This window comes from Carcharhinus amblyrhynchos, chromosome 1 (genome assembly GCF_965287045.1).
Source record: "Carcharhinus amblyrhynchos chromosome 1, sCarAmb.v2.hapA, whole genome shotgun sequence".
NCBI lineage: Eukaryota > Metazoa > Chordata > Chondrichthyes > Carcharhiniformes > Carcharhinidae > Carcharhinus > Carcharhinus amblyrhynchos.
In genome coordinates this window covers 80,434,746-80,673,047 of record NC_137324.1, presented here as the reverse complement: position 1 = coordinate 80,673,047, position 238,302 = coordinate 80,434,746, and the positions used below count along the sequence as shown (strand labels likewise).

At 41.8% G+C, this 238,302-nt stretch overlaps 3 protein-coding genes across 7 annotated transcripts; 2 read left to right on the top strand and 1 right to left on the bottom strand.

Moving 5' to 3' along the window:
- Positions 1-3,226: 3,226 nt before the first annotated feature.
- LOC145342290 (PGAP2-interacting protein-like) lies at positions 3,227-102,886 on the top strand. Of its 2 annotated transcripts, none has more exons than XM_080187733.1 (16): positions 3,227-3,338; positions 29,017-29,208; positions 43,970-44,090; positions 45,562-45,716; positions 48,923-49,130; positions 54,881-54,966; positions 62,003-62,257; positions 68,529-68,645; positions 73,800-73,879; positions 77,906-78,011; positions 84,081-84,216; positions 86,726-86,875; positions 90,486-90,630; positions 91,021-91,082; positions 96,277-96,432; positions 100,653-102,886. In XM_080187733.1, exons 1-16 carry the CDS (start codon positions 3,296-3,298, stop codon positions 100,759-100,761), a joined length of 2,121 nt encoding a protein of 706 aa, XP_080043859.1. In that variant the 5' UTR covers positions 3,227-3,295; the 3' UTR covers positions 100,762-102,886. The 2 variants fall into 2 exon arrangements, with proteins under 2 accessions (XP_080043859.1, XP_080043869.1); XM_080187743.1 differs by lacking the exon at positions 3,227-3,338 and adding an exon at positions 8,071-8,166.
- Positions 102,887-106,994: 4,108 nt separating this feature from the next.
- dcun1d4 (DCN1, defective in cullin neddylation 1, domain containing 4 (S. cerevisiae)) lies at positions 106,995-187,611 on the top strand. 4 transcript variants are annotated; one of them, XM_080187711.1, is made up of 11 exons: positions 106,995-107,084; positions 127,935-128,005; positions 139,885-139,924; positions 154,309-154,426; positions 158,045-158,139; positions 160,366-160,436; positions 164,895-164,986; positions 166,115-166,223; positions 166,727-166,831; positions 176,009-176,111; positions 186,579-187,611. In XM_080187711.1, exons 1-11 carry the CDS (start codon positions 107,066-107,068, stop codon positions 186,632-186,634), a joined length of 879 nt encoding a protein of 292 aa, XP_080043837.1. In that variant the 5' UTR covers positions 106,995-107,065; the 3' UTR covers positions 186,635-187,611. The 4 variants fall into 4 exon arrangements, with proteins under 4 accessions (XP_080043837.1, XP_080043821.1, XP_080043830.1 ...); XM_080187695.1 differs by lacking the exon at positions 106,995-107,084 and adding an exon at positions 107,111-107,190; XM_080187704.1 differs by lacking the exon at positions 106,995-107,084 and adding an exon at positions 107,739-107,957.
- An 8,641-nt stretch (positions 187,612-196,252) lies between these two features.
- On the bottom strand, positions 196,253-230,006 carry sgcb (sarcoglycan, beta (dystrophin-associated glycoprotein)). The gene is made up of 6 exons (XM_080187681.1): positions 229,934-230,006; positions 224,163-224,369; positions 214,115-214,300; positions 208,409-208,600; positions 206,195-206,326; positions 196,253-199,727 (listed from the first exon to the last, which is right to left on the bottom strand). Exons 1-6 carry the CDS (start codon positions 229,946-229,948, stop codon positions 199,524-199,526), a joined length of 936 nt encoding a protein of 311 aa, XP_080043807.1. The 5' UTR covers positions 229,949-230,006; the 3' UTR covers positions 196,253-199,523.
- Positions 230,007-238,302: the final 8,296 nt, after the last annotated feature.

Sequence of the window (238,302 nt, the reverse complement as noted above, 5' to 3'; positions counted from 1 at the left end):
CCCCCCACAACCAGAGAATGATCAGACCCCCCGCCCCCACCCCATCACTGATCTGAGTCAGAGAGCATTTGGAAGCTCTGAACTTGTTCCTCAGCAACTGGAGCGCCCGATTCAGACTTTTAGCAGGTCCATTCTGGCGCGATTCCAGATCGGCGGATGCGACGGTAAATGGGGAGAGGCAGTTAAAGTTGGGCAGGCAGGTCATTAGTTCAATTGAAATACATGCAAAAGCATTTAAATCGCTGTTGAGCCCGTTTCGGGTGTGAAGCGAATCGCAGCCATTCCCGGGTTTCAGTAAAGTGGCAATCTGTGCAGACGCGGGTGTGGATCACATTAATGGCCTCACACCTGACTTTACCACATTTTTGCGCCCGAAAATGGGCACAACGCAATAGTAAAACAGGGCTCCAAGTATTAAATATTCCCATCTCGTTGCATTTAGTTTCAACTTTATCTAGAAATTTAACTTTTTCTAGACTTGTTGAAAAAGGGTGAACTTCTGTGATAGATAAGTATTTCCACTGCAACTCCTGCCACTGCTAAACAGGGAAAGGAAATCAGCTCCCACTCCACCTGTGGTCCACGCACAGTTTCTGAAGTCACTATGGCAGTAGTGAGCATCTGCCACACACCACCCAGTCCCTCCCCTTTCCATTCCCTCCTATTCCCTGCTTCCCCTTTCTCACTTCAGAAGGAGGGAGTAGCAAAGAGAGGCAGACAGTCCAGGATGGGAGGGTGGTAAGGGGAGAGGGGGAAAATGGGACGGTGCAGGAAAAGGAGCAAGGGAGCAGAGGAAGCAGCAAAGAGAGCAGGGGAGCCAGGAGGGAGCAGAGGAAGCAGTGAATAGAACAAGAGTTGCGATGAAGGAAGTGGGGGAAGTAGCAAAGGGAATGGGGGATGTGATGAAGGGAGCAGGATAGAAGGAGCAGAGGAATTGCGATTAAGGGAGTGGGGAAATGACAAAATGAGTGGGGGGAGTAGAAGGAAAAAGGTAGAGTGGGAGAAACTGCAAAAGGTGTAGGGGGAAACGGTGAAGAGAACAGAGGAGTGAGTGGAAGTGGGAAGGTGCAGGTGGAGTAGGGTGGAACCATGAAATGAGCTGGGGAAATAGTCAAGGAAGTGGAGGAATTGGAGGGAGGGAGTGGTGAAAATGAGCAGGGAGGAAGGAGCGGCTTAACAATAAAGGGGAGTGGAGGAAAGCAATGAAGATAGCGGTGGACTGGAAAGGAGCCAAGGCAGTATAGCATGTTCTTTTGATTGACCTGCATCTTTTTAAATAGGCAGCTTCCTGGTATGTTGTTGTCAGAAGGCAGCATGGTGGCACAATGGTTAGCACTTCTGCCTCACAGCAGGGACCCGGGTTCAATTCCCGGTTTTAGATGACTGTGTGGAATTTGCATGTTGTCCCTGCGTTTGTGTGGGTTTCCTCCGGGTGCTCTGGTTCCTCCAACAGTCTGAAGATGTGCAGGTTCGTTGGATTGGCCATACGAAATTGCTCCTTTGTGTCTCAAAATATGTAGGTTAGGGGATTAACCATAGTAAGTGTGTGAGGTATGGGGCTCGGGCGAGGATACTCTGTCAAAGAATTGATGCAGACTCAATGGGTTGAATCTTCTGCAATATAGGGATTCTATGATTAACATTGACTGTGTGGGAGCATGCCCTCTGCAGTTGGGCATCAGCAAATGCAGCCAGTTAGTGTCAAAGACAATAGTCCCTCCATATGGTGCACCTGTATGTTGACACAACAAAATGGCTTAAACATGCAGAAGATCATACAAATCTTAGCTGCAGTGTGGTTTTAGCAGTGATATGAAAGCCGAATAGGAGTTATTAGGCTGAGCGAGCAGGAAAGCCCAAGGGCTAAAAAAATTAAATGCTGAAACATCTATGGTAATATATAAATTTTAAATAGAAAGTATAACGCATGGGGAGCAGGACACTTATACCAGATGAACTAAAGCTATTTAAAATCATCATGGAATCTATTGTAGTAGTAGATATGTGGGTCAGGGCACATATTTATTGATACACATGACTGAAGACATGAAAACATTCTTTAAAAAATCTGAAGCCACACAACTAAGGAGAAAGGGGCATGTCTATATACACACATCAATGCATATGGATGCAGATGTACACACATGGTTGTAATATATCCCAAATGAAAAGTAAAAATGCTATGGAACATTAGTTGCCGTGATTTCATGACAGGCAAGATGTGATACTGCCCTCCCAACTTTCCTTTGCCTAAGGCATTAACTAATGCTACAGTACAATAATGGAGAATACAGTACAATACATAGGAGAAAACTTCCAATGCACATGTTCGATGAAAACTGCTCCCCATGTAATGGATGACATATCTAATAGACAAGGTAACCTAAATCTGGCTTAGTTAATTGTTCGGAGACAGCAGCCTAGAAACACAATGTTCAGTTCAATTTTTAGCCGCTTTCTACTTTAAACAAAGTGTGGCTCAAGATTTTCGCTGTTCAGAATTGTATCAAATTTGTAAAGCTCAGTTTAAATTTAACAAATTTGTCCCCAGAACAGAACTTTCTGTACCTGAGGCACATCAGCAACTTTGGGCTTTGCGTTCAGTGATCCAGCACCGTTCATTAAAATATATTTTCTGCAATTAAAATTTTAGCTCACAAGGTTAAATAAAGAATTAAGTATGTATGGTGCTTCTATTGAATTCTGCCCACAATTTTAGGCTTCTGAAAAAAACAAGGCGATAGAAACAACTGAATGACACCTGGAATATGAGAAGAAACTTGGGCTGTTGGAATGAACATGTAAATAAAGTGGTTCGTGTCAAAGTAAACATAAACTGGGCTCCATGGAGTTGAAGGAGAGTTTTGCCTCTTGCTTTGCATCAGACGCCAGCACCAGGCACCAGCAGACAGCAACACCAGACACCAGCAGCATCAACACCAGGCATTGGTAACAGCACCAAGCACAAGTTCAATCGTTAGGTTATTAAAACGATTAAAACAATCGTTAGGTTATTACCAACAGCTCAAGCAGCAGACAGCACCAACACCATGCACCAGCAGACAACACCAACAGCAGCGCCAGCAGCAGCAACACTGCTCCTCTCCCCGGCAGGTGGAGGTCTTCTCGCCTGGCCCCGCCCCCCCGGGAGAGCATCCCGACAGGTGTGTCCCCGCCCCCTGTGCTCAGGTGGCTCAGTGATCAGCAGCAGCAGCAGCAGCGCCGTCCTCCAGCATCTAGCTCAGCTCACTGAACACTCTCGCACTCCCCTCTCTACCTGCTGCCGTCTGGCAAGATGCCTGCTTTACACAGGGACCTACTGATGGAAGTTTTCTTGGGTAAGTTCATTGCCCTTTTTTAAAAAGCTTTATTTCTTAGGGAATCACACGTAATTCGATGAAGATCAGTCAGCTCTCCGAGAAAACAATTCGATCTTATATATTTACAATAGGTTATTAAAACGATCATTTGAAAATAAGACAATTCTGCTGCATTTAATACTTTACGAAAACATTATCTGGGACTGTTTAAACAGAATTGGAGACCATATGCATTATTAATTTATGATTGGTTTGGAGTACTGAAGACGAAACGATTTAAAACATTTCCTTTTGCAGTTATTATTACGGCCTTTATTTATCACAACTGATGCCAAAGCACCTGGTTCAAATTAATAAAAGCCGCACGTTTTATAATTTGATTGTACTTAAGAAGTCAATAGTTATTGGCGATGGTTGTGATAGCAGCGATTTTTTTTCTGAATTATATATGATTGAACAACCATGTTTGCAAAGAATATGTTTATTTTTGATCATATTCAAAACTAAATGTATCTTATGGTGCTTGTTAGGTATTTGATAAAGTTGAGCTTGCATAAGTTGTACGTAAGTTATGTATATGTATATGTAATGTTGGGAGACTGGTTAGCTCAGTTGGCTAGATGACTAGTGTGTAGATCAGATTAACAGCAACCACATAGGGTTTGATCTCCGTTCTGACTGAGGAAGGCCCAGGACCTGCCTCCTCTCCCCATCCATCGTAAAAAACATTCATGATGCTGAGCTGTGGTGGGGTGAATATTCACCAAGGACCTCCCTTCAGGCAAATAACTCAAGAAGAATGATTTATGTTACTAGACAAGTATTAGACAGATACCTCGATTAATAATCCAGGCTATAGCAGTTTGAGAATTTGAAGTCAGTTTTCAAAATCAGTAAGGAATTTGAAGGCAGTTTTAAAAATCAGGAAGTATCAGTTAATATAGCCAGATAGCAGTTGGATTGTTGTGAAAACTTTTGGAGAGGAAATCTGTGAACCTCACCTTATCTGATGTAAAAGTGACTGCAATCCTACATCAGTTACCCTCTGAATAGAACATTGCTGAAGTCAAACCAAATGTGGAATGGGTCCGGATAGACCAACCACTATGGTCTTCACATCACAACTAGCTTCCTGAAAATTAACTAATAACTAATTTTAAAAAAATCATTTTAATCAACAATATTAAGTCTATTTATCGGACTATTATTTAAATGGTAAAAAATTGCAATATGCTGCTTTGCAGAATGACCTGCGTGTCCTTGTGCACAAAAGTTGGTTTGTAGGTGCAACAGATAATTAAGAAAGCAAATGGAATTTTGTCCTTTATTCTAGAGGGATGGAATTTAAAAACAGGGAGGATATGTTGCAGCAGTACAAGGTGTTGATGAGGCCACACCTAGAGTCCTGTTTTCAATCTTGGTCTCCTTGCTTGAGAAAGGATATACTGGCACTGGAGAGGGTACAGAGGCGATTCATTGTCTGATTCCGGAGTTGAGAGGGTTGGCTTATGAGGAGAGACTGAGTAGACTGGGACGACGCTCATTGGAATTCAGAAGAATGAAGGGAGATCTTATAGAAACATATAAGATTATGAAGGGAACAGATAAGATAGAAGCAGGGATGTTGTTTCCACTGGCAGGTGAAACTAGAACTAGGGGGCATGGCCTTGAAATAAGGAGGAGCAGATTTAGGACTGAATTGAAGAAGACTTCTTCACCCAAAGGATTGTGAATCTGTGGAATTCCCTGCCCAGCGAAACAGCTGAGATTGCGTCATTGAATGTTTTTAAGACAAGAATAGATACATTTTTGAACAGTAAAATAATTAAGGGTTATGGTGAGCAGGCGGGTAAGTGGAGCTGAATCCATGAAAAGATCAGCCATGATCTTATTGAATGGTAGGGCAGTTTGAGGGGCCAGATGGCCTCTTCTGCTCTTAGTTCTTATGTTTTTAAGAGTATTGCATTATTTAAAAAAACTTATAGCTAAGAATAATTTCAATATTTCAATAATTTTGGGAATTTTTATTATCATTGAAATCGCTGCTGCCCTCCACCTTATTCAAGACCTCCCCACTCTGATCTTTTCTGCCTCAGTGCTTGCTGTTCCATCTGTAACATTTTTCATTTCTAATGAAAAGCTCACAGATTTGAAACATTAATTGCTTCTTTCTCCACAGATGCTGCCTGCTGAATATTTCCAGAACTTTCTGTTTCAATTTTAGATTTTCAGTATTTATAGTATTTTGCCTTTTATCCTTTTTTTAATTTGTCTAAAACGTTTTAGTGCCTGAGGGATGCACTATAATAATAGGAATGTTTAGCATAAAGAAAAGCATCGCCTCTGTCTCTCTCTCTCTATTTCTCTCATGTCCTGTTCTTTGAACTCATTTGCTTACTCCATTTGCTCCATTACTCATTTACTTATTCCAGTTACTGATATTGGTGACAAAATAGGGCAGTATAGTGCCACTAGTTCTGGTCTTGTGGGGAGGGGAGGGGGTGGGGGGTTGGGAGGGGGGGACAAGTCTTTGGCATTGATTTGGTGTAAGATCTGCCTGCCTCTTTGCACCACCCAGGGCCAGATGTGATCTCACTGAAATATTAAAATTCTCAAAATGCATGTTCTCCTTTAAAAGGGGGCAGGCTGCCTTTAAGACTTGCAGGTCAGTTGACATCCCTTTCAATGTGCAGCCAGTCAGCAGTGTGGGTCGTGTTCAACTGCAACCTGAAATCTTTTAGACAAGGACTCAGCACTTTGTGATCACCCTGAATGTGAAAAGATTCTCAACAACTTTTTCCCACATTGCCTTTGATATTTAAGTTCTCTCATCTGTCCTATGTAAAATTTAGGATATAAACAAAAATGTAAATATGTTGGGTTGCAAGACATAATGATATATTTATAAAATTCGAATATATTTACAGTAAATATAATGCAACACAATTCTCATTAATTAGCCACTTTGTTAATACATTATTTCCATCATCTTTATCACATTTTATTAAGTTTACGGCTTGTTAGCTCCGGAAGACCAATTTAGCTAGTTCCACTTTCCTGCCCTTCCTCCGGGTAACCCTGCAGATTTCTTATCTTCAAGTGCTTATCCAGTTCTCTTTTGAAAGCCACAATTGAATCTGCCTCCATTATTCATTCAGGCAGTGCATTCCAGATCCTAACCACTTGCTACGTAAAAACAAATCCTCATGTCGCCCATGGTTCTTTTGCCAATCACTTTAAACCTCTATCCCTTGGTTCTTGGTCCATCTGCTGAAAGGAATCTCTCGCTACCCTGTCCAGATTCTTCATGATTTTGAAGACCTTTGTCAAGTCACTCTCAACCTTCTCAAATAAGAATAACACAAACTTTTCTAATCTACCCATGTAACTAAAGTCCCTCGTTCCTAAACCATTCTTACAAATGTTTTCTATACCTACTCTAAAGCCTTTACATTAATATTTCTACACTTGTCCAACCCTTTCCTCTCCTGTACCTCATTTTCTTTGCTGCATTATTAGCATCCAGGTCTTCAATTGAGCCCTTCCCTCTACCTTGATCTTCCTTTTAAGATACACCTCAAAACCTACCTTTGGTCAAGCTTATGGTCACATATCCGTATGGGGCTCAGTGTCAAATGTGTTTGATAAAGCCCCTGTGAGGGGGCAATAGAAATGCAAATTGTTAGAGTTGTTCAGAGATTTCACAGAATTATAGAATTCCTACAGGGCAGAAGGAGGCCATTTGACCTATCAAGCCTGTGCTGACAACAATCCCATTCAGGCCCTATTTCCATAACCTACTTATTTACCCCACAAATCACACTGACACTAAGGAACAATTTAGCATGGCCAATCCACCTATTGACTTGCCTGGGCTTGCAAAATCTCACCAACTGTCCTGGCTGGAGACAATGCACATCTCTTTAACCTGTACTTAACCCTCTCTCCACTCGCGTTGTCTGTACCTTTAAACTTAATTACCTGTAAAGACTTGCATTCCAACCATTATTTTGTAAGTTGTGTTATTATCTGCCCTGTTTGTGAACAGAACTCCCACTCACCTGATAAAGGGGCAACACTCCGAAAGCTAGTGGCTTGTGCAACCAAATAAACCTATTGGACTTTAACCTGGTGTTGTGAGACTTCTCATTGTGGGTAACTTATTAAACAGGTATTAATTCTGTCAGGTGGCAAGACATCCAAGTTTTGTTTTGCAGCCAACTAGCCAACAACATTAACGTAAGGTTCAGAGAGCGATATAGCTGTTCAATGTTGAGACTGGCAGTTCTGGGGGGACTGAGATTACACAAGGGGGCTCTTTTGAAGCCCTTTAATTTTCTATTGGAATTCAGTCTGCTGGCAGCATCACTAGCCTCCCCTAGACTACGTGGGTATTGATAGAGGATACGACATGAACACTGATCCTTTGTCCCTCTTTCCTTGGGAGATACACAAACAATGCTGCACATTACCGAGCAGTGTCCCCACCAGAGACTAATATTCCTAAACTCAGGAAATGTAAAGGCTGCTGCTTGGCTTCAGGGATTTGCAATCACCTAAATAAATAATTGATGCTGTCTTTTATACCATTGTTCGTGGAGCGAGCGGAGAGAAGGATCAAGAGAGTGAAGGTGAACAACTGACTTTAAAGTTTTTTGCGGGCTTTTTAACGGTTAAATCTAGCTTTAAAACTTTAACAGGAAGTGGGCCACAGGGTCTTCTGGGATGGGTTTTTTATCACGCAAAGTATAAAAGGAGGGCTACAGTAGACAGTGGGCAGTGGAGTGAGCAGGGAGCAGAGTGTGAGCTGTAAGGGCTTTGGCTCACAGGGCTTAGGCGAGGCAAGGTAAGTTTAAAAGTTTAATTACTTTTTTTTCTCCTGTAATTCTTAAAAGGGCAGTTATGAGTGTGAGGCCAGTATGTTGTTCCCAATGTAAGATGTGGGAGGTCCTGGAGGCTCCTGGCCTCCCAAACGTCTGTATCTGTGCTGGGTGTGTGGAGCTGTGGTTCCTAAGGGACCGTGTTAGGGAACTGGAACTGCAGGTCGAGGACCTTCGTCTCATTACAGAAAATGAGGAGGTGATTGACAGGAGCTACCGGCAAGTGGTCACACCAGGGCCATGGGAGGAGGGCAAGTGGGTAACTGTTAGGAAGGGGAAAGCTCAGGTGATGGAGAGCACCCTGGTGGATGTCCCCCTTCATAATAAGTACTCCTGTCTGAGTACTGCTGGTGGGGGGCAGCTCATCTGGGGGAGGCAGCGGTGGCTGGGTCTCTGGAGCTGAGCCTGACCCAGTAGTTCAAAAAAGTAAGGAAAAGGGGAGGAAGGCAGTGTTAATAGGGGACTCCATAGTGAGGGGGTCAGACAGGCGTTTTTGCGAACGCAGACGGGTGTCGTGGATGGTGGTTTGCCTCCCTGGTGCCGGGATCCAGGATGTCTCTGGATGCGTCCCAGACATCCTGAAAGGGGAGGGTGAGGAGCCGGAGGTCATGGTACATATAGGTACCGCTGACATAGGCAGGAAGAGGGAAGGGGTCATGAAAAGAGATTATAGGGAATTAGGTAGACAGCTGAGAAAGAGGAACGCAAAGGTAGTAATCTTGGGATTGCTGCCTGCACTGCGGGAGAGTGAGAGCAGGAATGGAATTAGGTGGAGAGTGAACGCGTGGCTGAGGGATTGGAGCAGGGGACAGGGATTCAGGTTCCTGGATCATTGGGACCTCTTTTGGGGCAGGTGTGACCTGTACAATAAAGATGGGTGGCACTTGAATCCCAGGGGGACCAATATCTTGGTGGGAAGGTTGGCTAAGGCTACTGGGGTGACTTTAAACTAGAAAGGTTGGGGGGAGGGAATCAAGGTGAGGTGACTGAGAGTGAGGAGGTTAGCTCGCAAATAGAGAAGGACTGTAGACAGTATGAGAGGGAGGTTAGATGGGTGATGGAGAAGGGGAGCGCTCAGTCCGAAGGTCTGAGGTGTGTCTATTTTAATGCCAGGAGTGTAGTGAATAAAGCGGATGAGCTTAGGGCGTGGATTGCTGTTTGGGACTGTGATGTGGTGGCCATTACGGAGACTTGGATATCTCAGGGACAGGACTAGGTACTTCAGGTGCCGGGATTCAGATGTTTCAGGGAGGACAGGGAGGGAGGCAAAAGAGGGGGCAGAGTGGCACTGTTGATCAGGGATAGCGTCACGGATGTAGAGAAGGTGGACGCCGTGGAGGGACTGTCTACGGAGTCTCTGTGGGTGGAAGTTAGGAACAGCAAGGGGTCGATAACTTTGCTGGGTGTTTTCTATAGGCCGCCCAATAGTGATAGAGAGGTTGAGGTACTGATAAGGAAACAGATCTTGGAGAGGTGTAGTAATAACAGAGTTGTCGTGATGGGAGGCTTTAATTTCCCAGACATCAACTGGAATATCCCTAGGGTAAGGGGTTTGGATGGGGAGGAGTTTGTTAGGTGTGTTCAGGAGGGTTTCCTGACACGGTACGTGGATAAGCCTATGAGAGAAGAGGCTGCACTTGACCTGGTGCTGGCTAATGAACCTGGACAGGTGTCGAATCTCTTGGTGGGAGAGCATCTTGGGGTGATCATAATACTTTTTCCTTCACGATAGCATTGGAAAGAGATAGGATCAGGCAGGCTAGGAAGGTGTTTATCTGGAGTAAGGGGAAATATGAAGACATCAGGCAGAAAATTGGACGAGTAAACTGGAAAGAGGTGTTCTTGGGGGAAAAGTACTGAAGGAAGGTGGCAGATTTTCAAGGAATGTTTGTCTGGAGCTCTGCACGACAATGTTCCGATGAGACTGGGAGGTTTTGGTAGGTCGCGGGAACAGTGGTGCACACAGGTTGCGATGAACCTAGTCAGGAAGAAAAGAAAGGCATGCAGAAGGTTCAGAGAGCTAGGAGATGTTAAGGATCTAGAGGAGTATACGGGTTGTAGGAAGGAGCTTAAAAAGGAAATTAGGAGAGCCAGAAGGGGTCATGAGAAGGCCTTGGCGGATAAGATTAAGGAGAACCCCAAGGCGTTCTACAAATATGCGAAGAGTAAAAGGATGAGATGTGAAGGGATAGGACCTATAAAAGGTGAAGGGGGAAAAGTCTGTGTGGAACCAGAAGAAATGGCAGAGGTGCTTAATGAGTACTTTGCCTCGGTATTCACGGTGGAAAGTGGTCTGGGAGGTTGTACTGCAGGTTTGCGGCCGACTGAAAAGATTGAGTATGTGGACGTTAAGAAAGGGGATGTGTTGGAACTTTTAAATTCTATCAAGATAGATAAGTCGCCGGGACCGGATGGGATATACCCCAGGTTACTGTGGGAGGTGAGGGAAGAGATTGCTGAGCCCCTGGCGATGATCCTTGCGTCATTGATGGAGATGGGGGAGGTTCCAGAGGATTGGAGGATTGCAGATGTGGTTCCTATTTTCAAGAAAGGGAACAGGGATAGCCTAGGAAATTACTGACTGATGAGTTTGACCTCAGTGGTTGGTAAGTTGATGGAGAGGATACTGAGGGACAGGATTTATGAACATTTAAGGAAGTTTAGTATGCTCAAAAGTAGTCAGCACGGCTTTGTCAAGGGTGGGTCATGCCTTACGAGCCTAGTTGAGTTCTTTGAAAATATGACTGAACACATTGACGAAGGAGGAGTGGTGGATGTGGTTTACATGGACTTCAGCAAGGCATTTGATAAGGTCCCCATGCAAGACTTCTTGAAAAAGTGAGAGGGCATGGGATCCAAGGGGCTCTTGCCTTGTGGATCCAGGACTGGCTTACCTGTAGAAGGCAGAGAGTGGTTGTGGATGGGTCTTTGGAGGTCAATCACCAGTGGAGTGCCCCAGGGATCTGTTCTAGGACCCTTGCTGTTTGTCATTTTCATAAATGACCTGGATGAGGAAGTGGAGGGATGGGTTAGTAAGTTTGCCAATGACACCAAGGTTGGTGGTGTTGTGGATAGTCTGGAGGGATGTCAGAAGTTGCAGCGAGACATAGAGAGGATGCAAGACTGGGCGGAGAAGTGGCAGATGGACTTCAACGCGGACAAATGTGTTGTGGTCCATTTTGGCACATCCATTGGGATGAAGGAGTACAATATCAAGGGTAGGACTCTTAGCAGTGTAGAGGAGCAGAAGGACCTTGGGGTCCGGGTCCATAGGACTCTTAAATCGGCCTCGCAGGTGAAGGATGTGGTCATGAAGGCGTATGGTGTACTAGCCTTCATTAATCGAGGGATTGAGTTCAGGAGTTGGGAGGTAATGCTGCAACTTTATAAGACCCTTGTCAGACCTCACTTGGAGTACTGTGTGCAGTTCTGGTTGCCTCACTACAAGAAGGATGTGGAAGCTATTGAGAGGGTGCAGAGGTGATTTACAAGGGTGTTGCCTGGAATGGGTGGCATGCCTTATGAGGATAGGTTGAAGGAGCTAGGTCTTTTCTCCCTGGAGAGACAAAGACAAAGAACAACACAGCACGGGAAACAGGCCCTTCGGCCCAACGAGCCCGCGCCGCCGTCCTACTATCTCAGTGACCTATTCATGATTTTAGTCTACGCCTAACGTGCGAGGATCAGGGAGGTCCAATTTAGGGACAATTTTAGTACCCAATCAGCCTAAAAGCACATCTTTGGGGGATGTGGGAGGAAACCGGAGCACCCGGAGGAAACCCACGCAACCACGGGGAGAACGTGCAAACTCCCACAGACACAGGCCCAAATCCATGTGTCCGCACAGCAACAGAGATAGTCTCTGAGCTGTCATGTTGCCCTCGAGATGGTCCAGTTGAAGCACACTAACGACATGAAGCAATAGGCAACTCCCGAAGCAACATCCAAGAGCAGCCCACCACAACCTGCCGCCTGCATGCCCCTTGCTGGACTTAAATGCCTGTGGAGACAAAAAAATTCATTATTAAACAGGCAAAGACTAACATTCCTGAGGCAAAACGTATTCCCAAGCCTACAATGTTCAGTAAGGCCTACTATATCCCCCTATATGTAGCCCGCTCATATGGCTGTCTAAGTGACTCTTAAACAACCCTAGCGTGCCTGCTTCCACCACCTTACTCGGCAGTGCATTCCACACCCCCACTACCCTTTGCGTGAAAAACTGCCCTCTAATATTTGTCTTATACCTAGCCCCCCTCACCCTAAGCCCGTGACCCCTCGTTCTATCCATTTCTTGTAGCGGAAAGAGCTTACCACCATTTACTCTATCTATCCCCTTCATAATCTTATAAACCTCTATTAGATCCCCCCTCAGCCGACGTCTCTCAAGGGAAAACAGCCCAAGATGAACGTTGAGGGGCGACCTGATAGAGGTTAAAAGTTGTTGAGAAGTACAGATAGGGTGGATTCTCGGAAGCCATTTCCCAGGGCTGAAACGGTCGCTATGAGAGGACACAGGTTTAAGGTGCTGGGGAGCAGGTACAGAGGAACTGTCGGGGTAAGTTTTTCACTCAGAGGGTGGTGAGTGAGTGGAATCGGCTGCCATCGGTGGTGGTAGAGGCGAACTCGTTGGGGTCTTTTAAGAGACTTCTGGATGAGTACATGGGATTTAATGGGATTGAGAGTTATAGATAGGCCTGGTAGGTATGGATATGATCGGCGCAACTTGTGGGCCAAAGGGCCTGTTTGTGCTGTAGTGTTCTATGTTCTATACCATATTATTGATGCTGTTGGATTTTGTGTTTCTGCTGAACTGTCTGGTCAAGAGGCTAAGTTAAGTTGAATGATTATTTATTAGTGTTATGAGTAGGCTTACATTAACACTGCAATGAAGTTACTGTGGAAATCCTCTTGTCGCCACTCTTTAGCATCTTGTTCAGGTACATTGAAGGAGAACTTAGCATGACCAGTGCACCTAACCAACATGTCTTTCGGACTGTGGGGAAAAAACTGGATCACCCAGAGGAAACCCACACAGACACATGGAGAATGTGCAGATTCTGCAGACAGTGACCTGAGCCAGGAATGGATCCCAGGTCCCTGGTCCCTGCTAACCACTGTGCTTGGCTTGGATGGCCGCCAAGACTATTCATTAAAGTACTTGGTGCTCTACACTGTGATATATGAGAAAGAGAAAAGCTGAGATAAATATCATTGGGAGACTGACTGTCATGGGCTGTGAGTAGGATGACTGCAGACTCATTGTTGACAGTCACAGTCCTTTGCAACCAAGCAGTATTGACTATGTTTAAATCAAAGAGTGATTTTATTTATGGAAACATGTTTTGAAAATTTGTTTACAATTTCCCTGAGAGAAACAATACATTTTTATAGCCACTGATAGTCTCAAGGAGTATTGCAACCAATGATGTACTCATTCTATAGTGTAGTCACTATTGTAATGAAGGGAATGTGAGAAAACACAGTGGAAACTTCCACAATAAGTAATGTGCTAATGATCAGATCAGCTACTTTTGTGTATTGATTGATGGATAAGTATTGGCCAGGACACTGGGTATTATTCCCTTCCTCTTCTTCAGTTAGCATTATGGGATCTTTTGCATCCATTCAAGCAGGCAGATGGGATCTAGATTTAACATCTCATTAATGTTAAGTGTGTCACACTGTATCACACAAAAACTGCAGTTATGAGTTCAATATGGTGAGATTGCCCAAAATGCTATCTGACATACCTTTTCATCCACTGTTTACATGCAGTAACTGAGATTTCTAATATCCAGGATTGGCCCCGGGGCAAAATAAGTGTTTAACCATATTCACAAAATGAGTATGAAGTCCAAATAGCAGCCGTGATACCCACCTAAAATCAGCTCTGAGAAGCCTGAATAATTTTCAGGTTCAGTCCTTATTTGAAGACAGCCAGTGAACTGAGACCATTATATCTGCACTCCATTTGTTGGGGAAAACAGCCAACTAGTTGGGCCAAGAGTGGAGGCAGGTGGTTAGGAGAAGAAGAGGTGATCATATTGAAGCATGTAAGATTCTGAGGGGGCTTGATAGGGTAAATGCTGAGAGGATGCCAAGAAAGTTTCAGTCTCTTGCTGTAGTAGTTCTGAGTGCTCCAGGTAGCTCCGACTTTGGCAGCATGAATTGTGCTGAGCTGATGGCTTCTGTTGCCTTTCTGATTAATCTTCTCTGAAGAACACTTGACTGTGAAAAAGAAGAAGTAATGATTAACGAACTTCAGGTTTAACCAAATGTACAGGTTTGTCTGGAGTTATAAAAGTTAACAATGTCTTTTCCTGTGGTGTGCAGCTGATTAAAAATGAAAGTATTTTACAATTAGCAATAAAGCTAGACTAACAAATATTAATTCTCTGGGCTGGATTTTCAGGCGGGAATGGAAGGGGCTGGTTGGGGGGGGGCAGATGATGACAAAGCAGTGCCAACTAGCTTGCTGGTTTCTTGTCTGCGTTCCCCTTAGTGAATATAATCAGGATGGGGAAGGCCGCTTCCTAGAACCATCTGATCTGCAAATGAATCCAATTAAAAAGTTAAAGAGCTCTTAGAAGGACATGTTGAGATTTTGGCGGCGTATAAGGGCTGCACACTGGGTTAGGGGCAGATCAGGTGCATGAGGAAGGCAATACAACACAAGGCCACCCATGAAATCTCTGCGCCCACGGAGATCCCTCTCCTCTGCCCTCCTGATGCCCAGGACGCTGCCTCTCCTGCTGAGGATGTTGCCTTTCATCACCACTGGATCTGAAATAACAAAGAACAAAGAAAAGTACACCAGAGGAACAGGCCTTTTGGATCTCCAAGCTGTGCTGATCATGATGCCCTAACTAAACTAAAAACAAAACTTTCTGCCCTTACTCGGTCCGTATCCCACTATTCCCTCCCCATTCATCTACTCACCCAAATAACTTTTAAATGTTGCTAAGGTGCCTGCTTCCACCAAATCTTGAGAGCCGTGCTGTCACTGCAAGATGCTGCTGTCCTAGTGGTCAGGTGGCCTGTCAACTGAGTCTAGAAACCTGACACCCTCTTCTTATGCCCCTGTAATGGCAGGAGGATAAGGACCCCCTCCCTCCCCGAATGTGGACCTCCCACTCTTATGCACACCCAATGGCACCTGTATTCCAATGACTGAACGTTACTCAGATCCGTGCTTCCTTCCGTGCGCCCAGAGATTTCATGGATGGCCTTCACTGGCTGTGCGTTGTATTGCCTCTCTCATGCACCTGATCTGCCCCTAACCCAGTGTGGAGCCCTTGTATGCTATTAAAATCTCAACATGTCCTTCTATGAGCTCTCAGTGAGCTCTTTAACTATTTTAATTGGATTCATTTGCAGATCAGATGGTTCTCGGATGCAGCCTTCCCCATCCTGATTAAATTCACTAATGGCGGGAACGCGAATTAGAAACCAGCAAGCCAGTTGGCACTGCTTTGTCATCATCTGCCCCCCAACCAGCCCCTTCCATTCCCGCCTGAAAATCCAGCCCAGAGAATTAATAATGTTTATTTGTCTAGCTTTGTCACACGGTGAAGCCTTCCATTGTTTGCTGGAGCAGAGAGAAAGATAAGAATTTACCTGTTAAAAACCTGTTTAAATAAGTTTAAAGCACTTTGTTCCTTGTAGAACTGTTTAAATCATTTAAAAGCATTTTTGCGGGCTTTTTGTATTTACCGCTTTAAGAATTCTGAGGGAGTGGTTAGAAGGGAGTTGTGGGCCAGCAAGCTTTAAATCAGTGCCAGGTTTAAAAGGAGGCCTGGTATAGACAGCGGGCAGCGGAGTGAGGGGGAGCAGAGTGAGCTATTAGGGCTTAATATCAAAAGGGCTTGAGGGAAAGAGGGCCAGGTAAGTTCATGTGGAAATTTTCAATACTACTACAGTGAATAATGGAGGGGCATGTGATGTGTTGTTTCTGTACGATGTGGGAACTGGTGGACCCCAGGGTCCTTCCCAGTGACCACGTCTGCAGTAAGTGCAGGTTGCTGGAGGAGCTCCAGCTCAAGGTAGATGAGCTGGCCTCTGAGCTACAGACACTGAGGCTCATCAGGGGGAGAGAGGGTGCCATTGTCAATGGGGTGCAAGTGACATCCACCCCCCCTAGACTGGCTAACTCTAAGGGTCAGGAACAAGTGGGGGCTGCTGAGAGGAGGAAGGGGGGTGAGGAGAGGAGGAAGGGGGATGGGGAGCGGAGGCCTAGCCTCTCAATCTGCATAACAAATTTGAGGTTCTTGCTTCCAGTCTGGATGAGGACGAGGGAGGTGAGGTCGGTGAGCAAACTGCACATGGTACAGTGATGCAGCAGGGCATAGGCAAAGAGAAGGTGAAAAGGAACGTAGTAGTAATTGGGGATAGTGGGATGAAGGGTATTGACACTGTCCTTTGTCACAGTGACAAAGTGCACAGAAGGGTGTGTTGTCTGCCTGGTGCTCGGGTCCGGGATGTCGCAGCTGGGCTGCGGAGGAACCTAGAGTGGGAGGGTGAGGGGGTTGAGCTATGAGGAGAGGCTGAATAAATTAGGCTTGTACTCGTTAGAATTTAGAAGAATGAGGGGAGATCTCATTGAGACGTATAAGATGATGAATGGGATGGATAGGATAGAGGTGGAGAGGCTCTTCCCGCTCAGAAAGGATAGTAGGACTAGGGGGCACAGCCTCAAGATAAAGGGGGTGCGGTTTAGAACGGAGTTGAGGAGGAACTTCTTCACTCAAAGGGTGGTGAATCTCTGGAATTCTCTGCCCGTTGAAGTGGTGGAGGCTACCTCGCTAAATATTTTTACGATGCGGGTTGATGGGTTTTTGATAAGCGAGGGGATTAAGGGTTATGGGGAGAGGGCGGGAATGTGGAACTGAGCCAGAACAGATCAGCCATGATCTTATTGAATGGTGGGGCAGGCTCGAAGGGCTAGATGGCCTACTCCTGCTCCTATTTCTTATGTTCTTATGTTTATTGCTAATTATAAAATACTTTCATTTTTAATCAACTGCACGCCACAGGAAAAGACATTGTTAACTTTCATAACTCCAGACAAACCTGTACTTTTGATTCAACCTGAAGTTCGTTAATCATTACTTCTTTTCCAGTCAAGTGTTCTTCAGAGAAGATTAAACAGTAACTCAGTTTGCAGTTACATTTACATTAAACAGTTGGAGATAAGTCCTTGCGGCAGAGAGAATATTTGATATAGTATAAAACATAGCAACTAACATGACTGTGTCTAATTGAATATCCTCTAGGAAGGGATATTGAACAAAAAAATCATGAGGAATATTTTGTAGATGTATACTTGTTTTCCTTAGAAACAGGTTAGGAGAGGATTTTAGGAAATCACATCCTAGTGCGCCATTCCAATGGGGAAATACATCCTCTGAAGTGTAAGCAAATTTTAAACATTTGGGCTGCATGGTGGCAGTGTGATTAGCATTGCTGCCTCACAGCAGCAAGGACCTGGGTTCAATTTTGGCCTTGGGTAACTGTTGGAGTTTGCATGTTCTCCCCATGCCTGTGTGGGCTTCCTCGGGTATTCCGATTTCCTCCCACTGTCCAAAACTCAATTGCCTCTTAGTGTCAGGGAGATTAGCCAGGTAAATAAATGGGGTTATGGGGATAGGGCCTGTGGGGGATTGTTGTTGGTGCAGGCTTGATGGACTGAATGGCCTCTTTCTGAACTGTAAGGATTCTATGAGTTACCCCAGCAGATGATGCTCCAGGCCAATACCTGACAGCATAACAATGATCCTTCCAGGTGAATATGGATTAATATTAATGTGTGAGTTTTCCCTTTGTCAGTAGGCAGTGGACTCAACCACCAGACAAGAGGCTTGCTTGGTATTTTAATGCCATGTGGAGAATGTTCTACATTAAAGGATGTGCTGTCTTACAGATGGATTGTTAGGCCAAAATCATTTCTATCTACACCAGAATTTCAGATGGATATTGAAGATTTCATATTACTGTTTGACAAAGAGCAGTAAATTCTGTTATTGTCTTGGCCAGTGTTCCTCCTTGAACCATTACCTACTTATTCATCTCATTGCTGTATAAAAAAAAAGTCTGCCATGTTTATCCACATGTAACTTATTATTCTTAAGGTGTTTTGGGATATTTCTGAGAGAGGTGATAAATCAAACCTTCATGTAAATTTAAGGAAGTTACTTAAATGAAATAATGACCATGGTTCTAAAGGGAAGCAAAGAAGACAAAAAAATCGGCATTCTAACTAGGATTAAAATCTATTGAACTTCTTTTATTACTACACCAATGGAGAAGACACACCTATCAAGAGCAGTTAATGATTTGTGGAAATAAAGTTTATCAAAGGATGACAGTAATTTTGTGACTTTCAGTGTCAATGTACTACAGAGAATCATTAGAAAATGTAAAAAGTTAATGTTGGCACACATAAAACAGGAGAGTACAAATGTACCAAAGTAATGCAGAGACATTGGGTGGAATTATCAGCCGAGGTGATGTACAGTGGCGAGTCACTCTGGTGACACCTTTCCCATAGGCTGGAATGGTAGTATTCTGCACCAGATTCCGTACTTCAGACCTCATTAATTATGCACAGGTGAGTTCCTCTCTGACTCTCTTGGTGGGTCACCAGCTGATTTGTCTTCCTGCCATCAGCTACCAGGTTTGAAAGTCCCAGCACCATATTTAAACACCATTCCAGCAGACTCATATCGCTCTCTCCAGCCTACTTGCCTTCACCAGATCATGCAGGATTCCAGCAACTCTGAGGAAAAAGGCTAGAAGCCTCAGAAAAAGCATGTTTCTCAAAACAACCAACTTCCCCCTAAACCCACAGCTTGTGAGGCACCCATGTCCCACTTGGACTTCTACCCATTGCATATGGAGTCTTTGTGTGCATTCACTTCCAGTAAACAACATGATATCCCTTTGAGGCTCTTGTTTGAGTGCTTTTCATGCAGCTTTGTTGGAGTCCAGATTACGTCCCCTTGGTCTTCCATTGTTTGTTTTCTTTATCCACCCCCTTGCCTCTCTGGCTGTCATCATGAGCCCCACCCTTCCCTTGCCTCCTCTTTGCACAGCCGGCCTTCCACATTGGTCCCTTTGCTGACATCAGGCCACCCCAATTGACCCTAGTTTGTACTTCATTTAACTGTTGTTGCAGTGGCTTTATGATTTCACAGCACACTGTCCAGATAGAATGCTGTGTGGCACCAGGGGGAAGGAGACCCCTTCACTCTCCAACCCAGGTGCAGTATAATCTGTCTCAGTGATACAGGAGGGTCCATGGGTCCAACAGCAGTTGCTGTTCATGAAGACCAGCCAGTCTTCCCCAGCAGAGTGGTGGGCAATGCATCAGGAGCAGTGCAGCTAAATAATAGAGGTTTTGTTGCACTCAAAGTTTTTGAACTGAGGACTGCCTGTTTTATGCCACTCTTTAGCAATCAGGTTTCAGACCAATGTCTGACACATAATTGAAAGGCTTGATGGGACACTGGTGGGCACCTGTTTTAATGAGCATTCATGAGATGCAAATGGCATTCATACCATTAGGCAGTGGACCAACAACTCGCCATTGGGAAAATTGCAACGTGATTTTATGCCATTAGATTTCTAAGTTTTTGGCTCCTGCTAGATTCTCCACTCCTGCCCTAAATTGAACTCCAGGATTCTACTCAACACATTTCAAAAGGGACAATCGGGCAGTGCAGGAAATTGCAGGAAGACTAACTTTGCATACATAAGGAATAGGGATAAAGAAAGCTTAGAGAAGGAATCTATGGGACTGTATTGTGAGCATATATATAGTGCTGATATAAAATATTGATAGCTTCATGATGAGACAGACTCCTCAACAAGAGAAAATCCATAGACTGTATGCTTGGACTGCAGTGGAATTAGGTTTACAGTCAGACATGCTGGTAGTATTTGAGCAGCTGGGTGAGGGCCTGTTTATAACAGAACTTCTTCCCACACCAAACCTCAATACCCCTGACATTTCATGGGAGGAAATTCCCAAATCAGATACTTCCTCATTTCTAGCATGGTCTACATTGAGCAGCTGATGTTCTGGGCAAAACCCAGAGGGACTTGCCTGAGGGTTCAGACAAGGGATTCAACCTGTACTCCACCAATAAATTATTGCCACCTTCTGTCTTTTTGAAATCAACCCTTTTTGGTTCTGGTGCCAGCAGCACTTTGAGCAGCTGCCATTTGCTACACCATTCCAGGCACTCACTAGACCCCAAATATGAATTAACAGGTGCACAAGATGTGTTCATAGTAACGAGAGTGCCCAGTGGCCATCTGTTAATGAGAGAACCTACCTATGACTTTGGATAGTCTTCCTGGGTCAGGTGTGGGATTCCTAGCAAATGCTTACCAGTACTTACTATGTGGAATAGTTCCCAAATGCCTGAATGTTAGAGTATAATAAATGTTTAGGATAAAGTAACAGACAGATGACGGAATTGAAAATGTTAATCACAATGCAGTTGTTTATTACGTTAGGGGAATTAAAGAGCTGTGCTGATGTGTTTAGATGGACTGAAAGGTCACCTCTGTTGGCAAGATTGAATCTTATAATAAAGAATTGTGTGGGTAACTCTTTCAATATAGGATTAAAGGTACAGAGACTTGAGTAATCCAGTAACTATGATTGCACATCTTTTAGGATCCATGAAAATCTACAGTCTCTCAGGTTTGAATAGTTTAGGATAAGATGTTATAGAATATATATACTGAATTTTTTTATATATGGAAAGATATTGCCATTATCTGGATACTTAGATAGATGCTGACATGGAGTTATTTAAAAGAAAGTCATGAGTTCATCTTGGACTGTCAATAAGTGTGCTTTTTCTAAAGAAATCACCTGACCAGCATAGTACTTGAGGAGAAGGGTAGCTTGTTTGTCTTCAAGTAAGAACAAAAGAACATAAGAAATAGTAGCAGGAGTAGGCCATCCAGCCCTTCGAGCCTGCCCCACCATTCAATAAGATCATGGCTGATCTGTCATGTCTCAGTTCCACATTCCCGCCCTCTCCCCATAACCCTTAATCCCCTCGCTTATCAAAAACCCATCAACCCGCATCTTAAAAATATTAAGCGAGGCAGCCTCCACCACTTCAACGGGCAGAGAGTTCCAGAGATTCACCACCCTTTGAGTGAAGAAGTTCCTCCTCAACTCCGTTCTAAACCGCACCCCCTTTATCTTGAGGCTGTGCCCCCTAGTCCTACTGTCCTTTCTGAGCAGGAAGAGCCTCTCCACCTCTATCCTATCCATCCCATTCATCATCTTATACATCTCAATGAGATCTCCCCTCATTCTTCTAAACTCTAACGAGTACAAGCCCAGTTTATTCAGCCTCTCCTCATAGCTCAACCCCCTCAACTCTGGTATCAGCCTAGTAAACCTCCTCTGCACTCCCTCCAAGGCCAAAATATCCTTGCGTAAGTACGGCGACCAAAACTGCACACAGTACTCCAGCTGCGGCCTCACCAATGCCCTATACAGCCGCACCAAGACCTCCCTACATTTACATTCAATCCCCCTCGCTATGAAGGCCAGCATCCCATTCGCCTTCCTGACCACCTGCTGCACCTGCAAGCTGGGTTTTTGCAACTCATGCACAAGGACCCCGAGGTCCCTCTGCACCGTCGCCTGCTGCAGTTTTTCGCTCCGTAAGTAATAGTCCTTCCTACCATTATTCCTACCAAAGTGGACCACCTCGCACTTGCCAACATTAAATTCCATTTGCCATTTCCTGGCCCATTCGCCCAGCCTGTCTAGATCCTTCTACAGACTCTCCACACCCTCTGCGCAATTTGCCGTTCCACCAATCTTGGTGTCATCAGCAAATTTCGACACCATACACTCGGTTCCCTCCTCCAGATCATCTATATAAATGGTAAATAGCTGAGGCCCCAGCACTGACCCCTGGGGCACTCCACTAGTAACCAACCGCCAATGCGAATAGCACCCATTGACCCCCACTCTCTGCCTCCTATTTGACAACCAATCCTCTATCCATGCTAACACCCTACCCCCAACTCCATGCCCCCTTACCTTCTGCAATAACCTCTTGTGAGGTACCTTGTCAAACGCCTTCTGAAAATCAAGAAAGACCACATCCACCGGCTCTCCTCTATCCACCGCCCTAGACACATCCTCATAGAACTCCAATAAATTTGTCAGACACGACTTCCCCTTAACAAAACCGTGCTGCGTCTGCTCTATCAAGCAATTCCCCTCAAGATGCCTCGCTATTTCCTCCTTGATGACGGATTCTAACATTTTACTTACAACAGACGTTAAACTAACCGGCCTATAATTCCCTGCCTTTTGCCTGCCACCCTTCTTAAACAACGGCGTAACATTAGCCGTTTTCCAATCTTCCGGCACTTCCCCGGAATCCAGCGACGTTTGGAAAATAACCACCAAGGCATCCACTATCACCTCCGCCATTTCTTTCAGAACCCTCGGTTCATTCTATCCGGTCCTGGTGACTTGTCCACAATCAGTCCCTCCAGCCTGTTGAGCACCGCCTCTCTAGTAACAATAATGTCATTGAGACCCTCCAGTCCTACCACCTTTCCATCGCTAACACCTGGCAAATTATTCACGTCTTCCTCCGTGAAGACCGAAACAAAAAAGTTATTCAACACCTCAGCCATTTCCCCATCCCCTACCACTAAGTCCCCCCTCTCATCCTCTAAGGGTCCAATGTTCACCCTAGCCAGCCTCTTCCTTTTTATATATTTATAAAAACTCTTGCTATCCTTTTTTATATTAAGCGCTAGCCCAGCTTCATAGTTTATCCTACCCTTCTTTATCAACTTCTTTGTTGACATTTAAACCTCTCCCAATCCTCTTCTCGCCCACTACTCTTAGCTACTCTAAACGCCTCTGCTTTTAACTTAACACATTCCTTCACCTCCTTCGTTATCCACGGCTTATTACCTCTCCTCCTACGGTCCTTTTTAACCATCGGAATAAATTTCTGCTGAGCACCAAGAAAGATCTCCTTAAAGATCCTCCACTGCCCCTCAGCAGACCTACCTTCCAACACGCTCCCCCAGTCAACATTTGCCAATTCTTCTCTCATCCTACCGTACTCCCCTCTGTTCAAACAAAGGACGCGTGTCCGGGAACCCACTTTCTCCTCCTCCATCTGCACCAGAAACTCCACCATACAATGATCACTCTCCCCAAGAGGATCCTTCACCGCAAGGTCCCTAATTCTACCCGCCTCATTACATAGCACCAGATCCAAGATAGCTCGCTCCCTCATTGGCTCCAACACACACTGTTCAAGGAAACAATCCCGGCAGCATTCCAAGAACTCCTCCTCGAGCCCACCGCGTCCTACATGGGTCGACCAATCAATATGCATATTGAAATCTCCCATAATTACGGCCGTTCCATTCCTGCACGCCGCACTTATTTGCGCGTTAACAGCCCGCCCCACCTCCAGATCATTATTCGGGGGCCTATAGACGACACCCACCAGCGTCTTCCTCCCTTTGCTGTTCCTAATCTCCACCCACAACGATTCCATGTTCTGCTCTTTGGTTCCTATATCATCCCTTGCTACCACCTTGATGCTATCCTTAATCAGCAGAGCTACACCCCCCCACTTTTTCCTCCCACCTATCCTTCCTAAACACTTGATACCCCTGGACATTCAGCTCCCAGTCCCTGTCACCTTGCAGCCACGTCTCTGTAATGGCCACCAGATCATATCCATTTGTGCTGATCTGCGCCACCAACGCATCCACTTTATTCCGAATGCTTCATGCATTCAGATAAAGTGCCTTCAACCCAGCTTTCACCTGGACCCTATTTGCCAGAACGCCACCAACCATACTCACGCCCCCTACTCCCTTTATTATTGGGACATCCTCGGCCTCTTCCCTTACCTGTACCCTCTCCTTAACTTTATACCCTGTAATGTCACCTACCCTCGCACCCTCTTTTCCCACCCACCCCCCAATTAGTTTAAAGCCCTGTCTACAGTCCTCTTTACTCTATTCGCCAACACTCTGGTCCCAGCACAGTTCAGACCAACCCCATCCCGCCCGAACAGGTCCCACCTACCCCAATACTGATGCCAATGCCCCATAAATTTAAACCCATTCCTTCCACACCAATCCCTGAGCCACCCATTCACTTCTTTAATCTTTTCAACCTTACGCCCGTCTGCACTCGGTTCAGGAAGTAGCCCAGAGATAACCACCTTGTCGGTTCTACTTTTTAATTCCGTTCCCAGCTTTTCATACTCCCTCCCCAGATCCTCAGTCCGCATTTTGCCTACGTCGTCGGCACCCACATGTACCACAACGACCGGATTCTCACCCTCCCACTCCAGGTTCCTCCGCAGCCCAGATGTGACATCCCGGACCAGAGCACCAGGCAGACAACACACCCTTCTGTGCACTTTGTCATTGTGACAAAGGACAGTGTCAATACCCTTAACCCCACTATCCCCAATTACTACTACGTTCCTTTTCCCCTTCTCTTTGCCTATGTCCTGCTGCATCACTGTACCGTGTGCAGTTTGCTCACCAACCTCACCTCCCTCGTCCTCGTCCAGACTGGAAGCAAGAACCTCAAACCTGTTATGCAGATTGAGGCTGAGGCATCCGCTCCCCACCCCCCTTCCTCCGCTCCCCACCCCCCCTTCCTCCGCTCCCCACCCCCCTTCCTCCGCTCCCCACCCCCCCTTCCTCCGCTCCCCACCCCCCCTTCCTCCGCTCCCCACCCCCCCTTCCTCCGCTCCCCACCCCCCCTTCCTCCGCTCCCCACCCCCCCTTCCTCCGCTCCCCACCCCCCCTTCCTCCGCTCCCCACCCCCCCTTCCTCCGCTCCCCACCCCCCCTTCCTCCTCTCAGCAGCCCCCTCTTGTTCCTGACCCTTAGAGTTAGCCAGGCTAGAGGGGGGTGGATGTCACTTGCACCCCATTGACAATGGCACCCTCTCTCCCCCTGATGAGCCTCAGTGTCTGTAGCTCAGAGGCCAGCTCATCGACCTTGAGCTGGAGCTCCTCCAGCAACCTGCACTTACTGCAGACGTGGTCACTGGGAAGGACCCTGGGGTCCACCAGTTCCCACATCATACAGAAACAACACATCACATGCCCCTCCATTATTCACTGTAGTAATATTGAAAATTTCCACACGAACTTACCTGGCCCTCTTTCCCCCCAGCCCTTTTGATCTTAAGTCCTAATAGCTCACTCTGCTTCCCACTCACTCCGCTGCCCGCTCCGACGCTGCCCGCTGTCTACACCAGGCCTCCTTTTAAACCTGGCGCTGTTTTAAAGCCTGCTCCCCCACAACTCCCTGCAATCCACTCCCTTAGAATTCTTAAAGCGGTAAATACAAAAAGCCTGCAAAAATGCTTTTAAATGATCTAAACAGTTCTGCAAGGTAAGTTCTTAATACAAAAGTGCTTTAAACTTATTTAAACAGGTTTTTAACAGGTAATTTCTTATCTGTCTCTCTGTACAATCACTTTAATTGATGGGGCTGGTTTAAAAGCAAGGATTAGTGATTTACTGGAAGTCACATGACAGAGACACAATATACATTTTAGACCTGTAGTTTTTGAACTTTTTCTTGGTGAATAAGCTGAGAAGGAAGGCAAGCCTAACCCCTCTCTCCCCGCCTTGCCTGAAATTCCATGCGTGGTTATCAACATGCAGCCATTGAATCTGCACCTGAGTATCTGTGTCTAAATACAGAAACCTACAAAGCTGAAACCAGAAGAACTAACCCAGCTCTATATTTTCCTCCATATTGAATCTCCATTGGTGAGAACTCCAGTCATATACTTGGATTGTTTTCACATGAGGGAACTCTAGATCAACAGCGTTGAAACACTGCGAACTTTGTCCTGTAAAGCCTATTCTCCAAAGCCCCTCTCTGCAGAGACCACTATCTGTTTGTCCTTTGTATGTCAATGTGTGTGCCAGGGTATTTTGAAAAAGGGATATATAGTTATACTTCCAGATTACAATGATGTGTTAACCAGTTCTTTCAGCCTGTTTTCATAGGAATCATAGGGTCCCTACAGTGCAGAAGGTGACCATTTGGCTTAGCAGGTCTACACCAACAACAATCCCATCCGACCAACTACCGACTCCATGAGGTCCCCAATTGACGCCCCCCCATCATTCCAGCAGGGTCTCCCGCTAGTTCCCCAGAGTGGGGAGCTATTCTAAAATCTGCCAGAGTGAAATACTCCTGGTGGGGTGGGAGATGCTATCAGACTTGGAGAATTCAATCCGGCCCTGATAATCTCATTTAAATAGCATTACAAATAGACTAAAATCAGTTACCTAGTCTTTCTGCCAGTTTCCAGTGTGATCTCAACTGCGCCTGCTTTTTGGCGGTGGGAGACATGCATGCTTTGGGAATGCATGCGCAAATCCTGCACAATGGCCAACACATACATCTCCCAACCCAATGCACCAAAGAATTAGCGCATTGCGACGGGAGAACCGGGCCCAAAGATTCTTCTTCCACAACCTTTTTGGGAAGAGAGTTCCACAGACTCATGACCCTTTGACTGAAAACATTTAGCCTCATCAATGTTTTCAATGGTAACCCCTTATCTTTAAACAGCGATTCCTAATTCTAGATTCTACATCCTCTCCACATCCATCCTGTTAAGACCCCTCAGGATCTTGTATGTCTCAATCAAGTCATCTATTAGTCTTCTAAGCCCCAGCACATATATAAGTCCAACCTTTCTTCATAAGATAGCCCACCCATTCTAGATATTACTCTGATAAACCTCTGAACTGCTCCCAATTATTTTCATCTTTCCTTAAATAAAGGGACCAATATTGCGTTTTGTACAAGCCAATAAAGGGGTTTGGACAAAATCTAACTGGAACATTTCAAGTCACGAACATAACACAGTAACTTATATATCTATAAAACCTAAAATAGTATAATGCCCTAAAACATTTCTCGGAAGTGTTGTAAATTATAATTTGAGATTGAGCTGCATTAGAAGATATTAGCACGGATAACTAGAAGATTGGTCAGTGAGCTAGGTATTAAAGAGTGTCTTAAAGAAGGAAAAAGAGGTAGCAGAATTTCCAGAGCTCAAAGCCCAGGCAGTTAAAAGCATGGCCATGAGTTATGGAGCAACCAAAAAGCGTGGATGTGAAGTGATCTCAATTCAATGAATGCAGGATATTGTGGGGCTGGAGAAGATTGCATAGATGGGGAGTGGTGAGACCATGGAGGAAACTGAAAACAAGGATGAGAATTTTAAAAACAAAGCCTTGGTTAACTAGGAGTCAGAGTAGGCCAGTAAGCACAGAAATGAACTTCCTGCAAGTAAGGACATAATGTGGAGATGCCGGTGTTGGACTGGGATAAACACAGTAAGAAGTCTGACAACACCAGGTTTAAGTCCAACCAACTTATTTGATAGTAAACTCACAAGCTTTCGGGGTTTGCCCTTCGTCAGGTGAATGGAGAGTTCTGGCCTCAGACAGAGCAAATAACAACACAGACAGTTTACAGATTACTGATTAGAATGCGAGTCTTTACAACTAACCAGCTATTCAATTCTTAAAGATGCTGACAGTGTGAGTGGAAAGGGCATTATGCATAGGTTAAAGAGATGTGTATTGTCTCCAGACAGTACAGAAAGTGAGGTTTTGCAAACTCAGGCAAGTCGTGGGGGTTACAGATATGTATTCTAATCAGTAATCTATAAACTGTCTGTGTTGTTATATGCTCTGTCTGAGGCCAGAACTCTCCATTCACCTGACGAAGGGCAAACCCGAAAGCTTGTGAGTTTACTATCAAATAAATTAGTTGGACTTAAACCTGGTGTTGTCAGACTTCTTACAGTAAGGACACAGGCAGCAGAGTTTTGAGTGACCTTTGGGTGAATTTTAGGGGGAGGCATATTGCTTGTTCTCCCTCTCTCTTCCCTCACCCTGCCCCCACCTCACCACCATTAGAAAGTTGGTGGCCTTAGCAAGCTAAGAATGGTACTTCTACCCATCGGTGAAAGAAAGTTCTGCCCTTGTGAGCTGCTGGCCAATCTTGTAGTCCTAGCTGCATGCTATAACTCAGAAGTACACACTCCTGGGACTGCAAGGAGGCCCTGGGAGGAAGACTGAATGGATCAAAGTGAGTCCAAGGTCTTTTAGGCAGAGCAGGTTGTGCACCTTAAGGAAGGGGGTAGGGTGAGGGGTTTTGGATGCCAGGCAGGGAGGCACCAAAAGATGAGTATGATTTTTGTGGGTGGTGATATTAAACTTAAGAGGATACATTCCCTTCCTTCTCAGCTTTTTACCAACACTCATTCTTGCCAACTTTCCAATGCAGTTCAGATGGATTGAGGCTGTTAAGTATCTGTGAATGAGGATTTGCCGTGCAGCCTTCCCAGGTGGTGTGTCTTCCATTCCCTGTCTGCCATCGTTTGAATAAAGGCCTGAATTGGCCTCCGGGTGGAAAGGCCACCCTCTACCCTTCCTACCTGGAGCTTGATTGATGTGAGCGGGGGTAACCACCCTTCACCCTCTAATTCAATTATCCAAACCTGCTTTGAATGTATGTGTGTGGGTGGGGTGGGGGGAGGGGGGTAATGTTTGATTGGGAGACATTAAATTCCACTTATTGTGAAGTAAATAAACATTAAACCACATCAAATGTATTTTACAATCTTGAAGTTTCCCAGCAAATGGTAAGCTTTAGTTGAAGAGACGTATGAATTAACTTTTTCCTTTAACTTTTCCAATTTTAATGTTTCTCATTTTTTTTTGTTAATTTCAGGTTTCATCTCCTGCTCTCTTTACCATAGCTTGGCACCAATGCTTTGGTACTTCCCACTTCAGATTTTGGGACTCACTGGCTATGAAATCTTTGCTGCTGCCTATATCTCTCCTTTAATATTGAACATCACCCTAGTCTGGAATTTTGTTAACAATGAATACGTCCTGGCTCTTCTCAGGCTAATTAGTCTAGGTAAGTGAGTTCTTTGTTTTTCGATAACTGGTAAACATGTGATTTATACCTGCACCTGCTCAATTCTAAACTACTGTGGGTTACACCTGAGGCAGACGTGAATCAACCCATGTAGATTTCATTGCAGAGCAGGATGGTGAGGTAAATAAATCCCAGTTGTACTGTATGTGCACAAACACAAAAACATCAAAGTCATGACACATTGTCTGATGGTCGATGTACTCACTAATCCAACACAGTAATCTATGTCTTCCGTAGATTGTATGAAGGATATCATGAGGTACAAAATCAGTACCTGGTTATCCCCTAGTTCTTTCAACACTCCTCAAGCCTTCTGACACCTCACTTCAATATCCATTCTTCATGTGTGAGCCGAGGCTGCAAGCATTGGCAGGTTATTTGATCTTGGGTGTATTGGGGTATTAAAGCTGAGCCCAATATTTTCTAGCTTGATAGCTGTGTGCATAATGCATGCAATGAAGTAACTTGAATATTTCAAAAGTAATTGGTTAAAAGTTAGTTTATTTATTAGTATCGCAAATAGGCTTACATTAACACTGCAATGAAGTCACTATGAAAATCCCCTGGTTGCCACACTCTGGCACCTGTTCAGGTACACTTAGGGAGAATTTTGCATGGCCAATGCACTTAACCAGCACATCTTTTGGACTGTGGGAGGAAACCAGAGAAAACCCATGCAGACACAGGGAGAACATGCAGACTCCCCACAGATCCAAGCTGGGAATCAAACTCAGGTCCCTGGCCTTGTGAGGCAGCAGTACTAACCACTGTGCCACTATGCTATCTGAATTGGACAAGGGTGTGAATATTTTCTCTATTGGTTAATAAAAAAATTTGCATAAAACTAGTTAACTTTAAAAGTAGTGGATTAGGCCAAGTGGTTGCAATAATGTCATGCTTTAGACAATGTCATGCTTTAGACTTTCATTAAGAAAACTAAATTTGATGCTTCTTTCTATACTGTACCCTCAGTCAAGACAAACCATAGTATTTGTAGATGCTCAGTACATTCAAGGCTAAGACTGATACACTTCTGGGCATTAAGGAAATTAAGGGACATGGAAAGCAGGTGGTAAAGTGTGGTGGAGTTTTAATATTTAGCATGATCCTATAGAATGATGGAGCAGGCTGGAGAGGCCAAATGGCCCACTCCTGCTCCTATTTCTTATGTTCTTGTTAGATAAATGATCTGAAAATATTCAGCAGGGCATACACAGCATCTGCAAAAAGAGAACCAGAGGTAATATTTCAGATCCATGATTGCACTTTCATGAACTGGCAGACAAGCTAGTCTTTCTCCCTGGTCTGATTACACCCCACTTGTAGTCGATGACTTACCATATATTGACCCCAGCTCTACACTGCCCTCATAAATTAACACAGTGCGCTCTATTTTACAATTTTGATTCTAAGTGCTGGGCAGACTTGAAACTGGGAATGTTTCAGAACTGACTTTTAAACCCGCTCTCAGGTGCCCCAAATGCACTCTGCCTGAAAAAAAATTACTGATTCCGAATCGTGCTGCAGAAGCCTGCGGGCGGGGCTAAACGCGCCTGAAATCCTTTAACTCTGATCGGTGCCTCCAACTGCGCATGTGCAGAAACAAAATGATAGAATGCTGCTCCCCTGCCACTTTGCTCCTAGGCCAGATAATGCCTCCTTCTATTCCCCAGAGACATTGCCCCTCTGCCACCATTACTGACACCCTTATCCCCCCAACGTCTGCCATCCTGAGCGAATACAGGCCTTCCCTTCTCCCCCAACGATCTCAGACAGAGTGGCAGCAGCCCCCCTCTCTCCCCAATCTCAAGCAGAGAGCAGTCGGACAGTTGGCACTTACCTCCTCATTAACTGGAACGCCTGAATTAGACTTTTATGGAGCACGCCGATTCTGGATGGGCGAACACAATGGTAAAGGGGGAAGTGCCAGTAAAGTTGGGTGTGCAGACCATTAAGTCAGTTTAAATGCATGCAAATAGTCCCAGTCGTGACCATTTTTGGGCCTTGGTAAAGGGGGAATTGGCATGGCAGTGGGTGTGAATTGTGTTACTTGCCTCATACCCAACTTTACCAAGTTTTCGCAATGGGTACGATGCAATGGAAAAATTGGGCCTAATGTCTGTATCTGAGCTGGTGGTTGGGAGTGTCAGTTCAAATGGTGCTGCGTTTTCTCAGAACAATACAGTTCTTGCCCTTCCTGCTGGGGCTGTTGTCCAGGGGGCAATGCAGACTATTAAAAGTATAGAATTAGAAGAGAAGGATTGGAGTTAGGGACAGGAGTGAGGTGTAAAACTATTGTTCCATGGACACTAATATGCAGCTTAGACTTTAAAGCTCCAAAGAAAGATGAAGGTGAGAAGGGGAACAAGGCATTAATGTGCAATCACTCTGAATCCTCTCTGACACTAGACAGGTTTTGTTGCAGCTGGTCCCGTGAGGTGGAATACCATCTCTGACAGACTTGTGTTGAAGGCATGCCGGACTCTGCCAATTCTTTATTGCTCCCTTGTATTTTGTATTACCTTGTCCTACAAAAGAGGGAGCAGAATGTTGGTGATTGTATTGTAGTGTGTTTGGATGATATGTCTCATACCTCCAGCTATTCAGCCATGTGGAGGCAAGAAGTGGGTGTGGAATGCATGATGCATTGAGCCGTGTCAGAGGCTGGTGATGTGGAAATGTCCTGTGAAGATGCATTTGTTGACTTTGACCATTTGTGTAACATTATTAAACCTCTTCTGGCATTATTGCCATGTCCTTGGGGCCAGATTCTGCACTTCGATCTCTCTGGCCATCTATTCCCGTTCCCTTCAGGAAGTGGTCCTGGAGGGCTTCTTCACCCCTGTGAAATCTTGGAACCTTCCTGTAGATTTTCATGACTATGGCCTCTAGCTTTGCATTCTTGGAACTACATTGCCCTCTTTCTGCCCTGGATTTCAGCTTTCATTCTCTTCATTTGCAGCACTTACTGCCAGCAACAAGTGAACTAGACTGTCTAAGGGTTGAAACATGTACCAGCTTCATACACTGCTAGGCCTTTGTTGACCATGCAACCAGCCAGTAGGGGAGGTTACAATTGGATGCCTGCAGAAATCATGCAATGGGGAAGCTGCATTACATTGCGTGCTGCTGACTCCAGAGGGAATGGGTACTGGGAGTCGCAGATCTCCCACTCCCTTAACAAGCTTTAAGTCCAGGTATTAAAAAATACTTGAGCAACTTTCAGCTTTAATAACTTTGAATGTATGCATGATAAAACAATGTGTGAAAGCATTATTTATATGTTTGAACAGAATGTGGTTCAAATTTCTAGGCTTAAACATAACTGTCAGCTTCCGTGATACACAGTTCAATCTGATTTTCTGACTTTGTGAAAACGTTATCCACTCGCAGCAGTGTGATTTCAAAAATTTAATTAGTGATCCAACTTCATCTAGATAAAGAATGTGACTTTGATGAATATGTGAAGTTCAGGCGGAACAATTTTATAAACATCCTGTATACTTGTATCCTGTTTATAATAAACTAAGCAGCAATAGTGAAACAAAAAATAGTTGAACTGACTGCATACAATTGTGACCCCTGATATCCCCAAACCATATACATGCAGACAATATGTCATTAGCTGTTGCAGTGTTTGAGTAGTATCACTTGACTCTATGCACACTAGTGAATAAATGTTCCTCTTTTGTGGCCCAGACACAAAGCTTGATGTCCTGGGGGTACATATTGGGAAGTTGGGTCTGTGCATTTAATACACAGAAAATAGTGAAAGTCACAAATCTGAATTTGTAGAATGTGTTTTTGCAAATCTCAGTGCCAGAAATGCTAATATTTACCTTAATGTTGATCTCTTACAGTTTGAAAGTCAGATTTACATTGCATTAAGCACAGGATAGTTCAAAAGTTGCTACGTAACCGAGCATTGCATTTTGGGTAGATTTGTCAGTTTAACCATAAAAATCACTGTAAATGTGATTAAAATGTTTTGGCCTAGGACTTGATTGCACTGTAAGACAGATGGTTCTGTTTTGGTTCAATATTGGTTAGGTCTCCCAAGTTGGTGTGCAGCACTTGTATATTGGAGGAATAACTTTTCTTTCAGAGCTCTTTGCAAAATTGGATTGGAATGACTGGTCTCACACAGCAATAACTGCCAGGTCGGCTGTCCCTAAAGGGAACATTAGTGGCTGTCAGCCAACAGATCAGTTAAACTTTTTTTAATAAACCAATTGTGGAACCATGATGAGTAGGAGTTTATTTAGTTTTTGTTCATTCATGAGACGTGCCCATCTCTTGATTAGCATTTATTGCCCATTCCTAATTTTCCTTGAGAAGGTGGTGGGGAGCTCTGCCTTGAATTGCTGCAGTCTACGTTGTGTTAGTACACTCAGTGTTGCTAGGGAAGTTCCAGAATTTTGACCCAGCAACATTGAAGGAATAGGGATATATTTCTAAGTCAGAATGGTGAGTGGCTTGGAGGGGAACTTGCAGGTGGTGGTGTTCCCTTGTACCTGCTGCTCTGGTCCCTCTAGATGGTAAAGGTTATAGGTTTGGAAGGTGCTGTCTAAGGTGCCTTGGTGAGATCCTGCAATGCCTCTTGCAGATGGTACACACTGCTGCCTCTGTTCGTTGGTGTTGGAGTATTTGTAGATGGGGTGCCAGTCAAACTGGCTGCTTTGCTCTGGATGATGTCAGGTTTCTTGAATATTGTTGAAGCTGCATTCACCTAGGTAAATAAAGAATATTCCATCAAACTCCTCACATTTGCCTTGTATATGGGACATCAGGGTTTGGGAAGTTAGGTGAGTTACTTGCTACAGGATTCCAAGCTTCTGATCTGCTCTTGTAGACATTATTTATATGGCTGGTCGACCTCAATTCCTGATCAATGGTAACCCTAAAGGTATACATAGTGACGGATTCAGTGATTATAATGCCATTGAATATTAAGGGATGATGGTTAGTTTCTGTCTTGTTGGAGGTGATCATTGCCTGGCACTTCTGTGGCACAGGTATTTCTTGCTGCTTGTCAGCCCAAGTCTGGATATTGTCGGGGTCTTGTTGCATTTGGACATGTATTCCTTCAGTATCTGAAGAGTTGTGGATGGTACTGAACTTTGTGCAATCATCAGTGAATATCTGCACTTAAAACCTTACTATGGAAGGAAATGTTCCACCTGGCTCTAAAGTAAACCTGCTAGCTGCTTCAAGCCACCACTTGTTCTCTGAGCTAATTGTTTCCCTCTTGGATTCTCCTACTTTTCCTTGAGAACAAATAGTTTAAAATGTCACAAGGCAATTTGTGTACCATATTAACATTCCAACTCATTACATCATATTGTAATAGAATGTGTCCTTGTGGCTGCAAATTCCTTCCTTTACCCTGTAAATGAACTTAATTGTTTTGCGTGCTTATCTCAGAATAAAGAAGATTAAAAACTAGGCGTTGGTCAACTTTGTTCTTTTCATTAAGAAGTGATGCAAGTAGATCTTAGGAGCAGAGGAATAAAAGATTGTGATGATAATTAAGTACATTGACACAATTTTGTGTATAGATACAAATGATTAGGCTATAGAACTTGCTGTTGTACCATATTATCCAGTGCTGGCTAATTTAACAAGGCTCTAATTAACCATCAATTCATTTTACTTAGGGAGTTCCTCACTCATTATGTTTCATCATCAACGTTCCATTTTAAGTTTTGTTTTGGCACCACCCCGGACCTGACCTCCCCCAGTAGACGGAGGTGGGGGAGGAGCAGCTCCGCGGGGAGGAAGGGCGGGACGTTAGAAATTACTAAGCGGTGGGCGGTGGCCTCAAGGGGGTCCACCGCCAAGAACGTCCCGCCCACCGTGAGCCCTTTTTCCAGGGCGAGGTGGACCGCCCGCTCGGCCTTCAGGAAGAACACGGCTTTGCCGTACATGTTCGAGGCCGCTACAATGGCTGAGGGGCCGACAACCCCAGCCATTGCGCGAACACACGTCTCGATTGTCATGTCGCCATTTTAAGTTTGACTGAAGGACTCAAACCTACAGAACACGTTGTATAATTTTCTACTGGAATGCAGGATCTGAGTGTTTCACAATATTGGATCCAGAGGAATGAGCCATTTAGCCCTTCGAGCCTGATCCACATTCAGTTAGATAATGACTGATTTAGTTGTGGTCTCAGCTCCATGTTCCTGTCTGTCTCCCATAACCCTTCTCAATCAAAAATATATCTTTATTCTGCTTTGAGTGAATTCAGGCCCCCAGCTTCCTTTGCTTTCTGGGGTATAATGGACATAGAGTACCTGCCTCTGCCCATTTGGTTAAACCAGTCCATGCTGATGTTATGCTTCACTTGAGCCTCCTCCAATCTTTCCTCATCTAGAACTATTATCATAACTCTCTATCTCCTTTACCCCCATGTACTTGTCTAGAATTGCCTTACATGCATCCATGCTATTTACCAACTACTCCCTGCCTGTGGTAGCAAGTTCCACATTCTCACTACTATTTTTAAGTATGTTTCTTCTGAATTCTGGATTGCCTGATCACTATTTTATATTGTCATTGTCTATTTATGCTGCTTCCCAAAAGATGAAACATTTTTCTGGCTTCCATTTTATCACATTCTCTCATCACTTTAAAAGTCCTCTAGTTAGATCATATCTTAGCCGTTTTTTTAAAGACAAAAATGAGACCCAGCCAGTTTTTCTTTAAAAAAAAGTCCTTTATTCATAAAAATTATAGAAGGGAAACAAGGTCTGCACAGAATAGATAAGATAAGTGCTTCCCCTTGTGAAAGGATCAGGTATGAGAGGGCATTGATTTAAAGTAATTGATAAAAGAAGCAAAAGTACCACGAGGAGAAACTTCTTCAGGTCTGGAATGCACTGCATCAGAGTGGGTTGGAGGTAAGTTCAATTGAGACATTCAAAAGGGAATTAATTAGACATTTATCAACAAAGGAACAATGTGCAAGGTTATGAGAATAGGTGGGAGAATGACACTAAATAAATTGTTAATTTGGAGAGCCAGTACAAGCATGGGCCACATGGCATCCTTCTGCCCTGTAACTATTCTCTGAAGTACAATACATAACAGTTGAAAACTTGACATTACAATTTATGTACAGTTCAATTTCTTTCAATACAGTATGTCACATTCTGAAGTGGTTCAACACTTACAAGTTATATTTACAACATATATTTCCAGTCAAACATTCTCTGGTGTACACACCTGAGTTCTCCTGTTTCCTCCTTGAGTCTAAAGATGTGCAGGTTAGGTAGATTAGCCATGCTAAATTTAAATTGTCCCTTAGTGTTGGGGTATTAGCGGGGTAAATATGTGGGGTAACGGGGAAAGGGCCTCGGTGGGATTGTTGTTGGTGCAGGCTCGATGGGCTGATTGGCCTCCTTTTGCACTGTAGGCATTCTATGATTCTCTTCAATCTATCCTTGTATCTGAAGTCTCATTCCTGAGGCCATTTTTGTAAACATCTTCTGCAATCTTGTTTTCACATCCTTCCTTAAGAATAGCACCTAGAACTGTACACTGTACACCAGCTGAGGTCTAACGAGTGTCCTACACAAGTTCAGCATAACCTCCTTGCTCTTGTACTCAATGCTGCTACATGTCCTTCCACCTTCAATGACTTATGCATAAGGACATTTAGATCCCTCTGTTCCTGCAACCCTTCAGAGTTGTACCCTTGATTTTATACTGATTCTCCATCTTCTACCAAAATGAATCAGCTCATGTCTCTGCATTGAACTTCACTTTATCTGTAACATATCTGCCTGCTCCACCAACTTGTCTATCCCTTTAAATTTTTACACTGTCCATCTCAAGTTTACAATGCTTCCAAGTTCTGTATCATTCATAAATTTTGAAATTGTTCCCTGCACTCCAAGTTTAAATCATAATATATAATCAGGAAAAGAAAAGGTCCCAATACAGACCCCTGGGGAACTCCACTTCATACCTTCCTCCAACCTGAGGAACTATTACTGTTCCTTTCACTCAGTCAATTTCTTAACCAAGCACCTACTTCCTATTTTATTCCCTGTGCTAGAATTTTGGTCACAGGTCTGTCTGACACTGTATTTGGAAGCCCATGTACTCCACATAAACAGCATTACTTTCAACCCCCTGTTATCATTCAAAAACTCCAAATTAGTTAAAACACCATTTTCTCTTGAGAAATTAATGTAATCTCTTCCTAATCAAGCCATATTTTTCCATGTGACTGTTAATTGTTTCACAGGAATCAGTTGTCAACATGGCACTATGGTAGACTTTTCTCACCTTGCCCTTTATCTAATATACTGACAAATAAACCACAATATATTTGGCTTCAACCAACTAGAGAATTTCTGCAGCTAAACGTGCTTCTCACTCCCCTGTTAATTTTCTCGGTTTCCTGAGCCAAATTACAACATTTATCACTCTTTCCTACCCAAAATATGAACCCTATGATTGGCATGTGAAGCATTGCTAAAGGTAACCAAGCACATCATCTGGTTCACCCAGGGTTGGAACTTGATTTCTCCAAGTCCAATTTCTTTAATATTTTGCTTGTTCTTAGAACTTCTTCTACTGTGGCATGCTTCATCATAGTATTCAGTTCCAACATGTCATTGTTAGAATCAGATCTAGTCTGAGTGTATAACCAGTTCAACTGTCCAATTAAACTCCTCAATTGATTGGTTTCTTCCTTGGGCACTAGCTCTACTTTGTGAAGATCTGACCTGATTTATTGGGATATGATTAACATTTTCTGTATAGATTGACAATGAACAAACAATCCTAACTGGTTTTGCTCAATGTTTAAACCTATATATTTAAAGGTCCCTAAAACTTCACTTCCAATCTTGAATTCCTTCATCACCTATTATTCAAATTCTATCGAATCACCCCAGAGAAAATCATTAATGCTCACAATAAAGATTGTACTGGGCTCTTCTTATGATACCAATAGAACATCGTAGAGTCTGCTTTTACCTGAAAGCAATCCATTTTCAACAAGACTGACTCACAAAAATACCATACTGTTGATGCCTTGTTCAATCAATAAACATTTTTTTAATTTCTACGATTTTCCTTCTATAATCATATGCTTTAGGTGGTTTGAAAAATACATTGAAATTGTGCACCCTGTAAAAATGCTGCCTTTATATTCATCGATCTGCACTCCGAGGAGTATGTTGCCAAAATAGCCTTTTCCTGCAGTAGGGGAGTCCACGCTGATATCTTGATCCCTAAATTTTTTCTCAAAATCCCAAGTTACTAGTCTAGCTTTAGCCTTGTATATGTGCCTTCAGGGAGCACCTTTTCAAAACATAGTGACAACTATGTGACAAGGCCGGCAATCCCCTATCTGGGATTTCAGTACACATCCCAAATTCCTTCCAACTTTCTAGCTCTTTGTTTGACTTCTTTTATCACCTTGTTGAAAGCTTCTAAAATTTCTATCATGCGTGGCTTCTACTGTTCTGCAATTCATTCTGGTGGAGCTGTGACCTCTACCTTCTCTTCCTTGGCTGATGCTGTTTGGTCTTTTCACATGTGACCAGAGTCCTGTCTGCAAGTCGTAGATCTTTTCCTGATTTTACAATCCCTTTCTGGTTCACCATTGTGACAATACTGTGCTTTTAAGGAATATACTTGTGTTATGTTGCTTGTGTGGGTTTTTTTTAAGGAGTCAGTCCAATTTACCTGGTGCTGCTTTTCTATTACTGGCAGCCCATTTGTTCATACTGCAGAAGCATAATTGATCCTAATTGCTGGACTATGTCTGCTTTATTCTGGGTTTGGTTATTTTAAAGTTTTCCCCTGGGGTTTGATTAGGCTGATTGACAGAAAAAAAATCATGTGACTGGACAGGGCGAGGTTCAGAGAGAGAAACGAGTACTCTAGTTGCTGCTTGAGATCTTGAGAGAAGTAGCTCTCTGCCTCTCTTTGGAGATTAGAATCTGGATCTTTTTCTCTGAAGTTCTGCTGTTTGAAGATAGATCTTTCTCTGGAGGCTGCTGTGTGAAAGTCAGAGACAGGTGTCTTTCTGTATCTCTGTCCAGAGATCTTTATCTGCAGGCTGCTGTACAGGAGTCAGAAGACAGATACCTTTCTGTATCTTTGTCCAGAGGTCTTATAAGGCTGCAAGTCTAGCACTCACGTGACCCTATAGGTAGAACTTTATGGCCTCACTTGTCCTGAAACTGCAAAATCTTGCCTCAAAGAACCTTTCCATGGTCCACTCCTCGCCTGCTCTGATTTTCATGCTGGGTGGGACGGTAAAATTCCAGCCTGCATGTTTTGTGCTATCTGATTTTCAAGGGGAATTTATGTCTGTGGGGATTCTGCTTAAATTGGATTATAGAGATGGCTAGCAATTAAGAATTATACCTTGTCATGTTTAATTACTTCATTTGGTAAAGGCTTTGTTAATTTTATTATATGTTAACTGTGTTGTTAAATAATGTTTATTTTAATAATTTCCAAGTGGGTGAAACACCTCATGCTCACACTAATGTCAAAATAAAAAAAAACTTGGGGGTCTAGGTTAACTTCTTATACTTGAAGTTTCTAATGTGGTTCCTAATACTGGCAGAACTTGTATGCTTCCTGGCCTTTTAACCAATGCTTATATTTGCTAGTGTGTTTTTCCAATCTTCCTTTGATGGTGGTATCCCTCTGCACATCTCTGGCATGTATGTTACCTTTGTTCTTTCTTCAGGTTGTCATCATTTTGAATAAATACTCTTGTTCTGTTCTTCAGTCAATTCTTTATTTACCATTGTCAGTTCCTCAAACTGTCCATTATGTGCATATGTGAAGTGCATGGCACTTCTTTACATCTTGTTCAAATCTGTGTGTTTGATTCCCAGTTGTACAATTACTATTCCTTTAATGTCTATCACTTTTCCAAGGCCTTTCTACATTTCTCTTATGTCATATAGTAGGTTTCCCTGTCTAAGCCGTATTCCTAATGGCCTTATGCAGTGCTGTAAGTTTTGCCCAATTTTCTCTGAAACCTCAGCTTTAGTGCTTGCATGCAAAACATTCAGATGAGCAAAAAAAGTAGAGTTATTCCCTTAAAGAAAAGGGAGGACTTTTGATAGGACTAAACGCCATTTCAGATTCCTGAGGTACACTGATAGATACAAACCATACCCCTTAACCATTGCAAACAGTTCCTTGCATATACTGTCTTTGTCAGCACTGTTTGTAATTTACAATCTGGTTGAGCAGCCAATATTTTATGTAACATGTCATGTTTCATTCATGATTTCTCTTGCTCTCAGGTGCAGTGTGCATAACTATGATGTTTAGATTTTTTTTTACACATCTTGAAATACATTCCGTACCTGTCAGAAATTTTGCTGCCACTGCATCATTAAATTTCCTAGTTAGTGTCAAGCTCACAACAGAACACAATGGTGTCTTCTGATATTTTATACAAATTTCACACTGTGTAATTTACTCAACAGGGCATCATATTCTTTATCAACTGCTCTAGCATCTCGCAGTAAAACCTTCATATCTTTTTTAAAAAATCAACTGGATTCTTATTCCCAGAAGTTAGCAGGACTTCACGAACTGAGAAATTTCTGGCTTCTTTAATGGCAGGCAATAGTGGTCTGATCGAGTAAAATGTAGCTCCACAATCTTCTTGAACACAATGCTCTGATATTTTTCATGTTTAGTGCCATCTGGGCTTTCTTCAACAAATACCTGTTTAACAGTGTGTGTCACTGGAAACCACATCAGTACTGATGAAAAGGCTAATTCCAGCAATCCAGGACAACCCTTTTGGATGGTGTTAATTTGACATACATAGAACTTCCATACTTCTTGACTTTCTACCTCAAGAGATTTCAGATAGCCTTTAAGTCAGCCCACCTCACACACACTGACAGTGCAATTGTTATCTAAGGCCATAGTTGAGTGAAGCAGTCATCAAAATACTCATCACTGAATTCAAACTCTCAGCGACCAAGAATTCCTTCATGGCAATTCCCTCTTATCATTTTCAGCCTCAGAATTATCTACTTCATGTGTTATTTCAAAAACTTGGGCAACGCATTGCATAATGATACTTAGAATCACACCGATAGCATCAATAAACAAGTCCCCATGCATTTCTCAGCTTCGAACATCTGCAATCACTATCCCAGATCTGCTTTATCTCAACTTTCAAGTTGGTTAAAAGGTATAGCCTACCTATCAGTAACCCCATCTTTGTACTGAAATCTACATTTCAAATCTCAGCCACCACTGAATCTTCCACCTTTTGCTTTATCAGAGTTGCCTGAATTCCATAGGAAAGTTGCTGGTCTTCCCAAAAATTTAATATGGCAGCAGCCATTTGGTCTAAAAGTGTCTTTGATTTGGAATTTGACTCCCTTTAGTACTAAAAGTCCATCAACATGAGAAATACACACACAATCAAGTAACTTAAATGCCAATACATACTTTAGGATGCCAAACTCAAATGTCTTCAGCCTCTTACACCATCAGTCAAAGTCCATGATATCCTCAGTCCTCTATGGACTGTTCATCTGTTTTCTTAAATCTGTCAAAGGCTGACCAGGCTTTATAAGGTACTAAGTGATCCTTTTTGTAGAATTTATCTAAAAACTGCAACCAAATCATTCACATTCCACTCTGAAAACACTTTCCTCCTAATTTCACTCTTTGCTGGTAAAGCCAAAGCAATACTTTGTTTCTTTTTGGATAACGAAGTGTCCTGTGTCCACATCATTCCTATGGCCCCACCTCTGAAGGGATTGGTGGATAATCAAAGCCTGACATTTTGCATCTTCTTTCTGCCATCTTGTAACTTAGGCTTGTCAGCAGCAATACACTTTTTTCCTTCAGAGGGCAAAGACACAAAAAGAAACTTACTTTACTGCAACCAAGGCTTAACGTTTATCCTCTGCTACCATGGTAATATCAAATACATTGGAAGAACAGTACAGCAGCTTATCTTTTATCATCAAAACATTGTTTTTTTTTCTGCAATGCAGCCCAACAGAAATGATAGACTATTTATGATTTCCCCCATAGTAATTGTTACAACTGTGTCCATTTATACTCTTTTGGAGATTGAGCCAATGATCATTCCCTGCTTTTAATAAGACAATTAGCTTAACAATGTAATAAGCAAAGCTTGCACTTGCTGATGCATTGACATGTTGACACATCCTTCACAATACTAAGGACAAATAGAGCCTGAGCATGTACTGACATTTAGTCTCTGTGTACTGAGGATCTCCATGCAGTTTGGTGCAGCAACACACAAAGGTGGCCATCAGGATGAGGGTAACTGTGAATACCACCCTCCCCACTCTGTTTGGGCAGGTTTGGTAATTGGAGTGAAAAATCTGGTGAGAGACCCAGATGGTGTTTTTCATTGGTGCAAAGTCTCGCTGTGATTGTCCCTACCCCACACCAGTGATATAACAGGAATCTCGACGTTCAACATCAAGAACTCCATTATAATAAACTTTAATGTATTTTATCAGGCTTCTACATCTGAATTTGCTCCTCATTAGATAATCTATTCACGTCGACATGAGGGCATGCTGGCGTGAATTACCATTGGTCTCCCATGGCATGCACCTACAGGTGCCTGAGGAACTCAGGTGAGTGCAGTGGCAGGAGCAGAGCCCAGGTAGTGCTTGGTACTCTGGCAGTACCCTGAGAGGTATTGCAAGGGGGTTGGCTGGAGGCTTGTTTTAAATTTTGTGTACTGCCATGGTCTTTAGGAATGGTGCCCAATCTTTAAAAATTGAAGTTGCTGGCAACATGATGCCTTGGATCCTGCCCCTTCCAGTATACTTCAAGATCCAAGTAATACAGTGGAGAAAGCTGCCACTGAGGCCAATGGCTTCAATGCCACTTTTCCCACCCACTAGCATACTCTGCAATAAAATGGAAACAAGGCTAATGAAGATTTTCAATTCAGAGTGAGAGCAGAACATGGCACCAATACAGTAATCATTGCACTTTAAAAAGAATTGAAGAAACGGGCCCAAATTGAATTGGAACAATGAATGTTCTACATATTCAGTAAAAAACAGACATAACTAGAATACATATGGGTCCCCAACTTTTGATCTTGACCCACCTACATAGAGCTCAAATCTTATTACATCTTCCCAGTTCTGGCAAAAGATCATTGACCTTTGGCCTGGGTTTTCACCTAACTGGGCTGACCAGGGAGCCCTTTAAAATTGGCAGCTGGATTCCCATTCCAAGTTTCCAAAAACCATTCCTGGGCCATATGATTTCTGGGAGTGCCTTCAAAGGTTGCAGGCTGCTTCCTGCCAGAATGCTGCAACTGGCACTCCTGACCTGGCTCCATTTTTAAGGTAGGTTTTCATGGGCCAGGTTTTTAAAGTGTCATGGTTCACAGGCCCTCAGAGGAGTTGTGAACCCTAGTGTGCAAGAGGGGAACTTTTGAAAGGATAACCAAGTCAGGTTATGCTCCCCACCTACCCCCATGTCCCCTCATGTCCGCTATTCCAAGATCTGCCCTTCTGCCCACACCCATCTCCCCTTATGCCCCCTATGCCAAGTGCTGTCCTATGACCCACCCTCTCAGGCCTCTCATGGTCAGTATACCAACTCTGGCTCTTCCATATCCGCTGACCCACCATACCTTTTCAGGAACCAATGAACATCTCAGTGTATAATGGGGGCTATTAAAAGAAATTGTTTGTTACAAGATATTGTATTTATGTTCCAGGAAGCATTGCTTCGTATCAGGCCTCTGATCCTGTTAGCCGGCTGCTACTGCTGGTTTGTGGTGTATCTTCAGCCTTGCTTGTTCAATCTGTCACTTGGTGGTCAGGGAGCAATCAGCAAAGGTACCAACTTCTTTTTGTCCTTTGTGTTACTTTGTATCCTTTCTACCTTTTGATGTGGACCAAATAGAATTTAAACAAAAAATACAGCAATAAAACCAATAATTGTATTTAATGGTCTTGCAATTGCTAACTTGACGTATGTAGTAAAAATACTATTTTGAATTATTACTTATCAATAGTAAATTAACAACACATAATATGCAAATGGCCATTTATACCTTTTCAAGTAGGGGTGTTTAGCAGCATTCATATTTGTATGTGTTTGCAATCTGTGAGGATATCCAGGGTCTCTTTAGCAAGTAACTTTGTTATATTGATACTGATGCTATATGTTCAGAAGCTATGGATTGAGTTCAGTTTCTCATTGTTGGTAATTCCCAGCAGGTGATGTGCTCCATGTTTTGGGAATAAGGTAGGGAGTAGGAGAAGTGGGGGGGGAAGAAAGAATTCAAGAAATAGGAACCAGAAGAAAACCATATAACCTATCAAATCTGCTCCACCATTCATTATCATGGCTGATTTTGGGCAATGTCTCCACTTTTCTCTCCATACTCTTGATGCCCAAAGAGATGAAAAATCTATCTATCTCAGCCCTAATTATGTTCAATGATAGTCCACCCGTAATCCTCTGGGTATGAGAATTACAAAGATTCACAACCCTGTGAGTGAAGAAGTTTCCCCTCACCTCAGTCCTAAATAATTGATCCCTTGTCCTGAAATTGTACCTCTTTGTACTAGATTTCTCAGCCAGGGTAAACAACCTCTCGGTATCTACCCTGTCAAGTCCTTTCATGTTCTTGAATGCTTCAACGAGATCACTTTTCATTTTTTTAAAATCCAGGGAATAAAGACACAAATGTCTTAACCTCTCTTCATAAAACAATCCTCTCCTCTTGGACTAATCTCATGAATCTTTATTATACTTCCTCCAATGCAAGTATATCCTTCCTTTAATATGGAGACCAAAATTGCATACATTATTTCAGGTGTGGTCTCACCAAAGTTTGTGATGTTATCTTAATTTCCTCACTCTTATTAGCTCATTTGGTTACCCTGTATTTCTGGTATGTAACATATGTCTTTACTGAGAAGACATACATGAAATCTTTGCTCAATGTTTTGCCATTTCCTTATTCCCATGATATATTGTTCCTCTGTTAAGCATAACTTCTGTTAGATGATTTGGAAAACTATTGACACCGGGGAAGGAAGTACCTGTGGCCCATATCGAAACACTTTTGGCTAAAAGATGTGGAAAGTAGTGAAAAGGGCCAAGCTAGCATCATGATGGAGTAAGATTTTGTTGATAAAGTAAAATTGTACTGAGGAGAAGTTATTGAAAACTGAATGTAAAATGATTAGTTTGACAAATACAAAGTTCTTCAAAAGTGACTCCCACGAAACTCAAATTTGTTGCCTTGTCACAAAGGGTAAACAGATATTAACATTTTATTGGATTTTATACCTGCAGGCTCTGCAGAATCTGGGGTTTCATTTTGGGTCATTTTCTGCTACTTGTACTAAGGATCTGGTATACCTCCCTGAATCCAGTGTGGACATGCAACACATTCAACACTTTCTCACTGTCCCTGGGTGCCATTGTGACATTGGATAGAATACATTCAGGTAAAGAAAACACTCAGGAAATGTAATGTTGTAATTTTCAAGAGGTTACAATGTTCTTCTACATGTGGAAATTGTTGGCTGAGCGCATTTATGTTTGCATTCTCATAGACCCTCAAGATTTTTTAAAAAGTGAAAAGTATATTTTTCAAAATACTTAAGGTTTGCCAGTGGAATCTTTTGAAGTGGTAGTAATCATTTGGTATGTTTATTTGGCATTCAACTGTGACTTAGGTAATTCTTTTTACAAGGCAGAAAACAGTGGAAATACATCTGAAATGTTGGGTCTTTTTACATTAGAAAAATGTAGATTATGGTACGATATAATAGAAGCAATTAAAAATTATGAAAGGATAAAATTGGGTATACAGAAGCAAACCATTTTTTTTCAGTGGTTGAGGGTTTGAGAATGAGGGACCACAGATATATGAACTAATGTAAGATATTTACAATGGAGGGCAAGATTCGCATAGATTGTTGTGAGGCTGTGGTATTCACTCTAAGGACAAGTAACTGGGGAAGAATCTATGTGTTCAAGATCGGATGGATTTGCTAGATGGATAGAGGAAAAAAGGTTGAAGGCATATGTGAACAGGATGGGTAAATGTGATTCGAATTATTTTCTCATTTGGAAGGTAAGCCTCAAGGTGGACAAAAGTAATATACTGTGAATGCTGAAAATCTGAAATAAAAACAGATAATGCTGGAAAAACTGAGCAGACTTGAAAGTTTGGAATGAATTTTACAAGTTGGGTGGGGGAAGGTTATTGCTCACCCCTTCCTTCCCCAACCACCACAAAAGTTGGTCATGAACCAAACTGACCAGCTTGAAGAGTGGGACTTCTACCCCTCAGTTAGAGGAGATCCCGTTCTCGAGAGCTCAGCTCCAGAGCTCAATAATGGCACTGTTGGGATTGCAAGCAGGGCCACAAACAAGATCTTTGGATCCTGGACTGAGGCGACTCTGAGACTTTTGGTCTGGGAGGGAGGGATTGAGTACCCTAAGGAGGGAGGCAAGAGAGGGTGGAGGGTGAGTTTTTGAAGCCAGGCAGGAAGGCACAAAGAGGGGGTATTCATCTTGGAGTGAGGGATGGGGGGGAAGAGAGCCTCTGGTGGGCACAGGACACTTCCCCCAAAGGACGTACCCCCACCCCCATTCCTTCTCATCTTTTTGTCTTAGATGTTGAAAAGTGGCACCTCACTCTCAAGTGCCTGCCAACGCCAACCATCTTATGGTGAAGGCAGCATAATATTTGGGTCAGTTGGTTTGTTAAAAAGCTTAGTTGCAGGTTTATGATTTTTTTCAAATGAATCGGATTCCCAATATATGGCTGGAAGATGCCTGTCAAAATTAGCAGTTCACCTGCCATTTAAAAAAAAGGGAAAATATTGAGACATCAGTGAAAGGAATGTAAAAGCAAACACGGTGAATGCCGGAAATGAAAGGAAGATCCTTTCTTCTTTCATTATATGTTATAATTTTGACTGTTGGCTGATACAAGATTTTAGAACAATAATGTTGCTAGTATTCTACACAAGGTACAGCTAGATTTGTTATATTCGCTGTACCGATTTGCCAGATTGAGGTTGAATTCTTGGAGGCCAGTATTTATCAACCCTGAATCATATAAATGTTTAATTATAAAGGTGTGGGTTGCAGAGAGTTCATGTGCACTGATAAGTAAATAATGCATGCAAATTAATTTACCACATTTTATTTTTGAAGTTGCCCTTTCTCATTCACAACAGTTTAATTAATTTAATACTGGAAAGTTACTTAAATGCTTCTGTGAGGAAATATGCACCGTGTCACGGTATCAGTTTACGTTAGGTGCTATTGTTTCTGGAACCTAATGTTGTGCACCAATAATCAGTGGCCTATAACAGTGCCACCTAAAGGTGTAGTGGGTACTGCAACTTAATATAGACACTTTTAGAATGCCTTTTGTGAAAGAGATTGATGATACAGAGGTTTTCAATGCATTTTAATCTAGTATCCCACCCAAGGTTAGTGATGTACAATAGTTAGATGTCAGTTTGTTTAGCAATAGTATTTTCACCTCCGTCAGAAGGTTATGGGAACAATCCCTATGCTGAAGGTTTGAGTATGTAATTGAGGACTTTATCAGCACTGCAGTGCTGATAAAGGCTGCACTGTCAAATATTACAACTTCTGAGTGAGATGTTAAATAGGTCTGGTTTGGGCAAGTAAATAGTGGTGTGGGTGGAGGGTGGGGGAGAGTTCTCCAGCTATTCTAAGCAATATTAATTCCATGAGAAACATTATTAAAACTGATTATCTTGATTTTTTAATATCTCATTGCTGTTTGTGGAACATTGCCATGTGTGAATTGGCAGCAATGGTTCCTATAATACAACACTTCAGAAGTACCTAATTGGCCGTGAAGCTTTTTGGGATATGTTCTGGATATGAAAGGTGCTACATAAATGCAATGTTCATATTTTCCTACAGTAGTGATATTTGTAGTTCATTCTGCTTTACCTAAATGCACAATTCTTGACTGTAAAGGCAGAAAGAAGTTTCCAGTCCTGGAGTTAGCAGCTAGTAAAACTGAGTCCGCCACCATCCTTATGTGAGGAATGATGTGGCCTCTGTTTGTATCATCTGCCTAAGACAAAGCCAAAAATCAGGACTTTGTCATAACTGATCAAAAATACTTCTTTATATTAACTGTTCCCTTTGTGCCGTTAATAAAATACTATATGGGCAATTATGAACTGTTGTATGCAGAGAGTAATTAATTATATCTTCCACAACTTTATTCTGAATCATGTGATCTTCCTCATTTGCCCCCGTTATTTTATGATATGTGTTTGTTAATGTACAAAGGTGATTGGATCATCTCAAGTTCCTCAGGTTTCCTCAGAGCATGGCTGCTGAAAACTGATAAGTGATCGCAATCTGTTATAATTATAATCAGAGGACAGGACCCCCCCACTGTTTCCCACAGTGTGATTTCTGGCGGTGGAGATGGTTTGTCATTAACCGTTGGGTGGGATCGTCCAGTCCTGCTGAGGTATATGACATTTTGCATGGCTTGCCCAACCTGCCACGAGGCTGCCCCTCCCACTGCAGTGAGGTTGGGGAGGGGGGGCTGTTCAATGGGACCGAAAGATCCGCTTGGTGGGAAGGGCTGGAAAATCGTACCCAAAGATTATTTAAAAATGAAGTTACTGTGATTTGTCAGATTTTCAGAAGCAACCACAGGAAAGAGAGGAAATTAAATCCACAGGAAAAAAGAATGAGCCTGGTGTTCAGCACAGCTGGTTAGTCAGTGGGGCAGCGTTTGGGAGTTTGCAGTTCCTCACACACTGGCTATTTGGAGAAGTTTCACTTGTTTCTCGATGGGCTGTGAGTGGTCACCCAAATACTGGACCGGATCCTAATCCTTATGGGTAAGTAACACCATATGTTCCATGATAATTCCACTTTTAAGTTACAACTAAATGCAGCAGTATATTCTGTTGCCAGCTCAGATATTCTTTTGGTACAGACCTAACACAATCATTTTGCCTGCAAGGGCAAATTCTATTGATAAAGCCTCTGAATTTTGGGTTCTTTGACACAAATAATGCACTGCCATTCATCATCTTTACCATTTTAGGTGAAATGCTCAGTGGCTGGAGCTGCATTTCAGCACCATCTTTTACTGCATTGTGTGATTATTGAGTGGATATGTGTGAGGCACACTGAATATTTGGCAGTGAGCTTCTTAATCTCCGAACCAGCAAGCTGTGGACAGTCAATAGGCAGCCCCAGGCAGCTCAGTGGAAAAGAGGTCTTGAGTTCAATGCTGTGTCATCATTAGTGTCCCTCAGTTAAATCCTTTCCTTTATTCTTTCATGGGATGTGGGCATCATCTGCAAGGTTAGCATTTGTTGCCAAACTCTAATTTCTCTTGAACGAATTATCTTGGTGGGCCATTTCAGAACAATTAAGAGTCAATCACATTGCTGTGGATCTGGAATCATATGTTGGCCAGGCCAGGTAAGGAGGGCAGATTTCCTTCCTACAGGACTTTAGTGAGCCAGCTAGGTTCAGGATGCCTATTTTCTTGCCTACATCAAGATGGCAGGTGAGTGTTTTCAACTCATAATGAGTATGAGTTGAAATGAGAAGGCATAATGAGTATGCGCTTCCTGCCTGCCATTTTGGAGGCATAATGCTTGTTTAGAAGTTGACAAATGGGCACGCCATAATTAAATTTCTAGGTTCTAATATTGCACTTTACAGAAATAGAAATTATGAACTTGAAATAAAAGCAGAAAATATGGAAATGTATTGCAAAGTTTTAAGTATCTAAAAAAGATATGTTAACATTTTGTGTGTGATCTATTCTGATGAAGGGTTCTATAAGACTTTTTAACTTTCTTTTCCAGTTAATCTCATGTGCTTTTCCAAAATATTTTAATTTTGTACCCCTATATATGATTTTGTTCCTTCATGTGTATTCTACCCAAAAACAGGTCCCTAGATCTTCACTCAGTCAGAATCATTTTCTCAGCTATTTACCATTTATATAGATGATCTGGAGGAGGGAACCGAGTGTAGGGTGTCGAAATTTGCTGACGACACCAAGATTGGTGGAACGGCAAATTGTGCGGAGGGTGTGGAGAGTCTGCAGAAGGATCTAGATAGGCTGGGCGAATGGGCCAGGAAATGGCAAATGGAATTTAATGTTGGTAAGTGTGAGGTGGTCCACTTTGGTAGGAATAATGGTAGGAAGGGTTATTACTTACGTGGTGAAAAACTGCAGCAGGCGACGGTGCAGAGGGACCTCGGGGTCCTTGTGCATGAGTCACAAAAAGGTGCAGCAGGTGGTCAGGAAGGCGAATGGGATGCTGGCCTTCATAGCGAGGGGGATTGAATATAAAAGTAGGGAGGTCTTGCTGCGGCTGTATAGGGCATTGGTGAGGCCGCAGCTGGAGTACTGTGTGCAGTTTTGGGCGCCGTACTTACGCAAGGATATTTTGGCCTTGGAGGGAGTGCAGAGGAGGTTTACTAGGCTGATGCCGGAGTTGAGGGGGTTGAGCTATGAGGAGAGGCTGAATAAATTAGGCTTGTACTCGTTAGAGTTTAGAAGAATGAGGGGAGATCTCATTGAGACGTATAAGATGATGAATGGGATGGATAGGATAGAGGTGGAGAGACTCTTCCCGCTCAGAAAGGATAGTAGGACTAGGGGGCACAGCCTCAAGATAAAAGGGGGGCGGTTTAGAACGGAGTTGAGGAGGAACTTCTTCACTCAAAGGGTGGTGAATCTCTGGAATTCTCTGCCCGTTGAAGTGGTGGAGGCTACCTCGCTAAATATTTTTAAGACGCGGGTTGATGGGTTTTTGGTAAGCGAGGGGATTAAGGGTTATGGGGAGAGGGCGGGAATGTGGAACTGAGCCACGACAGATCAGCCATGATCTTATTGAATGGCGGGGCAGGCTCGAAGGGCTAGATGGCCTACTCCTGCTCCTATTTCTTATGTTCTTATGTTCTTCAGCAGGTTTTGTCAGTGGTGGTTTGCTTTTCCAGGTGCCTAGTGAGGAGGTAGGCATTAAGTCTACCTCAGTTGGAGCAGGAATTGAACCTTCCCTGTTGGTGCTAATCATGTGGTAGCCATTCAGCCAACTGAACTAACTGGGCCCAATGATGATGTTCCTCTGTGATAAATGTATTTTGCCTGTCTTGTTGCTAATTTGAATATCATCTTGCTCAGACAGCCTGGCTGCTGTCACTGTGGGAAGGGGATATTTAAGGCAATGTTTTGCTTTTCTATTCACTGATATTTCAATGGTGCCACCAACGTAGCAAGGTTTTCTCATCCTTCTTGACAAATTTCAAATTGTTTGTGGCTTGATAAGTGTATTAAGGTCACTTTTTAAACTCTATGCATGCAATGTTTTTACCTGACTGTACCACAAATTTATTTGAGATTCTGATTCTGTTCAAGATTTAATGGCAAAACAATTCTTAATTGTAATTTTTAAATAAGTTAATTCTTTAAATTGTATCCTTTCTGCAAATTTTGTATTTGAAATGTCCATCATGCTCTTCAAATATCCCGAAGGCTGTTTCCAAGACTTTTCTTTTCCATTGTCCTTTCTCACAATATTCATTGGCATCTTCCTTCAGTCTTCCTGAGTCTCTGGGTCTGCTGAATGTCTTTTGAATTTCATTATAAGGGATCTGTGAATTGAAAGAAAGAAACAGCTAGCTTAATAATTACCACAATATTGGTTATTCCTACCAAATGGATGACCTCAGTAAATGTGAGGCCATTTATTTTGGTAGGAATAACAGCAAAATGGGCTAACATTTAAATAGTAAAAAAATTGCAGCATGTAGCTGTGCAGAGAGACCTGGGTGCCCTGTTGCATGAATCACAAAAAGTTGGTTTGCAGGTGCAGCAGGCAATTAAGAAGGCAAATGGAATTTTGTCCATTGCTAGAGGGATGGAGTTTAAAAACAGGGAGGTTATGTTCCAGCTGTGTAAGATGCTGGTAAGGCCACACCTAGAATACTGTGTACAGTTTTGGTCTCCTTACTTGAGAAAGGATATACTGGCGCTGTAGGGAGTGCAGAGGAGATTCACGAGGTTGATTCCAGAGTTGAGAGGATTGGCTTATGAGGAGAGACTGAGTAGACTGGGGCTACATTCATTGGAATTCAGAAGAATGAGGGAAGATCGTGTAGAAACATGTAAGATTATGAAAGGAATAGATAAGATAGAAGCAGGGAAGTTGTTTCCACTGGCAGGTGAAATTAAAACTAGGGATCATGGCCTCAAAATAAGGGGGAGCAGATTTAGGATTGAGTTGAAGAGGAATTTCTTCATACAAAGTGCTGTGAATCTGTGGAAGTCTGCCTAGTGAAGCAGTTGAGGCTACATCATTGAATGTTTTTAAAGCAAGGATAGATAAATTTTTGAACAATAAAGAGATTAAGGGTTAGGGAGAGGGGTCGGATAGGTGGAGCTGAGCTCATGAAAGGATCAGCCACGATCTTATTGAATGACGTAGCAGGCTTGAGAGGTCAGAAGGCTTACGGCTGCTCCTAGTTCTTATGTTCTTATGTTCACAGTCTTTGTTAAAAAATGTTGCTATTCATTTTAAATATGCTAAATCTTTGATTACAATTGGTACTAGGACACTTAATACAAGAGTTCTTTCTCCTCTGAGACATGGACTTGAATCCAACTCAGATGGTATTGCCACTTCTGACAATCCATCACTCACTCTATCCTTCATTCTGTCCACCCCTCCCTCACTTCATCTATCCATCTGTCCATCCTTTCATCCCTCCATCTGTCCATCATTCACTCCCTCCCTCCTCCCTTCTTCCCTCCTTCCCACCCTCCTTTCATCCCCACCTGTTTAGAGAATTTACATCACAATTGGGGTCATTTGCCCCATCTGGATTCTGTTGGTGTTTATGCCCCTATAAGCCACCTCCCACCTTACCCTATCTAACCCTATCAGTATATATTGCTATTATTTTGTCCCTCCTGTATTTGTCTAGCTTTCTCTTGATTGTATTTATGCTATTTACCTCAGCTACTATATGTCTGAGTAAGTACCAATGCTCACCACTCTCTGGGTAAAGACATGGCTCCTGAATTCTTTATTGGATTAATTAGTTTTTTTTATGACTCCTTGTTTTTGACTCTTCACAAGTGTAAATGTCTTCTTTTTGCCCACATTATTAAACCTCATTAAATTTTAAAGACCAGTATTTGGTCATCCCTCACCACTTTTCTCAGGAGCACATTGTTTGATGAAAGTCTGTATCTGATGTGCGAAGATTACATTTTCAATCATCCATCCATTTTGATAGGAATAAAATGGACTATTATTTAAATGGTAAAAAATTGCAGCATGCTGCTGTGCAGAGGGTCCTGGGTGTCCTTGTGCAAGAATCACAAGGAGTTGGTTTGCAGGTAATTAAGAAGGCAAATGGAATTTTGTCCTTCATTGCTAGAGGGATGGAGTTTAAAAACAGGGAAGTTATTATTCTGCTGTATAGGGTGCTGGTAAGGCCACACCTGGAGTACTGTGTACAGTTTTGGTCTCCTTACTTGAGAAAGGGTATACTGACAGAAGGAGATGCAGAGGAGATTCACTAGGTTGATTCCGGAGTTGACAGTGTTGGCTTATGAGGAGAGACTGAGTAGACTGGGGCTCTACTCATTGGAATTCAGAAGAATGAGAGGAGATCTTATAGAAACATATAAGATTATGAAGGGAACAGATAAGATAGAAGCAAGGAAGTTGTTTCCTCTAGCGGGTTAAACTGGAATCAGGGGACATGGCCTCAAAATAAGAGGGAGCAGATTTAGGACTGAGTTGAGGAGGAACTTCTTCACACAAAGGATTGTGAATCTGTGGAATTCCCTGCCCAGTGAAGCAGTTGAGACTACCTCATTGAATATTTTTAAGGCAAGGATAGATACATTTTTGAACAGTAAAGAAACTAAGGGTTATGGTGAGCAGGCGGGTAAGTGGAGCTGAGACTATGAAAAGACCAGCCATGATTTTATTAAATGGTGGAGCAGGCTCGAGGGGCCAGATGGCATCCTCCTGCTCTTAGTTCTAATGTTCTTAATACTTTAAAAGAAGCAGAAAAGTTACTACTTTTCTTCTAAATTTACTAGTTTTTGTAATTTGTAACCTCAACATCATATTCCTGCCTATCTGCTATGCTCTTTGATTCTCTTGTTCATCATGAATCTATCTGCCTGTCTTAAAAGTATTCATTCCCCAAGGGCAGGAGCTGGAATTTACAAGCAGCTGGCAAACTATGGACATCAACAATGAGTTTCTATTTCACCAGGTGGTGGACACAAAGTTAATGTTGTTCAACCTCCACATGAACAGTTGCCTTAATCCCATGTCTCTCCTGTTTCTATCTTCTCACATCTTTTTCTTCCTTTCTCACTTTCTATTCTCTCTACCTCTTTATTTCTCCCTTTCCTCATTTTCCCCCTCATTCTATTCTCTCTCTTCTGTTTCTTCCCTCCTTCACCAGAAATTGGAAATCATGCTCGAAATAGGGGGTCTTGAAATTGGATTGATATGTTGTGAAGGTAAAAGCATTGTTACAAACTGGTTTCTCAATTGTACAACCTGATAAAAAGAGCTTTTTCTTCCTTTTTTAGAGGTGTGATTTTGATTGCCCTGGCTCTCGGTGTGATGTTATCATCTTGGCCTTCCATTGTTAACAACCTTGCCTTTTGGCTAATAGGTATGGGATTCTAATGATTTTGCATCATTAGAAAAACATGGATTTTTCTTTCCTTTTACTTTCTTCCTTTGATGATTTATGTGGTATGTAGACCTATGGTACCAAGGTTAACATTATTCATGTGGGATAGTCAATAAGTACTAGCTGTCACCTCTCAACTGAGGAACCAGTAAATACAAATCTATGCATATGTGCATTAGGAGACCAACATTTAGCCTCTTGAACCTGCTTTACCATTCAATAAAATCATGGTTGAACAGATTGTGGCCTGAATGCCATTTTTCCTATCTATCCCCTATGCCCTTTGACTCCCTTGTTTGTCAAGAATCTTATTCACCTTCATCTTAAAACTATTCAATGACCCTGCCTGTCCTGCTCTTTGGAAAAAATTCCACAGACTCTCAACCATCAGAGAAGAGATTTCTCCTCACCTCCACCCTAAATGGAAACTCCTTGTTTTTAAACAAGGAGTGTCCCCCTCCTTCTGTTCTCTCGTACAAGGGGAAACATCCTCTCAGCATCCACTCTATTAAGTTCCTACACGATCTTATGTTTTCATGAGATCACATAAGAACATAACACATAGGAGCAGTAATAGACCACATAGCCCATTGAGCCTGTTCCACCATTCAGTATGATCATGGCTGATCTTGGGCTTCAACTCCATTTGCCTACTCACTCCCCATATCCTTTAATCCCCTGAGAGACAAAAATATGCCTATCTCAGCCTTAAATGTGTTCAGCAGTAGAGTATCCATAACCTATGTAGGGCAGGAAATTCCAAAGAATCACAATCCTATGAATGAAGAAATTTCTCCTTGACTCAGTAGATTCCCCGACCAATGGAAACAATCTCTGAGCATTCACCTCTCTTCCTCATTCTTCTAAAGTCCAATGAATGCAGGCCCAACCTTCCCTCATCCCAGAAATCAGTTCAATGAATCTTTTCTGAACTCCTTCTAGTGCAATTATGCCTTATGTTTTTCGTAAGGAAACCAAAACTTTACACTGTACTCTGGAAGTGGTCTCAGCAGTGCTCTGAAAATTTGTAGCAGAACATTTTTATTTTTATATTCCATTCCCTTTGCTATAAATTACAACATTCCATTTGCTTTCCTAATCATTTGCTGTATCTGCATATTAACCGCTTGTGATTCATGTACTAGGACACTCAGTTCTCTCTGTAGTTCAGAGTTCTGCAACCACATTCCATGTAATTAATATGTTACTTTTCCATTCTTCCTGCTAAATTGGGTAAGTTCATATCTTCCATCTTTCAAATTTTTGCCCACTCACTTAACCTATCAGTATCTCTTTGCAGACTTCTTAGGTCTTCTTCACAACTGACTTCCCCACACCTTTTATGTCAGCAAATTTAGCAACTATACACTCAGTCCCTTTATCCAAATTATTGAGAAAGATTCTAAATTGGTGAAATGCCACTGAATGCTGATGCAGTAATTTAAAAAATTAATTACGTCTTGCTGACCCAAAAATGACTCATTTATGCCTACTCTCCGTTTCCTGTTAGCTAACTAATCCTCTGTTCATTCTAATATAAGAACAAAAGAACATAACATAACATAAGAACATAAGTGTTTGTAGATTTCCAAAAGGCGTTTGATAAGGTGCCTCATAAAAGGTTGCTACAGAAGGTTAAGGTGCATGGAGTTGGGGGTAAGGTGTTAGCGTGGATAGAGGATTGGTTGTCTAATAGGAAGCAGAAATTTGGTATCAATGGGTGCTATTCTGATTGGCGGTTGGTGACTAGTGGAGTGCCGCAGGGATCGGTCCTGGGGCCTCAACTATTTACCATTTATATAGACGATCTGGAGGAGGAGGCTGAGTGTAGGGTGACAAAATTTGCTGATGAGATGAAGATGAGTGGAAAAGCAAATTGCGTGGAAAGTGTGAAAAGTCTGCAGAGGGATCTGGATAGGCTAAGCGAGTGGGCAAGGACCTGGCAGATGGAGTATAATGTTGGCAAGTGTGAGGTTATCCACTTTGGCAGAAACAGTAGTAGGAGGGATTATTATTTAAAAGGCGAAAAGCTGCAGCACGCTACGGTGCAGAGGGACCTGGGGGTCCTTGTGCATGAGTCGCAAAAACCCAGTCTGCAGGTGCAGCAGGTGATCAAGAAGGTGAATGGAATGTTGGCCTTTATAGCGAGGGGGTTAGAATACAAAAGTAGGGAAGTCTTGCTGCAACTGTACAGGGTATTGGTGAGGCTGCAGCTGGAGTACTGCGTGCAGTTTTGGTTGCCGCACTTGCGGAAGGATATATTGGCCTTGGAGGGAGTGCAGAGGAGGTTCACTAGGCTGATACCGGAGATGAGGGGGTTGGACTATGAAGAGAGACTAAATAGACTGGGTCTGTACTCATTGGAGTTTAGAAGGATGAGGGGGGATCTTATAGAGACGTATAAGATAATGAAGGGGATGGATAGGGTAGAGGTAGAGAGATTCTTCCCGCTTAGAAAGGATAGCAGAACTAAAGGGCACAGCCTCAAGATGAGGGGGGGCGCAGTTTACATCAGAGTTGAGGACGAACTTCTTCACTCAAAGGGTGGTGAATCTCTGGAATCCTCTGCCCGTTGAAGTAGTGGAGGCTACCTCACTAAATATATTTAAGTCACGGGTAGATGGGTTTCTGATAGACAGGGGAATTAAGGGTTATGGGGAGAGAGCGGGAAAGTGGAACTGATCCACTTCAGATCAGCCATGATCTTATTGAATGGCGGGGCAGGCTTGAAGGGCTAGATGGCCTACTCCTGCTCCCATTTCTTATGTTTTTATGTTCTTTTTCACAAAACTATGTTGACTGTCTGGTTGGACTGAGGTTTTCTAGGTACCCCTCTATAACTTCCTTAATAATAGGTCCCAGCATTCTCCCTTTGACAGATGCTAAGTTAAGTGGCCTGTAGTTTCCCACTTTCTGTCTCCTCCCTTTTATGAATAGAGAAGTTGGATTCACTATTTTCCAGTATGATGGGACCTTTACCTTGGAAGTGTTCTGCAGTGGCTCCAGCTGATGTTGATTATTAATTCAGTACAAAGCAGAGATCAAACTGCAGACCTTTCTGTCCATTTCAGTGCCCCAACTTACACTCAAACAAATGAATTAGGAGCCGGAGTAGGCCATTCAACCCTTTGAGCCTGCTTCACCATTTGATAATGGCTAATCTGATTGTGGCCTCAACTCTTATTTTCCTGTGTTCCCTTAACCTTTGTCAGCCAATAATCTATCCAACTCAGCCTTAATAATGTTCAACGACCCTGCCTCCATTACTGTCTTGAGAAGAGAATTCCAGACTAACAACTCTCAGAGAACAATTTCCCACTGCACTATAACGGAGCTTATTTCCTGATGTGTGCCTTGCTTTACACTTATATCAGGACCTGTGACTGATATCCATTTCCTGATATTTGACCACAGGAGGGGCAGTAACCAGATGTGGCAATTTGAGGTAATTAGAGGCATTAATTATTAAATCATGATCATAAACAAAACCATCTCCTCTTTGAGATATTGCAATCTTAGTAGTTAATGTGGCACCAGCGGTGAGATTCTGTCCAGTTGGGAACACGCTGTTTTTTTTTGCTAGTGCTGTGAAAATCATTACTTGTTTTTAGTCAATACAGTGCAATATAATGGTGCAGTAACAAGTGCCTAACTGACTAGTCGCAACTTGTGTATCCAGCAATAAGGGACCATGTCAAATTATTGCTGCGTTGCCTATGGTACAATAGTGACTGCACCTCAAAATACTTCAATGGATGTGAAGTGTCATGAAGGACGCATTATAAATGGATGTAGTTTCTTCCTTCTGACATTCAGCTTATCTCTGGTAAAATGATTTGTCTAGAGACAGCACTAGAAAATCATTCTCACCAACCTTTATATTTTGTAGTAATTTTTTTTGTCGAAACAATTTTGATAAACTCTCTCATAGATAGTAATGACCAGGAAATAACCTTGGGACTGAAAATAACAAGTTAAGAAAGTTGCTAGCTCCTTGCCCAGTTCCTGTGCATGCAAGATTCTTGACCTGGTTTGCTGGTAGGAATACTTTGTGTAATAGCTTCATTAGACAATTAAGTTTTATTCACATCAGGATATAATGAAGCAGCCCACAATTTCTGTTTTTTCAACTCATTCCCAACTCAGCACTTACTGCTGCCAGCCCTCCAGCACCTGGGTGGCATTTCTTATCATCCTCCTCCTCCTCTTCCCCCTACTCTTCCTTCTCCTCCTGCTGAGCGGCTTCCTCTCCTGCTGCGCCAGGTTGTGGTAGGGCAGGGCACACCACCACAATGTGGAACGATATCAGGGGGCTATATTGGAGGACTCTGCTAGAGCGGTCCAGGCACCTGAACTGCATTTTGAGGAGCTCTATGCACTGCTCCACTATTGAACTGGTGGCGATGCAGGCCTCATTATACTGGGTCTCCGCATCAGTCTGAGGCCTCCACACAGGCGTTATCAGCCAAGTCTGAAGTGGGTATCCCATGTTCCCCACGAGCCATCCCTGCACCCTGGGCTCCTCCTCAAAGATCTCCAGGACATCAGAACTCCTCAATATGAAGCTATCATGCACACTATCGGGAAATCTGGTCACACACCAATTGCACATTTATTGAGTGGAAGCCCTTTCTGTTCACAAATCTTCCTGGATTCTTCACCGGAGCCTTGAGGTCGATGTGGGTGCAGTTTCTAGCCCTCTGCACATTTGGCATCCTCGCGATGGATGCAAATCCTGCAGCCCAGGCTTCCTACTGGGCCTGATCCAGATAAAATTTAACATACTGGCCAGCCCGAGCATCCAGGGCATCTGTGACCTTCTCACTTGTGGATGGATGGTTGGGAGATGCTATTGGTTGGGAAAGGTCTCCACTGACAGTCTGGAAGAACCCGGTAGCGTAAAAGTTTAAGATGGCCATCGCCTTCACAGCCACCGAGAAAGGACCCAGAGTCAGCACTAAGACCCGAGGTTAGTGCTCCGAGACAGGTCTGTGCTGAGAGTCCAAAGTCAGACTTTGTGTACAACAGCAACCCCCAGCCCCCAACACACACTCGTAGCCCCTTCCCTGACCTGAAGCTCAACATAACCACCATGAAACCACCTCCTCTGTGCAGCACAGAGCAGTTTAAAAGCAAAGACTTACCTCCTCACTGACCCTCTCTGTTCAAGCACCTGAATGCAACTTTTAGGCTTGGTGTTTTCCTGACCAATCTAGCTGCAGCAATCAATGTCATTAAGGCAGTTGAGCTGGTATGACTGGGAGTGAAGCTCGCTTATTACATTCTGATGAATGCAAAAAAATGCAAATTGATGTTTCACTCATTTTGGGCGGGCTCCCGATTGTGCTGTTTTTTTTTATTGGTAAAATAGGAATAAGCACAGAAACAGGTACCATTCCTGCTAGTTGCATCACACCCGATTTTACATCATTTTCCTGCCGCAAAATGGGTGCAATGGGATCATAAAATTTCACCCATTAAAGAAGTTGAGGAATGAGAAGAAGAGTGGAATTAAAATCAGGGGACTCATGAAATATCAGTGGTGCAGAATGACCAAATGTCCTAGTTCTGTGAGGTATCATACTTTGATCTCCCTTCATTGCCTCCTTCCTTTCTTTATATACAAGGATGGGTGACTAAGGGGCTAATCAGTTATGTATGGAAGGGATATCTCTTGTCTCTGAGCAGCCACTCTCTGTTCTCTGTAGCAGCCTGAACTTGCTGGGAATAGCAAACTGTCTGAGGGTAACACCGTTCTAGCTGCTGTCAGAATAGTGGAAGTTCATTGGTCTGATGGTTTGTGCATAATCACACACTAAGCATCTTGATGAGATGGACCATATTTTGAATTCTGCATGCAAGGAAGGATGCAATTCCTGAAATCTGGAAAGCACTAAATTGTGGGACATTCTACCCCATGTGCTCAAAAGTCTGTGGGTTGAGAATCACTTGTTTAGTCACAAGAAAACCTATGGCAGAAACTTGTGATCCTGATTAGATGTCATTCTCCATTCGAGGGACAACTGGTGACAAGCCAAGAAATGGAATGAAATCCATTGCAGTTCTTACTTCTCTCCTATGCTCATACATAGGACCTGCAGATTCACATGCATGCAGTCAATGGCTCCTTGCACATTAGGAATTCTGTTACCATGGTAAAGTCATGTATCTGCTCAACTTTCTCTTTGTTTAGCAGGAAGGTAGTGAGATCTCCTCTCTTTGCATACAGGGACTCCAGCACTTCTTGCTTGTAGCTATGAATTGTGAACTGGGAAATCTTTATTATGTCACCTCCATCCATCTGCAAGGATCAGGTCATGTAGAATTTTAGAGCCAAGATAATCTTGATGACTACTGGTGATGCAGTCCTTTCTCTGGAGCCAGGCTGTAGATGTTATTGAAGGAGGTGGCATATTTCAGCGACCACATCTTTGCCAAATCTCAGGTGGCTCAGTTATTGCTCTTGACTGAAACAGAGGTAAATAAGTTTTCCCTATAAACTCACGATGGGTAGAGCGTTCTGTGAGAGCTCTCCTCCTCCTGCTTCTCCCTCTGTGCAGAACTTCCCCACTTTGCAGCATCTGGTCCATTTGTCTGTCATGTTGCAGACCCAGAGGCATTGCAACCACAGCCCAATAATTGTTAGAGCCTGTGTATGAACAGGTCACCAAAGTACCAGTCAATCCATGGGAGAATGCAGCCAAACTCCCTGCAAATTCAACAACCCACCACATCCCCTCAAAACAGCCCATGGGGCTTACAAATTTTATAGGAACGGAAGTCAGTGAAAAGCACCTCACCTGCATGTTTGCTGGCTGGCGGTTGGGGTGTTCAGCTGTGTGCGATTAGCACAAGTGTACAAATTTCAAAAATGTGTCAAATCAGCTGGAACATCTGTGGGTTTTTTTGTGTTTCTGATGTCAAGAGATTCTGGCACATATATGGCACACATGTATAGAATGGGATATCAAGCAGATTATTATTGCACTAATGGATTTCTTTACTGTTATTACAGGAGTAGCATCAGCAATCGGCATCTTCTACCTTCGGAGGGAAGGAGCGTTTACTGCAGGAACTGTCTTGGCCATTTACACCATGTCACTTTGGCCTCACTTAACTACCCGTCTCATCAATTCAGGGTATCCAGGGAAGGCCTTGACCACGGCTATGTTGGTGTATGTGCTAGAGATGCTTGGTACAGTGTGGTGCACAGCTTATAACTTTGTTCCTGGAGGTGCCATTACTAGAGAACAAACAATGGTAGTTTTAGGTATGTGGTTTAAAGTAAAATATGGATTGCACTAACCATTAGACATGGAAAAATACATTCTTGTAAATCTGAAAACAAAATGAAGAAAAAGCTTCTGGCTATACGTTTTTCCTATTTTACTATCAACTTCTTGAAATGATGACCCATCATCTCTTTAGGTTCAGTGGAGAGTGTAATGATTTTTTTAACAATTGGTTGACAGATTTAGTAATTTAGTACTTTATAAGTTAGAATGCTGCCCATTTAAAGTCAATGCCAAATAAATGATTTTCACTGGACCAAAGCAAATACTGATTCATGTGTTAAAAAAAATAAACTTTTTTGGTGTGAACCAAGGTGGAGGTTACCATTGGAGATAATAATATACTATTATTTTTTGGGCTTGAAATGACAACAGTCAGTGCAAACTAAGTGTTCCAGTAATGCCTGCAGATTTCAGAAAAGCACTGCTTCCTGTGCTGGTATGAATTATCCCATCCCTATTCTTATTTAATGAGATTGATAATTTAGTTTCAAATTATGGCCAGGTTTATTCTGAGAATCTGGGTCTGTTAGGTTGACACAAATACTTTACAAATAGCAGAAGAGAATTTCATAGGTTAGAAATTTCAGCATGAACACTTATCACAGCTGTACTACATTCCTGTCTTCCTAATTTTATACTTGTTTGAACTAGCCTACTTTTTTTCAAAAGATCTTCCTGGCGGTTATCCCTGGTGAATCTGGGGAGTCTATTCTGGGGTTGTTATCCTCTGTATGAAAATTGACAACGCCAACATCCCACTAAAGTGAAAATGTCACTTGTGCATTTTCTGTCCAAATTCCACTGATTCACTGCTGAAGTTATATTGGGAATTCAAGAAACCCTCCCTCCAGCAATAAGCAGCCATTCAATTAATTTATTTGCTATAGTGGCTTCCTAAGAAATTACATTTGCATGCATTTTATTTGGCTATTGTAGCCATACGTGTACATTCACATTAATGTCATCAATCTACAATCTTTCATACTTAATTTAAATTACTGTTCAATTTCATTGCACAGTTCTATGAGTTTCGAGGGCCGTGTTTTCTTTGTTCTTTTGGAAGTAATGATTTGGTAGGTCAGGCTTTTTAACATGATTACACATAGGGATTGAGGCAACTTGTTTGTTCTTGAGTTCTGGATTTTGGAACATAAGAAGATATGACAAAAGAGCAGACCATATGGTTCAATCAACTTGCACCACCATTCAATAAGATTATAGATTAAATTTTCCCAAAAAATGGCAAAGTGCCAGATTCTGACTGAAAACTGGAGTGTCTCTCCCTAGAGAAACTGAGGTTTTCTTTCCCAATCTTCTGATACTTTGTCATGAAAATGCTTGGTGAACCTTTTTATTTCTACATATGCTTCATGACAAAATCACTTTAAAATACATCAATGTACCAAAAAAAATGACATCCATCCTCATTACTTTATAATTTTCTCTTGCTGCAAATAAAAATTTTGCCAGATAGATTTTTATTGAAGATTTTATCCTTTTAATGTGGGAAGCATGAATGATGTAAATGAAGTTAGCTGTATGTAATAGTTTAATTTTCAGCGTATAAGGATGATCCTTTAGCTTGTTGTCGTTCCTACACAACTGTTTTCTCTTTCAACTTGCTTTTCTAGACAAACTTTTCTGTTTTCATTTCTTCCAGTTGTGGACTCTGTATGGTCTGTATGCCAACTCCTACTACAGGGCACTCTGCATTTCTCTTCCTCTGGCAACATCAGAGACCTACCCTATAAGTAAGACTGGGTTATTTGCAGCTACTGTATGCAAATTGCACATTTGTCTGCTGTGTCACCACTGAGTTTCTTTAAATTTGTCAGTTTCTATTAAACCTGTCCCTCTAACCACCCCATGAACCTCATAGCTCCCTATGCCAACTTACACCAGTTCATGCTCCATACCCTTTGCCCTTACAGCCTCCATGTCAATTCACCCATTACCCAACAAGGGCAGACTTCACGTTGAGGTTAAATTAAGTTCCTAAGTGAATTCACCATGTAAAAAAAAACACCTGAACTGAGAAGAACCTAGTCCATACATTTAGGTTCCTTCAAATATTTAATCTCTTATGAAATCAGTCATACAGCCCTAATCCTATAATGGTAACCCTCTGGCATATATCAACAGACAATCTAGTTTTGTTTCCAAATATTTAAAGAGCAGGTGATTTAAATTCCTTTCACAGTTCCAATGAGCTTGACAGTTCCAATAAATTTATTCACTTTTAATGAATGATGTCTAATTTTTACAATCCCAAAAGGCACCTACTTCTCTCAAAGGTGTCCTGAGTGGGTATCTCCTATCTCTCCAGAAGGGTATCCTATCTTTCCAAATAACTTTGCCAACTTTAGACTCTCCTATCAGGTCTAAAGTACACAATCTTATTTTTGACATCCCACTAGCCTAAATCAGATCAACCTGAAGACATTTTAACATGTGTGGTTGTCTCTGCGAACCACAGATGTGTAAATTAGAACCTGTCACTGAAATGGTGAGGGCTGTGTTCAGGGGAGGGACTTCCAGATACGGGCTTCTCTGTCATTTTCATAAATATGAGGAGTCTTTCCATCTGTGCAAAAATCCAGGCCAGAGTTTTCCAACACTTACTGGATAGTTACTCAGGAAATATTGACAGATTAAAACATAGTCTAACACCTGAGTAGCTACACGACTGACCCTCCTCTCAAATACATCCCCCCATTCATTCACCTGACCACCCATGACCACACGACTAATCATCTGACCTGACCATCCTTCTGACCACCAAACTACACTTCCAACCCAATACCTTCTGGAACTGACCAGATTAGAACCCCAGCCCAGATTATTTGACTATTTCTGCTCAACTACCGATCAACCACACAATTACCTCTATCCAGACCTAACTTCTCATAAGACCATAGGACATTGGAGCAGAATTAGGCCATGTGGCCCATTGAGTTTGCTTCGCCATTCAATCATGGCTGATATTTTTCTCATCCCCATAACCCCGATCCCCTTATTAATCAAAAACCTGTCTTAAAGACACTCAATGACCTGGCCTCCACAGCCTTCTGCGGCAAAGAGTTCCACAGATTCACAATTCTCTGGCTGAAGAAATTCCACCTCATCTCGTTTTAAAGGATCGTCCCTTCAGCCTGAGGTTGTGCCCTCTGGTTCTAATTTTTCCCATGAGTGGAAACATCCTCTCCACATCCACTCTATCCAGGCCTTGCAGTATCCTATAAGTTTCAATAAGATCCCCCCTTTATCCTTCTAAACTCCAATGGGTACAGACCCAGAGTCCTCAACCATTTCTCATATGACAGGCTCTTCATTCCAGGGGTCATTCTTGTGAACCCCCTCTGGACCCTTTCCAAGGCCAACACATCCTTCTTTAGATACAGGGCCCAGAACTGCTCACAGTACTCCAAATGGGGTCTAACTAAAGCCTTATACAGTCTCAGACATACATCCCGGCTCTTGTATTCTAGCCCTCTCGACATGAATGCTAACATTACATTTGCCTTCCTAACTGCAACTGAACCTGCAAATTAACTTTAAGAGAATCTTGAACAATGAGTCCCAAGTCCCTTTGTGTTTCTAATTTCCTAAGCATTTTCCCATTTAGAAAATAGGCTATGCCTCCATTCCTCCTTCCAAAGCGCATAACCTCACAATTTTTCACATTGTATTCCATCTACCACTTCTTTGCCTGCTCTCCTGTCCACGTCCTTCTGCAGCCCCCCTGCTTCCTCAATACTATCTGTCCCTCTACATATCTTTGTATCACCTGCAAACTTAGCAACAGTGCCTTCAGTTCCTTCCTCCAAATCATTAATGTATATTGTGAAATGTTGTGGTCCCAGCACTGACCCCTGAGGCACACCACTCGTCACTGGCTGCCATCCTGAAAAAGACCCTTTTATCCCCACTCTCTGTCTTCTGCCAGTCAGCCAATTCTCTATCCATGCCAGGATCTGACCCTTAACACCATGGGTACTTAACTTATTTAAGTCTCCTATGTGACACGCTATCAAAGGCCTTCTGGGAATCTAAATAAATCATGTTCTCCTTTATCTAGTTTCCTTGTTACCTCCTCAAATAACTCTAACAAATTTGTCAGACATGATCTCCCCTTGACAAAGCCGTGCTGACTCTGTCCTACTTTATCATGCACTTCCAAGTATCTGCGATTTCATCTTTAATAATGGAGTCTAAAATCTTGCCAATGACTGAAATCAGGCTAACTGGTCTATAATTTTTCGTCTGCTGCCTCCATCCCTCCAGTTCTCCTGTACCTTCCCTGCGTCCAATGATTCCTGAAAGATCACCACCAATGCCTCCACAATTTCCTTAGCTATCTCTTCTTAGATCTCTGGGGTGTAGTCCATCCGGTCCAGGTAACTTATCCACCTTCAACTCTTTCAGTTTCCCCAGAACCTTCTCCTTACTGGCCATTGCACTCACCTGTGCTCCCTAACTCCCATGGAGTTCTGGCATCACTGATGTCTTCCACCATGAAGACTGATGCAAAGTAACTGTTCAGTTCCTGTTCCGTTACTTGTTTCCTATTATTACTTCTCAAGTTTCATTTTACAGTGGTCCAATGGCTATTTTTGCTTCTCTCTTACCTTTTATGTATTGAAAAAATACCCTCAATATGATTACCCAATGACCCACCTACCCACCTCACCTACCTTACCCACCTGTAAGATGCTTTTCATGTATTATGCTGGCTTTCATGTGAGAGATTTCTCTTTATTAATTACAACTCTACAAATGCAAAGAACTCACAGACAGTAATTCTGGTTGAAGACATTCTTTATTGTTACCCAGGCCTGGTCCACGTGTGTGGGAGAATGATTTGGAGCAGCCCAAATTATTCTAAATTCCATTGTTATTAGTATTACAAATTATACATTTTTCAAAAATCATTTGCCTGCCTCTTTGCTCATCCTAGCTGGACATGAGTCAATCATTTTATTATCAATGATTTACCTTGGCCAATAACATTTCATTCTCTGACAGCATGAGAATACGTAAGTTCATGGAGTTCGAAAGTGTTTTTCCCACAGTCACCTAGAGACCCAAATATGTAAGTCCATAGAATTCAAAAGTTCCTTTCTTACTGTCTATTTAGCTATCCTTTATCAGGAAAATTGAATTACTTAGTTCATTCTTCTGTCTGGGAAGTTTGTACATTCTAAAGCCCACGCTGATAAGAGAGTTCCTTTGCTTCTCCCAAGGAATGTGGTTCTTCTTACTTAGCTATATCCCATCATGTTAGAGCAAGATGTATGCTTTAACACAGAATATAATGTTTTCAAAAATACATGTTTAAATTCTTTAACAGTGGTTATATATATTTCTACGCAAACAGTACCTTTGTAACTCCAAGTACTTTGTATTTTTACTAATGCTATATTCATTCTAAATTAACCTATTCTGATCTATTAGTCTTTTAGTCCCAGATTATCCTAAACCCCTCTAATACCACCTCACCCAGTTACTCACTTAGTACTCTGTCCATTTGCACACATTACCAAATCCACCTATTCACCTATGCTCTTACCAATCTCATCCACTCTATTCACTCACCTACCTATCTGACTATTCACTCACCTATTCACCAACATTCAGATTGGATCTTTAAACTTACCAAATGGCAGCAAGTACGAATAAAAAAGGGGACATGTCCTGCTTTGCCCCGACTCTACTTCGTTCTGACAGAGTCCCATGAAGGTTGCTGCACTGTGTATTTCTATGGCAGCCAGGATCGGAAGGTACTGGAACAAATAGGGGAGTTTTTAAGCACAATCTGGTAATCATTGCTCAGAAGATCTTGGGCGATCTAATTAGTTTACTTATTCTGCTTCCTCTTTCGCCTATTCCTGCCATATACTCTTCTATAACAGAAAGACTTCTGGATCTCAGTTGTTATTTGACAGTTTTACCATAGGCCTTGAGTTCCTGTGAGAATTGATTAAGCCTTGGTTATTATAACTGATTAGTTTATACTCCATTGCAACTTTTATTTCTAGAATCCTGATCTACCGTTTGTTTAAAAATGTAGAAAAGCTGTAAACTAAATTATGATGAAAACTTAATTTTAACCCAAATGAACAGAAATGTTAATTTATTAGTGAAATTTCCTGTCATTTTGTCTGAACATTAAAAAGAATGATATTTAATAGAGTGACAAAGTTTGCCAACTAAGTCCTCAATTTGTACTTTCTTCTATTTTTTCAGGTGTCATCATGCACTTGATTGGATTGGGAGTATTCTATGGTCGAAAGTCTACATCAGTCCCATCAGAAACTAATAATGTGACTCTTTTCAAACTCTTGGCGAAGTATGTCAAACTATGTAAGTGGCATAATTCAGTTACACTGAGAAGATATAATGGCACTTTGTTCTGTACTTTTTCACGTCATCTCAATACAGATGTACATAGCTACAAACTTAAAATTCTGCTTTTAAATTTAAATGACTTGAGAAGATCCACGTAAACAGTGCTTATGTTTTAGAAACATGAAAGCAATATGCAGCAAGATTAAATCCCAAAGAACAAAGAATGTTGGATTTGATGGAATAACAGGGAAAGTTGCATCAGGAATACAAAGTTGGCCGAGTACCAGGAAATAGAGAGTAGTAGTTTTGGACAAATGGAAGTTATGCAGCGGGGTTCCTCAGGGATTGGTTGTGGGACCATTACTTTTCTTGATGATGTATAATGGCCTAGACTTAGAAATATGCAGAAAATTTGGGAGGGCTGAAAACTGAGAGTAGTCGTAGAGTCATGTAGTGCAGAAAGAAGCCATTCGGCCCATTGAGTCTGCACTGATTCTCTGGTAGAGTATCTTGCCGAGGCCCAGTTTGAATTGTTCTCTTTAGACAAGATTAGGTTGAGAGGAGATTTGATAGAGATGTTCAAAATCAATAGATAGCGTAAATTGAAAGAAACTTACAAGGGTTGTGAACTAGAGAACACTGGTTTTTTTGCCATTCACCTTAAATCAATGATGAGAAAAAGAAAAGTTTACTTATGGTGAGTGATTAAGATTTGGAATTGTACTGCCTGAAAGTGTAGTGGAGGTAGATTCAGTCATGGCTTTCTAAAGGGAATTGCTAAATACCTGAAAAGAAACCATTTGTAGAACTACAGGAAAAGGTGAGATGGAGTGGCTGAGTTGCTCTTGCGAAGACTAGGATGGGCATGATGGGTTAATGGCCTTGTTCTGTGTTGTAATCATTCTGTGATTCTATATTTAAAATTATGAATATGGCATTGAAACCAAACTATCTGTAATAGTTGTGGGGTCTAGATGACAGGGGCAGTGCCACTGCTGAGACTATAAGCAATTTCACAAGTCACAGAGGCAGCACTCTTGAGTTAGGACAGATACAGGGGCTTTAGAAACAGTATACTATAGGACAATGGTAAATGGTGGGGGTTGTGATACTGGAAATAGAAGGAGCAATCCCAGGAAAGGAGAGAGGGATGTGAGTCTTGATGATAAGCTGGGGGGTAGGAAAGAGCACTAGTAGGGGTGAGGAGGGGATGATCCCCATTGGCAGCCTTTGATTAAGAGCTTTGCTGCCATCCTTTTCTGCCTGTGACTCAAGTAGAGTAACCCCCTGCCCCTCTAGCCTGATCTCCCACTGGTCTCAAAATTGAGATGTGGAAATGCTGGCGTTGGACTGGGGTAAACACAGTAAGAAGTTTCACAATACCAGGTTAAAGTCCAACAGGTTTATTTGGTAGCAAAAGCCACTAGCTTTCGAAGCGCTGCTCCTTCGTCGGGTAAGTGGGAGTTCTGTTCACAAACAGGGCATATACTTAATTTACAAAATAATGGTTGGAATGCGAGTCTACCTGATACACTGCAGGAAAGGATGTCCCGTAGCATGGTACATTGGGGAGACCATGCAGACGTACAACAATGGATGAATAAACACTGCTCGACAATCACTAGGCAAGATTGTTCCCTTCCTGTTGGGGAATACTTCAGCGGTCACGGGCATTTGGCCTCTGATCTTCGGGTAAGCATTCTCCAAGGTGGCCTTCATGACGCACGACAACGCAGAGTCGCTGAGCAGAGACTGATGGCCAAGTTCCGCACACATGAGGATGGTTTCAACCAAATGTAACCCCCACGACTTGCCTGAGCTCGCAAAATCTCACTAACTGTTCTGTCTGGAGACAATACACATCTCTTTAACCTGTGCTTAATGGTCTCTCCACTCACATTGTCTGTACCTTTAAGACTTGATTACCTGTAAAGACTTGTATTCCAACCATTATTTTGTAAATTGAGCTTGTGTCTTTATATGCCTTGTTACCTGATGAAGAAGCAGCGCTTCGAAAGCTAGTGGCTTCTGCTACCAAATAAACTTGTTGGACTTTAACCTGGTGTTGTGAGACTTCTTACTGTCTCAAAATTGAGACCAGGAGGGACTTGGCCATTAACTGACCACACAAAGATCTCAACTGAGGTGAGGGCAGGCCCTAGGCCTCATCCACTACTCTTCCTGTCCACCATCATAGGCAACAACTCTCCCCCCCACCACCCGCTGTTAACTTGTCAGATCAGAGGCTTGAGAGTGTTGGAAAGCCACCTATGTTAACACCACCCACCCGCTGCCCCGCCCCCCCTCCACCTTATGCAAATCCACCTACAGGGCCATTTGAGTTTCTGTCCATGGTACTGCTTGGTTTTTAGATGATAAAAGGTAAAATTCCATTAGCCTTTTTGTTATGGCCTTAATAAACTGAGGTGCCTTTAATGTGCTGTACCTGTACCTCAAATCTCTCTATTCCTACAGCTAATTCCATTTATAATCACAATGTTATTTCTTTCATACCAAAGTGCATCATCTCACCATTTACTGATATTTGAACACCAAATGCCAATTCTTATCCTATTCCCTTGCCTTGTTGATTTCGCTTTGGTCTCCTAAGGAATTAATGATGTCTTTTATTTCCAAATGTTAACTCCATTTCCACTAAGTCTAGATGCTCATCATTGAAATACACAGTGAATAAAAGTAACACTGGAACTGAACCCTGAAGGACACCATGGGCGGCACAGAAGTTAACACTGTTCCCTCACAGTGCCAGGCACCTGGGTTCGATTCTGGCATTGAATGACTGTGTGGAATATGCAGATTCTCCTCATGTCTGTGAGGGTTTCCTCCAGATGCCCTGGATTCCTTCCACAGTCCAAGGATGTGTAGATTGACTCCTGCTAACTGATTGTAAGCTAACTGTCCTGTAGTTACCTTTTCAGGTTGATCATTAGCAATTTCAGTACATTTCTTGGAGTATAGTACGCTCATTGGCTGTGATTCTCCCAAAAAGATACTAAGTCCCCAATTTGTAGAAAAATGGGAGTAACTCCTGATCTTTTTTTTCAGCGTGATTTCTGGAATGAATCTACAACGCTGTGTGCATCAAAGTGCCCTAGCAGGATTACCGCTGAAAATTAGTGGCCAGGGCCTATTCCTGCTCAAGAGGCCGGCAGCATAGCACTGAGCAGACCACTGCGATGCACCGATCTGTCAGTATGGAGATCACCACACGCGAAGTAGCTCCGCACTGCTGGCCTCCTGATCAGTAGTCAGCTGATCACTGACCATTCCCACAGCTCCCAATTGCTGGCCTTGCAGAGCCCTCCACCACCCGATTGATGACCTCCTGAATCTCCCAGAAGCCATCCCCAATGTCCTCACCACACATGCGGCCAGCCCTGTTGTCCCAAACCCCTGCGCACCCCCCCCCCCCCGCCCCGCCACCAACATCCCCCCTGTCCGACAGTCCCGACCACCTCTCCAGCAGCCCTCACCCTCCCTCCCCCAACCTGGATGGCTAGCTCTGATCGCTGTCCCCCTCCCTCTGCTGCAATCCCTGTGCAGAGTGACAGCACAACCCCCCAGCCCCATCAAATGTCCACCCAATAGGCCCCACTCCCTCTGGCCCCATTCCCTTGGTATTGCCTGCTGCCTTGTGGGCAGTGCCAAGATGCCCCTTGGGCATTGCCAGTTTGCATTTTGAGCAGTGCCAGGGTGTCAGGTAGGCACAGCCAGACTGGCACTGTACAATGGGCATCTTCTTATCCCCAACCTCCTGGGGAGCCTCAATGGTCTCTGTTCCCTCCAGTTGGGTCGGATGCCTGTTCCCCATTAGTGGAGAGCACCCCCCCCCCCCAACATCCCCCCTGTCCGACAGTCCTGACCCCCTCTCCAGCAGCCCTCACCCTCCCTCCCCCAACCTGGATGGCTAGCTCTGATCGCTGTGAACCACTCCCAGTGGGGGGCAGGGGGCTGGGGGAGGGGAGAGAGATTTCAGTCCAGCCGTGCTGATGAAATTTGAATCCTGATTTCCATATTGTATCTGGAAATCTTAGCCGCGGAAACGTACAGAAGTCTGCAAAATGGCCTCTGCTGATGAGAATTGTCTTCATTTTTAAGTATGTATCACTTTATATTTGTGTGCATTAGATTTCTCCTGTCTGACTTTGCCACTGCCTCAGCTTGTCTGCTGCTGAAACCCTCATTCGTTTACTTTCATTCCCTCCAGACTCGAGGCAGTGGCAAAGTCAAACAGGAGAAATCTAATGCAGACTATTTCAACACAGCCCTGACTGCTATCTCACATTCTCCCCTCCATAAACTTGAGCTCATCCAAAATTCCTCTACATATCTTAATTCAAAGTAAGTCCCATTTATCTCCCACTCCTGTGTCAAATAACATCTCGATTTTAAAATTATTATCCTTGATTTCAGAATCCCACCCAGCCTTGTTTCCTACCCCTCAACCCGTTTCTTATCTATGCCCTGAACCCTTACCATTTTTAATTTAATTATCTTTCATGTGGAACTTTGACAGGAACTTTTGGAAATCGGGCTACACCATATCAAAGGTCTTACCACAGTTGACTTGAGTTGTCACTTCCTTGAACAAGTCAAGAATGACATTGAGGCAGGGTGTCCTCTTTCAGCTGTTGTGAAGTAGTTGTTGTTTTACAGGTGATCCTTACTCCTGGTAATTGAATCTGTGAAGTAGAAGTAAGACTAATTGGTCAGTGGTTGTCTTTGTCTGTTTTAGCACCATTTTTGAATATGGTTATTACATTAGCCCATTTTTAATCTTTTAGTATCTCTCAGTGAACTATGTTTCTCTCATAATTGTTATGAATCTTTTGCTCTATTCGCTTCTAATGCACTGGGATAAATACCATCTATCCCTGGATAAGATTAGAAAATTGATTCTTCATTAAATTATATAATCTTTTTGTGTTTCCAGAAATCCCATTATACAATTTATTGTAAAAATATCAAAATGATGCCAAACTGACAATTCAAATGTCTGAATGTTGTGTACCTTCAGTCTTTCAAAGAGTCTTTGCTTTTGTGCCGTTTACAGTATTTTGCTTTCATTAAACAACTGTTCAAATTCATACACTCATTTTTAATCTGAAACTATTTTTTTCTTTCAAACGCTACACTATTCCTGTTCAGTGCTTTGGCTATTTGTCGGTTTGGGCCTGTTGGGATTAGGACATCGATATATGTTATATCAGAAGAAATTACTCAACCAGGTGGGTATCCTTGTCTACCTTTCCCTCATACTATATAAAGTTTGCTGTATATCACTTCAGAACTTTTTACCAGGAATGGGCAAGTGATAAAGAGAAACAAAACTGCTTATGGAAATTACATCATTTGTAGTATATACTTACAAAAATTAGATAAAATATACAGCACAGAAACAGGCTCAATAGCCATAATTTTACCAGCCTACCCACCTTGGGAATCAGAGAGGACGAGGAGCAGAGCACAGGAAGGTCCATTGACCTTGGGTGGGATTTTACGGTTTTGGGATAAGTGAAGCTGTAAAATCCTGCCCAATGAGTCCATGTTGGCATGTGTGCTTCACACCCCCATACCTTTCTTCTTCATTTAATTTTTATCAGCATAAAGCTCAAATCCTTTCTCCCTCATAAACTTCTCTCTTTTCAGTAGTCGTTTGATGTTAGGAGAGCGTTCGCCACGGAGTAAATCCTGTAGCAAGCACCTGCATGTGGAGCCTTTCAACATGGGAAGGCTGTTGCATTGTAATTCATGGTTCATGCTGACCAGGAAACTTTCCTGCTCTTACCACCTACCATAGGCATATGAGAAGGATTTACAGATGATAATCAACCTGCTTGACCACATTATAAACGCACCTTCCATGGCCATCAAGTCCCAGAAAGTGTCTCAAAACCAGTGCTTCTGTCTGAGAGGTTGAAATGCCACTACTATATCACAAGGCCTCCTATAAACTTATCTAACATTCCCTTAATTTCATCAGTACTATTTATCTTAGCCAGTCCAAGTAGTAGCAAGCTCCACGTGGCTATTTGGTAGTACAGAACTCAAGTATTGGTGAAAAAAGAGAAATGCTGTCAAAGCTTTTCATCTTGAATACATCAGGACAGTTTGCAAGAACACTAATAGTAAATGAACATCAGTTTATACTGCATGAGAGGAGAGTACTGACTGCTTTGCAAGTGGACTGTGATTTGTATAGGGTTTGCCGTGAAAGATGCACCAGAAAACAGTTAACTGCCAAGCTTTTGTTCAAATTCAAATCAGGCAGGTTGACACTAACTGTCAAAACATTGCCTTGGGGAATGAACCAAAGAATGGTCGTCCCCTAAGCTTTTGTTTCATTGAATACATGGGCATGCACCTTCTGTCTATAAAGGACAGGGCTTTGTTTGTGAATACATGTAGTTTCTGGCATACACAAGTGAACCAAAATATGAACCTGATTGATAATCTTAAATTATTTTTCAGTATAATTCTTAGCACAATCAGGATTGTTTAGCAAGTGCTGTTGAATTACCCAAACACATCTAATCTGGACAGTTTTGAATTTTGCAGGTATGGGGTGGTCTGATCTGCACTTTACCTGTTGTGAACAGCCAAAGGGACATGCTATTTGCCAGTTAGGGAATTTATGGCCAGCACACATGGCATTGCACTAGTACTGAATTTTGGTGTTGTTGAAAAATTGGTCCAAGACTAGAAGAAGAAAGAATTCACTGTGAAGAAGATGCCCAGAACCAAATGCACCATGAAAACAAGAACCTGCCACTTGCCTGATTTTGAGAAGCATGTGTTCAAAAACTGTCAGACTGCCTTGATCATGATTACAAATGTAGGCCATGATTCTCCCACTGCGACCTGCAACTTTTCTGGCAGGTTGGGCTGAGAGATGCGCATGTTGGCCATTTCCTGGGTTCCCCGCCAGCTTTTACGATCTGCGTGCAGCTCCCAGCCGGAGAAAAATGGTGCTGCTGGGAACCCGCTGAAAACCAGTGGCCTGCTGATTAGCATGAGTTTACATACCATTATCGGAATCCACACGGCAACCTCTGTCCACTTCTGCATCTCCCATCACTTTGGCGTGATGTAACTTTGGTGCGAATCAGACTAGGTATTTAAAATTTGCAACCTGGCATGGCAGCCTTGAACTGGTGTGAGCAGATAAGTGCTGCTAGCTGAGCACAAGGGATGTTGCAGGCAGGACCTGGAGATGCCTGGTGGCCTTCCTCCTGCTGCCTTCAGGTGTTGGCCCTTGGACCAGTAATATCTGTGGGGGGAGGGATGGGGGGGGCGGTGGCTCCCTCCCTTCCTGGGCAGCTCTTTCGCACACTGTGGGAGGCAGCCTCAAGGGCTCCTGCTCACCCTCCCCCTCCATAGCACTTTGCAGTGGCACACTGAAACATGTGGCTGAGTCTGCAAGGCTCAACAGACAGCACCTCTATATTTGGGAGTCGGGAACACTGAACTGTGTGTGGGAATCAGAGACACATTAGTCACAGCGTGATGTGTAATTAACAGTTTATTGTGTTCTTAACGTAAATGATTAGCAATGCTGACCTTCACCTGTGCCCTCCAGTAAACTACAACTTTCTAGCTTTGTGCTGTCTACTACTTCTTCTACATGCTACCCCAGGATGCACATTGGAGGTGGAGGTGTCCAGCTGTGATGCCCTTCACAGATGTCTCCTGGGTGCCGGGACCTGGAGGGCCCCAGCTGACTTGTGGATAGCACTGTTTCAGTGCCATCCTCTTCATCTTGCTGGCAATGAGATGCCCTGGTGTGAAGAAGTGGGGGATCGGATGGTCTCTGGATGTCTGAGATCATCAGACACCAGCATGGGCTCAAGTCCTTCCTCCTTCCTTGGGTTGCTAGGGGCCCCGGGGGCACTCCATGGGACACCAGGGTAGCTGGATTGAGCTCCAGAAACTCCAGTGTCACCTAGCGTCTGCTGCATGATGTGATTCCTCAGCCTTGGTCCTCCAAAACACAGCCAAGCTCTGAAGTCCCACTGCTACAGCATTCTGTGAGCAAGACAGGCTCTGGAGCCCCTCAGCAGTAGCCCTCTGAGCCTGGGCTAAGTTGTCAAGGTTCACAGCCACGGCCTTCTATATCTCCAGAATGTACTTCATCACTTACCTGATGAAGGAGCAGCACTCCAAAAGCCAGTGGCTACCATGTGTGTGGGGGTTATGGGGCCAGTGATGTCTGTGGGGGTTGGATGGCAGTGATCTGGATGCTGGGAGGTCTTTTCAGCAATCTCCCAACAACGTGCGCATGTGCGGGTTCCTGCTCATCCCACTGATTTCAGGCTCTTTGGTGCGAATAGGCTCCACCGCACCATACAGCCCCCCCCCCAAGTGTTTAATAATATTCACGACTGGGACCTCTGCATTGCACAGAGTGCGGAGACTCAGGTGAGAAGTTGAACTGAGAAAACACTCGGGATTTAGAACAGTTCTCCCATCAATTCAGCACTTTTGGGAGAATTGCCCCCGTAATGTGTGCATGTGCACTTTAGTAGGTCAAATCAAACTGTGAGTTATGCAAATATTTCACAGCAACAGATAGTTGGTGTAGCTGCTCTATGGAATGAAAAATGTCTGGTGTTGCGGCAGAAGATCAAGAGTGCTCAGAGACAACCAAAACTGTTTGATGTCAAAATTAACATTTTCCAGCAATTCATCATCAGACAGTGGTAAAAACACAAATATCCATTCTGTCACATCGACAACATAGATAAAACACTCAAGAATTTTGATATGCTCAGCAACCAAACATTCAGATCATTCAAAATAATGTGGAATATCCAATTCAGTGGATGGGGAGGAAGATGATTTGTGAAAGGATGATTATGAGATAAAGAAGTGCCACATCTGATCCAGTGTAGGATTGTATTGGTGATGCCATTGTCAAAATGACTCAGGATGCATTTGATGAAGTTTTTGAGTCAGAGACTGAAGACCAGAATCTGATGGTTTTCAAAACATTCTGGTTGTAGTCCAAACTACCCTTATGGAATTATTTCATTTAAGATACATTGATTTAATTTGAATTAACAGTACGCTTTTTGCACATTTCAAAACAAGTACCATCTACCAGCAGTTCACGTTTTATACTCGGTGTTTAAGTCAATGTCCATTTTTGGAAGGATATTTTGAAGCTTCAAAAATTGACTTACATGCCGTGATCCATTGCGTTTCCATGTGTTTTATTAATTTTCTTCCCCATTATCGCTACCTGTTTTAACCAGACTGCAAAGAAAGACATTTCCGCTATGATATGGTCATACAGATTCGGATATGACAATCAAGGTTGGCCAAGTTTAGAAGGATCTGCTAAACTTATTGAACAGACAGGTATGTGTTTTGCTTCAGATATAATTGCACACACACACACACCAGGGGATTCTTATGGCCTTTTTTGAAGGTTGAGGCCAAAGCAGGGCCTCGCTTTGCAGCTAGAAGGCTGCCTCTAGAGATCTACTTGCCAGGCTTTTGTAGCTCCAGATAACATCCTGGCAGCATCTCCAATCTGATGACAAGTGGCTAATAAATTACTATTAATTAGTTATACCCCCCCGGCTCCCCCGCCCTGCTGGGCAGGTAGTCAGTTTGAATGCTCACCCATCCAGGGACCAGAACATGACAGCTCATCCACCTGAAGATGATCTTTTGGATTTACCTCCCAGCCCCCAGCCCCACCTCTGCGGAACTCATAAGATCCTGACCGCCTTTTCCTAGCCAGGGAATTTCCACTTTGAAATCAAAAACATGATTTCTAAATTTGCAGTTGACACCAAACCAGTGGGTTCTGTGACCAATAGTCAATGTTGAGAAGCATTGCGACAAATTACAATAGTAAATTAATAAACTTGCAGAATGTGCATATAATTGACAAATGGTTTTCAACACAGCTAAGTATGTGGTATTACAGTTCCTAACAAAAATTAGGAACTTGCTTGTTATATAAGAATGTAAAAAGGTTAGAGGAACAAAGGGATCTGGAAGTCCAGAAATGCAAATCATTAAAAGCAGCAAGACCATAAAAAAGCAAACAAAGCACTTATGTTTATTTCTAGAGGGACCAACTGAAACTAAATAAGTTATGCTAAACAAGACTGGAAGGTTGATAACTTTTTTGACCTCTTGGGTAATTAATAGAAATGGGGAGAGGGCAAGAAAATTGAGTTGAAATAAAAGATCATCCAGGATCCTACTGAATGGCCTACCCCTCGTATTTCTTATGTTCTTGTATCAAACTTGGTTAGGCCACATTTGGAATACTGTGTGCAGTTCTGGTTGCCCCACCGTAAAATGGATGCAGAGGCACTAGAGAAGGTGCAGAAAAGATTTACAAGGATGGCACACCAGAAATTTGAGATGACACCAATCAGAAAAGAATGAACAGGCAGGGTCTCTTTACTCTTGTAAAAACAAAGTTGTGGTGACCTCACTAAAGTTGTAAAAGTTTGAAAGGTTTTGATAGAGGCATCCCACTGGTGGGAAAGAGCAAAATAGAACCCATCAATATAGGATAGCAACCAAAAACATCAAACAGGGAATTCAGAAGGAACTTTTTTATTCAGAGATTGGTGAGGATGTGGAATTTGCTACCAAGGGGAGTACTTGCAGTTAATAGAATAAACGCACTTAAGGGGAACCACGATAGGGATATGAGGAAGAAAGGAATGGGGGTCTTATGATGACCAAGAAAGTCTTGGGGAATCATTGGTAGATTTACCCATGTGCTTCATGGGGTATGAGCTGCCTTACTGAGCAAGTAGAGGCTCACCCAATGGGAAGTAGCCAAGGGATGTTTTTAAAGCATGTAACTTTACCCAGACCGTCGGTGTAGGTTCTGAGATGAAGACTACCCGACAGTAAGCCATGGGAGTGGTCTTTTCCTTTCATGCTGGCAAAAAAAATGCCGGATGTGTTTCATGCTGTCATGCGAGGGGGTGGGACCACAACATGCCGGAAAAGCCCAGCTGCACTGAGATTGGGGCACCCCGTTTAAAGGGTGCTCTGATCAGGGCAGAAATGATCCCCCTCACCCCCAGCCCACCATGGAGGTCTCAGGGATTGGCATCCCTCCGCTTATCCTCCAACATGCTCCCACCTCTCCTCCCTCCACAACCAACAGTTAATGCCGGCAACCTCTCCGCCTCCCGCAGAACCCCTTCCCCTCCCCGCCAACTTCCCACCCACATTGCTGGCATCGCCAACTCTGACATTTGCTCTTGGTCACCACACATACAAATGATTCCACCCCCCCTACAACCATGAGGCTTTCACTGGGGTCTATCCAACACTGCACCCTGGCACAGGTTGGCACAGCCAGGTTAGCACTTCCAGATTGACATGGGCATGGTGTTAACCTGGCAGTGCCAACCTTTGCCAGGGTGCAGTGCCTGACCATGTCCCTCTCCCTGGGGGCTATACTCACCTGTATACCTCCAGGGAAGGGGACGCAATCCCCATGACAGGTGAACCTGTTGTAAATTTCTGACATGATGGCGAGGGTATGTGTTAATTATATTCAAATCCATTTAAATGTATTTGAATCAGGTTCATGCTTATTGTTGGTGTGAACCTGATTATGTCTCTGATGAGGGGTGGGTTTCACTGCATCATGAGCCCCAACTGACAATCTTGTGGACAGCGAGAGTGCGCTCAAGCTCCTGCCATATGTATCTTAATGCACAAAGCATTTGGAATAAGGTAGATGACCTGACGGTGCAAATCAAGATAAATGGATATGATCTCATCACCATGATATGGTTAAACAGAGATCAAAGGTGGAAGTTTAATATCCAGGGATACTTGACCTTTTGGAAAGACAGGAAGAAAGGCAAAGGTGGTGGGGTAGCACTCTTAACAAGAGATTAAATGAAGTCCGTTGTGAGAGACAATGCAGGCTCAGATGATGTAGTGTCCTGCCATATATATCTTAATGCACAAAGCATTTGTGTAAAAAGAATACAGAAATAATTATGGGTGATTTTAACCTTCATGTTGATTGGGTTAATCAAGTTGGAAAGGGTAGCTATGACAACAAATTAATTGAGTGCATGAGGAATAGTTTCCTGGAACCACACGACATGGAGCCAAACAGAGAACAGGCTATCTTGGATTTGATCATGGGTAATGAGGCAGGTTTAATAAATGACCTCTGAGTAAATGATCCTCTGGGAAATAGTGATAATGACATGATAAAATTTTATATTCATTTTGAGAGTGAGAAACTTGGGTCAGAAACAATTGTATTTAACTTAAAAGAAATTACAGTGAAATGAGGATTGAGTTAGCTAAAGTGGACTGGGCAGATAAATTAGCAGGAAAAACAGTAAGTAACCAATGGTAGGCATTTAAGGAGGTAATTCATAAATCTCAGCATGAAAACTGTGGAGGAATAAGGTACAATCACCATCACTAGACAAGTAGTATTATACAAACTAATGGGGCTAAAGGCAGATAAGTCTCCTGGCCCTGATGGCTTGTATCCTAAGATACAACAAAAAGTAGCTACAGAGATAGTGGATGCATCAATTGTAATTTTCCAAAAAACTTTGGGTTCTGAAGAAGTACCAGAGGATTGGAAAACTGTCAATGTGATACCCCTATTCAAAAAGGGACGGAGGCAAAAAGCAGATAACTATAGACCGATTAACTTAACATCTATCATTGGAAAAATGTTGGAATCAATTATTAAGGAAGTAATGGCAGCACATTTGGAAAATCATAATCTAATCAAGCAGAGTCAGCACAGTTTCATGAAAGGGAAATCACATCTGCCTAATTTATTAGTTTTTTGAGGAGATCTCAACCAGAGTGGATAGAAGGGAACTAGTAAACGTGTTGTATTTGAATTTCCAGAAAGCGTTTGACAAGGATAGTTTTCTGGAACTATATGTCATGGAGCCAAACAGAGAACAGGCTGTCTTGGATTTGATAATGGGTAATGAGGCAGGTTTAATAAATGACCTCTGAGTAAATGATCCTCTGGGAAATAGTGATAATGACATGATAGAATTTTATATTCATTTTGAGAGTGAGAAACAATTGTATTTAACTTAAAAGAAATTACAGTGAAATGAGGATTGAGTTAGCTCAAAGGGTTAAGCCATAAGATAAGAGTCGTGGTTTTGGAAGTAGTCTATTGACATGGATAGAGAATTGGCTCATGGACAGGAAACAGTGAGTGAGATAAAGGGTTCTTTTTCAGGTTGACGACCTGAAACCAGTGGCAATCCACAGGGATCATTGTTGGGACTGCAGCTGTTTACAATATATATTAATGATTTGGAGGAAGGAAGCAAATGTACTGTAGTCAAATTTGCAGATGACACAAAAATCGATGCAAAAGCAAGTTGCAAGAGGGATACTAACAGTTAACAAGAGATATTGATAGGTTACGAGAGTGGCCAAAAAGTTGTCAAATGGAGTACAATGTGGGAAAATGTGAAGTTGTTAATTTTGGAAGGGTGAACAAAAGAATAGATTATTATTTAAATGAAGAAAAACTTCTGAAAGCTGCAACTCAAAGGGAGTGGGGTATTTGTGCATGAAGCACAAAAACTAGCACATAGGTGCAGCAGGTAATCAGGAAGGCTAATGGAATGTTGGCTCTAATTTCAAGGGGGTTGGAGTATATGAGTAGGGAAGTCTTGTTGCAACTGTACAAGGTACTGGTGAGACCATACCTGGAGTATTGAAAGCAGTTTTGGTACTCTTATTCAAAGAAAGATATTAATCCATTGGAGGCAGTTCAGAGAAGGCTCACTAGGATAACCCCTGGTATGGAGGGATTGTCTTATGAGGAAAGGTTAAACGGATTGGGACTCTGCTCGTTGGGATTTAGAGGAATGAGAGGTGATCTCATTGAAGCATATAGGGTCCTTAAGGGGCTTGACAGGATGTTTCCCTCATGGAAAAGTTAAGACCAGTGGGGAACGACTCAGAATAAAGGGGTGCTAGCTTGAGATGAGGAGGAATTTCTCCTCTCAGAGGGTTGTGAGCCTTTGGAACTCCTTGCAACAGAGAGTAATGGGGGTAGTGACCTTTGGGTTGATCCTCCCAAAATATTTTTAGTGCCAAATGAGTGTCAAAATGGGAGAAATGCAAGCCTTTTTTTTGGGTGACTTCAAAGTCGAATCTTAGCACGTTCTGGCAAAAAAAAACACAATGAACTTGAAATTCATCAGTAGGGGGAGTGGCAGAGCATAGATCACCCAAAAGCTGGCTGATAGCAGCAGGGGACACCATTACGCGTGTGTAGGTTCCTGTGCTTTGAGAACAGCAGAGATCTGTAACTGTCTCTGTTGCTATACAGGTCACTCCTCTTCTCCCCACCAATTGCCATTGCCAGGCTGGCACTGCTGAAGGGGCACCCCCCTGTGCCTGACCTCAATGCCCTCCAATTCTACTGGTAAGGCTGTCATGTCTAGTCCCCTTTGATGAACACCATATATGATCTTTGTCAGAGAAAACCTTCCCCAGTGAGGCGACAGAGGCAAGTGAGCCTGGAGGATTCTGTCCCAGGCTCGCTAATTACACTCAAATTAGATTTTAAATTCATTTAAATAATATATTTAGCCTTGTGCCTGGTATCTGCACCTGGTAAGATCATGAGAGGTGAGAAATTGCACACGATCCCGATTTCCTGGCTCTTTCATGATCTTGCTGCCTTGCCCATCAGCTGGCAGGTGAGAAGGTAGGATCGCAGCACTTGTGCATATTTAAGGCTGAGATAGATTCTTGATCAGTAAGGGAATCAAGGGTATGGGGAAAAGGCAGGATTAGATGTGAGGAATGTTGGATCAGCCATGATCCTGTTGAATGGTGAAGCTGGCTCGAGAGGTTGAATGGCCTTCTCCTGTTCCTATTTCTTACAGTCTTACAGGTGCAGAGGATTAAACACCACCCAATGGGTGCAGTTTTCCGGCCATGCTCATCCTGAAACTGGAAAATCCCTTCTGAGTACAACAGATTTTTCCATGGTCCACCCCTCACCCACTTTGTTTTCTGTGGTGAGTGGAACGGGAAAATTCACCCCAATGAATTAGGATTGACTTGTGAGATCATTGAACTTTTCTTCAGCATTGCAGACATATCCGGAGAGGGATACTTCCAAAGCTTCCCTACTCCGCCAAGTCTGCCTACTACTATCAGTCATCTTCAGCAACAGTTGCCTGCCTTGTTTTAAGGGGCTATCTTTAAATGGTGTTAACAACTGTGATATTGACACCTGAGTTACATAGTTATATATGGGCTTTTAATAAAACCAATTTCATTTACTTGAAAGCATGGTTGTCTTAAAGTAAATTAAGGAAGATTTTAGTACCTTTTTGTGGACAAGGTTGTGTCATTTTTCAGTTGTGAACAGTGGAGCCTCTAACCTTATTGACTGCACTCTGATCTTCATAGGTGCTGATTTTATAACCATTTTGGAAAGTGATGCCTCCAAGCCATTTCTGGGAAATAATGATCTCACCATGTGGCTGGGAGAGAAACTGGGTTTTTACATGGATTTTGGTCCAAGTACGAAAGATCACACCTGGGGGTAAGTCTATAATGGTAACTCTATATGAAATTGGGTAGTTAGTATCTCAATTTATAATCTTAGAGTTAAATGATTGAGTGATCCCTGGCTTAACTTACAATGGATAAACATTCTTCTAGTAATTGGTGGTAGTATTTTATTTATTACTTAGTTTTCAGGTTTTGAATAGTCTGATTAACTGTTGAATTTTCTTCTACTTTTATTCTCATTGATGACCATTACAGTCAAAATTATTATGGTGTGAAAAAGGTGGATTTCTGTTGAATTGAGCAGATGATGGAATATTTTCACTTTAGCGTATTGGGTGGCAGGTGAGATGGGCCCTCATCTGCTATAAATGTTACTACAACTCTGTAAACTGAGCAGAATTGTGTTGACCACTTTCTCTGTGACAATTAAAGGTATCGTATATTAAACACATCGTATTTCTTGAAGAGGGACAAGCTGCCCTGAAGAGCAGCAGGCTAGCTGGAATATAATATATGCTGGCCTTGCATCCTCTTGAGTGTGCAAGCAGCAGCAGAGGTTGTGTTTTGCTGCACACTCCTATTATTTAAATGAGGAAGCAGCATGAAATTTGTGTGTGTGTCAATCTCCATGACAAAAGAGGTGGGCAGGTCATGAATTGCAACCCCTGCATTCATAAAACAATATTTCTAGCCCTTTATCACTACATAATCATTTAAAGTATCTGGCTTTGTTCTTTAGTGTATTTTCAGAGATTGAATGAGCTGATAAAAGGTGAGCATATATCTTAGAGCAGTTCAGAGAGTCTTGTTTTCGGGAAAGCTGTTACAGGAATTAACTGCACTTCAAAGCAAGCTTCAGGGGATCTGTGTGTTCTCTAAATTAGAATGGAAATCTTCCCTCACATCCTGATTCTCTAGAAAGTTCTGGACCCAACATTCCTCCAGAATCACTGCACTCACAGATCCTGGTATGCCTTTCACCTCTTTCCTCTCCTTTAGACAGGCACAATACACAATGGTCCTGTTGTTCTGTATTGTGGGAAAGACCCTGTTTCTCTTGGTGCCTCTCAACCTCTTGTCAGTCTCCATGCCACTGATTTTTGGTTGTACATTGTGGTTTTCAAAAAGTAACAATTACATTTCAAACAAAGTAAGGCTGGAGGAACTGAAAGATTTGAAAGTTCAGGTTAATGAGATTAAAATCAGTTGTGAATGTTGGCAAGGAGTTAAAAACTGATGGAATACTGGCTTTTATGGCAAGAAGTATAGAATATAACAGTTGAAATGCAATGGTGAATCTATTGAAAATTTTAGTAAGATCACAGTTGAAGTATTTATGCCATTTTGAATCCTACACTATAGGAAAGAAATTGAGGCAATAAAGGTAAAACTGCAGAAATTCACTGCCTGGTATGAGGAAATAGAAATACAAAGAAAGAAACAAAAGTTGCAGCTGATTTTATTAAGAAAGATTACAGGGTGATTTAACAGGGGTGATTTAACAGAAGTGATTACAATTGTGAAGGATGGAACATGCAAGATGGATACAAATTCTTTACAACTCTGCGACTGGACCAATGATTCTGATCTCCCCCATGAGGCCTCCAACCTCCCACCACCAGTGTCTGATTTCTCCTCCTGGATTCCTGAAGCATCCTTTTCTGTCTTCCCAATTCGCCTAGACTTGAAGCTTCCGCACCTCTCCCCAGTGTGCCTACTTGGGATGCAGACTTATCTGGTACTGCAGAAACCCACTTCCCGACAGGGAACTTATAAATGGTTATAGTTTTAACTCTACAACATGTGTGGGAACTGAATTTTCCTGCCAGTTTCTCCTTTCACTCTCCTCATTTTTCACTTAATGTTTTGAAGCTGTTTTATTCTTTATATCACTTAATGGCTGTCTCTTTAAAAGTTTATTTATTAGTGTCATGAGTTGGCTTACATTAACACTGCAATGAAGTTACTGTGAAACTCCCCTATCATAGCAATTAGCATCTCTCAACTTTGACCTTCACCTGTTGTTCTCTCTCTGTCCCTCTGTTTTAGGCAATGAGGAGTACAGTAGCTTTCTTTTCCAGCTTTGAGAAAGGGTTTATAGCCAAGAATATGATGGTAATATGCTTTATCTAGTTTTGTTTTAAATTTGAGAAATTGGGTCAATAAACTCATCTTGTTCTTTGATTTAAACTCAGAACACATGTCTGATTAATTCTTTATAATCTGAAAGTGAACATAGTGGGATTCCTGCAATCCTGGCAGAGCACGTCCTCATTAAATTCACAACTGAACTCTGTTACGACCAGATCTGGAGTGGTACCCTAGGGGAGTCAGTTTTTACCCCTCCTCATGTGGCCATGACAGTACTGTACTATTGCTACTTTTAAAGATGTTTGTGTTCTTGGAACAGGTCAAAGTTGTGACTCTTACATCTAGTGCAATTTCAACATTTGTATTACGTTCAAATAATTCCATAGTTAACAATGTTCTAGCCAAAATGAATGTACAGCTGCTAACTTAACCTGAATTCTTGTGTTTAGGACAATGCTTTTGTCAAGGTATCCAATAGTTCAATCCATGCATCATCTTCTTCCATCCCCTCAAGGAGAGCTTGCTCCTGCCATTTCAATGACAGTCAATATTTCAGGAAATCTCATGGACTTAGTTGTTGCTCATTTTGGCAATGAAGAGTAAGTGAATTTTCTCATTGATTTAACAATTCAAATGTTCCTGTCCCTTCCTTTATATATCTCTGTACATAATAGCACTGCTATAGGCTCATCTGAATTTGTAACAAGATGGATGAATAGAAGTGAGTATCATATGATCGCCATTACAGAGTGGTAGTACAAGGTGATCAAGGCTGAGACCTGAATGTTTAATAATGTTTGACATTCTAGAAGAACAGAAGAAAATAAAAGGTGTGGTAGCTCTGGTCATAAAGGATGAGATCAGTACAATAATGATAAATGATCTTGACTCAGAAGATTCATTTGGATGGAGATAAGAAATAGCAAAGGAAACAAGTCACTGGTGGGAATAGTTCCTCAGTCTCTTAACTGTGGCAGCACAGTAGAACAGAGTATGCATCAAGAAATGGGTACTTGCAAGAAAGGAACTGCAATAATCATGGGTGACTTTAATCTTCACATTGATTGGACAAATCAAATTGGCAAAGGCAGCTAGCAGAATGAGTTTGTTCGTACATTCAGTACAGTTTCATAGAACAATATGTTCTGGAACCTAGTAGGGAACAGAATATTTTGGTCCTGATGATGTGTAATGAGACAGGATTAATTAAAGGCCTCAAAATAAAAGACAAGAGTAAGCAAGATGGAATTCCACATTCAGTTTGAGACGTGGGTCCATAACTAGTGTTGGCAACTTAAGTAAAGGCAATTACAAGTGTATGACGTCTGATTTGAGCAATGGTGGCAGACAAGTAAGGTGGGATTTTACTGCCTCGCTTGAGCAAGACCGGAAATTCCCGCCCAATGTTAACAGACATTTCTGTTGTCCGCCTCTCGTCCACTCCAATTCCATGGCAGACGGGGCAGTAGATTTCAGGTGGTAGTCATTTTGTAACTCTCAAAGTTATATTCTATTGAGGATGAAAGACTTTACCAGAAGGATGCACCATTCATAGCTAACTGAACAAGTTGAGGGTGGTATTAAATTGAAAGAAAAGGCATACAATGTTGTGAAGATTAATGGGAGGCCAGAAGATTGGAAAGTTCTAAAAATCAGCTATGGATGGCTAAAAGAAAGATGAAGAAATTGAAGTAGGAGAGAGAATTAGCAATTAATATAAAAATAGACTGTAAAAGTCTACAAATAAAAAACGAAGGAAAGGAATAGCAAAAGTGAGTATAGGTCAGAGGGTAAGACTGGGGAATTAATAATGAGAAACATGTGAAGTAAGGAACTTTGAACAAAAATTTTGCGTTCATCTTCACAGTAGAAGGCACAAAAGGTATCCCAAGAATAGTAATAAGAAGTCACACAGCACCAGGTTAAAGGCCAATAGGTTTATTTGGTATCATGAGCATTGGAGCGCTGCTCCTTCATCAGGTGAGTGATGAACTTCAAAAATGAGGGAGAGAGAAAGCAGAATTTACAAACCAGTTAGTCTAACATCCATCATTGGGAAAATGCATGAATCCAGCAGGACATTTAGAAAATCATAAAACTGTCAGTCAGAATCAACATGGTTTTGTGAAAAGATCATTGTGTTTGACAAATTTATTAGAGTTCTAATGGAATTAACAAGCAGGATGGATAAAGGGAAATCAATAAATGCAGTGTATTTGGATTTCCAAAAGATGTTTGATGAGGTGCTACATAAAAGGTTACTGCAGGAGATAAGATCTTTTGGTATGGGTATATATTAGCATCGATAGAGGACTGGCCAACTAACAGGAAACAAAGAGTTTGGATAATAAATTATTTTCAGGATGGAAAACTAGCTAGCAGAGTGTCACAGGGATCAGTGCTGCAGACTCAATTATTTATGATCTATGTTATTGACTTGGATGAAGGGACCAGCTGTATTGTAGGCACATTTGCTGATGATTTGGGGCAGCAGGGTGGCACAATGGTTAGCACTGCTGCCTGACAGCGCCAAGGTCCGGGGTCTGATTCCCAGCTTTGGGTCACTGTCTGTATGGAGTTTTCACATTCTCCCCTTGTCTGCGTGGGTTTCCTCTGGGTGCTCCAGTTTCCTCCCACAGTCCAAAGATGCATGGGTTGGATTGGCCATTCCAAAATGCCCCTTAGTTTTAAGGAAACTAGCTCAGATAAATGCATGGCGTTATGGGGATAGGGCCTGGGTGGGATTGTTGTCATTGCAGACACAATAGGCTGAATGGCCTCCTTCTGCACAGTAGGATTCTATGATTCTATATGAAGGCATGTAAAAAAGCAAATTAAGACAAGTATCTGCAAAGGGATATAAATAAATTAAGTAGGTGGGCAAAAATATAGCAGATCAAATATAATGTAGGAAAATGTGAGGTTATCCACTTTGGTAAGAAGAACAGAAAAGCAGTACATTATTATAAGGAAAGAGACTACAGAATGCTGCATTTCAGGTAGGCTGGTGTCCTTGTATCTGTCTGACAAAATGTCAGATTGCAGGTAAAGCAAGTAATTAAGGATCCAAGTGAAATATTGGCCTTTACTGTGACTGGGATGGCGTATGATAGTACAGAAGTCTTTTTACAACTGTACAGGTCATTGGTGAAACCACATGTAAAGTACTGTGTAGAGGTTACCTTACTTAAGGAGGTACATACTTGCATTGGAAGCATTTCACAGAAGGTTCACACAAGTGATTCCTGAGATGAGGAGTTTGTCTTAGGTGGAAAGGTTGCATAGGTTGGGCCTATACTCATTGGAATTTAGAAGGATGAGAGGTGATTGTTTTTGAAACAAGATTCTAAGAAAGCTGTATAGATTAAATGCTGAGAGGATGTTTCCTCTCATGGGAAAAATTAAATTTGGGGTGGGCACAGTTTAAAAATAACTGGTCTCCCATTTAAAAGTTTATTTATTAGTGTCACACGCAGGCTTACATTAACATTGCAATGAAATTACTGTGAAAATCCCCTAGTCGCCCCTCTCTGGCGCCTGTTCAGGTACACTGAGGGAGAATTTAATACGGCCAATGCACCTAACCAGCTTGTCTTTCAAACTGAAGCATCAGAGGAAACCCCACAGGGAGAATGTGCAGACTCTGCACAGACAGTCACCCAAGCCAGGATTCAAACCCAGGTCCCTGGCACTGTGAGGCAGCAGTGCTAATCGCTGTGCCAATCGCTGTGCCACCCAGTGATGAAAAGGAATTTCTCCCCCAAGGGTTGCTGGTGTTTGGAATTCTCTTATGAAATGCTCAGTGGAGGCTGGGTCACTGAATATATTCAAAATTTAGTTAGACAGATTTATGATTGATAAGGGAGTTAAGGGTTATGGAGAGCAGGCAGGGAAGTGGAGTTAAGGCCATAATCCAATCAGCCATGATCATATTCAGTAGTGGAGCAGGCTCATGGAGCAAATGGCCAACTCCTACTCCTATGTCTTGCGTTCTTATGTGTGAGACTAAATTATGGATGTTACCAAATGATGGACCATCACAACGACCCCTAACCTTGCACTTGTCTTTGTTGCAAACATGCACATTGTAGTAGAAACAACAGAGTCAGGAACCGTTGTCTATTCATAAAGACTCCAAAATTTTGCAGATTTCAACATTTCGATTGTTCTTGCATTACAAGGTTTTCTCACCTGATTTGCTTTTGTCAGGGATGATTTAGACAGGAAGTTGCAGGCACAATACATTTCCAACTTACTGAAGGAAATCCCACAGCCTGTTATATTTCTGGGTTACATTACTTCTGCACCTGGCTCCAGAGACTATAAACAGATCAGAGAAATTGGAAATGTAAAGGTAAGAACACATTCATGAAAGTGAATGGTATAAAAATTGTTTGTTATGTTCTAATATTTTAATTTTAATTATTACTTGGTAGTTTTGACTTCTTTCATGCAATGGAGGCATTGCTGGTAATAGCAATGTCAGACTGTTTTGTAATCAGCAACTCCCATCCTTGAATGGATGTCTGTTAGCAAAATCTATAAAGTACGTTGATGTGATTGTGAATCAGTAGATTATGTTGAAAATTGAGCCATTACTCAGTTACTGAAAAATCACTAAGCAGTTTATTGAATGAATGGAACTTTAAAAGAACCCAGAGTAAAACAAAATGGCCAGTTTGTAGATTCATTATGTCAATCAGCTTTCCAAAGAAATTTTCCTTCATCATTCTTTTTCTTTCAGGATATAGATCACACTGATCCAAATAGATGGTGCGAGTACGTCATGTACCGTGGACTAATAAGGTTAGTTGCAGTATTTTGCCCTCAAATGTTGCAACAAGTTATCTATGAGAGTGAAGAATAAGCACATTGTTTGTGAATCTGTAGCTTCACAGAATGTGGCACACAGTGGCACAGTGGTTGGCTCTGCTGCCTCACAGCACCAGGGAGCCGGGTTTGATTCCCGGTTTGGGTCATTGTCTGTATGGAGTCTGCACGTTCTCCCTATGTCTGTTTGTGTTTCCTCCAAGTGCTCTGGTTTCCTCCCACAGTCTGAAACACAAGCTGGTTGCATGTACTTGCCATGCTAAATTCTCCCTCAGTGCACCTTGAACAGACACCAGAGTGTGGCGACTAGGGGATTTTCACAGTTAACTTCATTGCAGTGTTAATGTAAGTCTACTTGTGACACTAATAAATAAACTATCTTCACAGTGCAGGAGGCCATTTGGCCCATCGAGTCTGCATCATGCTCTCAATAGCACTTTACCCAGTCTCACTCACCTGCCTTTTCCCGCTAATCTTGCACATTCTTTTCAGATATCTATTGAATACCTTGATCAAACCTCCCTTCACCACCCTTTCAAGATATTTGTTCCAGATTCTAAACACTCTTTGGGTGAAAGTTGTTTCCTCGCATTATTTCTGTGCCCTTTAATTCTTGATGCTCTCTTGAGTGGAAACAGTTCCTCACTATTTACCCTGTTCATATCTCTCAGGATGTTGCATATCTCTATCAAGTCTCCTCTCAGCCTTCTTTTCTCCAAGAACAACAGTTGTAACCCCTCCAACCTATCCTCATAGCTTGAGTTCCTTATCTCTAAAATCATTTTTGGAAATCTCCTCTGTACTCTCTCCAAAGCCTTTGCATCCTTCCTCAAGTATGACACCCAGAACTGGATGCAGTACTGCAGATGAGCTTAACTAGTGTCTTATACAATTTCAACGTGACTTCCTTACTCATTTACTTAATGCCACTATTAATAATATCTAATATACCATATGCCTTATTAACTGCTCCCTCAACATACCCTGCCATTTCCAATGACATATATGTCATTGGGATATATATATCTTCACATCATATACACATACACAGAGATCCCTCTATTCCTGCACCTCTTTTAGAGTTTGTCCCTTTATTTTATATTGTCTGTCCATTTTGTTCCTGCCAAAATGAATCACATCACGCTTCTCTGCATTGAACATTATCTGCCACTTTATCTGTCCAATCTACCAACACGTCTATGTCCTTTGGAAATTTAAGATTATCCTCATGACAAGGATTTTAACATCAGCCCCTGAGGAATTCCACTGCAAACCTTCCTCCAATTTGAAAAACAACCAAATGGCTGTATTTGTCAACCAATTTATTATGCAAATGTCTATTTTTCCTTTCATTCCATGAGCTAGGATTCTGCTCACAAGTCTGTTGTGTGGCACTATTATCAAATGCCATCAACTGCGTTGCTCTCATTAACCTTCAGTGTTACCTCTTCAAAACCTCCAGCAAGTTAGTTAAACATGATTTTCCCCGATGAATCCACACTGGCTCCTTAATTATTCTGTACTCATCAAAGTGACTGTTGATTTTGTCCCAAATGATAGTTTCCAGAGATATCCCCACCACTGAAGTCAAACTGATTGGTCAGTGTTGCTAGTTTCATGTTTTACATTTTTGTTAATTATTAACATAATTTAAAAACATCATTGCCCAACAATTGTGAATCATAGCATTCCTACAGTACAGAAGGAGGCCATTCAGCCCATCGAGTCTGCACCAAATCTGACAGATTTTTTACCCAGGCCCTCTCCTCCACTCTATCCCCATAATCCCACACATTTACCAAGGCAAATTCATCTCACCTACATTTCTTGGGACACTAAGGGACAATTTAGCATGACTGATCCACCTAACCAGCACACCTGTGGACTGGAATCTGTCTGGAGAACTGAGTGTGACTGCTATTTATCATAGAATCATAGAATACCTACAGGACAGAAGGATGCCATTTGGCTCATTGAGCCTGCACCAACAACAATTCAATCCAGGCCCTATCGCTGCAACCCCACATATTTATCCTGCTTAATCCCCTTGACATAAGGGTCAATTTAGCATGGCCAATCCATCTAATCTGCACATCTTTGGACTGAGGGAGGAAATCAGACCACCTAGAGGAAACCCACAAAGACATTGTGAGAATGTGCAAACTCTACACAGACATTAGCCCAAGACCGGAATTGAACCCAGGTCCCTGGCGCTGTGAGGCGGCAGCAGTGCTAACCAGTGTGACACTATGCTGTCCCTGTTTATATGTCATATGTGACAATCTTGCAATCTGTTTGTAGCTGCATTTCCATCTAGAAGAGAAATTTGCAGTGACCAGGAATAAAATGGCACAATACATCACTGAACTCTTCAAAACCATGCCCAAATCATTTTGTACAAATGGGTTCAAGCTTAAATATTTGTTAAAATAAATTAGAATTAAGACATAATTTATTTATATGTTACCAGTGAGTTAGAATTCTGCGATAACAAAATCTATTTGATGCATGTGTAGAGATATATTGAAGTATTTCCCCCATACTTTGCCAAAGTAACATTTTGTTCCATCGCATGTTCTATTTGCATGAAGTATCTGAAATTGTAAAGAAGGGAACAAATTGTAAAATCAACATGCTATTCACATTTATTCCTAATTGGTCCATAAGTTACTCAGAAAGACTCTTACTTTGCTATCTAACTTTGGCAGTGTAATGTCTTAACTATGTTAAGGGTTCTGGGTTTTAACAGAAATAAAAAAAATGTGGTTTGCACATGTAGATTCAAACTAACACACCAGTTATTTTATGGGATATGGAACACAAAATATTACTCCAAGAAGATGACATCCTGCTTATGTCAACTTTATCATTTGCTTTCATAACTTAGAATCACAAATCACAGAAGGAGTTGCTTCTGGTGTCAATCTAAAAGATAAATCCTCCAAAACTACTGTTTAGTTTTTTAAACCCTTGCTGCCTCTCTGCTGCAGTGTTACTTGTGATTTCCCTCTCTCCCTGCCCTTTTCCAATATCTGGGTTAATAGACCAATTGGAAAAAAGATATCTTGGAGTTTGCTGCATTTCTTTTAAGAGTCTTTTTTCTCTCCCAGCAGATGGTCAACATATCTCTTTCTCAGCTGTTCTTTTTTATCTTAAAGTAAACATACATTTTCTCCCCAGTCTGTGTATGGAAAGTCTCCAGTTGTTTCTCCAATTCTGTATTGATTTTGAGATGTAGGATATCATCCCGTGTCAGCATTAAAAAAAGTCTTGCAACTGTACTTCTGCTGGACTATCGTGAACGCAGAAATTCCCACACTATGATTTAACCATTCTAACATGGCTAATGACTAAGAAAAGCTTCAGGTTCAGGTTGGTCCACAATGACACACAATGGCCTATGCCTGCAACTGCATACAGACATAAACAATTTTTGTTGCACTGAATTCTCAGTTTACCAAATCCCACTCCTGCCAAGTTTCTCTCTTTCTCTCTTGATTCCCTTAATGAGTCTACTGCCTTACTCCTATAATTTGGAGGACTAAAATTCTTTCCCTTCATTCTGCAAAATAAGTGACTTTTAGAGGCTGGTTAAATGTCAAAACATAAGATGAATGGGTGACTAACTGGCTTCTGGTAGATGTCGGTTGAATGGATCCTGTTGCCCGAGTTTGCCTTCAAGGCATAGATAACTTCAACTGACGTCTTGGTGGGTGATAGATTAGTTGTTACCTTGCTGACCAGCTTTCTCCAGGAAAAGCCAATCTGAGCCCAAGGTTTCAATTTATGATCTGAATCCACTTGCAATGTTTAAGTTTACTTCTCTCAGCAGCACACTCTCTCTCAAGCTGTCAAAGCAAGTATAGCCTTCAAACAGCTATCTATGAGGGAGGAGAACCAAGCACCTACAAAAGTGAAAGTCTATGCAGCAATAGCCATGCCCACTATGTTCTGTGGACTTGGACTGTGTACCAGCATCATACAAAGAAGTGCAACCACTTTTACTTGAGCTGCATTTGAAATCTTCTGAAGATCAGATAGTAGAACAAAATATGAGATACTAAAGGGCTCACTCAAGCAAGCATTCCAACCATCCACACAGTCACGACTAATGTAATTAAAATGCCTGACACTCTCTTACCAAAGCTAATATTCTATTCAGAGTTGGAGTCTGGGGTGTGGTCTCATGGAAGTTAATGGAAGCACCACATGGACACTCAGAGCCTGTAAGATCTTCATCAGGACTCAAAACTCAGTCCCGTAACATTATGGGCATAAAATGGTCCATCCATGTGGCCACCAGAAACCTACCAAACATTTCAGAAAATGAATGTGGTCATCTTTGCCTTGAAAGAAGTACAAGACATCAAAATGATGCTTAGATGACGAGTAGTCAAAATGCCTCTTTGAATAGCACCTCCATATTCCTTTTGGCACCAGTCAGCTTGAGCAAGTTATGAGGCAAAACCTAAGATTCTCAAACGTTCTAAGTGCATAAAGAATTTACTTCAAATTATCTTGTTTCCAGAACTTGGCACTGAAAGTTTGGATCCCAGGATGTACATGTTAATGACTGGATTTCCATTGGTTAACCTTCAAAATATGTCAATAATCTATTTTCTATTCTGCCAAGATGAATATATAATTATTTTAGATATTATCAGATGTAGTAAAATGGGAATCCTGAAACAATTAATTCTTAGCAATCTTCAAAACTTGTAGAGAGCTTAAATGAATAATACTGGGAGTGATTTAATTGGGTTTTGTTGAAGAAAGACACATAATTCATTTCATTATCCAAATTTATGCCTTAGCCAAAAGATGGGAGAATTTTTCCTCATACTTGAGGCAAATTAAAGCACCCACCATTCCATCATTCAGATGAAGGCAGCTAAAGCAGCACAAATTGGGTATTAATTTTTAAGAAAAAGTCTCTCCTACCCTTGTTAGTTTAACTTAATGAGCAGGATTTTACAGCCTCATTCATCCCAAAACTGTCAAATCCAACCTGAGGTCAATGGACCTTCCCATGCTCTGCCCCTCACCCACTCCGATTCCTGTGGCAAGCAGGCTGTTAAAATTCAGGTCAATTTGTCCATCAAGGTACTTGCTGTAATAATGCACAAATATTACTAGTTAACTCACTGGTAGATATTTACTGTTATTCTAGGTTGGGCTATGCCCGCATTTCTCATGGTGGTCTGAGTGATACAGAAATCCAGCTGGCCAAGTTTCGGATTCCTGATGATCAAGATGATTATGAAGACAATGATGAAATTGAAACTGATGCTAAAAATGTGCCTGAAGAAATTCACTTTAACCCCAGGTTAGTAGCAGAAAATATTGCATTACAGTTAGCAAATTGAGAGAGGTTGGCAGAGAAAGAATCATAGAATCCTACAAGGAAGTCATTCGGCCCATCAAATCTGCACTGACCACAATCCCATCCAGGCCTATCCTCAAAACCCCATGCATTTACCCTAGATATTGCCCCCTGACACTAAGGAACAATTTAACACGACCAATGCACCTAACCTGCACATCTTTGGACTGTGGGAGGAAACTGGAGCAACTTGAGGAAACCCACACAGATACAGGGAGAACATGCAAACTCCATACAGATAGTAACCCAAGTCGGGAATTGAATCTGGGTCTCTGGTGCTGTGAGGCAACAATGCTAACCACTGCACCAAATGTTTGATGTGGAATGTAATTGAATCTTCATTCTGCCAGTTGCCACTTTGTTTTATTTATTTTAATTTCCCAGCAAGGTAAGAGATGGAACAGGAAGGAATGAGGTGGTGTGGTGAGTAGAGAGTTCCCTGGGTTGCCTATTCCCATTCATTCCTGGGGGCAGAGAGAGGTGCTTTAGGGGCACTGTTCCAGTCCAACAAAGCAGGAAAGTTGGTGCCTTATGTCGATATCATTATTTCATTTTGTGTAGTAACACCTGATATTGAATACTTGCCCCAATTAATTTTCATAGCCAGTCATTGAAACAATGGTATTATGACCACAGCAGATGTTAATTGTTGAACAAACCAAATCCTAACGGGAAACTTGGCTTATGGATCATAACCCTTTTTTTGTGTTCTGAAAATGAGAAGTAACCTACTGATCTCAGCAAAGAATTCTAGTAACATTTTTGGAATTTGGAAAGTTTATTAACAGGAAGAAAAGAAGACTTAAGCATACAAGATTACAGTTGCAGTTAAATAGTCTTACAAAACATTCCCCAAAAGAAACCCACTTGGTCACTCATAAGTAAATATCTTCCAGACAACATAGATGTTTAAAACCAGTAATGTTACCCAAGGCAAAACTGCTGTTACTTTAGTACAGATATACCACATGACTTCTTTTGCTCTGTTGCGGATTGCAACGAATACTCAGAAACAAGAATGCTTTCTGAAACCCAAGATCTTCCTGGCTTGGCTGGATGACTGATTCAAATTTTACACCTTCTCCCATCTCAAAGCTGTTCCCAGGAGGTTTTCCTCACACAACCAATGCGACTTACCTCAGCTCAACATCTTTCCCTTTCAGCTTCGATTCTATTGTCCTCAATGCCCCTTTTAACTTAATATTTCCAAAACATAAAAATGCTTCGTGTTTTACCAATTGCCTCACTTTTCAGGTCAAATAAAATTTAACAGCCTTCCATTGTTTACTGATGAAACTGTTTCAAGTTGGAAAAGGCTTACTCCCCATTGAAATTTAACAGCTGGGAAAAAAGTCCCTCTCTACCTCCTAATGCAAATTTCTAAACTCTACTTATTGACTAATAAATCCACCTGACCCTAGTTTCGTAGCAAATGCATGTATTTAGCACCTCTAATCCTTTACATCTCTTCATACTCCCAGAAAAGATTTCCCTATCTTAATTAAATCATTGCACACACACCAGGATACACACAAAGACTTCTTTATAGAAGAACACAATATTCCCCAAAACTACTTTTAAAAACATCCATCCGTACAACAGAAAAATAATTTTCTAAATCAGGCAATTTGTTTTCTACATTAAAATGTTTTAGGATTAGTTTTTTTGCCTTAATTCCTTTGGTTAGTCTTCTCACTAGCTGATAATGGACTTGGCTAAATGCAGCAACACATTATTTTTGTGATCAACAAATGCACTGGACACATTTATTTCGCATCCCTCATAGTCTGCCAGAGAAAGTTCAGATTTCATTTTCAACCTAAACTGATTCTGTAGTTGAGAGCATTATGAGAAGAGACTAGTAAACTGGGGTGATACAGGAATTTAGAAGAATAGGATCTTATAGAAACATATAAAATTATAAAGGAAATAGACAAGATAGAAGAAAGGAGATTTGTTTCCACTGGTGGGTGAAACTAGGGTATACCCTAAAATAAGGGGGAGCAGATTTAGGATTGAGTTGAGGAGGAAACTCTTCACTCAAAGGTTATGAATTTGTGGAATTCCCTTCCCAATGAAGCAGTTGAGGCTAACTCATTGAATGTTTTTAAGGCAGAGGTAGATTTTTGAACAATAGAGGAATTAAGGGGTTATGGTGGGTGGGCAGGTAAGTGGAGCTGAGTCCACAAAAAGATCAGCCATGATCTTGTTGAATGGCGGAGCAGGCTCAAGGGACCAGATGGCTTATTCCTGCTCCTAGTTCTTATGTATTAAAGTTTTTTTTAACTTATCACTTTCCTAAATTAACTTGAATTAACAATGACCACAGACTGATGGATCAAGTGTCAACCTTGAATTGCTAATGTGAAGCCTGGTCCATTTTAATTCCAGACCACACCCATTTAAATAAACATGTCAGACTCTCTTGAAAAGCTATCAACTGGTGGGCAGTTGGGGATCCACAGAAAATTAGAGGCAGGAGGTACTGATTGTTTGTGGAATCCAGGAAAAAAAATCTTGCTCCTCTTAGCCCACCATCCATTCCCAAAGGACATCTAAAAATATCTAACCTGATTTGGATCTGCTGTTCCTGACCACTGGGATTCTTTGGCAAGATCTGCCAGCCTTGCTCCTGCTGGTTAAAGTGTCGTTAGACCTAAATTTCCATAATCAGACTCCAACGTTAGAATTGCAATGAGGGCCTCATGTACTTGTTAAAATAGCACAGAGTGATTATGCTCCAAAGACATGTCAACTCCACCATCTCATAAATAACATTTAGAAATTTGGTATAAAAACTGAATTGCTACTTTTCCTCCCAAACATATACAGACTGACTTAGTTTAGAAACCTCTAATAGATCAGTGCTCTTTACACTTGAAGACTTTAAATGAATTTATTTAAAACATTACCTACTGTCAGTTATGCATTACGCTTTAGAAGACAGAAGAGCTTGGTTAGTGAAGTTGATGAATGAGGATGATTCTGGGAGGTAAATAGTTGAGGGTGGCAGGGCAAGTTTGGAAAATGGTTAATAAGACATATATGATCCTGGACAGAATACAAAAGCAAGGAATTTAAGGTTAACTTTTATATAACATTGGTTCAATAGTGGTTTTCAAAAGGATATTGGGTAATTATCTGGAGAAAAAAAATCTGCAGGACCACAGTAAAAAGGTAGTAGAGTGGTACTCTGATTTGCTGTTGTAAAGAGCTGGCACAGACAGGACAGGCCAACTGGCCTCCATCTATGCTGCAACCATTCTAATGTCTCCAACTGCTTGAGTTCAGGCATTCAAGCTTCAGGGACAGCTCGAGTTACTGCGGGCACCAGGGAGGTTGAGTGTTTTCTGGATTATATGTTGCAGGAAGTGACCACCCCACAGGCACTGAGAGTTAAGGAGAGTAGCTGCGTGCATTTTTTTCAGTTGTGACCATGTGTGCACTTCAGCGCAGGGCTGCAGAGAAAAATTGAAAATGGGCCTGTGGAAACAATTTGTTGAGTCTAAAGCTGCCTTGCTACCTGCCTGGAGTTGAAATTGCTTTGCTGCCCACCTTGCCTGGAGCCTGAAGCTTCCTTGCTGCCTTCCCTGCTTTGCCTGAAGCTGCTTGCTACTTACTGGGAAAAGGTGGTTTGATCTGGATGCACTGTTTTTCACAACTAACATAACTGATTTAGATTTGGGAATTGCAACAAATTTTAAGATTTGTGAAGGATGCCAAAATGTTAACTAGTTAATACAGAGGAGGACTGTAACAAAATACAGAAAGACATTAATACATTTGCAGGAATGTTATGTAATTGACGAACAATCTAATGAACTTCAGTATGAAGTGTGCATTTGTATATTTAAAAAGAAGATAATGAAGGCCACTTAGTCCTCAGTAGGGAAGCGTCTAAATGAGTTTGAGGAGCAGTGGGATCTGAGAGTACAAATACACAATTCATCAGAAGTAGCAATCACCAACAGAAACATAAAATAAAACAGATTATCTGATCATTTGTTTCATTGCTGCTTGTGAGACTTCCCTGAGTGCAAGTTCCTGTTGAAATAGTGACTGAAATTCAAAAATATGTGAAAGAATTTAGGACGTCCTGTTCTGCATTGTTTATTTTGTTTTCTGAGACATTGCATTAAATTAATACTATTATTAATTCCTAGATTTGGATCATTTATGAGTGGGCACAACAGTGAACACTTTCACCACTTTCACATGGACACACCCAAGTACTTCCTTCAAAATAATAGAGAAGAACAAGTTCTAGTGTAGATGTTATTGCATTATTAGGAACATGCTGATGTTATAATATACATCCTGGTTAAAACATATATGGAGTATCTCTACATTTAAGGAAAGATGTATTATTGTTGATTAAAAGATGGTATTGTATAATGGCAAGAACATGAAAAGTACATAACCAGAAAAGGTTATTCAGTTTTATCATAGACTATGCCCCATCTATTACTAAATTCTGCAACACTTCAGAAAACTTAGATAACCTTACAAGATATATTGAGTCTTCACTTTTTCTTGGCAGGACTTTCTTCAGATCCCAGTAATTAAAAAACTGTGTTCCATATTCAACTTTCTATCTATTTTTACCATCTTAAAACTTGATCCTAACGAGATACTCAACCAACTTTTTGGTTTTAATTTACACAGTTACTTTATCTTGGAAGCTCATTCATCTTATTAAAAGTAAAAATTCATACTAATCTGATATTCATATTCCATCTAAAACAAATGCCACAATGCAAAGTGAATGCAGAAATGCGTCTAAGTTAATTTTGAACGATATCGACAGTTGAAACTAATCTGTAAATATAACACTAATCATCAGTTATATCAAGAGTATCTGCCTCTGATCTTGCCACCCTGACATTCTGGGTGGAAGTGAATATGTTAACACATTAGGGAAAGGAGGATTTGGGTGGCTTGGAATCATCTACCTCAACTTGTTTCATTTGAACATTATGAAATAGGAGAAGTAGGCCAGCAATATCTACTGTTCATTGAGCAAGATTGTCTCCTACACAGGAAGAAAATCAAGGGGTTCCCAGAAGAGGAAAAAAATGATAAAAATTGGAGATGGTTCTTCCAGTTTCACACACGTAGTTACTCTGAAGGAGTTTGATGGAAAAAAATCATTTCTAACTCTAGAGTAATGACTTTAAAACAGGCAGACCAATTCCACATGGTATGTCCCCCACACCCTCCAACTAAGCAACCTACCTCGCCCTCAATCTGATCCCCAATGATTTGACTGAGTCCAAATCCCCACCAACCCAAACGACGTCTCCCCCCAGCTACAACAACCCTGATGTCCAAGTTGCATCCCCCACCAATTTTGAACCCCCACATTCTGTCCACTTACCTTAGAAGCTTACCATCTCCAATCAGTTGAGACCTTTAGGTTAACTGTTCTATGGCAGCTAGTGTCGTAAAAAGTGGGCACGTCTTCCTTTATTTCGTTCCTTTTGCACTTCGCTGCTGGAGCCGTGACGCGCGTCACTTCTTCACCTAGCCTGAATCGGGAAGGTTGGGCAAAATAGGCCTTTCCATTTTAAGCACAGGGAAGTCACTATGGAGTGGCAACCCAAAATCCCTACTTCAACTCAGTAGATTTACCTGGAGTTTTATTTATGATGTATTGCTTTCAGTTTCTTTACTTTGTTGGAGAATACCCTCACTACAACATGTATGCACTTTGTATAAAATCTCAAAGATTTCATGTGATATTTGTTGTAAAATTCAGATGAAAAACATAACACCATTGATTGCTAAATTGGTAGTCAAGAGTATAATGTCCAAATTGGTACCCAAATAAAATGTGATTAAGATGTTTTTTTAACTAGCAAAAGGCCAGGGTAGGAATACGAAAACCATTAACGCAAATGAACAATATTTCATTTATAACAGCAAAATGGATTGTGATGGAAGATTCTGCATGTGATGCCTAACACAATCATAAACTAGTTATTTTCAAAGGAGAAAGGATCATTCAATTATGTCATTTCAGTAAAGGAAGTGGAGATGCATTCACTGGGGTAGAAAATGTTCAAATGTTGAAGGCAAATGAGTTCCATTGACAGTGTATTGGTAGTAAGGGGTGTAAAGTCAGTTAGTGCCAGAATCAAATGAGATCAGTTTTTTTAAGCAAAATATGATATTAAAATATGGGATCCATTCATGTAAGTGACTATTGGAATAAAGTCAATTGTAACACTTAAGAGAAATAAACAAAGAAAAATATTAGAAGCTAATGGGAAAAATGTAAGGAATTGGATTGACGTTACTAGTCATGGACGGGTATGAAATGTATTACACTGAATAACCTTGTGTACTGAAATTTCCTAAATTTGTTATTTCCTTTAATAAAATGATTTTAAATTTATGATAACATGACATTTCATTGAAACATGTCTATTTGCTTTACGTACCAAAATGCACAATCTATTTTTTCTTTCGCAAACTTGAATATTTAGTCTGTAAAAAAAAAAAAAATTTGTAGTTATTGGTCACAGAGACCAGTCAGAAAATGGAAATCAGATGGCTATCTTTAAAGTTTTCTTTCACAATTTTCAATTTCATCTTTTTTTGTATTTTTTGTCCTTGATTTTATCCCAAGTTACTGATTTCAATTTTGTATATAATTCCCTTCATTTTTAACATGTTTTCATTCATGGATGCAGGTATTTCTAGCTAGGCCAGCATTTAATGTCCACCCTAAATTGCCCTGCTTTCCTGAACTGCTTGAGTCCATGTGTGTAGGGACACCCACACTGTTGTTAGGGAGGGAATTCTCGGATTTTTACCCTGCAGCAGTGAAGGAAAGGGAATATATTTCCAAGTAGGATGGTGAGTGGCTTGGAAGGGAACTTGCAGGAATTAGGGTTTCAATGGATCTGCTGTTCTTATCCTTCTAATTGGCCGTAATCATAGGTTTGGAAGGTGCTGTCAAAGGAGCCTTGGTGAATTCCTGTAGTGAATCTTGTAGATGGTGCATACTACTACCACTGTGCTTCAGTGGTGGAAGGAGTGAATGTTTATGGATGGGTGCCAATCAAGCAGGCTACTTTGTTCTGGATGGTGTCAAGTTTCTTGAGTGTTGTTGGAGCTGTACTCATCCAGGCAAGTAGAAAGTGTTCCACCAGTTCTTTAGTTTCTCTATCGCATCATTGTTTGAGGTCTGACCCACTATGGTGGTGTAAACAGCAAACTTGAAAATTGAGTTGGAGGGAAATTTGGCCACACAGTCGTTGGTGTATAAGGAGTATAGTAGGAGGCTGAGAACACAGCCCTTTGGGGCACCAGTGTTGAGGACGATAGTGGAGGTGGTGTTGTTGCCTATTCTTACTGACTGTAGTCTGTGGGCTAGGAAGTTCAGGATCCAGTCACAGAGGAGCCGAGGCCTAGGCCACAGAATTTGGAGATGAGTTTCTTAGGGATAATGGTGTTGAAGGCTGAGCTGTAGTCAATAAATTGGAGTCTGAGATAGGTGTCTTCGTTATCTAGCTGTTCCAGGATTGAGTGCAGGGCCAGGGAGGTGGCATCTGCTGTGGACCTGTTGTGGCAGTAGGCGAACTGTAATGGATCCAGGCAGTTGGGAAGCTGGAATCGATTTGTGCCATGACTAACCTTTTGAAGCACTTCATAATGATGGATGTCAAAGCCACCGGATGATAGTCATTAAGATACACTGCTTGGCTTTTCTTTAATACTGGGATAATGGTTGTCTTCTTGAAGCAGATAGGGACCTAGCATTGTTGTAAAGAGAGGTTGAAGATGTCTGCAAATACCCCTGACAGATTGTTATTGCCAGTACTTGTATGGCAGGAATGTTACTTACCACTTGTCAGCCCAGGTCTGGATATTTTTCAAGTCTTGCTGCATTTGGACGTGGACTGCTTAGTATCTGAAAAAAATCACAAATGATGAACATTTTGCAATCATTAGCAAACATCCCCAAATCTGACCTTCTGATGGAAGATCATTGTTGAAGCAGTTGAAGATGCTTGAGTATGGAACACTACCCTGAGGAACTAGTGCAGTGATGTCCTAGAATTTTCCAACTACTAACCATTTTTCTTTGTACTAGGTGCGACTCCAGTCAGTGCAGGATTTTCCCCCTGATTTCCATTGACTCCAGTTTTGCTGGGCTGCTTGACGCTGCACTTGGTCAAATGCTGCCTTGATTAATGTCAAGGGCAGTCACTCTTGCCTCATCTTGGAAGTTCAACTCTTTTGTTCACGTTTGAACCAAGGTTGTAATGAGGTCAGGAGCTGGGTAGCCCTGGTAGAACCAAATCCTGACTTGTAACAATATCATCGCTCCTTCAGTGATATTGTGTCAAAATCCTGGAACTCCCTTCCTAACAGCATTCTGGGTGTATGGTTCAAGGCATTGGCTTTCAAGGATAATTCAGGACAAGCAACAAATGCTGGCCTTATCGTTGACACTCACAAACCGTGAAAGAATTAAACAAGGGTACCAAATGAGTACCTTACATTCATCTTTATCAGGTAAAATGCTGCCAGTCATAGTGAAGAAGGTACTAGTTGTGACACTGGATGGGCTAAAAGTTCATAAATAGGAAGCATTAGAAAGGCTGGCTTTCTAAAGTGTAAGTCACCAGAACTGAATCAGATACATCTGAGGATATTGAAGGAATACAATATCCATAAACATTAGTTTGATTAAATGCTTGCAGTTTTGTGTGCAAGACTGAAGTGAAAACTTTTGTAATGTTGAATATTAAATATATTGCAGTAATCTTAACATAAATGATGGGGTTGCTTTCGACAGGAGGGTACAAAGAAAAGGCGCATGTCACACTTCCAAATGGAAACTGACCAACAATTTCAGATTAGGTTGATGTACAGCTCATTAGACAAGATAATTTATATACTTCATCATGCTATGTGCATATATAGTGTCATAAAAAGTTGGCACATCACGTCTGTACTAGCCAAATAACAAACCACTCAGCCTAACCCAGTTTCCAGCATTTGGTCTGTAGCCTGAACGTCATTGCACTTTAGAGGTGCATATCCAGACACCTTCTAAGTTAGTTTAGGGTTTCTGCCTCTACTATCCTTTCAAGAAGAGAGTTCCAGACCCCACCTCTATGTCTTATAAACATATTGGGTCAGGGGTATTAAATAGGGGCTGAGTGGCACTCAACAGCCAGTATGCAAATCAATTTGAACAAACTAACCCCACATACATTTTAAAAAGTGACAAAAAACAAAATATCTCATTTTCCTTGAACCAGAGTGATTAATACTCCCATGATGGGATTAGAAAAATCAGTGATATAAACACAAAATACTGCAGATGCTGGAACCTGAAACAAAAACAGAAGAATGCTGGAAAATCTCAGCAGGTCTGACAGCATCAGTGGAGAGAAGATAGAACCAATGTTTCAAGTCTGGATGATCCGTCGTCAGAGTTTTTTTTTGACAAATCATTGCTGAGCTGGAGTAAATCTAAATCCAGACTCATTGAAAAAGTGTAACCCATAGCCATGACTTCAACAGCACAGTCTAGATAAACTGTTTCCAACACACCCCGTAACCAATGCAACAGGCCCCTTATCTATACTCTAACTGCTCCAAGACCTTTTCTGCTTCTTGGATAGGAACCCATTCCTATTATTTACAGTAACAAGTCTCACAACACCAAGTTAAAGTCCGACAGGTTTATTTGGTAGCACGAGCTTTCAGAGTGGTGCTCCTTCATCAGACTTATTGAAAAAGTATAAACCATAGCCATGATGGCTCACCTGATGAAAGGGCAGCGCTCTGAAAGCTCGTGCTACCAAATAAACCTATTGGACTTTAACCTGGTTTTGTGAGACTTCTTACTGTGTCCCACCCCAGACCAACACCAGCATCACCACATATTATTTACTGTAATGACGAGGAGGAACCTTCATTAGAACATAAAAGTTAGTTGGATAAATAAATTAAACGACACCGCCAACATGTCTGAGATAAGGGTGGGTTTGTGTGAGCTCCTTCCATTTAAACATGGCCTGCCTTTAAGGGCTTGGTAAGAAGTCTCCCAACACCAGGTTAAAGTCCAACAGGTTTATTTGTAGCAAACACCACTAGCTTTCAGAGGTGGCTGTTCCTTTGTGAGGTGAGTGGGAGATTCTGATCACAAACAGGGCACATAGTGACACAAACTCAATTTATGGAATAATGATTGGAATGCGAGTCTTTACACGCAATCAATTCTTAAAGGTACTAATAATGAAAGTGGAGAGAGCATTGAGCATAGGTTGAAGAGATGTGTATTGTCTCCAGACAGGACAGCAGTTTAAAAGCTCGGTACCAGCAATCCCGGCTCGGAGGCGGAGCCCAGCCAGCCGTGACGTCACCCCAGGGTTACCCTGTGATTGACACTCCAGCAGCCAATCGCAGGACGCTCTGAGGGTGAGGTCAGGCGGACGGGCTGGCTGACCAATGGGCGCGGTGCAGAGGCGGGACTTCCGCTGTTACTGGCTGGCTTCAGCGGCGCGAGCGGAGCGGTTGTCCAGCGCGTTCTAAACCCGTTCCCGCATTGAAAATGCACGCGGATGCAGTCAGTAAGTATCGAGGCCGCGGCGCCGGCGGCTGCTGCTGTCCCCATGCTGCATACATACAAACACACACGGCTTCACCTTCCCAATGTCAGCGCTGGTGAACGGGCACGTAAGCTGATTTGTTTTTGTTTACATTTGATGCTAGGGTAATCTCTTACCCCTGCCTCTCTTTAATAGAGATGTTTCGTATCTGGCAGCATAAAAAAGGGGGTGACGCAGTTTCTCTCCAGTGTCTCTGTGTGCAGACTTATTTATTCCTTGTTGAAGGGCTCATGATGGAAGGTGAGGAATGGGACAGTGAACCATTGCGCAAGGTGGTGGCGACGGTGGAGTAGGACGATGAGTATTCCCCTCTGCCCCTCCGTGCGGACAAAACTGGTTAACTCTGTCTGCTGAGAAGCTGACTGGAGTTGCATTATTTCAGGATTGGGGGTGGGGGAGAGGGGTGTGTACGTCAACGCGCAGGCGCAACGTTCGTGTTGTTTTCTGGGAGTTGTAGTTCTGTGACGATACGTTCCGCGGTGACGCAGCTGAAGTCGTCACAAGGGGACTGCAATCCCCAGGCTGCTCTGCGCGCTGTAACCCGGGGAAGTGCTCTGAAAGCTGGAGCGCAGCTCCTTCCCAACTCCGATTGGCAGACTGGCTCTCAGTGCACTGCTCTCCGGCCAGGCTGTCCTCATCTTTGACACTGAGGTCAGCCTCAGTGTCAGTCGTTAAAATCTATCTATATTTTTCTTTGCTGCACTGGTTGTACTTCAGAGACGTTTGTTTTTTTTTCATTTGAACGGGATTTTCTTGGGAATTAACTCGGTCCGCCATTGGCATACTCACCCACTGATGTGGCTATGCAAGATATGGTGATAATTCTGCGTTCAGGTCAGTTGATTTCTACTGCAGTTAAAACATTTGGCAGCATGTGTTCTAGTTCTGTTTATTTGTAGAAATGGTTTAATGCCAATTCAGTTGGACCCATTCTGAGTGAAAATGGGTCATCTTGGTCTTGTCAACTTGGGTTTGATTTGGATGGTCAGCCAGTTTGCACTGGGAACAAAGTTTTACCATCACTAATTGTTAGTGCCAGGTTACATATTTTTGTATATTGCAAGAATACAGCGCAACCTTTTCTGTCTGTATCTTTTGCTAAATTGGTGTCATGACACTTACCACTACAAGTTTTGTTTGGAGCATGATTGTCACTCTTGGTTTATCTTCAGTGCCTCAGAGTTTTTGCCATAACCATGGGCCAAGAGCTGGAAAGTGGGATTGGTGTAGATTTAGTGTAGTTTTGTCAGTGCAGACTCAATGGGCCAAATGGCCCTGTACGTTATGCTGCCCAGATGAGGCTAGCATTGTCTTTTGCAAATGTTCAGTTTCAATCCACGTTTCGAAAGATGAAGCTTGACTTGCTAAATTGAGAATGAAAACTGAAGTTGTTTTTAAAATAATTTACAAGTTCTGATGAAGATCAGTTTTGTTGTGCACTGACCTTTTTAATAGAGAACAGAATGAAAAGAAACAAATCCCAATATTTAGCAGGGTTCCATACAATTGTATCACACAGTTGTAATTGAGTCAATGCAAATGGATGCATTCTATATTTCAGTTAATAGCAGAGTTCTTTAAAGAATTCTGTGTATAATTAGAGTACAAAGTTAATTGAAGGAAACATGGCTAGGTTCGCTGATTGTCAGTATTCAGGAACTTCAAATGTAAAATTTTGAAAATTTAACGGAAATAAGGCATAACGTTTATGCATACAAGACAGGTAACCCATGAGAATAATGGATCACCCTTTGAAAAAATGATGCACTCCTATGTAGGCCTCCCTGTTTGATCTGTTGCCAGGACTCTATAGGGTGGTAAACTTGATTTTATGTGTACTGATAACTCCGGCATGTATTTCTTGCAATGTATATAATAGATAAGGAGTGTGAACCAAGAGGTGGAAAGTACAGGTTAGACAGGACAGAAAAATGGAACCAAGTGCGAGTGAGTGCACTTCCAGCATGTTCTATGATATCACTCACCAATTATTCATTTTTTTTAAGTTTTTAAAGATTTTTTTAGAAGTTAAAGTTTAAAGTTTTTGACTATTTTGTTAGTGTCATTGCAATTAAGTTATGAAAATCCCCTAGCCGCTACACCCTGACACCTCTTTGGGTACACTGAGGGAGAACTTAGCCTGGCCAGTGCACCTAGCCAGCATATCTTCAGACTGTGGGAGGAAACTGGAGCACCTGGAGGAAACCTATGCAGACATGGGGAGAATGTGTAGACTCTGCGCGGGCAATGACCCAAGCTGGGAATTGAACCTGGGTCTCTGGCGCTGTGAGGCAACAGTGCTAATCACTCTGACACTGTGCAGTTGTTTTAAGCGAATTCCAACTTTTAACCAGATAAGAGTGATTTAGTCTTCCATCCTTATGTGAAGATACAGGACCTAAATTATTACTAAGTAGAGGGAAAAGTAGCTTTACACATTATTTGGGCTTGGTTTGCTACAAATGAGCTTAATAATTGATAGAATAAAAAAAGTCATCTGACAAGATTAGTGTATCATTGTTGTTTTACTCTTAAATGTGACCACTGTGTTAAAGTTTCCTTTTGAGGATTACAGTGATGTAATAATGACATGATTCATTTTTGAAATTCTGGGTAAGGTACTCTGAATTAAATCTATTGTTTTACAGTTCATTATGAAATAATGGCGAACTTGGTGAATTATAATGCAGTAAGCCAATTAAGAGATCTTAATGATTTCCTGAACTCAAGAGTAAAGCTTGAGCAGTTGGTTAACTGAAGACTGAAAGCAGACCAGTACACTGAAAGGTATTTGTTTTTTTGCACAGCAGTGAAGTTTCTGTGATTTATCATCCTTATTGTTACTGTTTCCATAGCAAGGTAACTAAATCATGAAACTGCAGGAAAATGCGCTATTCTGTGTGGATTCTTTGAACCTTCTTACTATAGTATTAAAAGTTAACTGATTATTTTTCTAAATATGTTTCTTTTGTACCATCTGTGCCAGGGCTGTTTCAATTGTATCTATACTCATGAGTGCAATTAAATGATGTAGGTCTTTTGAAACTTGTTGCAAGATGGTTCCTGGGTAGAATTTTAGTCATTTTTATTTAAAAATGGTTGTTATTTAATTGGTTTTTTGTTTGGTAATGGCAACTTAAAAGTTCTGATCTAATCCAGAGTTTGTTTTTGTAGTTTGTGTTGGTGGGGATGTCACACTTTTCTCAAGGAGGCTTTGACAGTGTCCTTGAAGATCACCCCACCACCCCCGCTCATTTGCTGTGTCGAATAGAGTGCTTGTTTCAGGAGTCTCTTGGCAGGCATGTGGATGATATGGTCTGCCCAGCGGAGCTGATCAAGTGTGGTCATTGCTTTGATACTGGGGATGTCAACCTGAGTGAGAATACTGACATTGGTGTCTATCCTGCCAATGGATTTACAGAATCTTGTGGAGGCACTTCTCAGAGTTTTGAGGTGCCAGTTGTACATCGTCCACATCTTTGAGCCAGAGAGTGCTGCTACATTTGATGAGTTATGTTCAGTTATGGTGAGCGGGTGGGTAAGTGGAGCTGAGTCCATGAAAAGATCAACCATGATCTTATTGAATGGTGGAGCAGGTTCGAGGGGCCAGATGGCCTACTGCTGCTCCTAGTTCTTATATACATAGATTGTGAGCTTGCTGTCTCAGCTGAGGTCCTGGTCTTTAAACACACCTCCTCAGGCAACCGAGTCCTGCACCGGTACACTGAAGGCTGTGTTGAACCATCATCGAAATCTGCCCTTATTGGCAGTAAGCACCCAAGGTGTGGAAAGCAGTCCATGTTGTCCCAGGCCTCATTGTGAGTCTTGATATCTAGGCGATAGGGGATCTTTTGTCTTATGGATGTTTATTGTAAGGCATATGCATTTGTGTGCCTTGGTGAAGGTGTTGATAACTTGGAGCTCAGCCTCTCAAGTCTGCACCAATGTAAGCACTGTGGTTCAATGACAGAGGATGGGACGGGTGGCGAAGGTTGTACAGATTTCTGTTTGTTCTGTAGTTTAGCTCCACTCCAGCAAGAAGTTTTGAGGGTGAGATGGAGCATTGCAGCAAGGAAGATCAAGAAGAACATCACTGCAGTGATATGGTCCAGCTTGACCTGAGACTGAACGTGAACTGGGGATCTGTGGTGGATTTGTTGGTCAGGATCATGGCTTGCGTGCCTTCATGGAGCAAGTGGAGGATGGTGACAAAATGTTGGGGGCAGCCAAGACAAAGGAAGACACTCCATAATCCCTCACGGTTGACAGTGTCAAAGGCCTTTGTGAGGTCAAAGAAGGCCATGTACAAGGATTGGTGCTGTTCCTTGCATTTCTCTTGTAGTTGCCACGTTGTGAAGATCATGTCCACTGTGTCCCTTAGTGGGCGGAATCCACATTGGAACTCTGGGTGGAGCGCTTCAGCCACAGGGAGAAGGTGATTAAAGAGCTTTCTTTTGATGACCTTTCCTGTGGCCGACAGCAGGGAAATATCTCTATAGTTACTCCAGTCAGAAATGTCACTTTTCTTGAAGATGGTTATAATTACATGCTCTTGAGATCTTCTGGCAAGTTGTCCTCTGCCCACATAAGGGAAATGAGGTCATGTATTTGTGCTAATTGTGCTTTGACAGGTGTTCCATCTGCTCCTGATGCCTTGTTGTTCTTTAGCTTTCGGATGGTCTTTTTTACCTCATGCCAGATTGTGGTTGTGCTGAGATGATGGTGGGTAGTTTGCTGTGGAATAGAGTTTTGGACACTTGAGTTGATGAGTCTCTGTTAAGGAGGTCTTCCAAGTGTTTCTTCCAGTGCATGCTCTCTGCCCCTCTGTTCTTGGTGAACACCTCTCTATCCTGGGCCAGCAGTGGGGTGGGCCCCAGGGTACATGGGCTGTAAGTGACCATAACTTACCTTGCGCATCATGATTGGCTGACTGCTGGATCTTGTGCATTTTCTCCATCTGTTCTTTAGGTCATGGGTTTTTCCTGAACTTCAGCCATGGATAGAGCTGCTTTCTTGCTCTCAAGTTGGGTTTCTGTATTAGGTTCAGAAATGCCTTGCATATGTGGCTTATCAGATACTGGATCCCCTGATCGTTCTCATTGAACCAGTCTTGATGTTTCCTGATCGAATGACCAAATGTCTCTTCGTAGGTGCTGATTATGGAGGCCTCGAAGCTGTGGACATTCTGGATCACTGATTGTCATTAGGTTGGGAATGAGTTGCTGCCTGAAATGGGCTGTCTTATCAGGGTCTTTGAATGCCTCAGTGTTGATTTCCCTGTGGCATTGGTTTTGTTGTCGTCACTGTTCTGGGGCTACATTGATGTTGATTGTTTGATTTATTATTGTCACATGTATTAATATACAGTGATCACAGAGCAGATTATATGGTAGTCCATCCAGCAGTTATTGTGTCTTGTCATTCTATGGGTGATAATGTGCACACTCTTCCGGTCCCTCACTCAGATAATGATGTAGTCAGACAGGTGTCCAATGTTTGGAGTAAGGGTGTTGCCATGAGGCCTTGTATTTGTCTCACAGATGGCACAAGGGTATGTTCTAGGCATTTTGTCAGGAGCAGGATAGAATCGTAAGAACTAAGAGCAAGAGTAGCCTACTCTGCCATTTAATATGATAATGGCTGATCTCTGGCCTCAACTCTTCCTTCACTCTGCTAACTGCCTCTGGGTTTTCTTTTCATTGTTATATCGAATACCAAGGTAACAGACAGTAAAGTAGATGGACTTTTGGTGCATTTTCATCTACTAATTTCTGTGGCTATTTCAACAATATGGCTGTACCACTACCTTACTGTACCTTTTGAAACCCTAATCTCTCATGTTTTGGTAAAATAATAGTCACTGTCTTTTTTTCCTCTCGTGGAATGAGGACATGACTGGCAAGGCCAGTATTTGTAACCCATCCCTACTTGGCCTTGAGGGGCCATTTCAGAGGGCAGTTCAGTGGCTCTGGAGTCAGATGTAGGCCAGACCAAGTAAGGATGGTAGATTTCTTCCCTACAGGACATTAGTTAGCCAAATGGGTTTTTATATAATAGTTTCATGGTTGCTATTACTGCATTTGGCTTTATATTTCAACTCCCCGTATCTCTGGTTTCCTCCCACCGTCCAAAGATGTGCAGGTTAGGTTGATTGGCCATGCTAAATTAACCCTAGTGTCAGGGGGGTTAGCAGAGTAAATATGAAGGGTAACAGGAATAGGGCGGGGGGGGGGGGGGGGGGGTGTTGTGGTCAGTGCAGACTTGATGGGCCGAATGGCCTCCTTCTGCACTGTTGGGATTCTGTGATACGTTAATTGAATTTAAATTCCATCAACTGCTATGTTGATTCAAACCCTTAGCCTGGGTCTGAATCACTAGTACAATGGCCACTATACTACCATCTGCCCTTGGAACTTCCTGAATGGTGTTGTAAATGTACAATTTTCTGGTACTCCCCTTAAGTTTCTCATTATTCTCTTTTGATGGCCTATTCTATATTATCTATTGCATTAAGCCAAAGGACTTTGATCTCTTCCCCATAATTCCTGTTTGATATGTGACTTTTTCCATTTTGCTGATTAATTCCATTGTATCTCCATGAGCATCGTTCATAAAGTCGTTGTGAGGTGCTTTGTTTTTTGAATTGCTGCACCTCCATCACAATTAAATTTTTTTACAATTCTTTACAGACTTCATGTCTTAAACCTAATCCAACAGCTACAACCTGTTACCTTTTTAAAGGTTGCAGCTTTCATCTTTCTTCTTTTACCTTTCATTAAGCCCACTACATTTTCACTGCTAAAGCTGGGTATGAAAGGATTGATTTCTTGTTTGTGCGATCCACTGTCTTTCAACAGCACCTAATGTTGGTTTGAATGTCACTTTGAGTATTAGCACTTTGGATAGAGTATGAGGAAAAAAGAAAATTGCTTCTCCTGTAGATTAACACTTTCTGGCCCCCACTTTCTAGTGAGTGTCTTTGATTTGATTTATTATTCTCATGTGTCATACAGTGAAAAGTATTGCACGGTATACAGATGAAGCATACCATACATAAAGAAGGAAAGGAGAGGGTGCAGAATACAGTGTTACAATCATAGCTAGGGTCTAGAAAAAGATCAACTTAATGTGGGATAGATCCATTTAAAAGCCTGATGGCAGCAAGGAAGAAGTTGTTCTAGTATTGGCTTGAATGCCACAACAACAGCTGGTACGTGACCTTAGACTTCTGTATCTTTTTCCTGATGAAAAGAAGGTGGAAGAAAGTATGTCTGGGATGCATGGGGCCCTTGATTATGTTGGCTGCTTTTCTGAAGCAGAGTTTTGGAGCACAGAATGAGGCCTCAAGCCCATTGTGTCTGTGCCAGCCATTAGGCACCTATCTATTCAAAGCCCACTTTCCAGCAGTTGGTCCAAAGCCTTGTATATGCTAAGATGTTTCATGTAATCCTCCTAAAGGCTGCTTGAATGATGTGAGGCTTCCCACTTCTACCACTCTTTCAGGCAGTGAGTTCCGGATTCCCACCACCCTCATTTTTCTTCAAATCCCTTTTAAATCTCCTGCTGTTTGTAATAGAGAGGTCATTGACCCCTCTAAGGGGAAATGTTCTTTCCTATCTATGTCCCTCATAATTTTGTACACCTTGAATATGTTTCCCCTCAGCCTGATCAGCTTCTCTTCATAGCTGAAATGCTGCAGCCCAGGCAACATCCTGGTGAGTTTCCTCTGAAACCATAGAAAAACCATAGAAAATTACAGCTCAGGAACAGGCCTTTTGGCCCATCTTGTTTGTGCCAAACCATTTTTTTTGCCTAGTCCCACTGGTCTGCACTTGGACCATATTCCTCCACACCCTCTCATACATGAACCCGTCCAAGTTTTTCTTAAATGTTAACGTGCTAAATGCGGAGTCACCTTTTATCCGGCCGCTCATTCCATACTCCCACCACTCGGCGTAAAGAAGCCTCCCCTAATATTCCCTTTAAACTTTTCGCCTTTCACTCTTAACCCATGCCCTCTGGTTTTTTTTCTCCCCCTAGCCTGAGTGGAAAAAGCCTGCTTGCATTCACTCTATCTATACCCATCAAAATCTTATACACTTCTATCAAGTTTCCCCTCATTCTTCTACACTCCACTCCAGGGAATAAAGTCTCAACCTATTCAATCTCTCTCTGTAACTCAGCTTCTCAAGTCCCAACAACATCCTTGTTAACATTCTCTGCACTCTTTCAACCTTATTTACATCCTTCCTGTAACTAGGTGACCAAAACTGTACACAATACTCTAAATTTGGCCTCACCAATGCCTTATATAACCTTACCATAACACTCCAACTTTTATACTCGATACTCCAATTTATAAAGGCCAATGTACCAAAGGCACTCTTTACGACCCTATCCACCTGTGACGTCACTTTTAGGGAATTCTGTACCTGCACCTGTATACTGTGCAATACTTTTCACTGTATTCCCAGATCCCTCTGTTCAATTGCAGTCTTCAGAGTCCTACCGTTTTACTCTGTATGTTCTACTTTGGTTTGTCATTCCAAAGTGCAATACCTCACACTTGTCTGCGTTAAATTCCATTTGCCATTTTTCTAGTTGGTCCAAATCCCTCTGCAAGCTTTGAAAACCTTCTTCGCTGTCCACTACATCTCCAATCTTTGTATCATCAGCAAATTTGCTGATCCAATTTACCACATTATCATCCAGATCATTAATATAGAGGACAAACAACAATAGACCCAACATCAATCCCTGTGGTACATCTCTAGTCACAGGCGTCCACTCAGAGAAGCAATCCTCCACAACCACTCTCTGGCTTCTTCTATTGAGCCAGCGTCTAATCCAATTTACTACCTCCCCATGTATAGAACATAAGAACATAAGAAATAGGAGCAGGAGTAGGCCATCTAGCCCTTCGAGCCTGCCCCGCCATTCAGTAAGATCATGGCTGATCTGTCGTGGCTCAGTTCCACATTCCCGCCCTCTCCCCATAACCCTTAATCCCCTCTCTTATCAAAAACCCATCAACCCGCGTCTTAAAAATATTTAGCGAGGTAGCCTCCACCACTTCAATGGGCAGAGAATTCCAGAGATTCACCACCCTTTGAGTGAAGAAGTTCCTCCTCAACTCCATTCTAAACCACCCCCCTTTATCTTGAGGCTGTGCCCCCTAGTCCTACTATCCTTTCTGAGCAGGAAGAGTCTCTCCACCTCTATCCTATCCATCCCATTCATCATCTTGTATGTCTCAATGAGATCTCCCCTCATTCTTCTAAACTCTAACGAGTACAAGCCTAATTTATTCAGCCTCCCCTCATAGCTCAACCCCCTCAACTCCGGCATCAGCCTAGTAAATCTCCTCTGCACTCCCTCCAAGGCCAAAATATCCTTGCGTAAGTACGGCGTCCAAAACTGCACACAGTACTCCAGGTGCGGCCTCACCAATGCCCTACACAGCTGCAGCAAGACCTCCCTACTTTTATATTCAATCCCCCTCGCTATGAAGGCCGGCATCCCATTAGCCTTCCTGACCACCTGCTGCATCTGCAAGCTGGGTTTTTGCGACTCATGCACAAGGACCCTGAGGTCCCTCTGCACGTCGCCTGCTGCAGTTTTTCGCCACATAAGTAATAATCCTTCCTACCATTATTCCTACCAAAGTGGACCACCTCGCACTTGCCAACATTAAATTCCATTTGCCATTTCCTGGCCCATTCGCCCAGCCTATCTAGATCCTTCTGTAGACTCTCCACACCCTCCACACAATTTACCATTCCACCAATCTTGGTGTCATCAACTTCCCTAGCTAACATCCCATGAGCGACCTTGTTGAAATCCAGGTAGACAACATCCACCGCCTTCCCTTCATCCAATTTCCTGGTAACCTCCTCAGAAAGACTCTAATAGATTGGTCAGACATGACCTACCATGCACAATGCCATGTTGACACTCCCCAATAAGTCTCTGTCTATCCAAATATTTGTAGATCCTATCCCTTATCACACCTTCCAATAACTTGCCCACCACTGATGTCAAACTTACTGGCCTATAATTTCCCAGATGTCTTTTGGAATCTTTTTTAAACAACGGAACACCATGAGCCACCCTCCAATCATCCAGCACCTCCCCTGTGAATACTGACATTTTAAAAATGTCTGCCAGGGCCCCTGCAAGTTCAACACTAGCCTCCCTCAAGGTCTGTGAGAATACCCTATCCGGTCCTGGAGATTTATCCACTCTGATTTGCCTCAAGACTGCCAGCACCTCTTCCCCTTTAATCTGTAAAGTTCCATAACCTCCATACCTGTTTGCCTTATTTCCATAGACTCTGTGCCCGTTTCCTCAGTAAATACAGATGCAAAAACCCATTTAGTATCTCCCCCATCTCTTTTGGTTCCATACACAGTCTACCACTTTGGTCTTCAAGAGGACCAATTTTATCCCTCGCTATCCTTTTGCTCCTAACATACCTATAGAAGCTCTTTGGATTTTCCTTCACTCTGTCTGCCAAAGCAACCTCATGTCTTCTTTTAGCCCTTCTGATTTCCCTCGAGAGCCAAGGTTCTGTATTCCTATTTACTTTGTCTTTAATCCTGACAGGAGCATACAAACTCTGCACTCTCAAAAATTTCTCCTTTTGAAGGCCTCCCACTTTCCATTTACATCCTTAACAGAGAACAGCCTATGCCAATCCATACTTTCCAGATCCCTTCTCATTTCATCAAATTTGGCCTTTTTCCAGTTCAACCCGAGGACCAGATCTATCCTTATCCATGATCAGGTTGAAACTAATGGCATTATGATCACCCGATCCAAAGTGTTCATTCACACTCACATCCATCACCTGCCCTACTCATTTTCCAATATTGCATCCTCTCCAGTTGGCACCTCTATATACTGATGTAGAAAATTCTCCTGAACACATTTTACAAACTCTACCCTGTCTAAACCTTTAAGTGTGCAAGTCCCAATCTATATGTGGGAATTTAAAATCCCCTACTATCACAACTTTGTGTTTCTTGCAGTTGTCAGCTATCTCTCTGCTGATTTATTCCTCCAATTCTTGCTGACTATTTGGTGGTCTATAATAGAACCCCATTAATGTGGTCACACCTTTCCTGTTTCTCAGCTTCACCCATAGGGCCTCTGTAGACAAGCTTCCTAATCTATCCTGCCTGAGTACCGCTGTAACATTTTCCCTGACCAACAATGCCCCCCCCCCCGACCTTTTTATCCCTCTGCCTCTATCATGCCTGGAACATGAGCTGCCAGTCCTGCCCCTCTTGTAGCCAAGTTTCACTAATGGCTATAATGTCATGTTTCCACATGTCAATCCACGTCTTCAGCTCATCTGCCTTCCCCACAATACTCCTGGCAATGAAGTAGACACACTTCCAAATGATTATTTCCACCACACTCAATCCTTCAGTTTAAATGCTCCCCAATAACACTAGCTAACCTGCTTGCAAGTATATTGGTCCCCTTATAGTTAAGATGTAATCCGTCTCTGTTCTATAGGTCCCATCTGCCCCAGAAGAGGTCCCAATCCAAGAATTGGAAACCCTGCCCCCAACACCAGTTCCTCAGCCACGTGTTCATCTACCCAAACATCCTACTCTTACCCTCACTGGCACATAGTACAGGTAGCAATCCTGAGATTACTACCCTTGGGGTCCTGCTTTTTAACTTCCTTCGAAGCTTTCTATACTCTCCCTTTAGGACCTCCTCACTCTTCCTACCTATATCATTGGTATTGGGGTGCGTGTGTGTGTACCATGACATCTGGCTGATCACCTCCCCACTTTAGAACGCTGTGCACGCGATCAAAGACATCCCTGACCTTGGCACCTGGGAGGCAACAAACCATGGGGAGTCTCTGTCCCGACCACAGAACCTCCTGTCCGTACCTCTGACCATTGAGTCCCCTATCACTATCGCTCTCCTCTTCTTCCTCCTACCCTTTTGCGCTGCAAAACCAGACTCAGTATCAGAATTCTGGCTGTCGCAGCTTGTCCCAGGTAAAGCATCCTCCACAACAGTGTCCAATTCAGTGTACCTATTGTGGAGGGGAATGGCCACAGGGGAACCCTGCTCTGTCTGTCCTTTCACATTTCCATTTCCTCTCCTTACAGAAACCCAATTTCCTGTGCTCTGCTGCTTAAGTGAACTACCTCCCTAAAGGTACTGTCTCTATACTTCTCATTCTCCTGAATTAGACGGAAGTCATCAAGCTCCTTCTCCAGTTTCCTAACATGCTTTGCTAGCAGCTGCAGCCGGATGCATCTTTTGCAGGTGTTGTCAGAAATACCGGAGGGCTCCCTGATCTCTCTCATCTTGCAAAAGGAGCATTCCAACATCTTGCCTGGCATTTTTTTTTTGTTTTTATTACTCTGGGGGGGAAAAAACAAGAATAAACTTTCCAAAAAGAAAACTTCTAATTCAATCCCTCTAACGCAGTCACATCCTTTCTATAGTGTGGTGACCAAAACTGCACACAGCTGTAACCTAATGAGCATTTTATGCAACTCTTTCAATACCTCCCTGCTCTTATGTTCTAATGCCTTGCCTAATAAAGGCAAGTATCCCATTTTCTTCCTGAACCACCTTACCTACCTGTGCTGTTGCCTTCTGGTATCTTCGAACGTGCATCCCAAAGTCCCCCTTGTCCCCGTACTTCCTGCCATTCTATCGCTTATTGTGTATTCCCTTGCCTTGTTAGTCCTCCCAAAATGCATCACCTCACACTTTTCAGGGTTAAATTGCATTTGCCACTGTTCTGCCCATCTGACCAGCCCGTTTATATCATCCTGTAATGTAAGGCTTTGGTCCTAGCTATTTCTCGTTCTACCAGTTTGTGTCATCTCCGTACTTAGTGGCCATACCTCCCACATTCACATTTAGCTCATCAGTATACACTGCAAACAGCAAGGGATCCTGCATGATACTACTGGACGCAAGCTTACAGTTATAAATGCAATCTTCACTTTGACCTCTGCTTCCTGTCACTAAAAAGTCTGACAACACCAGGTTTTAGTCCAACCTATTTATTTGATAATATTCTCACAAGCTTTCGAGGGGACAGCCTCTTCGTCAGGTGAATGGAGAGTTCTGGCCTCAGACAGAGCATATAAAGCACAGACAGTTTAGAGATTACTGATTAAAATGCGAATCCTTACACCTAACCTGCTGTTCAAGACCTGAAGTGGCTGACAATGTGAGTGGTAGGAGCACTGATCACAGTTTAAAGAGATGTGTATTGTCTCCAGACAGTACAGTAAGTGAGGTTTTGCAAACCCAGGCAAGTCATGGGGGTTACAGATAGTGCGACATGAACCCAAGATCCCTGTTGAGACCGTCCTCATGTGTGCGGAACTTGGCTATCAGTCTCTGCTCAGCGACTCTGCGCTGTCGTGTGTCGTGAAGGCCGCCTTGGAGAATGCTTACCCGAAGGTCAGAGGCTGAATGCCCGTGACCACTGAAGTGTTCGCCAACAGGAAGGGAACAGTCTTGCCTGGTGACTGTCGAGCGATGTTCATTCATCCGTTGTCGTAGCGTCTGCATGGTCTCCCCAATGTACGTACAATGGGGAGACCATGCAGACGCTACGACAACGGATGAATGAACATCGCTCGACAGTCACCAGGCAAGACTGTTCCCTTCCTGTTGGCGAACACTTCAGTGGTCACGGGCATTCAGCCTCTGACCTTCGGGTAAGCATTCTCCAAGGCGGCCTTCACAACACACGACAGCGCAGAGTCGCTGAGCAGAGACTGATAGCCAAGTTCCGCACACATGAGGACGGTCTCAACAGGGATCTTGGGTTCATGTCGCACTATCTGTAACCCCCGTGACTTGCCTGGGTTTGCAAAACCTCACTTACTGTACTGTCTGGAGACAATACACATCTCTTTAAACTGTGATCAGTGCTCCTACCACTCACATTGTCAGCCACTTCAGGTCTTGAACAGCAGGTTAGGTGTAAGGATTCGCATTTTAATCAGTAATCTCTAAACTGTCTGTGCTTTATATGCTCTGTCTGAGGCCAGAACTCTCCATTCACCTGACGAAGAGGCTGTCCCCTCGAAAGCTTGTGAGAATATTATCAAATAAATAGGTTGGACTAAAACCTGGTGTTGTCAGACTTTTTACTGTGTTTACGCCAGTCCAACGCCGGCATACCCACATCCTGTCACTAAGCCAGTTTTGGATAAAATTTGCCAAATTGCCTGGGATCCCTGGGGTCAGTCTCTCATTCAAGGCTTTGTTCCTGCATGTCCTTCTGTGCTTATCAAAATTTTCATATCTCTTTGACATATTTGGAGATTATTGATTAATCTGCATGCTCCTTCCTTCTCTTGTGCATTATTCCTCATTAGCTCAAATTGGAATTCCATGCTTTTCTCAGTTTTTCATTTGTAATTTTGAACCTTCAGCAAAATGCCATCTGATTTACTGCAGTTTCTGTTTTCAGCTTTAGTGTTGGCCTGTACTTGGGACCTTAGTTCTGTGTCTGATTTTGGAATATCATACAATTATTTTGGGGCTGCGTTAATTTAAGCTTCATCCATATATTTAAATGAGGGGGGGAACTGAAGCCTTTTAAATAGTTTTTTTTAAAATCTTGTGTAACAAATTTAAATATGAACAACTATAACCGAATTGGGTTTGTACGGCAATGATGGAAATGCTCTTTGGGGGATACTCAGTAAACAGTGAAGTCAGTTTCAGGAAATTTGAAACAGTGAAACCATCTCATTTCAATAGGTTGTAAAGATTTTATTATGGTGAAGAGGAAAGGTGAGATTAAGAGATACTAAATTCTAAGGCACAGCTTAAGTGTGGGTTGGGAGGTTTTTTTCCTTGTAGGAAATCGCCTCACTCCTGGCACTGAATGAAAAGTTATTAGAGACAGTTGCAAACTCAGTGGCTGGTGATGTATGCACAACTGTTCCAGGTGCCCCTTTGGTAGTAGGAGCATCAGTGATGCAGCCTTCTTTAGGCAAGTCAATTGTGAACCTGTTACCTTTCCAACATGTTCACAGAAAGGCTTTGTGGAGAGAGTTCCTATCCAGCTGGGATAGTTGGTAATTAATGGGGCCATGTAATCCCAGGGTCATGGTCTCAAACTCCACGTTAGCTGATGAAATTAAGGTGAAACAATGTTTTAACAATTTTTTAAAAAGTTCTTATTTTCGCATTAAAAGAAAATGTATATTAAAATGGTTGCAGTCTGAGTAGTTGCAGTTGTTTCTGTTGACTGATTTTTGTGGTAAAGGAGATGGACAGCAATTGTATCAAAATGCTTAATTCAGTGACAAAGCAGAGCTGCACTTCAAAGCTTATTTTACTTTCCACAGTCATGGTTTCTGAAACGCTGTAAGAAGTCTCACAACACCAGATTAAATTCCAACGAGTTTATTTAATAGCAAAAGCCACTAGATTTTGGGCCTCTGACCCTTCGTCAGGTGAGTGGAGAGTCCTGATCACAAACAGGGGATGTAAAGAGACACACTCAGTTTACAGATTCTGATTTAGAATGCGAATTTTTACAGCTAAACAAGTCTTAAAAGGTGCAGACAATGTGAGTGGAGATGTGTATTGTCTCCGGACAGAACGATAAGTGAGATTTTGCAAGCCCAGGCAAATCATGGGGGTTACAAATAGTGTGACACGAACCCAAGATCCCAGATGAGGCCATCCTTGTGTGCGGAACTTGGCTATCGGTTTATGCTCAGCGATTCTACGCTGTGGTGTGTTGTGGAGGCTGCCTTGGAGAATGTTTACCAGAAGATCAGCGGTTCACTGCCTGTGACCGCTGAAGTGTTTGCTAACAGGAAGAGAATAGTCTTGCCTGGTGATTGTTGAGTGTTCATTCATCCGTTGTCGTAGCGTCTGCATGGTCTCCCCAATGTACCATGCCTTGGGACATCTTTTCCTGCAGCGTATCAGGTAGACAACCTTGGCTGAGTTGCAAGAGTATGTATGTACTGTGTATCTGGTACATGGTGTTCTCATGTGAGATGATGGTATCCATGTTGATGATCCGGCATGTCTTGCAGACGTTGCTGTGGCAGGGTTGTATGGTGTCGTAGTCGCTGTTTCCTGAAGGCTGGGTAGTTTGCTGTGAACAATGGTCTGTTTTGAGGTTGTGCCCTTGTTTGAAGGCAAGAAGTGGGGGTGTGGGGATGGCCTTGGTGAGATGTTCACGTCATTGAAGACTCTGGAGAAGATGTCGTAACTTCTCCACTCCAGGGAAGTACTGGACAATGAAGCGTACTCTCCATTGTGTCCCGTATTTGTCTTCTGAGAAGGTCGTTGTGATTTTTGGCTGTGGCGTGTCAGAACTATTGGTCAATGAGTTGAACGCCATAACCTGTTCTAATGAGGGCATCTTTCAGCATCTGGAGGTGTCTGTTGCAATCCTCCTCATCTGAGCAGTTCCTCTGTATATGGAGAGCTTGTCTGTAGGGGATGGCTTCTTTAATGTGTTTAGGGTAGAAGCTGGAGAAATGGAGCATTATAAAGTTATCCGTGGGCTTACGGTACAGTGAGGTGCTGAGGTGACTGTCCTTAATAGAGGTGCATGTGTCCAAGAATGCAACAGATTCCAGAGAGTAGTGCATGGTGAGTCTGATGGTGGGATGGAACTTGTTGATGTCGTCATCATCTAGTTGTTTCAGTGATTGGACTCATAGTGAATAAAGAAAGAAAATGTCATTAGTGTATCTAGTGTATAGCATCGGTTGAAGGTCCTGTGCAGTGAAGAAATCTTGTTTGAACCTGTGCATGAAGATGTTGGCAAATTGACGTGCGAATTTGGTCCCCATGGCTGTTCCACGTGTCTGGATGAAAAACTGATTGTTGAAGGTGAAGACATTGTTGTCCAGGATGAAGCGGGTGAGTTGCAAAACTGCATCTGGAAACTGGTGTTGTTGAGTACCGAGGCAGTTGCAGCAATGCCATCACCTTGGGGGAGGCTGGTGAAGAGTGCCGAGACATCCATTGTGACGAGGAGTGCTCCTGGTTCAACTGCTCCATGTGTGCTGAGTTTCTGTAGAAAGTCTATAGTATCACGACAAAAGCTGGGGGTTCTTTTTACAATGGGTTTCAGGATGCCCTCAACCTAGCCGGAGCGGTTTTCGCACAGAATCCCGTTGCTCGATTATGATGGGACGGGTGTGTTTGCCTTGTGTATCTTTTGGGAGGCAGTAGAGATCTCACGGGGAGTGTGTAGGATGAAAGCACAGAAGGTGCTCTGAAGATCTGGATCAAAGTCTTGATCAGAGTGTTGAGTTGACGGGTGTGTTCTTTGGCTGGATCTGCAGGTAACTGTCTGTAGTTCTCTTCCTGTTGGCGAACACTTCAGCAGTCACAGGCATTCAGCCTCTGATCTTCGGGTAAGTGTTCTCCAAGGCGGCCTTCACGACACAACAGCGCAGGGTTGCTGAGCAGAAACTGATAGCCAAGTTCCGCACGCAGGATGGCCTCAACTGGGATCTTGGGTCCTTGTCACACTATTTGTAACCCCCATGACTTGCTTGGGCTTGCAAAATCTCACTGTCCTGTCTGGAGACAATACACGTCTCTTTAACCTATGCTTAATGCTATCTCCACTCACATTGTCTGCACCTTTTAAGACTTGAATAGCTGTAAAAACTCACATTCTAATCAGTATTCTGTAAACCTGAATGTGTGCCTTTATGTAAGCCCTGTTTGTGATCAGAGCTCTCCTCTCACCTGACGAAGGATCAGAGGTAGCTTTTGCTACCAAATAAACCTGTTGGACTTTTAGCCTGATGTTGAGAGATTTCTTACTGTGTTTACCCTAGTCCAATGCCGGTATCTCCACATTCTGAAATGTTGACAGTGCATGTGCAGGAAGTGGTACCCGAGGTGTTGGAGTACAAATAAACACAAGCTTTCTTTATACAGCAGAAGAGATTTGCAGTAATGCTATTGCCAGTTTCTGTTGTGTGGAATCTGCTGTCCAATATTACGGCTTTTATGATGTCAGCAAGAGGTGATAGTACTGTTCTCCTAAGTCAGAGTAAGGGTGGCACAGTGGTTAGCACTGTTGCCTCACATCACCCAGACCTGGGTTCGATTCCCGGCTTGCAGAGTCTGCATAACTGTGTCTGTGTGGGTTTCCTCCATGTACTCCGGTTTCCTCCCACAGCATGAAGGACGTGCTAGTTAGGTGCATTGGCCATTGAGTTCTCCCTCAGTGTACCTGAAGAGGCGGCAGAATGTGGTGACTAGGGGAGTTTCATAGTAACTTAATTGCACTGTTAATGTAAAACTACTTGTGACTGATAAACTTTACTTTAAGAATGTGGGTTCAAGTCCAACCCCAAAAACTTAGCACAGTGCAGAAATGAAGTGTTACTCTATCAGAAGCTTCCTTTCATATGAAATGTTTTGCCAAGGCCAAGAAAGTGCTCTGTTTTGATATCAAAGATCCCATGGCGCAATTTTGAATAGGAACAAGGACTCCAGGAAGCCCGCTTCCTCCTACAGTGCTGGTTAGGCCATGCTAAATTGACCCTCCGTTGCCCAAGCAGGTCCTGGAGTGTGGCGGCTAGGGATTTTCACAGTAACTTCATTGCAGTGTAAATGTAAGCCTACTTGTGACACTAATAAATAAGTGCTAAACTTTTTGCTATCCTTGCCCATCTTCATCCTTCAACCAATCAAACTAAATAAATCCCTGGGACCTGATGAGGTGTATCCAGGAGGGAGGCTAGGGAAGAAATTGTGGGTCCCTAGCCGAGATATTTTGAATCATCGATAGTCATGGTTGAGGTACCTGAAGATTGGCAAATGTTGGGCCTTTGTTTAAAAGGGGCTGCAGGGAAATGTCAGGGAACTACAGGCCAGTGAGCCTCACATCTGTGGTGGGTAAATTGTTGGAAGGTATTTTGAGAGGCAGGATCTACAGGCATTTAGAGACACAAGGACTGCTTAGAGACAGTCAGCATGGCTTTGAGTGGAAAATAATGTCTCGAGTATAATTGAGTGTTTTGAAGGGGTAAACAAGAAGATAGATGAAGGCAGAGAAGTTGATGGTGTCTTCATGGACTTTAGCAAGGCCTTTGACAAGATACCACATGGTAGGTTGTTGCGTAAGGTTAAATCTCGCGGAATCTGGGTGAGGTATCTAAATGAATGCAAAAATTGGTTTCTTGACAGAAGCCAGAAGGTGATTGTAGAGAGTTGTTTTCAAACTGGAGGCCTGTGACCAGCGGTGTGCCTCAGGGATCATTGCTAGGTCCACTGTTGTTTGTCATTTATGTTAATGATTTTGATGAGAGTATAGGAGGCATGGTTAATAAGTTTGCAGATGACACCAAGATTGGTGGCATAGTGGACAGTGAAGAAAGTTATCTCTAATTGCAACAGATCTTGCTGAATAGGGCCAGTGGGCTGACGAATGGCAGATGAAGTTTAATGTAGACAAATGCGAGGTGATGTATTTTGGTGGATTGAACCAGGGCAGGACTTGCTCAGTTAATAGGACGTAGGGGAGAGTTGCAGAACAAAGATCTAGGAGTACGCGTTCATAGCTCCTTGAAAGTGGAGTCCCGGGTGGACAGAGTGGCGAAGAAGGCATTCGGCATGCTTGGTTTCATCGGTCAGAACATTGAAAACAGGAGTTAGGACGTCTTGTTGAAGTTGTACAAGACATTGGTAGGGCCATACTTGGAATACTGTGTGCAGTTCTGGTCACCCAATTATAGAAAGGATATTATTAAACTAGGAGTGTAGAAAAGATTTACTAGGATGCTACTGGGACTTGATGGACTGAGATAAGGAGAGGCTGGATAAATGACATTTTTTCTCTGGCGTGTAGAGGACTGAAGGGTGATCTTAAAAGAGGTCTGTAAAATTAATGAGGGGCACAGATCAGTTAGATAGTCAATATCTTTTCCCAAAGGTAGGGGAGTCTAAAATTAGAGGGCATAGGCTTAACGGGAGAGATCAAACGTGTCCAGAGGGGCAATTTTTTCACACAAGGGTGGTGAATGTCTAGAACAAGCTGGTGGTGGTGGTATTTTGCCTCTTAAGCATTTAGATAGTTACATGGGTACGATGGGCATAGAGGGATATGGGCCAAATGTGGGCAATTGGGTTTAGCTTAGGGCAGCGTGGACAAGATGAGCCGACGGGCCTGTTTCCATGCTATAAATCTCTATGGCTCTGACTTTATAACGGTATGGAAAAACATATTATCTGGTTTTTATCACATCAATGTTTGTTGAATCTTGCTGTGTGAAAATTGGCTAGTGTTTTCCCTAGATTAGAGTGGTGACTATGGAAACAAGACAGCTTCAATTAAAAAGTGAAGAATTCAAAAGATTTGAAGCTAGTTTGTATGAGTGAATTGTTCTCTTCCTGGAGTCAAACCATTCTAACCCAGTTGAGCTGGAATTTATCAGACAATAATGGAAACAAGGAAGATCAGCATAGTTTTGTGATTTGAGTTCGACAATTCATTCAACAACTATTTGTGTTATTTAACTAAATGTAACATAGTCCATTCTTAACATTGAATACTTTATTAGTCTCCTTTGTTTGAATAAAACTGTTTGATTTGAGCTACTGAATACATTGATTCATTTAATAGGAATAATAATAGATGGGGAGATTTAAGTTTTCAATCCCAATTGTTAATAGAAAGTGGATTTACATAGTATGTCTTGCATTATAAAACTGAAGGAATGTAGAAACTTTGACACCTGTTATTTCCAGAGTTAATTTATCTCTTGTCTTCCAATGTTAACGTGAAACTTTTTTCCTTTCTCCTAGATTTTCCACTAACTTCTCACCTGTCTACACTGGCTAATATTCACAAGATTTACCACACCTTGAACAAACTGGTAACTTCATTTTTTTTTTATTAATACTCAATAATTAGGTGCAAAATATTTATTAACTGGCTGGATAACAACAAGTTTCAAAAACACCACCTTAACTACAAATGACAACAACCAAGTTGTAAAGTTTTATATCACTATGAATATATCATTGAAAGTATGGTGTTAGTGTAATGTTTAAAGATCAACCAACACGGACAGGAAAAAATACATTGAATACCAAACTTTGAGAACCACAAATGGGGAATGAGCTGACCAAATATAGAACTTCAATAGAATGTCCTCTGATGTGCACAAGTGTCAAGGACATTGGGAAAGCATACGCACTGGCAATGTAAACTGTGGGTATTATTCTACTGACTGTGACAAGAAAGAGCTATTTTGGGGAATGGGTGGATATATCCTTTGAATTATCAAGACAGTGAAGAAAGAAAGGAAGTGTAAGGCTTTGTAGCCAGAGGATTGAGCATAAATCTTAAGCAATTCCGTCTATACGAACTTGGAGCAGGTCACCTGGCCCTTTTGAGCTGGCTCTGCCATTTTTGAGAGAAAACATTTCTTCTCGTCTCTTGTTTTAAATGGGCAACTCTTTGTTTTGAAACAGTGACTCCTAGGTTCTTCTACAACAGGAAACATCCATTCCACATCCATAGAACCATAGAACACTACAGCACAGAAACAGGCCTTTTGGACCTTCTTGTCTGTGCCAAACCATTTTTCTGCCTGGTCCCACTGACCTGCACCTGGACCATATCCCTCCACACCCCTCTCATCCACGTAATTCCCTAAAAGTGGTGTCACAGGTAGATAGGGTCATAGAGTGCTTTTGGAACACTGGCCTTTATAAATCAAAGTATTGAATATAGGAGTTGGAATGTTATGGTGAGGTTGTTATAAGATATTAGTGAGGCTGAGTTTAGAGTAGAGCATTGTGTGCAGTTTTGGTCACCTAATTACAGGAAGGATATTAGTAAGGTTGAAAGAGTGCAGAGAAGGTTTACAAGGATGCTGCCAAGACTTGAGAAACTGAGTTACAGAGAAAGGTTGAATAAGTTAGGACTTTATTCCCTGGAGTGTAGAAGAATGAGGGGAGATTTGATAGAGGTGTATAAAATTATGATGGGTATGGATAGAGTGAATGCAAGCAGGCTTTTTCCACTGAGGCTAGGTGAGAAAGTTTTCCATAAATGTTAAAAGTGAGCCCGCATTCACCACTTCATCTGGCAGCTCATTCCACACTCCCACCACTCTGTGTGAAGAAGCCCCCCCAAAATTCCCTTTTAAACTTTCCCCTTCACTCAACCCATGTTCTCTAGTTTTTTTTCTCACCTAGCCTTAGTGGAAAAAGCTTGCTTGCATTCACTCTATCCATTCCCATCATAATTTTATACACCTCTATCAAATCTCCCCTCATTCTTCTACGCTCCAGGGAATAAAGTCCTAACTTATTCAACCTTTCTCTGTAACTTAGTTTCTCAAGTCTTGGCAGCATCCTTGTAAACCTTCTCTGCACTCTTTCAACCTTACTAATATCCTTTCTGTAATTAGGTGACCAAAACTGCACACAATGCTCTACTCTAAATTCGGCCTTACTAATATCTTATAACAACCTCACCGTAACGTTCCAACTCCTATATTCAGTACTTTGATTTATAAAGGCCAGTGTTCCAAAAGCACTCTTTATGACCCTATCTACCTGTGACACCACTTTTAGGGAATTACGTATCTGACTCCCAGATCCCCCTGTTCTACTGCACTCTTCAGTGTTCTACCATTTACCTTGTATGTTCTACCTTGGTTTGTCCTTCCAAAGTGCAATACCTCACACTTGTCTGTATTAAACTCCATTTGCCATTTTCAGCCCATTTTTCTAGCTGGCCCAAATCCCTCTGCAAACTCTGAAAACCTTCCTCACTGTCCACTACTCCTCCAATCTTTGTATCATCAGCAAATTTGCTGATCCAAATTTACCACATCATCATCCAGATCATTGATATAGATGACAAACAACAATAGACCCAGCACTCATCCCTGTGGCACATCACTAGTCACAGGCCTCCACTCAGAAGCAATCCTCCACTACCACTTGCTGGTAGTGGAGGATTGCTGTCAAAACCCCTCAGGATCTTATGTCTCAATCATGTCATTTTGTACTCTTCTAAACTCCAGTGAATACAAGCACCAACTTTTCCCCATTCCTGGTATTGGTCAAGTAAACCTTCTGTGATCTGCTTCTAATGCATTTACATCCTTACTTAAATTAGAAGACCAATACTATACACAGTATTCCAGATGTAGTCTCATCAGTGTCCTGTACAACTAAAGCATAACCCCTCTACTTTGGTGTTCAGTTCCCCACATAATAAATGATAACATTTCATTAACTTAATTATTTGCTGTACCTGTATGCTAGTCTTTCATGATTCATGTATGAGGACACCCTGATCCCATTGAATCTCAGAGCTCTGCAATTTCTCACCGTTTAGGTAATATGCTCTTTTATTCTTCCTGCCAGAATTGATAGTTTCACATTTGCCCACATTATATTTCATATGCTAGATCTGTGCCCACTTACATAACATTCATGCCCCTTTGTAGCCTCTTCATCACTTGCTTTTCTACCTATCTTTTTATCATTGGTAAATTTAGCAATCACATCTTCAAACCCTTCATCCAAGTCTTACAAATTTGTAAAAAGGCTATCCTTGCTCATCTGATTTTTCTAATCTGTGTAGATTAAAACCACTCATGTTTACCTCACCATACCTTTCTGACAAGCTCCCATCATCTTTTCCTTTTTGCTCTATCCTCCATGTAGTTACAATTCAGGAGTCTGTACATCAATCCTGCAAGTGACTTCTTGCCTTTAACATTTTTAACCTCGATCCACACGGCTTCTACATCCTGGTTTCCTAAACTTATGTCATCCATCTCTATTGTGCTAATACTGTTGTTAATTAGCAAAGCCACTCCTCCACCTTTTACTACCTTCCTTTTGTTCCTAAGGGGAATGTACCCTTCAATATTCAGGCCCCAATCCATGTCATACTGCAGCCATGTCTCTGTAATGGCTTTCGTATTGTATTTATGTACTTTTGTACTTGTCTACATCTATGTACTAAATGCTTGTTTAATGCAATTGAAGTACCATGTCTCATCAGAAAGGTATTGGAGTGCATGCAATAAAGGACAGCTAAATTGATAGCTAAGCTTAGACATATTGACTGAAGGGGAGAGGCTACAAAAGCTGGCAATCTCCTGGAGTCAGGGCTCAGGAGTGAGGTTACAGAAATATTCAACATCCTGAAGGTTGGAACAGGCAAGCATTAATAAGGTTAACATGGTCATATGTTCTATAATGAGAAAATTTAGCTAAGAAGTGGAATGGTGAAAAGATTGATTCCATTTAACTCCATTATCCAAATGGAGGTGAATGTATGGAATGGAAACAAAGGCTCATAATAAGCAGCAAATTCCAGGATAAATACCTGGAGGAGAAAAGGAAGGGGTGTATGAGTTTTATCATCAAAAATATTATTTCCTGTGTAGTGATATTCCAAATGGCTTGTTTTGCTTTAGTTTTGTTTATGGGATGTAGCCATTACTTGCAAAACCAATTTTGTTGTCAATCCTTAATTGCCCTCAATGGTAGTCAACTGCTGCCTTGAACTATTGCAGTCCATGTGGTGTAGGTACTCCTACAGTGTTTATAGGGACCCCCAATTTTGTCTCTGGGATCACAAGAAATCTGATGCATTAAAACTAGGAAAAAGTATGGGAAGCACTGCTCTTGGCAGTGGTTTCACTGACTTTTTGTAATTCGTAATTGTATTTTTATTTATTTTGAATTGTCATTTGTACATTTAATTCCAGCTGATAAATTTTGTTTATACATGGTTGAGGTGCTGGTGCTAATATGTCAGTATTGTGTATATTTTTGTTAAACTTCATTCTTTTTCCCTCATCCTGCCATCAGCCTGAATTATTTGGGATCTTCAACAGACCGTATTGTTAGTTTGTTGCTTGTCATAAGATTGCATCGAACAAAGAGCACCATTACCATTTCTGAAGCAAATTGCACAGTTTTTGTTTTTATTCTAATTCAATCCAATCAAGTCCAATTCAGAGTCTCAACAAGTTGAGACATTCCCATTCCAAGCTGACAAGACCGGGCTGACGCCTCCTGTCTTGGGCTTGATCCACATGATCCAAGCTGACTGGAGTAGGCATAGCTCCTCCAAGGCTTGATCTCATTTACATCTTAGCCAAAAGGCTGAGATGCCGCTTTTCAAAATAGCTTCAAATGAAGCTAAAGTGTAATCTAATGACTTCAACCAAGCACAGCATGTCGATACTACACTTGATCTTGGCCAAAAGGCTGAGAAGATTAAGCCTGGATAATTCCTGTAGTAGGTAAATTAGATGACTCATTTGCCCCTCTCACTCACACACTATCCTGCATTGAGAGTCACAAAGGGAGATGCAGAAGGACTGAAATAGTAAGTGAATCCAGTACAAGAAGGCCAAATCTGAAAATTAGAATTGGGTCATTTAAAAATGAATTTGAAAAGCATGTTTCCAAACTCAAAGTGAAAACCTGAAACTCTTTTTTTTCCAGAAGGCTAAGGATGCTGGATCAATTGAGATTTTAAGACTGGGATTGATAGCATTTTGTTAGACAAGAGTATCAAGGGATATGGTGCAAGGACGCAAAAAATGGGGGCAAAACGAGCCTGCATTACTGCATCACTATGATCATGGCTGATCTTAGGCCTCAACTCCACTTTGCTGCTTGTTCTCTACCTACCTTGATTCCCTGAAAGACCAAAAATCTGTCTGTACCAGCTTTAAAGATCTTTATCCTGAGAGTGTACCCCCATGTTTTAGATGCCCTGACCAAAGGAGGCGATCTCTCAGGGTCTACCCCATCAGCCCTTCAGAATCTTGTAATTTTCTGAGATTACCGCTAATAGATCCAGTTTGCTCATCTTGTTTGTCTCTTGTTTGGGGATCATGAATTGGATTCAATTAGAGTTTGTTTTTTTTTGAGCAAACAAGGAGATGGTTTCAGGTTCGCCTGGTCCACTCTGAACAATGGCTTTGTAACTTTAAGAATGGAGTAAAAATGAAAGAAAACGTACTCTTGCAACAGCTCTCCTAGCCATAAAGGTCAACAATGCTTCTTGGCCTTTTGGCTAAGATTAAGCCCAAGGTAGTGTGCAGTGCCTTTCCTTGTCAGCTTGGATCTTAGAGATCATAAATTAGATTTAGTTTGAATGTGAATCGTTTTTTGGAGCAAGCAAGGAAATGGATTAAGGGCTTGCTCTATTCACTCTGCACATTGGCTTTGTAACTTTAAGAAAGGAATAAATATCTTTTTAAAACTTCAGTCCCCTTGCAATAAAAACTTAATGCCAACATGCCATTGGCCTTCCTAAATGTTTGCTGGACCTGTACACAAACTGTTTGCGGTCCTTGTGCGAGCACACTAAGTCTCTTTGAACATTAACACTCGAGGTTTCTTACCTTTTTTTCAAAACATAATCAGCTTTTCTATTCTTTTGACCAAAGTGTAAACAAAGGCAGCTAAATGGAATTGAGGTGTAGTGCGGCACTGATCTGATTGAATAATGGTGTTGCTGAATGGCATTTTTCCTGTTTCCCATGTTCCTTTAAGATTATATTTAAATTACTTTTCTTTGTTCCCCAATCATGACTTGGTGGGTATTTCATACTTTTTGGGAAGGTCATTCTGCAGCAAAAGACAAAATACTTTACTTTTCATCTTTTTCATTTAAGTACAGTGGTAGAATCTTCCACAGGGAAGAACCTGGTAAAATGTTTTCATTTTGTAAATGTGTAGTCTGTAGGTTTTGACCAATCCTATCTGAACCTGCCATCCTTGATTACTTTTACCAATGAAGGTCTTGAGCTCTTAGGTTCCCGGTGTTGACCCCCTGGGTGATTTGTCCAATCCAGTATCTGTGGAATCAGCAGACTTGTTTTTCCTCTTTTATAATTTTGGGTTGATGCAGTAAAGTGAAAGTGCCATCTCACTCCATGACCTACTAGTGCACACTCCAGGATCTCTACCTCATCTTGTGTTTTTTTTTTGCTCATTCATGGGGGTTGTGAGCATTACTGGCAAGGCTAGCCTTTATTGCTGTTGAGAAAGTGGTTGGTGAGCTGCTGCCTTGAACTATTGTAATCCTTGTGGTGTAGGTGCACAACAGTGTTGTCAGAAAGCAAGTTCTAGAATTTTGATCCAGCAACAGTGATGGAATGCTGATATACTTGTAATTCAAGATGGTGTGTAACTTGCAGGTGGTGATGTTTCCATGCGCCTTCTGTCCTTGTTATTCTGGATGGTAGAGATTGCAGATTTGGAAGATAGTATCAAAGGACCCTTGGCGAGCTATCGCACTGCATCTTGAGGATAACACATTTGGTACTCCTTGTGAAGGGAGTGAATTTTTAAGGTGATCAATCCTTCAGGCTTTTTTTTTAGGTCCTGAATGGTATTGAGCTTCTTGTTATTCCATTACACTGCTGACGAATGGCTTTATATATGGTGGACAGGTTTTGGGCCATCAGAATTGAGTTACTTGGTATAGAATTTCCAACTTCTAACCTGCTTTTGTAGCCATGGTGGCTGATCTGGCTAAGTTTCTGGTCAGTCTCTCAGAATGTTAATGATGGGGTATTGGTGATTTATAATATTAGGGGGAGGTACTGGCTTCGTGGTATTAGAATAGAATCCAGAGACCCAGGATAATCCTCTAGGGACCTGAGTTTGAATGTCACCACAGCAGATGGTGAAATTTAAATTCAGTAAAAATCTGCAATTAAAAGTCCAATGATGAACATTAAACCATTGTCGATTGTTGTTTTAAAAAAAAATCCATCTGATTCACTAATGTCCTTTAGGGAAGGAAATCTGCTATCCTCACCCGGTCTGGCCTCCGTATGGTTCCAGATCCACAGCAATGTGGTTGACTCTTAAATGCCCTCTGAGATGGAGAGCAATTAGGGATATGCAATAAACGCTGAGTCCAGCCAATGATGTCCACATCCTGGAAAATTGATTTTTTTTAAAGTGTGGCAGGTGGTTTGGGTTCTTCCTTGTGGGAGATGGTCATTGCCTGGCACTTAAATGACAATTTGCATTCACACCTCACACTAATTCAAGCCTGAATGTTGTCCAGGTCTTGCTGCAATGAAGCGCAACTGCTTTGTATTGCTTTATTATCTAAGGAGTTGCGAATGATGCTGAACACTGCAATGATCAGTGAACATTCCTGCTTCTGACCTTTATGATGGATCAAGGTAATTGAAGCAGCTAAAAATGGTTGAATCCAGGATGCTGCTTTGAGGTTCTCTAGTTACAATACTCTGGGAGTCACATGGTTGAACTACAGCAACCACAACTGTTTTCCTTTGTTGTAGGTAGATTGCAGCCAATGGAGAATTTTTCCAATGATTTCCATTGACCTCAACTTGCCTAGACCTCTTTTGATGCCACACTTGATCAAATACTGCCTTGTATACAAACGTACAAATTAGAAACAGAAGTAGGCCATTCGGCCTCTTGAGCCTGCTCCACCATTCATTAAAATTATGGCTGATCTGGATGTAACTTCCTACCCCGATTATCTTTAACCCCTTTTGTGAATCATCATGAGCCTACTAGCTCTGTCTTACAAATATTCAAAGACTCTGCTTCCAATGCTGTTTTAAAGAAGGGAGTTTCAGAGACTCCTGACAGTGACGGTGTTTCTCCACATCTCTTGTCTTAAATGAGCAACCCCTTATCTGGCAAGAAGGATCATCGTCCTCCACATCCACTTGTTAATAACCCTGTGGATTTTAAAGTTTTTGACCAAGTCGCCTTTTACTCATCTGAACTTGAGTGGATATAAAGCTAACCTCTTTCCTCATGAGACAACCCAACCATGCCTGGTATTGGTCTAGTGTTAAAGCCCAGACCAGAAAACTAATATTTTATGCAGTTAGCCTGGACCTCCATGAATGAAACTTATTTCCTAGCAGATTCCAGTCCCCAACTTCAGAGAAGGGAAAAGAGAGACACTGCTCTCTCCCAACTCCAAAACATAGAAACATAGAACGTTACAGCACAGTACAGGCCCTTCGGCCCTCAACGTTGTGCCGAGCTATGTCCAGTCCCAAGATCAAGCTATCCCCTCCCTATAATTCTGGAGTGCTCCATGTGCCTATCCAATAACTGCTTGAAAGTTCCTGAAGTGTCCGACTCCACTATCATAGTGGTGCTCAGGTGAGACTGGAAATTCCCGCCCGATATCAATGGAGATTTCCAGTGTCGGGCCCATGCCCATGCCGATTCCATGACAGGCAAGGAGGTAGAGTTCCAGCCAGCATCATCAAAAGCAGCATCTAAGCTTGAAAATTTCCTGTAAGCCCAGCTTCACATAACCATACCTGCCAATCACAACTAAGCCCCACACTACTAAATCCCAGGGGAAAACAGAACAGCATTAGTTCAGATTAAAACCCAACATTCTAGTCATTAGAAGCAATTATGCTATTGGAGTAACAATGCAGGATGCTGGTAGAGAGAGAGGCTCCCTGAGTGCATAAAATTGCTACAACAGATCCTGCACAAGAACGTGGCTCAATACATACTTTAAAGACACAGTATCGGTACCCTAGTAAACCTTCTCAACTGCTTGCATTGCATTTACATGTTTCCTTTAAATAAGGAAACCGATACTGCAGAAGTAAGAGTAGGCCACCAGGTCCTTCAGATGGGATCTCACCAATGCTGTGTACAGCTGAAATATAACTTTCCTACTTTTGTAATCATTTCCCCTCACAATAAGTGATAACATTCTATTAGCTTTCCTAATTACTTGCTGCACCTGACTGTCAGCTTTTTGTGATTCATGCACTGACATCCAGATCACTCTGCACATCAGATCTTTGCCATCTCTCACCATCTAGATAATAAGCTTAATTTTTATTCATACTGTCAAAATTGACAATTTCACATTTGCCAGAGATTTTCACTCCCTTAATGTATATGTCCCTTTGTAGCCTCCTTAATTCCTCTTCAAAATTTACTTTCCTGCCTATCTTTTTGTCATCAACAAATTTAGCAAACATATCTTCAATCCTTCATCCAAGTCATTTATATAAATTATAAAGAGTTGAGGCCTCAACACTGATGTCTGTGGCATACCACTCATTATATCCTGCCAACTAGAAAAAGACCCACTTATGCCTACTGTTCTGTTAGCTAGCCAATCGTCTTTCCATGTCAATATGTTACCTCCCTATACTGAGAGTTTTTATTTTCCACAGTAACTTTTGTTGTGGTAGCTCCTTGAATGGCAGAGCAGACTTGATGGGCCGAATGGCCTACTTCTGATCCTGTGCCTTATGGACTAGCTGATTGAGATTTTAAAATTCTGCCTGGCTTGGTGAAGTTGACAGTCAATCTCCTTTGTTTCATCTTAAATTCTAGGTTTGATGTTTGTGGTGCAGGAGCTGAACTGAGATGATCCCCTCAGATTTTCTGTCTGTATCATTTGCAGCTAACTGCTTGAATGAATATGCATTTTTTTCTTGGCCTGTGGCATATACTGCAGTTGGATGGAAACAAATTTTAAAAAAGTGACCGTGTCTTGTCATGTGACCCAGCAGAGACTGCAGTAATTGTACTGGATATGCTGGGAAATTGCAAATTTACAATTGTCTGATGTGCAGTTTATTAACTTTTTTTTCCAACAAGCTGCTAATTGGCTTTAAAAATCTATATTAATAGTAAGCGCTACACCAACCTAACTGTGGAAGGTGCTTTTTGGGCATTAACTTCACGTTAGATAAGTGGCAGAAAGCTTTGTCATTGAAATTCTTTACAGGCTGAAGTAAGGTAGAATAGAGAAGCAGTTTGCAGGAATTGTGTCGACAACTATATAGGTGAATTACCTTAGCAATGTTTTTTCTAGAGCGTAAATTATTTCCGAAAGACACTGGCTCATATGCACTCCAATTCTACGGCACTGACAGCCTGTGGTAACCCTTAAATGTGGTTTATTGCTGCCTGAAGTTTGGGTTACGTAGTATTGCGTTGTGAATTTGTTAAATTTGGCTTGTTATGCAAATTGAACACATTTCACATCACAAAATTTACTCCCCTCATTTTTTTAAAATTTTTCTTTGAAAATTGTGTTTTCCTTGTAGCTCTCAATAACTCCATAGTGTAATTGGGTAAAATATTTCACAGACAGTAGGACTAGGGGGCACAGCCTCAAGATAAAAGGGGGGCGGTTTAGAACGGAGTTGAGGAGGAACTTCTTCACTCAAAGGGTGGTGAATCTCTGGAATTCTCTGCCCGTTGAAGTGGTGGAGGCTGCCTCGCTAAATATTTTTAAGACGCGGGTTGATGGGTTTTTGATAAGAGAGGGGATTGAGGGTTATGGGGAGAAAGCGGGAAAGTGGAACTGAGCGACAGATCAGCCATGATCTTATTGAATGGCGGGGCAGGCTTGAAGGGCTAGATGGCCTACTTCTGCTCCTATTTCTTATGTTCTTATGTAGATGACTAACTAGTTCTTTGAAAAATGAATACAACAGCATAATTTGGAATCCTTTATTAGATTGTGACACAAATAACTTAATTCTTGTGATAATTTATGACTTCCTTACTTGCAGCAATCTGTATGCTTAATCACATTTATCTGCATGTTGCACTGCACACTCTTGAAACCGGGCGAAGTAACCTAAATATGTATTTACAATTTAAAATAATTAACAAGCAGCAAGCTTTTAACAGCTTGAATGATGTTTTTACATTCACAAATTTTGCCAGTTGATTCCTACAATACTTTTAAATACAGTATATTACTAGATTGAGTGCAGTTTGTTTGTATAGCTTCGTGTTGTCAGGGCAGCATATTGAATAAATTGTAACACAAGGGTTCAGGAACAATCTGATGTTTACAAACCTGCAGCTGTTAGTTCATTACAATCACTATTTTAAACTGATGCTGGCAAATTCCACACATTTGTAAAGATTTAAACAGTTAATTTATTAGAGTGATCGAAATAGTTATTAGTACCACACCATGTAGCCACTAAAAAGTGAATGGCATGCAACCTTATTAACAAAGAAAATCTTATAAATAAAATAGCTCTGACGAAGGGTCATCCAGACTTGGAACTATTCTATTCTCTCTCCACAGATGCTGTCAGACCTGCTGAAATTTTCCTCTTTCTGTTTTTGTTGTGTTAATAAAGTGACAGCTGACTGAAAACCAGCATTTGCTCTGAAAGTCTGCCTGGAGACCTAGTTAGTGAAATATCAAATGGACTATGCTTGACAATCCTGCCAAAAGCCAATTTTTCTAGTTGAAAGATTTTCATGGATTTTGAAGTTTGGCATCTGTTTAATTTTCCTAATCCTGGCTAGATATCAACTTCTAGGTATCAAGCTTTTTCCCAGGGTGGAAGAGTGAATTACTAGAGGGCATAGGTTTAAGGTGCGAGGGGCAAGGTTTAAAGGAGATGTACGAGGCAGATTTTTTGAGGGTGGCAGTGCCTAGAGCTCGTTTTTGAAGCAGATGTTGGTCTTTACTATCTTTCCAGATTCCTGCGTGAATTAATAGCTGCCAATTCACATTTTAAAAGTAGTTTTTAAAAATTTGAATTGTTCCATTTGCCCTGAGACAAAATGGCAATTTACTGAGTTGAGCGGGACCTTCCTCAGCAAAATTGTTTTGGAACCTATGCTTTAGGTTAAAATTAACTGTACCCCACAAATATTGTTTGCATGGTAGATTGTATTCCAGAGTGCATTGCTGTTAATCTGAACAGATTTGCATAATTTTCTTTCCTTATTGCAGAATTTGACAGAAGACGTTGGCCAAGACGACCAGCAGTCAGGTATGTGATTTTTCTTCCCTTTTTAAATCAGTGGGAAAGCATGGTTTTCCTAGCACCCAGACAGATGCTTGAACTCGCTTGAGTGGATTAACAGCTATAAATCGCTGTCATTGAATTGGATAGTCCCAATGATAAAAAGGAAATAACCATGGATGCTGAAAATTTGAGTTCTAACAGTATCTGGAGAGAGAAACAGAGTTAATGTTTCAAGTCCATATGACTCTTTGTCAGAACTGAACAGTCATATGGACTTGAAACATTAACTCTGTTACCTTCTCCACAAATGCTGCCAAACCGGTTCAGATTTCCCAGCCTTTTCTGTTTTTATTAATTCCAATGATTAATGCTTCTGAAAATTTGTGGGGTATCCTCATTGCTCACACAAATGTAGAAATATTTATCTATTTAACCTGATCTACATCTTGCCATGATTGACAAAATGCAGTTTGACAAAAACCAATTTAGAATGCTGGAAAGTAACGTACAGTTTGAGTGAAGATCTAGTTGCCAGATTAGATGAAGCAAAATTAGTGCATGTATATGATTGCCTTGAAACATTTTTATCGGCAACTGGAAGTGTGCAATTATAGCTTCTATCAATGTTTAATTTTCAAAGAGGATTGAGGTTGGGGAGAGGGGCTGATGGCTGCTTTTAAAGAAATGCCACCCCTGCAGTTTGCATAGACATAGTTGAATTATGGAACTACCTTAGCACCTGCAGACCTTGTTTCATTTGTTTGTTCAACCCACCAGAGTGTGATCATAAGTACAGTGATGTTTGAAAAGGTAGCTATGTTCCTTCGTTGACATCAGGTACCATGATTTTGGGTGAAAGGGACCTTCTGCTGATTGTTAGCTACTGTGCACCCCCCCCCTTAGTTGAACATCACAAAGGGAAACAAGTGCGTAGAATGCCATCTCTGAGCAGGCAAGCATCAGAATGAATATTGAGTGGGCTCCAAGTAGAAAACCGAGAGTAACAATTATGGGTAGCTACTCATTTGACATAAGGTGGTATATGTTCCACTGCAATCAATGCTAGGACCACTGTTCACAATTTACCCCAAAGATTTAGACTTGGAAAGTTTATTTCGATCTCAAATTTGTGGATGATGCCAAATTGGGGAGTTAATATTGAGGAAGAATGTTGCAAAATACTAGACGGCATTAATAAACTTGCAGAATGGGCATTCATTTGGCAAATTAATTATGGTAGGAAAAAGTAGGCAAAGCAACATACTGAATAATGAGACTCAGTTGACTGCAGAACCAAGGAGCATAAGAGTGCACTAATTTCAAAAATGGTGATGCAGATTAATCGGGCTAGCTTACTAGCACTGGTGTTCATTTCCAGAGCGATTGTTGAACTTGTGTAGAACCTTGGTAAGATCACATGGAAAACAGGTGACAGTTTTTGTCTCCATGCAGTACAACGGACATAGAGGCAGTGGAGAAGGTGGGGGAAGAAAGATTCACAAAGTTGATGAAATCTGAAATATAATTGCCAGAAGAGGATGTACAGGCTGGGATTCTTTTTGAGAGAAAAAAGGCTGAGGGGTGATCTGCTTGATCTTTAAGATTATGAAAAGGCTTCATAGGGTAGACATAGAGAAAACGTTTTCACTTTGGGGAATTCAAAACTAGAGATCATAAATTTGGCCATCAATAAATGAGATTAGGAATACAGGAGAAACTTTCTATATGAAGTGTGGTAAAAATGAAACAGCCACAAAGAATGGTTATGGCACATGGCATTGATGTTTTTAAGGGGAGGCAATTGCATGAGGGGGAAAGGAATAGGGGGATAGATATGTTGTTCAGAATTCCAATGGCTTTGTCAGCTGTAGATCAACATGTTTGTATCGAATTGAGTGTTGAGCCTATTAAGATTTCTGAGGCTTTGAACCCTGTTCTTACCAGCATCATTAATGGAGTACATTTTTTCTTATGTACTTGCCTGCATTAAATGTTATCTACCACTGTTTGACATGGCATTCAACTTGTTTTGTCATTTGCGTCTCTTTGATTTCCCTCTTCAAGTTTGGTTTCAGCTGTAATTTGATCACTTTGCATTGAGTTTCTGAATACAAGATATTGATGTAAATTAGAAACAGCAGTCAGATCTGAATATTGATTCTTGGGGTCACCTTGCTCAGTACTTCCTACCCAATTCTTCCACCCTTTGACTGAGTCTTACCAATCCAACTGGAATTTGTCATTTTCAATTGCTGTTAATTTCCCATTCACAATCGCATTCCTTAGCTTTCGCATCTTTTGGCTTAAGGTTTTAAATGTAAGAAGCATATTATTCTAGCCCTCTGTTTGAGATCCTCCAATAATAGATTAACCCACGCAACCTACCTGCATCATGTTCAACCTTTCCTCATAGGAAATCTCCCTCATTCTAGGAATCAGTCGAGTGAACCTTCTTTTAGCTGCTTCTTATACAAATGTCCTCCTTTTAAATAAGGAGACCAAAACTATACACAGTATCCTAAATGCGGCCTCAAAGTCCTGGCTCTAGCAAAACATCTCTGACAAAACCATCTCATTCCGTTTCCCTCGCAGAAATGACACATTCCATTTGCCATCCTACTCACTGAACCTGCACACTAACATTTCCTGATTCATGTACCAGGAGGCCCAGATTCCCCTCTACCTCAAGAATTTTGCAATCTCTCTCCATTTAGGTAATATGCTGCTTTTTTTATTCTTCCTTCTAAAATATTAAAGTTCACATTTTTCCCACATCATACTTCATGTGCCAAATTTTTGTCCACTTGCTTTACCTGTATACATTTGCTGACTCTTTACTTCCTATATACAACTTACTTTCCTCCCTATCCTAGTGTCGTCAAATTTAGCAATTAAATGTTTGATCCCATCAAATTGTTAACATCAGTTATATATAGTTGAGGTTGCAGCACTGAACTCTCTCGTACTCTTGTTGTATCTTGCCAACCCAAAAATGATACCTCCTGTGTTTTTGGTTGGCTGACCAATTCTCTTCATGCTGAGATGTTATCCTCGACACCATGAGCTCTTTTATTTTGTGTAGGAACCTTGTGATGTGATATCTTGTCAGATACTTTCTGGAAATATAAGTACACTGCATCCATAGGTTCCCCGTTGTCCATGTTGTTGCTTGTTACTTTGTCAAAGACCTCTAATAAATTAGTTAAATACTTACTTTCCTTACACAAGACCATGTTGACTCTGATTAATTGCATGATTTTTTTTAAAGTGCCCTGCTATACACTCAATAATAGATTCCAGCATTTTCCCAATGGTAGCTGTTAAGCTAATTAGTGTGTAGTTTTCTATTTCCAGTCTTCCTCCTCTCTTGAATTGAGGAGTTACGTTTGCTATTTTCCAATCTAAAAGTTGGGGAGTTTTGGAAAATTAAAATTAGTACACGTACAAATTCTACGACTTTTAAGACCCTAGAATGAGCACTTGTCAGCTTAGTTCTTTTAAGTTCCTCCCTTTCACCTCTTTGATAACTTACTTCAGGGATGTCGTTTGTAATCTCTCCAGTGAAGGCATGTACAATATGGCACACGACACAGTGGTTAGTTAGCATTGCTGCCTCACAACATCAGGAACCCGGGTTCGATGCCAGCCTTGTATAACTGTATGGAGTTTGCACACACTCCTTGTGTCTGTGTGGGTTTCCTCCGTGTGCTCTCATTTCCTCTCATGGTCCAGCGATGTGCAGGTTAGGTTGATTGGTCATGCTAAATTATCCTTTGGTGTCCAAAGATGTATAGGTTAACTGGATCAGCCATGGTAAGTGTGCAAGGCTTTGAGGATAGGGCAAAGGGGTGGACCTGGGCAGTTGCTCTTTTAGAGTCGGTGCAGACCTCATGGTCTCCGTCCGTACCGTAGGGATTTTATAGTCTTAATGTCTGTTCAGTTCATCTGTCATTTCCCTTCCATTATTACTTCCCCTGACTCGCACTCCAGAGGATCATTGTTCATTATTCACTCTTTCCATTATTAAATAGCTTAGAAACTTTTCTTATTATCCATTTTTATATTTTTAGCCACCTTTTCCTCGTACTTTAATTTCTCCCTTTTTTTTTACCATTCTTGCTGTTTTTGTTCCATCCAAACTTTTAACCTACCATTAATCTTTGTATCAAATTGAAAGAAAAAGCACACAATTTCACCGTCTTTAACTACCTTAGTTAGCCACAGATGGTGCATCCTTTCTTACTGGAATATATTTTTGATGAGCGTTACAAAACATCTCCTTAAATGTTTGCTACTGCATCTCCTGACTTATCCCTTTAACTTAATTTCCCAGCTCCCTATTGCCAGATCTGCCTGCATAATTGGCCCTTATTTAAGTTCAAAACACTAGTCTGAGACCCACCCTTGTGTTCTTCAAACTGAATGCAAAATTCAGTCATGTTATGATCACTGCCATGTAGGTGCAACTTTATTATGAGGTCATTAATTAATTCTACCTTAATGCTTTTTGGTCGGCTGTAACATGCTGTTCTAAGAAATTTTTATGCACGCCTCTTCCTGGCCATGTTTGCCATTCTGATTTGCCTTTATGTAGATGTAATCTTTATTTAGATTAAAATCACCCATGATTATCACTTTACTTTTCTTTCAAGCACTCATTATTTTTTTTGCTGGATATTCCATCCTACAATGGTTATTGTTGAAGGGCCTATAAATCACTCCCACAAGTGACTTCTTACCGTTAGTATTTCTCAGCTCTACCCAAATTGATTCTACACTTTGATGTTTAGAACCAAGGTCTGTATTGTACCCATGTCATCCTTAATTAATAGAGCTACCCTGTACCTTTTCCTAGCCTCCTGTCCTTCCAAAATATCTTTATACCCTTGAATATTCAGGTCCTAGCCTTTGTCATCTTGCCTGTAATGGACATCCAGATTATACATATGAATTAATAGCTCAAATAGAAATAAATCTCCTTTGTTATGTGATGTGCATTCAGAAAAAAATCTTTAATTCTGTCGTCTTATTGTTTTTGTAGTCTACATCTGCTGGTGCACTCAGGTTTTATATACTCTGTCCTTTCCTGCCATGCTCTAATTATCATTTCACTTATTGTTGCCTTGCTCTCCGGCCTTGTCTTCTCTCTAATGGATCACTTTTCCCACAATTGATCCCTTGCCCCCACTATTTAGATTAAATTCCACTCTACCACCGTAGTTGTATGACTCACTGGTCCCAACATGGTTCAAGTGAAGACCATCCCAATTGTACAGCTCGCAGTTTCCGCAGTACAGGTGCCAGTGTTCTTGGAATTGAAACTCATTTTCTACCACACCAATCTTTGAGCCAAGCATTTAGTTCCCTAATCTCATTTTCAACCTAGTTGCTCATATGCCCTAAGCAGAACTTTTTTCCTAGCCCTACCTATGTCATTGGTACCTACATGGACCACAACCGCTAGATCCTCCTCCTCATCCTCCTCAGCAGCAAATGTTCCTTTATTCACGCAGGAAAAAGTCAAAGTCAATGTAGTCGACGAGAATACTGCAATACCAGGTTGTAGACTAGACAGGATTGAGGTACATAAGGAGGAGGTGTTAGCAATTCTTGAGAGTATGAAAATAGATAAGTCCCCTGGGCCGGATGGGATTTACCCTAGGATTCTCTGGGAGGCTAGGGAGGAGATTGCAGAGCCTTTGGCTTTGATCTTCATGTCGTCTTTGGTTACAAGTATAGTGCCGGAAGACTGGAGGATAGCAAATGTTGTCCCCTTGTTCAAGAAGGGGAGTAGAGACCATCCTGGGAATTATATTCCGGTGAGCCTTACTTCTGTTGTGGGCAAAGTTTTGGAAAGAATTATAAGGGATAGGATTTATAATCATCTAGAGAGAAATAAATTGGTTCGAGATAGTTAACATGGTTTTGTGAAGGGTGGGTCGTGCCTCACAAATCTTATCGAGTTTTTTGAAAAGGTGACCAAAGAGGTAGATAAGGGTAAGGCAGTTGACATGGAGTATATGGATTTTAGCAAAGCTTGCTGCGGCTGTATAGGGCATTGGTGAGGCCGCAGCTGGAGTACTGTGTGCAGTTTTGGGCGCCGTACTTACGCAAGGATATTTTGGCCTTGGAGGGAGTGCGGAGGAGGTTTACTAGGCTGATGCCGGAGTTGAGGGGGTTGAGCTATGAGGAGAGGCTGAATAAATTAGGATTGTACTCGTTAGAGTTTAGAAGAATGAGGGGAGATCTCATTGAGACATATAAGATGATGAATGGGATGGATAGGATAGTGGTGGAGAGACTCTTCCCACTCAGAAAGGATAGTAGGACTAGGGGGCACAGCCTCAAGATAAAGGGGGTGCGGTTTAGAACGGAGTTGAGGAGGAACTTCTTCACTCAAAGGGTGGTGAATCTCTGGAATTCTCTGCCCATTGAAGTGGTGGAGGCTACCTCGCTAAATATTTTTAAGATGCGGGTTGATGGGTTTTTGATAAGCGAGGGGATTAAGGGTTATGGGGAGAGGGCAGGAATGTGGAACTGAGCCACAACAGATCAGCCATGATCTTATTGAATGGCGGGGCAGGCTCAAAGGGCTAGTTGGCCTACTACTCCTCCTATTTCTTATGTTCTTATGTTTGATAAGGTTCCCCATGGTAGGCTACTGCAGAAATTGCAGATGCATGGGATTGAGGGTGATTTAGCAGTTTGGATCAGGAATTAGCTAGCTGATAGAAGACAGAGGATGGTGGTTGATGGGAAATATTCAACCTGGAGTTCAGTTACAAGTGGTGTACCTCAAGGATCTGTTTTGGGGCCACTGCTGTTTGTCATTTTTATAAATGACCTAGATGAGGGTGTAGAAGGATGGATTAGTAAATTTGCTGACGACACCAAAGTTGGAGGAGTTGTAGACAGTGAGGATGGATGTTACAGTTTGCAGAGGGGCATAGATGAGCTGCAGAGCTGGGCCGAGAGGTGGCAAATGAAGTTTAATACGGAAAAGTGTGAGATGATTCACTTTGGTAAGAATAACAGGAGTACAGAATATAGGGCTAATGGAAGGACTCTTAGTAGTGTTGACGAGCAGAGAGATCTCGGGGTACATGTGCATAGCTCCCTGAAAGTTGGCACCCAGGTTGTTAAGAAGGCGTACGATGTGTTAGCTTTTATTGATAGAAGGATTGAATTTCAGAGCCATGAGGTCATGTTACAACTGTACAAAACTCTGGTGTGGCTGCACTTGGAGTATTGCGTACAGTTCTGGTTGCCGCATTATAAGAAAGATGTGGAGGCATTGGGGTGTAGAGGAGGTTTACCAGGATGTTGCCTGGTACGGTGGGAAGGTCTTATGAGGAAAGGCTGAGGGACTTGAGGTTATTTTCATTAGAGAGAAGAAGGTTATGAGGTGACCTAATTGAGGCATACAAGATGATCAAAGGATTGGATAGGGTGGACAGTGAGAGTCTTTTTCCTCGGATGGTGATGGCTAACACGAGGGGACATAGCTGTAAATTAAGGGGTGGTAGTTATAGGATGGATGTCAGAGGTAGGTTCTTTACTCAGAGGGTAGTAAGGGCGTAGAATGCCCTGCCTGCAGCAGTTGTGGACTCGCCAACTTTAAGGGCATTCAAATGGTCAGTGGATAGGCATATGGATAACATTGGAATAGTTCAGGTTAGAAGGTCATTAGATTGGTTCCACTGCTCGGCGCAACATCGAGGACCGAAGAACATTACAGCGCAGTACAGGGCCTATGTTCCATAACCGGCACTGGGCAAGTAACACAGCCTCTGGACTCTTTTGGCTGCAGAGAACTATGCTTATCCCCCTAGACGATACTGCCCCCTACTACCACTACGTTCTTATTAACTCCCACTACTTGAATAGCCTCCTGATGCCACGGTCATTTCATTCATCCATCCTGCAACCCCCACTTTTATCCATTCAGGTAGAAAAAATCTTGCACCTGTTCAACAATTGCAAAGGAAGAAGTCCCTGTACATCGACGTTCTGGTCCTCCGACCTACCTCACTCACAGTCACACCCTCTACTCGAATCAGAAGATACTATCTCAAGGGGCATGACAGCCTCCTGGAACAAAGTGTCCAGGTAACTTTTTCTCTCCCTGATATGTCAGTGCCTGCAATGTGGCCTCAGCTCAATGACTCAGAGCTGAAGCTCTTCAATCCCCAGACATGATCTACAGACGCATTTGCCCTAGATCACATTGCTGTCCAAGAGCTCCCAATTACACAGTTGTGATACATCATCGGTCATGCTGTCTTCATTATGTATCAAGACTCAAATTATCAAAAGCATTAGTTCAATTATCACAACTCAATGCTGCCTACATTTTTCAATACTTTATTAAAAATATATAACCTGGAAAAATTCAGATTTATTGGATTAAGTTGATTTTTTTAATGTCCACTATTTTTCCAGACAGTAAGGAGCAAATTGTATGTATTATGGTGCAGATTAAACTTTAAATGCAAGGCATTGTAGCCATTACTGTAACATTGCTTTAAGACAGTTAGGACTGGGAACCTATTATACTAGGGAATAATTTACAGAAAAAAAGGAAAAAATGTGAGGGGTGGAATAGTCCTGGTGATTTATAGATAAAGAATCACTTCTAAAATAAGAAAGGATATAATGAGAGTTAACTAAAGCATTGGAAACTTCCAGGATAGAAATAAAAAATGGGGGAAAATGATTCAAGACTGGTAGTTGTTAAGAGGTCTCCTGGATGACCGATATGTAAGAATTATTTAATTTGATTCATTATTGTCATGTATTCGTATACAGTAAAAAAAATAGTTTCTTGTGTGCTGTACAGAGAAAGCATACCATACATAGGGAAGAAAAGGAGAGGGTGCAGAATGTAGTGTTACAGTCATAAATAGGGTATAGCAAAAGTGTTAAATTGAAAGCAGAGGCGTTTAGAGTAGCTAAGAGTAGTGGGCGAGAAGAGGATTGGGAGAGGTTTAAAAGTCAACAAAGATTGACAAAGAAGTTGATAAAGAAGGGTAGGATAAACTATGAAGCTGGGCTAGCGCTTAATATAAAAAAGGATAGCAAGAGTTTTTATAAATATATAAAAAGGAAGAGGCTGACTAGGGTGAACGTTGGACCCTTAGAGGATGAGAGGGGGGACTTAGTGGTAGGGGATAGGGAAATGGCTGAGGCCTTGAATAACTTTTTTGTTTCTGTCTTCACAGAGGAGGACGTGAATAATTTGCTGGATGTTAGCGATGGAAAGATGGTAGGACAGGAGGGTCTCAATGACGTTATTGTTACTAGAGAGGCGGTGCGTGACAGACTGGAGGGACTGATTGTGGACAAGTCGCCAGGACCGGATGGAATGTATCCAAGGGTTCTGAAAGAAATGGCGGAGGTGATAGTGGATGCCTTGGTGGTTATTTTCCAAACATCACTGGATTCCGGGGAAGTGCCAGAAGATTGGAAAACGGCTAATGTTACGCCGTTGTTTAAGAAGGGTGGCAGGCAAAAGGCAGGGAATTATAGGCCGGTTAATTTAACGTCTGTTGTAGGTAAAATGTTAGAATCTGTCATCAAGGAGGAAATAGTGAGGCATCTTGAGGGGAATTGCTTGATAGAGCAGACGCAGCACGGTTTCGTTAAGGGGAAGTCGTGTCTGACAAATTTATTGGAATTCTATGAGGATGTGTCTAGGGTGGTGGATAGAGGAGAGCCAGTGGATGTGGTCTTTCTTGATTTTCAGAAGGCGTTTGACAAGGTACCTCACAAGAGGTTATTGCAGAAGGTAAGGGGGCATGGAGTTGGGGGTAGGGTGTTAGCGTGGATAGAGGATTGGCTGTCAAATAGGAGGCAGAGAGTGGGGGTCAATGGGTGCTATTCGGATTGGCGGTTGGTGACTAGCGGAGTGCCCCAGGGGTCGGTGCTGGGGCCTCAGCTATTTACCATTTATATAGACGATCTGGAGGAGGGAACCGAGTGTATGGTGTCGAAATTTGCTGATGACACCAAGATTGGTGGAAAGGCAAATTGTGCGGAGGGTGTGGAGAGTCCGCAGAAGGATCTAGATAGGCTGGGCGAATGGGCCAGGAAATGGCAAATGGAATTTAATGTTGGCAAGTGCGAGGTGGTACACTTTGGTAGGAATAATGGTAGGAAGGACTATTACTTACGGGGCGAAAAACTGCAGCAGGCGACGGTGCAGAGGGACCTCGGGGTCCTTTGCATGAGTCGCAAAAACCCAGCCTGCAGGTGCAGCAGGTGGTCAGGAAGGCTAATGGGATGCTGGCCTTCATAGCGAGGGGGATTGAATATAAAAGTAAGGAGGTCTTGCTGCAGCTGTATAGGGCACTGGTGAGGCCGCAGCTGGAGTACTGTGTGCAGTTTTGGTCACCGCACTTACGCAAGGATATTTTGGCCTTGGAGGGAGTGCGGAGGAGGTTTACTAGGCTGATGCCGGAGTTGAGGGGGTTGAGCTATGAGGAGAGGCTGAATAAACTGGGCTTGGACTCGTTAGAGTTTAGAAGAATGAGGGGAGATCTCATTGAGACGTATAAGATGATGAATGGGATGGATAGGATAGTGGTGGAGAGGCTCTTCCCGCTCAGAAAGGACAGTAGGACTAGGGGGCACAGCCTCAAGGGGGTGCGGTTTAGAACGGAGTTGAGGAGGAACTTCTTCACTCAAAGGGTGGTGAATCTCTGGAATTCTCTGCCCGTTGAAGTGGCGGAGGCTGCCTCGCTAAATATTTTTAAGACGCGGGTTGATGGGTTTTTGATAAGTGAGGGGATTAAGGGTTATGGGGAGAGGGCGGGAAAGTGGAACTGAGCCACGACAGATCAGCCATGATCTTATTGAATGGCGGGGCAGGCTCGAAGGGCTAGATGGCCTACTTCTGCTCCTATTTCTTATGTTCTTATGTAATACGAAGTAGGTCTATTCATAAGTCTGAGATTGAATTAGAGCACTTGTTACAGAACTTAAGAATTTTAAAAGCATAGAACGAGAGTAGAAGACAGAGTTAGAGGGTGTGCTGGGCACAGCTTACAAGAAGTTGCCATGCTCCAGTGCCATCTTGGCTCTCGTTATTAGACAAATTGAATTAGACAAGCATTTAGCCAAGACAAAGTAGTTTTAATGGTGGATTTTAACTTTATAGATTGGGACAGCCAGCTCAGCATATCAGAAAAGTTGTGATTTTCTCATGTACAGTTGTTTTCTGCAGCAATATGTCCTAGAACTGACAAATAGGGAGGTGTCACTGGATTTAAAATTGAGGTAGATTTAGTTAACAGTTTTGGACATGAACGTTTGTCAAATAGTGATCATGATGTGATTAAGTTCAACGTGAAAGAATTATGAAGTTTCTAGATTTGGGATGGCTGACTTCAATGCAATGACTCGGTTCACAGTAAAATGACACTAAGATAAGGATCACTTTAGGAAGGATAGATTGTTCTTAGAGGGAGTGCAAATAGAAATGATCTGGTTTCCAAAGATTAAAGTATAAAAAGTGATTACAGACCTAAGGTTGGATTTCCCGGAACTTAAGGTAACCTTATCAAGTTCAAAATATTAACAGCAACTGATATGGTAATAAACTAATTCCACCGATTTGTGCACGTAGTGACACACAATTGAGAAAAATTGGAGCCTGATCTTTCAGAAATAGTGAGGAAGCACTTCTATATGCAAAGCATGGTAGGAATTTGGAACTCTGTTCCACAGAGTAGTTGATGCTAGGTTAATTAATTTTAAACCTGGGATTGGATAATCTATTAAAGATATTATTAGAGGATGAGGGGACAAGGTGGGAGTAGGTCACAAATCAACCATATTTTCATTGAATAACAGATCAAGCTTGAGAGGCTAAATGACCTGCTCCTATTCTCATAGCCCCCTGAGTCCTCTTGATTGCAGCTTCCATCACAGGACTCTATCCTGCTCCATAATACCACTGGGATACTTTGGTTATAAACACGCAATTTACAGGAAGTGCAACTACATTTTACCAAACCTGATTTTGACTTCCAACATTGAGCCTGTTGGGCTTCAATCACTGAGAAGGATACACAGCCATATCATTTAGTCTGAGATACAGTTATACAACTGGATTTATTCTGAGCTACCAAGTATTGGGAAAGAGGGAGGAGCAAATTTGCAGGGAAATTAGAGGGATGCATAAAATATAAAGTAGTAATAATTGGAGACTTCATTCCTGTCTCAGCTTGCCCAAGGATAAAGGAGAGGGGGGAAGAGTTTCTAAAGTTTAGCCTAGCGTGGAAGCAAGCATTGTTGGATCTTGTTCTGCAGAATCAGGTAGGTCACGTGGATCAAGTGTCAGGGGAATATTTAACAGACATTGATCATTGTATCTTGAAATTTTAAGTTGGTTGTGAAAAATGATATGGAACAATCCAGAATAAAAATATTTGATGAGAGAGACTAATTTTTGAGGTTAGAGAGCAGACTGTCCCAGGTTAATTGGAATCAGAGATTGTTGGCAAAATATAATGGATCAAAGGATGGCCACTAAAGTGTAGATGATTCAGATATAGTGGAGATACATTCTTGCGAAGGAATAAGATAGAAAAACCAAAGACATATTTCCTTGGATAAGAAAAGAAAGCAAGAAGAAGCAAAAAAATGGTGAACATGGCAGATGTCAAGTTGATAATAGAAGTGACAACTTGGCTGCTGAATGTCAGTTGAGGGCAAGTGAGAAAGGAAATGAAAGAATTTGTAAATAAACTGACAGCTAACATCAAGGGAATCCAAAAATCTTCTATAGGTATATAAATAGTAAAAAGCTGATTAGAGAGCACAGAAGGAAGATCATGCACACAGATAAAGGGCAGGCTAAGGTACTGAATTAACGCTTTAAACTTACCTTTCCCAAGGAAGATGGTGTTTCTGAAGTCACACTGATAGAGGAGCTAAATGAGAGCTGGATGGGCTAAACATTGATAAAGCAAGGCTAGCTGTACTTAAAGTTGATAAGTGATGTGGGCTGTATGGGATGCATCCAAAGATACTGAGGAAATTATGGAGGCAGTGGCCATAATCTGCCAGTTCTTGGATATGGGGTTGGTGCAGAGAACTGGAGAATGGCAAATTTGATTCCCTTATTCAGAACAGGTGTAATGATAAAACCCAACAATTACAGGCCAGTCAATTTAACCTCAAGTGGTTGCAGAGCTTTAAGAAATGTTAATCTGGGACAAAATTCAGTCACTTGGACAAGTATGAATTAAGAGAGTCAGCAAAACAAATCATGTATAACTAATTTGATTGAAGTTGTTGTTGATGTCATGAATGTGTACTCCTAAAAATTGCCTAATAATGATAATAACAAAGTCAACTCATGAAATAAAAGGCACAGTGGTATCGTGGATATGAACTTGGCTCAGTGGTGAACAATTGTTTTTTGGATTGGAGGAAGATGTACAGTGGAGTTTCCCAAGGACTGACATGACTAATGACCTAGACTTGGATGTATAGGTTACAATTTCAAAATTGGTAGATGACAAACTTAGATGTGCTATGAGCTGTGATAATGATAAACTTCAAGAGGACATAGGCTTGTTATATGGCAATTGAATTTAATGCAGTGATACATTTTGATAGGCAGGACAAATAGATGCAATAGGAAATGAAAGCTACAATTCTAAAGAGGGTGCAGGAACAGAGATACATGGGGGTATCTGTGCATCACGCATTCCCGTAATGTCCAAGTGCTCCTTCCAGCCACAAAGACATGATTGTTAAATCAAAATTCTGGAATTCCCTACCTCACATCATTCGCCACACCATCAGGGCCACTAGACTTGAGCAATATGTGGTCTTGCCAGTAAATCCTAAGAATAAATTCTAAGGAAAGTGCTATTTGAATGCAAAGAACAAAAAATGCAGCATAGGAATAGGCCCTTTGGCCCTCCAAGCCTATGCTGATCATGATGTCCTAACTAAACTAAAAAAAAACCTTCTGCCCTTATTCAGTCCATATCCCTATATTACCTCCCTATTCATAAAATTAGATGATGTGCATACCCTTTTCCAAATGCAGTTTTCCACTTGTTCAGGAGATTGCGTCGAAACTCATAGGTTGGTGAGCACAGTGTCTTGCTGTAAATTGTCATTAAATCAAGCTAATGCTTGGAGAAAATTTAACTATTTAATACATGCTGTTGTCTCAGTTTAAAAATACCTGAAATTCCATTCCAACTTGAGCGTTCAATCTTCTATGTAATGTTGTGCAGTGTATGTATGGAAGAATTGCTTCTTTTGAAATTAACTACTTGGTTATATTATTCTGTGTAAATATTTGCTCATGGGAGTATCAAATTCTTAAAATATCGATATACATAAATGCATGATGGCAATTTGTATTCATAATTTTTATCGTGCAGGAAATCTTCGGTCTTGCAGTTGTCCCTCCGACTGCTATAGCAAGGGAATGCCACCCAGGAAAAAGAGGAGACCCACAGTAGCAGATGATTTGACAGCTAAAAAAAGCAGGCACGATGGGTATGTTTTTACTCTTGTGAAAAAAAATGAAAGCTGAATGTCTTCAACAATTCTGTATAAACTGTTGCCAGCACTTAGTTGTCTTTTAAATAGATAATTATTGGGGGGGAAGTAGTTAAGAAAATGCCTTGCAATAGCATTCCTATTCCCCTCATCCTCTTTAAATTTTGTCACTTTGTCCTATAAATTAAAATTATTCATATTAGTTTTGTTGGTTGATTCTGATGTCGGGTACAATAGTTTACAACCTTGTTATACTAAAAATTTTCCCTAAGCAGTTACATGAAAATAATTTTCCCATTTTTTTCATAAATCACAGAGATGGCAGTTAAATGTTGTACCACTCTGAAACATATAAAGGAAAGAAAGGTAAAACGTTCTGTCTGCCATCAAATAAACTAGACTGTAGAGTCAAGTAGAAGAATTGAAGCTGAAGAGGTGTCACCCCAGAATCTAATTTCATGTTACCGACTTGCCGGGTGATTGATCCTTTATTATAATTCAAGAATATATTGAAATATAGAAGCATTTGTACCTGAATAATCAGTCACTATGCTTTTGAGTTTTTTTCCCTCAAAAGAGAGTGTGCATTTGTTACTCAAATGAAAAAGTGGAAGACTGGGCCAAAGCATAGAAATGCCTCACCTTAAACTACAGCAGAAATATACTAACTTCTCCTTTTATGGATTACAATTTTTTTTAACCGCAAATGGCCATGATCAGTTTTTTTCTTTCTTGTTCTGAAAGAAACCCTTAGTTGATGAAAATAATTCTGTTTTAACTGGTCATGACTAGCATGTAGTCAATTATGTATTTATTTCCCTTTATGGAAAGGCAGCTGTGTATTTTGTTTAATAGTCCTGAAATAGAAAATTATTTTCCATTGTCACCAGTAGAACATATATTAAACACTCATTTATTGTTTTGCTAGGTTGTGTTAACTTGCTTTCATTAGTCCTAACGTTTCAAAAGTTTCATCATACATTTGAAGACGAGGTAATCTTTCAAATATAGTGGAAGTTGGTTGGAGCTTTTTCAAGCAAGTATTTACAGGCCTATAGCATAAGATACTAGGGAAGATGTTGAAGTAGACAGTGTACATTTTAAGGAGGTTGGATGCATTTCCAGCGAGTGATTGAGTGATAGACGCTGACTAATCAGGTTATCTATCGGATGGCCGAGCTTGTTGACTAATAGTTATTTTCCTTATCTTAGTTATCTTAGCACTTCCAACATGTCGCTGCTTGTTTTTATTTGGAACAATTGATGATGAGGGCTTATGCTGAAGGTGCTGCCTTTCGCACCACTGTCAAATTTGTGCTATTGCAGAATCAACTGAAAGCTGAAGTCTGGACTTCCAGCTGATAACTTTTTAATCAATTCTTGACACTTCTGTTCTTTTTTTTTAAATTTAACCATACCCTACCGAGGGAATAGTTTTTGAGGATTTGAGTGCTCTTTGATTTGGTTAATGGTCATTACAGACCGTTTTTTTTTTATTTTGAGTGGAGGATCAGTTCAGCAGGTATATATTGTAAACCAGCATTGAATACTTAAGACAAGCTCTTCTGACTTTTTAGTGTGACTGAAAAGTTTCATATTTGTATTTTGTACGTGCACTTGTGCTTTGGGCTCTTTTTACTTTATGGGCTACATTTAGGTGCAATGGTCAAGTACCTAGAAATTCAGATCAGAATTTTTTTGTGAATTTCAGCTTATAAAACTGGACTTAATTCTTGCTTATAAACATGAACTGACATTCAATTTCAGCCAGCAATTTCGCAACATCAGGACGTAGTTCTTGATGCCCTATAGTACAATCTTTTATTGGCTGTTTGACAAAGGAGATTGTAGGATTTCATATGACCAAGAATATTGCTTTCATCTTTTTCTACAGACTCTGAATACTGATTGAAGAGTGAATGATTTGTTTGATCCAGGCTGAAGAGTGAATGAATGACATGCAATGGGGATGCCCTTTGGTGCCTCCTTTCCCAAAGGCTAAGGACGTCAGTGCTTAATCTGCAGAGACAAAATATTAGGTTTTTCACGCATTTACCTTATTGTCTTTATCACATGTTTCAGCTCTGAATAGATTGCACTGATAATGCATATAACAATATAGCACTTCTAAAACCACTTCCATTTCCCTTTGGACTGCTATGTGATGATTTCCGCTGGCTTAGGTTGGTTTAGTGAACTTCAACAAAATGATGCATTTAAAGATGTATTTGTTACCTTTTTATAATTGGCTATCTGATCTCTCAAAGCTTTTCAACCATCTGAAGACACAAGTCAGAAATGTGATGCAAGACTTGACCCTGCAACAATGGTCAAGAAGCTTAGAACCATCAGAATAGAGTAGTTCATTCGATTGGTGCCCCTGCTATTGGGCACCCCTACCATTTGCACACTGGCAGCAGTATGTACTATCTACACAATACACTGCAACAAAGTACCAAGATTACATCTTCAGCATCTCCTTTTTAAATGGTCTCAAAGAAGAATAAGAGCAACAATTCACAACTACGACAAGGGATAATAGAAATATGTGAATGTACTTCAGAAGTATGAAAAACAACATGAGGAATACCAGCAGATAGGCTATAACTGAAGGCATAGTTGAAGTATGTTTTCAGGATGCTTTTGAAGATTGAGGGATATCTTGGTAGAGCAATTTAGGACCAAAGATCAGCCACTGAAGATTGGAGAGGGAAGAGACACAAAAATAGTGAGTGGCAGAATGGAGTTAGTGATGTGAATGCTGGAAGAAAGTGAGACAATATCATAAAAGTATATTGCAAAGGCACATTTTTGGGTGATTTGTAAAGAGTCGGTAGAGATGGACAAGTATAGGGTGAATAAGGAAATTGGACTTAATCTAAACAGGGAGAGAGATTTTGTCAAGCTAAAGTTTTTATGTGGCACTCAAGGATCATTCTACACGACTAACTTTAAACTCTGCCAAGTAAATAATTTGGGTAGCGTGATGGACAAATGTTGGTTGTTGAAATGTTTAGCCAAATGGCTTTTCCTCATTCTTGTATTGCGGTTACCTTTTTAGGATGGACCTTCTTGGACTGAGTTTAGTATCCTAGTTGGATAATGGTTCCTGAGTCTACTACAGATAGTTTTGCTCATGTGAGGAGTGACCTATTGGAAAAACATTTTGCCCTTCGTAACAAAGCATGATTAAAACTCTTAAAACGTCTCACATTTAAGGTTCCAAATTTTAGTTGCTGTGGAAAGTCAGGTAAGTAGTATAAGATAAGATAAACTGCTTATATTACATATTATCCTAACAATAAATTTAAGATTATCTGGCTTGCAATGTGGCTGACTTAACCTTGTTAGAAGCCACAGTCTGTAGGCGAAAGGAACTTGTCTTTTAGATTTAAACAAAAGCATGCAGGACAGTCTCCATGGCAATGTCTGAACCAACCAGAGTCAACTTGCCAATCAGCAGCACTTTTTTCTCAGGCAGCATGAATTATTGCTGCCGTTAAAATTTAGCATTCCTGGGTTTGAATTGATGAATGCAAGACAGAAATCTTAGACTGCATTTCTCTTGTTTCAGCGATTATATTCAGTCTAATCTTTCAATTGTCTTTACTATAGCACCTTGTACAAGAAGCAAGACTCAAATAGGATGAAGCCTGAAGAGGAAGGGTTCTCCACCAAGCGATGCTTAGAGTGGTTCTATGAATATGCAGGTGTGTTTTAATGCTAAAGTTCAGTGCTAACTCATGGACATGCACCTAAGATGATGGTTCTCAAATTGGAGTCAGTGAATTCCTAAAGGTCCCTGGAGACCCTCTAGGATTTCCAATAAATAAGTTCTAGTAGGTGAGGGAGAAATACATTGGGGTAAGGGAAGGATTTTACCACTAATGATAGTTAGTGTTAGTCCCACATGAATAGTTGACAAGTTATTAACTGCTGGTTAAAGGAGAAATTAATGCAATAGATCAATCGTTTATTCCTGTCTGGAGCAAAAAATAAAACATGAAAGGTGGCCACGCTAAATTGCCTCTTAATGTCCCAAGATGTGTAGATTAGGTGGGGTTACAGGGATAATGCAAGGGGGAAGGCCTCGGTGGGATGCTCTTTTTCAGAGAGTCGGTGCAGACTGGGCTGGATGGTCTTTTTGTGCACTGTAGGGATTAGATTTGAGATTAGACACATCAAATTTGAAGATGACACAAAGCTGGGTGGGAGGTGAGCTGTGAGGAGAATGCTGAAATACTTCCATGTGATTTGGACGAGTTAAGTGAGTGGACAAATGCAAGGCAAATACAGTATCACGTGGAAAAATACAAGATTATCAATTTTGGTGGCATAAATAGGAAGGCAGATTATTGTCTGAGTGCTCACAGAATGAGAGGGAGAAATGTACAATGAGACCTGGGTGTTTTTGTACGCTAGTTGCTGAAAGTAAGCATGGACGTGCAGGCAGTAAAGAAGTCAAATGGTATGTTAGTCTTCATAGCAAGAGGATTCAAATATAGGAGCAGGGGTGTCTTGCTGCAGTTATACAGAACCTTAGTGAGACAACACATCGAATTTTGTGTACCCTTCAGGAACAAAGTTTTTGCTATGGAGGAAGTGTAGTCTGGTTTACCAGAGTGATTCCTGGGATGGAGGGACTTACTTGGTTAGGATTATATTTACTGGAGTGTTGAAGAATGGGTTGGGGGAATGGCGGGGGTAGTGGGTGGTGGAATCTCATAGGAACCTATAAAACTCTAACCAGACTGGACAGGGTAAATACGTGAAAGATGTTCCTGATGATAGAGGAGAAGATATGGGGTAAACTATTTAGCAGTAAGATGAGAAATTTATTCACCTAGAGAGTAATGAACTGGTAGAATTCTGTACCACAGAAAGAAGTTGAGGCCAAAAGAATTAGATACAGCTCTTGAGACTAAAGGAATTGAAGGATATGGGGGGGAAAAAGAGGGAACATTGGATGATTCAGGTTATTCATCATCCTGACTTGGGAAGTATATCATCGTTCCTTCGCAATTGCCAGGTCAAATCCTGGAATCCACCCCCCCCCCTAACGGCATCGTGGGACTGCAGCGTGTCAAGAAGGCAGCTCACCACCTCCTTGAAGGCAAGTAGTGTTAGACAATAAATGCTAGCCAACCAGTGACATCCATGTTGCACGACTGAATAAAAATCATCATAATTATAATGAATGCTGCAACAGGCTCAAAAGGCTGAATGGCCTCCTTTTTTCTCTGGCCACTGTTGGTTGGTGGTGGAGGAAGTGGATGTTGAAGGCTGCATAGTCATGGATGGTATTGAGCTTCTGACTGTTGGAGCTGCACTCATCCAAGCAAGGAGATAGTATTCCATTATAGTCCTGACTGACTCCTGTAAGTCAGCTTCATTTAGGACTGAAACTCCATGTTTGGTGTTTAAGAAACAGAAGAGAAATGATGTACAAGTGAAAACCGATCACAGTTGGGTTTGCCCAATCACTACTATTGTCCAGCTTCTTCGATTCTGCTAACTTTGTATGGAAATCTTTGGAGGGCTGTGCTCATCATCTCATCTTCCGGATGGGCACATTGCAGCACTCTGGACTCAAAATTGAGTTTGCAACTTTGGATTGTGACCTTCCTCCTCCATCTTGAACCCTCTTTGTTAATATCCCATACATATTGATTCAATGCAAACTCTATGTATTTTGTTCTTAAAGTTGCTATGTTTTTTGCAATCTGTCACAGCTACACTTTCATATCTAACACATTGTCCCTCCCTTCAGTTTTGTCAAAGAACCAGAAGAACTCAATGTTAACTCTGCTTTCTCTCTATACAGATGCTACCAGGCCTGTGCATTTTTTTTTTAAATGTCCTCCTCTTGTTTCAGATTCCAACATCCACAGTATTTTGGTTATCTTAAAATACCTAATTTTTTTTTTATGTTGCAGGTACTGATGATGTTATAGGCCCTGAAGACATGGAGAAATTCTGTGAAGACATTGGAGTTGAACCTGAAAATGTAAGTGCTTTTGGGCATTGGTCGGGAGTAAATATCTTTGTTCTGGCAATCGCTTTTCAGCACTTTAGGAAATTGAACATTAAGTTCCACTGGCCACAGCTATATGGTATGCAATGTACAATCAAGACTGTACCTGTCCAGAAGGCAAAACAGCTCATGCAGATGGCTATAAATTTCCTCTCTGAAAGGAAGCTGTCTCACTTGTGACCTGGAAACAGGCCTGCCTTCTTCTGACTAATCATAAAATTAGTTTGTTATTTCATGAGACTTGGGTACTACTGGTAAGGCCAGCATTTGTTGTCCATTCCAGATGCCATTCAAGTTAGTGGCTTTCTAGGCCCTTTAAAGGAGTAGCTAGGGATGGCAGATTTCCTTCCTTGAAGGGCATTAGTGAACCAGATTAGATTTTATGACAGTTTTGATTGGTCATCATGAAACTGTTTTGATTCCAGATTTTATTAGTTGAATTTGCATTCCACCAGCTGCCATGGTGGAACTTGAACCCCTGGATTACGAGGCCAGTGACATTACCACTTTCAGTGCAACTCATAAAAGGTATTCTTGCCCATGAGTTGTTCAAATAAGGATAAATGATGTACAGTTTTGCAGAAAAACCTGTATCCTTAGATGGGTACTCTAAAAATACTTGGCACTTATATTAGAGCAAGTCCCTATATGATATATTAACAGCTAGCTGTTGGGTTTTTGTTTCTCTTTATTTGACCATTTCAATCATAGAATTACATTGGAGATAGGCCATTCAATTTAAAGATTTAAGGTTTATCCTGCACATGGGCAATAGTCCTAATTTTAATGTGCCCAGTTATTCATGTAGCTAATTGCATTAAGCCTGTTAAAATTGTAGAATGGATGTTTCAAGAGATTAGAACAGTTTGTGTGTTGAAGTGTGGCCAAACAAAAGTAAACTAATAGAGTTGCAAATCTGAGACGTGGCTGCAAGGTGACAGGGACTGGGAGATGAATGTACAGGGCTATCAAGTGTTTAGGAAGGATAGGCAGGAGGAAAGAGGGGGTGGCGTAGCTCTGCTGATTAAGGATAGTATCAAGGTGGTAGCAAGGGATGATATCGGAGCCAAAGAGCAGAACGTGGAATCGTTGTGGGTGGAGATTAGGAACAGCAAAGGGAGGAAGACGCTGGTGGGTGTCGTCTATAGGCCCCCGAATAATGATCTGGAGGTGGGGCGGGCTGTTAACACGCAAATAAGTGCGGCGTGCAGGAATGGGACGGCAGTAGTTATGGGAGATTTCAATCTGCATATTGATTGGTCGACCCATGTTGGACGAGGTGGGCTCGAGGAGGAGTTCTTGGAATGCTGCCGGGATAATTTCCTTGAACAGTGTGTGTTGGAGCCGACGAGGGAGCAAGCTATCTTGGATCTGGTGCTATGTAATGAGGCGGGTAGAATTAGGGACCTTGCGGTGAAGGATCCTCTTGGAGAGAGTGATCATTGTATGGTGGAGTTTCTGGTGCAGATGGAGGAGGAGAAAGTGGGTTCCCGGACGCGCGTCCTTTGTTTGAATAGAGGGGAGTATGGTAGGATGAGAGAAGAATTGGCGAATGTGGACTGGGGGAATGTGTTGGAAGGTAGGTCTGCTGAGGAGCAGTGGAGGATCTTTAAGGAGATCTTTCTTGGTGCTCAGCAGAAATTTATTCCGATGGTTAAAAAGGACAGTAGGAAGAGAGGTAATAAGCCGTGGATAACGAAGGAGGTGAAGGAAAGTGTTAAATTAAAAGCGGAGGAATTTAGAGTAGCTAAGAGCAGTGGGCGAGAAGAGGATTGGGAAAGGTTTAAATGTCAACAAAGATTGACAAAGAAGTTGATAAAGGAGGGTAGGAGAAGCTATGAGGCTGGGCTAGCACTTAATATAAAAAAGGATAGCAAGAGTTTTTATAAATATATAAAAAGGAAGAGGCTGGCTAGGGTGAACGTTGGTCCCTTAGAGGATGAGAAAGGGGAACTAGTGGTAGGGGATGGGGATATGGCGAAGGTCTTGAATAACTTTTTTGTTTCTGTCTTCACGGAGGAGGACGTGAATAATTTGCCGGGTGTTAGCGATGGAAAGGTGGTAGGAATGGAGGGTCTTAATGACATTACTGTTACTAGAGAGGTGGTGCTCGACAGACTGGAGGGGCTGATTGTGGACAAGTCCCCAGGACCGGATGGAATGCATCCGAGGGTTCTGAAAGAAATGGCGGAGGTGATAGTGGATGCCTTGGTGGTTATTTTCCAGACGTCGCTGGATTCCGGGGAAGTGCCGGAAGATTGGAAAACGGCTAATGTTACGCCGTTGTTTAAGAAGGGTGCCAGGCAAAAGGCGGGGAATTATAGGCCGGTTAGTTTAACGTCTGTGGTAGGTAAAATGTTAGAATCCATCATTAAGCAGGAAATTGCGAGGCATCTTGAAGGGAATTGCTTGATAGGGCGGACGCAACACGGTTTCATTAAAGGGAAGTCGTGTCTGACAAATTTACTGGAGTTCTATGAGGATGTGTCTAGGGCAGTGGATAGAGGAGAGCCGGTGGATGTGGTCTTTCTGGATTTTCAGAAGGCGTTTGACAAGGTACCTCACAAGAGGTTATTGCAGAAGGTCAGGGGACATGGAGTTGGGGGTAGGGTGTTAGCGTGGATAGAGGATTGGCTGTCAAATAGGAGGCAGAGAGTGGGGGTCAATGGGTGCTATTCGGATTGGCGGATGGTGACTAGTGGGGTGCCCCAGGGGTCGGTGCTGGGGCCTCAGCTATTTACCATTTATATAGATGATCTGGAGGAGGGAACCGAGTGCAGGGTGTCGAAATTTGCTGATGACACCAAGATTGGGGGAACGGCAAATTGTGCGGAGGGTGTGGAGAGTCTGCAGAAGGATCTAGATAGGCTGGGCGAATGGGCCAGGAAATGGCAAATGGAATTTAATGTTGGCAAGTGTGAGGTGGTCCACTTTGGTAGGAAGAATGGTAGGAAGGACTATTACTTACGTGGCGAAAAACTGCAGCAGGCGACGGTGCAGAGGGACCTCGGGGTCCTTGTGCATGAATCGCAAAAACCCAGCTTGCAGGTGCAGCAGGTGGTCAGGAAGGCGAATGGGATGCTGGCCTTCATAGCGAGGGGGATTGAATATAAAAGTAGGGAGGTCTTGCTGCAGCTGTATAGGGCATTGGTGAGGCCGCAGCTGGAGTACTGTGTGCAGTTTTGGGCGCCGCACCTGCGCAAGGATATTTTGGCCCTGGAGGGAGTGCAGAGGAGGTTTACTAGGCTGATACCGGAGTTGAGGGGATTGAGCTATGAGGAGAGGCTGAATAAACTAGGCTTGTACTCATTAGAGTTTAGAAGAATGAGGGGAGATCTCATTGAGACGTATAAGATGATGAATGGGATGGATAGGATAGAGGTGGAGAGACTCTTCCCGCTCAAAAAAGACAGTAGGACTAGGGGGCACAGCCTCAAGATAAAGGGGAGGCGGTTTAGAACGGAGTTGAGGAGGAACTTCTTCACTCAAAGGGTGGTGAATCTCTGGAATTCTCTGCCCGTTGAAGTGGTGGAGGCTGCCTCGCTAAATATTTTTAAGATGCGGGTTGATGGGTTTTTGATAAGAGAGGGGATTAAGGGTTATGGGGAGAGGGCGGGAAAGTGGAACTGAGCCACGACAGATCAGCCATGATCTTATTGAATGGCGGGGCAGGCTCGAAGGGCTAGATGGCCTACTCCTGCTCCTATTTCTTATGTTCTTATGTTACTTTTTTCTCCACCAATTCTGCCCTTCCTTTGTTAAATTAATCTTTTTTCCAATCAAATACATTTTTAAAACGTTTTTCAGTCGGTAAAGGATCATAAACCTTATTATTTATTATTCCTGATTTTATTGGTCTTTTTCCTGGACACACTTCTTTCCAAGGAGTCTATATAGCTTCTGCCCTTTTAGATAAAAATGTTCCTGTCAAAAAAAAACTTGCCGAGCTGCTATCAGAACACAGTGGATTGACGTTGTCCTTTTATTTTCAATCATACTACACTGAAGTGTCTACAGATTCCAATGGATAGCATTTGATATCTCAATCACAATGGTACCTGGGTTTTTCCAGTTCTTTTTTGGGAGGTGGATTTAATTGGGAATGCAGCAATATCAGAAGTATTCCTGTTGGAAGTTCAGAGGTTTTTTTTGCATTCATCAGCCTTCAATTCGGAAAATACTTGTTCAATTTGCATCATTTATCGGTGACAAATGAACGGAGTAGAAGGATTGAATGCAAAATGCCTTGTTTATCTTTCTTCAGTTAATGACTTAGGCTATGCTATTCGGCTGTAGTTATTGCAATGTCTACCCAAAATTAATTTAAAAAATAAAACTTAAATATATTCTAGAGATTCTGATTTCAGAACAGCTTTTCAAAATAAGCATCTGTATTCTTACACCATTATTAATCTGTTGTACTTATTTTAGGTGGTGATGTTGGTGCTTGCCTGGAAGTTGGATGCCCAGAGCATGGGTTATTTCACTCTACAAGAATGGTTGAAGGGAATGACCTTATTACAGTATGAAATGCTTCTGGTTTAGTTTACTTTTATTTTGCAATAGTTTCCAGTCAACTTAAATTGTGCTTTTTGTTAATTGTTAAGATTGATAAGTGTTTAAACCTTTAATGGTTATACCAATGGTTAAATTTTAAAGGCATAAAATTCAACTACACCTCTTCAGAGTATCTTTTTATATTGAGTTTCTCAATTAAGAAAAAAATACAAAATGAGGTTATTTCAATTCTTCATGTCTGAAACATTGCTAGATTCGTACCATCTTCTCTGCTAGTTGGGTCAAATGTGAGATGTGCCTGAGCAGCATCTTACTCAATTTATAATGGGTATTAGCCTACAATGCAAAATTATCTCTAATCCAGCTGTATTTCGCAATTTCCCTCTGAAATTAAAAGATAGTTTTATGAGAAACGAGGAAAAAGCAGTGCTCTTCTGTAGTTGGGGCTGAAGCATGTTGGTGGAGTTGAGTAGACAATGCTTTGAACCTGGATTCTTGACCTAAGAGCACATATAACCAATATTGGCTGCTTAAAATGATTCCCTTCTCTAGCAATGCCATCCCTTGTGTACAGTGAGCACAATGTTTTTAAACGCTCTCCAAACATAGGAATGGGAGTTCTCTATTTAACTTCTTCAGCCTGTTCTACTATTCAGTGAGATCATGACTGACCTAATTTCTGTCTATCGGCCTATTGCCCGTATCCCTCAATATCTTTGGTTAACTAAAATCTATTAATCTGCAATTTTAAAATTCACAATCAATTGCCATTTGTCAAAGAGACTTGTAAACTTCTTACCACGGCATGTAAGATGGTTTCCTAACTTCACTCTTAAAGTACGGCTCAGTAGGCAGTGCCCAATAGTTTGTCTCTCAACCAGCTGAAATGTCCCTGCTTTTGCTTTTGCCCCTGCCCCAATCTTGTTGTCATCCCCTCTCCCTACCCCACCTCTTGACCTCATGGTTGAAAGGTGCATGGCATGTTGCTGAGCCCTCGTCAGCTCGCCCTCTCTACCATATCGCTCACCAAAAATAAATACATTTGTCATTTGATCTGGAAACCTAATGTGGCTTTGGATGTTAAAGGGCAGAATAAGTTTATTTTTCAATTTTATTCCTTTTGTCAATTTTAGATGTGACACAACAGAGAAACTAAGAAATTCACTAGATTACTTGAGATCATTGTTGAATGAGCCCACAAATTTTAAACTTATATACAGATACGCCTTTGATTTTGCACGGGTAAGTGACTTTATTGTATGAAAAACTTAAAAATATAAAGGAACTGAAGCGCCAAAACTTGTGCTATAAGGCCATGGCTAATAGACATTCCCTTGCTCTGTTTTCTCAGAAAAATATAGCCGCTTTGGTTACTTTATCTATTTGACGTATCTGAATGCTGCTAAAATTGCCGTCCTCATAAGATATGAGTGATGTCTTTAAAATGACAATCATTTTAATTTAATTACAATAGTTCGGAAATTCCTATACCTATTTAATGAGTTCGGTGTAGAATAAAAGGTTAACTTAAGTGGGGGAGAAAGTTAGAGTTAGATGGAAACTGTAAATAGTGAGAGCATAAGGTTTTTAAGTTATGGCATCATGGTCGGCACAGGCTTGGAGGGCTGAAGGGCCTGTTCCTGTTCTGTACTTTTCTTTGTTCTCTTTGATCTTAGTGACTTGCGCTGTAATGTTTGTGTATATTTCTCTTTTATATATATTTTGTTTATATTTCCCCTCAACAGGAAAAGGACCAGCGCAGCTTGGAGATTAGCACAGCTAAATGCATGCTTGGACTACTTTTAGGAAAAACCTGGCCACTCTTTCCATCCTTCCATCAGTTCCTTGAGGTATTAAAATGTGAATCTTTTTTAGCTGCGGCTAATTATGCCACTGTTATTGTTAAATTTGAATTGAATGTGTAAAAGATGTTCCCCCAAGACTGGGATTTCATGTACTCTATCTAAAAATGTCAGAATATTTAAATGTTGTTTATTTTTCAAAATTGTTGAATCGCTACCTATAATTCAAACAACGGGATCTATTTTCAATTGTTTAAATTTTTTTTGAGGTTATTGTTGCATGGCTTACACCTCTTCCCCTGAAGATGGTAATTGCACAGTTGCTAACAGCCCCAGTGATCTTGCCCAAATGGCTGATCATTCTGTGGCCAAACACTGAGCATTTATCAAGAGATTTAGAGTTATAGAGTCAAACAGGCCCTTCGGTTCACAATGTTTATGCTGACCATCAAATATGAATCAATACTCATCCCATTTACCAGCACTTGGATTATAGTCTACCATGCCTTGGCAATTTAAGTGCTGGTCCAAATGCTTCTTAATTTATTGCAAGAGTACCCGCAATACCATTTTTTCAGGCAGCATATTTCCACCACCCTCTGAGTGAGAAAGTATTTTCGTCAGATCCTTTAGATTTTCTCTAAACCGCTTACTCATCTTACACCTATGCCCTCTAATCTTGGATACCTCTGCCATGTGGAAAAGATTTTTAAGATTTCTTGTGTCTATGTCTCTCATGATAGACCTCTATCAGATCACCCCTCAGCCTCCTCTGTTCCAGGGAAAACAAACCCAAGCTATTCAGTCTCTCATAGCTGAAACTTTCCATTCTAGGCAACATCCTAGTGAATTTTCCCTGCACCTTCTCCAGTGCAATCGTATCCTTCTGGTAGTGTGGTGACCAAAATGGCACACAATACTCCATCTGTGGCATATGTTATGTTTAATAAGGTTGTATCAAGACCTCCCTGCTCCTATATTCTCTGCCCCAGCTACTGAAGGCAAGCAATCAACATGCTTTCTTCACCACCCTTTCTGCATGTGCTGACACTTTCAGGGATCTATGGGCTTGTATACCTAGATCTTATTGTTCCTCAATACTCCCTAGGGACTTAGCATTCATTGTGTACATCCTATCCTCATTAGACCTCCCAAAATGCATCACCTCACCTTATCAGAATTAAATTCCATCTGCCATTGCTCTGCCCAATTTACCAACTGATCAATATCAGTCTATCCTCCTCACCTATCAACAACACCACTAATTTTCATGTCATCTGCAAACTTACTCATTTTACCTTCTATATTCACATCCAAGTCGTTAATGTATGTAACAAACAGCAAGGGCCCCAGCACTGATTCCTAGTCATGGCCTAGTGTATAAGTCACTGAACTGATAAACCACAGACCTTAGAACAATGCTGTAGGGCTCCAGGTTCAAATCTCCTCATTGTCGATGGTGAATCGTCTTGTGGCAGGCATAAACAAAATAGTTGGATAAGCCTTCCATTTGGGACCTTATCAGAGGCTATAGTGAAGTTCATGTAAACTACATGAGCTGTGCTATCCTCATCAATGTATTTAGTTACCTTTTCAAAAAACTCAAATTAGTTTTTACAGGATCTCCTGCCTACAAACCTTTGACTATATCTGATCAATTCCTGTCCCTCAGAATTTTTTCCCGAAAAGTTATTGTGGACTTGCATGCCCAGATTGCTCTGTATGTTAATGTTCCTAAGGTTTTTGCCATACCTAAATTTGATCCTTCAAAATGCATCACCTCATTTGTTGGATTTAAATTCCATCTACCATTTCTGTGCCCAAGTCTCCAACCTATCTATATCCTGTTATATGCTTTGACAATCCACAAAAGTATTAGGAGCTCTGCCAATCTTTGTGTCATCCCCAAACTTACTAATCAGACCACCCACATTTTCCTCCAGATCATTTATATATACTACAAACAAGAGGTCCCAGCACTGATCACTGTAGAACACCGCTAGCTACAGATCTCCATTCTGAAAAATACCCTGCCACTGCTACTGTCTTTTATAACCATGCCAGTATCCATCTAGCCAGCCCATCATGAATCCCATGTGATTTTAGCTTTTGTACCAGTCTGCCATGTGGGACTTTGTCAAATGTATTACCAAAGTCCATTTAAACTATATCCACAGCCCTTCACTCATCAATTTTCTTTCTCATCTCTTTAAAAAATTCAAGCAAGTTGGTGAGACATAACTTTCCTTGTATAAAACCACGTTGCCTGTCACTGATTAGCCCATTTTCCTCAATGTACTTATATCCTGTCCCTCAGTATCTTCTCCAAAAGCTTCTCCACCCCTGATGTCAGGCTCACTAGCCTATAATTTGCTGGATCATCCCTGCTCCGTTTCTTAAACAAGGGAACAACATTGGCTATTCTCCAGTCCTCTGGAACCTCACCTGTGGTCAAAGAGGATGTAAAGATGTCTGTAATGGCCCCAGCTATTTCTTCCCTTGCCTTCTACAGTGACCTGGGATAGATCCCTCTGGACCCAGGGACTTGTTTAAATGAAATTTAGGATACTCAGTATTTCGAAGAACAACCCAGCACAGGAAAGAGGCCCTTCAGCCCAACGAGCCCGCGCCACCGCATCCTCCTACATCTACCCTGCCCTGCGTGTATGCGGGTGGAACCCCTAACCTAGCCAGATTCAGGGGAGAATAGTGTCAATTTGGCATACTAATCAGCCTAAGAGCACATCTTTGGGGTGTGGGAGGAAACCGGAGCGCCCAGAGGAAACCCACGCAACCACAGGGAGAATGCACAAACTCCCACAGACACAGGCCCAAATCCATGTATCTGCACAGCTAGCAGTGCTAGTCACCGAGCTGTTGCGGCGCCCGTCTACCGGTCCAGGATCAAGCACACACACCGACACGAAGTACTAGGCCACTCCCGGAACCTCCAAGAGCAGCCCACGCACGACCCACCGTGTGCATGCCCCTCGTTTAACAACAAGGTGGACCGCCACCTGCGGAATAAAAAGACAAAAACGTTAACATATAAGTCTGCATTTCCAGTGTCTCCCGAGGCTCTGACCCTATTTAATACCCCCTACTATAACCCTCCATCCTTGTTTCGCTCATGTGTCTATCGAAGTAAACCTTAAACAAGTCCAACGTGCCTGCCTCCACCACCCTACTCGGTAGCGCGTTCCATACCCCCACGACCCTCTGCGTGAAGAACCTTCCTCTCACATCCAAATTATACTTCTCCCCCCTCACCCTTAGATCATGACCTCTCGTAATTGTACCCAAACTAGGGAGCAGCCTATCACTATTGACTCTATCTATTCCCTTCAGTATCTTATATACCTCTATCATGTCTCCCCTTAATCTCCGTCTTTCCAAGGAGAAAAGTCACAGTTTCTCCAACCTTTCCTCGTAACTCAGTCCTTCCATGCCAGGCAACATCCTGGTAAACCTCCTCTGCACCCTCTCCAGAGTCTCCACGTCCTTCCGGTAGTAAGGTGACCAGAACTGGACGCAGTACTCCAAATGCGGTCTAACCAACGTTCTGTACAACTGAAGCATTAGACGGCAGCTCCTATACTAAATACCCATTCCTAAAAAGGCTAGCATTCCATAAGCTTTCCTCACAACCTTCTCCACTTGTGTTGCAACCTTCATAGACTTGTGAACCTGCACTCCCAGGTCCCTCTGCATTTCTATACTCCTAATCGGTCTACCTTTTTATCACATAGCTCCTCTCTGCATTATTCCTTCCAAAATGCATCACCTCGCATTTGTCAGGATTAAATTCCATCTGCCACCTATCTGCCCAATGTACCAACCTATCTATATCCTGCTGTATCACCTGACATTCCACCTCAGTATCTGCCAATCCTGCCATCTTGGTGTCAAACTTGCTGATCACACCACGTACGCTCTCTTTCAAGTCGTTTATGTATACTACAAAGAGGAGAGGTCCCAGTACTGAGCCCTGCGGCACACCACTGGTCACTGGCCTCCAGCCCGAAAAGGTCCCCTCAACAACTACCCTCTGTCTCCTATTGCCCAGCCAGTTCTCAATCCACCTAGCTACCTGTCCTTGTATCCCATGTGCCTTAACCTTTTCTACCAGCCTACCGTGAGGGACTTTGTCAAACGCCTTACTGAAATCCATATAGATGACATCAACGGCTCTCCCATCGTCAACCGTTTTTGTCACCTCCTCAGAGAATTCTACCAGATTCGTAAGGCAAGACCTCCCCCTAACAAAGCCATGTTGCGTATCCCTGAGCAGATCGCAACGCTCCAAATGCTCATACATCCTACCCCTAAGTATTTTTTCCATTAATTTCCCTACCACTGATATCAAACTCACTGGTCTATAATTTCCAGGGTTATCCCTACTACCTTTTTTAAACAGCGGTACCACATTAGCTACCCTCCAGTCTTCTGGGACCTCACCTGTGTCCAAAGAAGAGACAAAGATTTGCACTAGAGGCCCAGCAATTTCATCATTCACCTCCCTAAGCAGCCTGGGATAAATACCATCAGGCCCCGGAGCTTTATCCGTCCTCACGCGACCTAAAAGCCTTAGCACTCCCTCCCTCGTAATAGATATTTCCTGCCTCTGATCTACAGCTCCCTCCAAGACACTGCACGACACCGAACCCCTCTCCTTCGTGAATACCGACGCAAAGTATTCATTCAGGATCTCCCCCATTCCGTCTGACCCAATACATAACTCCCCACCTTTGTCCCTAAGAGGATCAATTTTCCCTCTAACTACTCTCTTGCTCCTAATATAGGAATAAAATGCCTTTGGATTTTCCTTAATCCTATCAGCCAAAGCCATTTCATGCCCTCTCTTTGCCCTTCTAACTCCCCTTTTTAGCTCCCTCCTACTCTCTCTATATTCCTCCAGCGCACTCTCTGTACCCAGTTGTTTCGACCTAACATACGCCTCCCTCTTCTTCCTAACCAAGTCTTCGATACCCCCTGTAATCCACGGCTCTCTCATCCTACCTTTCCCATCCTTCCGCTTAACCGGAACATGCCTTTCCTGCAACATTTTCGGTTTGCCCTTAAAAGCCCCCCACTTGCCAACTGTGGACTTGCCAGCTACCAGTCCCTCCTAATCAGTGTCCTTCAGCTCCCTCCTAATCTGGCTATAGTGCGCCTTTCCCCCAGTTCAGCACCCTCCCGCTTGGCCGGCACTCATCCCTTTCCATTTTTATCCTAAAGTAGATGGACTTGTGGTCACTGTTAGCCACATGTTCGCCTACCTCAACCACCTGCCCCGGCTCATTACCCAACACTAAATCCAGTATAGCCCCTTCCCTAGTCGGGCTAGTTACGTACTGTTCTAGGGACCCTTCCAAAACACATTTTACAAACTCCTCTCCCTCTGTACCCCCAGCTCTAGGCCCCCTCCAATCCACTCCAGGAAGATTAAAGTCACCCACTACCACCACCCTATTCTTTCTGCACCTATCCAAAATGCCCCTGCAAATGCCTTCCTCCACTGACCTCGGGCTGTTGGGTGGCCTATAGTATACCCCTAGCATCGTAATCTCTCCCTTCTTATTCCTCAACTCCACCCACAGCTTCTTTGATATATTGGTGTTCTGCAGAGATTTCACACACCTATCCCTGACCTCCAACATCAGTTATGTCGTTCTCCTTGGTGAATACTGATACAAAGTACTCATTAAGGATTTCATTCACTCCCTGTGGTTCCATGCGTAACTTCCCTCCATTGTCCTGTAGTGGGCCTACTCTTTCTCTTGCTACCCTCTTGCTTCTAATTTATGCATAAAAAGCCTGGGGATTTTTCTTGACCATGTTTGCTAAAGACACCGTGACCTGTTTTAGCCCTCCTAATTCCATGTTCAAGTTCCTTCCTACTTTCATTGTACTCCTCAAGGGCTTTGTCAGTTTTTAGATTCCTAGACTTATTGTGTGCTTCCTTTTTCCTTTTGACTAGGCTTACAGTTCCCCTTGTCATCCATGGTTCCTGAATCTAGCCGTTTTTATTCTTTTTTGCGGGGACATGTCTGTCCTGCACTTCAATCAACTGGCCTTCAAAAGTCTCCTGTACGCCAGACGTGTATTTGCCCTCAAATTTCCACTGCCATTCCACATTCCCCGGTTACTGTCTGTTTTGGATGCAATCGTCCTCATCCAATTAAGCACCTTCACCCGAGGGCCACTCTTGTCCTTATCTGTAACTACCTGAAATCTTATGGAATTATCGTTGTTGAGCCCAAAATGCTTCCACACTGAAACATGGATCACCTGGCCTGGCTGTTTCCCCAATACCAAGTCTGGTATGGCCCCCTTCCTGTTTGGATTGTCAACATACTTTTGTATCAAAAAGTCCTCCTGGACACGTAACAAATTGCTCTCCATCCGAGCCTTGCTGTAAAGGAGTCCCAGTCAATATGGGGGAAGTGAAAAACACCATTACAACTACCCTGCTTTTTTCACACTTTTCCAGTATCTGACTACACAATTGCTCCTCTGTCTCCTGTGGGCTACTGGGAGGTGTATAGTACATGCCCAACATTGTGATTTCACCCTTCTTATTTCTGATTTCCACTCATAATGCTTAATTACAAGGTCCCTCCAATATGTGCTCCCTAATCAGCAATGCAACTCCCCCACCTCTTTTTTGTTTCCCCTCTCCTGTTTAAAACAACAATATCCCAGAATGTTGAGCTGCCAGTCCTGTCCGTCCTTTGACCGTGTTTCCGTAATTGAAATTGCATCATAATTCCATGCAGTAATCCAGGCTGTCAGTTATACTACTTGCATTGAAGTAAATGCACTCCCGACCCACAGTCCTGCTGATATATCGATATAACTAAAGCCCTCCCTCCTACACCAGTTCTTTAGCTATGTGTTCAATTGTACTGTCTCCCTGTTCCAAGCCTCGCTAGCACGTGGCACAGGGAGTAATCGTGAGATTACTACCCTAGAAGTACTGCTTTTTGGCTCCCGACCTATCTCCCTGAATTGTTTTTGCAAGGCCTCCTCTTGTCTATGTCATTAGTACCAATGTGGACAGTGACATCTGTCTCTTTACTCTCCTGCTTCAGGATGCCCTGTCCCCACTCAGACATTCAGGACCCTGGCACTGGGGGTGGGGTGGGGGCGTGGGGTGTGCAACACATCATCCTAGAGTCTCATTGGCAGCCACAGAAATGCCTGTCTGTGCCCCTGATTATCAAATCTCCCACTACTATCACTCGCTTGGACTTAGCCTGACCCTGCTCTATAACAGGACCAGTTTTGGTGCCACAGGCCTGGCTGCTGCTGGTATTTTCCCTGAAAGGCTTTCTTCCCCACCTCCTGACAGTATTAAGAACATAAGAACATAAGAACATAAGAAATAGGAGCAGGAGTAGGCCATCTGGCCCTTCGAGCCTGCCCCGCCATTCAATAAGATCATGGCTGATCTGTTGTGGCTCAGTTCCACTTTCCCGCCCTCTCCCCATAACCCTTAATCCCCTCTCTTATCAAAAACCCATCAACCCGCTTCTTAAAAATATTTAGCGAGGCAGCCTCCACCACTTCAACGGGCAGAGAATTCCAGAGATTCACCACCCTTTGAGTGAAGAAGTTCCTCCTCAACTCCGTTCTGAACTGCCCCCCCTTTATCTTGAGGCTGTGCCCCCTAGTCCTACTGTCTTTTTTGAGCGGGAAGAGTCTTTCCACCTCTATCCTATCCATCCCATTCATCATCTTATACGTCTCAATGAGATCTCCCCTCATTCTTCTAAACTCTAACGAGTACAAGCCTAGTTTATTCAGCCTCTCCTCATAGCTCAACCCCCTCAACTCCGGTATCAGCCTAGTAAACCTCCTCTGCACTCCCTCCAAGGCCAAAATATCCTTGCGCAGGTGCGGCGCCCAAAACTGCACACAGTACTCCAGCTGCGGCCTCACCAATGCCCTATACAGCTGCAGCAAGACCTCCCTACTTTTATATTCAATCCCCCTCGCTATGAAGGCCAGCATCCCATTCGCCTTCCTGACCACCTGCTGCACCTGCAGGCTGGGTTTTTGCGACTCATGCACAAGGACCCCGAGGTCCCTCTGCACCGTCTGTTTGAGAGGGGAATAGCCATAGGAGACTCCTTCCTTACCTGCCTGTTTCTCTTACTGGTCACCCATCTACTTAATCTGGACCTGTGGTGTGGCCATCTCTCAGAAGCTAATGTCTATCACACTCTCTGCCCCCTGTATGCTCTGTAGTATGTCCAGTTGCTGTTTCAACTGAACCGTGCGGTCTATGAGGAGCTGCAGCTGGTCACACTTCCCCGCTGACACATTTGTCAGGGGCATGAGAGAGCTCCCTGATCTCCCACATCTGGCAGGAGAAGCGTATCACTGCCCTAATTGCCATCTCTGCCCTTGAATACTGAAGATATATGAATAAGAGTCTTGCCTTGCTTTTACTTGGCTTGTCCTCCTCACAGTGGCTTTTTTTTGTACCTCCTACTTTTTCTTTCCCCATATATTTCTGAAATGCCTTTTAATGATTTTCCTACAATGCCCAGCATATTGGCCACTAGCCACAGCTAGGAATTGAGATGTTAATTGCATTTCTGATTAGTAAATAAAAGTGAGTTATAAACCTCAGTGATGCTTATCTTTGTTCATTTATTGGTAAAATAATGAAAGCAAGTAAGTAATTTTTGATTGTGATTGATTTATGTCCATCATTACTCAGTTTGCATGTTAAATATGTATATAAGTAAATATGCTTCATGTATATTAAGGCCATTTCTACTAAATGTGATACATGTGCAGAAAACTGTCATTACAGCATGTCTGTAATCAATCACCCATTTTTACTGAGTAACATTCCAACATCAAAACACACAATGTTTTGTACTAATGTCTTAGTGTAATGTTGCATGCCAATGTCAAACAATTCTGTTTCAGATGAATTAGATCATAGACCATAAAACTTGACAATCCTAGTTTAAACCTCAAAACGGTTCTTCAATTCATTTGGTAACATCTTGGCATCTTCTTGTTACACTTTGCTGAAGTATTCCACTTAATTTAGGTGGTGTAGCAAAAGCAAAATATGAGCAGTAAAAAATATGCTAGTTTATGTTTTTGCTATAACATTAGCCCAAAATAGAATACATTTATTTTTCTGCATCATACAGATGTGAAATGATTCTATGGCATCTTTAAATTTTATGTTCCATACAGCAATCTAAGTATAAAGTGATCAACAAGGACCAGTGGTGCAATGTGCTCGAATTTAGCAGAACAATTAACCTTGATCTTAGCAACTATGATGAAGATGGGGCTTGTAAGTACATTAGTCAGATCTCTTTAATTGTCTTTGTTTTCTCTTTGTCGTTTTTCCCTTTAGCATCCATGGTTGATGGAGTGAGAAACAAGTGACTGCTGAAAAAAGATGCTCTATGATCTGATGTTGCACAGACTAATCAGTGATGACTTTTTCTAAAATGTTCCCTTTCCTCCAGGGAAACACCACCTAATTTATTAGCCTCTCCTCATAATGTTGAAATTGAAATTCAGAATGTGATATGAATGAATTGCAGGTGTAAACCATCGTTCCACATTTTGTAATTCACCAAGGCTTGATCACAAAAATAAAGCAATAGAAAAGTTCAGTTCTTAAATAATAAAATTTAAGATTATACATGCTCTGGAATCAGTAGCATATTGGAGTTGGGAATATTTTGCAGTCCTGATGGAGTAGTTTGAAAGTTCTGTTTTATTGTGCATTTTTAACTTGGAACACTTTTTTACCAACCTGGAAAGAGATAGAAAACTCACCAATGCATCTAAAAACTCTTGTCCTCTTTAACATCTCAGGATTGTTATTTTAAGCAGCATGAACACACATTAGTCCATCACTAGGTTCAGCTATTTTCTGTACCCTACCATCCTTTTTGTTTTTCTTCCTGTGATGCATTGTGGAGAAGTTGTCTTCACAGATGAGCACTCTGCTGTTTTACTAAATTAAGCACTTGAAATTGGCTTTGTAGTATACTTTTAGAAAATAGTACTTGGCACTGATCCATGCCACACACCAAATGGAATGATCACCATGGAATGACCTACTTCATTCCAAATTCTAGTGGATTAGTATTCCTGGTTTATGTTTTTCTTCTCAGGAGGACCTTCAAAGAATGTCTGACTATACCAATCTCTTTTTAACTTAGTATCGATATTGTTATGCAATAATACTTATTCAATAGGTATTTTCGTATAGTTTCACCTGTTTGTTATACGAGTTCTCAACGTTCAAACTTCAGAGTTTTTGTACTACTTTTGTAGTCAGCTGCCAATTGTGGCTCCAAATTTGTCGATGTGTTTGTCAAAGCATGGTAAATAAACTTAGTGAGCTACAGAGGCAGAAAACACCCATATGGGAATATGATGCCATGGTGATAATGGGGACTAATAGAATGGAACTGGCTACTAAGTATTCCTGGATTAAAAAGTATCCAAGAAAAATTAAAAAGGGAAAGAGTCCTGGCAATTTTGATGATTTAAAGGGGACATTTCAGTGCTGAAGAGAGTAGATGTCCTAGAAAGGTCAAGGACAGAATCTATTTGGTTAGAGTTTGGGCCACTAATTAATGGAAAAGACGTAAAGGAGAGAAATTGTAGGGAAATTAAAGATGGGTGCAAAAAATATGCTGTATAGATAATAGAGACTTCAGCTATCTTAATGTCGATCAGGATAGTAATAGTGTAAAGGGCAGAGATGGGAAGTGTTTTTGTTGTGTTGAGAAGAATTTTCTTGATCAATACTTCTGGCCCATAGCGGAAAGCAACATTGCTGATCAGGTTCTGAGGAATGAGATATGTCAAGTGGATGAAATGTCAATAGGAGAACATTGTTAACCTAAACTTTATGATGCTATGGAAAGGATGAAGAACCATCCAGATTCAAATGCTTTATTGGAAGAGGGTTAATGTCATAGGATGAAAATAAATTTTGTCCCTGGTAAATTGGAATGAAAAATTGCCAGGCAAAATATTAACTGAACAATTGGCTGCCTGTTAAAAAGGAGATTGTTTGGATACTGATTAGGTACATTCCCACAAAAGGGAAAGATAAGGCAGCCAAAGTTGTCTGGGTAAGAGAAGAGGTAGAGTGTAAGGTGGAGGAAAACAAGTGTGAGCATGACAGATATCAGGTTGGTGACACATGACAGGATAGCTTGCATTTAAGAACAGAGGAAAATACAGCATAGGAACAGGCCCTTCAGCCCTTCAAGCCTGTACCAATCATGAAGAAGGCGTATGGTGTACTGGCCTTCATTAATCGAGGGATTGAGTTTAGGAGTCGGGTGGTAATGCTGCAACTTTATAAGACCCTTGTCAGGCCTCATTTAGAGTATTGTGCGCAGTTCTGGCTGCCTCACTATAGGAAAGATGTAGAAGCTATTGAGAGGGTACAGAGGAGATTTACAAGGATGTTGCCTGGACTGGGAGGCATGCCTTATGAAGTTAGGTTGAGGGAGCTGGGACTCTTTTCCCTGGAGAGACGAAGGTTGAGAGGCGACCTGATAGAAGTTTACAAAATGTTGAGAGGAATAGATAGGGTGGACTCTCAGAGGCTATTTCCCCGGGTTGAAATGGTTGCTACGAGAGGACACAGATTTAAGGTGCAAGGAGGGAAGTTCAGAAGTGATGTTAGGGGTAAGTTTTTCACTCAGAGGGTGGTGAGTGAATGGAATCGGCTGCCGTCAGTGGTGGTGGAGGCGAACTCGCTGGGGTCTTTTAAAAGACTTCTGGATGAGTATATGGGGTTTAATGAGATTGAGGGTTATAGATAGGTCTGTAGGTTGGTAGGTGTTGATGTGATCGGCGCAACTCGTGGGCCGAAGGGCCTGTTTGTGCTGTAGTGTTCTGTGTTCTATGATGCCCTAACTTAGAAAAAACCCTTCTGCCCTTACTCGGTCCATGTCCTTCCATTTCCTCCCTATTTATGTACCCATCTAGATGCCTATTAAATGATGCTAATGTACCTGCTTCCACCACATTCTCTGGCAGCGCGTTCCAGGCACCCACCACGCTCTGTATGGAAAACTTACCCCGCATATCTCCCTTAAACTTTCCCCCTTAAACCTTGAATGTGTGCCCCATTGTAATTGACACTTCTACCCTTGGAAAAAGCCTCTGACTATCCATGTTATATATGTCTCTCATAATTTTCAGGTCTCCCCTCAGCCTCCGTCTTTCCAGTGAAAACTATCCTAGTTTATTCAACCTCTCTTCATTGCCGACACTCTTGGGACCAGGCAATATCCTGGTGAACCTTCTTTTCACTCTCCCCAAAGTTTCCACAATTCTGGTAGTGTGGTGACCAGTACTCCAAATGCGGCCTAACCAAAGTTTTATATAGCTGCAACATGATTTCCCAACTCCTGTACTCAGTGCCCTGGCTGATTAAGGTAAGCATGCCATATGCTTTCTTAATCACCTTGGCCATCTTTGTTGCCACTTTTAGGGAACTGTGGACTTGCACACTCAGATCCCTCTGTATGTTAACGTTCCTACGGGGTCTGCCATTTGCAGTCAAATACATATCTAAATTTAAATGTCCAAAATGCATCATCTTGCATTTGTCCGGATTAAACTCCATCTACCATCTGTGCCCAAAGTCTCCAATATCTAATCCTGTTGTATCCTCTGACAGTCCTCGGCACTATCAGCAACTCTGCTATCGCCACTATCAGCAATCTTTGTGTCATTTGCAAACATACTAATCAGTTCACCCACATTTTCCTCCAAATCATTTATATATACTACAAACAACAAAGGTCCCAGTACTGAACCTTGCGGGACATCATTAGCTACAGATCTTCATTCTGAAAAACATCCTTCCACCACTACTGTCTTCTATAACCAAAACAGTTCTGTATCCAACTGACCAGCCCATCCTGAATCCCATGTGGTTTTAGTTTTTGTCTCAGTTTGCCATGTGGAACCTTGTCAAATGCCTTAAAGTCCACATAAACTATATCCACAGCCCTTCCCTCATCAGTTTGCTTTGTCACCTCTTCAAAAATCTCAAAACAAGCTGGTGAGACATGACCTTCCCCATTTTTAAAAGCAAACCATGCTACCTGTCACTAACTAGTCCATTTTCCTCTAAATGTGCATATATCCTGTCCCACAGTTTCTTCTCCAAAAGCTTTCCCATTGCTGATGTCAGGTTCACTGGCCTATAATTTCTTGGATTATCCCTGCTCCCTTTTTTAAGGGGAACAACATTGGCTATTCTCCAATCCTCTGGAACCTCACCTGTGGTCAAAGAGGATGTGAAAATGTTAAGGATCTGTTTGAGAATACTGATGGAAGTAAGGGAGGCAATTAAGAAGACACTGGCCTCAAATACAGGAGAAATATCAAATGACTGGAGAACTGCAAATGTTCAAAAAAGGATGCAAGAATAAGCACAGTAATTGCAAGTGACCCAGTTTAACCTCGGTGATGGGAAAGCTTTCAGAAATAACCTAGGACAAAATTAACAGCCACTTGAACAATGGAGGATTTGTTAAAGGCAAATTGTGTTTACCTGAATTGATTGTATCTTTTGATGAGGTAACAGAGAAGCTTGATTAGGATAATGCAATTGTTGTTTGCATGGACTTGCAGAAATAATTTACAATGTGCTGCATAATAGACCAGCCAGCAAAGTTGAAGCTCATGAAATAAAGGCAAATGGTATGTTGGCCTTCATTGCGAGAAGGTTTCAGTTCAGAAATGGGAATGTCTTACTGCAAACTAATGTTCTATGTAGCCTTGGTGAGACCGTACCTGGAGTATTGCATGCAGTTTTGGTCTCCCTACCTTAGTAAAGATATACTTGCCATAGCAGAACTGCAGTAGAGGTTCACTAGACTGATACTAGGGTTCACATTCATTGTCCTCTGAGGAGAGATTTGTTCAACTGGGCCTGTGTTCATAGAGTATGGAAGAATGAGAGGAGATGTGATTAAAACTTATAAATTTCTAACAGGACTGGGCAGACTAGATGCAGGGAGGATGTTTTCCCTGGTTGAGAAATCTAGAACAAGGGGTCACAGTCTCAGGATACACCGTGGACCATTTAGGACTGTGATGAGGGAACATTTTTTCACTCGGGATCGTTAACCTGTTGTGTTTTCTACCACCAGAAGGTTGTGGAGACTAAATTACTGAATGTATTCAAGAAAGAGGTTTTAGATTTTAATAGCATTAAGGGGTATGGGAAGAAAGTGGGAATATGGCATTGAGATAAAGGATCAACCATGATCATGTTGAATTGTGGAGCAAGTTTTGAAGGGCCGAATTGCCTACTCCTGCTTTTAGTTTCTGTGTTTCTGTAAAAGGGACAGTGACAGCATGGATACAAAATTGACTGACTAATAGGAACAGAGTTGTGGTGATCAGACTTTGCAATCATCCAAAAAATGTCTCAAAGCATCCTTGTTGAGATCAAAAATCCCTGCCATTTCATGGTCCATCACAAGCTGGGGACTCCCAAATGTACAAGATAGGTGCAAAAGTAGTCCGTTAGTCCCCTTGAGCCTGCTTTCAAAGGGTAGCTTTGGGAAGGCATCAAACATGTCAGGAGACTGTGTTGGGAGCACAAAGAGAGGGAGCAGTCAAATGTCCAAAAATCTCACCTGCCCAACTCTCGAAGCACCACCTTCTTTGCATATGGCAAAGTTGATGGACTTACCAGCCATCTTGGAACCTATCAAAACTGGGCAGAAGCAAATCTTTCTCCATCCCAAGGCAGTACTTATTTTGTTTGGTAGGAAGAATGAGGACTAAATGATACAATTCTAACATGGGTGCAGAGATAGAGACCTGGGGCAAATGTGCACAAACTGAGAAAGTCAGGAAAGGCAGATTGGATCGTGAGCTTCATAAATAGAGACATAACTTTTGCATTTTTACTTTATCATGAAGCTTTAGAAAACATTTATCTTGCGTATTGTCTAGTTCTGGGTACCACATCTCAGGAAACATGTGAAGGATTTGGAGAGGGGTATGAAACATTTCTGAGAACAGTCTGAAGAGTGATTTCAGGTTTGTAGATAGATAGAGAGGCTGGGTTTCTTCTCCCTAGAGATGAGAAGGTTGAAAGAAGATTTGACAGAGGTGATCCAAATCATGGGGCATTTAGAGCAGATGGAGAGAAACTGCTCCTATTGACAGGTCAAGAACCAGAGGACTGATATAAGGCCAATAGCAAAATAAATCACTGTGACATGAGAAACATTTATTATTTGAGTAATGAGGATTGGAGTGAACCTCCTGAGTGTTTGGTTGAGGGAAAATTCAGTTATGGCTTTCAAAAGGAAATTGGATAAGCACCTGATGAGGGCAAAGCCCTAGAACCAGTGGAGTTACTCTGAGAGCCAACATGGACATGATGAACTGAATGGCCACCTTTTATGTGTTGTAAGCAACATATGATTCCAGCTTATTCCTAGGTGATGTGCTTGCTAGGTTGACAGTCTCACAATTACACAGTCACTAAAGCACACAATAATCTAATTTACAGTTGAGCACAATCTCTTACAGAAAATAAAATGTAAGTTGCTGTACTGTGACCATAACTGTTCATGCTTTGGACTTTAATAAAGTCTGACATTTTGTGTTTTTCTTTACGGAATGATGTGCATAGGAACTATAACATCAACTACTACAACCGCCTTTTTATCAGGAAAGATGTTTTTGATGGACAGTTGGTAGAATTGCCAGGTAATCTTAAGTACCAAACAGAACATTTTGAACAATATCAGGAAAGATTGTGAAAGACAGCTTCTGTTTAGGTTGTTCCTTATTTGCACCATTGCAGTAACAGCTTTTTGGTGAACTGAGGGTTTCACGACATTAAGGCATCTCAAAGTACTTTACAACCAATGAAGTAAGTTTTTGAAGAGTTGTCACTGTTCTAGAAAACAAAGCAGTCAATTTCTGCATGGCGAGTTCCCCAGACAGGAATGTAATGATAACTAGAACATCTGGTTCAGATAAATATTGGCCAGATCACTAGGTGAGACACCATGTGTTTGTGCTGTATTAGTATGTTCATTTGGTATGCAATCACACTCTGCAAAGGGTGATTTAAATGAAGATAAATTACCTAAATTTGTAGGGCCTCCATTATTAAAATAATGGACATCCTGCACACACCAGATCCCCCTTCTAAGCGCCTCAACAGGATCTGTGAGGGATGTGCATTTTTTTGGCAGGGGATGAATGGTGGTGGTTCACAGGAATTTAATACTGGTTCGGTTTCAGTTTTGCTTCAGTGAATTGACGCAGTTGTACAGGAGCTTTATAAGATGTGGAAATAGATCGCTAGCAGTGCAATCTATGTATAATGTTGTGATATTTTCATACACGCACTAAGCACATGGTTTCCACAGAACCAATAAAATTGAACTTCTCTTGCAGTGTTTAGAGAGCCATTATTATTAATCAAAGAATGAAAACCTTACAAGGTAGGTTATTTATCCTGGCTGGATAGATTTTCTCTATTCCAAATTGGACCACAATACATGGAATATTTAATTACGTTTGGTCTGCTAACATAACCGTCAATCCTGTCTCACTTAAGTTGTTATTTACTTCGGTAAATCTGTTTTGATAGTATCCTCAAGCAAGGAATGATGAAAATCTTTCAACCTTAGACTTGCTTGAGGCATTTTATATTGGATTTATGTTTTAGTTCTCCAGTCACAGTTCAAGTAGAGGATGTTAATTGTCAATGGGTTTCTGACAGAAAAGATTAATGTCTGCCCATAGCAGAATGAGAGCACAGTGATTTGAATTGCAGGGTTGCAGAGTCCATGCTAGTGAACACTGAAATTTTCCATGGGGAGCTCCTGCACCTCTGGATTCCATAAAGAAGTTGGTGAGGAAAAAGGCAAAATTCTCCTAGAACGGCTTTCAATCATCAGCTTTCCCCATTGGAAGTCTGCAGCGACCTCCCCACTTAGTGATAAAATATGATTAGGATAATGTGTTATTGGACCCTGATTATTTGAACTGGGATCCTACTGGCTTCAGACTGTTGTCTTTGCTTCACGCTTAAGAGCAGGTTAAAATTGAAGACAGCATGATTCAGGCAAGACAGCAAATAAGTCAATGGCTCAATTTCTTTAACTAGCTATCCACCCATGAACAAGGTAAGTAAATAACCCAAATGTTAAAAGAATTTGAGAAGTATGGACAATGTGGAAAAAATGCTGGTTACTTAATTTGGGGTTATGTTGCAGCAGTCTTTGTTTAATAATAATGTTGAAATGCAAGTCTCTCGGCCCAAGTTTGCCTCTGATTCATAAGTTGTTCTTGCTGCTTGCTGTAAGCATTTTCTATTGCATTAAGGTAGATTGTCAAGTGACATGCTGGCATTCAAAAAAAATCCAGACAGGGATAAAATAATCACCATAGTTTGAGATCCATAGCTTTGGACATCTATGCCAGCACTAGAATGATATTAATAACAGCAATATATTTCAACTACATATTATAGAATTTATTTACTAGGACTCTGTTTTATCCGTTCCTGAATTTCAAATTCAGCATGATGTTGAGATCCTCTTCCGTCACCTTTGCCTTCATGTCCACTTCTTTGATAAGGAGCATCCCACCACTTAACTAACCTTTCACCCATCTCCAATATTTTCCCTTTAAGCGGACCCCCACCCTTCTGGCTTTGTATCCATTCTTGACCTTTTTTATTGAGAACTGTTGGTGTGATATCTTTCCCTCTTCATACCACCACTACCCCCCTGCCCCCCTTTAACTTGTCGCAGTTGTCTTTCCAGTCTAATCCTGATGTCATCAAACCTACTGACTCAGGGAGAGTATTATTGTTGTATGGTGAACAAACTTTACCTTGCAAAGGCTGAATGCCAACTGTCCATTATTTATATAGATGATCTGGAGGAGGGAACCGAGTGCAGGGTGTCGAAATTTGCTGATGACACCAAGATTGGGGGAAAGGCAAATTGTGCGGAGGGTGTGGAGAGTCTGCAGAAGGATCTAGATAGGCTGGGCGAATGGGCCAGGAAATGGCAAATGGAATTTAATGTTGGCAAGTGTGAGGTGGTCCACTTTGGTAGGAAGAATGGTAGGAAGGACTATTACTTACGTGGCGAAAAACTGCAGCAGGCGACGGTGCAGAGGGACCTCGGGGTCCTTGTGCATGAGTCGCAAAAACCCAGCTTGCAGGTGCAGCAGGTGGTCAGGAAGGCGAATGGGATGCTGGCCTTCATAGCGAGGGGGATTGAATATAAAAGTAGGGAGGTCTTGCTGCAGCTGTATAGGGCATTGGTGAGGCCGCAGCTGGAGTACTGTGTGCAGTTTTGGGCGCCGCACCTGCGCAAGGATATTTTGGCCCTGGAGGGAGTGCAGAGGAGGTTTACTAGGCTGATACCGGAGTTGAGGGGATTGAGCTATGAGGAGAGGCTGAATAAACTAGGCTTGTACTCGTTAGAGTTTAGAAGAATGAGGGGAGATCTCATTGAGACGTATAAGATGATGAATGGGATGGATAGGATAGAGGTGGAGAGACTCTTCCCGCTCAAAAAAGACAGTAGGACTAGGGGGCACAGCCTCAAGATAAAGGGGAGGTGGTTTAGAACGGAGTTGAGGAGGAACTTCTTCACTCAAAGGGTGGTGAATCTCTGGAATTCTCTGCCCGTTGAAGTGGTGGAGGCTGCCTCGCTAAATATTTTTAAGAAGCGGGTTGATGGGTTCTTGATAAGAGAGGGGATTAAGGGTTATGGGGAGAGGGCGGGAAAGTGGAACTGAGCCACAACAGATCAGCCATGATCTTATTGAATGGCGGGGCAGGCTCGAAGGGCTAGATGGCCTACTCCTGCTCCTATTTCTTATGTTCTTATGTTCCTCCTAACTCACATTGGAGACATTGTTTCCAGAACAGTAACTGATCCTAACTCCTTTGGTGATCTTCCCCCACAGTTTCCTGCCTCAGTTCCCCAATCCCGTTCAACTTCCTTCTACCTCCTCCCCAAGATCCATAAACAAAATTGCCCTGATGGAAGGCCACCAACCTGAAACATTAATTGTTTTTCTCTCAACATAAATGCTGCTGCCTATTTTTTTCAGAATTTTTTGTTTTAGCATTTTATTTTGCAAGGACTTGAGTAAACATGAAGAAAGGACTTCATCTTAAACAGCTTTCTTTTTCAAGGGGTTTGAACTTCTAAGCAAATTGTTATTCTACAGGAAATCATTTGGTGAAAGTTTGTAGCATTTAATAGGCATTCAAGTTGACTGATCTGTAGCCTAAATAAACAGGAAAAATAAAAATGGTGTCTCTTCAAGGTTCTCTAATCCACAACTTGTTTGGATAGATGCACCATATCAAAAACTGATTCAAATAATAAAAATTTATTTGAAGACATACTGGAAAATACTATGAGAACTAATTCACCAGCCCCTTTTAGAATCCTTTGTAGTCACACCCTATAGCTCTGCTGCCTGAACTGTGAAATCTGTTTCATTGTCCTCAGTTGTAACGTAGTGACCAGAATTGTATGCTGCATTCCAGATAGGTTCGAACCAGTGCTGTATATAAACTTAATGTTTACCTTTTTAGATGGTTATAAGACTTTGTTTGTGAAAGGTCACTAAGGAAATAGAAGATGCAGATGTTTTAAAACTGCACAGTATGAACTTTGTAGATTGCACTACAGTAAATATGCTCTGTTCTGAAGTACTGGTTGTAATAAATTCTAATTTAATTGCTTTCTTTCAGGGCCAGTCTTATTGGATGAATTTGTGGAATGGTTTAAAGACAGACAGATGTCCTAGCACTTTTGATTCAGAAACAACAGCCCACATCCATATTCAACATTAGCCATAAAAAGACCTAGGAAAACAGATTTGGAATGCATTTTTGTTTTGGTGTCCCTTCCCCAACCCTCCCCCAAAAACATTGAGTTGCAGAAAGCATTAAATATCTATGAGCACTGTGCCACAAACACCTAATCTAGTATCAAACTTTCTTCTGAGCCTGCTTTGCATTTTCAATAGGACTACAACTATGGTACCACAGACCACAATGTGATATCTTGCTGTTGACATTGTGAATTCTGTGTTGTAAGCTGTTTCATGCAGAAAGCTCTGTTTTCCAGAGGGATTGTGAATTTCAATGAAAATTGTATTAAATGGTTAAAAGTCTTAGATGAATATTTGTTGAAAAGATTTCTTATTATCCAATGTATGTATGCAAGTAGAACTGTTCTGTACAACTTAACTGATTAAACTCAATTAGTTTTTTTAAAGTATGAATTGTTGGGCAATGGTACAACATTGTTTTGATTCACTGCACCTAGCTGTGATCTGTTGAAATGAGTAATGCACCACATGGGTTGCTTAACCCTAATTTTGCCTTGTACTTCCTGGCTAATAAGCTAGGCTGCTATTTTTTTTTGTTTTGCTTTGTGTAATAGTTGCAAACATTAAATTGCCCTTTCATGGGCACATAGCTTGATAATGTTACCAAGTTTGCACGTTTTAAAGTTATTAGAATATTTGAATGTCAAATGTACAGACCAACTAGTATTCAGGTATGTGTTTTGAATCATGTGTATGATTTTTTTTTTCTCCCCTCGCCCCCCCAGTACCACTTATTGCTAAGTGCTGAATCAGACTTTCTTTCAAATCTGGTGTTACAGTTCAACAGCACTAATGTAACTTTGCTAGTTTGACTTTGATTCAGACATTGGATTGCTATCAATGTAACCTGTATCATAATGTGACAATGCATTAAAGCTACCTTTTGATCATGTCAGCAAATGGAAATCTGTACATCTAAGCAAGTGGATTTTTTGAGTGTTGCATTTTTCTGTTGCCTTAGACAACTTCTGCCAAAGACCACAGTTATTGCCTATCTACCTGTATACAGCAAGTAATAAAATCCGTTCACTACTTAAATTGGACCTTTACTATAACAATAGACTTAATTATGTGCCACAGTATCTGTTTTTAATTAACATAATTCACAAATTTCCATTGATTTGGAAAACAATGAGAACTTACACCTGAAAGGTAGCACAGTATGAGGGATAACAAATTATTTAACTTAAGTTTACTACCAACAGTAAAATATCTTTAACAATGCTGTTAATAATATTATTTGAGGTAATATGTATAACAAGCAACTGTTCCAAAGTAAACTTCCCCCTTTAACAGTTGGAAATGGTATCCTGCTAAAACACAAGTTATAATAGGGCCATTTTAAAGTACTACAGTACATTTATTTTCAGTCTGGCCTTATAACCATGATATTGTTAATTGCACTTCTGATTTTTTACATGTCTGTTATACGGGCAGTACATAATATTCCTAAGCTTTAATACACTTGCAAGTCAGTTCTTGCTAATCTGGTTGAACGTCTGAGTGATTGAAAAACTGTCTTCGTGATTTTTAATGGCTGCTGTGAAAAATCTTTGATTTTTATTAGTCCTTTTGTGTTTTGAAACTGACAGAATCATGCATATTGAAATACAGTCTTCAGTGGAAACCAGTCTCCTGCAAAATTGTCACTTCTATTTGTTTGCTCTCAAAAGCACACAATGGAAAATGAACTTTAATCACTTTAATAAAAAAAGTTGGCAAAACTGTGACATTTGCACCCACAGTTGAGGTATGCAAGGTCACTCATAAATTCATAAGCACACAAGTTCTGTCTTCTCCATTTCCACAAAGCTTTTAATTTCTAAATCAATTTTAAGCACCTGACTATAGTGTGGAAAGCTAAAGAATTTTTACCTCCTTTTTTTCCCAAGCACAGCAAAGATGCACTTTGCATATGTTTTTGTATTTTGGATGGTGTTTAACATCAACTCCATTGACAATGCTCATTTTACTGATGTAGATTTTCAACCAATAATTCACAATCTGGTTAATGTTGCTTGTAATGTGACAAACTAAGGTGATGACCTAGTGGTATTATTGCTAGACTATAATCCAGAGACTCAGCTAATGTTCTGAGGACCTTGGTTTGAATCCTGTCACGGCAGATGGTGGAATTTGAATTCAGTAAAAATGTCTGGAATTAAGAATCTACTGATGTTCATGGTACTATTGTCAATTGTCAGAAAAACCCATCTGGTTCACTAATGCCCTTTTAGGGAAGGAAATCTGCTGTCCTTATCTGGTCTAGCCTAGATGCGACTCCAGAGCCACAGAAATGTGGTTGACTCAACTGCCCTTGAGCAACTAGAGATGGACAATAAATGCTGGCCAGCGAGCAAGACCCATGTTCCAGGAATCCATTTTTAAAAAAAAAAGGTCAATCCCATATATTTAGTCATCTTAAAATCTATTTAGATGGGTCCAGTTATCCAACCTTGGCTTTTCCTCTTCCTTCAAAATTGACTTAACCTTTTTGCATCTGTTCTTTAACATTCCCACTTGGAATGCCAGAAAATGGCATTATTTAGACAAAAATGAATTGTTGGAGTGGTGTATATATTTACGTATAGAAGATTCCCTATTCACTTATGTTGCAATTATGTTTTGTACTTTGATTTAATATTTCAATTTGGCAAAGGTTGAGGTGACATTTTTCTCATTTTTAAACAAAGTTGATTGTTGAAATGTTTGCACAATGAGTATCTGTGTAAAAAGAAAATACCCCACCTCCTGTAGCACTTTTTTGTTAAGGATATTGGATAGTTTGCATTTTATGCATTTTCAGACTTGGAAGCCCCTTACAATGTTTTACAAGAGCTATCTCATTACATTGTGGTACGTTTGTTAATTTTATTTTTTAACTGAAATGTTCTTCAGTCCAAAACATTGAGAAGCTTTTTTTAAATCAGTTTGCCAAATTAGATATTTTTATATCCACCCAGGTACAGTGAAACCTGTGTAAACTCCCACTCCATGGGAGGATTCATTAATTTTATAAATGAGAAGAACCCCATGAACTACTGAGTCTTCACAGATGAATGATTTCTTACAGCTGCAGAATTCCTCTTCCACTGATCTGCAAGATTGTAAATGACCTGATGCTTGATATAATTTATTCAGAAATGAAACATAACTGCCTGTTAATTTGAGCAATGTCTACATTATATGTAGACAAATACATTTTCACTAACCTTTCATGAGTTTTGATAATGCATTACTTAGTTTTATACAATATCAGCTGTAGTAAATCTTCTGCACTTCCAGAATACACTAGTACATGCTCTTTGGATCCCAAAGTTTGTCATAGATTGATGCATCTGTTTTCTTTAAAAGTGCAGTCATTTTCAAATGATGGCTAAGCTACTAGATGTATAGAAATTTGAAAACCAATAACTGCTTTGCGATTTTGTTCCTTTTTGGTAGGTCCACAAAGGATTGTTTTTTGGTCCTCTTTTGATAATTCTATTTTATCAAGTTTTTTTTGTATTCTTTGCTGTGTGTAGGGATACTTTTTGGGGTACTTTGGAATGAGGGAGTAATAATTGCCTATTAGTTCAGAATAATCAAATGCAAAAGGTTCTCTGCACTGTTTAGTTACAATATAAAGTATGTTAAGTGCACAACAATGGCTTTTCAATTAAATGGTGCTCCCTTTCATGAATGTTTTATAATTTTAAAGTCTTCCTTCAATTGTAAAAATGACTTGTTAGCTGGGTGCATTTGTTTCAAATGTTAAGCTTGTTTTTGTAAGCGCACAGTATCTGTATTGCCTTAGTGTTATTAAATAATGGCTAAATGAAAAATGCTTTAATTTTTTCATTTTGACTTTATACATCTTATGACAAGGACTTTCAACCACAAACCCTATTTAAATAGAAATGATCAGTAGATCTTTTGGAAGAAAGAGTCTAAGCTAGTTAACTGAAGTATATACAACCAGATGGGAGGAGTGCACAGTTGTATCTAGCCCCACTACTCTACAGATCACACCATTAATTTAAAAGTTTAATTCATTCATCAAATGGGTAATTATCTACCTCCTTCAATACTGTTAAACTCAGACTTTAATCAGGCTTCTTTCAATAAACTCAGGATGTTTGATTTTAGTATAAAAGTACATTTATTTTTGCAGTAAGAATAGTTAGCACTTTCTAATCTGAAAGTGTAAATAGATATCTCTTTTAACATACCTGTGCAACATTGAAGAATAGATTTCAAGGAGAACCTTTGCAGCTTTCAATGTTGTCCATCTGGAGCTTTGGTGTATAAAATATAGCTGGATCAATCCTTCTGGTCTCAGTCTCCTCACATTTCCAAAGATAGACATGTCCCACTGATTAAGATTCCAGTCTGGATACTGACCACCACTCTATTTCAGGCAAGGAGAATGCAGGTTGGACAACTTTTTACTTTCACTGTTCATTCCCAATTGAAATTAAAAAAAACAAGTTCAAAACTTCAAGTTCATCAAGTGATTTCCAGTAAATCACCAGTGATTGTCTTTTAACCAGTTTTTCATCAATTAAAATCATTACAGTGCAAATAGGGGAATATCTCTTTTCCCATCATGAGTGGCATGGTAGCATAGCGGTTAGCATTGCTGCTTCACAGCTCCAGGGACCTGGTTTCGATTCCCGGTTTGGGTCACTGCATAGAGTTTGTGCATTTTCGTATCTGGACTGGTCTCCTCCCAGTGCTCTGGTTTCCTCTCACAGTCCAAAGATGTGTGGGTTTGTTTGATTGGCCATGCTAAAAAAAATTGCCCCTTTAGAGTCCTGAGATGTGTAGGTTAGAGAGATTAGCCAGTAAATATGTAGGGATAGGGCCTGGGTGGGATTATGGTTGGTGCAGACTCAATGGGCCAAATGGCCTCTTTCTGCACTGTAGGCTTTCTATGATTTATCAAGTACCATGTTGGTAAGGTGATTTTTTTTTGCAAAGGGTAAGCTTTCCAAGAAATCACCTTATCAGTCCAAAGATGAACTTTATGATCTTATGAATAAAAATCCAAGAATCCCAAGTATGCAAATCCAAAGTTTGAAAGAGTGAGTTTGTGAAGCTATAAATTTCCCAAGTGATATAACTTTTTTAAGCAGGGATAGGCAATAAATGATGGATTAGCTAGTAACACTCATCCTGCAAAAAACATGAAAAATGCTGCCCTCAAGTGGTCATTGGTATTTAGTTTTTACAAACTGCTGACCACAGGACATTCTGATTAGGTCTCATGACTATTGAGACTATATTGTGAGCAGTGAACATAATATTACAGAACTGAAAGAAGTGAAGTAACTCATCACTTGGAAGGAATGTTTGGGGCTCTGAATTTTACCTCTACCTGCCATAAAATCCAAAGTATTGGAACTGCTGCACAAGCATGGCACGGTAGAGAGTGAAAGGGTAAGGGGTGTGGGTAGGAGAGAGTAGCCTGAACCAGCACCCAGAGTAACACAAAGGGAACAGTTCCTTTGGTTGGCTGAAAAAGGGAAGATGTACTTGGTAGTAGCATCACAAAGAACATGGTAGAAATGGCAGAAGTACAACCTCACTGTATCCTTTGAAGTATTGGAAAAATTGGCATACATGTGCATGTGGAATAATCACACCATCTTATAGAAAATGTGTAGCAGTGACAACTATGAGAAATGCAAGTGACAGTAAACATGAACTACTGTTATTGAATAGGAGGAGAATGAAATTGTGAACCTCATAAAGATGATTATTCAACAAAACTTTTTAAAAAGTCATTGGGCTTGCAGTAGTGTGTGCCTTATTTAAACTGGCAGCTACCTCTAAGCATTTGGCTGTTCAGTGATTGTTCTGAAAGATGGCCCATAACTTGCTGCAGTCTGCAAATTTAGGAAAAGGAATTGTAACAGAATAAAAGTTGCATGTCATGAAATTGAGGTAGACGCTGTTGTAATATAGCAACACGCAGCAATCAATTTGTGCACAGCAAGGTCCAACAAATATCTGTAAGATAATGACCAGGTGATTTATTTTAATGAAGTTGGTTGAGGAACAGTTTTGGCCTGGACAGTCCAAGCTTTAGTTTAACAGTCATTAAACTGCCACACGAAAAATGAGTTCTCAGGTGACATAGGAATCCAATTTCTCTTCCAATTAGACTTCTGCTGAGGCTTATGTTACCAACCCTGGCATTTAAGTTGACAAGGAGAATTAGTTTGTTGCCCATTCAGATTTGGGCCAAGGATTGTTTGCGAATGGAGTAAAGCTCCTCTTTGGTTTGTGGCTTCCAGTGTTGGGGCATACGTACATTGGTTTTAAGATAGGCTGAGCTTAAGGGTCATGAGGAGTTTGTTAACTCCATGAAGGGAGGCTCTGAGATGATCTAGTTTATTTTAATAGCGAAACTAACCCTGTGGTGGGTGCAATCTTCTGGTTTATCCTTCTAGAAGGAAGTGCAATCACCCCCTTAAACTTGCTTTCCCATGCCCATCAGGTCTCACTTAGGGTGGCAACATTAATGCTGATATGCCTGAGTTCCCAGGCAACCACAGTAAGAAGTTTCACAACACCAGGTTTAAAGTCCAACAGGTTTATTTGTTAGCAAACGCCACTAGCTTTTGGGGCTTTGGCCCTTTGTTGGGTGAGGGGGGAGTTCTGATCACAAACAGGGCATACAAAGACACACACTCAGTTTACAGAATACTAATTAGAAGACTCAGTTTACAGAAAATAATAGTCTTCTAATCAGTATTCTGTAAACTGAGTGTGTCTTCATATGCCCTGTTTGTGATCAGAACTCCCCCCCCCTCACCCAACAAAGAGCAAACGCCACTAGCTTTTGGGGCTTTGCCCAACAAATAAACCTGTTGGACTTTAAACCTGGTGTTGTGAGACTTCTTACTGTGTTTACCCCAGTCCAACGCCAGCATTTCCACATCATGACTCCCAGGCAACGGCAGAGGTACACCAGTCTTGTCCGCTGCCATTGGGGTTTCCAGCTCCCAGACTTCATTTTAAGGGGTGTAAGATGCCGGTGCCTGAGTTCTTTTAATGTTGGGTGGCCACTGCACACTAGCTACCACACGGGCTTGATACAGCATTGTTAATTAGACAGTACTGTTAATAATAATGTAAGCATGACATCAGAGTCAGATGACCAAGAGACTATTGACTACCACCAAGTCAGAGAGTGAGTGAAACCTCATTGAGCTGGGAGACAACAAACAAACCAAACCCACGATGGTCGCACAAACCAAAGTCAGTTCTCAAATCCTAGGATTTACTCATGTAAAGGTCTGTTTTAAGATCACTGTTGGTTAAGTTCAAGCTCTAAAGTGCACTCAAAACATTAGAACCAGATTTTGCAGGAGTGAAATTAGGAAAATGCTTCTTCCTTCAAAGGATGGTAGCAGTTTGAAACTCTTCCACAAATGGAAATTATCAGAATGATTGCAAATTTTAAAACTGAGATCCTAGAATGATTATAGTACAAAACAATGCCACTCAGCCAGCCACAACCATACTGGCTCTGGGCAACATAAACTTGGTTCCACTGCACTGCCCTTTCCCTTAGCCCTGCAATTTATTTTCATTCAGGTGCTTTTCAAATTCCCTTTTGAAAGCTACGATTGAATCTGTCTCCACCAACCTCTTAGGCAGTGTAGTCCAGATCATGTTTCCTTTACCCAAACATCCAAAATCTGATTTTAGACTCTGCTGCTTAAGGGACAAATTTTCCTAGACGCCCCTCATCTTTGAGTACATCTAGCGAATCTTTTCTAAGAACAATCCTAGCATTATCAATCCATCTGTAATTGCCTCTTTTCTGCACCCTCCCTAAATCCTTCATATTTCTAAAGTGTGATGCACAGAATTGTTTCATAAAAATTAATCATAACTGTGCTTTTGTACTCTGTGCCTCTGTTTATAAAGCCCAGGATCCTGAAAATCTTTTCAACCATTTTCTCAATTATCTGGCTACCTTCAGTGATATATACATTTCTACTACTCCATCTCTGTTCTTATACCCACTTTAGAACTGTACCCTTATATTATTTCTACTCATTCTTTCTACCAAGATGCATCAGCCTCCATTTCTTTGCATTATATTTCAAGTACCACATGTCTATCTGTTCTACTAGTCTGTCAATATCTTTTTGAAATTTATCATTATCCTACTTACAGTCACAAAACTTCAAGTTTAGCATCATCTGCAGGCTTCAAAATTGTGCACTGTACATCCAAATCTTGGTCATTAATATTCTGAAATTTAAGACAAGAACTGGAGAAATATTTTCATAAGTGGTATGTAACATTTGATGAATTAACAAATGAAATTTATAGAATCCTAGCACCAACCATTGGGGAACATATTATGCACCTTCCTCCAATCCAAAAAACTGCTTACCACTATTCTCTGTACTCTGTCATTCTTTGTATCCAACTTTGAATCCATGTTGCCACTGTCTCTGGGTTTGACTGCAGCCTGAGTGGCTGTGAAGTTTGCACATTCTCCCTGTTCTGCATGGGTTTCCTCCAGCTGTTCTGGTTTCCTCCCACAGATCAAAGCTAGATGGACTAGCTTTGCTAAATTGCTCCTTAATGCTCCAGATGTACAAATTAGGGGGATTAGCAGAGTAAATGCACGGAGTTATAGGGATAGGGCAGTTGGTGGGCCTGGGTAAGATGCTTTGTCGGAGAGTAAGTGAACTTGATGGGTCAGATGGCTGACTCTCTAGTCCCTAAATATTCTGCTGCTGATGGTTAATGCATCTAATTCCCCAGTACAAGAACCATATCCAGCAGACCAGCATTCGTTGCACATTCCTAATTGCCCATGAAGTGGTTAATGTGAGGGGCAGTGCCCAGACATGACCCCATCCCCCACCCCTGAGCACTGCACTCAGAGTTCCCCTGGGTAGTAAGCTAACTAGATGCACACCCCATCAGTTGTCATTGGAATCTGTGACTTCAAGTTTCTTTTCTCGAAGTGCTGGGTGAGAAACCACCATTGGCTTTGACTGCTTCTAAGCTGCCTTTCCTGCCAGACATCAGCCTTTCCCAATATGAGGGAAAATATTGACCTTAAAGTGTTCAAAATCATGCAACTATGTGATGTAAAAAATGCTCAGAACATACTGTAAAAGAAAATCTATATCAAATGAAAATAAATCAGCTTCTGAAAGATTAAACAGTCCTGTACAAATCTCTCATTTCTTTGGAATATGGCTTTAAGCAAATCACTGAGGGTGGGATTTTCCACTCCTCCCCAGATATATTTTACTGTCAATGGGATTTCCTGTCCTACGCACCTCTCACCACTAAGAAACCTACAGCGTGGTTCACCTTCAGCAACACTGGAAGATCCCACAGGAAGGTCATTTTTACAATGTATTACAATTTACTTGAATGTTAAACTGAATATTTTATATATAGGAGTTAATAGGTTACTAGGGTCAAAACCAAATATAAATTGCTTTGTCAAACCAAAAAAAAATTCTACATAATCTACCAAAGCATAAGTTTCTAAGACAGTTATTCAAACAAATAATATTTATTAAACGCACAAAAAAGGTAGTAATTAATACTTCATTTAGCAATTTTTTTGAGTTTGTAAACATTAATGAAAAGGTTTCCTACAATTGTGGTGGAAAAACAATTGAAACATACTGCAGTATAATGCACCCACGCTCAGATCAACACTTTTGCCACACTGTTATAGCTCTTGTAAGATAATAATTACAAACAAATACAGGTAGTGTTCAAGAATGCTGTGATGAGAACCTATTCTTCAGCATGTTGAACTAGCAGTCTGATCACCAACAAGTGTAATACAAATTTGTAGTCTGTTTTTATACATATTAATAGAGATCTCTACACCAGCCTCTCTTCTATTTAACTTTCAAAGATTATTACTTTGTTTTCATTTTCTCCATTTAAATAAATGATTTGAGTTCATGGGAGTTTGATTAACAATTAAATTTAGCTCCCTTTCCAGGATAGTTGTTTTATTAAAATAATCAAGAAGTGGGTGAAAAGGGAAATTAAAATAACTTGGGGGGGGGGGGGGGAAAAAGGGTAATGAAGAGATATTGGTGTTAACACTAAAGAAGTATTTTTTTCTGCACAAAAAGTTGGATGGGTGATAAGAGGCAAATGGCCTTTCAAAAAAATATAGAAACATCTCCAAAACCAGTTGATTTGTACAAATCCCAACACTAGTGGCAATCCAACTGTCATTTTATCTCAATGTTTAAAACTAAAAATTCTTAACATCATGCACATTATATTATCACACAAATAATATATTTTAAATAGATATATAAATACACCAGCAATGCCTAAAAGTGCCACACAATGTATTGCAAAACAAAAAGCAATTTGCAACTAAGTCAAAATTAAATAAAAACTATGTTGGCTGCTAAACAAAACAGCATGATCAAACTTTTGATCATTGAGTTGTTGTAATAAACTGCTTAATGAGAGAGAACAATGAGTTACTACTATCAGCACTTGGTATCAACAACTGAATAATCAGTTACAAGCAATCATTTGTTTTCCACTAATTCACCACCGTGACAATATTCAGTGTCACACTGGCCTATGGGAAAAGAACAGTAAAGAAGCAGACCAATATAGCTACATTATATTTTGTTAAGATTGTAGATATGCAATACAGATACTTCAGAACAATTACAAAGCAGTAATGCCATTCAGTAGCTTAGATGTCAAGTCATAAACATGAATCTCAGGACACAAAACACACTTCTGTTTTTTTATTAAGCATAGAATTAAATTTAGTGTCTACTTTTCAATTAACGTTCTTTTTTTCTAATAGAAGTAAGAGTTTGTCAAGGCTAGGGTCAGAGCACCATGCAAATTATGTGATGTGGTGACTTACTTCCTGAAAAACTAAATACCTGCAATGCAAGTAACACAGATTTTCTGTGCTGTTGCAGCAAATAAGATATTTTGCTTATAAGCACATGGCTCTCATTTTGCTACTCTTCAAACTCGTATTGGTTAGGAGTTACTTTAACTTCCAGATTGGATTCAGACAGTCGTTAAAAATCAATGTGAATGAAGTCAGCCACACGCATGAGGGCCAAAATAGACACAAGGATGATTCTATTCTAGAATCTTTCAACAGATAAAGTGCGGGTAACAGATTAAGTCTTATTCTCAAATTTGTTGTGCTCTTTTTCATTTTCTTCTGTTTCCATTGTATATATGAAAATTAAAATCAAAATCATCTATAAATTGCAACAAGTCGTATATATAGTATGGTGAGTGAGGCTGTAGCTCCAAAGCTCAGTTACCTTTGTATTCACTCTTCAAAAATGACTAACTTTTGATGAACAGTCTACAGACTTTCAGTCACAAACAATGTTTCAAGCAGGTTATTCCAACTTTAATTTGGAAATCCTTTAGGAGAAAAAACAATATTTAACATGGCATTTAAACTAGTCACCATTTTCTTTCACTGCAAAAAGTTTTGTGAGCAACATATTTGACTTGCAGTTTGGTCTATGAAAGGTAGGAAATTTCCTTACCTTAAAAGTTGCACAAATGAGCATAATTCAGTGATAGGCCCATATTCAGGCATTCAACTAATCAATTTACATTTTCCAATTTTTTATAAATGTAACTTTTTTTAAAGGAGATGATTCATGTAGTTTTCAGTTAACTACAGAGCAGCAAGTGTTAATATTTAGGTTTTATTTCTACTTCATTATGTTTATTTCTTCCAAACATTATCCAATTTTCTTGTCCGTGTTTCAAAGGAGTTTTCTAACGTAACAGACAAAATCTAAAGTTAAAGGGCACAGTTGCCCATTTTCCGCTCCCCGAAATCAGAGCAGTGTTTTTATTATGCTATCAAGCGTGTCCCCTGATTCAGTAAGGTGGGTGAAAAGAACATAGTGCTCAAGGTCTTCTGCTCATGATTCTTTTTGTTCAAAATTAATTAGACAAGAGTCATGGGCTCACACCAGCTTGATGAAAAATCCCAATCAATCTCTTTAAACATCATCACAATATTGTAGCTTGGGACTTGCAATGAAGTGGTTGAAAATTACACCGTAAACCAGTGTAAATTCAATAGAAAATTAGATACAATATATGAATCCCTCCAGGTAAAATGTTAAAATGAGGTTTCCCATATAACTATTTCACTGATTTTGAATTATTAATACAAAGATTTTTGGGGGCATCTACTAAACAATAAAGACAAGTTTCACTTCTTGCTTTAATATCTAGAACTGGGAAAATCCTAGTCCAACTGCACAATTAAAAATGCTTAGCTTTAATATGCTTTTATACAAAACAATTACGTGCTTGTTGCCAAACTCTAAAATATAATGAAATGGAGCTAGTTTTATAATTCTAAAGGTAAACAGTGTTGTTTGTTATTGACATTCAATGAATGGAGTTATTCAATTTTTGGAAAATGACAATTTAAGAAAAATGCTTCATGTGAGATTCAAACTATTTGTGGTTTTAATTTCATCAAAAATTTTATTTATCTTTATCTATATTCTAGCCCAATATCTACTACATAGGCTTTGTAGATGTCTTTCCTGCTTTTAGCGAAATGCCATTGTTTCAATTTGATGAGCAACGGAAACTCTTGTATTTTTTGTTATGCATTGCAATTATCAGGCACTTAGGTCACAAGCATCCGTGGCTGTAACAGACTGGTTAATAATGATTATTTTGCAATAAATTGGCCTCATGTTTTTTGTATGAAAGACATTTGACAACATGTTATCATCATTCCCTTCATTTCTCATTCTCTTATAGGGTGTCATCTTCAGTGCATGATTCCACAGGGATTATTGGATGTTTGACAACCTGTATTTCTGTTTTTCACCTGGACTCGGAAGAGTGTTCCATCTGCACACATGCAGAGTTTATAGCGCTCCCAGCCATCACCTACCAGGAACTCTCCTGTCGATGAGTGTGGAAGCCGTGATGTATTAATCATCACAGTTCCATTAAGAATAATACTGTTTACCTAAGAAAAAAAAATTGTGCTTTAGTAAAACCAATCACTATTAGGACATTAGATAGGCAGCTTCAAGTATGTGCTTTCTTGGAAAACGAAAAGGGAATTAGTATTAGAAATGCCAATGCAATGCCTCAAGAAGTGTGTTCAGAAGCTCGTGCTCTAAAAATTAAAATTTAACTTTCTAATTGCTGGCTTCCCCATTTTCCAAACTTGTTAAAAAATTTTTTTAATAATTTGTGGGATACGGGCGTTGTTGGCTGGCCAGCATTTGTTGCCCATCCTTAGTTGCCCCAGGGCAGTTGAGAACCAACCACTTTGCTGTGGCTCTGGAGTCACATGTAGGCCAGACCAGGTAATGTCCCTTAAGGACATTAGCGAACCAGATGAGTTTTTCCGACAATCGACAGTGGTTTCATGGTCATCTGTAGATTCTTAATTCCAGATTTTTTTTAACTGAATTTTTACTGAAAGAGGAGGGGGAGTGGTGTTGTTAGTTAGGGAGCACATCACAGCGGTGCAGAGGGAGGATAATATAGAGGGGTTAGGAATTGAGTCTCTGTGGGTGGAGTTGAGGAATAGGAAAGGAGCGATTACTATGCTAAGGGTGTACTACAGACTGCCTGACAGCCCGCAGGCAGTGGAAGAGGGTATATGTAGAGACATTTTGGATAAGTGGAGGAAGAACAGGATTGCTGTAGAGGGAGATTTTAATCTCCCTGGGGTGGATTGGAAGGTGCCTAGAGCCGGGGGTTCGGACGGGGAGGAATTCGTAAGATGTGTATTGGAAGGGTCCTTGGAGCAGTATGTAGATAGCCCGACTATAGAGGGGGCTATACTGGATTTAGTTCTGGGCAATGAGCCGGGTCAGGTGGTTGAGGTCGCAGTACGTGAACATGTGGCTTCTAGTGATCACAACTCTGTCTACTTTGGGATACTAATGGAAAAACATGAGTGCTGTCCTAAGGGGAGGATGCTAAATTGGGGGAAGGCTAGATACAGCTGGATTAGGCAGGAGCTTAGGGATACAGACTGTTGGAGGGCAAGTCCACATTAGGCATGTGGGAATCTTTCAAGGGAAAACTGAAATGGGTGCAGGAAAGGCATATGCCGGTTAAGAGGAAGGATGGGAAAGGTAGGATTAGAGAGCCATGGATTACTAGAGATATTGAGGATTTGGTCAGGAAGAAACGAGAGGTGTATGTTAGGTCTAAGCAACTGGGAATGGAGAGAGCGTTGGAGGAATACAGAAAGAGTAGAGGGATCTCAAAAGAACATAAGAACATAAGAAATAGAAGCAGGAGTAGGCCATCTAGCCCTTCGAGCCTGCCCCGCCATTCAATAAGATCATGGCTGATCTGTCGTGGCTCAGTTCCACATTCCCGCCCTCTCCCCATAACTCTTAATCCCCTCTCTTACCAAAAACCCATCATCCCGTGTCTTAAAAATATTTAGCGAGGTAGCCTCCACCACTTCAACGGGCAGAGAATTCCAGAGATTCACCAACCTTTGAGTGAAGAAGTTCCTCCTCAACTCTGTTCTAAACCGCACCCCCTTTATCTTGAGGCTGTGCCCCCTAGTCCTACTGTCCTTTCTGAGCGGGAAGAGTCTCTCCACCTCTATCCTATCCATCCCATTCATCATCTTATACGTCTCAATGAGATCTCCCCTCATTCTTCTAAACTCTAACGAGTACAAGCCTAGTTTATTCAGCCTCTCCTCATAGCTCAGCCCCCTCAACTCCGGCATCAGCCTAGTAAACCTCCTCTGCACTCCCTCCAAGGCCAAAATATCCTTGAGTAAGTACGGCGAACAAAACTGCACACAGTACTCCAGGTGCGGCCTCACCAATGCCCTATACAGCCGCAGCAAGACCTCCCTACTTTTATATTCAATCCCCCTCGCTATGAAGGCCAGCATCCCATTTGCCTTCCTGACCACCTGCTGCACCTGCAAGCTGGGTTTTTGCGACTCATGCACAAGGACCCTGAGGTCCCTCTGCACCGTCGCCTGCTGCAGTTTTTCGCCACATAAGTAATAATCCTTCCTACCATTATTCCTACCAAAGTGGACCACCTCACACTTGCCAACATTAAATTCCATTTGCCAGTTCCTGGCCCATTCGCCCAGCCTATCTAGATCCTATCTAGAAAGGGGTGTTAGGAGGGCAAAAAGGGAGCATGAAATGGCTTTGGCAGGTAGGGTTAAGGAAAATCCAAAGGCGTTTTACTCCTATGTTAGGAACAAAAGGGTGGCTAGGGGAAAAATCAGTCCCCTCAGGGACAGAGGAGGGGAATTGTGCTTAGAGTCCGAGGGAATGGGGGACATCCTGAATGAATACTTTGCGTTGGTATTCACAAAGGTGAGGGGCTTTAGACCAATTGAAGGAACTATCCATTACGAGGGAAGAAGTGTTAGGGCTTTTAGGTAGCCGTAAAATTGATAAATCTCCGGGGCCCGATGGCATTTAACCTAGGCTGCTTAGCGAGGTGAGAGATGAAATTGCTGGGCCTCTGACGTAAATCTTTGTCTCTTCTTTGGACACAGGTGAGGTCCCAGAGGACTGGAGGATAGCGAACATGGTACCGTGTTTAAAAAGGATATTAGGGATAACCCTGGTAACTATAGGCCAGCGAGTTTGACGTCAGCGGTAGGCAAGTTGATGGAGAGGATTCTTAGGGATAGGATGTATGAGCACTTAGAGCGTTGCGATCTGATTAAGGATACACAGCATGGCTTTGTAAAGGGGAAGTCTTGCCTTACGAATCTGGTAGAATTTTTTGAGGTGACAAAAACGGTAGATGAAGGACGAGCCGTTGATGTCATCTATATGGATTTCACTAAGGCATTTGACAAAGTCCCTCATGGTAGGTTGGTAGAAAAGATTAAGGCTCATGGGATACAAGGCCAGGTTTCTAGATGGGTTGAAAACTGGCTTGCTAAGTGGAGACAGAGTAGTAGTGGAAGGGTCCTTTCCTAGCTGGAGGTCTGTCACTAGTGGTGTGCCACAGGGCTCAGTACTGGGGCCTCTTCTCTTTGTAGTATTTATAAATGACTTGGAAGAGGGAGTAAGTGGTGTGATCAGCAAATTTGCAGATGACACTAAGATGGCTGGATTGGCGGGCAGTGAGGAGCAGTGTCTGGCAATACAATGGGATATTGATAGGCTGGTATATTGGGCAGATATATGGCAAATGGAGTTTAATCCTGATAAATGTGAGGCGATGCATTTTGGCCGGAATAATGTAGGGGGGAGTTATATGATAAAGGGTAAGTCTATAAAGACTATAGAAACGCAGCGGGACCTGGGGGTGCAAGTGCACAAGTCTTTGAAGGTGGCAGTACAAGTGGAGAAGGTTGTGAGGAAAGCCTATGGTATGTTCGCCTTTATAGGAAGGGGTATAGAGTATAAGAGCTGGAGTCTAATGTTGCAGTTGTATAGAATGTTGGCTAGGCTGCATTTGGAGTACTGCGTCCAGTTCTGGTCGCCTTACTACCGGAAGGACGTGGAGACTCTGGAGAGAGTGCAGAGGAGGTTTACCAGGATGCTGCCTGGTATGGAAGGACTGGGTTATGAGGAAAGATTGAGCAAATTGGGGCTGTTTTTCCTTGAAAGACAGCGACTGAGGGGGGATCTAATTTATGTATATATAAGATAATGAAGGGTATAGATAGAGTAAACAGATGTAAGCTATTTCCTATGTTAGAGGCACACAGTACGAGGGACCACAGGCTTAGGGGGAGGCGGGGAGAGGTATAACACGGATATTAGAGGGAGGTTTTTCACATGGAGGGTTGTGGGGGTATGGAATGCTCCGCCAAGTAAGGCGGTGAAGGCAGGCACACTGGAGTTGTTTAAGGGATACTTAGATAGGCACATGAGTGGGATATAGGAGACTTTTAAAAAGAGGATCAAGAGCCTTGGGACGTCCCTGGGAAACAATTGATTCCTATGGACCGTCCATCATATTTTCTGGCTCACTTGTTTTACTTTTGAGCTTCTGGGGACTTCCTTGAAGTAAGGTGGTGGAGGCAGGCACGCTGGAGTTGTTTAAGAGTTACTTAGACAGGCACATGAGTGGGTTGGAGATTGGAGGATGTGGGAGATTGTTTTAAATAAGGTTCATTAGCATTGGGATGTCCCTGGTAATGTAAAAGGATGTGGAATGATACTAATGTTTTTCTCTTTTAATTCACAGGTTTTAAGTCGGTCCGCCTTGTTGTCCAACAAGGGGCATACACGCGATGGGTCGTACAAGGGCTGCTCTTGGATGTTCAAGAATAGCCTAGTGCTTCACGTCGTTAGTGCGTGCTTAAACTGGACTAGATGCTGGGCAACACGACAGCTCAGTGACTATCATTGCTGTGCAGACACATGGATTTGGGCCGGTGTCTGTGGGAGTTTGCGCATTCTCCCTGTGCTTGTGTGGGTTTTCTCCAGGTGCTCCGGTTTCCTCTCACACCCCAAAGATGTGCTATTAGGCTGATAGGAGGTAATAAATTGTCCCTAAATTAGTTTCCCTCAATGTGGAATGCCACAAGCGTAGATAAGGGTCATGGGTGGGGGGGGGGGGGACTGGTAATGTTAAAATGGCGGCGCGGGCTCGTTGGGCCGAAGGGCCTGTTTCCCGGGCTGTTTTTGTTCTTTGAATTGAACTTCCACCATCTGACATAGTGGGATTCGAACCTGGGTACTCAAAACATTAGTTGTGTTTCTGGATTAATAATCTAGTGATAATACCAGTAAGCCATTGCCTCCTCCTGGTCACCAAAACAAAATTATTTCAAGACTCTACCTAGCCACACCTGGTACCTGTGACGGTTATTCACAGATGCCCACAGAATTCGCATCACATTAAAATCTCATCAATTGCAATGTTTTTCTTCCTATCTTGACGCAAATATGAAGGGTATAGATAAACAGTGGTAAGCTTTTTCCTAGATTGGAAATAAATATTCCGAGGGGCCACAGGCTTAGGGCGAGGTACAATTCAGATGTTAGAGGGAGGTTTTTCACACGGAGGGTTGTGGGGGTATGGAATGCTCCGCCAAGTAAGGCGGTGAAGGCAGGCACACTGGAGTTGTTTAAGGGATACTTAGATAGGCACATGAGTGGGATGGCGATGGAGGGATATAGGAGACGGTTTTAAAAAGAGGATCAAGAGCCTTGGGACGTCCCTGGGAAACAACTGATTCTTATGGACCGTCCATCATATTTTCTGGCTCACTTGTTTTACTTTTGAGCTTCTGGGGATTCCCTTGAAGGTTTGCGTAAGGATGTGAATGTATTGATGTTTTTCTCTTTCAATCCACAGGTGCTTCAGTCCGCCTTGTTGTCCAACAAGGGGCATACACGCGGTGGGTCGTGCGAGGGCTGCTCTTGGATGTTTCGAGAGTAGCCTAGTGCTTCACGTTGTTAGCGTACGCTTAAACTGGACCAGCTGATGGGCAACACGACAGCTCAGTGACTATCACCGTTTGCTGTGCAGATACATGGATTTGGGCCAGTGTCTGTGGGAGTTTGCGCATTCTCTCTGTGCTTGTGTGGGTTTTCTCCGGGTGCTCCGGTTTCCTCCCACACCCCAAAGATGTGCTCTTAGGCTAATTGGTGCAACAATTTGTCCCTAAATTAGTATCCCCTCAATCTGGTTTCCAATGTGGAGTGCCATTAGCGTAGGCAAGGGTCATGGGTGGAAGAGGGATTCACAATGTTGAAATGGCCGCGCGGGCTCGTTGGGCCGAAGGGCCTGTTTCCCGTGCTGTGTTGTTCTCTGTTTATCCTCCCTCCTTTTACTTGTTCAAAACCTAAGACGTTTCTCAGTTCTGAAGAGGAACGTCATTGACCTGAAAGGTTAATTATTTCTCTCTCTACAGACACTGCCTGGCATATTGAGTATTTTCATTGTTTCCTGTTTTTATTCCAGATTTCCAGCATCCGCAGTATTTCGCTTTAACATTAATTAGCCTCTTGTTCCCCAGTTTCTCGCACCCTACTTTCCTGAGTGGTGGGGTTACGTTTGCTACCTTCCAAATTGCAGGGACTATTCTAAAATTCAGGGAATTGCGGTAGATCAAAAATCAGTGCATTCACCATCTCTGCAGCGACCTCTTAAAAGCTAAGATGTAGGCCATCAGGTGCAGGGATCTGTTGTCTTTTAGTCTGATTAATTCCTCCAGTACTATTTGCAAAGCCTAAATTAAGTTTCTCATTCGCACTAGACCCTTGGGACCTGACTATTTGCGTCTTCTACTGTGAAGACAGATAGGAAGTATTCATTGAATGACATTCCTTTTTCCTCAATTTTCCCCAACTCTGCCTGTAAGGGCAATTCAAAAAAAAATATATTTTAGAAAGATGATTTGCTAAATGCTCATAAATACTTTGAATGTCTCCAGAGAACACAGATGCAAGAAAAAGAACAATTTGTTGTGAGAAATTAAATGACAACAAAGTTAGCAAAGATTTCCACACTCACAGCCTTCAGTTCCATATCACCCCTCATGCGAAATTCAATGGTCTTGCCCATGATAAAGACTCCTTCATTTCCACGCACAATCACTCGGCCACCAGCATGAATCTGAAGATCAGTGCTGTGATTGCTTGTTATCTGTAAGAATAATGATCTAGTTTGTTTCAGTAGCTTATATTGAATGCATTAACATTGATGTAGAAGTTCACAATTCATTTACTTGCTAATTGGAAGTTCTACAAGATTTTATTCTCATGGTATTAGTTTTAGACTTTTGCTTAACAGCAACAGAAATGTTTATTGTTGTAAGTGCAAGGAAATTACTTAAACCAACTAATGTAATGTTCCATACAGCAATCTAAAGAATTAAAGCTGAATCTTCTTTCCCTCTTAGAAAAACCATAAATAGATTTATATATCAATAAATATGATACTTATGGAACAGACCATAACTTGTGAATGACAAATGTCATGTGAAAATAAACAGCATGCATTCCCATCTATATATACACACACTATCTGAATATCAGTGCAATGGACACATGCAAGTGCCGTGATGAAATGCAGGGATGCGAATGAAACATGAGCAAGGGTGGCCACAGAAATAGACACACAGCACATCAGAAATTTTAAGGGTGAAAAGTGAATTGATTTTCAAACAAAAACAGCTCCATTATATATTGTGAGGAGAAATATAAATCATTAGAAGAGAACAATCTATCGAGATCTGTTTTTTTTAATTCAATGGATGTGGGCTTCACTGGCTAGGCCAGCACTAATTGCCCATCCCTAACTGCCTTTGAGAAGGTAGTGGTGAGCTTGATTCACTGCAGTCCCGTCATGTTAGGAAGTGAGTTACAAAATTTTGACCCAGCAACAGTGAACGAATGGCGATTATAATTCCAAGTTAGGATAATGAGTGATTTGAAGGAACTTCCAGTGGTGGTATGCCCACAAATCTGCTCCCCGTGTGATTCTAAATGGGAGCGGTCATGGGTTTGGAAGGTGATATTCAGCATGTATTTCTAATAGGGCTCCATGTTATTATTGAAAGAATTTCTTTAAAAGAGTAAATGGTGTTTCTAAGATTGAAGAAGAGTTAGTGCTGGGTTCACTTTTAATTTTTGGGTAAAGGTGGGTTGCTTCAGGGGGTGGGGAGAAAGAAATGAAGACTACAGCTGCCTAATGTTTAGCTGGAAGAGCTGCAGCCCATAGAATACTAACTGTCAAATAACCAGCAAGACAGCAGAAATCAAGAAATAGAACTGGAGGCTAAGTGCTATCCAATGGCTGTGGACAATGTCATCAAAGGGCAACCTGTTGGTAAGGAAAAGGATAGGGGCCAAGAAGGATCATGTGGGGACTCCAGATATCACAGTAGTCTGTAAATACTCAGGTTAGGAATGCTTCAGTAAGAATAGAAACAAACGAGAACAGTATCATCAAACTGAATAATGGAGGAGAATGGTATGATCAAGCACATCAAATGCTGCAGAGAGGACAAGAAAGCACCATGGCCACAGAAAGTACTGTTTTTTACTTCAGTCCCAGGACATCACTTCCTCAGGGGAGTGTCCTGAGCCCAATCATCTTCAGCTATTTCATCAATGACCTTCCTTCCATCATAAAGTCAGAAATGGGGATGTTCAGTGATGACTGCACAATGTTCAGCACCATTCAAGATTCTTAAGATACCGAAGCAGTCTGTGTCTTTATTGCAGCAAGACCTGGGCCATATTCAGGCTGAGGCTGATAAGTGGCAAGTAACAGTAGTGCCACACAAGTGCTGTGCAATAACCATCTCCAACAACCATTTCAACATCTCTCCATGACATTCAGTGACATTACCACTGCTGCATTTCCCTAGTATCAACATAATGAGGGTTACCATTGGCTAGCAAGTAAACTGGGCCAGTCGTAACTACTGTGGCCATGAGAATAGGGCATAGGCTGGGAATTCTGCAGGGAATGCTGTTCCTTCGTCAGGTGTGCCCTTCTCTGATCAGAACTTTCCACACACTTGACGAATGAACAGCATTTCCGAAAGCTTGTGGGTTTACTATCAAATAAACTGGTTGGACTTTAACCTGGTGTTGTGAGACTTCTTACTCAGATTATGAAATCACAGGATTAGATACTCCCACAATAAAATAGCAGCTATCATGTATGAAATAGCACGAGATCGTGAACATCAAAAAACCTAACATTTTGAGCACTAACCCTCTCTGTGGATGCCTTTTGTACATTCAGTGTCTTCACGCCTTTGGGCAAATGGAACTCATGGGTATCATAGTCAGTGCTGAACACAGTTTTCTGGGTCCTGGGATCAACAAAGGACATGCCAATGTCACTGCTGATGGAGGTTTTGTCTTGTTCTACACTGAGCTTGGTTGTTCCTTGCTGAAACACCACCTAAAGGGGCACAGAAACCAAAGTTATCATAAATCCATAGATGAACTAACATGCATCACAAATAAGAATTGCACAGAAACTCAACTAATGTTTGTTTTTCTTTGCCATTCTCCAAGTTACCAAATAAATAAACTAAATAATAATTTGACTGGTTGTCTGTGGAGCAGGTCTTAGCAGGTCTCAATTTCTTAAGAGTTTTCAATTTCAACTAAGTTGTTGGAGACAGGCAACTAGTGTAAGCTATTTCCCCACAGGTCAGGAAAGAAAACATCCCAGGCTATTCTAATGCTTCATGTCTTCTCAAAAACCATAGGAAGAGATAGAGAGGTAGGTTCATTACCCGCTCCAATCTCCTTCAAAAGAGGGAGAATGGTACGGTGCACAAAGAAGCCTAAAAAGCAAATAAAAAAGTATCCAATTTCCAATAAAAATACTAATCAATGTTTTAGACTGTAACCTATTGTATTTAAATTACAGAGTATTACACACATTACAGATGATTTGGTATTTACAATAATTCTTCCAATTTGTTGTGTTTAACATATTTACATCCAAAGTCGATTGCCTACACATAATTACTCACAATGAAATAGAGTTCTTTTTTGAGATAGGCTTTAAAAGAATGATTTGGTGTTATTAAACTGGAAACTATCAATATATTGGCTCATACTGCATTGTATTATATAAATATTATTTGTAATGGGACACTCACTGTATTTTCAATATTACTGATACACCAAGGCCCAGACAGTGTCCAGTCCTTTCCTGCTCATATCTCAGTCTCTCTCTCCAAGTTTGGGAGGGGAGTTCCAACAAGTGCCAACACAATGAACCGCAAGTTGGGCACGAGAGCCACTGATTTTCTCCTTCCCCACTTTGTTCTTTCCACTCAATCTTTCTACTGGATCCAGTTTTGACAATCATAGCCTGGTCCCCAGGAATTGTTTATCTTCTTCTCAAGACCATTTTCAGGAAAATCACCAATTTGGAAGTTCCTAGTCGTTGACCCAGGTGCATCAAGAGATAGGTGCAGGGGTTGGGGGTGCAGTTTAGTGGGGGAGTAACTTCCCTAATTATTACATGATCCTTTCTGAAAGGGGAGAGCTTCAACTACAGTTTTCCCCCAGCATAACTTTGCTCTGGAGAAATGTGAGGAGAAAAATTGCACGTTTTGATTAAAAATATTTATTAAAAATATTCTTAAAAGCTGGTAAGTTCAAGAACAGGGGACTGATGAATCTGCTGCAAACTGGCTAAGGCTATCAGAACTGTCACACCTCCCCAGTGACTGTTACAAGCTGGCTGACTTGTGTGCGCATGCGTGCCTGCATGGCGGGGGAGTGGATTTGCTGAGCTTTCTGTTACCAGGTGATATATGGGGTCGCGTTAAGTGTTAAAATGAGGCTACATTGGAAATAGTTTGGAAAGCAATGCCATTGAGAGATGGGTATTTCACATTTGAATTGTTGCTGGGATGGGACCCAGTCTGGGGTAACAAATGTATGGATGAGAAGTTCAGCAAATTGACTAATGCAGGGGTGGAAAAAGGTGACATTAGAGGTGAAAATGAGAAGTCCTGGTGTTGGAAAAGAATGCTGTGGGATGGCAAAGGAAGGAGCAAAGAGAACAAGTCAGATGCTCAACCCTAGGTTAGGACGCCGTGACATATAGTCTGGGTCATCCTCTAAGTGGGAGTGCAGTGATATTGTAGTATCACTGAACTAGTAATTCACAGACCCAGGTTAATGCTCTGGAGGCACAGGTTCAAATCTCACCACAGAAACTGGTGGAATTTGATTCAATTTATAAATCTGGAATCAAAAAAAGCTGGTCCAATGGAGACCATGAAACCATTGTTGATTAACATAAAATCCATCTGGTTCATTAAAGTCTTTTAGGAAAGCAACTCTGCCATGCTCACCCAGCCTGGCCTACATATGACTCCAGACCCACAGCAATATGGGAGACTCTTGAATACCATTTGAAGTAGCCTAGCAAGCTACTCAGTTGTATCATACTGCCACTTAACGTGACCCCCTATACCATCTGGTAATAGAAAGCTCAGCAAATCCACTCCCCCGCTATGCAGGCACACGTTCACACATCCATACACGCATGTGCACACAAGTCAGTCAGCCTGTAACAGTCACTGGGGAGGTGTGGCAGCTCTGATAGCCTTAAAAAAAAGAATAAAACTGGACTGACTACCCAGCATCAACCTAGGCAATAACAGCACTACATCCAGTCCTGTCAACCCTGCAAATTCTGCTTACTAACATCTGGAGGCTTGTGCCAACATTGGGAGAGCTGTCCCACAGACAAACCAGCCTGACACAGTGATACTCCTGGAGTCACTGTGCAGATAATTTCCCAGACATCACTGTCATCAGCCCTGGTTATGTTCTGTCACACTGACAGGAAAGACTCAAAGTTGATGGCACACTGGTAGACAGTTGGAAGGGAGTCCTCAACATCTACTCCAATGGAGTCTCATGGTAACAGGTCATACATGGGGATGGAAACCTCCTGGTTACAATCTACTTCCTCTCCTCCCATAACCACTACACCAATAACCCCTCAGCTCAGAATCAGTATTCCTCCATGTTGAACACCAAGAGTGATTCAGCAGCACCACCCCTGACCGAGCTGGCCAAATCCTAAAGGACATAGTAGCTGGACTGGGTCTCCAGCAGGTGATGAGGGAATTATAAGAGTGAAAAATCTTTTGGATATTGTCCTCACCAATCTAACCAACTATGACAGTATTAGTATGAGCGGCCACCTTGTGGAGACGAAGTCCAGTCTTCACATTGAGGATATCCTCCATCGTGTTGTGTAGCACTATTAGTGCTAAACAGGATAGACTTTGAACAAATCTAGCAGGTCATACATGAGATGCTTTGGGCCGTCTGCAGCCTCAGAATTATACTCTCAATCTGTAATCTGATTATCCATTATATCTCTCTACCATTACCATCAAGCTGGGGAATCAACCTTAGTTCAATGAGGAGTTTTGGATAGCATGCCATGAGCAGCACCAGGCATACCCAATATTGAGGTATCAACCTGGTGAAGCTGCAACAAGACAACTCAGGCCAAAACAGTGGACATATTACATGACAGACACAGCTAAAGAATCCCACAAACTATAGATCAAATCTAAGCGCCGCAGTCCTGCAATATCCAGTCGTGAATTGGCAGTGATCAACTAAGTGGAGAAGGACATTCCAGAGGTAGCTCCATCCCCAGTGATGGGGGAACACAATATAAAATCAAAAGACAAGGCTGAAACATTTGCAGCTAGCTTCAGCCAGAAAGATTGAACGGATGATCCATATCAGCTTTCTCTGAGGTCCCCAGCAACACACATCAGTCTTCAGCCAATATGATTCTCTCCATATGATGCCAAGAAATGGCTGAAGGCACTGGATACTGCAAAGACAATGGGCTCTGACAACATTCTGGCAAAAGTACTGAAGACGGGTACTTCAGAAGTAGCCACAGCCCTAGCCAAGCTGTCCCAGTACAGCTACAATACTGGCACATACCTGACAACATGTGAAAATGCTCAGGGGAGGTCCTGTTCATAAGAACATAAGAACATAAGAAATAGGAGCAGGAGTAGGCCATCTGGCCCTTCGAGCCTGCCCCGCCATTCAATAAGATCATGGCTGATCTGTCGTGGCTCAGTTCCACTTTCCCGCCCTCTCCCCATAACCCTTAATCCCCTCTCTTATCAAAAACCCTTCAACCCGCTTCTTAAAAATATTTAGCGAGGCAGCCTCCACCACTTCAACGGGCAGAGAATTCCAGAGATTCACCACCCTTTGAGTGAAGAAGTTCCTCCTCAACTCCGTTCTAAACCGCCCCCCCTTTATCTTGAGGCTGTGCCCCCTAGTCCTACTGTCTTTTTTGAGCGGGAAGAGTCTCTCCACCTCTATCCTATCCATCCCATTCATCATCTTATACGTCTCAATGAGATCTCCCCTCATTCTTCTAAACTCTAATGAGTACAAGCCTAGTTTATTCAGCCTCTCCTCATAGCAAATTCAAACCAGCCAATTAATGCCCCATCAATCTACTCTTAATCATCAGCAAAGTGGTGGAAAATGAAGTTGACAATGCTCTCTGATGCTAGTTTGCATTCTGCTAGGATCATTTGGCTCCTGACCTCAATACAGCCACAAACATGGACAAAAGAGCTGCCTTCAAGAAGTGAGGTGTGTGACAGCCCTTGACATCAAAGAGCTCTAGCAAAACTGAAGTCAACGGGAATCAGAGGGAAAAGCTCAACTGGTTGGAGTCACACCTAGTACAAATGAAGATGGTCATGGTTATTGGAGGTCAATGTCCCGGGATCTTAAGGCAGAAGTTCCACTGGGTAGTGTTCTAGACCCAACCACCTTCAATTATTTCATTAATAATCCTCCCTCAATCATAAGGCAAGATGAGGATGTTTGTGGATGATTGCACAATGTTCATCATCGTTCTGAGCCCTTCAGATACTAAAGCAGTCCATATCCAAATGCAGCAAGACTCAGACAATATTCAAGCTTGGGCTGATTAGTGGCAAGTAACATTTGTGCCACACGTGTCAGGAAATGACCACCTCTGACAAGAGAGAATCTAACCATCTCCCTTTGACATTTAATGGCATCACCATCGTGGAATCCTCCACTATCAATATCCTGGGGGTTACTATTAACCAGAAACAGAACTATTCCAGCCATGTAAATACTGTCCCCATGGTCTGTAGACAATACCTCACCCCAAAAGGAATACTCTTCACTTGCCTGGATGACTGCAACTTCAACACTACTTCAATAGCTCAACACCATCCAGGATAGAGCCACCCACTTGATTGGTACCCCATCCACCACCTTCAACATTCCCTCTCTCCACCAGACACACATTGGTAGCATATGTACTGTCCACAAGGTACACTGCAGCATTTGCAAAGGCTCCTTTAACATCACTTCCAAACCCACGATAGATAATAAAATGTTGACTGAACCAGCAATGTTCATGTCTCACGAACTAATAAAAAAGTGGCCAGGAAGGGAGATAGAATAGGGAACAAAACCTATTGGAGGCTGGGTGGTAGTGGCTTCCCAATATTTAATTGGAAAAAAATTTTGCTCATCCAATACTGGATGTCAGACAAGCAGTGCGGCAAATTAAATGTCACGGAGGGGTTAAGAGAGATGGTGGTGAGGTAGAGCTAGGCCTTATCAGCTTGTTTAAAACAATATTACAGAGGGGCTGTATGCAGATGAGAAATAGGAAGAGGGAACGATAGATCATTGGAGGACTCTGGATGAATATGTTTATATTTCCGGCCCTTTACGGAAATTCAATTACTTTAAGGGATATTTCACTGTTCATCCAATGCATTACGTTGGTTCACATTTAACGTCAGAGCTCTGCTAACCTCAGCATCCTTTCTCAACTCTAGTCACAGTTTTAACCTTTACTAAACTTGCAAAACTTTAAAACATAATGGGTTAGGCTTACTGGTTGGTCGTTGCCAGTGATTAACAAGTCTTCATCTCTTCTGCCTCCCACAGTGCTCTTGTGCATGGGATATACCACTCCCATGTCAGACACCTGTTTGAACCGTAGCAACCCTTCCTCATGGAACTCCATACTATCACAGCCATTGGGACCAATTCGAATTACAGCCCATATAACCAGCGTAATCTGAAATAGTAACAGTCATGTTAAGCCTTTGTTCTGAATCTGAGGGTTGTCTATCATTTGGACTATTAATTTATATAAAAAGTGCTAGACAGTCATATAATACCATACAATTGTTTTTAAAATTAACTGTTTATAAATAAATAACATTTAAAAGCTCATTTTGCCATAGGTAATGTCATGAGTTCACAGATCTGAAATAAAATTACTAGTGAAGCATTTTGACACAATCATACTGAAACAACAAATTACTGCATGTACACATTTAGACAAGCTTTTTTTTAAAACGGTATGTTGTTTTATTTGACAATTCTAATATTTAACTCAATACCAGTAAGAGGGTTCAAAAAAGTTTCTAGAAAGCAGGTGGGTGAGGTTCGAGGACATGGGCATGCACCTTCCACTTCCCCAGTTCCATGCTGCCATCCATACTCCCAAGATAAAATGCGTCAACCGATATTTGATAGAATTATTAGCTGCTTTACAATTTTTCATTGTATGACATGAATTAGTTTCACCACTTTAGGTATCACCTTGACGTGTTAACAGCACTCTAAGCTCTGTGAAAGGAGGTGATGGGTTCATATGTTGTCTCACCAGTGTAAAGAGACCAAAAGTAACACGAAAGCAAATAATAGTTCTAATTGAAACATCAAAGCACATGCCATTTACTATCACACTGAAGATCTAAAAAAAAGTTTTTAATCCATTAGAACCAAGTATGATAAAACAACTGAAATGCATCCACAGAGTTCAGCAGATGCTATCTAAAAATTAGCATAAGGGCACTTTACCTAAATGCTCGCAGCATTCAAAACAAGGTCAATGAGTTGACAGCATGAATCGCGAATGAGTATGATTTAGTGGCCATTAAGTGGGCGCACGGTAGCACAGTGGTTAGCACTGCTGCTTCACAGGACCTGGGTTCAATTCCCAGCTTGGGTCACTGCCTGTGTGGAGTATGCACATTCTCCTTGTGTTTGCGTGGGTTTCCTCCGGTTTCCCCCCACAGTCCAAAGATGTGTGGGTTAGGTTGATTGGCCATGCTAAAATTGCCCCTTAGTGTCCTAAGATGCTTAGGTTAGAGGGATTAGCAGGTAAAATATGTAGGATATGAGGATAGGGCCTGGGTGGGATTGTGGTCAGTGCAGACTCGATGGGCTGAAGGGCCTCTTTCTGCACTGTAAGGTTCTATGAATCTATTACAGAAACATGTTTGCAGGGTGGTCACAACTGGGAATCAAATATCCAGGGGATCAGATGATTCGGAAGGACAGACAGGAAGGTAAGGGAAGTGGTGTAGCTGATATTTAAGGATGACATCAGGGCAGTAGTGAGAGATGATATAGAGTCTATGGAGAATAGGTTGAATCTATTTGGGTGGAAATCAGAAATATCAAGGAGAAAAAGTCACTGATAGACATAGTCTTTAGGCCACCAAATAATAACATCACGGTGGGGCAAGCAATAAAGGGAATAATTGTAAAAATGGTATGGTAATTATTCTGGGGGGGGGGGTGCGGATTTTAACCTACATGTTAATTGGTCAAACCAGATCGGTCAAGACAGCCTTGAGGAGGAGTTCAAAGAATGTATCTGCGATAGTTTCCTTGAACAGTATGTAATGGAACCTATGAGGGAGCAAGCTATCCTAGATCTGATCCTGTGTAATGAGACAGGAATAATTAATGATCTTATAGTTAGAGATCCTCTCAGAAGCAGTGACCACAGTATGGCTGAATTTAAAATACAGATGGAGGGCAAGAAGGTAAAATCCAATACCTGTGTCTTGTGCTTAAACAAAGGAGACTATAATGGGATGAGGGAGGAGTTGGTTAAAGTAGACTGGGAGCAAAAACTTTATGTCAGGACAAATTAGGAATAATAGAGGACTTTCAAAGCAATTTTTCACAATGCTCAACAGAAGTATATACTAGTGAAAAGGGAATGACTGTAGGAAAAGGAATAAATCAATCATGGGTATCTAAGGAAATAAAGGAGGGTATCAAATTGGAAGAAAATACATACAAAGTGGTAAAGATGAGCGGGAAACTAGGGGATTGAGAAATTACTAAAGAGCAACAGAAAGGCATGAGAAGAGTTAAGAAGAGAAGATAGATTTTGAGAGTAAACTACCTCAGAATAGAAAAACAGATAGCAAAAGTTTCTATAAATATATAAAACTAAAAAAAGTGGCTTAGGTAAACATTGGTCCTTTAGAGGATGAGAAGGGGGATTTAATAATGGGAAATGAGGAAATGGCCAAGGCATAGAACAGATATTGTGTGTTGGTCTTCACAGTGGAAGACACAAAGAACATGCCAAAAAATGATGACAAGGAGGCCCTGGAGGTGACAACCTAGAAACAATCATTATCACTAAAGAGGTAGTGTTGGGCAACCTAATGGGACTAAAGGTAAACGAGTCTTCTGGCCCTGATGGAATGCATCACAAGGTACTAAAAGAGATGACCAGGGAAAATAGCAAATGCGCTCATGGTAATTTACCAAAATTCGCTGGGGCAGTTCCAACAGATTGGAAAACAGCAAATGTGACACCGCTATTTATAAAAAAAAAGGAGGTAGACAAAAGGCCAGGAACTACAGGCCAGTTAGCTTAATTTCTGTAGTGAGGAAAATGCTTGAATCTATCAAGGAAGAAATAGTGAGACAGCTGGATAAAAATCGTCCCATTGGCCAGTCGCAGCATGGGTTCATGAAAGTCAGGTCATGTTTAACTAATGTACTGGAATTCTTTGAGGACATTACAAACGCAGTGGACAATGGGGTCCTGGTGGATTTCCAGAAGGCATTTTATAAGGTGGTGCACAAATGGCTGCTACATAAGATAAAGATGCATGGCATTATGGAGAATGTACTAACACAGATAGAGGATTGGTTAACTGACAGAAATCAAAGATTGGGGATAAATGGATGCTTTTCTGGTTGGCAAGCAGTGACTAGTGGTATGCCTTAGGGATAAGCGTTGGGACCGCAATTGTTTACAACTTACATTGATGATTTGGAATTGGGGACCAGGTATAATGTGTCAAAGTTCGCATTTGACACTAAGATGAGTGGTAGAGCAAAGTGTGCAGAAGACACTGAAGCTCAGGCACTGGGAGTGGGAGTGAGTTGGAGGTCAGGGTAAGTCTAGATGATAGGAAAATCTCCCGGGAGAAGGAGGATCCGAGAAGGCCTGAGGGTCTTCGGTGCATCTGTTTTAATGCGAGGAGTGTGACGGGTAAGTCAGATGAACTTAGGGCCTTGATGTTCGCGAGGAATTCAGGTGTGGTGGCAGTGACAGAGACGTGGTTAAAGGAGGGGCAGGACTGGCAGCTAAATATTCCAGAGTATAATGTGTTTTAGGCGTGATAGGGGAGGGTTGAAAAAAGGAGGGGGAGTGGCGCTCTTAGTTAGGGAGCAGATCACAGCGGTGCAGAGGGAGGATAACATGGGGGGGGTTGGGAATTGAGTCTCTGTGGGTGGAGTTGAGGAATAGGAAGGGGGCCATTACTATGCTAGGAGTGTACTATAGGCCGCCCGATAGCCCGCGGGCAGTGGAAGAGGGTACATGTAGGGACATTTTGGATAAATGTAGGAAGAACAGGGTTGTTGTAGTGGGAGATTTTAATCTCCCTGGGGTGGATTGGAAGGTGTCTAGAGCTTGGGGGGGTGGGGTCAGATGGGGAGGAATTTGTAAGATGTGTATTGGAAGGATCCTTGCAACAGTACGTAGATAGCCCGACTAGAGAGGGGGCTATACTGGATTTAGTTCTGGGCAATGAGCCGGGTCAGGTGGTTGAGGTTGCGGTAGGCGAACATGTGGCTAATAGTGACCACAACTCCGTCTACTTTAGGACATGAATGGAAAAAGATGAGAGCTGTCCTAAGGGGAGGGTGCTAAATTGGGGGAAAGGCTAGATACAGCCGGATTAGGCAGGAGCTTAGGGATACAGATTGGGATAGGCTGTTGGAAGGCAAGACCACGTTAGACATGTGGGAGTCTTTCAAGGGAAAACTGCAATGGGTGCAGGAAAGGCATGTGTCGCTTAGGAGACAGGATGGGAATGGTAGGATTGGAGCCGTGGATTACTAGAGATGTAGAAGACCTGGTTAGGAAGAAACGAGAGGCGTATGTCAGGTCTAAGCAGCTGGGAATGGAGAGAGCGTTGGAGGAATACAGAGAGAGTAGGAGGGATCTGAAACGGGGAGTTAGGAGAGCAAAGAGGGGGCATGAGATGGCTTTGGCAGGTAGGGTTAAGGAGAATCTAAAGGCGTTTTACTCCTATCTTAAGAACAAAAGGGTGGCTAGGGGTAAAATCGGTCCTCTCAGGGACAGATGTGGGGAATTGTGCTTAGAGGCAGAGGGAACGGGGGAGATCCTGAATGAATACTTTGCGTCGGTATTCACGAAGGAGAGGAGCTTTATGTCTGGTATGATCATCAAGGAAGCAGTAGACCAATTGAAAGATCTATCGATTACGAGGGAAGAAGTGTTAGGGCTTTTAGCTGGCATTAAAAACTGATAAATCTCTGGGGCCCAATTGCATTTATCCTAGGCTGCTTAGGGAGGTGAGGGATGAGATTGCTGGGCCTCTGACGCAAATCTTTGTCTCTTCTTTGGACACAGGTAAGGTCCCAGAGGACGGGAGGATAGCGAATGTGGTACCATTGTTTAAAAAGGGTAGGAGGGATAGCCCGGGTAACTATAGGCCGGTGAGTTTAACGTCAGTGGTAGGCAAGTTGATGGAGAGGATTCTTAGGGATAGGATGTATGCGCACTTACAGCGTTGTGATCTGATTAAGGATACGCAGCATGGCTTTGTAAAGGGGAAGTCTTGCCTTATGAGTCTGGTAGAATTCTTTGAGGAGGTGACAAAAACGGTCGACGAAGGACAAGCCATTGATGTCGTCTATATGGATTTCAGTAAGGCGTTTGACAAAGTCCCTCATGGTAGGTTGGTACAGAAGATTAAAGCTCATGGGATATGTGGTCAGGTATCTAGATGGGTAGAGAACTGGCTTGCAGAGAGGAGTCAGAGAGTAGTAGTGGAGGGGTCCTTTCCTAGCTGGAGGTCTGTCACTAGTGGTGCGCCGCAGGGCTCAGTACTGGGACCTCTTCTCTTTATAGTGTATATAAATGATTTGGAAGAGGGAGTAAGTGGTGTGATCAGCAAATTTGCTGATGACACCAAGATGGCTGGATTGGCGGGCAGCGAGGAGCAGTGTCCGGCAATACAGCGGGATATTGATAGGCTGGTTGATTGGGCAGATACATGGCAAATGGAGTTTAATCCGGATAAATGTGAGGTGATGCATTTTGGCCGGAATAATGTAGGGGGGAGTTATATGATAAAGGGTAAGCCCGTAAGGAGTACAGAATCACAGCGAGACCTGGGGGTGCAAGTGCACAAGTCTTTGAAGGTGGCAGTGCAAGTGGAGAGCGTGGTGAAGAAAGCCTATGGTATGTTCGCCTTTATAGGAAGGGGTATAGAATATAAGAGCTGGAGTCTAATGTTGCAGTCGTACAGAACGTTGGTTAGGCCGCATTTAGAGTACTGCGTCCAGTTCTGGTCGCCTTACTACCGGAAGGACGTGGAGACTCTGGAGAGAGTGCAGAGGAGGTTTACCAGGATGTTGCCTGGTATGGAAGGACTGGGGAATGAGGAAAGATTGAAGAAATTGGAGCTCTTTTCCTTTGAAAGACGCTGACTGAGGGGGGATCTAATAGAGGTATATAAGATTATGAAGGGTATAGATAGAGTAAACAGAGGTAAGCTATTTCCTATGATAGTGACACATAGGAAAAGGGGCCATGGACTTAAGGTGAGGGGGGAGAGGTACAACACTGATATTATAGGGAGATTTTTCACACAGAGGGTAGTGGGGGTATGGAATGTTCTGCCAAGTAAGGTGGTGGAGGCAAACACGCTAGAGTCCTTTAAGAGTAACTTAGACAGGCACATGACTGAGTTGGAGATGGGTGGATATAGGAGATTGTTTTAAATAAGGGTCATTAGCATTGGGGCGTCCCTAGTAAGGTAAATGGATATGGTACAATAATAATGTTTTTTTTCCTTTTCATTCACAGGTTTTAAGTCGGTCAGCCTTGTGTCCAACGACGGGCATACATGCGATGGGTCGTACTGGGGCTGCTCTTGGTTGTTCGAGATTGGCCTAGTGCTTCGTGTCATAGTGCCTAAACTGGACCAGATACTGGGCAAGACGACAGCTCAGTGACTATCGCTGATTGCTGTGCAGACACAAGGATTTGGGCCGGTGTCTGTGGGAGTTTGTGCATTCTCCCCGTGCTTGCGTGGGTTTTCTCCGGGTGCTCCGGTTTCCTCCCACACCCCAAAGATGTGCTGTTAGGCTGATTGGCAGTAATAAATTGTCCCTAAATTAGTTTCCCTCAATCTGGATGGCCATAAAACATTAGACAAGGGTCGTGGGTGGAGAGGGGGACTGGTGGTGGGAGATGGCGGCGCGGGCTCGTTGGGCCAAAGGGCCTGTTTCCCAGGCTGTTTTTGTTCTTTGAATGTCTGCAGAGGGGTGTAAATAGTTTAAGTGTGAGCAAGGTTCTGGCAGATGGAGTATAATGTTAGTAAATGTGAGGTCATCCATTTTGACAGGAATAACAGCAAAATGGACTACTATTTAAATGGAAAAAAAATTGCAGTTTGCTGCTATGCAGAGGGACCTAGGTATTCTTGTGCTCGAACTGCAAAAAGCTGCTTCGCAGGTACAGTAGGTAATTAAGAAGGCAAATGGAATTTTGTCCTTCATTGCTAGAGGGACGGAGTTTAAAAACAGGAAGGTTAAGTTGCAGCTGTATAAGATGCTGGTGACACCACACATGGAGTACTGTGTACAGTTTTGATCTCCTTACTTAAGAAATGAAGTACTGGCACTGGAGAGGGTGTAGGCGAAATTCATTAGGTTGATTTTGGAGTTGAAAGGGTCAGTTTATGTGAAAGGACTGAGTAGACTGGGACTACACTTGGAATTTAGAAGAATGAGGGGGGATCTTATAGAAAGATATAAAATTATGAAGTGAATAGATTAGCTAGAAGCAGGGAAGTTGTTTCCACTGGCGGGTGAAACTTGAACTAGGGGGCACAGCCTCAAAATAAGTCAGCAGGTTTAGGATTGAGTTGAGGAGGAACTTCTTCACCCAAAGGGTTGTAAATCTGTGAAATTCCCTGCCCAGTGAGGTAGTTGAGGTTACCTCATTGAATGTTTTTAAGGCAAATTTGATAGATTTTTGAACAGTAAAGGAATTAAGGGTTATGGTGAGCAGGCGGGCAAGTGGAGCTGAGTCCACAAAAAGATCAGCCATGATCTTACTGAATGATGGAGCAGGCCTGAGGGGCAAGATGGCTATTCCTGTTCCTAGCTCTTATGTTCTTATCTGTGACATGGATCAGCTCAAGACAGGAGTCAAAAGCACAACTGACTCAAGCTAATTAACCTAGTATTTTAAAATTCTCTTCCTGTTGTAATTTGCCTAAATAATTGCATACACAGGTATTTCATTTTTGCTAACAGATCCTACTAGTATGCATCCATACTGCACTGTGGCAGTTGTCATCAGTTTTCCCTTGATTCAACGATGACGTCTGCTCAGGGTTGTCAGTTTCTGCCATGTGACTGAACAAGACAATTCCTGACTGTCAGATCTTTTAGCACAAGGGGCAGCATGTCCTATAAGATAGTGAGATCCAGAGTGCAGAATTTGCTTCCTTTTCCTTCCTTCTTTGCTGCCGCTCTGCCTCATCATCAAGACATTGTGACACAAAGCACAATGCAGCTTGATGGACAAGCTGTTGCCATTTTGAACAACTGATAGCAAGCTCCTCCCAGTCATTGTCAATGTTGCCGCACTTCAAGGAATGCTTCGGAATGGCCTTGAAGCATTTTCTTAGTCCTGCCATGGAATGCCGGTCATTTGAAGGAGTTCAGAAAACGGGGCCAAGCGGCAGAGTTTGTTTCTGGCCATCCAAACAGCGTCCCGTCCAAGGAAGTGGATTTTGTAGAAGTTTTACCTGAATGCTCGTGAAGCTGGCTTCAAGAAGGACACTAGCATTTGTTTGACAATCCTCCCACTAAATCTGGAGGATTCCTCTGTCCCAACACAAACGTCCAATGACCGTCACTCTTCTGTCACCTGTGCGCAAATTCTTGACTGGGTACTCCCAGATTGATACTTTGCCCGTTTTCAATTGTCCATCTCCACAGTACTTGGTACGTCTGTTAACTGGCTGACAAAATATACAGTACAAGTCAAATAAATCTGACCTATTTAGGCAACGTTTGGGAGTGAGAATTTAAATATGTAACTAGGATAGTTACTAAGCTTGTACAAAACCAAAAACTAATTTGCATAGTTATTCAGGTTTTCCTCATAACCATAACTTGCACAAGTGCACTGATCAATCTAAATGACAATGATGAACAAGATTGTGGCAATGCAGAAACAAGCACTAGTTTTCAGAGTTGAAAAGATAGCACTTTCAGATACTGCATTCAAATTGTTCACATAATTCTCAGAATAATTTTCATTTTGTAGATTTGTTATTCTTTCACAGGATGGGACATTGCTGGGAAGGCCAGCATTTATAAGAACATAAGAACATAAGAAATAGGAGCAGGAGTAGGCCATCTAGCCCTTCGAGCCTGCCCCGCCATTCAATAAGATCATGGCTGATCTGTTGTGGCTCAGTTCCACTTTCCCGCCCTCTCCCCATAACCCTTAATCCCCTCTCTTATCAAAAACCCATCAACCCGCTTCTTAAAAATATTTAGCGAGGCAGCCTCCACCACTTCAACGGGCAGAGAATTCCAGAGATTCACCACCCTTTGAGTGAAGAAGTTCCTCCTCAACTCCGTTCTAAACCGCCTCCCCTTTATCTTGAGGCTGTGCCCCCTAGTCCTACTGTCTTTTTTGAGCGGGAAGAGTCTCTCCACCTCTATCCTATCCATCCCATTCATCATCTTATACGTCTCAATGAGATCTCCCCTCATTCTTCTAAACTCTAACGAGTACAAGCCTAGTTTATTCAGCCTCTCCTCATAGCTCAATCCCCTCAACTCCGGTATCAGCCTAGTAAACCTCCTCTGCACTCCCTCCAGGGCCAAAATATCTTTATTGCCTGAACAAACTTAACTGAATGGCTTGCTACTATTTCAGAGGTTAGCTAAGAGTCAACCACATCCCTGTGAATCTGCAGTCACATGTGGGTCAGGCAAGTTAAGGATGGTAGATTTTCTTCCCTAAAGGACATTAGTGAATCAGATGGATTTTTATGACAATCTGCTAGTTTCACGGTCAGCATTCCTCATACCTACAGCCAGACAGCATAGTGGCACAGTGGTTAGCACTGCTGTCTCAGCACCAGGGAGCCGGGTTCAATTCTCAGCTTAGGTCAGTGTCTGTGTGGGGTTTGCATATTGTCCCTGTATCTTCGAGGTTTCCTCCCACAGTCCAAAAATGTGCAGGTTAGGTGGATTGGCCATGCTAAATTGCCCTTAGTATCAGGGGGGATCAGTTAGGACAAATGCATGGAATTATGGGATGGGGATAGGGGTTTGGGTGGGATTGTGGTCAGTGCAACTTGGTGGGCTGAATGGCCTCCTTCTGTACGATAGGAATTCTATGATTCTAATTCCTGATACTAGCTTTTAACTCCAGATTTATTAACTGAATTTAAATTCCCCTAGTTACCATGGTGAGATTTAACCTCATATCTTCAGACTAATAGTCCAGGCAAATCGATTACAAATCCAGTAACATAACCATTACATCATATGCATTCCCATTATCACTCAGTATTGCCAACAAATTGACAAAAGATTATACTCACAATTAAATTAATTACTGCCAAGATAAACATAAGGACAATGACACAAATAGCCAGGTTGCCTTTACGACCTCTTAACCCTGTCCTGTGCAGTCTCTCTTCATCAATTGGAACATAACCAGCCTTAAAGTTGCTGTTGTGCTCCTTGTTTACATTTCTGCGATCAACTGCTTTCTCATGCATGGAACGTCGGACAGGACCATTTGAACTCTGTTGAAAAAGCAAGGAAAATAATGTTCAAATTTAGTATAGCAAATAACGTGCAATTCTTTTACAGCGGTTCCTGCTGACAAACACAACTCATGTTGAACTGTGAATCAATTCAGTTCTTTACTGAATTGAAAAATATTTGTCATAGGTCTAGGTTAGATACAAATATACTGGTCTTTCAAGTCTGCAGACTGTATACTTGTATTTCTAAAAACATGCAGAAATAATCACCAATTATGCCTTTCAAGCCAGAGGGGAAAAACTTGGCTAAGAAAAATATTTTCAAAGTCATAATTTTAACTTGCCAGGAAATAAGAATGACAGCAGAGTGTATGCAAATTGTAACTAGAAACTGCTCACACAGAATGTAGCTTGTAATTGAGAAAATTTAGTACACTTTTTCTTTTTTAGCTTCTCTTCATTTGAAGAGTTTTTACACCAGTCTGCCTGTTGACACCAGGAATGGGTAGGTTGTCTCATGAGGAAAGGCTGGAGAGATTAGGGTTGTACCCAGGGGAGTAAGAGGTGACTTGATCAAAATCTTGGGAGAGTATTAACATGATGGATGTGAAAAGGATGTTTCTCTTGTTGGAGAATCTAGAGTTAGGAGGTCACAAAGAAATGTCTCCTCTCAGAGGGGCATGAATCTGAGATTCTTTCTCAAAAGTCAGTAGAAGCAGAGTCTTTGAGTATTTTTAAGACTGAGCTACTTAGATTCTTGATTAACAAGGGAGTGAAAGGTTAGCTGGGATCAGCAGGAATATGGGATTAAAGTTGCAATCAGATTAGACATGATCTTATTGAATGGCAGAACAGACTCAAGGGACTGAGTGGCCTACTCCTGCTCTTATCAGAAATCTCTAAAGGACTACATGCTCACTTTTTGCATTCTTCTTAAAGTAGAAGACCCTGGAAAATGAGAAATTAACATTGTTCCTCAAGCTCCAGTCCATACTTGGGAATTATATGGGAAGAATCAGAAAGAATGTCTCAGTTGCAAGTCTGTCATGTCAGCCTACTTCTTTTCCTTTTCAGCTGTACTAATTTGTAGATGATGGCACACTGGACTGAAAGGAGAAAGGACTAATTTGCCCACTACAGGAGCCCAAAAGGTCAACTGAAGGCCAGTCTTGACCTTACCTACCATGAGACAGTGGGAACATTAAGCTTGAATTGGATGGCCTCAATCAACCATCTCCTGCATCCTTCCTCACAGATAGCAATCAGGAAAAGCACAATAAATGTTTTATTCTTTTGTTAGAAGTTAATCAGCAATCCTATGGCTCTTCATCACATCTCTAAATAAAAGTTAGGATCTGTCATGTCAGGTTCCACTCTGGGATCTGACCGTCCAGTAGTAACATCAACTGGGATCATAAACATGCCTTCCTAGTCAAAGTGCAGACATGGTGAATTACCTTAAAATTAAAGACATAGAACATAGAACATTACAGCGCAGAACAGGCCCTTCGGCCCACGATGTTGCGCCGACCAGCTTTTAAAAAAAAAACACTAACCCACTAATCTAAACCAATCCCATTTCGTCCATAAACCTATCCACAGATCTCTTAAACGCCCCCAAACTAGGCGCATTTACAACTGCAGCTGGCAGGGCATTCCAGTCCCTCACCACCCTCTGGGTAAAGAACCTACCCCTGACATCAGTCCTATAACTACCCCCCCTTAATTTAAAGTCGTGCCCCCTCGTGCTAGCTTTCTCCATCCTAGGAAAAAGGCTATCACTATCTACCCTGTCTAAACCTCTAATCATCTTATATGTTTCAATAAGGTCCCCTCTTAGCCGCCTTCTTTCCAGCGAAAACAACCCCAAATCTCTCAGTCTCTCCTCATAGGATCTCCCCTCCATACCAGGCAACATCCTGGTAAACCTCCTCTGCACCCTCTCCAAAGCCTCTACATCCTTCCTGTAATGTGGGGACCAGAACTGCACACAATACTCCAAGTGCGGCCGCACCAGAGTTGTGTACAGTTGCATCATGACGCTGCGACTCCTAAATTCAATCCCCCTACCAATAAACGCCAAGACACCGTATGCCTTCTTAACAACCTTATCTACTTGATTCCCAACTTTCAGGGATCTATGTACACATACACCTAGATCCCTCTGCTCCTCCACACTATTCAAAGTCCTCCCGTTAGCCCTATACTCAACACATCTGTTATTCCTACCGAAATGAATTACCTCACACTTCTCCACATTAAACTCCATCCGCCACCTCGCGGCCCAGCTCTGCAACCTTTCTAAGTCACCCTGCAAACTATGATACCCTTCCTCACAATCTACCACACCTCCGACTTTGGTGTCATCAGCAAACTTACTAATCCACCCAACTATACCCTCATCCAGATCATTAATAAAAATTACAAACAGCAGTGGCCCCAAAACAGATCCCTGAGGCACCCCACTCGTAACCGAACTCCATGACGAATATTTACCATCAACCACCACCCTCTGTCTCCTATCTGCTAGCCAATTCCTGATCCAATTACCTAGATCACCCCCAATCCCATACATCTGCATTTTCTGCAGAAGCCTACCATGGTGAACCTTATCAAACGCCTTACTAAAATCCATATACACCACGTCAACTGCCTTACCCCTATCCACCTCTTTGGTCACTTTCTCAAAGAACTCGATAAGGTTAGTAAGGCACGACCTACCCGCTACAAAACCATGCTGACTGTCTCTAATCAATTCATTACTCTCCAAATAACTATAAATCCTGTCTCTAATAATCCTTTCCAAAACCTTACCCATCACAGAAGTAAGACTCACCGGTCTATAATTCCCAGGGAAGTCTCTTCTCCCCTTCTTAAACAATGGGACAACATTTGCTGTCCTCCAATCTTCCGGTACTATACCAGAGACCAACGACGACCTGAAGATCAGAGCCAGAGGCTCCGCAATCACCTCTCTTGCCTCCCAGAGAATCCTAGGGTAAATCCCATCCGGACCAGGGGACTTATCTATTTTCAAACCCTCTAAAATATCCAGCACATCCCCCGTATCAACTGCAATACTATCTATTTTACACCCCTGCACCCCAGTGTCCTCCTCAGCTACATTCATGTCCCCTTGCGTGAACACCGAAGAGAAATATTGGTTCAACGCCTCTCCAATCTCCTCCTGTTCCACACACAACTTCCCTCTACTGTCTGTAACTGGCCCTAATCTTGCCCTAACCAACCTTCTGTTCTTGACATACCTGTAAAACGCCTTAGGGTTCTCCTTAATCCTATCAGCCAAAGTCATCTCATGTCCTCTTTTAGCCCTTCTTAACTCCCTCCTAGCCAATCTAAAACTTTCTAATGCACTACCTGAGCCCTCAAGCCTCATCCGAACATAAGCCTCCTTTTTCTTCCTAACCAACGAATCAACTTTGCATCATTGCATTGCCAAAGAAACACACAAACACTTGCATAATGAGTTGCTGCTTATCGCAAATGAGCTGGACTTCAAGAGATTGAAAATCTTCCTTGTTAAAGTAGCTTATGGGATTGATGAAGGGAATACATATGACTACACCAGTACCACCTACGTTTTTTTTTGTTGAACCTTGTACAGTCATGTTGCAGCAGTCCTTCAGACTGGTTATTCATGAGAACTGAGTCAATTGATGTCTTTAGCAAACACAAATCATGATCCTCAAATCACTGCAGTGTAAGTCATTTGTCCCATCACATATATACCCAACAGTCTAACAAAGTATCTTAACCAGGCCCTTTTTCCTGCCTTATCCCCGTAAACCCACACATTTACCAAGGCTAATCCATCTAACCTACACACATTGGGACACTAAGGGGCAGTTTAGCATGGCCAATTCAACTAACCTGCATATCTGTGGACTGTGGGTGGAAACAGAAGTACCCAGAGGAAACCCATGTGGCCACAAAGAGAATGTAGTCAATGCTGGAAGTGAACCTGGGCTCCTGGAGCTGAGACAGCAGTCCTAATTACTGTGCCACCAATGCTGCCCATGTGCTTTATACTTTTATACACAGATGATGTTACTGCTGTTTCTAAAGAAGCTTAAAATGATCCTACAGGATAAAAGTGGTTGTCAGACTGCAACATGGTTAATCAGTAGTTTTCTTCGTGAAGGCAGCCCCTGCAAACACCCCTCATAGATCAGCTGGAGAATTCAGTCCTTACATTTTAGATGTGCGATACAAGTGGATGGCTGCAATGCATCTCCTGTATTCCCAGGCAGCTTACAGTCTCTGCAAAGGTCCCAGCACAGCCCACAGTCCCTACATCAGCTCTCTTAAGAAAGCATATGAAGGATAACCATTCCTGCCTCATAGGAATAACAGGGAGGTGGAAACAAGATCCCACAGAAGTCAATGGTATGGCAGATGATAATGGCAGAAGAGAATGGGAAATTAGCCAGGTAAATTGAGAAATAAGCCACAAGTTCTTTTGTAATATCTATGTAGAAATATACAGAAGTCACAACATTGAAACAGGCCATTTGATGAACTAATCTGTTGTTTATCCTCCATATAAACAGAATTCCTAATTCCACATGCTTGTTCTATTTCTATATACCTTTATATCCTCTTCTTTTGACCAGCTATTGAACGGATTCTTAAAAGCCAACATGGTGCCAGCTTCAACCACTAAACATGGCCTGCTGTGTAAAGAAATGAACCAAGCTCTACATTGTAAATCTCTGGCATTTAATCATCCAGCTGTGTCTCTCTAGATCTCTTAACCACAAGAAACAGTTTGTTACAGTCTATTTTATCCCATTCTTTCATCACTTTAAATACCATCAGTTGCCCCTTAATCTCACCTGTTCTAATGACCAAGCCCAGTTATTTTTGTAACTATAGTCTCGTAAGCAGCTAATATCCTAGTCATTTGTTGCCGCACAACTGCCTCACTATCCTTCCTATCGTGCTGGGCTGAAAGCCCCACACAGCTTTCTAAGCTATAATCTTTCTAAGGTTTGAAAAGATTTGCCATTATATTTCATATTCTATACTTCTTCTCACTAGCCTTAGGTATAGGTATTTTTATGACTGTATCCACTTGTGGAATTACATTTGGGTAGAACACAAATATTCCTTTGCAGTTCCACATCTCCCCTCCTTCAAAATATTACTGTTAAGATACTTTATGGAAATACATCACATTATTTTTACTGCAATTTAATTCCATCTGCCGCTGTTTTGTCCATTCCACCTGAATGACAACCTCTCAGCATTTGTTTCTCATCATGGCCATTTACAATTCTCTCCAAATCCCACCCCCAAACACACTCTTCAAATACCCGATATACACACTCTCTCTCCAGATCTCCCCTCTCCCTCTCTAGATCCCCCCTCTCTCCTTCTCCAAACCCCCCCCCCTCTCCTTCTCCAAACCCCCCCCCCTCTCCTTCTCCAAACCCCCCCTCTCTCTCCTTCTCCAAACTCCCCCTCTCTCCTTCTCCAAACTCCCCCTCTCTAAAAAGATCCACCCCACTCCCTTTTTCTCTCTCTCCAGTTTCCCACCCTCATTCTCTCTCCAGATTCTCTCTCTCTGGTTTCTCTCTCACCTGTTCCGTCGCCATCTTGTCTCCGCTCTGAGCCCCGCCCACCCGGGCTCGACAACCGGAACGGGGGGAGAGGGGGCGGAGCCGGGGCCGGAGAGGGGGCGGAGCCGGGGCCGGAGAGGGGGCGGAGCCGGGGCTGGAGAGGGGGCGGAGCCGGGGCCGGAGAGGGGGCGGGGCCGGGGTCGGAGAGCGGCGCGGGGCAGTGTGTGGAGTTCTGCATTGCGGCAGCTCTATGTCCATTAGCCCTTACTATATTTTTTACTTTGTCCTGATTTAACTCGAGTTTGTTTATTTGGTTTGATCTTAAAAGAGGTCACAGCTCAGGCCGCTGCTCACACAGTCCGGCCTGGATTACTGGAGCTGCTGCTATCATCCGAGGGCCTGAATGGCCGCTTTCCATTCACCCATTTACAGATAATGCAACAAGGTATAATTAAATTCCCAAATCATTCTCTTGATTTCTCTTAACGGATTTTTTTTGTTAGTGGTGCTTGTTCAAGAACTGGATGAGTAGAAATGTCCTTCAGTTAAAGGGAAGACAGAAGACATTGTGATGCCTGCCACAAACTTCATTCCCTACTGTCACTATACCATCCTGAAGAACAAGAGCAGCAAACACATGGAACTAATTTGCCCTCTTTCATAGTGCTGATCAAAATTCAGAAACTCCCTACTTAAAACCGCTGGCAGAATACTTCATAAAAACATAAGAAATAGGAGCAGGAGTAGGCCATCTAGCCCTACGAGCCTGTCCCGCCATTCAGTAAGATCATGGCTGATCTGATGTGGATGAGTTACACTTTCCTGCTTTCTCCCCATAACCCTTAATTCCCTTGTCTATCAGAAATCTATCCACCCGTGACTTAAATATATTCAACGAGGTAGCCTCCACTACTTCAATGGACAGAGAATTTAAGAGGTTCACCACCCTTTGAGTGAAAAAGTTCTTCCTCAACTCCGATCTAAACTGCGCCCCCCTTATTTTGAGGCTGTGCCCTCTAATTCTGTTTTCCTTTCTAAGTGGGAAGAATCTCTCTACCTCTACCCTATCCAGCCCCTTCATTATCTTGTAAATCTCTATAATATCCCCCCTCAGCCTTCTAAACTCTAATGAGTACAGGCCCAGTCTATTCAATCTCTCTTCATAAGCTAACCCCCTCATCTCCGGTATCAGCCTGGTGAACCTTCTCTGTACTCCCTCCAAGGCCAATATATCCTTTTGCAAATAAGGGGACCAAAACTGCACACAGTACTCCAGCTGCAGCCTCATCAGTGCCCTGTACAGTTGCAGCAATACCGCCCTGCTTTTATATTCTATCCCCCTCGCTATTAAGGCCAACATTCCATTTGCACTTCAAGATGTGGACTCAAGGGCAATTAGGTATGGACAATAAATGCTGGAAAATCTCAGCAGGTTTGACAGCGCCTGTGAAGATAGAATAGAGCCAATGTTTTTAGTCTTGATTACCTTAGAGCACTCATCAGGACAAACATAAAAATGCCAAATTTCAAATAATCAAACAATTTATAGTACAGGAGAAGAGGCACTGATTGGTTGGCGAGTTGATTATGATTGGCAGAAGTATTACCATGTAGAAAGCAGCGGGGAATTATAGGTTTCCCAAAAGCTCCTGCAAAAAAGATGAAAGGTTTGAACATAGTCCTTTTTGTAGAAAATGGGTCTCTGTGTGAATGTGTATTGCTTCCAGCAAGTGTAAATGATCTACGTTGCAAACTTGACTGGTTATCATAAACTGGTTGTTAGTGTAACTATTGGTGCACTCAGGATTGCTCAGCTAAACAGCCCTTCTATAGTGTAAATTGTTGTAATCATTTGAAATTTGGCATTCTTATGTTAGGCCTGATCAGTGTAAGACAAAAAAATTCAGCAATATTACTCTTTTCAGCAATGTTCAAGATCTGTACTACCAAGTGACTGAAGATCATGATCATTTCAATTCAGATGCCTCACCTACTACAGCAAAGAACCAGAAGTTTCACATTTAAAAGAACAGATAAAATAGTTTTTAAAATAAAATCTGAACCGCATTTACTTACTAGCCATAAAACTGTGGGTTGAATTGATGTAGCATGTTAATGATCTTGTATTCAATCTTTTGTTGTGCAATGTTAATAAAGGCAGGAAGATACTTATCAGTAATATCACACATTATGACTCTAACTCCTTGTTTTTGTTTTAAGGAATCTGCAGGAAATCTTGTGAGGCTGGACTATTTGATACCCTTGCTGTATAGTACAAGTAGTTTGAAAAACAAAGCATGCTTTCATAGTTGGTTATGATTGAGGCCTTTTATTGTACCCCAAGTGAATGAAACCTAAACTGTGTGACCATATGATTTCTAGATGTTAGTAAACAATTCATGTTTGATTTAAAGAAATATCTTAAGATCACAATAAGTATTTACTACATAATTATATAGAATTTCCCAATAATTAAATGTAAATCTAATTTCTGAATAAACTTGCAGCCTGCCTGCCTTGCAAAGCAAGCATCGGCACTTTTCCTTAAAATATTGATATTAGATTTATCTTGCCTCTCCAAGTATCAACGTGTCTCTAACCATTTTCTTCCTAATGTCCTCAACCATGGTGTCACTTCTAGTCTTCATAGATATCTTTCTGAAAAATCACTAGTCAAATCCCTCAGAGTCAAGTTTATCTGGTCACTATAATGTCAGTATTTGTGGAAGCTTTTTGAAACCTATATCACAATTGTGGCTATACTTCAATAAAACCCCTCATTGAATGTAAAGTGCATTGATAACACTGAAATCATTAAAGATGCTACTGTTAGGATACCAGAGCAGAACCCCCACAGTATGATATGAAGCCCCACCAAACCTCAACAGTTTTTTTTCTATTTTGTCATTAGTGTGAGAAAGAGTTATTTCACTCTGGGTGTGATTACATTGACAGGCTAGGAAGCTTTTATCAAAACAAACTTTATTTAACAATACAGTTTAACTGTACAAATAAATCAGCTTAGCTTTTATCAATTGAAATACTTAAACATGACAAGATATAATTCTTAACTGCTAACCTATCGCTATTAGTTCCAATTTAAGCAACATCTCTTCTATAGATTTAAACTCCTCTTCTAAACCAACTAGCAAATAACACAGGCTTACATGTTTTTACTTGTTAACAGTCCTAGCACCTTTGAACACTTGGAGAGAGAGAGAAAGGCAAGGAGATACCTATCTTCCGACATTCAAACAGCAGCCTCCAGAGAGAGAAACAAAGAAAGCTCTCCTTTCAGGACCATGCAGAAACTACTTGCTTTTCCATGTAAGCTTAGTTCATCCTATTAGGACATGACTTAATCAAGATTAATCAAAACCTTTCACTGAAACCCCATGGGGAAAACTAACATAAATAATCATGCATTAACTCAGATTAAAACAAATGCCCTATTAGCTAATATCAATTGTTGGTCTGCATTCTCAGCATGTGAACTGCCTGGTGCAGGCAAATCAGCAGTGTGTAAATACTGCTGAATTCTAAACATACCCTTTACAAGAAACATGATAAAAATGTTTCTTAAAGGCACACTATCATCATATTATAGATATTTCGCACTCTTCACAACACCAATACTACTTTGACTAATGTCACAAATGACTTTGTAATATGATTGTGGTGCATTAACCATTCTCATGACTTTTCCACAATGTTTGACATGATCAACTGCACCATGCACCTTAATCAGCCACATTGTCCAGATTTGTTGCATTGTTTTTGTGTGATTCCACACTGCATCTCCAATAGTGACTCGTCTTTCCTTTACAACACTGTCACTTTGACACCTTTTCTACCCACTCTTTAAATCCTGGGCCACATTTTCTCTCCTCATTAAAACCTCTTATACCCAGCCCTAAACATTGAATTCCAGGGACTCAGCACAAATTTAAGCCTGGCATTCCAGGACAATAGCACATTGTACTATTTCAAAAAGGAAGAGACACTCTAGTCAACATTTCTTCCGAAATCAGCATCACAAAAGACAGATTATTTGGTCATTATTGCATTGTTTATGGAAGTCTGCTGTGTACAACTTGGTTACTCTATTTTCTACATTACAACAGTGACTACACTTCAAAAGCTCTTCATTGGCTGTAAAGCTCTTTAACATGTACAGTGGTCCTGTAAAGTGTTATATAAATGCAAGTCTCTTTCCTATAGGTACATGTTACAATGAGTAGGCGAGCAACTGCAAATTATTTACTTTTCAAGTGGTTGATGTTGCAAACTTCTGTTACCATTTTTGTGGAAAAAATCTTTCATAAAAGGTGAAAGATTTATACAAACTGAAGAGAAACCAGAGAGAATAGTAGCATTTTTTAAATAGCGGAAATGTGAAACCCTGGTTATTTACTAGAAGAATGAAGCTGCAGGATTCCATGGTTTAAAACAGGAATTTTTAACTGTACAAGAATCAACAAAGCAAACACAAATACTATCTATCTTATTACTCTAATGTTTAGAATGAATATGAGATAAACATAAATTATCAGACAACTTGTGGTTGAACATAAACCATGATTTACACATTAAATGGCAGACACAACTAGGCTGGATCTTACAAATTGGCTCAGCAATCCACTCAGATTTTAACGATCACGAGGAGTCACAAAATGCTGCAATTGTGGCTTTCCTAATGAGGAGTTTCATCTCTCCCTTTAGGAGCTAATCTGATCCCCAGCTGACAACAGTGCATAACCAATGGTTTTCACGGGCACGGTATTCACTACAAGTGGTACAGAACTGCAGAACCAGTTCAATCTCATGTAGATGATGTAGATCCACCAAATTTATCTCCAAGTAACAGAAACAGCTGAAGCAACTGATTCTCAGCTTATGTTTTCTTCTTCAGCTTGTCAGTATTGCACCAGTGGACTCATAAACTACTACTGACCAGCTTGGTTTGATCTGTGTCCTTTATCTCTTAAAGAGGATGCGTTCACCAGAAGTTTTGTTTTCCTCAGTTTCCTTAGAAACTGAGAGGGTCAGTTTCCTTCCTATGTGTCTGTTCCTTTTCCTTGTCTGTTACTTTTTCAGTTCAGTTTCTATTCTAGTTAGAGTTTCAATAAATAGAAATGTAATTTAAAGACACAGATTCCCTCTCCCAGCTCTTTCAAATGTGGCTTCCAACATTCCCAGAAAACTTTAAGACCAACAAAATAGGTTTTGGGGAATGCCAGTCAAGATGATGATGACAGTGAGCTCTTTGTCCATACTTTTGAAGTGTTTTGTGGTGTTCTGGAAGGAATTACAAGGAGAACTATGGTAATATGCCCAGGGAAATTTAGTGATTTTGCTGCTTTCAGAGGACTGGGCTTTGTATTGCCATTCAGGACTCCACTGGAGGTTAGATACAAAGAAGACAAACAAAAGAGATGAGACATACAGAGGAAAAACAGTGAGGAACAAGCAGCAAAAATGAAACAAACTACCTGTGAGACACAACAGAAGAACTAGTAGGGAGATGAAGATTTACATAACAAGTTATGATCTGAAATGCTTTGCTTGAAAGGGTGCTGGAAGCAGATTCAAAAATAACTCAAAATGGAATTGGATAAATACTTGAAAATAAAATGCAGGAGGAAGAACAGGGGGTTGGGATAATTTGGTAAATTCTTTCAAAGACTTCTCAATTATGATGGGCTGAATGGTCTTCTGTGCTATATTGTGTAGTACTCTTGCCTCAGAGTTATGAGGTAATCAGCCGTGGATAATGAAGGAGGTGAAGGAAAGTGTTAAATTAAAAGCGGATGCGTTTAGAGTAGCTAAGAGTAGTGGGCGAGAAGAGGATTGGGAGAGGTTTAAATGTCAACAAAGATTGACGAAGAAGTTGATAAAGAAGGGTAGGAGAAACTATGAAGCTGGGCTAGCGCTTAATATAAAAAAGGATAGCAAGAGTTTTTATAAATATATAAAAAGGAAGAGGCTGGCTAGGGTGAACGTTGGACCCTTAGAGGATGAGAGGAGGGACTTAGTGGTAGGGGATGGGGAAATGGCTGAGGCCCTGAATAACTTTTTTGTTTCTGTCTTCACGGAGGAGGATGTGAGTAATTTGCCGGGTGTTAGCGATGGAAAGATGGTAGGAGTGGAGGGCCTGAATGACATTATTGTTACTAGAGAGGCGGTGCTCGACAGACTGGAGGGGCTGATTGTGGACAAGTCTCCAGGACCGGATAGAATGCATCCAAGGGTTCTGAAGGAAATGGCGGAGGTGATAGTGGATGCCTTGGTGATTATTTTCCAAATGTCGCTGGATTCCGGGGAAGTGCCGGAAGATTGGAAAACGGCTAATGTTACGCCGTTGTTTAAGAAGGGTGCCAGGCAAAAGGCGGGGAATTATAGGCCGATTAGTTTAACGTCTGTTGTAGGAAAAATGTTAGAATCCGTGATCAAGGAGAAAATAGCGAGGCATCTTGAGGACAATTGTTTGGTAGAGCAGACGCAGCACTGTTTCGTTAAGGGGAAGTCGTGTCTGACGAATTTATTGGAGTTCTATGAGGATGTGTCTAGGGCAGTGGATAGAGGAGAGCCGGTGGATGTGGTCTTGATTTTCAGAAGGCGTTTGACAAGGTGCCTCACAAGAGGTTATTGCAGAAGGTCAGGGGGCATGGAGTTGGGGGTAGGGTGTTAGCGTGGATAGAGGCTGTCAAATAGGAGGCAGAGAGTGGGGGTCAATGGGTGCTATTCGGATTGGCAGTTGGTGACTAGTGGAGTGCCCCAGGGGTTGGTGCTGGGGCCTCAACTATTCACCATTTATATAGATGATCTGGAGGAGGGAACCGAGTGTATGGTGTCGAAATTTGCTGATGACACCAAGATTGGTGGAACGGCAAATTGTGCGGAGGGTGTGGAGAGTCTGCAGAAGGATCTAGATAGGCTGGGCGAATGGGCCAGGAACTGGCAAATGGAATTTAATGTTGGCAAATGTGAGGTTATCCACTTTGGTAGGAATAATGGTAGGAAGGACTATTACTTACGCGGCGAAAAACTGCAGCATGCGACGGTGCAGAGGGACCTCGGGGTCCTTGTGCATGAGTCGCAAAAACCCAGCCTGCAGGTGCAGCAGGTGGTCAGGAAGGCTAATGGGATGCTGGCCTTCATAGCGAGGGGGATTGAATGTAAAAGTAGGGAGGTCTTGCTGCAGCTGTATAGGGCACTGGTGAGGCTGCAGCTGGAGTACTGTGTGCAGTTTTGGTCGCCATATTTACGCAAGGATATTTTGGCCTTGGAGGGAGTGCAGAGGAGGTTTACTAGGCTGATTCCGGAGTTGAGGGGGTTGAACCATGAGGAGAGGCTGAATAAACTAGGCTTGTACTCGTTAGAGTTTCGAAGAATGAGGGGAGATCTCATTGAGACGTATAAGATGTTGAATGGGATGGATAGGATAGAGGTGGAGAGGCTCTTCCTGCTCAGAAAGGACAGTAGGACTAGAGGGCACAGCCTCAAGATAAAGGGGGTGCGGTTTAGAACGGAGTTGAGGAGGAACTTCTTCACTCAAAGGGTGGTGAATCTCTGGAATTCTCTGCACGTTGAAGTGGTGGAGGCTGCCTCGCTAAATATTTTTAAGATGCGGGTTGATAGGTTTTTGATAAGCGAGGGGATTAAGGGTTATGGGGAGAGGGCGGGAATGTGGAACTGAGCCACGACAGATCAGCCATGATCTTATTGAATGGCGGGGCAGGCTCGAAGAACTAGATGGCCTACGCCTGCTCCTATTTCTTATGTTCTTATGTTATGGGTTCAAGCTCCATTCAGGTCTTGAGGACAAAAATGAAGGCAGGCACTCCAGTGCAGTACTCCGAGTGTGCTCCATTGTTGGAGGTACTGACAATCCTCTCACCTTTTAGATGAGGTGTTAACCTCCCGAGGCCCCCATCTCCCAATTTGGGGCGGATGTAAATTCCAATGACACTCATTTGAAGGGAGTTATTTCTTGTGCATTGACCAATATTTATCGCTCAATCAACAGGACAAAACAGGTTATCTGACCATTATCATATCACTGCTTGTGGGACTTTGTATACAAATTGCCTGCTGAATATCCGACAGCTCTGAATACACTTCACAACCACCTCATTGGCTGTAAAATGCTTTTGAGACATCTGATGGTGGTGAAAAGCCCCACATAAATGCAAGTCTGTATTTTTATTTTACTATATAACTACAGATTATTATTTTAAATTGCCCCATGTTACAAATAAAATATAATTTATTTTCTCTACATTTTACTCTCCTCTAGCATATCAAATTAAATATAATTATTTGCAAGGGATAGCGAAAGCGTGTGAAAAAGACTGCATATATCTTCAGTTTTAACACGAGACATTTTT

Bases quoted from the DNA above. Each gene is read 5' to 3' on its own strand.
- dcun1d4 (XM_080187695.1), top strand. From the start codon at position 107,127: ATGCTGCATACATACAAACACACACGGCTTCACCTTCCCAATGTCAGC. The intron at 128,006-139,884 runs GTAACTTCATTT...TCCTTATTGCAG, and splicing joins ACCACACCTTGAACAAACTG to AATTTGACAGAAGACGTTGG. The intron at 158,140-160,365 runs GTGTGTTTTAAT...TTTATGTTGCAG, and splicing joins GTGGTTCTATGAATATGCAG to GTACTGATGATGTTATAGGC.
- LOC145342290 (XM_080187733.1), top strand. From the start codon at position 3,296: ATGCCTGCTTTACACAGGGACCTACTGATGGAAGTTTTCTTGG. The intron at 62,258-68,528 runs GTATGTGGTTTA...CTATTTTTTCAG, and splicing joins ACAAACAATGGTAGTTTTAG to GTGTCATCATGCACTTGATT. The intron at 84,217-86,725 runs GTAAGTCTATAA...TCTTGTGTTTAG, and splicing joins ACGAAAGATCACACCTGGGG to GACAATGCTTTTGTCAAGGT.
- sgcb (XM_080187681.1), bottom strand. The intron at 206,327-208,408 runs GTTAGTGCTCAA...TTATTCTTACAG, and splicing joins AAAAGGCATCCACAGAGAGG to ATAACAAGCAATCACAGCAC. The intron at 199,728-206,194 runs GTGAGTGTGGAA...TTTTTTTCTTAG, and splicing joins GTGATATGGAACTGAAGGCT to GTAAACAGTATTATTCTTAA.